At 25.9% G+C, this 271667-nt stretch overlaps 38 protein-coding genes across 49 annotated transcripts; 20 read left to right on the top strand and 18 right to left on the bottom strand.

Annotated features, from left to right (window-relative positions):
- Positions 1–21495: 21495 nt before the first annotated feature.
- LOC127284111 (histone H2A) lies at positions 21496–21939 on the bottom strand. The gene has a single exon (XM_051309407.1). It carries the CDS (start codon positions 21902–21904, stop codon positions 21530–21532), a length of 375 nt encoding a protein of 124 aa, XP_051165364.1. The 5' UTR covers positions 21905–21939; the 3' UTR covers positions 21496–21529.
- Positions 21940–25250: 3311 nt separating this feature from the next.
- Positions 25251–25735, top strand: LOC127284107 (histone H2B). The gene has a single exon (XM_051309402.1). The coding sequence runs from the start codon at positions 25318–25320 to the stop codon at positions 25687–25689; it is 372 nt and encodes a 123-aa protein (XP_051165359.1). The 5' UTR covers positions 25251–25317; the 3' UTR covers positions 25690–25735.
- A 1010-nt stretch (positions 25736–26745) lies between these two features.
- LOC127284109 (histone H4) lies at positions 26746–27145 on the bottom strand. Its single transcript, XM_051309405.1, has one exon. It carries the CDS (start codon positions 27090–27092, stop codon positions 26781–26783), a length of 312 nt encoding a protein of 103 aa, XP_051165362.1. The 5' UTR covers positions 27093–27145; the 3' UTR covers positions 26746–26780.
- Positions 27146–36072: 8927 nt separating this feature from the next.
- Positions 36073–36735, top strand: LOC127284086 (histone H1C-like). The gene has a single exon (XM_051309383.1). It carries the CDS (start codon positions 36080–36082, stop codon positions 36695–36697), a length of 618 nt encoding a protein of 205 aa, XP_051165340.1. The 5' UTR covers positions 36073–36079; the 3' UTR covers positions 36698–36735.
- Positions 36736–42205: 5470 nt separating this feature from the next.
- Positions 42206–42680, bottom strand: LOC127284095 (histone H2A). Its single transcript, XM_051309391.1, has one exon. It carries the CDS (start codon positions 42599–42601, stop codon positions 42227–42229), a length of 375 nt encoding a protein of 124 aa, XP_051165348.1. The 5' UTR covers positions 42602–42680; the 3' UTR covers positions 42206–42226.
- A 2155-nt stretch (positions 42681–44835) lies between these two features.
- On the top strand, positions 44836–45282 carry LOC127284105 (histone H2B). The gene has a single exon (XM_051309400.1). The coding sequence runs from the start codon at positions 44884–44886 to the stop codon at positions 45253–45255; it is 372 nt and encodes a 123-aa protein (XP_051165357.1). The 5' UTR covers positions 44836–44883; the 3' UTR covers positions 45256–45282.
- Positions 45283–47114: 1832 nt separating this feature from the next.
- On the bottom strand, positions 47115–47513 carry LOC127284108 (histone H4). The gene has a single exon (XM_051309404.1). The coding sequence runs from the start codon at positions 47439–47441 to the stop codon at positions 47130–47132; it is 312 nt and encodes a 103-aa protein (XP_051165361.1). The 5' UTR covers positions 47442–47513; the 3' UTR covers positions 47115–47129.
- A 153-nt stretch (positions 47514–47666) lies between these two features.
- LOC127284093 (histone H3) lies at positions 47667–48159 on the top strand. Its single transcript, XM_051309389.1, has one exon. The coding sequence runs from the start codon at positions 47695–47697 to the stop codon at positions 48103–48105; it is 411 nt and encodes a 136-aa protein (XP_051165346.1). The 5' UTR covers positions 47667–47694; the 3' UTR covers positions 48106–48159.
- A 495-nt stretch (positions 48160–48654) lies between these two features.
- LOC127284088 (late histone H1-like) lies at positions 48655–49541 on the bottom strand. Its single transcript, XM_051309385.1, has one exon. The coding sequence runs from the start codon at positions 49467–49469 to the stop codon at positions 48855–48857; it is 615 nt and encodes a 204-aa protein (XP_051165342.1). The 5' UTR covers positions 49470–49541; the 3' UTR covers positions 48655–48854.
- Positions 49542–55271: 5730 nt separating this feature from the next.
- LOC127284085 (histone H1C-like) lies at positions 55272–56018 on the bottom strand. The gene has a single exon (XM_051309382.1). The coding sequence runs from the start codon at positions 55957–55959 to the stop codon at positions 55342–55344; it is 618 nt and encodes a 205-aa protein (XP_051165339.1). The 5' UTR covers positions 55960–56018; the 3' UTR covers positions 55272–55341.
- Positions 56019–58173: 2155 nt separating this feature from the next.
- LOC127284091 (histone H3) lies at positions 58174–58922 on the bottom strand. Its single transcript, XM_051309388.1, has one exon. The coding sequence runs from the start codon at positions 58892–58894 to the stop codon at positions 58484–58486; it is 411 nt and encodes a 136-aa protein (XP_051165345.1). The 5' UTR covers positions 58895–58922; the 3' UTR covers positions 58174–58483.
- Positions 58923–62687: 3765 nt separating this feature from the next.
- LOC127284101 (histone H2B) lies at positions 62688–63157 on the bottom strand. Its single transcript, XM_051309398.1, has one exon. The coding sequence runs from the start codon at positions 63099–63101 to the stop codon at positions 62730–62732; it is 372 nt and encodes a 123-aa protein (XP_051165355.1). The 5' UTR covers positions 63102–63157; the 3' UTR covers positions 62688–62729.
- A 190-nt stretch (positions 63158–63347) lies between these two features.
- LOC127284097 (histone H2A) lies at positions 63348–63806 on the top strand. Its single transcript, XM_051309394.1, has one exon. It carries the CDS (start codon positions 63393–63395, stop codon positions 63765–63767), a length of 375 nt encoding a protein of 124 aa, XP_051165351.1. The 5' UTR covers positions 63348–63392; the 3' UTR covers positions 63768–63806.
- A 1316-nt stretch (positions 63807–65122) lies between these two features.
- Positions 65123–69819, top strand: LOC127284082 (cell division cycle protein 16 homolog). Its single transcript, XM_051309377.1, has 11 exons — positions 65123–65461; positions 65587–65739; positions 65880–66041; positions 66181–66340; positions 66459–66711; positions 66775–66854; positions 66957–67046; positions 67957–68266; positions 68540–68702; positions 68825–69017; positions 69117–69819. The coding sequence occupies exons 1-11, from the start codon at positions 65360–65362 to the stop codon at positions 69395–69397; spliced, it is 1947 nt and encodes a 648-aa protein (XP_051165334.1). The 5' UTR covers positions 65123–65359; the 3' UTR covers positions 69398–69819.
- A 907-nt stretch (positions 69820–70726) lies between these two features.
- Positions 70727–88248, top strand: LOC127284080 (cytoplasmic polyadenylation element-binding protein 1). Of its 3 annotated transcripts, none has more exons than XM_051309375.1 (12): positions 70727–71141; positions 73303–73789; positions 77616–77758; positions 81920–82179; positions 82278–82404; positions 83219–83576; positions 85209–85435; positions 85565–85657; positions 85830–85995; positions 86289–86416; positions 86503–86583; positions 87308–88248. In XM_051309375.1, exons 1-12 carry the CDS (start codon positions 71121–71123, stop codon positions 87470–87472), a joined length of 2256 nt encoding a protein of 751 aa, XP_051165332.1. In that variant the 5' UTR covers positions 70727–71120; the 3' UTR covers positions 87473–88248. The 3 variants fall into 3 exon arrangements, with proteins under 3 accessions (XP_051165332.1, XP_051165333.1, XP_051165331.1); XM_051309376.1 differs by having other exon boundaries at positions 81917–82179; positions 82278–82368; XM_051309374.1 differs by having other exon boundaries at positions 81917–82179.
- Positions 88249–90151: 1903 nt separating this feature from the next.
- Positions 90152–97218, top strand: LOC127284083 (sialin). 2 transcript variants are annotated; one of them, XM_051309379.1, is made up of 8 exons: positions 90152–90303; positions 90506–90775; positions 91324–91577; positions 92929–93165; positions 93365–93452; positions 93674–93894; positions 94741–95268; positions 95497–97218. In XM_051309379.1, the coding sequence occupies exons 2-8, from the start codon at positions 90718–90720 to the stop codon at positions 95617–95619; spliced, it is 1509 nt and encodes a 502-aa protein (XP_051165336.1). In that variant the 5' UTR covers positions 90152–90303; positions 90506–90717; the 3' UTR covers positions 95620–97218. The 2 variants fall into 2 exon arrangements, with proteins under 2 accessions (XP_051165336.1, XP_051165335.1); XM_051309378.1 differs by having other exon boundaries at positions 90201–90775.
- A 592-nt stretch (positions 97219–97810) lies between these two features.
- LOC127284079 (protein CIP2A) lies at positions 97811–105248 on the bottom strand. The gene is made up of 10 exons (XM_051309373.1): positions 104841–105248; positions 104298–104519; positions 103515–104014; positions 100373–100547; positions 99932–100261; positions 99645–99850; positions 99107–99356; positions 98772–99011; positions 98406–98657; positions 97811–98271 (listed from the first exon to the last, which is right to left on the bottom strand). The coding sequence occupies exons 1-10, from the start codon at positions 104940–104942 to the stop codon at positions 98044–98046; spliced, it is 2505 nt and encodes an 834-aa protein (XP_051165330.1). The 5' UTR covers positions 104943–105248; the 3' UTR covers positions 97811–98043.
- Positions 105249–105541: 293 nt separating this feature from the next.
- LOC127284078 (protein MMS22-like) lies at positions 105542–113153 on the top strand. The gene is made up of 19 exons (XM_051309372.1): positions 105542–106000; positions 106122–106256; positions 106762–106915; positions 107454–107639; positions 107718–107831; positions 108010–108216; positions 108347–108594; positions 108870–108970; positions 109093–109262; positions 109559–109717; positions 109857–110100; positions 110291–110513; positions 110597–110693; positions 110811–110984; positions 111077–111250; positions 111667–112026; positions 112268–112470; positions 112581–112769; positions 112885–113153. Exons 1-19 carry the CDS (start codon positions 105789–105791, stop codon positions 112925–112927), a joined length of 3393 nt encoding a protein of 1130 aa, XP_051165329.1. The 5' UTR covers positions 105542–105788; the 3' UTR covers positions 112928–113153.
- A 291-nt stretch (positions 113154–113444) lies between these two features.
- On the bottom strand, positions 113445–118982 carry LOC127284084 (high mobility group protein 20A-like). The gene is made up of 8 exons (XM_051309380.1): positions 118822–118982; positions 118401–118634; positions 118105–118282; positions 117742–117856; positions 117489–117650; positions 117287–117365; positions 115021–115236; positions 113445–113740 (listed from the first exon to the last, which is right to left on the bottom strand). The coding sequence occupies exons 2-8, from the start codon at positions 118489–118491 to the stop codon at positions 113604–113606; spliced, it is 978 nt and encodes a 325-aa protein (XP_051165337.1). The 5' UTR covers positions 118492–118634; positions 118822–118982; the 3' UTR covers positions 113445–113603.
- A 907-nt stretch (positions 118983–119889) lies between these two features.
- On the bottom strand, positions 119890–120324 carry LOC127284096 (histone H2A). The gene has a single exon (XM_051309393.1). It carries the CDS (start codon positions 120277–120279, stop codon positions 119905–119907), a length of 375 nt encoding a protein of 124 aa, XP_051165350.1. The 5' UTR covers positions 120280–120324; the 3' UTR covers positions 119890–119904.
- A 190-nt stretch (positions 120325–120514) lies between these two features.
- On the top strand, positions 120515–120983 carry LOC127284106 (histone H2B). The gene has a single exon (XM_051309401.1). It carries the CDS (start codon positions 120569–120571, stop codon positions 120938–120940), a length of 372 nt encoding a protein of 123 aa, XP_051165358.1. The 5' UTR covers positions 120515–120568; the 3' UTR covers positions 120941–120983.
- A 2832-nt stretch (positions 120984–123815) lies between these two features.
- Positions 123816–124301, top strand: LOC127284065 (uncharacterized). The gene has a single exon (XM_051309351.1). The coding sequence runs from the start codon at positions 123816–123818 to the stop codon at positions 124299–124301; it is 486 nt and encodes a 161-aa protein (XP_051165308.1).
- A 539-nt stretch (positions 124302–124840) lies between these two features.
- LOC127284110 (histone H4) lies at positions 124841–125274 on the bottom strand. Its single transcript, XM_051309406.1, has one exon. The coding sequence runs from the start codon at positions 125204–125206 to the stop codon at positions 124895–124897; it is 312 nt and encodes a 103-aa protein (XP_051165363.1). The 5' UTR covers positions 125207–125274; the 3' UTR covers positions 124841–124894.
- A 138-nt stretch (positions 125275–125412) lies between these two features.
- On the top strand, positions 125413–125907 carry LOC127284090 (histone H3). Its single transcript, XM_051309387.1, has one exon. It carries the CDS (start codon positions 125451–125453, stop codon positions 125859–125861), a length of 411 nt encoding a protein of 136 aa, XP_051165344.1. The 5' UTR covers positions 125413–125450; the 3' UTR covers positions 125862–125907.
- A 3759-nt stretch (positions 125908–129666) lies between these two features.
- Positions 129667–130903, top strand: LOC127284087 (histone H1C-like). The gene has a single exon (XM_051309384.1). It carries the CDS (start codon positions 129726–129728, stop codon positions 130341–130343), a length of 618 nt encoding a protein of 205 aa, XP_051165341.1. The 5' UTR covers positions 129667–129725; the 3' UTR covers positions 130344–130903.
- A 352-nt stretch (positions 130904–131255) lies between these two features.
- On the bottom strand, positions 131256–131731 carry LOC127284100 (histone H2B). The gene has a single exon (XM_051309397.1). The coding sequence runs from the start codon at positions 131666–131668 to the stop codon at positions 131297–131299; it is 372 nt and encodes a 123-aa protein (XP_051165354.1). The 5' UTR covers positions 131669–131731; the 3' UTR covers positions 131256–131296.
- A 1908-nt stretch (positions 131732–133639) lies between these two features.
- Positions 133640–134097, top strand: LOC127284098 (histone H2A). Its single transcript, XM_051309395.1, has one exon. The coding sequence runs from the start codon at positions 133680–133682 to the stop codon at positions 134052–134054; it is 375 nt and encodes a 124-aa protein (XP_051165352.1). The 5' UTR covers positions 133640–133679; the 3' UTR covers positions 134055–134097.
- A 240-nt stretch (positions 134098–134337) lies between these two features.
- On the bottom strand, positions 134338–154648 carry LOC127284077 (mediator of RNA polymerase II transcription subunit 14). Of its 2 annotated transcripts, none has more exons than XM_051309370.1 (24): positions 154528–154648; positions 153761–153996; positions 153430–153562; positions 153106–153279; positions 150467–150592; positions 150194–150373; positions 149779–149972; positions 149552–149669; positions 149233–149374; positions 148933–149137; positions 148594–148753; positions 147375–147582; positions 146815–147023; positions 146469–146715; positions 146203–146346; positions 145682–145998; positions 145389–145583; positions 144787–145041; positions 144392–144638; positions 143813–144183; positions 142520–142678; positions 142040–142309; positions 141688–141948; positions 134338–136033 (listed from the first exon to the last, which is right to left on the bottom strand). In XM_051309370.1, the coding sequence occupies exons 2-24, from the start codon at positions 153907–153909 to the stop codon at positions 135866–135868; spliced, it is 4632 nt and encodes a 1543-aa protein (XP_051165327.1). In that variant the 5' UTR covers positions 153910–153996; positions 154528–154648; the 3' UTR covers positions 134338–135865. The 2 variants fall into 2 exon arrangements, with proteins under 2 accessions (XP_051165327.1, XP_051165328.1); XM_051309371.1 differs by having other exon boundaries at positions 146815–146990.
- Positions 154649–154998: 350 nt separating this feature from the next.
- On the top strand, positions 154999–163484 carry LOC127284147 (tubulin-specific chaperone D). Of its 3 annotated transcripts, none has more exons than XM_051309450.1 (18): positions 154999–155249; positions 155420–155781; positions 155862–156040; positions 156194–156332; positions 156659–156845; positions 157258–157483; positions 159188–159336; positions 159449–159678; positions 159928–160067; positions 160221–160326; positions 160406–160583; positions 160654–160812; positions 161001–161210; positions 161373–161537; positions 161874–161998; positions 162118–162272; positions 162460–162958; positions 163090–163484. In XM_051309450.1, exons 2-18 carry the CDS (start codon positions 155440–155442, stop codon positions 163369–163371), a joined length of 3471 nt encoding a protein of 1156 aa, XP_051165407.1. In that variant the 5' UTR covers positions 154999–155249; positions 155420–155439; the 3' UTR covers positions 163372–163484. The 3 variants fall into 3 exon arrangements, with proteins under 3 accessions (XP_051165407.1, XP_051165406.1, XP_051165408.1); XM_051309449.1 differs by having other exon boundaries at positions 155417–155781; XM_051309451.1 differs by having other exon boundaries at positions 154999–155253.
- Positions 163391–170411, bottom strand: LOC127284149 (alpha-(1,3)-fucosyltransferase 10). Of its 2 annotated transcripts, XM_051309454.1 has the most exons (11): positions 170068–170401; positions 169692–169784; positions 169417–169579; positions 167213–167281; positions 166402–166561; positions 166218–166257; positions 165879–166000; positions 165561–165774; positions 165241–165430; positions 164792–164969; positions 163391–164613 (listed from the first exon to the last, which is right to left on the bottom strand). In XM_051309454.1, the coding sequence occupies exons 5-11, from the start codon at positions 166465–166467 to the stop codon at positions 164131–164133; spliced, it is 1293 nt and encodes a 430-aa protein (XP_051165411.1). In that variant the 5' UTR covers positions 166468–166561; positions 167213–167281; positions 169417–169579; positions 169692–169784; positions 170068–170401; the 3' UTR covers positions 163391–164130. The 2 variants fall into 2 exon arrangements, with proteins under 2 accessions (XP_051165411.1, XP_051165412.1); XM_051309455.1 differs by lacking the exons at positions 169417–169579; positions 169692–169784 and having other exon boundaries at positions 170068–170411.
- A 161-nt stretch (positions 170412–170572) lies between these two features.
- On the top strand, positions 170573–175307 carry LOC127284151 (BRISC and BRCA1-A complex member 2-like). Its single transcript, XM_051309456.1, has 4 exons — positions 170573–170839; positions 173250–173545; positions 173629–173994; positions 174072–175307. The coding sequence occupies exons 1-4, from the start codon at positions 170749–170751 to the stop codon at positions 174444–174446; spliced, it is 1128 nt and encodes a 375-aa protein (XP_051165413.1). The 5' UTR covers positions 170573–170748; the 3' UTR covers positions 174447–175307.
- LOC127284146 (protein wings apart-like) lies at positions 174623–192536 on the bottom strand. 3 transcript variants are annotated; one of them, XM_051309447.1, is made up of 12 exons: positions 192375–192536; positions 188738–188863; positions 185859–187630; positions 181015–181263; positions 180593–180841; positions 179974–180195; positions 178433–178655; positions 176937–177149; positions 176561–176740; positions 176356–176444; positions 176169–176270; positions 174623–175698 (listed from the first exon to the last, which is right to left on the bottom strand). In XM_051309447.1, exons 1-12 carry the CDS (start codon positions 192394–192396, stop codon positions 175549–175551), a joined length of 3597 nt encoding a protein of 1198 aa, XP_051165404.1. In that variant the 5' UTR covers positions 192397–192536; the 3' UTR covers positions 174623–175548. The 3 variants fall into 3 exon arrangements, with proteins under 3 accessions (XP_051165404.1, XP_051165405.1, XP_051165402.1); XM_051309448.1 differs by lacking the exon at positions 188738–188863; XM_051309445.1 differs by lacking the exon at positions 192375–192536 and having other exon boundaries at positions 188738–189532.
- On the top strand, positions 189779–195579 carry LOC127284152 (germinal-center associated nuclear protein). The gene is made up of 7 exons (XM_051309457.1): positions 189779–190082; positions 190235–190405; positions 192479–192640; positions 192793–193044; positions 194707–194847; positions 194956–195145; positions 195309–195579. Exons 1-7 carry the CDS (start codon positions 190024–190026, stop codon positions 195375–195377), a joined length of 1044 nt encoding a protein of 347 aa, XP_051165414.1. The 5' UTR covers positions 189779–190023; the 3' UTR covers positions 195378–195579.
- Positions 195567–200017, bottom strand: LOC127284153 (mediator of RNA polymerase II transcription subunit 4). Its single transcript, XM_051309458.1, has 4 exons — positions 199869–200017; positions 199131–199537; positions 196036–196152; positions 195567–195954 (listed from the first exon to the last, which is right to left on the bottom strand). The coding sequence occupies exons 1-4, from the start codon at positions 199940–199942 to the stop codon at positions 195785–195787; spliced, it is 768 nt and encodes a 255-aa protein (XP_051165415.1). The 5' UTR covers positions 199943–200017; the 3' UTR covers positions 195567–195784.
- A 105-nt stretch (positions 200018–200122) lies between these two features.
- On the top strand, positions 200123–222889 carry LOC127284148 (uncharacterized). Of its 2 annotated transcripts, none has more exons than XM_051309452.1 (10): positions 200123–200227; positions 211328–211617; positions 212686–212896; positions 215145–215422; positions 215835–215958; positions 216514–216731; positions 217048–217234; positions 218098–218310; positions 219234–219452; positions 221635–222889. In XM_051309452.1, the coding sequence occupies exons 1-10, from the start codon at positions 200128–200130 to the stop codon at positions 222039–222041; spliced, it is 2247 nt and encodes a 748-aa protein (XP_051165409.1). In that variant the 5' UTR covers positions 200123–200127; the 3' UTR covers positions 222042–222889. The 2 variants fall into 2 exon arrangements, with proteins under 2 accessions (XP_051165409.1, XP_051165410.1); XM_051309453.1 differs by lacking the exon at positions 200123–200227 and adding an exon at positions 207614–208059 and having other exon boundaries at positions 221635–222888.
- Positions 222890–224811: 1922 nt separating this feature from the next.
- Positions 224812–229281, bottom strand: LOC127284145 (major facilitator superfamily domain-containing protein 9-like). Its single transcript, XM_051309444.1, has 4 exons — positions 228826–229281; positions 228506–228637; positions 225926–226265; positions 224812–225843 (listed from the first exon to the last, which is right to left on the bottom strand). Exons 1-4 carry the CDS (start codon positions 228865–228867, stop codon positions 225113–225115), a joined length of 1245 nt encoding a protein of 414 aa, XP_051165401.1. The 5' UTR covers positions 228868–229281; the 3' UTR covers positions 224812–225112.
- Positions 229282–234164: 4883 nt separating this feature from the next.
- LOC127284154 (natterin-3-like) lies at positions 234165–237748 on the top strand. The gene is made up of 5 exons (XM_051309460.1): positions 234165–234298; positions 234751–234807; positions 234942–235084; positions 236417–236560; positions 237467–237748. The coding sequence occupies exons 1-5, from the start codon at positions 234292–234294 to the stop codon at positions 237551–237553; spliced, it is 438 nt and encodes a 145-aa protein (XP_051165417.1). The 5' UTR covers positions 234165–234291; the 3' UTR covers positions 237554–237748.
- A 5353-nt stretch (positions 237749–243101) lies between these two features.
- Positions 243102–253091, top strand: LOC127284074 (cytochrome P450 4g15-like). Of its 2 annotated transcripts, XM_051309367.1 has the most exons (12): positions 243103–243316; positions 243432–243538; positions 243805–243895; positions 246983–247168; positions 248849–248918; positions 251522–251648; positions 251735–251777; positions 251877–252004; positions 252085–252153; positions 252223–252400; positions 252554–252733; positions 252841–253091. In XM_051309367.1, exons 1-12 carry the CDS (start codon positions 243151–243153, stop codon positions 253011–253013), a joined length of 1518 nt encoding a protein of 505 aa, XP_051165324.1. In that variant the 5' UTR covers positions 243103–243150; the 3' UTR covers positions 253014–253091. The 2 variants fall into 2 exon arrangements, with proteins under 2 accessions (XP_051165325.1, XP_051165324.1); XM_051309368.1 differs by lacking the exon at positions 246983–247168 and having other exon boundaries at positions 243102–243316.
- The last annotated feature ends 18576 nt before the right edge of the window (positions 253092–271667 follow it).

Here is a 271667-nt window from a genome sequence, read left to right as displayed (position 1 = left end):
TATTTATAAAATAATTTTACAACACTCTTTAAAAGTGATTTAAAATGTGATTTTAAAAGTTTAACAAAGTTTGTGATTATAATTACACTGTAAAAATGTGATTAAGACTGTTAACATTACTTTTATGTTCTAGTAAAACTGTATTATTGTCCCTTGTACGACATAAGAAAATTTGTGATTTTAATTTTTTTTAAAATATTTATTTATAGTAACACTATAAAAAATGTATTAACAATTTTTTGTAAAAGACTTGTATTAATTATTTTGAATAAGGAAATTTCAATAAAGTATATATATTATTCATTATATATTTATTTATTATTAGAGAATTACCTTATCAAAATAGATTAATTATTACAAATTACCCATAAACATGCTTAAAAAATTTCCGTTTTCGACTGGAATTTTAGATAAATATGACCTGGAAAACCTGGAAAAAGCCTGGAATTTCAAAATTTAGATTTTGTGGCAACCATGTTATTTGATATAAATTTCATTTAATATAAATCTCATTTGACATAAAACTTATTTGTAATAACATTCATTTGTCATAAATGTTGCTTCGTCTGTCCTTTCCCCACACACAGAAGCTCATATGTAAGACAAGGATAGCCAATGCTATTTTAATGACAAATAAGTTTTATGTCCAATTAATTTTTATATTAAATAAGTTCTATGTCAAATGAGATTTACATCAAATGGAATTTATGTTATATGAATTTTGTGTCAAATGAAATTTATAACAAGTGACTATTATGCCAAATATACTTTATGTCAATGTACAATTAAGTTAATTTAAATTTAAGTGAAGTGAGTTTTATGTCAAATAATATTTATGGGTGATTCTACAAACGAGGGAATTATGAGCGGCCAAGCTTATTTTATATATTAATTTTGAAAAAAATAATTTTATTTTTGATGAAAATTGTAAATCTAAATGGTTTCTATTGTGGCACTAAAAAGAAGCCGATGAAAAAAAATATTTCTTGCAAAAAATACACATCAAAGTGCTAAATTCTCATTCGTCTGGCATGTCCCGCAGTGTAAATGACAGTTCATATTGTGAAAAAATATTATTTTTTAAGTGTTTAGCGGAAAATTCATACTGGATTAGTAATTTTGAATAGTTGTAGATTATTAATGTGGAAATAATTATGACATTCCTCTATACCTTATTTATAAAATATCTTCTTGAATTTTGTCCCTGGATTTTGTCATCATTCGTCTGGCAGTTGAAAACACGTTAAAATTATTAAAAATCAACATTCTGATAAAGTTACAGTTCGTTATTGTTGTTAATTAAACTAAACTAAATGTGATACCACGCGCGTTTTATTTAATCTGTTATTCTATTAACCGAGATTTCTCAATTTGTGACCGAAATTGTGTTATGACCAGACAAATTCTCATTCGTCTGGCATCAATTTTTTTGAAAAAAATATTATTTTTAGTTCCTTTCATAGGCTTATATATTGCAAATTTGAATTCTCTGTCGGATAGAATTGCTTATAAATACACAAATAAAAAGTACCTTTTTCTTGCGTGAATCGTATGAATATCACAACAAAATCGAAATATTTTTTATTATTAGACACTTGAAGTACTCCTACAGATTTGTGATTTGTAAAATTATGTTCTAGTAGAACACACATAATTTGTTATAAACAATTTATATAAACAAATTAGTAATTAAAGTGATACCTTTTATTGAACCTTGTAAAATTCGTTACTCGGGGGTTTTCGGGGTTGGTGATTACGAATCCGACGTCAGTTTTTTAAAATTCAAAATGGCAGATCCAATATGGCGAACGAAGTTTGAAAAAACTTTTTAATTTAAATCACACCCAGAGAAATGTTTTATTTGAATTAAATAAAATATATTTGACTTAAATAAAAATGGATATTTCCCTATTGAAAATCCCCACATGGGAAACCACATGGGATCCTATGTCAAAAACTATGTAAAACCCCATTCCCCATATGGGAAACCATATGGTTTCCCATATAAAAACTCATGGGAAATTGGGACAGGAATTGGCATAGGAAAATATCAAAACGAGGTTCCTCCATATCATTTCCTATGTCAAATCCCATGTCAAATATCATGTTAAATACCATGTTAAATACTAATTGAGATCCTTTATCACTTTTTTGAAAAATTTTCCCATGTCAAACCCCATGCCATTTCCCATGTGAAATCTTTTATCATTTTTTTGAAAAATTTTCCCATGTCAAATCCTCTTTCGCCTTATCGAAAATACCCACATAGGAAAGCATATGGGAATCCACATTGGAAATGGAATACGATTTCATGTGCATTCTTCCAAATGATAAAACAAATAGATTTAAGCATAGGAAATCATATAAGATTTCATATAGATTCTGAAATTTCAACCTAAGATTTCACATGGATTTACATATAGGAAACGATATAGGATTTTATTCTGGAATTTTTTAGTTGGCTGCTTTATGCAGGCGGCAGTTTACAAAAAAAATTAATTATTTGATTAAATATCAAATAATAATACTTCAACTCATCTGAAAATAGAAAAAAGTTTACTTTACTTCTGCTTTGCTTTTGCTTTTTAAAACCTCTTTATTTATCAAATTAAATACAGTAATATAATAAGAATATATACATAATTTATAGATTTAAATTCTGCACCTGTTAGTTTATAAACTTATCAGAATATTTATATTTAGCTTAGTTTACACTTATTATAGAGTTCCTAAAGATAATTCTTATTTCATGAATTCTTATATTGGTAAAAAGGTCCATTGTAAAAAACCCATTAGATGATTATTATATAAATAAAATCTAAAGAATCAACAGTTATTAAAATATTAAATACAATAAAAAAGCTTACTAACTAAGAAAAATGTAAGTCGAAGTATTTACATAAATGATTACATTAATAATGAATACGGCAGTTTATGTTTAATTTTAAAAGGCGCTGTTTCCTTAGTGTGAAGTACAAAATTTTCTAGAGCTTTAGCTTTTTGTATTTGATTATTATAGAAATTATCTGTTTGTTTATAGATTGTGTCATTAATATCTAAAATTTGTAAAATATTTTTAATTTCTATATTTGAAATTTTTGGTGAAACATTGGCAATTCTTCGTAGTATTTTATTTTCAAAAGTTGTAATTTTTTGAGTGTTTGCTCCACTCCATACAGGAATAGAATAAAGAACTCCTGATTTTATCAGGCTTTTATATAAGAGTACTTTGTTTTTAGCATTAAGTTTACTTTTCTGATTCATAAGACAATATAATAAACCAATTATTTTTTGACCTTTGGTGCACGCTTTAGTAATATGAGATTTATAGTTTAACCTATAATCCAAAGTTAGTCCCAAGTATTTAATACTGTTTGTTTTCTTAATTTCTATCTTATCTACTATAATTTTTAATTCATCCTCTTTATTCTCTTTTTTGCGTTTGCTAAATATTATAAATTCAGTTTTACTCGCATTTATTTTAAGTTTCCACTTGTGATAGTACCTCATGAGTATATCCAAATGTCTTTGTAAATATTCAACTGCTTTATATTTTTTCCAAGAAGTGGAAAAAATAGCTGTGTCATCTGCAAATATCGAGATTTTAGTATCTTTATTCTTTGGTATATCATTTAAATAATAAATAAATAATACTGGACCAAGGATAGACCCCTGAGGTACTCCCGCCGCAATGTTTTTATACTGCGACTTAGTATCGTCATAAACTACATTAAATTTCCTATCATTTAAATAACTTGTTAATAATTTATTTATGTACAATGGTAAACCTATTTTTGATAGTTTATAAATAAGGCCCCTGTGCCAGACGGAATCAAAAGCCTTTTCGATGTCAAGAAAAGCAGCTGCTGTATGCTTATTTCGATTAAAATTTGTTGTTATTTCATTTGTAACTCTAGCTAATTGTTGAACGGTGCTATGTTTTTCTCTAAAGCCAAATTGCTCAGGTATGAGTATGTTATTTTCAGATTCAAAGATTTTAATTCTGTTTAATATTAATTTTTCAAATAATTTACTGAGTGTTGATAATAAACTAATTGGACGATAATTTTGAGGAAAGAGTTTATCTTTCCCAGTTTTATGAATTGCAATTACATTTGCTTTTTTCCAATCATTGGGAAAATAAGATAAATTAAAACAAGCATTAAAAATATAATTTATCTGCACAATAATTTTTTTAGATAGATTTTTTAAGACAATGTTTTGAATACCGTCTGGACCAGGCGCCTTCTTTGGTGACAGTGTTAATATCAATTTTCTTATTTCTATTGGTGATGATAGATGAATTGAATCAGAGTCAAAATCGCTATTTAGGACTTCTTGATAAGCATCATTGACAATTTTGTTTGTTTCTTTATTTCCAAAGTCACGCGTGAGATGATGCACTCCCTCAAAATAATTAGCTAAGACTTCAACAATATCTTCTTTATTATAGGTTAGGCCAGAGGGACCATGCAATTTGACAATTGAACCTGGATGAGTTCTGGTAAAAGATTTTGCTGTTTTCCAAATGCTGTTATCTTTAACATTGAGATTTTCTAATCGTTTATTCCAATTTTCATTATAAAAATTTTTAATTTTAGTTTTAATCAGATTGGACAGTCTATTTTTAATTTTACGTAAATAATCTAATTTAGTTTGTTGAAAAGATTTACGAATTTTATTGCGTTCTTTAATTAAGTCTTTGATTTCTTGTGGAAGAGGAAGACGAGCCGCAATTAAATTTGGTGACTTCCTCGGTACCGCTACATCTAAGGCACTGTTAATTAATTGAGTAATTTTATCTATGGTAAAATCTATTTTATTGCAATTATCTAGATCATTACTAATGATTAAATTGTCATTTAGATAGTTTCTAAAGTGATTCCAATCCGCATTTTTATAATCTAGATGTGTTTTCTGTTTGTAATTTATTTGAGAATTATTAATTGTTACTAGTATCGGTAAATGATCAGAGTTTAATTCATCTAAAGTTTCTACTTCTATGAGTTTATTTAGATTTTTATTTAGGACTATGTCAAGAAAAGTAGGAGAAGAATTTAAATCATACGGATATCGCGTTGGACTATCAGGAGCTATTACTTCTATTAAGTTATTTTGTGTATAATTGAATATTGTTTGACCATTTTTATTACTTCTATTACAATGCCATAGATTATGCTTTGCGTTGAAGTCACCAATTGCAAGGATTTTATTATGTTTTTTGAAAATTTCATCTAATTGACCCGCTAATAGATTTTGATTCGGAACATATATTGAAGCTATAATCAAACCATTATCCAGTTTAATTCCGATGGCTTCCACGCCATCAAAATCAACCTGGGTGAAATTTATATTCAATTTTACTAAAATGGCAACTCCTCCTCCTCTGTTACCATTAATGTGTCTATCTTTTCTAATAGTTTTAAAACCAGGAGTATTAAAATTCTTTTTATTGTTAAGTTTAGTTTCATTTAATAAAATTATGTCAATTGCATGCATGTCTATGAAGTGCCTCATCTCACGCTGTTTTTCGATAATGCCGTTGGCATTCCAATGCGCTATTACAATATTATTTTTGTAATCCATTGCTAAAGTTTAAAATATACTCGTTAAATAACATTGCTTGTTCAATTTTATCGTCTGTAGAATCAAGTGCAAATAGCAGATCTTTAGCCATTTGGATCATATTTTTTAAATTATATTTACTAGTAATTTTCTTACCAATTTCCGCGAATTCCAATAACAGAGACATGTCTTCTTGGGATGAATTGATGGCTGATTTATTCCATGGATTGGTTGTTGTTAGTGAAGACTGAGTTGATCCTTTATCCTGTGAGAGCTTGTTTGTGGTTAACGTCGTCAGATTCGTTGAATTACCCGTTGTTTGCATCGGAGGATAGTTTGTCCTGTTGAGATTAGGTGGTATAGTTCGATGATGAGATTTCACACTAGTTTTAATTGATTTTGCAGCTTCTCTAAGGCGCAGAATTTTTTCAATCCGTTCCTTGTATTTTGGGCATCCCCTGAAGTTCGCCGTATGATTTCCTTGACAATTAGCACACTTAGCTTCAGAATCTTTTGATTTGACACAGTCTTTTGTCAAATGGCCTAGGCCGCATTTGACGCACTTTGGTGAGTTGAAACAATTGTTCGTACCATGACCGAATTGTTGACACTTATAGCACTGAGTCACTCCTGTAGGATTCTTATAATCCTCCCATGTGATTCTAGTGTAACAAAGAGTTTTTAACTTTTTGAGCAACTGGAGCTTAACTCCCTTCATCGAGTTGTCGAAGGTCACTAAATAAGGAGGATATTCTTGCGGTCTATCACTTCTTACTGTCATAACATTTACCTTTAGTGGTTCAAAGCCGCATTCCTTGAGTTCCGTGATGATTTCTTGCGTGTCAATTCTAGGAAGACCCTTGATGACGAGTTTCTTTAACTTTTGAGAATTTGGTGTAAACGTATGAAAAGGTATATTTTCTAATTTGAGTTTATCCATGATTAATTGATGATCATTTATCCCATTGGGATAGATAGTGATGGCAACAGGTGAAATTTTGATGGTCATGTTTTTGGTTATTTGTTTGATATTATTGTAGATGGAGAGTCTTTTCGCCGATTGAATTGAGGGATCATTTATGACGATAGGAGGTCCTTTAACTTCTTTTTGAATAGAATCTGCGAGATCCATTTGTTCATTTTCTTCCTCATCACTTTCGAGTTGTTTAAATTTGTTGTCCGTCAAGACTTGCTGACTGTCTTAGACTTTCAGCTTTTATAGTATTCCAGACTGATCTCAACTGTGAGAGAAAATATTTTCACCATCTGGTGGTGAAACAATGAAACTATAATGACGATCAACATCTACATTGAAATTTCCTATGTCATTTCCCATGTCATTTCCCATGTGAAATCCTCTTTCATTTATTCGAAAAATTTTCCCATGTCATTTCCCATGTGAAATCTTATCATTTTTTCGAAAAATTTTCCCATGTCATTTCCCATGTGAAATCCTTTATCATTTTTTTAAAAAAATTTTCCCATGTCAATTCCCATGTCATTTCCCATGTGAAATCTTATCATTTTTTCGAAAAATTTTCCCATGTCATTTCCCATGTGAAATCCTTTATCATTTTTTTAAAAAAATTTTCCCATGTCAATTCCCATGTCATTTCCCATGTGAAATCTTATCATTTTTTCGAAAAATTTTCCCATGTCAATTCCCACGTCAAACCTCATGTCATTTGCCATGTGAAATCCTTTATCGTATTCCATTTCCTCTGTGGATTTCCATATGCTTTCCCATGTGGGTATTTTCGATAGAGCGAAAGAGGATTTGTCATTGGAAAATTTGTCAAAAAAATGATGAAGGATTTCACATGGGAAATGACATGGGAAAATTTTTCGAAAAAATGATAAGATTTCACATGGGAAATGACATGGGAAAATTTTTCGAATAAATGAAAGAGGATTTCACATGGGAAATGACATAGGAAATTTCAATATAGATGTTGATCGTCATTATAGTTTCATTGTTTCACCACCAGATGGTGAAAATATTTTCTCTCACAGTTGAGATCAGTCTGGAATACTATAAAAGCTGAGAGTCTAAATTTGGGGTGGTACGATCATGATTGGACATTCTATGTTTAGCTCTCGAGCATCACAGAAGTGTCCCTCTCAAAAATTCACTCTGCAACAACGAAGGCGTGTGGCGCGCGTTGTTACAGACAGCGAAGGCGTTTGGCGCGCGTTGTGTATGGTGAAGGCGTGTGGCGCGCACCATAAAAATGGGGAGCAGAAAAAGGTCTTCTTCAAGCGATAGAAATATGTCGGCTATAAAGCAAGGTCATTTAGAACTCTCAAACAGGTTTCAAGTTCTTGAAAAAGAACATGAAACAATGGATGTACTTGAAAATAACCAAAAAGCAAATGAATCATCTACAAAAAGACAACCACCAATTATTATTACACAAAAAATATACAAAGTCTCTGAATTCATGACTGAAATAAATGAAACATCTAAAGAACCGGTAACAATAAAAATCAACAAAGACCATTACATATTGCATGCGAAAAACTCTGAAGACCGTGATTATATTATATCGCTTTTAAACAAAGCTAAAACTGCATATCACACATTTGCAAGTAAGGAAGAAAAAGTAATCAGTTTGGTAATCAAAGGATTACCGAAATTAAACGACAGTGAAGTGCTAACTGACTTGCAAAACCAGGGACTTCAAGCAACAACATGTACCACAATGAGGACAACAGGAAATTCAGACCAAATAAATCCTTTTTACAAAATTACACTACAAAAAGGAGAACAAATAAACAAAGCCTTTATGATAAAACAAGTGATGTATGTGCGCGTAAAGTGGGAACGATACAAAAACCCAAGGAAAGCAACACAGTGCCATAGATGCCAAAGATTTGGACATGAATCCAACAACTGCAAAAATCCACCTAGGTGTGTCAAGTGTACAAAAGGACACATCACAAAAGATTGCGTTAAAACCAAAGAAGAAAATCCGCAGTATGTAAACTGCAATGGTGAACATCCGGCCAACTACACAAAATGTCCAGCCTACCTACAGCACATTGAAAAAATGGAAAGGAAAAAGGAACCACATCATGCAGCCAAAGCAACAACAGTGCCAGTGCCAGAAATGAACTCAATAAATTTTCCACAACTTAAACCAAAAAACACACCAACTAAACAACAAGCAGTTTCATACGGAGACCAAACAAGGAACATCTGGAAACAATCTGCAGAAACGGATCCTGTTCAGCAAATACAGGAAATTTACAAGGTATTTAGTGATATAAATAATATATGTGATCTTAGTAAATTAGTCAAATTAGCGTATAAAATTAGAGATAGACTAATGAAATGTGAAAACGAAATAGATAAGGTAATGGCCCTTGCTCAAATTGTTCAGGAAATAAATGGATAATAATAATAAAACATAAAAGATTGCTCCCTTTGGAAAATGACAAAAGCTCTAAAAGGCAAAAATAATTCTCACATCCCTCCTTTACAAGATAATGACAAGATCATCTGTAAAGATGAAGAAAAGGCTGAATTAATCGCAAACAATTTCGAAAAAGTGCATACATTAACATCAGATTTCGGTATTAGCAAATTTGATGAAGAAATTAACTTAAAGTACTTAAACATTATACAATCTGAAACTAAACTTGAAAACATCAAACTTGCTTCACCTAAAGAAATCATGACAATAATACGTAAAACTAAAGGTAAAAAAGCCCCCGGCCTTGATGGCATACAAAATATTGTACTTAAACATCTCCCTAAGAAAGCGCTAGTGCAATTAAATTATATTATAAATGCGTGCTTAAGACAAAGCTACTTTCCTAAAGCATGGAAAACCGCAAAAATACTCCCTATTCCAAAACCAGGAAAAGATCACAAAAGATATGAAAATTATAGACCAATAAGCCTACTCCCCACACTAAGTAAAGTTCTTGAAAGTATCATACTAAATAGACTTAAAGAACATGAAACTATATATAAACAGATAATTCCTGAACAATTTGGCTTTAGGGCAAAACATAATACTGTACAACAACTAGCACGACTGACAGACTTTATAACCACAAACTTTAATTTAAACAAAAGCGTTGGAGCCTTGTTCCTAGACATGGAAAAGGCTTTCGATACTGTGTGGCACAAAGGCCTTATTAGTAAATTAGAAGATTTAGATATAGATATATATTTGTTAAAAATTATAGCCAGTTATTTAGAAAATAGAAAATTTATTGTTGACATAAATGGGAAAACCTCTTGTGATAAAAATGCTGTGGCAGGGGTCCCACAAGGGTCAGTTCTAGGACCTATTTTATTTTTATATTTCATAAATGATTTACCTTTAAGTGATAAAGTAAAGAAAGCTATATTTGCTGACGATACAGCATTGTACACTTCGTCATGGCGTAAAAAACAAATTGCCAAAAACTTACAGCAATATATTCTAATTATAGAAAAGTACTACCTAAAATGGAAGCTGAAAATCAATGTTGATAAAACTGAATTTATAATTTTCTCTCACAAACTTAAAGATAAACATGTACCTAAACTCACTTTATACAATGAAAATGTTCCTTTAAAAGAAAAAGTAAAATACCTAGGTATGATTCTTGATAACAAACTCAAATTTAGAAATCATATTACAGAAGTAAGGCAAAAAACATTCCAAATAATAGGTCAAATGTATCCACTTCTATGTTGTAAAAGCAAAATGAATACAAAAAACAAGAAAACAATCTATAAAATGATAATAAGACCTACAATGTTATATGCAGCTCCCATTTGGGGTGGTACTTTTAAAACTTATATCCAAAGACTACAAATATTGCAAAATAAATGTTTGCGTATGATACTCTGTGCCAAAAGAGGAACAAAAATATCTAGATTACATAAACAGTCTGAAATACTCAGTATTAAAAAATTTATATACAAAGCGACAAAAGACTTTTATGATAATTTTGATAAATTAGAAATACTTAAAGATATATATGTAACATAAAATATAAGGAAGCTCCATTTAAAATAAAACATAGACTACCAAACCACCTACTGCAATTCCCTATTGCACCTTAGATTGTAAGATGTAAATATTGTACATAGTAGAATGTAACTGTTCCTAATCCTTTATTATTGTTAATTCTTAAAAATTTATCAGACCAAGCAGGTTTTTTAAGAAAATTTTCCTGTATTACAAAACAATATTTTCATGACTAAACATACACTAAGTAAAATAAATAAAAATATATGTATATGTGGATAAATCGCATAGATAGGAACCACGACTAGAAAACATTAGTATAAGTACAAATGTGTAATACTTGCTGTACAAATTTTTGATCTCAATAAAAACTTGAAACTTGAAAAAAACAGAAGCAAAGTAAACTTTTTTTTATTTTCAGATGAGTTGAAGTATTATTATTTGATATTTAATCAAATAATTAATTTTTTTAATTTTTTTTTTTCCCATATGGGGAATGGGGTTTTACATAATTTTTGACATAGGATCCCATGTGGTTTCCCATGTGGGGATTTTCAATAGGGTTGTCTCAGAGCCTACTAAAGTTTTCTTTGTCTCAAATAAATTTTTATATTTAAATTTGAGACAAATAAATTTTTATTTGCTACAAATATATTTTATATTTAGGACAAATAAGTAAAAAGTTTTGAATGTAATAAATTTAATTGCAAAATTGACTGGTATTCAGCCAAATATTCTGGAATTGATATAATTAAAATTTATAATTCAAATTGAAAATCTTAAATTTTTACATTTCGTGGTTATTTTTTGTATGTTCCGTGGATATTGTTGAAACATAACAATTTCCATTTCTCTGTGTCAATGATAAGTTGACTTGAATTCTGCTTCACATTTGAGACACAACAGGGAGAAAGGCACTCAAAATAAATGGAAAGTGTAATTTAATTAATAAACACTCGCGAATAAAAACATTTCTTTAATTATCCTGAAATTAGTATTTGTTTTAATCAAATAATAATCAAACCTTGTACAAACAACTGCTTGGTCGCGTTAATCTGTCACCTCGTTTTCACTACGTCCGACATCTTTAAAGTTATATCGTATACAGTATTCTGCGCATGCTTGCGTTCAACTCGAATAAACTTTTATTTCAATTAAATATATTATTTATTTGACACAAATGTACCTTTTTAAAAAGTACTAATAAAATTGTTTATTTGTAAGAAACATATACGACAATTTCAAACAAACATTTATTTATTTAATTTAAATAAAATATTTATTTGAAATAAATAAAAATGATTTAAATATACGTTTTTATTCAAAACTAATAAATTTTATCTCTGGGTGTAACCTGTTTATCAAAATTATATGTGCAAAAAATGTTTCATTCCTTACTTTTCTTTTCAGAATTACCATATTACGAGTTTCAATCCAGATTTTCAAAATTTGACTTTTTTAAAGAAATATCTTAAAAATTCTGGAATTTTAAAAATTAGGCTTTAGATTAGTTATCAATAATTAAAAAATTAAAATTTAATTAAAATCGAAAATTTTTTTAAAAACTCGTTTAATACAGTAGATCTGCACATTTTAAATATGAAAAACTGACGTCGGAATCGATACCAGCTACCCTGAAAAGTTAGCAAGTAAGTAGTTTCCAGTGATTTGAAATATTTGTCCGTCATGTTGCATCCGCCATTTTAAATTTTGAAAAACTGACTTCGGATTCATTTTCAGCGAGCCGGAAAACCCCCGAGTAATTATTTTCAGACAAATATATTAAGTTTTTTCAAAAGCCGTCCGCTATATAAGGATCCGCCATTTTGAATTTTGAAAAACTGACATCGGATTCGTAATCAGCGACCCCGCAAAACCCCCGAATAATAAATTTTGTATAAATCCATCCATTATTTTTTGTGTTAATGTGAATTTTCGAAACACGATCATAATTTCCTGGATAAATTATTTATAAACAACCATAAATTATGTAATTTTTAATATTTTGTCTGGCCACTTTCAGAAATAATTTTTAGTGTCATTAACTTGAAGTTAAAGTACTTTTCAGACTTTAAATGGGACGCATGATTTTCACCCAAAATCAATTACATTAAATTGTCAAAGCATCGAGATTTATTACATTGACTCTCCAATACATGGATTCTTCAAAACGTCGACTGACCAAAACATCGACTTGTAAAATTATCGACTCCTCAAAACATCGAATTTCCAACTGGTCGAATTTCAAAATGATCGATTTTTAACAACGTCGATTCTTCAATGCATACATTTACCATCACATATCCTTATTAAAACATCGAATTGTTAATTCATTGAATTTCCAAAACATGGAATTTTCATAGCTTTGAATTACCAAAGCATCGACTTGTTATAACGTCGATTTGTCAAAAAATGAATTTTTTAATGCATCGATTTACAAAAACACTGATATTATAAAACGTCGACTCGCAAAAGCATCGACTTTTGTTTACATTGAATTTTTAATACAGCGATTCTCCAAATTATCGACTAACCAAATCATCCATTTGTCAAAATATAGATTTGCTAAAACATTACATTTACAATACATCAATTTAGCAAAACACTTATTTTCTAAAACTTTGACTCGCCAAAGCACTGACTTTTTAATACATTACCTCGTCAAAAGAACGAATTTTCAAATCATCGATTTTCTAATGCACTAACCTGCAAAAGCATCAAATTTCCAATACCTCGACTTCCGAGTACATCGATTTTTTAAAACATTAACCTGTCATAACATCAACTTTCCAATACATCTACTCGTCAATGCATCGAATTGTCAAAGCATAGAATTTTTAATACATAGATATGAAAAAGCATAGACACTTTTTTGCATTGAATATCCATTACATCGAACTTTTTTTTCACTAGGGTTTGAAATTTCGAATTTTGAAATTCGACCAGTTGGAAATTCGATGTTTTGAGGAGTCGATAATTTTACAAGTCGATGTTTTGGTCAGTCGACGTTTTGAAGAATCCATGTATTGGAGAGTCAATGTAATAAATCTCGATGCTTTGACAATTTAATGTAATTGATTTTGGGTGAAAATCATGCGTCCCCTTTAAATGAGAAAAAATGTTGTGTCCACATATTCTTCATTTTCGTCCTTCGTTTGTAGAATCACCCTTATGTTAAATGAAATTTGGGGTTTATTCATGCGAGTCAATGATGTTAATCATTCTTCCGTTCATGTCTCAAAATCTTATAAATAACAAAGCAATAAAAGAAATTAAATAAATAATCATCACCATTTTGATGATCATCATAATAATCATCACCATCATCATGATCATCACCATTATGATCATTATCATTATGTTCAGCATCATCATCATTATCATGAATTTGATTATTGTCATTAGCATCATGATCATAATCATCATCATCATGATCATGATACTGATAATAATAAACAAAATGATGATCATAATGATGAACATGATGATGATAATCATGATTATCAAAATGATAATGATCATAATGATGATGATTATGGTGATGATCATAATGATTTTCAAGATGTTGGTCATAATGATTACTATTATAATGGTCATGATGATTATGATGATGATCATAATGATTATCATCATCATAATTATGATCATCATTATTATGATCATCCTCATTATGACCACGATGATTATCATCATCATGATCATCATCATCAAAATCATCACCATTAAGACTATCATCATTATGATAATTATCATCATGATCATGTTCAACATGCTTATCACCATTATAATCATTATCATTACGATGATCATCATCATGAATATCATCATTAAGATCATTATCATTTTGATAATCATGATTATCATGAACTTGATCATCATCATCAGCATGATAATCATTATAATGATCATTACCATCATGATCATGATCATGATCACCATTATGATCATTATCCGAATGATCATCATCGCATTATGTTTATCATCATCATTTTCATGATTATTATTATCATCATCATCATCATGATCATCACTATTTTGATAATGAACATGATGATAATGTTCATAACGATGATGATCATGATGATGATGGTGATTATGTTGATCATGATCATGATGATGATTATCGTAATGGCAATGATTATAATGATGATAATGATCATGATTATCAAAATGATAATGACCATAATGATGATTATCATAATAGTAATGATCAAATTGATGATGATTAAAATAATGATAATCATAATGATGATGTTTATGATGGTGATGATCATGATGAGGATTAAAATAATGATAATCATAATTATGATGATTATCATCATGATCATAATGAGGATGATCATAATAATGATGATCATCATTATGACCAACATCGTTAAAATAATTATGATCATCAGCATGATCATTATCATTGTCATCATCATTAACATCATTATAATCATCATCGTTATAATCATCATCATAATGATCATCACCATTATGATCATATCATAATTATCATACTTTCATAAACAAATTATCAAGATAATCAGCTTCACGATCATCACCATTATAATCATCATCATTAGGATCTTCATCATGATCATCAATTTGTTTATTATTATCAGCATCATGATCATAATGATGATCATCATGATTATGATGATTATGATCATGATGCTGATGATTATATTCAAAATAATGATCATGATGATGATGATGATGATGAAAAACATGATGATTATGGTCATAATGGTGATGATGATTATGATGAAAAACATGATGATTATGGTCATAATAGTGATGATGCTTATCATAATGATGATCATCATTATTATGACCATCACCATTAATGATCATTATCATTATGCTTATCATCAGTATGTTCATCATTATTATTATTATTATCATCATCATCATGATAACGATCATGATGATGTTGAGGATTATGATGATAATTATCATAATTATGATAACCACCATCATCATTATGATCACCGTCATGATATTAATCATCATCATTATCATCATTATGATCACCTTTATGATGATCATCATAATAATCATTACCATCATCATAATCTTCATTTTGATAATTATCATTAGCATCATGATCATGATCATCATCATAATGATCACCATTATGATTATGATCATGATGATAAATACAATGATTTTTTTTACGAGGCAAGTGGAAAATCTTCATAACCGCCTGGAGGCCTACTTCCAAGTCAGATACCTGGAGAACGTACTCTCAGGTTATGTGGGGATGACCGCTCTTGTTCTGGTCGACCCACTAGAAACCACACCCTTTTTGATACTTTAACTCCACTGGCGGATCTGCTATTAAGCTTTATACATCACCAGTGGAAGTCTCCTTACCGTTGCTCTCGGTCCTCAATCCTTAACTGAGTTCCAGCGCCAGAGGAAGTAGAGCCAGTTAAGGTCTCTCCCGTCCCGCGCGTGCACCCAGCCGAACAGCAAAATTTCTCTAGGTTAACCTCCTTCGTCCTCATCAGGGTTGCCAGATTGGGCTACAAAGCGCGATTTGGGCTATTTTTTGGGAATGTTTCGCGGCTTAAATTTCAGTTTCGCTACAAGTAGCAATTTGGGCTATTTTTTCTTATAAAATTGCTTTTTTGGGCTACTAGGACATTTTTTTTAACAATACTAGAAAATCGAATAGTAAATCATTAAAAGTATGAAAACTGTCAATTGGCGCCTTGTAGTGGATTTGTTTGAAAATCACTTCGAAAAGTGTTCATCGGTTGCCAGTGCTACGTTTTTCTAAATTTACGTTCCTCTTCATGTTAAAATGTTGTTTCAGTTTTTATTGAAAAATTTTAATACCTGCGATACCTGTATATTAAAGTTATTTAATATATATTATATTAAAGTTATTTAATATATATTATATTAAAGTTATTTAATATATATTATATTAAAGTTATTTAATATATAAAAATAAAAATTTTATTAGCATAATAATAAAAATAAATAAAAAAAAGTAACTTTTAAATTAGTCTTACATCTATTTTTTCATATATATATATGAAGGGTAGAATGACAAAAGGGGTCAAGCGACAATTTATCGAAAATGAGGTTTTTGCATAAAAAAATCAAGAAAATTCATTTACACATTTCAGTAGAAGGATTTCCTTTTTTATTGCGTATTTAAATCAGTTTTTAATAAAAATTAAATTAATAAAATAGCCTCAAATTTACTTTATTGCAACCTGATTGAAAAACAAAAGAAAGTGGTGAGTCAATAATATTATCAAAATAAAAAAAAATATTATTTTTTTAGGTTTTATTTTAATATTTTATTTTAATTTTATTTTAATAATATTTTAATTAATAAAATTAATAATAATAATAATGTATTTTCAATTTTAAACAATTTTAAAATCATTTTGTTATTAATTTTTAAATATTTTTATGGTTATAGTAAGTGAACAATTGAATTTAAAGATGAAAGTATTGCTCAATTCCAAAGCAAGCAATTAATTCTTAATTTTCTTGAAAACAAACAATTTTTTAAAGGAATTTTTTTTTCTATTCTTTTCGTCGATACCATAGAAAGAAACTAAATTTCCAGTTTTTCTTTAAACTGTATATTTTTTTTATAATTAATGTTTAAAGAAAATGTGCGCAGTTGATATAACCTCAAGGAACCACAGTTTTTTTTAATTTTATCGTTAATATGTAGGTTTATTTCAACAAATTGTTGTTTATTTATTAAAACATACTAATATATCGAAACGGTTTTCTCAGTTTTTTTTTAAATAACCTGCAAAATTTTTAAAAATGTTTTTTTTACTTCCTGTAAAAACAGTGAATTGGCGCTTGACCCCTTTTGTCATTCTACCCTTCATATATATAAAATTGTTATTAAAAAAAAAAATTATTTACAAATTTTTTATAAATTTGTAAATATTTGAAGCTACCCGCGGTTTTTGGGCTACGTCAGTGCCGTCTATCCGCGGTTCGGCGCGTTGAAACTCTGGCAACCCTGGTCCTCATTACAGTTGTAATGAAGGACTCAACGCTCCTCCAAGAGTCCGCGCTCTGCAACATAATTGAAACCATGCTCTCGGCTGTGACTTCAGTGCCCACAGCCGAGAACATGGCTTGCCTAAGTTCACGCCAGTGCCCGCAGAAAAGAGCGTGTGCTCCGCGTCGTCAGTGTGTATTGCTTCGTCGACACCCGATCCGTTGCAATACTCACATCTCGCGTCTGCTTCTATTTTAAATCGATAAAAATATTGTCCGAAACAACCATGACCTGACAACGCTTGTGTAAGGTAGTAGCCAACTTCACCGTGTTTCCTATCTAACCATGTGGCGAGGAGGGGAATCAGGCGGTAGGTCCACCTACCTTTAGACTCCCAATCCCATCTCTCCTGCCATTTCTGAACGAGTCTACTTCTGGACTCTCTGCGTATTATCGCTTTGAATCTATCGCTATGCTCTGAAGTACCCTCCATATCTTTGTTAAGATGGAAGATCTCCTTCCTTTCCATCGCCAATAGATTTATTGGCGGTAATCCAGCGAGTACCAGAACAGCGCAAGTAGACACCGTTCTGTAGGCTAACACAATTCTCCGTGCCGGGTCTCTCTGGAGTGCGAGGAGCCTGTCAGAGATGCTGTGGAACTTTAGGGCCAAAGCCCAAACAGGGGCAGCGTAAAGCTGCTTTGATTGAACCACAGTCGCCACTAGTCTACTGCCCTACAACGGAAAAAGATACATAAGCCACAAATAGGTCGAACGGAGATATTTGAGAAAAACCATTTGCATCAAAAACTTCATTTAGAATTCATTTTTTATGAATAAAAATATTCCTAATGGGGTAAATCGGATGTGCTCTTTCTATTTTTGCAAAAAAAATTAATTATTTAAACAATCCCTTTTAAAAAATGCACTTGCGTAGTTTTTTTAGTGCAAATACAACGTAAAAAGAACACAAAGTCGCTTGTGGTGTTTTTCGTTGTAAAGTCATCGAGCGGATCAAAGATGTCCAGCGAAGAATATACATAAGGGACAAGAGAGTATGGGATTAGAGTATGGCACTTGTGTATAGTCTCCACTGGACATCTTTGCTCCGCTCGATTATTTTACAAGCTAAGAAATACACAAGCGCGCTTGCGAATATCGTTCTGTAAATGAAGCCGAGCTCGGCCGCTTTTGCAACGGAAAAAGATACATAAGCTACCTCGTGTATATTCTTCCATTGTATTTTGTGACGTATTTCATGCCTCCTACAGAATTTAGGCAACGCAAAGTACCTTATGTGTCTTTTTCCGTTGTATTTTCTCATTTTTCGCGAATTGCAATATTTTCAATCTTAATTTTTTATTATAAATAATTAAAATTTTGAATTTTAATTACGATAGTCAGATGCAGCTTTTTATTACGAATCCATTGATACCAAAAACTCATTTTTGACCAAAATGTCACTTATGTATCTTTTTCCGTTGTAGGGCAGTCTACGTTTCTTTTCCCTGGGGCCACCGATGTTGGGCATCGTCCTCGAAAGGTATCCCATGCATTCGGTGGCTTGGAGTGACGAGATGTTAATATGTTGGCCGAAACTCAAACGCTTGTCCATCGCCACTCCCAGGTACTTCAGTTTTGTCCCCCATGAAACTACAGATCCTCTAATTTCCAACCGCGGGAATGATTATTCTGATGAATCTAAAAATAATTGCTATTTCAAGAAAGAAGAAAATAGCAGTTTCGAGGATGTTAGTACTTCAGAAGATGAAAAAAAAGATGGAGAATAAATAAGTAATGGAAAAACGAATAGTTCAAGAAGAAAATATAGCGAATTAATAATGGAAACACCAGTTCCTAAGAAAAATGTGATTTAACCCAGAAACAAATAAAATGCTAAGAAAAAATGTATAGTAATTAATTATATTTTCTTAAATATTTTGAATTGCCCATGCACATTAATATTTTATTCATTTAGAGAAAATTAAAAAATTGCAAAAATATTGTTTCTTATGCTTATTGTTAATATGAAGCAAAATATAAGCAAAACTATAGATTAGAGATAAATAAATTTAAACATCCGATAACTAATTGTCAGAAGAAAAGGAAAGTCTTTGGTCAACGGAGAGTAAAACTGAAGGAAGTATTAAAATATCGATCGCCCGTTATATACCAAATGGATGCAGAAAAATTATTATATAAAGAAATGTGCTTTAACGGACACCTCCAGCACATGACAAATTTAAATACTCTATACAAAATAAAATCTGAAGAAAATCAGAAAGATAAATTAACCGTAGAGAGTTACGATATTTCTGATATTATGCATTTATTTCTGCTAGAAAAAAATCAGGAGCCTGATCCATATGTGCGTAATGTTTCCCTACCATTAAAGATAATAATGCATACAGATTACCTTAAGATTTAAACAGTAGTAAAGTTATCATAGCATGTAGATTAAAAGATTCAAATATGCCAGCTACAGAAATTTTTACTGTAGAACAAAATACAAAACCAATAAGTGCATTTTTTAAAGAATATAAAGATTTTATCATTCGGAGGGGATTCCAATGGCCTTTCTTTCAGGGATTTGTTGTAGATTTGTCGTGGCCATCAATTCATGGAATTCTTCTGAAATGAAATAATACAACAATAACGGAATACCTTATAAAATCCTTCAACTATTTAACAAAAAACAAAAAATTGACAGACAAATTAACCCATTTATTCATATGTATTGCCCACGTAATGCACAGACTCTCACGACATATTGAGAAAGATTTTCTATATTGTACAAAAAATAAGTCTTCTTCTGAATTTCTGTAGTCTGATATTCTTGAGTCGTGATATGTCTGAACTAGACATAATATTTGAAGATTTTATAAAACTTTTAATAACTAAAGAAAAAACTAAAACCGCCGAATTAATTCTTATCTTAACGGGTATGATCTCATCTGCAACTCATGATAAAATGCAAGATTTAAATAAAGAAATCTATGAAATATTAGAAGCAATTCTAAATGAACTGAGATTGGAGAAAGAATATGACATCTTGTATAAAGATTGTGATACAATATTTGTTCCTTCACCATTCTATAAAAAATATTTTAATACTAACTGATATTGAAGATGACATAGTGAATGAGTGCTGAATAAAATATTGAATTGCTTTCTATAATTTTTATGAAATAAATAGTTTATAAATTATTAATTAATAAATAAATATTTTATAGTTATAAAAAATACGAATAATAAAAATTTTGTTTAAAATAAATATATAATAATTATATAATCTTTAACCCTCTGCCAGCTCTGGGTTATCTCGATTTACTTCATAGCTATAGAATGTATTTCCCACAGTCCCCCGAATTATCTCTTTTTGTTAGCTGCTTTCGAAGCGCTTTTGCTTTGCTTCAAAGTATAAAAAGAATTTTAATTCTCACAAAAGTATAAGTTTAATTTCATTTATTTATAATTCAGGTCTATTTCACTACGTATCACTTTTAAAAACTAACTTTATGTTCGTAAACAGCTATCTCAAAAACACTTAGATACCCAGTTTCAAAAAAATAAAGTGAAACATTAGCTTTGTTCATCTTGTTTTTTGAAGCCTATACTGTAGACGGAAATTGGACTCCACTATAAGATTGCTACAGGCTTATATGTAATCTGAAAATCATACTAATTATACGATAACGCTAACCAAACAGTATTCCAAAATATTATAAATCACAAATGAGCAAAGAGCGTAATGTAGGCCATTCAAAAGTTCATTAAAAATTTTACATAGCTTTAGTTATTTTAACAGTTACTACTTGTTCTTATTTTAATATAATCTAAGTTAAGTGACATTGAGATTGGAAAACAAAATATTTCAAATGTAATAAAAACATGGCAACCGTCTAATACGAATGTATTATAATGAAAAAAAACAATGAAAGGAACTCAAGATTCACACGTAAAAAAGATTTGATGGCCCTGAAAAGGGCCGATTGTTTGAGAGAGGATGTTGGTAAAAATTTAAGCTTTCTTTTCGGTCTTCTTGGGCAAAAGCACAGCCTGGATGTTGGGAAGAACACCACCCTGAGCGATGGTGACTCCGGAAAGAAGTTTGTTCAATTCCTCGTCATTCCTGATGGCAAGTTGGAGATGACGGGGGATGATTCTGGTCTTCTTGTTGTCGCGAGCGGCATTTCCTGCCAATTCCAAAACTTCAGCAGCCAAGTATTCCATTACTGCTGCGAGGTAGACTGGAGCTCCAGCACCAACTCGCTCAGCGTAGTTTCCCTTGCGCAAGAGACGATGGATACGACCAACTGGGAATTGAAGTCCAGCTCTGTTGGAACGAGTCTTTGACTTTCCCTTGACTTTGCCTCCTTTTCCACGTCCTGACATTTTTCGATTTAGTTTAGTTACAACGAAACGAACAACTCAAAGGTTGGATGACTAATACAAAAATTTCAGTAAAATCGACTATTTATGCACTTCCATTAGGGTCCCCCACCACTATTGTTCTACCACAATACTGTGACAGGTGGGCATTTACAACGAGTGCACGAACCAATCACAATGTAGCATAGCCACTGCGACAGGACATAAAAGAAACCCGGTTTGTTGGCCGAGCATCAATTCCTTCCAAAATACCTCTCCCTGTCAAAACAACTATCTCACTTCACCAGAAACCAACCTACGCTAACGTAACCTCCAAAAATCACTCCCCAACTGTAACTAACCAACCATCAAATCGAAACAACCTATCCCCCGACCCAAACATCCAACAACAACTTCAACAGCTTTTTCGTGAATTCCTCACAACCCTCTCCTCCACTCTCTTCCCCACAAACCTCTCTTAACAAAACCATCAAAATTCTCACCTGGAATTCCAATGGTCTCTCTCCTACAAAACGACTAGAACTCTCTCTGCTACTTGAAGAAAAATCCATCGATATAGCCTGCATCTCAGAAACTCATCTCAACCCCAAAAAATCTCTCTTTCTTCCACATTTTACTATCTACAGAAAAGATCGCCTCACCATGAAAGGTGGAGGTGTAGCACTCTGTATCCGAAACACAATACAACACAAGCCTATCAATACCAACTCCCTTTCCAGTGAAACAGTTGGTGCCACCATCTTCCTCGATTCCGGCCCCCTTCGCATCTTTGCACTTTACTCTTCACCCAATCAAAGCGATATATCCAATCTCCCGGACTTTTTTCTCTCCGATTCTCCCACAATTATCGCAGGTGACCTCAATGCTACAAATACAGCTTGGGGATGCCTCCGAAATAATAAAAAAGGAAACACTCTATTAAGAGCCTCACTGCGACATAATTTCAATATCGAAGCCCCTTCAGAACCAACTTACCACCCTTCTTGTCCCCGTTACCAACCCAGCATCTTAGACCTCTTTTTGACCAAAAACATCATTCTGGACAAAGATCCCTGGACACTTCCTGAACTCAGTTCCGACCACTCACCAGTTTACCTTGAAATAACAGGGAACCCATCTCTCTCTCCTCCTATAGAATCAAAAATCGACTATACCCATTTGAAATACATCCTAGAAACTTCCTCTTTTAAATGCCCTTCGATTAAATCCAAGACTGACTTAGACACTGCAATTGACTCTCTAACTACAGAAATTCAAACTTCAGTCAAACTTGCCACAACAAATATAACTAAACCATCACAAAGAGACAGATCATCACCCTACATTCTTCGTCTCATCAAAAAGAAAAATAAAGCTCGAAAAAAATGGCAAAAATTTCGCCTCTCATACCACAAACGCCTCCTCAACTCATTACAAAGAGAACTAAAAGCCTCCCTAAACTGCTCTATCAAATCTTCCTTCGAATCATTCATAGCTGAAGCCGAACAACACCCCAAAAGCTGTTGGAAAGTTATCAGATCTCTTCGAAACAGGAAAACTCACCTTCCACCACTCAGCAAGGATGGCAATACCTTCTCTCTTGATGAAGATAAAGCCAACATTTTTGCTGAATCCCTTAAAAATCAATGCTCCCCCTTTCCAAGCCTCAAAAAATTCACCTCTTTTCATAAAAAAGTCTCAAACATAGTCTCCAACTTCACAAGCCTCGACAACAACTTCCCTCCCACCTCTCCCAAAGAAGTTTTTAATTCAATTCGCCTTCTCAAAAACCGTAAAGCCCCGGGCAATGATAACATCAACAACAAAATACTAAAGATTCTCCCTCGCAAACACCTAGTCGCCATCAGCAACATAATAAATGCCATGATGCGTCTTCAATACTTTCCTCTTGCTTGGAAATCTGCTATTGTCATATTTCTACCAAAGCCAGGAAAATCTCTCAGTGACCCCGCAAACCATCGTCCAATCAGCCTTCTATGCACATTAAGTAAAGTAGCAGAATCCATAATTCTTTCTCGCCTCGACAAATTTATCTCACAAAACAATATCCTTCCTGACTTTCAACACGGTTTTCGCAAAAGCCATGGCTCAGCCCATCAACTCCTACGTGTTTCTGAATTCATCGCTGACAACCTCAATAAAAGCAAACATACCTCCATGCTCCTACTAGATTGCAAACAAGCGTTCGACAGAGTTTGGCACGACGGACTCATCTTTAAACTCATCAAGCTCAACTTTCCACATTACCTCATCGGTCTAGTAAAATCCTTTCTCACCGACAGAACCATCAGCGCCCGTGTAGGCAAATCTCTCTCAAACACTCACTCAATCACCTCTGGAGTTCCTCAAGGGTCCAAACTCTCACCTACACTCTTCAATCTATATTGCTACGACATCCCCACAGATGATAAAATACTTACTGTCCAATATGCCGATGATATTGGCTTCCTAGAAACATCCAAAGTCATCCAACATTGCACCTCTCACCTAAACAAATTTATTCCAACTGTTTTGGATTGGTATTGGAAATGGCGATTCGACATTAACAACACCAAATCTGAAGCAGTCTTCTTCTCTCGCCGTATGCGCTCCCCTCCAAATCCTATAGTAAAATCTCTCCCAATTAAATGGAGCTCCTCTGCCAAATACCTTGGTGTCATCTTCGACAAGAGATTTACCTGGTCCAAACACATAACCTCAGTTCGCAGTAAAGCCAATGGCGCCTTCATATCGCTAAAACCTTTCTTTAGCAACCCTCACGTCTCCCAGTCCACAAAAATCCGCGCCTTCAACGCTATCATCCGTAGCATATGTACCTACGCAATCCCCATCTGGGGCTCTGCCACCCCACAACAGTTAACACGATTACAAAAGACATACATGCGCCTCCTGCGCTCTGCCTTAAACTTCCCCTGGTTTATCCGAAATCAACAAATCCTGAAAGAAACAAACCTCCCATCCATTTTTACTGCCGCCCAAACATACTCCAAAAACCTTCGTCTCTCCATAGAAAACCACTCAAACCCAACTATCAACTCGCTCGTTCACTACAAGAGCAAGACCACAGACCGCTTCAGAAGGCCTTGCCTTCTCATCTCTCCACATTCTTCTTAAATTCACAATATTCGTGCTTCGCTATATGCGTCAACGCCCATGTAGCCTCAACTACATCGGGTATCCTCCTTCTTCTTTGGTTTATAACCTTTGGTTGACAACCACTGAGATGAGTTTTTAGTCGGTATGCACATCAAGTGAATCCGGCATTACCCAATTCCACCGGGTGTCTTTAGAAGATTTTCTCATCTCTCCCCACTTCCAAAAAAAAAAAAAAAAAAAAAAAAAAAAAAAAATGGCCGAGCATCAATTCACTCCGTATTCTCATTGAGTTTACACGTGTTTGTCTCTGAATATCCAAAATGCCTCCTAAAGCAAGTGGAAAAGCTGTGAAAAAAGCCGGCAAGGCTCAAAAAAATATCACCAAGACTGACAAGAAAAAGAAGCGCAAGAGGAAGGAAAGTTATGCCATCTACATCTACAAAGTGTTGAAACAAGTTCATCCCGACACTGGAGTCTCCAGCAAGGCCATGAGCATCATGAACAGCTTCGTCAACGACATCTTTGAACGTATCGCTGCCGAATCTTCCCGCTTGGCCCACTACAACAAGAGGTCCACCATCACCTCCCGGGAAATCCAAACCGCTGTCAGGCTTCTCCTTCCTGGTGAACTTGCCAAACACGCCGTCTCTGAAGGCACCAAAGCTGTGACCAAGTACACCAGCTCCAAGTAAATTTTGATCTCTCCGAAAACAATCGGCCCTTTTCAGGGCCAACAAATTTTTTTACAAAGGAATTAATTTTATCTTTAACATTTTTAAGCCAATATAAGCAGTTTATTTATTTTTTCCATCATTATATTTTAAAATATAATACATTTTGTGTTAGACTGCTAACTATAAATTACTTTAACAATTGTCTCGGGGAAAAGCTATTTTTATCAAGGATTTCAGGTATTATATAGGTATATTCGAGAACGAGTAACCTTTTTTTATGTTGTAGGCCAAAAATACTTTTCTGTGTTTTATGACAACCATATATGCAGTTTATGCTTGAGTATCCTTGTTTTGGAAAAACTCCAAAAAACGATTTCAAAAACGTGAGAAAGAAGTAATAATCATGTATTTTAGTTATGGATTGTTATACACAAAACAGAACATGACGTTCATTATTTGCATACTCCGTGACTTTTCTGTATATTTTCGGTACCGTATCACGTCTGGTCAACACATGTTTAGTGTTCTATAAAGAAAAAATTAACAATCTTTTCAAGTAAATTTTTATGATCTTCAAAAGTTTCGATTTCAACTTGAATTTCTTAAAAGTGGTCATGGTTTTTACGAATATCTGGATAGTTTCATTTTAAGAAGAATAAAATATAGAGACAGTAAAATTAATTATTAAACAAATTCTTAACAAACTTTAATATTAAAATGTAGTACATTGATATATGTATATCGTAATTGGAGATATTGACGTGTTGCCTCTACACTTACTGCCTAGTAGATTACAATTAGTGTCATCATAGGTGATGAAGAAGAACGACCAAAAACCAAACTCCATGTAGACCCGAAAAAATCAATGTCTTCAGATACAATGAACAAGAATGTAAACTACATATACTTTTCAATTTTATTGAATAGTTTTTTACCTTTACAGATCAAATTTAAATTGTCTTGCCTAACTAACGTCCACTAATAGAATAAATTATCAACACAAAACTCTCTTTATATCTTGACAATATGTTTTAAAAAAAAGAATTTCAACGTAAAAAAATTTGGTGGCCCTGAAAAGGGCCGATTGTTTTATAAGATGACAGGAAAATTTAACCGCCGAAACCGTAAAGGGTGCGGCCTTGACGTTTCAAAGCATAGACGACGTCCATGGCGGTGACAGTCTTCCTCTTGGCGTGCTCGGTGTAAGTGACGGCGTCACGGATCACGTTCTCAAGGAACACTTTGAGAACACCACGAGTTTCCTCGTAGATCAATCCGGAGATACGTTTCACTCCACCACGACGAGCCAAACGACGGATGGCTGGCTTGGTGATACCTTGGATGTTATCACGCAAAACTTTGCGATGCCGCTTTGCTCCTCCTTTTCCCAAACCTTTACCTCCCTTTCCGCGACCAGTCATTTTTGCAGATAATAAAGTTCGTACGTCAAACTCGAACGAAGAACAAACTGAGAATGCTTTTCCCGGGAAGTAAGCATTATTTTATAACATCGTGTGGCACACTTCTCCCACCACAATTTCAATCTACCAATCGTGTTGCTAGTTTCCCCTCCCTTTTGTTACTTATTGAACAACGGAGTCAAAAGTCCATAAATACAGCATTTTCCCCGCCGTACATCATTGATTGATTGAGATTCGAGTTTGAGACTCTGAGCACCTAGCATCGTTGATTCTTGTTACGAATATTATTCTGCAGCGAAATAATATTTTTGATATATGTATGGATGAAGGAGTTTGGCTCGCATCCATACATTGTACTTGACAAAGGCGTGTGGCGCGTGTCAATTTTTTGCAATCATGCCGAAAACAGACAGACTTTTCGTTAGAGATTATGATAACGCAAGTCCAAAGAAATTTAAGCCGTATGATAGAACTAATATGGAGAATAATCCTATTAAAATTAGTAATCGATTTCAACCACTTATTGATGAATCTTCTGAGGAAATGGACCAAGATGACTTTCATAAAATAGACACCGCAACTGACAAATTGAAAAATGATACATCAAAGAAGGTTGATCAACAAACCAAAGATGAGAAGAAGAAGAAATCAAAAATACCACCTTTTATAATTGAAACTACAATTGATGATATTGGTTTGTTTATAAACCTAATTCATGAAGTGACATCAGGAGACCCTATATTTCGAAAAAACAAGGATTCCACGAAAATAACAGTATTTCCTGACACGGAAGAAGATCATGGAAAAATCCAACAGCTATTAAATAAGAAAGGAATACCATACTACACTTTTGAGAAAAAGGAAAACAAGCCTGTAAAGATGGTTCTCCGAGGACTGGGATACTTTGCAGATGAAAATATCCAATCTTCACTAATGGAACAAGGAATTAAAGCAGAAGTAGTGAAAATGAAGCAGAAAAATGATCCTGAAAATTACAATCCCTTGTTCATAGTTATGCTAGACAAAAGTGTTAAAATTAGTGATGTTTATAAAATCAAAACTGTTTGTTACATGAGAGTAACTTGGGAAAAATACAAAAATAACAGACAAGTTACCCAGTGTAGAAAATGTCAAAACTTTGGTCATGGTACTAAAAATTGTTTTAATAAACCCAGATGTGTCAAGTGCCTTCTACCTCATATAACTAGTGAATGCAAAAAAACCAAAGATGAACCTGCGAGATGCGTCAATTGTAAAGGAAATCATCCCGCTAATTTCTCAGGCTGTGAAACTTATTTATCTCACCTGGAAAAAGTTAACATAACAAGGACAAGAAGACAACAATCGTCCAATTTCAAAAATCCAGTTGCACAATTCAACGGAAATTTACAACGAGATTTTCCACAACTGAGGCCCAATAGGCAGGAACCAGCAGTAAATCAGAATACCTATAAGTATTACGAATGGAACAACAACAACAGGCATGACACTCCAAACCAACAACAAAGAAGACCAACTCAAGGGAAAGAAGACTCTACAAGAACTGAAATGCAAGACATCCTTGATGTTTTTAGTGATATCAACAAATTATGTGATCTAGGTAAGCTACTCAAATTAGCAATTAAGCTTAAAAATAAACTTAGTGTATGTAAGAATAATTTAGAACGACTCCAAGCTTTTTATGAAATGTCAGCTGAACTAGATGGGTAAACACCCTAAAATAAATGTAAACTCTCTTAATATTGTACACTGGAATGCCGGTGGTATCGAAAATAAGTCGCATGAAATACCTTCATTTCTTGATAAACATAAAGTTGATATTTTTATTGTTAGTGAAACTTGGTTTACTGATAAATCTAAATATAAAATTTCTGGATTTAAATGTTACAAAAAGAATAGAATAGGTAAAAGAGCCTCAGGAGGTGTGGCTATCTTCGTTAAAAATAATATAGATTGTCTTGAAATTAAAATTGATAACTTAAAAACTATTGAAGCACATGCCATTACACTTGAAGGCGGTATCCATATTGTCGCTTTATATGCCCCGAAAAACAATATAGAGATAGCAGATCTCCAAAAAATATTCAAAATTAGTAATAAAATAATTGCAGCAGGAGATTTAAATGCCAAACATGTAAGCTGGAACTGTCCCTATAATAGCAGTAATGGCAATATAATTTTTGATTTTATAGAAATATATCCGTATATGTTGTCACTCCCGGAAGAATATACATTATATCCGCATAATTCCAAAGCAAGGCCCAGTATCGTTGATATGGCAATCATTAAAGGCTTTCCCATACCCATAAATAGTAAAGTCATCAATGAATTGAATTCAGATCATAAACCAGTTTTCATGTCTTTTAGTGATACCTCTATAACTTCTTCATCTAATATAACTCCAAAAATTCTAGATTATAAAAATGCAAACTGGAATATATTTAAACAAATAATTAATACTGATTTAAAATTAGATACTCTGCAAAATATTGAAAATGTGACCCAAATAGATTCAACTATAACAAAGCTAAATCAATTACTCAATAAAGCCATTAATGAATCCATACCATTAAAATCCTGTAAATCGTTTAAAGAGAAACTTCCTGATGAAATTATCCAACAAATAAAACATAAAAATAATCTTCGTAAAATTTTTCAAAAAACTAGAAATCAAAACTTAAAACCAATAATTAATGAAGCGTGTAGAAGCATTAAACAAAATATCATAAATTTTAGAAACACTAATTGGGAAAATAAACTCTCGTCACTTGACACTAAAAATAATTCACTCTGGAAATTCATAAAAGTTTTAAAAGGTAAAAGCTCAAGATCCATCCCACCCTTAGAAACCCCGAATAGTATAATTTTTAATAATAAAGAAAAAGCTGAAGTGATAGCAAATAATTTCGAACAAGTGCATAAAATGACAGACAATATGGGAACTGCGGAAAATAATGAGCATGTTCATAGTTTATATAATAATATTGTAGATTCTAATTTCGATGCTAATGATATTAAGTTGACCACACCTTTGGAAATCAAGCAAATAATAAACAAATTTAAACCTAAAAAAGCTCCAGGTATTGATGGATTTCAAAATATAATTTTAAAATACTTACCTAAAAAAGCACTAGTCCAACTGACGTATATTTTCAATTCCTGCTTAAAATTTAGCTACTTTCCAGAGGTGTGGAAAACAGCCAAAATTTTACCTATTTATAAGCCAGGTAAACCAAAAAATGATCCTAAAAGTTATAGACCTATTAGCTTGCTTCCCACAATAAGTAAAACTTTTGAATCAATTTTATTGAATAGATTAAAAACTTTTGAAAATGAAAATAAACAACTTATACCTGAGCAATTTGGCTTTAGAAAAGATCATTCCACAGCTCAACAATTAGCTAGATTCACAGATTTTATTTCAACCAAATTTAATATTAAGCATAGTACCGCAGCTCTATTCTTAGATATAGAAAAAGCCTTTGACACAGTTTGGTGCAAAGGACTTATTTATAAATTAAATAATTATAATATACCTTTGTACCTGATTAAAATTATAGATAACTATTTAAAAAATAGAAAATTTATTGTAGAAATTAATAATGAAAGCTCGGAAGAAAAGAATATAGCTGCGGGAGTACCACAAGGATCTATCCTTGGACCAGTATTGTTTTTATATTATATCAATGACATTCCAAAAAGTAACAATGTTAAAATTGCGTTATTTGCTGATGATACAGCTGTTTATACTGCGTCTAGGAGAAAAAGAATAGCTTTAAAGAGACTCCAAAACTATGTCTTCGAATTAGAAAAATATTTTGCGAGATGGAAAATTAAAATTAATACTAACAAGACTGAACTTGTAATTTTTTCACATAATGACGGTGATGATAAATTTATAAATCCAACAATGTACGACGAAGAAATAATACCGACAAAACAAGCAAAATATTTAGGCGCAATTTTAGATTCTAAGTTATCTTATACAAAACACGTAAACTCAATAAGATCTAAAGTCTTTATGACACTAAATAATTTATATCATATTATGAATCATAAAAGTAAAATGAGCCAACATAATAAATTAATGACTTATAAAATCATAATCAGACCAATAGCTTTGTACGTCGCTCCCATATGGGGTAATACTTGTGTCAGTAATATCAAAAAAATTCAAAAAATTCAAAATAAATGCCTTAGAATGACCTTAAATGCCAAACTAAGCACTAATATAAAAATTTTACATGATACTCTTAAAGTGCCTATGATCAAAGATCAAATATATAACTTAACAAAAAACTTTTTTGAAAATCAAATAAATAAATTAGATATTTTAAAAGATGTTGGTAAACTTAAATATACCGAAGCACCTTTTAAAATAAAGTATAAGCTTATACAGCATTTATTACAATAATCACAATTTTAAAATATGGCCTAGTAAATTTTTAGTATATAAGTTGTTATTGTTGTAAATAGTTTATAGTTTATAGTTTTTAGTTTAAGGTTATTTATTACTTTTCTAATTAATCAGGTTTTTATTAAAAATTTTTACTGATAAAAAATTTTATAATATATGATATGTTAGCATCCTTTAAAATTTATAATAAAATATTATTAGAATAAAACAACTAAAGGCAGATATTGTAAAGATAGAGTCCTTGTATATTTTAAGACATTAACTGTATTATGTATAAATGTTATTTTATTTGATAATAAAGATATTTTCAAGTCAATATTTTCAAGTCCGTACATCATTGTTTTGTTAGTCTCCGAACTTACAGCATCGTCATGGCACGTACCAAGCAAACCGCTCGTAAATCCACCGGTGGTAAGGCACCAAGGAAACAACTCGCCACCAAGGCCGCCAGAAAGAGCGCGCCTGCAACTGGTGGAGTGAAAAAACCCCATCGTTACAGGCCAGGAACCGTCGCTCTCCGTGAGATCCGTCGTTACCAGAAGAGCACTGAGCTCCTCATCCGCAAGCTTCCTTTCCAACGTTTGGTCCGTGAGATCGCTCAAGATTTCAAGACCGACTTGCGTTTCCAGAGCTCTGCTGTGATGGCTCTCCAGGAGGCTAGCGAGGCTTACCTCGTCGGTCTCTTCGAAGACACCAACTTGTGCGCCATTCACGCCAAGAGAGTCACCATCATGCCAAAAGACATCCAATTGGCTCGTCGTATCCGAGGAGAACGTGCTTAAATTTTTTATAACACCTTCCAAACACAATCGGCCCTTTTCAGGGCCAACACATTTTTTTACGTTGAAATTATTTTGTTCCTAACTGCTCCATTAATTGATCTTTATAAATAAAAAATAAATTCTTATGTACTGATGTTTGATAACAATTTTTTTCGAAACTATATGACCAATTGATTTCAGATTTATAGGGGTTATTTAACGAAGATCAGTTACCCATGAATTACTAGAATATATTCACAACAAACTTTGCTTAGTAACACTTCATTACAGTATAATCAATAATAAAATAGACTTCACATTATTCTTCACTTTGTTAAGTCTTAAGTTAACCTAAAGAAAGGACATTCTAAGGCAGAATCAGATAATTAAATAATAGCAAAAAGATGTACCATTCGCAATCTATAACTTTCAAATCATTCATTTGATCCTCAAATTCATAATCAACAACCCAAAAAACATCAAGTCTAGTTTTAAAAATATTTTTTGACAGTCATAGAAAATTTAACAAACAGTTTTCTAAATTTTAGTGAACATTCAGTGAATTCTGTCTAAATAGTAACAAACAGAGACTTTTAACTTTTAAACGATTTTATGTCTCGTCTCAAAGTGGCAGACTATTCTGTTAATGATTCACGAACGTATTTTTTCCTTGTGGAATTTTTTAAAATTTATAACTTTTAGGATTAATCGAATTTCAATTCATATAAATTTTAATTGACAGAAGTTTCAATTTACCAACATATTAAACTATTAATGCTTCAATCATTGATGAAAAATTTAGATTAATAAACATTTAAATAGATACAAACGAATTATTTTGCACATTAATTTCCAGTTAGAACAAAAGCTTGCAACAAAAAGTATTGCAAAAACAAACGTACAGGAAGCTTGCCGTGCAAGTTGTGCGAGATTGCAGTTGAAACATGTAACAAGTTTGGTGCAAGTAACAAAATATCTTCTTACGGCAAATTCCCTGCAAGTTTGCTGCAAGTTCTCGTGCTGATAGGGTTGATTTGAACTATCAGTTTTTCATCACTTTTTTGTTACATAATTTCCGTAAACAATTCATTTGTTACCTTTTTTCAAGATTAAAAAAAAGAAATTTTAAAATTCATTATAGATTAGTATGTGCTGAAAGTAATAAATATATGTGACCTAAACAGTTAAAAGGGACCTAACGTCCGATAAAATTAATTTTTCATTGATTGGTGATTTTGTTAGAAAAAAGTTTTCTGTATTAGAATCACCAATCAATAAAAAATCTATTTTTTCGGACGAAAGGTGCCTTTTAATTGTTTAGGTCATATATGGGCATATCTCTAGAACTTTTAAACTTTGAGATATTAGAAAAATTAATTTTTTTTTCAGGGCACATTTGTGAAACAAATTTTATTGTCTTCAGTATTGATCAAATACTATAAAAAAATATGCGTAACTCATTTTTATACATTGTTACGCATTACAGTGGGCCTTATTGCAAAAAACCTGCCCAAAATCTCTAGATGTGTTTAAAACTGACTGTTTGTTACTCGCGGATTTTTTTGGTCGCTGATTACAAATGCGACGTTAGTTTTTCAAAATTCAAAATGGCGGATCCAATATGGCGGACGACTTTTTAAAAAATTGATCGAATTTGTCTGAAATTTGTTACTCGGGGGTTTTTTGGGTCGCTACCACCTTTAAAATGATTAAATGCTACAGTTTCGAAAATTTTATGTCCTATTGCTTATTAAGTCATAAGTAAATGTAGTTTATAACAATTTTTGAATTTTTTAAAAATTTGTTAAAAGATTTTGTTTGCAATTTTGGATCTACCATTTTGAATTTTGAAAAATTTAATTCAGATTCGTAATCAGCGACCCCATAAACCCCCGAGTAACAAATTTTAGGCCAATGGGATCAATTTTGTAAAAAGTCATCCGCCATATTGAATCCGCCATTATGAATTTTGTAAAACTAAGTTCAGATTCGTAGTCAGCGACGCAAAAAACCCCCGAGTAACGAATTTCAGGCCAATTGGATCAATTTTTTTTATAAGTCATCCGCCATATTGGATCCGCCATTTTGAATTTTGAAAAACAAAGTTCAGATTCATAATCAGCGACCCCAAAAACCCCCGAGTAACAAATTTAAGGCCAATGGGATCACTTTTTTAAAAAGTCGTCCGCCATATTAGATTCGCCATTTTGAATTTTAGAAAATTTAAAATTTAGATTAGTAGTCGCAGCGACCCTAAAAACCTTCGAGTGAGAAATATCAGCCAGATTTAAACACATCTATTAGTTAATACTTACTTTTCTTCACAAACTATGCGTCGGACAGTTTAGGTTTATATTCATTATTAATTATACAGTTTTAATGAAGTGTGCAAAGGTTAACTATTTTTCTGTATACTTTAATAATGCATGAGAAGAGATTACAATGAGTTGGGAGCATTTAGAAGCAAAATTCAACATGTGCTTTTTAAATATGTGGTTTTTTGATTTGAGTTACGTTTTAAAATTTAACGTTTGAAGTCATTGCATTCTTTGTGTAAAGGAGGCACACATTCCTGTATTGGTTCAAATTACTTCTTATTAGGTAGATAATATAATCCCGTTGTGCCGTTACTCAAAAACCTTCGTTAAAAAAGTTATATCAGTTTAACTGCTAACTTGTAGAAATTTTGAAAAAGTTGTCTCGCAAGTTTGAAGCTACATAGTTTTTATTCAATTTGAGGCACATCATTGTTTCATGGATTTATTAGTTCTTTACACTCCCACCTACTTCTATTGCAAGCCACAAGACACACAATGTTTCGTTAAAATAGTTACAGTCTATAAACTAAAAAAAACAGTCAATATCACACACTAGAAACTGTCGATTTCACCACTTTAACTTACGTTCGTCATTTCCTACATAACTAAAAAAATTATATAACGCATGATACATTTAAAAAGCCCTATAATTGGTCAAATTATGGTATTGAAAAATTATTAAAAAAATTCTTAAGGTATCATAATGAGCGATAACATAAAGTTTAAAATTTCTAGAGATATGCCCATATACATAAACTATATAAACATAAACTCTTATTTATTGAAGCATGTAAATTTTCTTTTATTTTTCAAGTCCATGGCTAAAAAAAAATTCTTTAAGCGATAAATTAATTTAAAATGTATAAATTTATACACATAACAATGCTAAAACAATGTTTAAATTTTTTTCATTATTGATCAAGACATTTATTCTACACGTTTGCGCTTCCAAATCACAAATTTGAACTGATGCTAAAATTAAACTACTCGTAACACCTTCAATATATTGTTAAAATATAAAAAAATTAAATATTCGTAAAGGGGAACAAATAGAGAATTAATTTAAAAACTCAAATTTTTAACAATGGAATTTGTTAACATATTTTTAACAATTTTTGAAACTTGGTACGCTCGATCAATGTAAGCAGAGCTTCGAAAAATGTTTAATTCTACCTAAGAATGACGTAAAAATAAAAAACATTTTTAATTAGTCAAAATGTACAATAATCGTTTAATTGAAATTAAAGATATTTACAACAATTTATTAAAGCGTTAACACTTAAAAGTTAACAAATTTTTTGAATGTCGTTCCCAAGTTATCACGAATTTGATCGGCAGGTGGTGAATGAGAGAAGGGGTCTGTCTCCACCGTCCGTGCAATTGCCTAGGTCACCGATCGTCAGGGCAAAAATTTACATTTCTCTTTCACCAGTTGCATTGAGAGTATTTCTAAAGTTCTTAAACTTTCTTTCGAATAGTTTCATTATCGAAATGACCGATAAAGTAGAATCACCAGCTGCGCCTGCAGTTGCAACTCCTAAAAAGGCTGCAGCTGCAAAGGCAAAAAAGCCACGCGCTAAAGCCAGTCATCCACCAGCATCCGAGATGGTTAATGCAGCCATCGCATCTTTGAAGGAAAGAGGTGGCTCTTCCCTGCAAGCCATCAAGAAATACATCGCTGCCACCTACAAAGTCGATGTCGAGAAGCAAGCCCCTTTCATCAGAAAGTACCTCAAAGCTGCAGTTGCCAATAAGGCCTTGATCCAAACTAAAGGAAAAGGAGCTGCAGGATCCTTCAAATTGAACGTCACCAAGGCTGAAGGTAAAACTAAGCCCAAGGCTAAGACTCCTGCTGCTAAACCCAAAGCTGCTGCTCCTAAGGCTAAGAAAGCAGCTTCTCCGAAAAAGGCTGTGGCAGCCAAGACCAAGAAAGCTGTTGCCGAAAAGAAGAAGACCCCGAAAGTTGCGGCAAAACCACCAAAGGCAAAATCCACCGCTGCCAAACCTAAAACCACTAAAGCTGCTCCAAAAAAGGCAAAAGCTTCCCCGAAGAAAGCTGCAGCACCAAAAGCAAAAAAGCCCGCGGCAAAGAAGGTTGCCAAGAAGTAAGAAGGTGAAAATGTTATTCTTATGACATTTTCAAAGGATGATTGTAAACAAACGGCCCTTTTCAGGGCCACTACTCGTTTTTAACGAAGGAATTTCTTTTGATCTGTAAAACAATTTATTTCTATTGTCCAAGGGTTGGTATATCTTTATTTTTGCATGTAATAAGTAGGAGAGTAGAAATTATTACTTGGGTCCTCAGACTTAATCCTCATTAACAAAGGTTCTATTGTCCAAGGGTTGGTACATCTTTGTATATAAAATGTCCACCTTCTGACGAGTTCCAGTTCGTCACATTGCATTTTGTAAAATATTTTCGATTTAAAAATACAGTATTTCAGTGAATTAATTTTTAATTTATTGAATTAATATATAAATTCACTCACTGTATGTGAGTGGATACAAAGTAAACTTAGTGTATATATTGTGACTCTTGTGTATATAAAGTGAACTTCGTAGTAAATATAAAGTCAATTTCGTGAATATAATAAGTACTGTTACATTTTTTAACTGATTCTTTACCTCATTTTGTAAATTAATTACTTGAACAATTTACTATTGAAAAAAATTGAATTGATTGATATTTATATTGGAAATTGGTTATATTTGATAAACGACAAAATTGGTTATATTAGATAAAAGGCAAAATTCGTTATGTTGGATGAAAAGTAAAAATGGTTGTATTGGATTAAAGGTAAAATTGAGTATTTTGGATAAAAGGCAGGTTTTATTGGATAAAAATCAAAAATGGTTATATTGGATTAAAGGCAAAATTTGTTGTATTGGATAAAAGGCAAAATTGGTTATGTTGCAACTCTCTCCATGGAGAGAGTGAGAGAGAGGGTTAAAGATATTTAGATTTTCATGCATCAAAAAGAAAATACTATGGCCAACATAAAAGAGGATCACAGTTTTCCTAAAAGTATCAAATTGAGACCAAAAATTGCATCAAATCTTTGCAACGTTTTGATGCACATAAGTTATATCAAAAAGAGATCGTTTTGTGTATCATTTTTAGAAATGATACACGAAACGGTCTCATTTTTTGATGCAAAAAATTAATTGAATTTATATCAATCATGGCCGAATTGAATCGACTCAAAATTAAACGAATTTTTTTCAGATATTTTGGTAATAGTACAATTGCGGAAACCATTTCACTATTTAATTTGAAAATGAAAATAACAGAAAATCAAAGACAATGTGCAATTCGATAATTAAAAAGTGACAGCTTATAAACATAACCTAAAATGCATGAGAAAAAATTTGTCGATAAAATCAATTAGGGTTGTAAAGTTTCATGAAATTTTCGTTGAATGAAAGTTTCATGAAAGTTTCAATGCTTCATGAAACGTTTCAAAGTTTCAAAGAAAGAGGCGGGAATATTTAAATTATACATAATAAATCCTTATTAATAATAATATTAATTAATTTAACGACTGGAAATAATAATGTTTTAAAACGGATTTTTTGGTCATATTTGATTTATTACTATATTAGAATTTTGCCTCCGTTTTGAACTGGAATCTGTTCATTTTCAAAGCTATAAACATTTCATACAAAATACGACATTAAATAATTTTTCAATCAAAACAGTTTAAATAAATATAATAAATATCTCTCGATAATCATAATATATAAAAATAGCATACCAACGATTACTCGAAAATTAGAACAGATATTTATTATATTTAAATTGTTTATTTGATTGAAAAATTATTTAATGTGATATTTTGTTTAAATTTTTAGCCCTGAAGATGAACTGGTTTCAGTTCGAAAGCTAGGCAAAATTATGATATAATAATAAAATATAAAACATTTTATTATTATAATTAACTTTTCACAAGTTTATTTTTTGACCTAACCTGAAATATTTATTACGTTATTGCGCATGTGCACATGAAGGCTTACTATTGGTTCTCCAATGTCTCATGAAACTAATGAAATTTTCGTCCGTGAAAGATTGAAACTTTCAAATGAAAGTTTCAATCTTTCAATGAAACGTTTCACGACTCACAACCCTAAAATCAATATAGCCGAGCTTTTTAGAAGGTAGATGTCAGCACTCATCTTTTTTTCTTTCTTTAAATTTTTTCTGAATCGTTTTTATAAAAAGCAAAAGTCGAGGGGTGAAAAACTTCGATTCTGGGCGTACGAAGAATATATTCCCAACAAGGAATATCTGAGAATATTTAGGAATATTTAAGAATACTTGTGAATACTTGGGAATACTGAATACTTGAGAATAGGTGAAATAATAAGAATATATTTGAATATACGGGAATATAAAAAAGAATACCGAAGAATATGCTTGAATATAAGGGAATATCTTCTATTATATTAAGTTAACAAATTTCGAAAAACGACACCGGCGCCGTGACCTCGACACCGTCCTTGAAAAATCTATTTTCAATTATTTTCAAATAAATCAAAATACTTTGCATATATGCTTTTAGAAAATCTTACAAACTATTTTTATGTAACATCTTTTTTCAATTTTATGATAAATTTTATACAATATTAATAAGATATTAATTTAAAGTATAAATTATAAATATAATATACATAAGCTACAATAAGTAAACAACAATAAGTACAATTTTAACCGAACGAGCGTTAGCGAGCGAGGAATACATCGCTAGTATGTTATTAAAAACACATGAATATTTGATATTTCGAAAAATTATAGAAATAATTATTATTATTTATTAGTATTACTTGAAAAATTGAGTGAAGGCAAAAAATAAATAAAATCTTGGTTCGATAAATAATATAAATTAATTTTTTATATTGATATTTGAAAAATATATACTACAATTAATAAAAATTTATTTAAATACATATAATACACGTATAATAAATATTTTTTAAAATAGAAACCATTTTTTAATAAAAATATTCAACTCAACCCGAGGCAGAACGTAACCTATAAAATAACCGTAAACAATAACGCGGTTCATGTAGATTCCAACGCTTTTTATCGAAGTAAATGAAATACTACGAAAGTGCGCTAAATTAAAAATGACAAATGTAAAAAAGTGATAGTTGAGTTGAAACTGTTAGTATTATCTGCGATAATATTATAAAATATGTCAAAATATTAAAGATTATTTGGGAATACTTTGGAATAGACGTGAAACTATGGAAATATTGTAGAATATTCTCGAATATCAGTGAATACTGCGGGATACACAAAACGATCTCTTTTTGATATAACTTATGTGCATCAAAACGTTGCAATAGATAAAGATACAACCAAGTTTACTGTGATGTTATTTTAAGTGATAAAGATTTCAAAATTATTGAAAATAGAAATGCATTGTTAAATGACATGCATATGTACAAATTTGAAGATTTATTAAGAAAAGATTCAAATTCTTTTTTAATATTCAAAGTACTTTGTTTGTACAAATGCTTGATTTTATTGTCCCAATTAAAGAAGGTGATTAACACATTTGAATACTTTTTAGCGGTAATAACAATTATGGTCATTGGATTTGTGTCTATTACGATGGAGTAAGGCTTTATATTTTTGATACCCTTAATGAGGGGTGTTTAAATGTGCATCAAATGCAATATTTATTTTGATTGTTCCCTTTTAAACCTACAGTAGTTTTTGTAGCTGTTGATCAACAATCTTTTGGTAGTGTTGAGTGTGGAGTATCTGCAATAGCATTTGCAATATTTATATTTTTTAACGTAATGCCAAACAGCATAAATTATGAAACTGAAAATAACAGAATGAGAAACCATTTAAAGTCAATGTTTGAAAATAATCGCTTAAATCATTTTCCGGCAGTAGGAACGTCTCATAATTTGCCTTACGCAAAATAATAACGAAAGCTACAACCAACTGATTTGTAAAATTAGTCCAAAAATTATCCCAAGTGGCTTCTACATTGTTGAAATGGCAGCATTTATCGCATCTTGTATTTTCAACGAAGGGTCAATGTCACTATTATATGTTATGGATGCATTAGGAATAAATCTTGGACCGAATTCCCACTTATATGCAGAAAAAGAATAAGAAGAATAGAATAGAAAAATACCAGAGAGGGAAGAATTCTTCGAAGACAACATCAAATTGAAATTCTGGAAGCTGCAATTGGAATGGAAGATATATTATATGGTCCTGGAATAGACGATTCAATGTAAGTATGAAAAAAAATTTTAATTCAATGTAAACTTTTTGTGAAACTTAAAATCGCTTTTTCTCAAAACTATGTTTTTCAAATCGGTGAACACGATTTCTCGAAAACCACTGAACCGATTTAGCTCTAATTTTCACACAAGCTAAATAACTACTTTTTGCTGTCCTTAATCGAAGATCTTTTAATTAAAATTATAATTTTAATCAACACTTGAAGTCGATTTTTTTCCTTGAAAATGAATATTTTTTTTCTAGAAGCTGCCATTTTGTCAAAAAGTGATATTTTTTTAATTCCTTCGATTAAGGGTATGTCCAACATGTGAAATGTAAACAAACATGAAATGTAAACAAACCATGCACATTTTTTCGCAGTTCTCATTTGCGTAGAAAATAAAAAATTGTCGTTTTCTTTATGAAAATGGTAAATTAATGTATTAAAGTTGGTTACTATACTTTATTTAACTAATTATATGAAGTAATAAGTATAATTATAATGAAATGAAAAGTGCACTGAATTAGCAATTTTTTCAAGGTTTCGAAAAAAAAACCATTTGAGTAATTATACTTATTTTTTCATATAATTAGTTAAATGAAGTATAGTTACCAACTTTAATACATTAATTTACCATTTTCATAAAGAAAACGACAAATTTTTATTTTCTACGCAAATGAGAACTGCGAAAAAATGTGCATGGTTTGTTTACATTTCATGTTTGTTTACATTTCACATGTTGGACTTGCCCTTAAGGACTACATTTTTTAATACAATAACAGAATCTTTTTGACTTCTTGATTTTATATGATTTTGTCAATCGCTATTATGTTCACCGCGGATCACTTTTTTTACGAGGACCTTTGGGAGATTGGATATAGAGGCCAAAAAGAATAATATTTTTACAAATTAAATATATTTTTTTAAACTTAAAAACATGTAAAACAATATAGAAAAACTTCTGGTTTAATAAATAAATATTCCTTTGAAAAAAAGAATATCGAAAAACTGCATTTTTTTGACCGCCTGACTGTATATAACCCCATAAGGAAAAAGTAAAGTTACAAGATTTAAATCCCTATCCGATTTATTTAATAAATTTGTTATTTTTTATAATTTTTTACATTAATTATTAATTATTATTGTGTGGTTGTCTGTTCTCAATGTGCATAAAAAATTTCAGTACTCTAGAACATCAGCAAACCCTACAGATATCCTTACAGTAACTTCATAGCAAGAAGTCATGCTATGTAGGAGAAGAAAAACACGCGCATTTGTTTTAGATACTTAGAATATAAAATATAATGCAAGAAACTCAAGATTCACACGTAAAAAATATTTGTTGGCCCTGAAAAGGGCCGATTGTTAGAAAGAGGATGTGAGTAGAGATTTAAGCTTTCTTTTCGGTCTTCTTGGGCAAAAGAACAGCCTGGATGTTGGGAAGAACACCACCCTGAGCGATGGTGACTCCAGAAAGAAGTTTGTTCAATTCCTCGTCATTCCTGATGGCAAGTTGGAGATGACGGGGGATGATTCTGGTCTTCTTGTTGTCGCGAGCGGCATTTCCTGCCAATTCCAAAACTTCAGCAGCCAAGTATTCCATTACTGCTGCGAGGTAGACTGGAGCTCCAGCACCAACTCGCTCAGCGTAGTTTCCCTTGCGCAAGAGACGATGGATACGACCAACTGGGAATTGAAGTCCAGCTCTGTTGGAACGAGTCTTTGACTTTCCCTTGACTTTGCCTCCTTTTCCACGTCCGGACATTTTTTCGATTTAGTTTAGTAGCAACGTAACGAACAACTCAAAGGTTGGATGACTAATACAAAAATTTCAGTAAAATCGACTATTTATGCACTTCCATTAGGGTCCCCCACCACTATTCTTCTACCACAATACTGTGACAGGTGGGCATTTACAACGAGTGCACGAACCAATCACAATGTAGCATAGCCACTGCGACAGGACATAAAAGAAACCCGGTTTGTTGGCCGAGCATCAAACAATTAGCTAGAGTTACAAATGAAATAACAACAAATTTTAATAGAAATAAGCATACAGCAGCTGCTTTTCTTGACATCGAAAAGGCTTTTGATTCCGTCTGGCACAGGGGCCTTATTTATAAACTATCAAAAATAGGTTTACCATTGTACATAAATAAATTATTAACAAGTTATTTAAATAATAGGAAATTTAATGTAGTTTATGACGATACTAAGTCGCAGTATAAAAACATTGCGGCGGGAGTGCCTCAGGGGTCTATCCTTGGTCCAGTATTATTTATTTATTATTTAAATGATATACCAAAGAATAAAGATACTAAAATCTCGATATTTGCAGATGACACAGCTATTTTTTCCACTTCTTGGAAAAAATATAAAGCAGTTGAATATTTACAAAGACATTTGGATATACTCATGAGGTACTATCACAAGTGGAAACTTAAAATAAATGCGAGTAAAACTGAATTTATAATATTTAGCAAACGCAAAAAAGAGAATAAAGAGGATGAATTAAAAATTATAGTAGATAAGATAGAAATTAAGAAAACAAACAGTATTAAATACTTGGGACTAACTTTGGATTATAGGTTAAACTATAAATCTCATATTACTAAAGCGTGCACCAAAGGTCAAAAAATAATTGGTTTATTATATTGTCTTATGAATCAGAAAAGTAAACTTAATGCTAAAAACAAAGTACTCTTATATAAAAGCCTGATAAAATCAGGAGTTCTTTATTCTATTCCTGTATGGAGTGGAGCAAACACTCAAAAAATTACAACTTTTGAAAATAAAATACTACGAAAAATTGCCAATGTTTCACCAAAAATTTCAAATATAGAAATTAAAAATATTTTACAAATTTTAGATATTAATGACACAATCTATAAACAAACAGATAATTTCTATAATAATCAAATACAAAAAGCTAAAGCACTAGAAAATTTTGTACTTCACACTAAGGAAACAGCGCCTTTTAAAATTAAACACAAACTGCCGTATTCATTATTAATGTAATCATTTATGTAAATACTTCGACTTACATTTTCCTTAGTTAGTAAGCTTTTTTATTGTATTTAATATTTTAATAACTGTTGATTCTTTAGATTTTATTTATATAATAATCATCTAATGGGTTTTTTACAATGGACCTTTTTACCAATATAAGAATTCATGAAATAAGAATTATCTTTAGGAACTCTATAATAAGTGTAAACTAAGCTAAATATAAATATTCTGATAAGTTTATAAACTAACAGGTGCAGAATTTAAATCTATAAATTATGTATATTTTCTTATTATATTACTGTATTTAATTTGATAAATAAAGAGGTTTTAAAAAGCAAAAAGGCCGAGCATCAATAACTTTTGAAAACAAGATTTTAAGAATCATTTCTAAAGCGAAACCAAGAACAAGAAATTCAAAAATTAGAGAAAAATTAGATATCGACGAAATTACTTTAGATATCCTAGACTTAACGTACAAATTTTACAACTTTCAAATTTCGGAAAATAAAGCATTAGATAATATTAGGATGTATACCAGAGACACGGCTCCATTCAGGCTGAAACACAAATTACCGTATGCGTTAATTATATAATCTTTTTGTAAACGACATATCTATTTTATATAAAACCACTGTTTATTTTTTTGTTAAAGTATTTATTTAGTTTATGTAGTTTTAAGTTTTAGAATTAAGAATAGTTATATTTTCCTAGTCACATAGTTTTTTAAGTACAAAATTTTCTAATGGGGTTTTTTAATTACGTAACCTTTTTACCCAAAGAAAGAACACAAATACTACAAAAAACACAAACAACAGACAACACAATATAGAAACATTCAGACAAGTTTACATGCATAACAGGCGCTGAATATAGTACTTTTCCTAAGTAAAATTAAGAAATATATGTATTTTTTTATGTAAAAAGTATAATTTTGAAAGATAAATAAAGATGGTTTTCAAAGTCAAAAAAAGTCAGCCGAGCATCAATTCACTCCGTATTCTCATTGAGTTTACACGTGTTTGTCTCTGAATATCCAAAATGCCTCCTAAAGCAAGTGGAAAAGCTGTGAAAAAAGCCGGCAAGGCTCAAAAAAATATCACCAAGACTGACAAGAAAAAGAAGCGCAAGAGGAAGGAAAGTTATGCCATCTACATCTACAAGGTGTTGAAACAAGTTCATCCCGACACTGGAGTCTCCAGCAAGGCCATGAGCATCATGAACAGCTTCGTCAACGACATCTTTGAACGTATCGCTGCTGAATCTTCCCGCTTGGCCCACTACAACAAGAGGTCCACCATCACCTCCCGGGAAATTCAAACCGCTGTCAGGCTTCTCCTTCCTGGTGAACTTGCCAAGCACGCCGTCTCTGAAGGCACCAAGGCTGTCACTAAGTACACCAGCTCCAAGTAAATCTAAATCTTGATCTCCGAAAACAATCGGCCCTTTTCAGGGCCAACAAATTTTTTTACGAAAGAATTAATTTTATCTTTAACATTTTTAAGCCAATATAAGCAGTTTATTTATTTTTTCCATCATTATATTTTAAAATATAATACATTTTGTGCTAAACTGCTAACTATAAATTACTTTAACAATTGTCTCCGGGAAAAGCTATTTTTGTCGTAAATAATTAAAGTGTATATGTACCGAGACCGCGAGACCCTTTTTTATGTTGGAGATCAAAAATATTCTTATGTATTTTATTATAACCATATAAGTATTATTCTTGAGTATGCTGCTTTGGGAAAACCCAAAAAAGTATTTAAAAAAAGTATTTCATACATAGTGTTTATATTATTGAGATACTCAAACAAGAATTTGAGAAGAAGGAATTAATTTAATTTAGTCATGCTTTTTCCAAATATCTAAATATTTCCATTTAGAAGAAATAAAAAAATAAAAGATTATGTTACATCAATTGTTTAATATTTCATTATTTACGTTTAGTGCGATTCGAAAGTAAAGTCGAGCGAGAATAAAGTCGCTCGTTGCAGGTAGAGTATAAATTCTCCTAAATTTTTTTTCTCCCAAAAACACAAACACTATTTCTTAGAGATGAGAATGTTTGGTGAAAATAATGGAATCTGTAACAAGCATCATCAACAGGTCTCCCTAATAAATTTAAAAATACAATTCATGTCAAATTTTAAAATGTAATATTATTAAATGTAATTATAATTAAATTAATAAAACTGTTGCACCCTACTCTAGTGACAATTTTGTGACTTTTTTATTAAAATTAAAAGTTACTAAATTTTTACTAGAGCACTGACCATGGACGTAAGAAGTAAATGGACCCAGCACAAAGTTGCGGGGTGGGGACTCATGTAGGTAAGAGGAGAACTGTTCAGTGCGCATGAATTGGTGGAAATTCTGTGATTGGTCGAACATTGCGTCGTGTATAGCAGACGATGCAAAATGGAAATCGACTATTGTTTGTTGACAATGTGTCTAGCGGTTTTAATTATGCATTCTATTATAATCTTAGAATAAGTAAAACATGGTAAAAAAATATGAAAAATGCATTATTAAAACGTGTGAAAATTCTCGGACTATTAAAACAAATGGAAATAAGAAAAATGTGACATATCACAGGTAAGTATTTATCTCGTGTTTCTCTGTTTGTTCACGGTACAGGTTATGTTTTTAACAATTTTTATGTGACATTTTTTAATTATTAATTTCATTATTTATAGAAATAGTTGATCATATTTCTTTTAAATGTATCTATTCATAATTTATTTTTATTAATTTTTTTATAATTCATTTTGTATTATTAATAACATTATTATATCGTGTTATATTTTATTTATTGCATATTGTTTTGTATTTGGAAAATATCTGTTTCATATTAAATATTTACAGAAAAATGTTATTAATTAATTTAATGGACACTTTTTTGAAAAACATATTTTTTTAGATTGAAATTTACGGATTTTATTACAAGTTACTTTTTATAATTATGTTATTCGTTTAAATTACGCGCGCCGGCGCAAGCGTACTAAACGGCCAATCAACGTACTTCCACCAATGCCTCACCCTTCACCGAAGATCGGTTTTACCCCCCTTGTCTATCAAACATACAACGTGCTGGGTCCATTTACTTCTTACGTCCATGGCACTGACACTCGAAAAAATCAATGTCTACAGAAACAATAAAAAGCAATTATCAACAGGAAACTATTTTTTTGTCTTGAAAACATGTTTTAAAAAAAAGAATTCCAAAGTTAGAAAATTTGGTGGCCCTGAAAAGGGCCGATTGTTTTATAAGATGACAGGAAAATTTAACCGCCGAAACCGTAAAGGGTGCGGCCTTGACGTTTCAAAGCATAGACGACGTCCATGGCGGTGACAGTCTTCCTCTTGGCGTGCTCGGTGTAAGTGACGGCGTCACGGATCACGTTCTCAAGGAACACTTTGAGAACACCACGAGTTTCCTCGTAGATCAATCCGGAGATACGTTTCACTCCACCACGACGAGCCAAACGACGGATGGCTGGCTTGGTGATACCTTGGATGTTATCACGCAAAACTTTGCGATGCCGCTTTGCTCCTCCTTTTCCCAAACCTTTACCTCCCTTTCCGCGACCAGTCATTTTTGCAGATAATAAAGTTCGTACGTCAAACTCGAACGAAGAACAAACTGAGAATGCTTTTCCAGGGAAGTGAGCATTATTTTATAACATCGTGTGGCACACATCTCCCACCACAATTTCAATCTACCAATCGTGTTGCTAGTTTCCCCTCCCTTTTGTTACTTATTGAACAACGGAGTCAAAAGTCCATAAATACAGCATTTTCCCCGCCGTACATCATTGTTTTGTTAGTCTCCGAACTTACAGCATCGTCATGGCACGTACCAAGCAAACCGCTCGTAAATCCACCGGTGGTAAGGCACCAAGGAAACAACTCGCCACCAAGGCCGCCAGAAAGAGCGCGCCTGCAACTGGTGGAGTGAAAAAACCCCATCGTTACAGGCCAGGAACCGTCGCTCTCCGTGAGATCCGTCGTTACCAGAAGAGCACTGAGCTCCTCATCCGCAAGCTTCCTTTCCAACGTTTGGTCCGTGAGATCGCTCAAGATTTCAAGACCGACTTGCGTTTCCAGAGCTCTGCTGTAATGGCTCTCCAGGAGGCTAGCGAGGCTTACCTCGTCGGTCTCTTCGAAGACACCAACTTGTGCGCCATTCACGCCAAGAGAGTCACCATCATGCCAAAAGACATCCAATTGGCTCGTCGTATCCGAGGAGAACGTGCTTAAATTTTTTATAACACCTTCCAAACACAATCGGCCCTTTTCAGGGCCAACACATTTTTTTACGTTGAAATTATTTTGGTTTAACATTATAAAAAATAATTTATTAAGATAAATTTGAAGCATTTTACTTCTAGTTTACAAATATTTTGATATGTTTATGAACTATTAGATAAATTATAACTAAATTATCATTTTGTCTAAATATATTTTATGGAGTTAATGATTAGCTGATCAATTTACTAAAAATTGTAGTTGGATCAACTACAAAAATACTAAAACAACTGCAAAACATCATTCTATCAACTAAATTCTTATAGTGAATTCTACTTTTTAAATTGAGTTGAGGACCTATTGTACTAGGCAGAGTACTTAATTGTAGTCCAATCTATTATAATTTTTTGAGTGCAGTTACATTAATTTAATATGTACTTGTAAATTACAGCATTTATCTGACATATTGCCTCGAAAAAATAAATAAATTTACTACAAAAAATATTAACAAAAACATGTTTCATCAAAAATAATAGGAGAAAAATTAATGTTGTCCCTAAAGTTCTGAATAAATTTTTATTTTGATTTAATTGTATTATAAAATAATACTTAGTGTAATTTAGCAATTTATTTGTATTTTAATAAAATATTTGTTGAAAGAACAAAACAAACCATTACGTAAAAAATATTTTGTGGCCCTGAAAAGGGCCGTTTGTTATCGACGAGTTGTGAAAATGTTACTGTCATATAACATTCCCTCCTTATTTTTTTGCAACTTTCTTTGCCACTGTCTTTTTGGGTTTTGGTGCAGCTTTCTTGACGGCAACAGGTGCCTTTGCTTTCTTGGGAGAAGCCTTGGTCACCTTAGGCTTGGCAGTGGTAGACTTGGCCTTTGGTGGTTTGGCTGCAACCTTAGGAGTCTTTTTCTTCTCGGCAACAGCTTTCTTGGCCTTGGCAGCTACAGCCTTCTTCGGAGATGCTACTTTCTTAGCCTTGGATGCAGCAGCTTTAGGTTTAGCTGTAGCAGTCTTGGTTTTTGCCTTGGCCTCAGCTTTGGCGACATTCAATTTGAAGGATCCTGCAGCACCTTTTCCCTTGGTTTGAATAAGCGTCTTGTTGGCAACAGCAGCTTTAAGATACTTCCTGATAAAAGTCGCTTGCTTCTCAACATCAACTGCATAAGTACCAGCAATGTACTTCTTGATGGCTTGTAGAGAAGAACCGCCTTTTTCCTTCAAAGCTGTGATAGCTGCAACTACCATTTCAGATGCTGGTGGGTGAGCGGCTTTTGTGCGAGGTTGCTTCGCCTTAGGAGTTGCCGCCTTCTTAGGAGTTGCAACTGCAGGTACAGCTGGAGATTCTACTTTATCTGCCATTTCGAATAAACAAAATATATTTGTTGAATATTTAAAGAAAAGTTGAATAAATATTCTAATCCTCTCAGTGCAACTGGCAAGACAGAAATGAAAATTTCCACAGGCGATCGATGACTTAGTGAACTACACGGACGGTGAAGAAAGACTACTCCGCTTGTGCGTCGCATGCTGTTCAGAATTTGGGTAACATATGTACTGCTTTAAAAAACTTCTTATTAATTTAACTATTAACATTTTTAAATGAGGTTATAAATCACTTTGATTTCAATTGAATACTAATTGTTACTTTAAAGAAAAAGAATTTAATTTTGATAAATATATTATGTGTCGGTAAAATTGTACATATACCAAGACTATATTTTCTATACTGTCTCAAATTATTTTGCAAAAATGTAAAACAAAGAATTCTAATTACTCTTTTTGTAAATGGAGTTTAATAATCTATACTTTATACTATTAGCATTGCTATCAATATATTGTTAGTAAATTTTTAAATTAATTTAGATAGTGAAAAATTACACAAATAAAAAACTAGTTCAAACTCTATGCATCGAACACTGTCAATATTACTTTGAATAATAGGTGAGATACAAGGTGCAGGATACAAGATGTGGGATCCAGAATGTTTGATACAAGATGTGGGATACAAGGTGCAGGATCCAGGATGTGGGATCCAGGATGTGGGATCCAAGATGTGGGATCCAAGATGTGGGATCCAAGATGTGGGATCCAAGATGTGGGATCCAAGATGTGGGATCCAAGATGTGGGATCCAAGATGTGGGATCCAAGATGTGGGATCCAAGATGTGGGATCCAAGATGTGGGATCCAAGATGTGGGATCCAAGATGTGGGATCCAAGATGTGGGATCCAAGATGTGGGATGCAAGATGTGGGATCCAAGATGTGGGATCCAAGATGTGGGATCCAAGATGTGGGATCCAAGATGTGGGATCCAAGATGTGGGATCCAAGATGTGGGATCCAAGATGTGGGATCCAAGATGTGGGATCCAAGATGTGGGATCCAAGATGTGGGATCCAAGATGTGGGATCCAAGATGTGGGATCCAAGATGTGGGATCCAAGATGTGGGATCCAAGATGTGGGATCCAAGATGTGGGATCCAAGATGTGGGATCCAAGATGTGGGATCCAAGATGTGGGATCCAAGATGTGGGATCCAAGATGTGGGATCCAAGATGTGGGATCCAAGATGTGGGATCCAAGATGTGGGATCCAAGATGTGGGATCCAAGATGTGGGATCCAAGATGTGGGATCCAAGATGTGGGATCCAAGATGTGGGATCCAAGATGTGGGATCCAAGATGTGGGATCCAAGATGTGAGATCCAAGATGTGGGATCCAAGATGTGGGATCCAAGATGTGGGATCCAAGATGTGGGATCCAAGATGTGGGATCCAAGATGTGGGATCCAAGATGTGGGATCCAAGATGTGGGATCCAAGATGTGGGATCCAAGATGTGGGATCCAAGATGTGGGATCCAAGATGTGGGATCCAAGATGTGGGATCCAAGATGTGGGATCCAAGATGTGGGATCCAAGATGTGGGATCCAAGATGTGGGATCCAAGATGTGGGATCCAAGATGTGGGATCCAAGATGTGGGATCCAAGATGTGGGATCCAGAATGTGGGATCCAAGATGTAGGATCCAAGATGTGGGATCCAAGATGTGGGATCCAAGATGTAGGATCCAAGATGTGGTAATTTTGATGAATCATTATCTTCAATAGGGGCAACCAATTCATCTGATTCGATCTCAGAAGTTTTTGTTTTTTTATTAATTATATTTTCAATATTTGTATCCGAGGACTCACTAAGTGTAGTAGTTTTAAAATCTATCTCGTCAACAATAACATCGCGAGCAGTGATAAATTTACTACTATTTACATCCCATAGTTTATAACCGCTAGGCTCATATCCCACCAGGATGCATTTAAAGGATCTATGGTAAAATTTTCTTTTTCTACTCTTTTCTAAAACATATGCAGTTGGTCCAAAAACCCTTAAATGATCCATCTTAGGCTTTTTATCATGCCATAATTCATATGGTGTTTTGTCATTGGGCAACGCTTTAGTTGGTAATATATTAGTTAAATATGTGGCTATTAAAACAGACTCACCCCAAAATATTTTTGTAAATCGGAAGTGATAACCATTGCTCGTGCTTTTTCAACCAATGTTCGGTTCATTCTTTCTGCGGCACCATTTTGTTGTGGGGTATAAGTCACGGTCAAATGATGACTGATTCCTTTTTCTTTACAAAATTTTTGGAATTGGTGGGATAAATATTCTCCCCCATTGTCACAATAAAGTTTAACAATTTTTAGATTGAATTGTGCTTCTCACTTAGGAACAAAATCTTTAAATGCTTCTAAAACCTCTGATTTTTGAGTTAATAAATAGGTCACTGTTTAGTGGGTGTATTTATCTATAAAATTTACAAAGTAATTTTTGTTATTTATGGTGCTCGGGGTAATTGGCCCACATACATCAGTATGAATTATATACAGTGACCTATTTATGAATGTTCTATCTTTTTGTTTAGAAAAAGGGAGACAGGTTTGTTTAGAGTAAATGTAAGGTTCACAAAGTGAATTTGTCGGATTTAAATTGCTAATGTGAGTAACATCATCCGATAAATTGTACTTTTTAATTGGACAAAATTTGTCAGAACTAATATGGCCTAAACGTTTGTGCCACATCTTGTAATTAACATTAGTTTTAGTACTCACATTTGCATAATTTCCATAGACATTTTGAGAAAGATTAAACTTTCAAGTGAATCCTTGATTAGTCGTAATTCCTATTGAGCCTCTTCTTGTTGCAGTTATTGCCGTGTCACTTTTAGCTACAGATAATTTTAATAGTGGATCTAGTGTTTCACAGTTTTCAAATACATCACAGCGATTGATTATATGATGGGTTGCACCAGAATCCAATATGAAAGCGATCTCACTTTTACCTTGTTTAGGCAGAAAAGTACTGTCTAACATAAAGGCAAAACCGGTGTCTTGAACTGATTGCACTACAGGAGTATTTTGGATTTCATTCATTTTCTTAAAATAATAGCAATCCCTTTTGATATGATTGGTACGACCACAATGTTCGTATTTTTGAATTGTCTATTCAGCGTTGTTTTTGTGAAAATTCGGATTTTTAAAATTCTTTTGTTTATTAAATTTTGCTTTGAAATTGTTATGGTTCTTTTTTGTTTGATGACATGTTTGATTTTGCGATGATTTGGAAGACGAACCTTTTTGAGTGTATAATACTTTGGGACTTGTATTATTGTCTGCTTTCAATTTCACCTCATGATCAAGTAATCGTGTTTTAACAAAAGAAAGGTTTAGGTTATTTTCAGATAAAGTCTCAAGGGCAGTAATAACACCATCATAGGTATTTAGTAGTGTTAGTAGTAGATGTGATACTTTATCCAATTCATCTAAACGTGCACCAGCAGATATGAGTTCTGCTATAATTTCATCAAAGCGTGAATAATGATCCAAAAGATTTTTATCAGTCTGCAATTTCAAATTTAATTATTGTTTTCGAAGGGCAAGTTGCGTGGCAAGGCTTCGCCGTTCATAAATGCTGTCGAGATTCGTGAAGATGTTTTTTGCAAATTCCTCATCTTTTGCAAAATTTAAAAAAGTGTCACTCAAGTATTGGATTATTGTATTTTTAGCAATCATATTTTTTTTTATTCCAAGAATCCGTGATCCGTTCGGGAATGTCTCTGTCAATTACTTCGAGAACATTTAATTCGGCCAAAAGTGATTTTATGCGAAATTTCCACACACTGTATCGGTCTCCATTGAATGCTTGAATGATCCTTTTGTTGTGTGAATTATCCATTGTTTATTAAAGTTTTATAAATTAAGTACTTTCACAAGTCACATTACTTGAATAAAAGGCCCGTTTCACATGTTGTTACAATTGCAAACCCTGCGCCAATCAAAATGAATCGTCTATGCCAAATTGCCAATCAACAACGTTCACAACCAACAGACGAACTGAAAATCAAAATTTACATTTGAGTACCACTGCTAACTCTAGCGTTAACTCTGAGTGAATGCCGAAAACACCCTATCACAATTCTACACTTTGTCTATAATAACACTTTTACGTACACTGGGCCCATAACCTGTTGAAGGTTATGGCTTTAAATAAAAAAAGAACAAATTTTATTTAATGTTCTCTATTACACGTTCTGAAATCAACTAACAAATAATACAAGAGAAAATCAGGTATAAACTACAAAGGTACAAAATACAAAAAAAAACATCTGGTGAAGGGTTTTTCCCTTTTATGACCGCAGGTACAAAAGTAAATTAGTTTTTATTATTTCGAATTCCGAAGGGCCGTTCACTCTCGAATCAGTAGTTTTTAATGCTTGAAATCAACATTTAGATAACCTTACATAATTAACATATTAATGTAATCATGTTCTTATTTCTGAAATAAGAAAAATTGAATGCGAATCATTTTTATATATTAGAATCATTTAGATTAAAAAGGAATCACTGTGTGAAGAAAATTTAAGTATGCTTAAGAAGTGAATCAAGCTGTTTAATCTGGGAATCAAGCCACTAAGGTGCGAGTCACCACGTTTTCAAGCGAATCAGTTTATTTACGAAGCGAGTCAAGGCAAGCAAAAAGTAATCACATCGCCAATGTAAGATATAGACGCGTTAGGGTGCAGTCGCATGTGAGCAGAAAACCGAAAGCAGAAAACGCTTTTCATGAGAGTGTAAAGGACAGAAGATAGCGCTATCCTTCACACTCTCAAGAAAAGCGTTTTCAGCTTTTAGTAATTCTGCTCACATGCGACTGCACCCTTAAACGACAATGAAATCTATTGTGGACTTAGCCTTACATAGCATGCTTTATTTATATCTAAATAAATATAAACGTGTTTGTTTAATATCCTCCTATTTCATTATGTGAATTAAAAGACAGGAATAATTATTCAATTAAAATATTTGAAAAGAAAAACAAATTAAAAAATAGATTTTGACTGCTGGTTTAAATTGAAAATTATAAATAAAATTTAACAGAATATAAAAAATTAAAAGATTATTTACAATTGGGTAATATTTTTAATTTAGAAAAAAAAATCCAGAATGTGGGATCCAGAATGTGGGATCCAGAATGTGGGATCCAGAATGTGGGATCCAGAATGTGGGATCCAGAATGTGGGATCCAGAATGTGGGATCCAGAATGTGGGATCCAGAATGTGGGATCCAGAATGTGGGATCCAGAATGTGGGATCCAGAATGTGGGATCCAGAATGTGGGATCCAGAATGTGGGATCCAGAATGTGGGATCCAGAATGTGGGATCCAGAATGTGGGATCCAGAATGTGGGATGCAGAATGTGGGATCCAAGATGTGGGATCCAATATGTAATATTTAAGATGTGGGATACAAATACAGGATCCAAGATCCTACAGTCTAGATCCTACAAACTATATCCTATATTCTATATAGGATTCTACAGTCTAGACACGTGCATTCAAATGTAATGGCACATCTCTTTTTCAATAATAATCTCAGTTGTCCTTTTGTTCCAATAGGGTGCTTATTAAGTATAGAGTCAATTAAATATAGATATTTTTCGTTTGAAGCAGCTGAGTATCTCCTTGATTTCTCTATTTACAGTTTTTACTATGAAGCATTATGAACTTCAGTATCTTAATAATAAAACTAATTATTGTTATATAATTAAATAGGAATGAATTGTTTTACAGATCAAAAGAAATTGCTTCGTTAAAAACGAGTGGTGGCCCTGAAAAGGGCCGTTTGTTTACAATCATCCTTTGAAAATGTCACAAGAATAACATTTTCACCTTCTTACTTCTTGGCAACCTTTTTTGCCGCGGGCTTTTTTGCTTTTGGTGCTGCAGCTTTCTTCGGGGAAGCTTTTGCCTTTTTTGGAGCAGCTTTAGTGGTTTTAGGTTTGGCAGCGGTGGATTTTGCCTTTGGTGGTTTTGCCGCAACTTTCGGGGTCTTCTTCTTTTCGGCAACAGCTTTCTTGGTCTTGGCTGCCACAGCCTTTTTCGGAGAAGCTGCTTTCTTAGCCTTAGGAGCAGCAGCTTTGGGTTTAGCAGCAGGAGTCTTAGCCTTGGGCTTAGTTTTACCTTCAGCCTTGGTGACGTTCAATTTGAAGGATCCTGCAGCTCCTTTTCCTTTAGTTTGGATCAAGGCCTTATTGGCAACTGCAGCTTTGAGGTACTTTCTGATGAAAGGGGCTTGCTTCTCGACATCGACTTTGTAGGTGGCAGCGATGTATTTCTTGATGGCTTGCAGGGAAGAGCCACCTCTTTCCTTCAAAGATGCGATGGCTGCATTAACCATCTCGGATGCTGGTGGATGACTGGCTTTAGCGCGTGGCTTTTTTGCCTTTGCAGCTGCAGCCTTTTTAGGAGTTGCAACTGCAGGCGCAGCTGGTGATTCTACTTTATCAGTCATTTCGATAATGAAACTATTCGAAAAAAAGTTTAAGAACTCTTAAGATACTCTCGACGCAACTGGTGAGACAGTAGTAATAATTTTTTCAGTCGATCGGTGACCTATTGAATTGCACGGACGGTGAAGAAAGCCCCCTGAGCTCTTAGGCCGCTTGCCGTTCGAATTCTTGATAACTTGGGAACGACATTCAAAATATTTGTCAACTTTTAAGTGTTAAAGCTTTGACATATTGTTGTAAATATTTTTAATTTCAATTTTACGATTATTGTACTTTTTGACTTATAAAAAATATATTATATTTTTGTACCATTTTTCGGTAAAATTTAGCATTTTTCGAAGCTCTGCTTTCAGCTGTCAGGCGTATCAAATTTCGAAAATTATAAATAATAAGTCAACAAATTCTTTTATTAAAAATTTAATTTTTTAAATCAATTCTCTATTTATTTCTCGTTATGGATATTTAATTTATTTTTTTGTTAACAGTAAACTGAAGGTCTTACGAGTTGTTAAAGTTGAGCATCAGTTCTAACTTTTGAAATGGAAAGCAAACGTTTAGAATGGATGTCTTGATCAATAATGAAAAAATTAAAAAATTGTGTTAGCATTGCTATATGTATATTTATAAATTTTAAACATGTTTTTTTTAGAAATTTAATTTTAACTATAGACGCAAGAACTGCAAAAATATTTTCGCGCGTGACGATTATAACTCCAATATATTTACTACTTTTAGCATATACATATACTAATGAATAGAATGAATTTTAAAAGTGCATTTTTTTAGTGTAATATAGTATATTTTATATTATTTGAAGTTTGTATTTAAATATTTATTAATTAAATAACAAATATAAACATATCGTCTAAATAATACAGCGTTGCCTTCCAGGTTTTCTAGACCATTTTAAAAAAATCTTAAATTTGAATATAAAATTGTTTTGATAAATGTTTAACTAGTTATGACAAAAAATAAAAAATATTTTTATTAATAACGATGGGGAGCAATAATAACTTATTATTAGATTAACAGTAACATAATAAATGCAATGAATAAATAATAATAATAATGAACTAAATTAAATTATAGTTTCTTTAAATTTCATTTAAAAATAAGTGTTATTAAAATTAATTGTAATCTTGAAATAAAATAAGCAGCATCATTTCTATTACATAACATTAATTGTAATAAATATTTGTAATTAATTAAATACTTCTATTTAATTTGTTTTACAAAGAAATAAAAAAATTTATTTAGTATTTAAAACTTTTAAAAATTTTAAGACAAATTATTGTAAAACTATAAAAATAAAAAACTATTGTTAAAAGAGATATCTATATTGAATTTAAATCATTTAGATTTTCTTCAAATTAAAAAATTTCGACTCTTTTCTGGATATAATAATATCAAAATACAGAAAGAAAACATGATAAATTTTTAATTTTAAAATCATACCTAAAATAGTTATGTAATTATTAGATTCCTTTTCTAGAAATGGATGTCTTATAAATATAAAAACTTTCTGTAACATGCTATGTATAAAGAAAATTGTAAACAATATTGATTTTAATCTTGTTCTTGCTTATATTTATAAAGATTACTAATGTCAACTAGAAAAATAGGATGGTGAGCAGGTTTTACAAATTTCGTCTTTTCCCTGACCAAAAAAAAATTCTGTGTTGTTTACAGACAAGATACGATTTCGACAAATCGATTGGTATATATAAAGTATAGTTTTAATTTAAATTTAAAGAATTAATGAAAGTTAAAAAATAGAAAATACAAATTTTAGCTGAAAAATTTTATATTTATTTAAATTCAAGTTTAAATATAAAATAATTGTGTTCCTTGCATTAAAACGAATCGATATAATTGTAAATAATTATAAATTATATATTATTTTTCATTAATATTTAGAAATTTCGGTTAAGATATGAATCTTTGATTTTTTAACTTCCATTAATTTATTAAATTTAACTCAAATGTATAGGTACTCAAATGTTTATACATATATTATTATATTATTTTTGTATGTTTATTTCAATGTTAATGCTTTCTCCACGAGGAAGCAAATTTTTTTACTGATCGTAAAGAAGAAGCAAAATGTTCATGTAATGAACATCTGAATTTACAACTTGTTCTTGCTTATATTTATAAAAATTACTAATGTCGACTAGAAAAATAAGGTGGCGAGCAGGTTTTACAAATATTGTCTTTTCCCTGACCAAAAAAAAATTCTGTTTCTTACGAGTAAGTATATACTAATAAAAATTGAAAATATAAAATTATAAGTAAATAAGAAATAAATAAATATACTGAAAAAAACCAATATATTTGACTACCATAAACTACCCTGCCTGATACTATAGTTCCTCAACTGATTTTAAAAAGTTGCGTGTAGTAAATGAAACTAAATAAGTAGACAAACTATAAAAAAATATCTGAAACGAACAAGAGTACTTCAACGTAAAAAAATGTGTTGGCCCTGAAAAGGGCCGATTGTGTTTGGAAGGTGTTATAAAAAATTTAAGCACGTTCTCCTCGGATACGACGAGCCAATTGGATGTCTTTTGGCATGATGGTGACTCTCTTGGCGTGAATGGCGCACAAGTTGGTGTCTTCGAAGAGACCGACGAGGTAAGCCTCGCTAGCCTCCTGGAGAGCCATCACAGCAGAGCTCTGGAAACGCAAGTCGGTCTTGAAATCTTGAGCGATCTCACGGACCAAACGTTGGAAAGGAAGCTTGCGGATGAGGAGCTCAGTGCTCTTCTGGTAACGACGGATCTCACGGAGAGCGACGGTTCCTGGCCTGTAACGATGGGGTTTTTTCACTCCACCAGTTGCAGGCGCGCTCTTTCTGGCGGCCTTGGTGGCGAGTTGTTTCCTTGGTGCCTTACCACCGGTGGATTTACGAGCGGTTTGCTTGGTACGTGCCATGACGATGCTGTAAGTTCGGAGACTAACAAAACAATGATGTACGGCGGGGAAAATGCTGTATTTATGGACTTTTGACTCCGTTGTTCAATAAGTAACAAAAGGGAGGGGAAACTAGCAACACGATTGGTAGATTGAAATTGTGGTGGGAGATGTGTGCCACACGATGTTATAAAATAATGCTCACTTCCCTGGAAAAGCATTCTCAGTTTGTTCTTCGTTCGAGTTTGACGTACGAACTTTATTATCTGCAAAAATGACTGGTCGCGGAAAGGGAGGTAAAGGTTTGGGAAAAGGAGGAGCAAAGCGGCATCGCAAAGTTTTGCGTGATAACATCCAAGGTATCACCAAGCCAGCCATCCGTCGTTTGGCTCGTCGTGGTGGAGTGAAACGTATCTCCGGATTGATCTACGAGGAAACTCGTGGTGTTCTCAAAGTGTTCCTTGAGAACGTGATCCGTGACGCCGTCACTTACACCGAGCACGCCAAGAGGAAGACCGTCACCGCCATGGATGTCGTCTATGCTTTGAAACGTCAAGGCCGCACTCTTTATGGTTTCGGCGGTTAAATATACACATCATCATCATCATTTATACACAATCGGCCCTTTTCAGGGCCACCAAATTTTCTAACTTTGGAATTATTTTTTTTAAAACATGTTTTCAAGACAAAAAAATAGTTTTGTTGATATAATTGATTTTATTAGTAAAAATTTCATTGTTTCTGAAGACATTGATTTTTTTGTGTCTACAGGGGAAAGTTTTGAATTTAGCTAGCGCTTAGCTACTAGTCAGTGTTCCAGTGAAAATTTAGTAACTTTTAATTTTCACTAGAGCAGGGTGCGGTAGTTAAAGAAAATTATGGCTATTTGGGAGAATTGGGATTGGTTAAACTTCAATACGCCATCTCGAGTTTACCTACTTCGGAAACCATTTTTCTTTTTCGTCTTTCTTTAATTACATAACACGATAGAAAAAGATGTAAAAACGAAAATTTCTTACGATGTAGGTAAATGTCACTAGACTGCCAATTCCAATGGAGAGATCTATTCTAGTTGAGTAGATTTTAACTAAGCAAAATTTAGTCTTACAGCAAGATAATATTTCTTGTAAGAGACTCCATTTTGATTGGTTAAAATCTATTCTAAAGGCGCTTGTATACCTCACCGATCCCGAGTATACTTCTGTCGTGTACCATTGGAGTAAAAGAGACAAAAGATATTTCTGTCTCTTTTACTCCAATGGTACACGACGCAAGTATACTCGAGATTGGTGAGGTATACATGCGCTTTAAATCTGCTCCATGTGACAGCATTGTTACGAGCCGAGTTACCTTTTATTACGCAACTCTAATAATGGAATATGATTGGCCGGATTCTCTTTAGTTAAATCCTTTAAGGAGGTTATAGCGGAAATAGAATTAACGTTAGTAATTTAATGAAACTTAGTCCACTATTAGATAAATGTTTGAAAATTATGTAGCTAAATTTTTCAGACCTCTAGGTTCTTGTGAAAAAAGTTATAAGCGTTTTTGTTTTTTAACAATTAACATTGTGTATTTGTGTCTTATCCTTATGGGAATTAAGTACTTTTTCATAACGTATTTACTCACCACAAAATAATTAACATTAGGAAATTGATGAAACTTTTTTTAATACAAAACAGATATTTAATGATTAAGTATCTGTTTAAAAAAGTATTAAGTAGGTAATAGGTATTATTATTAGTATTAGGTTCTTTTGGGAGCTGCAATTAATTAATTTTTAACAATATTTCACGTTTTATACGTTAATATACGTTAATGCATGCTTGATCATGCATATTAAACTCAGGGTTGCCAGAGTTTCAACGCGCCGAACCGCGGATAGACGGCACTGACGTAGCCCAAAAACCGCAGGAAGCTTCAAATATTTACAAATTTATAAAAAATTTGTAAATAATTTTTTTTTAATAACAATTTTATATATATATATATGAAAAAATAGATGTAAGACTAATTTAAAAGTTACTTTTTTTATTTCTTTTTATTATTATGCTAATAAAATTTTTATTTTTATATATTAAATAACTTTAATATACAGGTATCGCAGGTATTAAAATTTTTCAATAAAAACTGAAACAACATTTTAACATGAACAGGAACGTAAATTTAGAAAAACGTAGCACTGGGAACCGATGAACACTTTTCGAAGTGATTTTCAAACAAATCCACTACAAGGCGCCAATTGACAGTTTTCATACTTTTAATGATTTACTATTCGATTTTCTAGTATTGTTAAAAAAAATGTCCTAGTAGCCCAAAAAAGCAATTTTATAAGAAAAAATAGCCCAAATTGCTACTTGTAGCGAAACTGAAATTTAAGCCGCGAAACATTCCCAAAAAATAGCCCAAATCGCGCTTTGTAGCCCAATCTGGCAACACTGATTAAACTGCGTCAGTTCGTCGAGATATTTCGAGTTCAAGATATGACGTCAGAGGCCTGGAGGGACATCAAACAGACGAGACAATGTTATTCTTATAGGGAAGAAAATTAGTTTCCACTTTCATCAATTTTATTCATATTGTAAAGAAATAGATTTCCAAAAAGTAGGGATAAAATCGCAAAGAAAGGGAGATCTGTTATATTTTGCATCTTTTTACAATTAGATTAAATTTTTGTTATAACAATAATAGTTTTTATTATAATTTGTTATCAACAATTATTATTTGACTTAATTTACATAACCTTTTTTGAATTTTGGTTATACGACGATTTTTAAGAATAATTCACTTCTTAGATTTAATTTATTTATAATTTTCTATAATTATTGTTAATTTTAACAAATTTGTATTGGGATCTCTTGTACTGTAAGACGCTCTCTGGTGAAAATTTTTGTAACCCTCGAGAGTAGGTCGTTTTGTCTAATTTTGTCCAACTTCCACCAATCAGCGTAGGTTTTTAACGTGGTGTCGAAAAATGGTACCACTGAGTGGAGGTTAAATGATTAAGCCACGCCCCACAAGAGATCCCAATAATAATCTAACCTAACATTAAAATTATAGTTGTAATTATTTAAAATTTTAATTATTTATTGTTAAGTATCAATATAATTTAATTATTGGTAAATTGTATGAAATTTTAATTGTTTATTTTTTATAATTTTTATTATTAATTTTACTTATATTAATAATTTTAAACAATAATTAATTATAAATTTCGACAATTACTAGTTTTTATTAAAATTTAATATAAATTGTTAAAAAATAATATTTTAATTATTTATTAATAATAATAATGAAATTAATTATTGAAGTTAATTGTTATTAAAAATTTATATTATTTCTAAAATATTTTATGCATTTATTCATACTATATATGTTTGTGAATTTTAGTATAATATATATTTTCGGAACCTAGACAAATTTTATTACAAACAGAAGGAAATCTTGGCGACAGGGACTCTCGGACCTGTCGTAAAAAAAACGATAATGAAATGAAAAGGACCACTTAAGGTTAGGTACACGTTTCATTATTTGCTCAAAAAGAAAACAAGAAAAAAAACATACATTATGAGTCGGTGAATAAAAAGAAAGAACATGATTTTTTAAATAAACAAATGTTTTTTTCTTTTAAAAAGATAAGGGACGTGGAAAAATTAAATATAGAAAAAAAATAAAGTTGAAAAAATGACCAGATGTAACAATAGCTTTTTACCACGAGAAATTTAAAATACAATGGTGGAAAAAATAAATAAACTAATATTGGCTTAAAACTGTTAAAGATAAAATTAATCCTTTCGTACAAAAATTTGTTGGCCCTGAAAAGGGCCGATTGTTTTGCTGGAGAGAAGATCAAGATTTACTTTGAGCTAGTGTACTTGGTGACAGCCTTGGTGCCTTCAGAGACGGCGTGCTTGGCGAGTTCACCAGGAAGGAGAAGCCTGACAGCAGTTTGAATTTCCCGGGAGGTGATGGTGGACCTCTTGTTGTAGTGGGCCAAACGGGAAGATTCAGCAGCGATACGTTCAAAGATGTCATTGACGAAGCTGTTCATGATGCTCATGGCCTTGCTGGAGACTCCAGTGTCGGGATGAACTTGTTTCAACACCTTGTAGATGTAGATGGCATAACTTTCCTTCCTCTTGCGCTTCTTTTTCTTGTCAGTCTTCGTGATATTTTTTTGAGCCTTGCCGGCTTTTTTCACAGCTTTGCCACTTGCTTTAGGAGGCATTTTCGATTTTCAGAGAGAGAAACAGTACGTCTGAACTCAACGAGAATACAGAGTGAAATGATGAAAAAATTTGAAAATCCGTCCTTTTACGTTCTTCCCCTGAACCATCCAAGCATGTGATTGGTGCGTGCACTCAGTGTGAATACCCACCACTCATTGCACTGAGGGAGGGGGAATAGTGGTGGGGGACCCTAATGGAAGAACGTAAATAGGCGATTTTGACGAAAATTTTGTATTATTCAACCAACTATTGAGTTGTTCGTTTCGTTGCTTCTAAACTAAATCGAGAAAATGTCTGGACGTGGAAAAGGAGGCAAAGTTAAGGGAAAGTCAAAGACTCGTTCCAACCGAGCTGGACTTCAATTCCCAGTTGGTCGTATCCATCGTCTCTTGCGCAAGGGAAACTACGCTGAGAGAGTTGGTGCTGGAGCTCCAGTCTACCTCGCAGCAGTAATGGAATACTTGGCTGCTGAAGTTTTGGAATTGGCAGGAAATGCCGCTCGCGACAACAAGAAGACCAGAATCATCCCCCGTCATCTCCAACTTGCCATCAGGAATGACGAGGAATTGAACAAACTTCTATCTGGAGTCACCATCGCTCAGGGTGGTGTTCTTCCCAACATCCAGGCTGTTCTTTTGCCCAAGAAGACCGAAAAGAAAGCTTAATTTTCTACCCACATCCTCTCAAACAATCGGCCCTTTTCAGGGCCAACAAATATTTTTTACGTTTGATTATTGAATTCTTTACATTGTAAAATTATTTTGTATATTGAAATTTAATGAAAAAACAAATTTTTCACTATTTAGGAAAAAAAAGATAAATTTTTTGACGTAATGTATAACTCCTTCCTTTTTTGTTTTTTTCTTTCACACGTGTTGCCATGACAACACGTGTGTTAGAAAAGGACAGAAAAGTGTAGGCATATACGACCAAAAGTGTACACTCGTAGCCAGAAATGCCTTCATTTTTTTATTTTCAATTTTTCAAAAAAGAGTAAAAAAAAAATTGAAAATAAAATTGTTTATAAAATTATTAGAAATATATAACATTTTATCTTGAGAAATTTAAAAATTCTTTTGTTCTTTTAGTTACTTTTAAAAATTTTAATTAAGCATTAAGGGACTTGCACAATCCTTTCTTAAAAAAAAAATTGGTGCACTGAACTCGATAAATCTCGAAATAAGGAACGCGAAAAATATCGAAATGAATGAGCATTGAGAATGTGAAATCTTAATAGAAAGGCGAAACGTATATCAAGATTAGAAATGTATAGGTTGAGCTGCAGTCGCTTCTTTCATAAATGAAAAATGAAAGCTATTATTTGAATTTATCAGCTTATTTGTTTCTGAACACGTCAAAATTATTTAGATTAATTGATAGTTTTAAATCAACAGATTGAAATGAAAAATTACTCATTTCAAAATAAGTTAATATATTGCGTTTTTGTTAATTTTTTATTAAAAAGATAATATCAAAATTATCCATTTTTTTAAATATAAAAATATTAAACAATTTTTCATGAATAGAAAATATAATTACAAATTAATTGCATAAAAATTGAATTGATTATTTATAATTTATTATATAATATATATTATTCGAGTTGGAAATTATATTAGAAGGTAAATTATTATTTTCATTAATTAAAAAATTTGAAAATCAACTTAAATTCAATATTTTGAAGAATGGGAGCATGGTCGACGGAGGCGCAAGTTATGGCGCACTCACACCTTTTTGGCTGCCTGTCTGCCTGCAGGTTACCATGGCAACGCACAAGTGTGAGTGAGACAGAAAATTTGAATATTCAAATTTTTAAATTTTCTGTCGCACTCGCTCTCATGCGTTGCCATGGTAACCTGCAGGCAGCCAAAAAGGTGTGAGTGCGCCTTTAGAGTAAAAGAGAGAGAAAATATTAATTCAATTCAAATTTTCTCTCTCTCTTACTCTAACTGCTGCCTGTGCAAGCAACCGAGGTGTGTAAGTACCTTTACACTGTGGCGCATGTGCAGAATATTTTATTTCGAATGTTTGTAACGTTTGTAAATTGAAGGTTAGTTAGTTTTGCAGAATTTGTTATAAAAATAATCTCAAATGGAGATTAATTTATTAAGTAGACACTTAAAGAATTTCAAACATCAGTCTGTTTAATCTATTTCTGTAGAAAATAGATTCTATGATAAATTAGAAAATAGTCAAGAGTAAAAATATATTTTTCTATAATTGAGCAGAGAAAGTGTTTTTGTGTTTAATATTGATAATGTCGCGCCAGGATGCCGATATCGACTGTGATAAAGTATTAGATAACAAAAATATAGACTTAAATAGTTATAGAAAACTGGTAAAGTCTTATATTGATTTGGTGAGTATTATAATATATTACATTATTGAAAAAATTATCCTCCTAACCTCACTTTTGAAAAATAATTCCATTATAAAGTTTTTCACGAATTTTTCATTAAAAAATTTTTTACTTTACTTTCACAGCATCTTTATAATGCAGCTTTATTTTGGGCTGACAAGGTTTTATCCTTGAGTAACGGTAATCCAAAAGACGTCTGTATACTTGCACAATGTATGTTTTTATTAAAACAATATCATCGAGCAGCTCATCTCATTAGAAGTCGAGGTCTCGAAAAAGTTGGTATTTTTTCTAAAATTTCATCATAATTTTATTAAATGATAAAAATTAATCATTTCTTTTTGGTTAAGTTTACTTTTCAGTATATGTTACAAATTTTTAATTAATATTAAAATTTTTTTTCTCTCAATAATTTTAGAAAGACGTCATGTGCCACTATTTGACAGTTCGAAGTTTATTGGAAGCAAATGAATTTACTGAAGCTTTGTCAGTGATAAATGAATTTGAAATTTGCAACAATATGTCTCAATTAAGTGCCAGTTTTGTAGATCATTCAAATATTTTAGACACTCCAAAAAATGTGAGTTTTCAAAGTGAATAAAATTTTTTATTCTAAAATTACAAAATGAAAATAATTAAATTGTTTTTTGATCGTATAATTATTAAAATTTCTACATTTGGTGAGAAAATATTTTTAAAAAAAATTTTTTTTTTTTTAGGTTCAAAGTGCCATTCTTTACGTAAAAGGAAGAGTTTATGAAGCAATGGATAATCGAGCAATGGCGACTGATTGTTATAAACAAGCTCTTCAATGCGATGTTTATTCATATCAAGCTTTCGAAGCTCTTGTTCAAAACCAAATGTTGTCTGCCGCTGAAGGTAATTTTTTTTTTTCATTAATACTTTTTTTAGTCTTTCTTTTGTTTAATATTATTCTTTCTATTTCTTTGGATTTTTTTTTTCTATTAAAAAATTTTTGTATTTCTTTTTGTTTTAGAAAAAGAACTTTTGGAATCGTTACCTCTAAGTGAACAGTGTACAGAAGGAGAAGCAGAATTTTTACGTTTATTATATGATAGTAAACTGAAAAAATATCAAGAACCAACGGAAAGTCATACGGTGACTTCTTGTGGAGTTATGGGAGTTCTCGTCACTGATCGATTAAGAAATAATCTTGACATGCAAGTTTCAGAAGCTGAACGACTTTATTACAATTGCGATTATCAGCAGTGTTTTACTCTCACGGAAAGGTCAGTAAATAAAATTTTTTTTTAAAATTTATTTCAAAATTTTTATTAATTATTTTATTACAGTATTCTGAAGAAGGATCCTTATCACAATGGCTGCTTACCTGTTCACATTGCCTGTTTAGTTGAATTAAAAAAAACGAATGGTATGTATTTCTACTTACATTAAAATAAAATATTTTCTCAATTACAATTTGCAATTGATTTTAAAAATTATTAATGAAAATATATAAAAATTAATTTTACAGCTCTTTTTTATTTGGCTCACAAATTAGTGGATTTTTATCCAGAAATGGCACTCGCTTGGTTCGCAGTTGGTTGTTACTACTTCAGTATAGGTAAAAAAAACAAACAAATTTCAATTCATTCAATTTACGTTTACTTTTTTATTTCTTGAAGATTCACAAAAAAAAAAAAAAAAATAAACGTGAATTTAGGTAAAATAAATAGTAAAAAAATAAAAAATTACCATTCTTATGAAATAAAATTTGTAAAATATCAGACCTTGGATTGTACGACTTTTTTTTCGAAATATTTTCCAAAATAAATTTGAATAATAACATTTTCAAAAAAGTGTAAAATTTAAGATTATAAAATCGCGTTGTGAACATTTTATTTTTGATTAATAATATCACAAAAATATAAAATTTTCTTCGATAATATTATGATTAAAGAAATTATAAATTCATCGAGTTTAAATATAATATAAAAACTATATATTTTTTAATAATATGTCATCAACAATTCTCAGATGATTTTCAGTGAGTCGACTTTATGTTTTTTTTTTAAACGAAGATTTTTGAAATTCTTGAAAATTTGTCTCAGTTCAATTTTGAAATATTACCTATTTAAATAAAATTTCTTGATAAATTCATATCCATTTATTTTTATTTTATTTTATTTAAAATTTTTTTTTTTTAATTTTAAATTAAATGATAATAGAAATAAAATATTTATAAAATTTTAAAAATCAAATTCAATTGTTTATAAAAAATCTTTTAAATATGTAACTCTTTTAAAATTCTTCGATAAATTAATAATTTCCAATTAATTTTTATCAATTGTTTCAATTCAAATAATTTTTATCAAGTTCTTTTAAAATTCAATTATTTAAAAAATAACTTTGACAAAATTCTAAATTTATAAATAATTCAATTTTATTTAAAAAGGTAAATTTTTTTTGCCCGAGGACTGGAGTATATAAATATGAAAAAAGATATTCAATTTATTTATTTTTCTTTTTTTAAGGTAAAAGTGATCCGGCTAGAAGATATCTTGCGAAAGCGACAGCCCTTGATCGGTTATTTGGCCCTGCTTGGCTTGCTTATGGACATTCATTTGCTGTTGAAAACGAGCACGATCAAGCAATGGCTGCCTATTTTAAAGCATCGCAACTTATGAAAGGCTGCCATTTACCCCTTTTGTATATTGGACTTGAGTGTGGATTGACAAATAATCTTAAACTCGCTGACAAATTCTTCCAACAGGCACAAACTATTGCTCCTAATGATCCATTTGTCATCCATGAAACGGGAGTTATTTCTTATCACAATGGAGAGTTAGTAAAACAATATAATATTATTTATAAGAAAAAATTTTTTAATTTTAATTTACATTTATTTTCAATTTTTTTTTTCATTTTAAAAGAAAAATTAGTTTTTTTTTTTTTTGGTTTAAAATTTTACTAAAGAAAAAAAATAATTTTTGTGCCTAAAACAATGAAATTTTATTATAATTTCTATGAATTATGAAATAAGCTATTTATAACTTATTATTATAATTATTTATTTATTTATTTTTTTTAATGATGATAAATGATAATAAATTGCAGTTACAAGACGGCAGAACGTCAATTCAAAGAAGCAATGAAAAAAATTCAAAGTGGATTGAAAGATGTGATTTTACCAAACAAATGGGAAGCCCTTCTTAATAATTTGGGACATACTTGTAGAAAAATGAAAAAATATGACGAGGCTTTAGAATATCATCAACAGGTAAAAATTAGTTTTAATTTTTCTTTTCTTTTTATTTTATAAAAAAAAAATTCATCTATAAAAATAATTATATATAATAAAATAATATATAATTTATTAAAGAATATAATAATTTTTAACAGGCCTTGGTTTTAAATCCATTGAATCCAACGACTTATGCAGCAATTGGATTCATTCAATCGATGATGGGAAATTTACAGGACGCCGTCGATTCTTGTCACAGAGCTCTTGGTCTCAGAAGGGACGATACATTTACTACTACTTTATTAGGCTATTTAATGGAGCAATTAATTGACGAATCGCCTCCCTATTTAGGTGATTTGCTTTTTTAATTATATATTATTAATTTCAAGCATCAGAGTAACCAATTTTTTTTTTTTTTTTTTTTCTTTAAAAACAAAATTTATTTTTTAGATGCACCTCTTGAACTACCACCGTATAAATTTCCTGATACTAAATTTCCTACCGAGTCCAGTGAAAATCCATTAAATACTGTTGAGGGTCAAGATCAAAATATGGATAAATTGCGAGTGAATTTATTTTCCGCATGGGGCGAAGATTCAGCGAAAGTCGAAGAAAATTCAACGGAAAAAATTGAAAGATCCCGTGATTCTCTGGTAAATTATTCATCGAGTGATATGAGCTCAGAAGTGGAAATGTTGGATTCATCGACCGCTCATATAGAATATAGCTGAATTAATTTATTTTTCTATAATCAAAAGTTTGATTGATAAGATTTCATGTTTTTTTTTAATTATTAAATTTTTTTTTTTAAATTTACTGCCCTTTTTTAAAATTTTTTTTAAAGAAAAAATTGAAAATTAAATTTCTTTTTTGAAATATATTTCCAAATAACATTGTGCTATTATTTTTAATAAAGAATGAAAGAGCACAATTAAATTAGTTTATAACGATTAGGTATTTCGAAATTTTTTTTTTTTTAACTCCAATAAAATAGAAATTTTGGTGAAATATTTATGTATAAATTTATTGATTTAGAATGCGAAAGTTGTAAGTATATAAATTTCGAATTCTTACCATAATGTTTGAGTTGCGATAATTTATTGATCTCTGTAATTTATAATTATAAAAAATACAGTTTGTTATTATTACCAAATTTGAAATTTTCTTTTTTTATCCTCTCCATCGTTTTATCAAAAAAAAAAGAATTATTTATTTTCATTCAGTTGAAATACATTGATTATAATTATTTTTTAAAATTTATTTTAGAAATATTTTATTTAAAAAAAATATTCATTTTTTTATTAAAATAAATTTTTTTATTTTTTTTGTTTAAAAAATAAAAGTAAATAATGACTTTTTTTAAATAATTGAAATTGTTAAGGAAAGTATTGAATTGAAAAAAAAAATTATAAACAATATGTATTTTATTAAATTTATATCTTAATCGATGTTTCCATTATGTTTGTTCATAAATTCATTATCGATTTTATGACAGAAAATTTTAGTTCAAAAGAAAAGAACTTCTTACGAAACAAAGGATTGAAGGTTTTCAAGGAAATAAAAATTCATTTCCGCTTTGATGCTTTTACGATTTTGTTTTTTTTTTTAAATAAATCCGTGTTTGGTAAATTTGTAAATATTCACTAAAACTATTGCAATTAAATTACAAGAAAAAATTAAATATTATACATTTTTTCTAATCAAATTATAACAATAATACAAGTAAAAAAAATATTTTTTACAATTTTATAATCAAAAAAGCAATTGTTTTCCTTCCTATTCGATGATTGGTTGAGAGCTTTGAGCATTTCTCTGATTGGCCATGTAAACAAATAAATGCCGATGGAAGTTTTACTGTTTTTCTCGAAAATAAAGTTTATAAAATACATGAATTCACGTTAGGCGTGATAAATGAAAAAAATAGTAAAATCCCTTAGAGAAGTTTTTAATTTTGCAAATGTATAGTAATTGAAAATGTTTTCTTGAAAAAAAGTTTATAGAGAATTTGGCGCACAGAATTCTTATCTCAGCAATTGGCAACACTGTAAGCACGTTTTGCCAAATCTCGCCGGCCGGATGATGGGCTTTGGATCCTCAGTTCGCGGCAAGAAACGACAACGCGAAGAAGTTTTATAGTGAAAAAGTGAATTAGAAAAGCAAAAAAAATATTTTAAGGGAAATAAAAGGATCCGACATAGTGTCATTAGAAAACTAAAATCTACATAAATGGACTGGTGCGGAAATTAAACGACCGAACCTCTTTCCCATTCAAAGGGTCCGACTGGTTCACAAAGTCGTCATTTTTTTTCCTTTCTATGTCCCTTTTGTTTGTCCTTAAATTAAATATTTATTAATTTATTACGATCCCCATTATTTTTTTTTTCACTTCAAAATTGTTCATTCCAAAAGAAAAAAAGTTATTTTTTTTGCCGAGAAAATAGTCAAGAAATCAAGATGCCATCGTTATTTCAACAGGTGAGAAAGATCAAATTTTTATTTTTAATTCTGTTTTTTTTATTATTGTTTATTTTTAAATAAATATATTAATAAATTAAATAAATTCTGAGAAATAAATTTTTAAAAAAAAATTTGTTTTATTGAAATTTGTTTAAAATTTTCGTTAATTTAAAGTAACATTTGTGACAAACCACGTTTTTTCTTAAATTTTTAACTCCAAAATAATTACGTAGAAATCTAATCCAATTTTTCGATATCTTAATAGGTATGTGAAGTTAGTTTCATTTCTAAATGTAATTTTTTTTTTTTTAGAATAAAACATATTTTTTTCTTTTCGTAATCGCTGTTTACGATTAGATGAATCATTTCTTGAATGCAAGATTGCAGGTTGCAACTTGATTTCTTTTTCAGTTGAAAATTTTTGGTTGACAGATAATTTTCTTTCAAGAAATATTTCCCACGTTCATACTATTAGTAAGAATTTTTTTTTTCTGTATCATTTTCTGAGAACTGTACCTTCTAAGCTTGGTATACGTGATACTGTGTTTGTAAACACGACCCAAAGTATGAACCTATTATTAATGAGGTAGTGCGATTCACAAAATGTTCGTAATCAACTATTTTATGGCGCAGTTATAAATTGAATATAAACTAAATAGATATTAACTATTTTAACAATTAATTTGTTCCAAAAAAATGGGGGGGGGGACAGGGACTCGAAGAAATTTTAGAAAAAGAAATGAAAATACTTATTCTAAAAAAAAAAATTCTCTCGAATAAAATAAAGTTTCATTTTATTATATTCAAGGTCATTTCTGATTTTTTCCGAAATAAAAGTTCTACATTTGGGAAAATTTATTCTTTTTTTTTTTTTTTTTTTTTTTAATTTTACATTATTTTGTATATTTTTTTGGTACATGATTTATTATCTTATTTTATTACTTGTGTCTTTTTTCTATCTACTGGTCTAATGAAAAAAGAAATCTTTTAATATTAGGCAAAGAAAATGAATTTTTTTCAATATCTTTTTTTTTTTTTTGCTTTCATTTAAATAATTTTTATTAAAATAATAAAAATAAACTTTGAAGTTTTTTTTTCAATAACATAAATTATTGGATATTTAAAAAAATATCTTCAAAATTATTGAAATTTTTTTCAATTTTAAATATTTTGTATACACTGTAAAAAAAAAAAGTTATATATTTAAAGTACTGGATTAAAAAAGAATTAAAACTTTTTTTTATTTTCATTTTAATAAAAAAAAAAAAATATTTATAATATTTGTAGCTTTTTTACGTCGATGAAATTAACGTTTATGATGAATGATTTAGAACATAAAATATATTTTTTTTTCTATACAAATTATTATAATTTATTTCAGGAACAAAATTTTTGCAACGTTTCTTGATTAGCAAAAATAAAAAAAAAAAAAAATTTATGAGCAAAAAATTTTCTTATTTTCCGTGTGAAAAAAAGTTTTTTTTTTTTTTTTATTTTTAATCGACGTTCTTTTTTGACACCTTGTACATTATTATAGGTATTAGGAACTTATTTTCTTAAATAAACTATATTATAATACCAATAATTTTGTATTTATTTCCCAGTTAATTAGAAAATAAAATTTTGTATAGAGAAAAAAAAAGAAAAGAAGTATTGAGGAAAAATCAATTCACAATAGTCATATGGGAAAACTGAATTTTCCTGGAATTTCATTGTAAACACACGTTTCCATGGTCTTTGAAAATTTGACGCCTAAATTTCCAGAAATATAAGCTTTTTGTCTATTCATGTTTCCAAGTGTCTAGTCTGATTTTCATTTTCGAATATACATATTCCTTTTGTAAACAAATTCTAATTAAACGTAATTATCGTTCTCAAAATAGTCTTTAATTATTTCCAAATTAGAAAATTTCGTCTAATTTTAGAATTAATTACTTTCTTTTTAGATCTAATTAATTTCAGACAATTTAATTAATTATAAATAAATTAATTGTTTTTTTTTTATTTTTTAATTTAAATTTTTTAATCAAAAAAATTATTTAATAACAAAACAGACGTAAAATGAAATGATTTTTTTTTTTTAATAGAATAAAATTTTTTATTTTAATGTGAAATAAAAAGTGATTTTTTGTTTGTTTGTTTTTTTTTTTTATTAACATAATATAATGTTTATTTTCAGTTATCCTCATATGAATCCGATGGGGTATTTGGAGTGGAGCCTCTTTTAGATCGAAGTGATACACAAAATTTGCAACTACAATCTCACGACAATCTTCAAATTGCACATCGTGAACGTGATCCATTGCAACAATCGGAGCAATTGCAAATTTCACAACGAGAACGAAATGCCGATCAAATAAAATTGCAAACACCAAGAGAACGTGAAACAACATTGTCGCTTCTTCAATCGACACTTGAACGTGAAAAAATGCAGGTTCCACATCCAAATCGTGATCGTGAACAATTGCAATTTCAACAAAGGGAACGTGAACTTGAACGCGAACAACTTCAACGGGATAAAATGCAGCATCAAACACGTGAACGCGATCACATGCATCAGCTTCAATCAATCAGCAATCTTATGCTCGATTTACCAACATCTTCATCGTCGTTTCATTCAAATCATGACAATTCTTGTTCATTGTCAAAGAACTCAAGTATGGATGGTAAGTTGGAAATTTGCATTTTTTCAAATTAATAAAATTATCGGGAAATTGTTTTTTTTTTTTTTTTTTTTTTTGCACTTTTCTCAAAACTTAAATTACAAAATAGTATTTACATTGCAAATGGTATATTATAAATTTATTTAAAAATATAGGAATATTTTATTTAAAGCATAAATTGTATCTTATTTTGAAAAATTACTAATGTACGAAAATATTTATGTTTCATTGATTTATAATTAAATTAATTTAATTTATTAGATAATAACCATTTTATTTATTAAGAGAATTAACAAAAATTTGTAAAAATATCCATTTAATATTAATTTGATGCAAAAAAAAAAAATTAAATGGGGAGAAAATTTAAAAAAAAGAGCATATCCTGTTTTGATAAAAAAAAATAATAATAATAAATGAACCAATTTTATAATTGTTGAAATTACAAGATTTTCTTGAAATACTTAAAATATTTACTTGAATAATAATAATTTTCGACATTTTCAGGCTTCGGATTATACGACTTTTTCGATTATTTCCGACTTTTTTTTTACATTTTTTTGACAAAATTTTTAAACAAAATACGTTTTTTTTAAGTATAAAATGCAAATCTTCTTCAGATAATCTTTATTTCAATTATTTAACAAATTTTGAACTAAAATTCTTCACTAAATTAATTATTTTTAAAAATTTCAATGAAATTCATAAGAAATCTAATTATTTTTCAACTATTTTTCAATTAAAATTTTTATGAAATTTAATAATTGTTTATAATTTTAAAAAAAATTAGCAAATAAAATTACTAAATTTTTTTAATTTAAAATCACTTGAAATTTAATTATTTGCAAAAATTTCAATTATTTTTAATGATTTTTATAATATTCTTTGAATATTCAATTATCTGAAAGCATTTTTCAATTAAAAACTTTTGAAATTCAATTTTTTTATGTAATTTCTAATATATTCTTCATCAACAGAAATCATTAGAAATTTCTCTTATTATAATAATTATTGTCTGAAATTTAACACAATCTTTTGAAATTCAATTATTTCCAAAAATGTCAATCTAAAAGCTTCAATTATTTTTAATGATTTTTATAATATTCTTCGAAAATTCAATTATCTAAAAGCATTTTGCAATTAAAAAGATTTTTAAGTTCACTTTTTGTCTGTAATTTATAATAAATTATTCAATTATTTGAAATTCAATTATTTTTAAAATTTCAATTGAAATTCATGTATTTTCAAAATTTTCAATTAAAAATCAACTAAAATTTAATTATTCTCAAAAATTTCAATTACAAATTAATTATCAAAATTTTCAATCCAAAATCAAATAAAATTAAATTATTATCTAAAATTCCAATTGAAATTCAATTATCTTCAAAAATTTCAATCTAAAATCAAGTAAAATTTAATTATTTTCAAAATTTTCAATTTCAAATTTAATAATTCAATAATTTCAATTATAACTGTCCTGAAATTCAATTGTTTTTAACTATTTTTATAATATTCTTCGAATATTCACTTATTTAAAACCATTTTTCAATTAAAAATGTTTTTCAAATTATTGTATTTTTGTCTACAATTTCTAATAAATTTTTTAGTGAAATCATCAAAAGTTTTTAATTAAAAATCACTCGAAATACAATTAATTTCAAAAATCTCAATTGCAAAATCTTTAAAAATTCAATTACTTTTAAAAAATGTTATCTAAAAATATTTGATAAATTATTTTTAATTCTGTAAAATTTAATTATTGTCGGAAAATTAACAAAATCTTTGGAAATTTAATTATTTCTAAAAATTTCAACTTTAACCCTTCGAAAAGGATTATTATTAAAAAAAAAATTTTTATTTAAAAATCTGTAAAATATTTTTGTTAAAATAAAAAACAAATCCACTTTTTTTGGAATATAAATCGACTAAAACGACTTTTTTTGTGCCTTTAAGTCGATCCGAGGCCTGCAATTAAAAAATATATATATTTTTTTTAAATAAAAATAATTAATTCTAAGACAGTAAAAAATTATTTAATTTCAACTTTTTAAAATAAAATATGGTTTTCTCTGGTTGTAAATAATGACTAAAAAAAAGAATTGAGTAAACGAACTTAAGTTTTGTTAAACTTAAGTGATCCTTTTAAAATACAACTTCTTCCACAATTTTCATTATTCTTCAACGAGAATTTTTTTCACTTACTTCTTTATGATTTCAAATCATCGTATAAATTTTTAAATTTTTGGGTTTTTTTCGAAGAATAAATAATTTAAAATGGTTAAAAGTAATTTTTTTTCCAATTTAAATGAGTAGAATAATTTTAGATTCTAAATAATTTTAAATAATGAAATTGGAACCTGTCAACATAACGTAAATTTCAATGATATTAAAATTTTAGTCCTCCCTTCTTGTAATAATTCAATTAATTATTATAATAAAAATTACAAAAAAATAAATTTGTAACATCTTATTAGTTACAATTTTTTTGTTCAATAAAGAATAATTTCTCAATTAAAATTGACCTAACAATTCTAATTTCTAAATGAATAAAAAAATAATGTCCATTTGCTTTAAGGAAATTATTATAATTTTTTTTTAATTATATATTTTTCAATTATTCTTTCGCTTTTATTTCGTCTGATTTATATTTTTAACTTTTTTCTCGAGTTTATTTTTGTTCTTTAATTGAAATTTATGAATTATTTACGTTTAAAACTGACAATTCGATATTAATCTTTCATTCTTTGAAATTATTTTCTCCTGCACGATATTCGAATTGAATTGATTTTAATGTAATCTCTAGAGTGAATATAAGCCTTTTGTTATTAAATAATAAAAAATAAATGAATTTATAGTTTTGAATTGGGTTACATTCTTTGTTACAAAAGAGTATCAGAAAATTATTCATACGACCCAGTTGTATTTTTAGTTAGTCAGTATGCCACCTTCCTATTGAATTTTTTTTACAGGCGTTAAACTAGTGAAGTAACTCAAGATTTCGTCTGACTAAAGATAGGACTCTTTATTTACTGTGTTATATCCTCGTATATTTTTGTATAAACAGGATTTGATTTCTTTTTTTGTCTTAAATTTTGTCCCTTTATAATTAAAAATTAATTTAATTTTACAATTTAAAATATATATTTTAAAAAATAAGAATAAAAAATGTTTTCAGAAATTCTAGATTTTCTTTTTCACATTAAAATAAAAATATTGTTTGCAATTACAGTGTAATGAAATTAAAAGTTAAATTTTTCCTTTCATTTTGGAAACGCAATTTAAACTTTTAAAAATAAGTCACTCTATGGATTATTGGTAAATGATAAAAAAAAATTTGTTTAAATTAAAAAAGTTTAATGAAATAATAGAAAAATTGTTTAAATAATAAAATTTTTAAAGAAATAGGTAAAAAAAAAGTAAATAATTAAGATGTATTAAATATTTTTGAATGTGACTTACCATGATGAAGTATGCAACATTTATGATTAACGATTAGAAATCAAATTTTTATTTAATATGGAAAATTATAAAATTATTTACCTAAAAAAATATTTTTTATAATTTGTTGATTAATAAAAAAGTACAAGAAATATTTTTCAGGCTAAAAATTATTTCTTTAAAAATCGTTTATCATAAACGTTGCGTACTTTAGCAAAATTGGAAAATGTAAGTTGTATTAAATCATTTGAAGTATCTGTCATTGAAAATAAATTTTTTAAATAAATTTTTATTCAATCTTCTTTTGTTTAGTATCACATCTTAAATTGTGAAATAAAGCTACGATAATGTGATGATATAGAAGAAAATTTAAAAGAATTTTTCATTTCAACAGATATGTCGATTTCCGATCTTTTTGGCTTGGGATTACCACGAGGATCATTAATGAGTGGACAATCAAACTGTAACTCAACAGGATATCGACATCATCAACATTATGGACAAAATTTTAATCAGTCACCATCGGGATCTTATCAGGTTTGATTTTTCAATTTCAGTAATTTTTTTTTTTTTTTTGTAATTCTTACGTTTACATGAGTAAGTATTGTTTACGTGAAATTAAAAAAAAATTGCAATTTGAAAAGTATGATTTATTAAATTGGTTATTTATTTTCTAGAAAAAAAAGAGAAGCTGTATAAGTATAACATAAAGAAAATACAAACGAAGAACTTTTTAAATTTTTCAAATTCGCAAAAACAATTTGAGAGTAAATTTTATACAAAAATAAAATTTGTTTAGTGACGAAAAAAGTGATGTCATTTTTGAGTGAAGTTTGTTATTTTTGGAAGTTTTTTTTTATTATGCTAGGTTCATTTGTTTTAATTTCTTGTATTGCAAATTGTGTATTATTTAGATTTTTTTTTAAATTTTTCCTTCGGCATTTAAATTTAATTACAAATCTAATTTTAATTGAGTTTCAATTTAAAATCTCATGTTTACAGGCCTCAGATTATACGACTTTTTCGATTAGTTCCGACTTTTTTCGACTTATTTTAATAAAATGCGACTATTTCGACTTTTTTTTTTACATTTAAAAAAAAAAATTTTTAAATAAAATATATTTTTTTTTTAGTATAAAATGCAAATCTTCTTCAGATAATCTTTATTTCAATTATTTAACAAATTTTTAACTAAAATTCTTCACTAAAATTAATTATTATTAATAATTTTAATGAAATTCATTACAAATTCAATTATTTCAAATTATTTTTCAATAAAATTTTTTATGAAATTTAACAATTGTTTATAATTTTAAAAATATTATAAAATAAAATTACCAAAAATTTTTAATTCAAAATCATAAATCAATTCCAAATAAAATTCAATTATTTTCAAAAATTTCAATTCAAAATCAATTAAAATTCAATTATTACCCAAAATTTCAATTCAAAATCAAAGAGAATTCAATTATTTTCAAAATTTTCAATTTAAAATCAAATAAAATTCAATTATTACTCAAAATTTCAATTCAAAATTAATTATTATCAAAATTTTCAATCAAAAATCAACTAAAATTGAAATATTATCCAAAATTTCAATTATAATTCAATTATTTTCAAAAATTTGATTTTAAAAACTTCTAAAATTTAATTATTTCTAAAATTTTCCATTGAAAATTTTTTTAAATTTAACAATTTCAATTCAGGGTGGCCGCAAGTCAGGGAAAAACTGGAAATCAGGGAATTTTGATTTAATTCAGTTTTTTTATTTAGACGTTTTTGTAATATAGCTCAATATAATATAATATAATATAATATAATATAATAAAATTTTGTTAACAAACAATGTTTAATTATCTTATCTTTTTCTTTATGAATAAAATTGTTACTTAAAAAGCATTAAAAAAATTTTCAATCAGCAATGCAGAATGTTAAATTAATTCAAAAATTTTTTAGTCAGGGAAAAGTCAGGGAATTTTGAAAATAAAATTTTGCGGCCACCCTGCAATTATAACTCTAAGGAAATTATATTATTTTTAACTATTTTTATAATATTCTTTGAAAATTCAACTATCTGAAACCATTTTTCAATGAAAAATGGTTTTCAAATTATTGAAATTTTGTCCGCAATTTCTAATAAATTTTCTAGTGAAGTCATCAAAAATTTTTAATTAAAAATCACTTGAAATTCAATTAATTTAAAAAATCTCAATTGTAAATCTTTGAAAATTCAATTACAATTACAATTACATTTTCTAAAAATTTCAACCTTAACTCTTCCAAAAGTATTATTATTTAAAAACAAAATTTTATTTAAAAATCTGTTAAATATTTTTGTTAAAATAAAAAAAATCAACTTTTTCAACTTTTTTTTGTGCCTTTAAGTCGATCCGAGGCCAGTGTTTACACAATTTATTTAATAAATGTTGATTCAGTTCTTCTTTTCAACATCAATAATATATATTTTGAACATCAAAATAATTCAAAAAGAATTATTAAAAAAAAAAATTAATGAATTCGAATAAATTTCTGAATTGATTTATTTTATTGATAAATTATTATTTTTTTTTATTAAATCATTTTTTTAGTGTAACTTTTTTTTTAATATGAAAAACAAATTTAAAATTATTTGATCTAGAAACTTTTTGTTATCTTCAAATTAAGTACCTTAAAATGTCATCTTGCAAACGTTAAGAAATTTTGTAGCCAACGCTTGCTTTTTTATTTGAACAATAAGTACCAATACATAGTTTCTTTAAGTGTCAGTCCTTTAACAAAAGTTGACCATTAACTTTTTATTTGCAGTTAAAGACCACTAAAAAAAAAAAAAAATAAAAGAAAAACAGTACGAAACTATTCCTTATTTCATATTTTTATGTCGAGCTCGAGATTCACATATTTTTCAACGATGAAGTTAAGAGACTGTAGAATTTATTTTTTCTCTGATTCTGGCAACATGTAAATATTGCATTTTTTTTCTTTTTTTTTGGTAATAATAAAAATACTAGTCGCGATATAAGCAAAAACATTTTACCTCGAAATGTATGACTTCTGCCAATGTAATAACTTGAACTATGATCATATCATTGGAGTTTCTCCAACTTTCTTTCAAAACTTTATTATATATTTTTAATACACATTCATTTACAAATATTGACAGATTTAAGAATTTTACAAATTGATATCGAAATTTATTCATTTTTATTATTTATAATTTTTTTTTTTTTTTTTTTATTTAATTACATTTAAGTGAGATGAAAAAATTTAATTGTTATATATATGAAATAAAAAATGAATCGGAAAAAAAATTGGAGATATTATAAAAAAAATTTTATTACGATTATTTTTTCAAATTTGAGAAAATAGATTTTTTTTTCTAATTGTAAATAGTATAATATTGGAAATTTTAGAAATAGAGTGGTTTTTTTTTTAATTTGAAATCTGTACTATTAATATTTTGAAAATTTCTTAGTTTGTTTTTATTTCATTTTCTTTAAATTACAATATTTTGACTCTTCATTTAAATTAATCGGAGTAATTTCCTCATTTTTGAAAATGTAACTCAAAAGATGAATATTTGTCACAGTGCCAAGTGCATATTGCCATTCTCAATTTTCTTTATTTCCTGTGTGTGTTTTATATAAAACTGTCCCAAACATTGAGTGAATGTCTATTTTATGGCATATTAAAGATGCTAAAAGGAAAATGTCATCCTAAAGAATTGCAATTTTTCACATCAAATAATTCAAACAGGAAAAACGTGTGTTATTAGGTGAGAGAGAGAAAGAGAGCTCGCGTTATCCTGTCGAGCCAAATATTTTGTTATTTGAGCCAACAAATCTCACTAAATCATAATTTCCTATAGAAAAGTTTTCCTCACTATTAAATGTAAAAAAATTTAACAATAATTTATCTTTGAATTAAATTTTTTTATTTCTTGTACGATGAAAGAAAAATGTCAAGAATAATTTACATTGTATAAATTCTCGGATTATAAATGTTTAAACTGTAATAAGAGGTAATAATTTTTTTTTACTTTTTTTTATTAAATATTCACAATATTTTTTTTTTTTAGTAAAATTTTTATTTTTTAAAATAAATCAACCTTTTTTACAATTTAAATTATAAAATGATTTATTTTATTATTATTTTTATTAGATTTTCTATCAAATTTAATTTTAGATTACTTTCCTACATTTAATCAATTAAGTATTGTATTTTTTTTTGTTTAATATAAAAAAATACATCGATGAAGTTTACAACGTTTATAATCAACGATTTAGAAGGCAAATTATTTTTCTAAACAAATAATTATGATTTTTTTGTTGTAAAAAAAAATTTTTGTAACATTACTCGATCATCAGACATTGAAATCATTTAAAAGTTCTTCAATTTTTTTAGAAACTTGAAATATCCATGAAATTCCTTGAATTTTATAATAAAACCTTGAATTATTATAAAATTTTCTAAAATAATGATATTTACTACCACCTTATTATTTTGAATCCTTTAAATTTAAATGATGGAAAAAAAGTATAACTTCCTTCAATCATTAAAATTTCAATGACTTTTAAAATATTGAAAATCCCGAAAGTGGTCCTTGAATTCTTTTTTCAAAAATTCCATAATTTTTTTTTTTTTGCAAAATTTTGAAATTAAAAAATTTTCTTAATTGAATGTTTGTTTTAAAAAAAGAAGCAATTGGACGAAAATCGTGGACACGGAAGTAATTCAACAATTGGTCAAGAAGTGTTGCATTCACCAACATCGGTGTCAACACCTGGTACACCAGGAAGTCTCTACTCGAATCCACATTCTTTTCATCCTCCTACGTCTAGCAGCTCTTATAACACTCCATTATCATCAAATCGTTCACAACATCAATATTTGGGCTCACCACCGTCTCCAATTAATTCCTCTTACTATGGAAGACCAATTCGCGGCTCTCCATCTTACAGGTAAAAAAAAAAAAAAAGAAAATTTTTCAAATAATTTTGAATTAAATTGTTAATATTTTTTGTTGGTATCGTAAATTATTAATATTATTTTATTTTAGTGATTGCAGCAGCCCAACTTTGGATTATCCACACGTGATTGGTTGCAATGGATCTCGATCAAATTCACCAGCTGATTCTGAGACGAGCGGGGTCAGTAGCATGGATGGTTCACTTTCCGATATTATGGTATTTCTGGCATTACATATTCTCTAACATTAAATATTCCTTTCGACAATTCATTTATGTCACATGAATTATATCATGAAATTGGATAATTAAAATTTTAATAATGCTAATACTATTAATATCACTTAATGATTATATATACTGCATTTTCAACGCATCGATTATCAATAGCTGGGTGCTAAAGAATTTCCAATTATTCAATATTAAAAATAGTCTTCACAATTAGTATTATAGATTTGATATTTTTAAATTTTAATTGAAACTCGATAATTTTATATATTTGAAAGAAAAATTATTAATTCATACTAACTTATAGATAATAATTCAAAAGTTTAAGAATGCAATTTGTAAATTTGAGCAAACATTTTAATTATATTACAAATAATAAATTCAAAGAAAGGAAAATTGATAATGTAAGAAAATAAAAAATGTAAGGAACTAGAAATAATTTATTAGCAATTGTTAAAAAGTGAATTTTTATTATTAAATACAGTTAAAAAAAATTCTATAATTTTGATAATTTTAAAAGTTCAGAATTTCTTTTTTTCAACTGTTTAATAATAAACATTTTTTTCTATTTTTAAGATAAAATATATATTTTTTTTATTTTACAAAATTAATGATTTAAAAAAGATTTTTATTTTTCTATAATTCACTTTAATATTGATTAAAAGGTAAATTTATTTATCATATCTATTAATAGAAAGAAAAAGTTCATCTTTTTACTTTATTTTGCTAAAATATAAAAAAAAAATTATAAATATGAAATTGTTTAAATATATATATATATATTTTTTAATTTAATTTGTCACAGACGTGTTTGTCAATAAATTCATCATCACATCAATGTTATCCACCATCGTTGAATTCTTTGGTGTCTTCGGAAATGGATTGTCCGGGAAATCGAGTTGTTGCGTTTCAACGTATGCCTGTGAAAAAATATGTGCCCCATCAGCCGCATCACCATCATCATCATTTGCACAATCATTCGCGAAATTATCATCACTCTCAACAGCATCCTGGCAGTTTTCTTAATTCTTATTTGAATTCGGAAAAGAGCTGTTGCCCAACACCAAATCAACACATGATGTCATTACGTTCACCGCAACCAACGATTCCTGATTTTTACATGTCACTCGATCGAGCAGCGCGATGCCACAGAAATGCTGCTGGTAAGTTATAATATATGAATGTGGAACATTTGAATGTTTCCTTAAACAAACTTTATATTTAGTCGCATTTTTATTTTCATGAATTTCTTGAATTTTTTCAGACATTTTGTATAGGGTAAGTGTACTAATTACGGCGAGTGCACCAATTACGGCGCGTTCATAAAAAATAACTATTATTACTATTATATTTAATATAACTGTTGCTAAATGATTAAAAAAAATTATTTCAATCTTTTTTTGATACAAATACTTATAAAGATGCACATTTAAACAATTATTAATTTAATTATTTGAGATCAAATTTTTTTCCGCGCCGCAATTGAAACATTTTTAAGATTTCCATTGGCTTCAATTTCGGCGGGCAAAGTATCTTCAAAATACACGTAATTTTGGTCACCGAAATTGATACACCGAAACTGATACAAACTCGCCGCAATAGAAAATTACGGTATTAGTTTTAATTTCTCATATTTGTTTAAATAATCGATTTTTATAGAGTTAAAATTTTTTTTTAATATCTTAATAACATAAGCTTTAAGTTTAATAAGTCTTAAATTGAGTTTATACAATAGAAATGTCGAATTTTCTATTTCAAAGGTGTTTTGACTCGAATCTCGCCGCAATTAGTGCATTTACCCTATATTTAATTAAATTTTTATTTATCTGAATTTCTATTTAAAATAATTTTCATTTGACAAAGTCTTTTATATGGTATAGAATTTTTTTTTTAACCCAACTTCTATTTAAACAAATATTTACTTTTATTCAACAAAAAAAAAAATTTCAAATAAACATTTAAAATTTGATTAAAAATTTAAAAATTTGCAGGGCTGCAATGATTTAAATCAAAAAGTTGTCTACAATAAAATGTTTTGAACATTTTTTTTAAATAAATTTATTAAATATATTTTTTGCATTTAATTTTGTACATTCTAAGATTCAAAATTCATTTATTAAGCTACTGACGAATATTCGATTGACAATTTATCGAAAGTTATTTTCTTTTTTTTTTTTTTAATTTTTATATTCGCACACCTAAATGTTTCTGTTGAATGTTTTGTTATGGATGAATATTTGTCATTTAAAAGTTTAGCATAAAATTTAAAGATAAAAATTACATTTCTTAAAAATTTTTTGTTAAATTTTATTATTTTTTCTCACTAAAAGTTCCACATTTGTTAAAAACATTTTATACTGATTTTTGCAATTAATCAATCAGAAATTATTAAGAAAACTGTGATTGATTGATTTTTAAATTTGTGACAGAATTTGTTCAAAAAAATTAGAATTTGATGATTTAAAAATTTTATATCAAATGAGAATTTTGACATTTCAAAATTCGAAGAAATAAAAATTTTGATTAAATTTAAACATTTTTTAAAATGTAATTATAGATAAATAGTTACCTCTATAAAAAAATTTGTTTAGTATTAAGTAGGAATTCAGTTTAAAAAAAACTTTATTGAAATAAAAATTTAATATTCTATTTTTTTTTTTAAATTAGTATTATTTTTAATTTTGTCATTTTTTTGTTTATTAATCTTTTGTTATCAAATTATGATGAATTTAAATAATTAACAATAATTTAGTTAATTAAATTAATTATACAAGAGAAATGTTTTTTTTTCTTAGCTTTGTGTGAGGCTACACGCACTTGGAGAGGTGTTTTACCGCCGCGAACACAAAAACCAACTGGCTACTCTCCCAAAGTTTTCGTTGGTGGCGTACCTTGGGATATTACCGATTCAATGTTGGTAGCAGCTTTCAAGCAATTTGGTTCAATTCGCATTGAATGGCCTGGAAAAGATCAACCAACACAAAAGGGATATGTTTACATTATTTTCGAATCCGAGAAACAGGTGCAAACATTTAAATTTATTTTCATTCTTTTCTTTTTTTTAAATATCTTTTTAAACGTTTTCTTTCAATTTTATTAAATTTAATTTAACTAATATTGATATTAAAATAACATGTTTTTTTATGCCTAGGTCAAGACTTTACTTTCATGCTGCACACATAAATTAGGAAACGGTAGCAGCTGGTTTTACAAAATTTCGTCAAAGAGAATGAAGTCCAAAGATGTAAATAAATGAAATTTTATTTATTTTGAAATATGTTTAAATATTTTCATAATTTTTGTAAATATTTTGGTATTTTTTTTTTTTTTTTATTGTTTGATTTATTTTTCATTTTATTTTATTTTCTGTCAATTTTTGTCATTTTTCTTTTCTTTAAATTTCATCTATTTTTAAGGTACAAATAATTCCATGGGCACTAAATGAAAGTAACTACATTATGTCGTCGTCTCAAAAACTTGATCCGCAAAAGACTGTATTTGTTGGCGCGTTACACGGAATGATGACTGCCTCTGCACTCGCTTTGATTATGAACGATCTCTTTGATGGAGTTATTTATGCTGGTATTTAATTAAATTGAGAATTTTAATTTTACAAATTTTAACTATTCATAAAAATTTATTCTATACGAGTTATTGCAAAATTTAATTTTTTTACAGTTACGAAAAATTTTAATTTTTACAAATATGTTAAAAATAAAATTTGTAGAAAATAAATTTCATGTATCTTATTTTTTTTGTTTATTTTAGAAAATTTGTCAATGCAAATAATTAAAAAACAAATTGTGATTACTGTAATTAATTGTTATATATATATATAAAGCTAAAAGGTAATTTTTTTTTTTCATTTTTTATAGGTATTGACACAGACAAACACAGATATCCCATAGGTTCAGCCCGCGTAACATTTGACAATACTTGCTCATACATTAATGCCGTGTCCGCAGCATTTATTGACATAAAGACAGCTAAATTTTCAAAGAAGGTAAATTCAAGTTAGAATTAAATGTTAACGATAATAAATAAATTAACTTTAATAAATAATTTTTCTTTGTTTTTTTTTCCATAAAGGTTCAAGTCGATCCCTACATCGAAGATGCTCTGTGTTCTGTGTGCTCAGTTCAACAAGGACCATACTTCTGTAGAGAATTGGTAAGAGTAATTAAAATTTTTTTTCTTTTTATTCAAAAGTTGTTTCTAATTTTTTTTTTTAAATTATTTTTTAAACATATTTTTCCTTCCATTTTGAAATATTTTTATTTCTTCATTCATTTCTGTAGCAATAGTTTTTTAAATTTATTGAAAAAATTATTTTCTTCATTTGATTTTTTTTTCTCAAATATTGTCGTGTGTTTTTTTTGGTAATGTTTTCCTCAAACTGTTCGCGTTTTAAAATTTTCCTTCAAATTCTTTTTATTTTAGAAATTCTTAGAATTTATTTATCATTTAATTTTTTAATTCTTAAACTGTTGAATGCAAACTAATTTGTTTAAGCAATTTTAAAAATATATGAAACTTAATAATAATCAATTTTTTTTTATTATTAATACATAATTAAATCAAAGTCGAGGAAATGCTTAGTATAAGTAAACAATCCAATTATTAGAGATAAAATGTTTTTTTTTTAAAATGAACTTTCGTTTGACAAATTTTGCATTTAAATAAATATTCATTTGACTAAATGTTAATTTATGTAAGAGAATTTTTATTTAAACAAATTTGCATTTGAAAAAAAACTATTGGTTCATTTTATTATTATTATTTTAATTGTTTTTATTTATTTTTAAATATACAATGTGTGTAAAATGTAGAGTATAGAAAGAAAAAAAAATTTTTTTAAATTAATTTTATTTATTTACTTATTTATTATTTGCAGATGTGCTTCCGTTACTTCTGTCGAAATTGTTGGCAATGGCAACATTCAACAGATGCATTGCGAATGCACGAACCACTGACGCGTAATTCAAAAAGCAACCAAATGGTTGGAATGACACCAAATTATGGTGCTATCACACGATACTCCAGCACCTTTTCTATGTGATGTAAACACGAAAACAAAAGAAAACACAAGGATAAGAAGGAAGAATTTCGTGATTTCTTAAGATTATCACGTTTTCAGTTTTGTTTTGACTAGTTATTTGTATACAGACATTGCACCGTTGAATTTTTTTCCTTTTTTTTTTTTTTTTTTACTTTATAATAATAGTTAAAAAAAAAAAAAAAAAAGCTCAGTTTTATCGCAATGAGCTGCGGGCAGCTAGTCTTGACGAAAAAAAACACAATAGGTCCTTAGAAATTGATTAGTTTTGCAAATCTTTAAAACGAGATTTTTGTTATCAGTATTGTTTAAGTGATAAAAATGAGTAAGAAAGATTTATAATGGAAGGGAGAAAAACAAAATGGTATTAAGTCGATCGACAAAAAGAAGTATGGATAATTAATCCATAGAAATTACGGTCAAGACAATATATATTTTTTTTTTTTTTTATTATGCATTTATAACGGGACAGTATCTCTCGTGGATTTTTTTTTTATACGTGAAATCGTTGAAAAGAGAAAAAAAAAGTAGAGTTGGCAAGTTCCTCACACATAGTGATTAGTGGGTAACTTGTTTATCATGCCTCATTAATTAAATTCAAGATTCGCTCGATTGTTGGCTTTTATAGTGACAATATTTTTTTTTATCTGATAATTAATGATAAATTACGCCGGATTCTATAGAAATCTTAATTCTCGATAGTTCTAATTTTTTTCTGAATTTTGTTATTTCAAAAAAAAAAAAAAAAAAAAAAAAAAAAAAAATAGAAAAAAAAAGAATGAACAAACTCTTGAAAATGAAAAAAATTTGTTTAATTGATATTTGATGATAATAATAGTTTTTTGAGATTTATAAGTTTTCTTGAAAAAAAATGTTCGATTACGAGTCGCATTTTCTTTTTCTTTTTTTTTTTTAATAATTATTTGATGAGATTTCTTGGAACTGGATGAAGTTTAAAATGAATAATCCGTATTGTCCGTTTTGAGCAGCATTATTTTTGTTTAAATTTTTTACAACAGTCCAATTGGCGTTTAAAACTACCTTTTGCGCGTTAATTTAAACATTGATCTATGTTAGTTTTTTTTTACATTTACATTATTTGAAAAAATGTATGATTGGTAGGAGATGTGCCATTTATAGACTTAGTTAATTTATAATTAGATTTTCTATTTAAGGCGGGATAAGCGGTTGCCGCTTTAATTTATATTGGACTGTTTAATCGTTGACGAAACGGAAAAGTACAATGGTCTATATATATATATATTTACGATTCATGAGCGGATTGTAGGAATTAGATTATGTTTTTATTTTTTGTTACGATCTTGCGTCTTGTAATTTGTTTGAAAAGCCATAATTTCAAAAAAAAATCGAGTTACTTATATTTTGATACATGATTTTGTTAATTGATAAAGAAACATTTATACTTTTTGCAAAAAAAAAAAAAATTTTCAATGTTTATTTATTTATTTTTTTTTTTCATTTGTTTCTCGCCAAATTAGAATTTTTCCACTTCCTATAATTCCCGCCCAGCAAAAAAAAGAAAGGAATGAAAATTACACTTTTATCTACTTATCAATTTTATCGTGTTGGGATTTTTCAATTTTATCCAAAATTTTCAATTTTATCTCGCTAATGAAAAATTTTATCTTGGAAATCGATAGGGAAAAGAATAAAATTTTTTAAGGTATTTATTAATCTGCGATTATTTTTGCCGTTAATACTTGAAATTGAAAAAAAAAATTTTTTTTATGATAGAGATAAAAATTTGTTTTACATTAAAAAAAAAAATTTCTTTATCAACAAAATTAAATAATTAATAATAAATAAATGAGTGATATAGAAAAATACTAAGTAACCAATAAAAATTATAAACTAAAAAGTTAATTTATAATTATAAATTAAATTTTTTAGTCTTTTCAGTTTCTTGTATTAACATTCTAAACTTGTATGAAACTATATGAATAGAAACCAGTTTAAAACAAGTGTTAGATATAAAAGCAAAATTGGCATTTTATTTAAATTTTAAAAATCTTAATTTTAATTATATTATAATTAAAAGAAAAAAATGGTCACTACTTGTTTCGAGCGTAAATTTGAAATTAATATTAATGCCAAAGAAAAACGTCGTTTTTTTTTTTTAAACAATTATTTTTAATTAAAATAAAAGCATTAATATAATGCTGGGACTTCTTTAATGTAACACTGAAATTAGAAGAGTTAAGTAGTTAATGTTTTTAATTATACGTATATTTAAAATTCTAATAGATAAGAAATTCCTGCATTGTTCAAATAAAGTTTCAAGTTTACATAATTTAACGAGTTTATAAAGAATAATTTATTATTAAAAACTTTATAATGCTAAAATATTCTTTAAAAAATTAAAAAACTATATGTATAATGTTTTTAAAAAAAAATATATATAACAGAAACTAGTAGTTCATGATAAAAGTTACATAAATAATTATTATATGTAATAAGAATTTAGAATTAAACAGTTATACAATGTAGTTAGATTCATTATTAATATAATAGCAAAATGCTTCCCAAATAATTCTTGTTTTAAAATAAATTACCTATTTTAATTCATGTTTAATTAATATTTTTTTCTCATAATTTAAAATGAAATCATTGAATTTGAATTACGTTCTCTTTGTGATCGATAAACTAGATTCCCTACTTGACGCGAGCAATTTCTGAAATAAAGAAGTTCAAATTTTGACAATAATAATAATAATAATAATAAAAAGTCTAATATTTATTGGATAATTGAAAATTTTTATTTTAAGTACTAAAGTATTGCTTTATTGAGCAATGAAGATATGGCATTAAAAAAGGTAATTTCCAGCGACCGTTTTACAATTTTAACAGTGTAAGCAGTTTCAAATTTTTCAAAATATATATAAATCTAAAGAAAAAGACATATATAAATATGTTATGAAAATAAAGGTTAAACATTTTAAACTTAGATTTTGTTGCTTTTTCAATTTTTTTTTTTTTAAACCCGAATAAGAAACTAACCTAACCTATAAATGTCAGCTGTCACTTTATTGCAACAATATGTATATACACACAAAGAAAATGGTGTTACGAACACAGCAGAAGGAGTGTGTATAGATGTATAGATTGTCAGTGAATGTCATACAACGGAAGCAAGCGGAAGAGAAAGAAAAACCTTTGTAGCCGTAATTTGGAACGAACGATAGTGAGAAAAATTATTGCTCCAGAAACATTCAGAAATTTGAAACATCATGGAAGTTCTCGATGCAAGTGTTTCAGAAGATCAAAATGATGATCTTCGTGAAAAAGGTTTGTTTACTTTCTACACTCCTCTACTCTCTCCGATATCATATGTTTTGAATATGCGTTTTTATTTTTATAATACCCATAACAGTAACAAAATATTTGGATGATGATTCATATATATAAATATATCATCTCGAATATATCAATTTTCAGGATTCTAATCACTTTCTTTTTTTATTATGTACATTGCATTTAATATATTTTTTTATTATATCGTATAATGATTTTGTCGAATTAAAAAAATTTCTGTTTTATTGGAAACAGATATAATGCGTCATTTCGAGAAATTTAATAATTATTCTTGAAATTCGCTTTATTTGTGTATTTTACGTAATTCATATATTTTTTAATTTCAAGTTTTGTACTCTATTTTTATTAATTTCTTCAACAAAAAAATTTCAAGAATAAATATTATCATTATTGCAAAATTTATAAATTATTTTCCTCTGTCATGCGTGTAATTAGATTTTAATTAAAAACACAATTATTGTATAAACATTGATAAGGATTTTTTTTTCATTTGTATTTTTTTTCTTTTTTTTTTTTTTTAGTGGATTATAGAGACAAAACTGGATTGATTCCAGCAGAAATTCCTGAAGATATTCGATCATGTGTCAAAGCAAGATACACTTTGGGATTTTTAGGTTTTTTAGGGTTTGCATTGGTTTACGCCATGAGAGTTAATTTGTCTGTTGCAATTGTCTCAATGGTTAATCAAACTGCAATTCCACATTCCAATGATAATGACACATCTGATGTTTGTCCCTTTAACCCCATTACAAATGGTTCAATAATTCCACCACCTGTAAGTATTTTTGTTTTTCTTGCACAAAATAGTAGAAGAATTAATTAAAAAATTTAGAAATTTTATAATTTATTTATAAATATCAAAATATTATAGACCAATTATATTTTATGATATAATGGAGGGTTAAAAGAAAATTTTCATTATAATTTTCCTTGACTTACAGACAATGTTTTATGTTTTTTTCCTGATTTTATTGAATTTTGTTTTTTTTTTTTTTTATTAAATGTGAATTCTGTTTAACAAAAAATTGTGATAAATGAAAATTATGAACCTTATTAAAGAAACAATTTAAATTCTCAAAAAAAAAAATTCAATTACATATTTTCAAAAGTTTTAATGAAATTCATTTTAAAAATTTAACTATTTTCCAAATTTTCAATCACATTTTACAAAATTTCAATTACTTACAATTCTTCTAATTCAATTTATTCGAAAATTTAATTATTTTCCAAATTTTCAATCACATTTTACAAAATTTCAATTACTTAGAATTCTTCTCATTCAATTTATTCGAAAATTTAATTATTTTCCAAATTTTCAATCACATTTTACAAAATTTCAATTACTTAGAATTCTTCTCATTCAATTTATTCGAAAATTTAATTATTTTCCAAATTTTCAATCACATTTTACAAAATTTCAATTACTTAGAATTCTTCTCATTCAATTTATTCGAAAATTTAATTATTTTCCAAATTTTCAATCACATCTTACAAAATTTCAATTACAAATTCTTCTAATTCAATTGATTCGAAAATTGAATTATTTTACAAAAATATAATTTAAATTATTATTATTTAAAAAAAAAACATAATTATTTCATAATTTTGAATAAATTCTTCGATAATTGAATTATTTTTAAAATTTATAGTTTAAAATCATTTAAAAATAGAAAAAGTCAAAAGTTTTAATTGCATGTCTGAGATTTTTATATTATAGTTTAAACTAGAAATTTTATTTTACAAAATTTGAATAATTTAATTTTTTTGATTTTAAATTTCAAAGTGATTTAAATATTTTCAAAATACATAAAATAAATTGAAGGTGAATTAAATTTTTTTAATTATTATTATTATTTATTAATTAAGCTTCAGCCTTTCGGCTCAGAAGTTGATTTGGTTTAATACAAAATTAAATATAAAAAAAACATGTTGTTCACGCGACACCTATATCAAAATTTAACATTATTTTACATTTTTTTTTTGTGTTCAATTTTTTTAATTGTCCCTGAACACTTTGATTTTTAACATTTTCCTGATTTTTTTTTTTGACTTTTGTGGCAATTTTATAAAAAATAATTAATTTTTAAAATAGACTTTTTTTTTCATTGAAAATTAAATATTTTCAGAGTCCTGGAGAATTTGCCTGGGACGAAAGAACGCAGGGTATAATTTTAGGCGCATTTTTCATTGGCTATGTAACGACAAACGTTCCAGGCGGAAGAATGGCGGAGAAAATTGGTGGAAAATTGGTTTTTGGTTTGGGAGTGTTTTTAACTGCAATATTAACTGTTGTCAGTCCATTTGCTGCATATTGGGGATTATATCCATTTTTAGCAGTTAGAATTGCCGAAGGTTTCACTGAGGTAAAATTCACTTTTTCTTTTTTTTTTTTAATGTTTTTTTTTACATTTTTTTAAATTTTTCATTAAACTGTCTTTTTGATTTTCTAGTCTACTATTTTTTTCTAATAAAATTTTGTTATCCTTTTTTCTTTTATTTACTCATTTATAAATATAAATTAAAACTTGAGAAATAATTGCATAGAATAATTTAATTTTTTAGGGTGTTACATTTCCCGCGATGCACAGTATGTTGGCTCACTGGGTTCCACCTTTAGAACGAAGCAAATTTGCAGCAATTGTTTACGCAGGTATGAAGAAATTAAATTTCACAAGAATAATTTTTTTTTTTTTTTAAATAGAAATTAGTTTGCTTAGGAAAATTTTTATATGAATTTTATTTATTTATTTACAATTTTATCAGTTGTGTCATAAAATATTATTTTATTGTTAGTATATCAAAAAGTTGAAATAGGTCATAATTTAAAAATTCTCATTAAAATATGAATTTAATAATTAATTTTTTCTATAGGATCCAATTTTGGAACGATTATTTCACTGCCATTGAGCGGATGGCTTTGTTCTTTGGAATTTTGGGGCGGTTGGCCTTTAGCATTCTATTTGTTTGGTGGTCTTGGAATTGTTTGGTATGTTTTTTGGCTGTTTTTCATCTATGATTCGCCGGCTGTTCATCCACGAATCGATCCCAAGGAGAAGGCTTACATTGAAGCTTGTGTTGAACCGAAAGACGATGTAAGTTTTTTCACATTAGTTAAAAAAAAATAAATAAATAAAAATGAGGAAATTCTCCTAATTTTCTTTTGAATTAATAACATTTTTAAAAAATTTATCATATTTAAAAATTAATTCACATTATTAAATATTAATTCGTTAAGTTGAATAAAATTTAATTTAAAACATTCAATTATATGTATTTAAAAAAAAAAAAACAATTGTTTGTTAGTGAAAAATTTCTACATTTTGTAAGTAAATTTTTTTAATATTAGTTGGAAAGATTTTCTATATTTCTATTGTTAAATTATTGCAAAGATAATGTTAATTTAGCTATGATACTGAAAATAAAAGAAATTTTACATATTTATTTATTCAAACGTATGAACTAAAGAAACTCATTTGTACAAAACTATATTATACTAGAAAAAATATCAATATTAATTAATCATGAAATTATAAAAATTAATAAAATAAAAATATAGGTATATTCAAATCGAAATAAGATTAATTTTTCTATAAAAATTAACAAAAAATAATGATTTTGTTGCGATTGAAAAATTTCTAAAATTTATTCTATTTTTCAAAATTACAGAAAACATAATCTTGTTAATTTAGGAATTTTTTTTTTTTTTGCATATCCTTAAACGATAAATGATTTATAAAAATCATTTATTTAACGTCATGTAAATAAATACATACCTAGATAAAAATGGAAAACGAGTGTAAAAAAAATTATTATCGTAATCTTGTTAATTTTAGTTAATTATAATTATTGGAGAGTAAGAAAAATTATCAAACTAATTGAATGTTTGAAAAATTGAAAGAAAAAAAAATCGTTGGCTTAATTCTCGCTTTAATTAATAGGATGACAATGGAGTGCCTTGGGGTTCGATTTTCACATCACTACCAGTGTGGGCGATAATGATAACGCAATGCGGACAATCATGGGCATTCTATATTCTTCTCACGGAATTGCCAACTTTTATGGATAGAATTTTACACATGAACATGCAAAAGGATATGTTACTTGCGGCTCTACCATATTTAACGGCATGGATATTAGGTTTAGTAATTTCAACATTTGCCGATGCTTTATTGGCGCGACGACTTATCAGTCCTTTGACGTCGTTTAAATTATGGAATACTATTGGATCATTGGGTCCTAGTCTTAGTTTTATTGGTGTTATTTGGGCAGTTTGCGATCGTTTTGCCGTGATGGTCATGCTGGCAGGATTAGGCTCACTCTATGGTGCAATTTATGCTGGAAATCAAATGAATCACATTGCCCTCGCGCCAAAATTCGCAGGAACACTTTATGGCTTGACAAATGCTGCTGCAAATGTTTGTGGATTCTTGGCTCCCTATATTGTTGGAACTATCGTTGAGGGACATGTGAGTAAATTATTATTTATTGTTGGTAACATTTTTCCAAAATTTTAGTAAAAAATTTACTTTTGAATTTTTTTTTTTACGTTTCTTTTATGATTCTAAATAATTATATGAATTTTGAAAATCCAATTGGATTAAGGCAAATATTATCTAATTTTAAATTGGTTAAAAATGAATTTTTTTTTTTTGCGAAAATTTTCCATTAATTTAATTTTTGTTTGCTCTTGACAGGAGACTTTGGCTCGATGGCATACAGTATTTTGGTTAGCCGCTGGAATAAATATGTCAGCAAGTTGCTTTTATCTTTTGTTTGCCTCAGCGAGTGAACAACCATGGAGTCGTGGTCGCAGATGATGACAACAAAATTCCAATAGACAAACTCTCATTGTGGAGAATGGTTTACCGCTTGATCGACTCGCTCTCAGTACCTTTTAGCAAAACTGATGTGAAAGAAAGTCTCAATTGAATTTTTCCGAGAGAACTCATTTACTATGCGTAGATTAAAAAAAAAAAAAGGAAAAATTCAATGGAGACCTTACTTTCACACTCATTATGATAAAATTCTAATTTTATTTTCTTTTTTTTTCTTTTTTTTTTTTTTTGAAAAAAAAAGAGAAAACAATCAACGTAGCACAAATTTTTTAATATATATATATATATCTTTTTCTTTTTATAAAATCTGAAATTTTTATTTTTAAGAGGATTGCAATAGACATTCCATCTCTATTTAGTTTTATAAATAAACCAAATTATGATATATTAAACTATATAGAATTCGAAATGCAATGCATCTCGAAAAATTGCTTGTCTGTGATCAGTTATCTGTTTTTATTAAAGAGATTTTTCAAATATCGCGTAAATTATCTGGTGCTTCAAAATATAAAAATATTAAAAAAAAAATTATATTTACTGTAAAAAAATCTTCCAGGTATGAGAATTTTTACATTAATGAGAAAAAAAGTATTTTATTTTATCTTTAAAATATTTTGTTTTTTTTTTTTTTTTTGTAATTTTGCAGCAAAGTTAAAATATCAAAAGTGCTTTTAGTTGTAAAAATTATACAACTAAATGTTTCTTAGCAGAAGAAAATAATTTTTCTCTTAATGTAAATTATAAAAGACTTCTTTTTGAAAATATATTTATTCACATTTAATAAAGAAATAAAAAAGAAACAAAAGACCTTGAAAATATTCATCGAGGCCTTGATTGATATTTAGAGCATTTATATTATAGAAAAGTCTATTGTTAGAATTTCATATCAGAAAATTGTATTTGTCTATAAAGCAAATAAAAGCTTTCTTCCGTTATTCTTTATAATGTCGATGATAATAATAACAATAATAATAATAATCTAAAATGCCTAAATTTGAGGCGTTAACGAACAATGGAAGTAGAAAATAATTAGAGCAGAATGTGAAATTCTCAGGTGTTCGTACAAAGTTTTCTGCATATTATGAATTATGTAAATGGAATTGTAGGAAAATTTTTTTTTGCTCCAAATCAATTGCAATATTTGCAAAATTTCACTATTATTTTTTCACTGCAGTTACCAAAAACAGATATTTAATTAAACGTTAGAAAATTTATTGTAAATGTTTATTTAATTATAAATGGTGAAATTTTGCGAATATACAATTTTTTTGAAGATCAATATTAATAATTGTGTATTATATTATTTGTTAATGATTATATAAATTTTTAATGATTATTACCTGTTTCTTTAATTTATTAATTAAATGAAATTTTAAAAAATCATTAAAAATATATAATAATTACATATAATATGATACTTATTAATATTATTTTACAATCAATTGTAATATGAACATAGTTTAAACAGAATAATAATCAAAAAAATTATTGTAAAGGTGCAATGTTGATAAAAGAGTAGCGATCTTGTTGGAAACTTTTTTGTTTTCCATTTATTATATTTGTTAATTTAGACAGAATTTTTAGCTGCGATTATTAGTATTTTAAGTTTTTATTTTTAGTTTAATTGTTAAGTTGTTTTTCCATAATTTTAAGAATTCGATCAAATTTTTTTTTTTCAATGGAAAAAATTTCTACTATAATTTTATTTTAACAAATTTTTTTAATTATAAAATTGATTTATATCTAGATAAGCGACTTTTGCTTTTTAAGGTGATTAAATTTCAATATATTTTAGTATACAAAAATTTTACATTTTAAAAATTAAAAATAAATAATTTTTTAATTGCGCTTTTTTTTTAAAAGTCGCTTATTTTCCAATTTTTTATTTATCTAAAGATAATTAAAAAATTGGAAAATGTAAAATAATTTTAAAAATTTACTTTCTAAAATTTAATTTACCCTTTTAAAATTAAAATGTTTTAAAGAAAAATTATTATAGAGCAATGAATTCCAAGGGTATGTGAAATAAACACAGGATAATTTTTTTACAATATAGAAAAAAATAGTATTGATATATATATATATAACGATACACAAATCAGTATTAAGTATTCGCTGATATTTTACTTATTCGTACGCAATTCACAGGAATAAATAAAACTCTTTGCGAAAATTATGTAAAGCATTTTTTTTATTTGTTATCTTATACCTATTTTATTTAAAAAATGAAACGAAAAATTTTTGTTTTCAACAAATTTCTAGTAAAAACAAAAATTTTGGTCTATTTTTTTCGTTTTTTTTTTTTTTCTTGTTTTTTTTGTATTAAAAGTGTTCTATGTTTGTAGAGATTAAAAGTAAAATATATTTGTAATTTATAAAAAAAAAAAAAATTGTAAAAAATTAATATTACGTGGTATTTAAATCTTCTTTCTTTTTTGCAGTCAATTCAAAGATCATATCTCTCATTCGACTAAAGTCCGTTAATTCAGATTTATATTTTTGAATTGTTTCCTCTTTTTCTTGGACGAGTGCCTGTAACCTGTTACATTGAACTGATAACTGTTGCATTTCCTGTTTCAATGCGTTTTTGTCTTCTTGTAGTGACGCTACTTCTACATTTTTCTCCTCAATTATCTAAAAAAAAAATATTTTAAATACGGTAATTTTGTTTTTGAAACAAGTTTTTTAATCCTAATACTAAAAACTTTGAATATGTTTGGAAAATTATCTTTTTTATTATTTATAATTAAATTTTTAATGAATGTTACCTGTTCCTTTTTTGCTAATCCTTCTTGCATTTTATGAAGTAATTTAGACATTTCATGATTTTTGGAGCTTAATTCTTGTGATTTTTTGTCCACTGTTGCATAATCATTTTCGAGTTTTGCAATTTTTTTCATAAAGTTTTCAATTTTATCCTTACAATTAGACAGCTCTTCTTTTTGCTCTCGTACCACTGAATCCAATTTCGTTATTTGCGAAGACTTTTCGAAAACTATTTTCTTCAAACTTTCGCTCTCCTGAATAATAAATTTAATTTAAAATTAAAAAGTAAAGCTTTAATTTAAAATAAATAAATTTAATTTTTAAATGAATAAAATGAAAAATTTCATTTTATGTTTTTTTAAATTCACCTGACTGTGAAGAGCGTAAGCTCGTTTACTTTCTTTCTCCACTTCTTGGATTTTTGTGGTAAAAATAGTTTTTTCTTTTTGTAAACCTTCCAACGATTGTTGAGATCGGAAAAGTAATTGATGCAATTTTCTTGATTCGGCAACAACTTGCGCTAATTGATGTTGAAGGCTTGTAACACGATTATTCGCCGCCTCTAAACTCGCTTGATTTGATCTTTCTGCATTTCGAATTGCCGCAAGCTACAAAAGCAAAAAAAAAAAAAGTAATAATTAGAAAAAATTAACGAAAAATAATTATTGATTTTTTTTTGTTAAAAATGAAATCATAAACTTGCCTTATATTCATAGAGTTCAATAACTGCGGAAGTTGTAACGTCATTAATTTTATTTTCATCGTAAGCATCTTTTAATTTATCAATGCAAACATTGAGACGTTGCTCCTGAAGAAGTGACATAAATGGCATCATTTCAATACCCGAATATTGTCCGGAATATTTATTTTTCGATTCAATTGATTTATTCGTACCTCCTCGAACTAGAACCAATGATTCCAATTCACCCATACAGTGAGCAACTGTCGATAGGCTGCGAATAGAGAAAAAAAAAAATATTCATCTAATTTAAAAAAATTCAAAAACAACATCTCAATAACGATGCAAAAAAGTCTAATGTTTCAATAATAAAATTTTAATTTATCAAAATTCAAATTTAAAAAAAATTCATTTTCGCAGACAAAATAAAGTATTTCTAAAATTATTATTAATTATTTCTATTAAAAAATTTTCTTTTATAACATCAATAGAACATTCTTGATTAAATTAAATCTCAGTGTTTTAATTCAATGTAATATTCAATCCTTACAAAGCCTCTCACCATTCCTGTGGAAAACAAACTGTCGCCGGCAATTGAAGTACTTTTTGCTTCACTTCCTCGTCACCGGTGAATAAAGCCATTGCCATTGTCATATGAATTTGCTTCTTTCGCATCAATTCCGAATACAATGTTAACCAATCCGAGTTCGTTTGAGCCATTTCCGAAGTCAACGCTAAAGCATGAACATAAAATGTCGTCGACTGATTCTAAAAATAAAATACAATTTTTATGAATTAAAAAAAAAAAAATAATAACTCAGTAAATTAATAAATAAATATTATACTCACTGAAGAAAGATTATCCGGACAATCTATATTCATGTCACGATCCTCATCGTCAAGAATTGCTTTTAACAATTTTCTCATTGTTTGATCAGTGAAAGCTTGAAAAACTTTTGATCTTAAATTATCAATTTTCACAATTTCTTGCAGCAATTGCATCAATTCATTAAGTCGTGAAATTGTTTCAGAACTAAATTCCAAACTCTGCTCCTCATATGAATTGACAATCAACATTAAAATCGAAAGATCCAATTCGGATAAAACGTCGGCTATCGTTTTTGTTCGACGCGAATCAATTACAATTGTTCTTATTAGTGCAAGTGCTTTTGAACATACCTGTGAATTTAATTTGAATTACAAAAAAAAAAATATTTACTATGAAAAAAGTGATTTTTGTATATTTTGTTTAATTTTTTTTTACGACATGAAATTGAAAAATACACTTACTTGTTCCACAGGAACATAAGAAGTTGCACATTTAATGCAAGAAGGATATAAACGGACTAAATTCGTTATTTTTAATTTCACCAATGACTGAAGGAATTCCATCATTAATGCCACGCATTCAGGATCACAGTCATTTTCTAAAGTTTCTAAAATCTTTGTCACGTCTTTTGCATAGCTGTAAAATAAAAATATCTCTAAAATTGAATAACTCGTAAATTTTAAATAATTACTAAACGAAACGCAAGAACAAATTCAGTTTACACAAAATAAAATTATATATATATATATATAAGACGAATTTTTCAAAATTTTAAGGACAAATTTCTAAAAAAAATTCTTAAAATTCCATTTTAACAATATTTTAAAGTCTGGTTTAAGCAATTTATTCAAATTAAAATTTTTGGTATACTTTTAATAGTCAAAAAAATTTCAGACAATAATTAATTTCAACAGATTTTTAAATTCTATTTTTTTTAACTGATGCTAAAGTACGCAACATTTTATGATAAACGATTTTTAAAGAAATAATTTCCAAAATGAAAAAAAAAAAATTCTATAATTTTTTTGCCTAAAAAATATTTCTTATCTTTATTAATCAACAAATTATGGAAAAATATTTTTTTTGGTAAACAATTTTATAATTTTCTGTGTTAAATAAAAATTGATTTCTAATCATTGATCATTAACGTTGCGTAATTCAGCATCGTTTTTTTTTTAAATAATTACATTCCATAAGATTTTAAATTTAAAATAAATTTTCTGCAAATTTAAACTACTGTATTTTTTTTTTTACAAATTTCTGACAATTCAGACCTCGGATCGACTGAAAGGCACAAAAAAAGTCGTTTTAGTCGATTTATATTCCAAAAAAAGTCGATTTTTTTTATTTCAATAAAAAAGTTTTACAGATTTTTAAATAAAAATTTTTTTTTAAAAATAATAATAATTTTAGAAAAGTTAAGGTTGAAATTTTTAGAAATAATTGAATTTCCAAAGATTTTGTTAATTTTCAGACAATAATTAAATTTTACAGAACTAAAAATAATTTATCAAATAATTTTAGATAACATTTTTTAAAAGTAATTGAATTTTCAAAGATTTAAAATTGAGACTTTTGAAATTAATTGAATTTGAAGTGATTTTTAATTAAAAACTTTTGATGATTTCACTAAAAAATTTATAAGAAATTGCAGACAAAAATACAATAATTTGAAAACAATTTTGAATTGAGAAAATGGTTTTAAATAGTTGAATATTCGAAAAATATTATAAAAATAGTTAAAAATAATTGAATTTCAGGAGAGTTATAATTGAAATTATTAAATTATTAAATTTAAAAATTTTGAAAATAATTTAATTTTACTTGATTTTGGATTTAAATTTTTGAAGATAATTGAATTTCAATTAAAATTTTGGATAATAATTTAATTTTTGTTGATTTTGGATTGAGAATTTTGATAATTAATTTGGAATTGAAATTTTTGAGAATAATTAAATTTTAGTTGATTTTGAATTGAAAATTTTGAAAATAATTGAATTTCAAAAGATTTTGTTAAATTTCAAACAATAATTAAAATTATAATAAAAGAAATTTCTAATGATTTCTGTTGATGAAGAATATATTAGAAATTACATAAAAAGATTGAATTTCAAAAGTTTTTAATTGAAAAATGCTTTCAGATAATTGAATTTTCAAAGAATATTATAAAAATCATTAAAAATAATTGAAATTTTTGCAAATAATTAAATTTCAAGTGATTTTGAATTAAAATTTTTTAGTAATTTTAGTTGCTAATTTTTTTTTTTTTAATTATAAACAATTATTAAATTTCATAAAAATTTGAATTGAAAAATAGTTGAAAAATAATTGAATTTGTGATGAATTTCATTAAAATTATTAAAAATAATTAATTTAGTGAAGAATTTTAGTTCAAAATTTGTTAAATAATTGAAATAAAGATTATCTGAAGAAGATTTGCATTTTATATTTAAAAAAACGTATTTTGTTTAAAAATTTTGTCAAAAAAATGTTTAAAAAATGTTCAAAAAAAGTCGAAAAGGTCGCATTTTATTAAAATAAGTCGAAAAAAGTCGGAAATAGTCGAAAAAGTCGTATAATCCGAGACCTGACAATTCAATTTTAGAGTTTGTATTTAAAACTTTATTAAATAATTAAATTTTTAAAGGAATATTAAAATTATTAAAAATAAATGAATTTTGGAAGAGTTAAAGTTGAAATTTTTAGAAAATACAGAAAAAAATTGAATTTCAAAAGTTTTTAATTGAATAATGTTTTCAGATAATAATTGAATTTTTATAAAAAATATTAAAAAGTCATTGAAAATAATTGAATTTTGAGAGAGTTCCAGTTAAAATTTTTTAAAAATAATTGAATTTCAAAAGATTTTTGTTAAATTTTAGACAATAATTAAATTTTATATAATCGAAAATAATTTATCAAGTAATTTTAGATAACATTTTTTTTTTTTTTTAAATTAATTGATATTTCAAAGATTTAAAATACAAATTTTTGAATATAATTGAACTTCAAGTGATTTTTTGGTGATTTCTGTTGCTCAAGAATTTATTAGAAATTAGAGAAAAAACTTGAACTTCAAAATTGTTTAATTGAAAAATACATCAGTGAAGTTCACAACGTTTATGATCAACAATTGAGAAGAAAAAATATTTTTCTATACAAATTATTAAATTATTTTTGATCTACAAAATTTTTTTCATCGTTTCTTGATCAAGAATTTTTTGAAAAAAAATTTGTCCGCAAAAAATTAGTTATTATTTTTTGATTGGAAAATATATATATTTTTTTTTAATCATTGATCATAAACGTTGTGAACTTCACCGACGTTGAAAAATGCTTTGAGATATGATAATTGAATTTGTGAAGAATTTCATTAAAATTATTGAAAATAATTAATTTAGAGAAGAATTTTAGTTAAAAATCTGTTAAAGTAATTGAAATAAAGACTTGAAGAAAACCATCATTGTATATGAAAAAAGGCGTATTTTTTTTTTAAATTTGGTAAAAAGTGTAAAAAAAAGAAAAAAAAAAGTTGAAAAAGTCGTATAATCCGAGGCATGAAAATATAATAATAGAAGTAATTTTGTTTAAATTTTTACTTACTTTGTGTATGACAATAAAATTAAACGTGAATGTTCAGTTTGTCGAATGTCTTCAAAAAAATCAACAACATGTCGCAATAATAAAACATCACGTTTTTCTAATGCCTCAATAATACTTTTAAATGTAACTTGAGTAAAATCAAGAATTGATTTCTCTGAAAGTTCAGTATTCATGTGCTCGAGAATTATTAATAATTTACAACATTGAACACGTGTGTTAATATTGTGACTTTGATGTTTCAATAAAGTACGAATAAATGTCTTGGAATCAATTGTACGCAGCAATGTATAAACGGCTGGTAAATTTTTATAACAAAGATTTGATAAAACACCAAGAGAAAGAGCAAGGACTTCCTCCTCCGTTGATTGTGTCACCCATTGTGTTAATGTTGTTATTAAATATGGTAAATGTGTCTCCTGCCATGAGATTTTTATTCCATACGTTAATTCCTGAAGTAGTTTTAGTGCTCTTATTCGTTTTTCTGCTGTTAAATTTTGCGCCTAAAAAAAAAAATTGGATTTTTTTTTTTTTTAATTACCATTTTTAGTGGTAAATGTGAAAATTTAATTTAGAAAAATTTGAAAACTTTCTCAAATAGAAAGGAAATAAAATTTTATATTTTTTATTTAAGTAAATAATAAAAAGAAATTAATTTTTACATTTTTTTAAACATTTATGAAACTTTTTTTTTTTTTTTTTTTTTTTTTTTTTGAGAAAGATTTCAATTTTTGTAATTATTGGAATTATCAGCGAAATATTCAAAGAAAGGGGAAAAAAAATTACTTCTAGCAGTCTGGTCAAAATTGGAGCAAATTTGTAAGTGTGTGTAAGTGCTTGACGAGCGGCAGTATTTCGACAAGCAGTTTGTAAAACATCAACAGCACTCCAAAGTAATGTAGTTTTTGATCCTAAAATATTCATTAATTCGTGTAAACTGACGTAAAAATCGGCAGCAATACAACTTCCTGGATCAAATATACTCAGGTCCATCGATGCACTTATTACCTGTGAATTTTTATTTATTTTATTTATCATTACATTTTTTTTTTAATAAAAAAAAAGTTTTAAATAAATTTACATATAAATGATAGAAAATAGAAAGAAATTAATTTAAAAATTAAAAAGAAAATTATAAAAAAACGTATATACTTTCATTATTATTATTTTATGCTTAGAAAAATAATGAAAGAAAAAATTGTGAAAAAATGTTTTATCTCAATTTTCTTTAAAGAATCTTTGAAAATTTTATTAATTTTGCAAATTTAGTTCACAATTTAATAATTAATTTCAATTATTATAAAATATTTTTCGTAAAAAAAAACTTACTCCAAGATTCATTTGAAGAGCTGAAGCCGCTGCATCACTTTGATGTTTAGAATAATCATTAACAACATTGATGAATGCTCGAATATGTTGATATTTTTCCATTTTTATATGTAGAATTTAACAAAAATTTATTATATTTATATATATTTGTATTTCAGAAAAACGTTGATTTGCTATAAAAGAATTTTCACTTTGAGGTTGGAGAAGACACGTGTTTTATTTGGTTTTTAAGACAATAATAAAACACTGAAATAAATTGAATACAATGAAAACATGCAAATTTTGTCACTCAAATGAAGAAAATATTAATTAGTTCGGTGTTTAAATGAGAAAATAGCAGTATAGAAAAACATCAACAACTTGTTAAAACGCGCAAACTGTCACTTTAACCTCCATTTTTAAAAAAAAAACTTGTTGATGTTCGAATTCACCAATAAAAAGGCAGAGTTTTCTGCACATGTGCAAATTGTCGTAAATGTGGGAAATACAAAAACAAAAAAAATTTAATTAATTACCTTATTAGTAAAATTTAAATATTATTAGATATTTAACAGAAGTAGACAATTTTTTTAATTTTAGTGAATTTTAAAAGAAATAATGTACAAAAATGTGAATTAAAGTTTCAACTCTCGTATTTGCAGTCGGTAAAAATTCAACCGTCATTATCGACTTCTGTTTGCATGCTTTGCATTTTGGATGACAGTTGCGGCTAACCTAAAGGCATTTAAACTGTAAAACGCACTAATTACAAATTTTTTTTTCAAAAATGAAAGCAATTCTGTGATAAATTATTTCTTAAATAGTTGTATATATTATTTGTGAATACTTATGAGTAATAACATACATATTATATAAAAACATGTAATTTGAGTTTTGTGCGATTAACATTTTACACCACGTGAAGTAAAAAAAAAAAAAAAAAAATTGCTTACGATTCTTTATTTGAGAATGGAGGGCGACAACACATTTAATTGCAGTGGAAAAGTGAATTTTACCGATTGGCAATTAAATAATACGAGTTTATTTTCAAAAGAAGTGGAAAATTTATTTCTTCCAAAAAGAGATTATGCATTTTCTGATGTTCAAGTTAAACTTTTTGATTGCTTTGTACCAGGTGCTACAGCAATTTTAAATCTTAAACATTTTATTAATTGTATGGAGTAAGTATATGCATTTTTTTTTTTTTTTTTTTTTTAATGTCTATATGTTGTAAAAATATTTACTGTTTAAAATATATATATAATAAAAATATCTTTATTTTATGGTGTAAATTTATTACAGAATGATTTTAAAACAGTTTAATAGAAAAGAAAAATATCAGATTAATCAATTTTCATCAAAGAGCAATGAAGACTTTTATTCACTTCGAAAATATGTTTGTGAATTTATAACTTATGTTCGCGCATATTTAAACAGGTGAGAAATATATATTTTATTCAATTATTTTATTGTGAACAAAAAAAATTTTATTTTTTAAAATTATTTCTTCTAATGTTTAAAATTAAATTAATTTCTCATTTAATTAAATTGGTTATAGTTTTATTTAATTTTCTTATATTTAATTTTTTTAATTTTGAATATAATAAAATTATAGAAAGAATATAAATTTTCCAGTGTGTCTAGTAACAGAATCCTAAATTTTTTTAAATAAAAGTTTTTAGTAAAATTTATTTTTTTTTCATTTCAAATTCTTCTTTTTTTTTTTGAAATTCCTGATATTTTCGATTTTTCTTACAATTTCCTATTTTTCGACGACTTTTTACTTTCTTAAATTTTTTATTTTCTTTTCATTTTTTTTTACAAAATTTTGTTCTTTAAAAGAATTTTTCCTTAAAATTCTCAATTTTTTCTGTAAATTCTCCCTTTATTTTTGTAGAATTAAAAAATTTTTTTAAACTAATTATTTAAAATGAATTTTCAGTATTAAATGGGACAGTTACACTTTAAAGGAAATTAGCACTGAAATAGAAGAAGATTTACAAGAACTATTATGCACAATTAGACGATTTTTTAGTCGCCTGCAAAGCATTCCAGATTCAATGTTCCATTATGCTGCTTCTCATCTCGGAAACAAAGTATTTTTACTTTAAAATTAAATTTAATTCATTGAAGTAAATTTTAATTTAAAATTTTTTACAAATTCATGCTTTTTTTATATATATATATATAAATTTCAGATAATAATTAAATTTTATAAAATTTTTTATTAAAATTTTTTTTAAAATAATTAAATTATTGAAAAATTATTAAAATTATTGATTTGACGACGAATTTTAGATAAAAATTTATAAATACTTAAATTTTTGAATAGTTCGTATTAAGATTTTTAGAATTAATTGAATTTCAGAAGATTTGAAATTGCAATTTTTTTGTAAATTTGAATTGCTGTAAATTTTTTTTACAAAATTTTTAACAACATCTAATTGAATTTTAGAGAATTTTTAATTAAACATTTTTTGCAAATAATTGCAATTTCGAAGAAATTTTGTTAAAATTTTTTTTTTTTTAATTAATTAAATGTTTCAAGTTTTGCACTTTAATTTAAAAAAAATTTTTAATCGAAAATTTGGAAAATATTTAAATTATGAAAATGTTTATTTTTTTTTTTTACAGTGTTCCCAACCCGAGTTTCACGTGTATCACATGCATTTGGAATTAAGATGGCTCTACGTAACGTTGATTTATGCTCGAAATATTTGTTGGCAAAATTCAATAAATGATCAATCAGAAGAATTGGACAGAACATTTGAACTTATTGTCAATGATTTAATTTACATGTCGATGAAAGTATTTGCAAGGGTAAATATTACACTAAAACAAAAATATCAAAAAACACACTTAGAAAATTTTTTAATAAAAAAAAAAAATTGATTACAGATTCCACTGTCAGAATTAAAAATAAAAACACCTTACAGTTGTACTTGCGTTAGAGAATTATGGCTTATGCTTCAAATTCTTATAGATGATCATGCTGTGAGAAGAAATTCAAAGGTTTTATATTTGATAATAATTTTTTCTTATTTCTACTAAAAAATTTTTAATTTTATTTATTAAATTTTTTTCAAATTATTCAGAATTTTTTATTAAATAATTTTAATAATAAATGTTTATATAATTATTTATTATATGGAAAGTTTGAATTTTTGTTATTTAAAAATTTATCTTTCAGAACTTTTGGGATTATGTAAATCTTATTTTAAATGATATTTTACTGAAAAATAGAACTCAAGGGAAAGCATCTTGGATGACAAATTTGGAGAATAATTTACCGGATTGCATAAATCCAGAATTGTTTTCAATTTGGTTGATTTATCACATGACATTGCTTTATGGATACGATATTGATGGTTTTTATTTGCTGTCTCGTTCAATACGGGTATTGAAAAGTTTTAAAGAAATATTTTTTTTTTTTTTTTTTTGACTTTTTGAGATGAACACATTTTTTTGTAATGAATAACCCACATATTTTTAATTAATAATATTGATAATCCAATATTAATTCACAGATCAAGGAGAATTATGAGCAAGTAGAAAAAATTTTAAAGGCCTACGTCAATAAAGGTGGAAAGGATGGCGAACGAGACGAAATAGATGAGGAGTTAAAAATAATGATACCATTATTAAGAATTATTTCAACAGAATGGTGGCAACCAAGAATGCAAATTCTTTCCTTTTTTTGGGATTGCTTTCATCGTCGTCTCGATCAACCATTTCTCTTGCAAACTTCCGGTCCCTGGTCAATATCTCTCGAAAAGTAATTGTTTCGTTATATCAGTTCAAAAAAAAAAAAAAAAAAAAATTATTTAATTCATTTTTCAAAATTTATAATAGAAATTTTTATTCATTTCGTTTTATTTATTTTTAAAAAGAAATTACTTAATTTTAAAAGAGGATTATTAATAAAAATTAAATTCGAAATTATACAAAGACATAAAATATTTATATTTAAGTTTTCAAAAATTTTATTTGACTATTTTATTTAAATAAATATTTAATGTATTTTTTGCCAAAAAATGTTTTTTTTTCCAGAAAGTCACCAGCCGATATTTTAAAGCAAATTAGAGAGAGATTGGAAAGTGATTGTGAACAAAACAAAGAATCTAGTTATGGCATGTTTTTACGATTTTTGGGTAAATACAATAATAATTACAATTTTTTTTTCTATTTTGAGAGATTTTAGTTTTTTTTCTACATTCAGTTTTTTTTAGTTGTTTCTATTTGTTTATTATTTTCGTCTGAATTATTTTTTTAGGTACATTTTTGCGTAAATATCAAAACGATCCAAAATATTGGAATCAAATGAAGGGTCGAATATTTTCTAAATTGACAAAGGGAAAAGTAGAAACTTATTCTGTTGCCGGAATGTATAATTTTATTTCATTATTTTTGACTCTCGCTGTAACAGTTGATACCGAAAGTGTCGTAAGTTTTCGCATTAAAAAATATTTTCGGTTCCAATGTTTTATATTTAAAATTAATTTTATTATTGACTAATAATTTATTTATTTCATAATAACAATTTTAATTATTAATTTAATTTACAATTTTTATTTTTAACTAAATATTAAATTTAATGGAAAAATAAAATAGAGATTTTTATTTAAAAATATAATTATAAATAATAATAAAAAAAAATGAAAAAGATTAATTTTATTTGAATATAATTTCACCAAAAATAGTGTACTTTCTAAAAAATTTTAATAAATGTATTATTTTAGTGTACAGTTATGTTAAATTTGTTGCCATCTATATCCGAATGGATTAATGTTGATGGAAAAAAGTGCAATTTAATTTGGAAAGCACAACTTGCTGTTCTGATATTATTTAAGGAACAGAGAATTAATATTTGTGGATTTGCGGAAACTTTTACAACCGGGGTAAATTATTATTTTCAAAAAATTTTATGTAATTTTTAATTATTTTGCAAAAAAAAAGTACTGTTTATTATTGTAAAGATAAATAATATAATGAATAATAAATGTAATAAATAATATAAATAAAATATTTTTTTTTTAGCTGAATCTCATATGTTGTCAAAAAGATGATAATTCAGCATCAATGATGACATGTTATGTTGATGTTTTAAATATGATTTTAAATACAAGTGAAAAATTAGATCAAGGCGAACATATTTTGATTGGCGGTTGGATTGATCGTTATTTTTCTGATTGTTCGAGAAATATGTTTGGTAATTTAACACAAATACTCATAGATGTTTTTCAAAAATGCCATCAACTCATCAATATGGATGTTAATCATGGTAAAAATTTCAGATTTATTTAATTAAAAAAGTATTCTTGACAAATTAAAAAAAAAAAAAAAAAAAAAAAAAAACAATACTTTTTACACGTTAAAAAAAAGTCAGTTATTATGTTAATTTTCTTTTTTCAACTTGTTTACTAGGCTAAATAAATATTAATAGTTAATAATTTGTTGTGATTGTATTTTAGGAGGTGTTAAATTAGTATTGGACGCCTTGTGGTGTCACGTTGCTTGTAGAATTCGACAATTAGTTCTCGATCCCTCTATTAGTGATTTTTATTTAAATTTGACAAAACTTGCGGTATTTTTTACCATTGATGCTTTAAAAGAACCAGCGATTGCAAAAAAATATAAACATTCAGCTACGACTCTTTTTAAACATTTCACATCATTTTATGTTAAAGATGCAAGGTATTTTCCGTTTAAATTTTCATTTCACTTTTTTTTTTGTTTTTTCATTTAAGAACAATTTTTTAACAAAAATAATATTTCAGATTGTCTCGTTTGTATCTTTCGTTTATTTTGAATAACGACTCCGCAGTTCGTGCACTTAAAACAGAAATTCTGGATTTTGATCTTATTACTGTCCAAGTAAGTAAAACAGTAGATAATAAAAAAAAGGATTTTTATATTCTTAAAATACAGGGAAATAATTTTATTTAAACTTTTAATGATTTTAAAATTCATGAATATTAATTATTGTTTTAGATTTGGATTCGCAGTAGTATTTTAAATTTTTCACCTGAAGACGATTCAAAAATTTTAATGCAATACATTCAGAATTTGGAGATGGTGAGGGAAATATTGAAATTTAATCAAGAGTCAAAAGAACCGATTATTGACTTTATTATGGCATTGGCTGCAAAACGAAATAAATTAAATGTAAGTAAACTCATATTTTTTAATTTAAATGTAAATGTAATTGTAATTGAAAAAATAAATGAATAACATGAATTTTATTGAATATAATTCAGAGCGAACAAGAAAAAATGCAATTTGACATGAAATGCAAAGAATATTTTAAAAACATCGATAAATGGATTCTTTTGCCAATACAAAAGGAAAATATCACATCGAAACATTCCTTTTGGATATACAGATGTGTGGGAACATTAATTATTTGCTGCGCTCCAACAATGTACAATCGAGTAAGTTAATAAATAAAAAAAATATTTATGTGATTATTATATTACATTTAAAATATCATGAAAATCGAAATTATTAAAGGAAAAGGAAAATTAATCGAATGATAAAATTAAAAAATCCAAATTTTTTACAAATTCTTAATTTTCATTTAATCAAATTTCTATTAAACACAATTTTTATTTGTCGAAATTTTCAGTGTAGAATTTTCATAATAACAAATTAGAAATTTGGGAAAATACAAATTCTATCATTTAAAAAATTCGATTTCATAAAAATTAATATTAAATAAAAATTTATTCAAATTTTAATTCTAATTAATGTTCTGTTAAATTAAAATTTGGTTAATCTATAATTTTATTTAATGAAAAATATTGACAATTTATTATACAATTTATAATATAATTGATGATTTTTTTAGAATCAAGGGAATAATATGCTTCGACTTTTAATTAATAAAGTTGCATTACCTGCGGAAAATTCACCACACAGTTATGTGACTGTTGTGGCAAAACAAATATTTTCTATGATTATGTTGGGAATTGAAAATCTTCATGTTAATTCTGATATGGCGTTGCAAGTTTTAATTAGAGATCTTTTCGATCAATATTTACCATTATTGATCACTGAATTGAGTTCAAATAATTTTAAAGTCACCGATTCATTATTAAAATGTTTTTCCGAGGTAAAACTTGAATTTAGTCGAATTATTTTTGAAAAATTATCCGATCATTTTATCGTTGTACCTGCTGATAATACAACGCACAAACATTGTTTCTTGGTGAGTTAAAAATTAGTATCTTATTTTTAAAATAATAATAGTAATAAAAATTATTCTATTATTAATTAATTATTAATAAAATTAATTGTTAACATTTTCATAATATTACAAAATTTAAATTTTTATCTAAATTTAAATATGAAATAAAAATTATTTACAAGAATTTTAATTTTTAAATAGTCAGATGAAGAAATATTTGGAAAATTGTTTATAAATAATTATATTTTAATTTAAACACCAGGTAATGATTCTATTGAGGAATTTATTAAAAGGAGGTATTGCCTATCCAAAATATGTATCAGAACAAATAATATCGATATGTACACCGAATGTGATTCGTTGTTATTTGAAAGTTCACACATTACATCCTCATCGAAAGCAAACAATCGAATTCATTCAAAATGTTTTATCGAATTATCACTACAAACAAAATCCAAATATGAGGTTTGTTAAAAAATTAATTATTCAAATAATTTTATTTCTATTTTATTATATTAATTATTCAATTTTTGTATTATTTTTAAATAAAATAATAATAATTCAAATGATTTTAGTGAATTATTTTACAATGTCATATTGAATGGTGTGCAAAATTCTCTTTTGGCGAGTGTAAAATCGTCATTTGAATTTTTAACTTCCGTTGCGGATACTAATGTCGAGTTGATAAAATCCTTGTTACCACATATCGAGAGAATTGTTGTGGATCAGGAAAAAAATAAAAGACAAAATGCAGCAGCTCTTCGGTAATATAAATATAATTAGTTAATAAATTTTAAACACATTTTTATTGAATTTATTAATTTTAATTTTTTTTTTTTTGATTTCATTCGATTGAAAAATAATTCAATTTTGTTTCAGATATTCCTTGAGTCAACTTCAGCAAAGAATGAAAAGTACTTAGTTGCTTTCATTGTTAAAATGTTAATATTTATATTTAAGTTTTACTTTTTTATTTATTTATTTATAAATAATATTTTAATTTGAATAATTCTGAATTAATTTGATTTTTAAATACATTTTTCTTCCGAGACTGAATGAATTAAAATAATGAACTCTGTGGAAATTTTGTAATTTAGTAATTTAATGCACACAGTAAATTTTTAATTACACTCGTTTATATTAGTCTATCTTAATATCTAAATTATTTATTATATATATATATGAATCGACACTTCCATGTAAAATAGTTTTGTAAATATAAGATTTTGGATTTAATTTTTTTTTTTTAAACTGATATATTTAAAAGTTTTAATTTCATTGAATTCAAGAATTTTATTCATTTGTTTCAATTGAGTTGAGTTTTTACTGGTTACAATAATTTAGTGTCAAAATGAATGTAGACATTTTTGAAATTGGAAAGTTTTTTTGTAATATCTCTCAACGATTGAGTCGAGAGAATGGAAAATTATTTTTATATCTTTGTTTTTGTAATGTTAATTTTTTATTATCAGTTTGGTGTATTTAATACTGGGTAGCGAATTATATTGTCATTTAATAAAATGCTACCCTTATTTGCGGTGCGAATGTCGTGAGCGATGATGTTTTACAATTGGAGGCGCTACGGCGGTGGGTGATTGTCATCCAATCAATTCAAGATGAGACACAGCATTGCGAACAGCATTTCGCAAAGATGGATCAATATTGCAAGACAACAATGACTCAAGTTTCTCCAAATAGCTATCCATATTTTGTAACGTTGCACCCTCATGCGTTCCTATTAATTAATTTAATCGATATATATATATATATATTCAAAAAAAAGTCGATTTTTTTATTATAATAATTGTTAATTAATAAATATTTTATTTCAAATAAGTATTGTTATTAAAATATTAAATTAATTTTATTAATTTATTTCGAATATTTCAGAATCGAATTAAGACAAATTTTCAAGATTTTAATTCAATAGGACAAAATTTATTCCATTTAAAAAATTTTTTGAAGTCAATTTAAATTAGAATTAAAAATTTTATCATATTTTTTTAATTTTAATGATTAAAAAATTTTCAGACAAAATATTTTATAGATTTTTAAAATAAAATCCTTTTTAAATAATAGAATTGCAAAAGATTTTAAATTTGAAATAATTTTTTCTGAAGTTTTTTTTTTGTTAAATTGTTGACAATTCAATTTTAAAATTTTCATTTAAAACACTTTTTAAATAATTGAATTTTTAAAAAAATATTAAAATTATTAAAAATAATTGAATTTCAAAGGATTTTATTAAATTTCCAACAATAATTAAATTTTATAGAATTGAAAATAATATAACAAATAATTTTAGATAACATTTTTTAAAAATAATTTAATTTCAAGTAATTTTTTAGTAACATTTTTGTTAATTTCTTTTGTTGAAAAATTTATTATGAAATTTTTAATTTTCAAAAAGTTTTAGATAGAATATTTTTGAAATAATTAAATTTTAGAAGATTTTAAATTGAAATTTTTGAAAATAATTGATTTTGAACTAAAACGTTTGGTAATTTTATTTGATGATTTTTTTTTTAAATTTTAATAAAATTTTTAATTGCAAAATAGTTTAAAATAATTGAATTTGTGAAGAATTTTATTAATATTATTGAAAATAATTAATTCAGAGAAGAATTTTAATTAAAACTTTGTTGAATAATTGAAATAACGGTGACCTTCATTTTATATTAAAAAATATGTATTTTGTTTAAAAATTTATGTAAAAAATGTAAAAAAAATTTGAAAAATCGCATATTATTAAAATAAATCGAAAAAAAGTCGTGTAGAATCCAAGGCCTGAATTTTAGTAAGAAATAATTTAATAATTTTTTTTTTAACTTCTAAGAATATGAAAAAAAAATTCTAATAAATTCATTGACAATTATTTTGTTTATAAATATTTGAATTTTACACTCCAGAAAAAATTTAATTTTTTCCATATAAATTTGTAGTCATTTCATATTTATTATGGAAAAATTTGCATATCAATTATTATCTTAATTTTTGAATAATAATAAACCAAACCTTGAAGGGGTATTGTGGCAAAACATCCTGTCAATTGTGATCGAAGTGAATCCAAATGTCTCTGTAGAGCTTGATTAGATGAACGTTGTTGATTGGTTTCTGATTCTAAACGATTAACGGCAGCATGCAAACTATCCACATGCCTTTGGAGAACTGCATTTTGCCCTTCATAATCGGCTGTTGCTTTTCTCAATTGTCTCAATTCTGCCTCACAAGCTGTGAAAAAGTATTTATCAAACAAATTTTAGAAAATTAAAGTAAAATATGTGACAAATACTTTTTCTTTAAATCCAATCAACTTACGTGAAAAAAAAAAAATTATATAGAAATTTTCAATTTTAAAAATTCGAGAAACAAACAAAATTGGGTAAGTCCACGTCAGAAATATCAGAATCTGCAAGTGGTTCTTCGATTTTAATGATACTTGGTAAAATTATAGCTTTATATAAGAGCAATGTGTAAGTAAAAGGAATTTTTAAAATATCTAAAATTGTAGGAGTTATATCACTTTTAATTTTGATACTGCATTTTTTTCTTTTCTTTATATCTCGGTCAATTTTCAACCGATTTTGATGAATCAAAAACGATTTTTTTCAGAAAATTACGTATTTTCAGAAAATTTTAAAATAAAAAGTAAAATTTTTTTATTTAAATAGAAAAAAGTAAAAAACAAAATTTCTTTTAGATTTTTTTTCAATTTCGACTTCTTTTTTTTAATTTTTAATTTTTTAATAATATTCCTTTTTATTTTATCTTTAATTTAAAAAAAAATTCATCCTGGAGATTTTTTTAGATCTCGTGATATCGTTCTTTAAATATCCACATCTCAAGAAAACTAGGATCCAGATTTGTGTTTCTACTTTCATTTGTTTTATAATATTATTGTTACAAACTAGAAACTTTCGCGTAATAATGTTTTTATTTTTAAATTACTTGACTAAAACAAGTGAAAATTCAAGCAAATCAATATTTTATTAATAGATTTGAAGCAAAGTTTTTATTTTTTGTAATATTTATAATTTAAAATAAATTGTAATGCAACCTGAAATTGTAGCTGAAGTTTTTAGCGCTTTCTTTTAGAGAATTCTAAAACAAATAGTTATTCATAACCATAAAAAATTTCAACAAACAAATGAAAGTAATGATAGAAGCAAGTCCTGCGGTTTTCAAATTGATGAAGACTTATAATACTTAAAGGACGATATCACGAGATCTAAAAAAGTCTCCAGGATGAATTTTTTTTTAAATTAAAGATAAAATAAAAAGGAATATTATTAAAAAATTAAAAATTAAAAAAAGAGGTCAAAATTGAAAAAAAATCTAAAAGAAATTTTGTTTTTTACTTTTTTCTATTTAAATAAAAAAATTTTACTTTTTATTTTAAAATTTTCTGAAAATACGTAATTTTCTGAAAAAAATCGTTTTTGATTCATCAAAATCGGTTGAAAATTGACCGAGATATAAAGGAAAGAAAAAAATACAGTATCAAAATTAAAAGTGATATAACTCCTACAATTTTAGATATTTTAAAAATTCCTTTTACTTACACATTGCTCTTATATAAAGCTATAATTTTACCAAGTATCATTAAAATCGAAGAACCACTTGCAGATTCTGATATTTCTGACGTGGACTTACCCAATTTTTTTTCAATATTCAAAATAAGTATAGGGTAAAGCGCTAATTGCGGCGAGATTCGAGTCAAAACACCTTTGAAATAGAAAATTCGACATTTCTATTGTATAAACTCAATTTAAGACTTATTAAACTTAAAGCTTATGTTATTAAGATATTAAAAAAAAATTTTAACTCTATAAAAATCGATTATTTAAACAAATATGAGAAATTAAAACTAATACCGTAATTTTCTATTGCAACGAGTTTGTATCAGTTTCGGTGTATCAATTTCAGTGACCAAAATTACGTGTATTTTGAAGATACTTTGCCCGCCGAAATTGAAGCCAATGGAAATCTTAAAAATGTTTTCCGCGGAAAAAAATTTGATCTCAAATAATTAAATTAATAATTGTTTAAATGTGCATCTTTATAAGTATTTGTATCAAAAAAAGATTGAAATAATTTTTTTTAATCATTTGGCAACAGTTATATTAAATATAATAGTAATAATAGTTATTTTTTATGAACGCGCCGTAATTGGTGCACTCGCCGTAATTAGTACACTTACCCTATAACTTTATGAGAATTTTTTTAGTTTTGAAAATTTTTTAAGTTAAAAATTAAAAAAAAGTTTAAAATTTATTTCTACCCTTATTATGATCCAAGAATTCTTCAGTAAAAATTGGAATGTCAAATCCTGAAAAATCGTCTTTTTCCTGTTGCGTATCCTAAAATAAAAAAAGAAATAGATATTTTATTCTAAAATTAAATAAACTTTCAAATTTTTCCAGTATCATACAAGTTTTAAAAAATAAAAGCAGAGAAAGATTATATTATAATACGATAAATACGTTTTGTTCAAGAGAAACTTCAGAGCCGTTTCTTTCCTTTTTGTTTTCATTTTGTTTTTCCAGTTGTTTTTCGGTAAATAAACGATATGCTTCCGTTTGTTTATAATCAATAATTTCCTTATTGTAACGTTCTTTATCTTGTTCCGCCGCATACAAATATTGCTAAAAAAAAAAAAAAGGAAGTAGAATATACGAAAAAAATAATTATTTATGGCATTAATAAATAATACGGATAATAAAGAAAAAAAAAAACCTGTTTCTGATCAGCTGGCAAATTGCTCCATTCAGAAGCTAAAAGTTTTGTTATATCTGCAAATGACATTGTGGGATTTTCTGCTCTTACTTTCTCTCTTCGATCATTGAGAAATCTAAAACAATTAGTTTTTTTTCAATTAAAATAATTGTTAAATTACAGTTAGAAAAGTAAACTCAGTAGTAATTATATATTTTTTGTTTCCTTTATATTATCAAATTCGAAAATATTTAAATAATTATTATAATAATAATAAAAATTGATCATATTTTGAAAAAAAAATATATCGTTACATTAACAACTCTTTAAATAATAATCTAAAAACGTTTGTTTTATAATAATAAAAAAAAAAAAATTATTAACCTGAAGTATCCTGTTAAAGGCTGTTTTGGAGCAGTTGCATCTCTCACCGGCTTTTTACGTTTTTTACCTCTGTTAGCTGGAACAGTGGGATTTGTTCCTGCACTTGCTGTCGGTGTTTTTTTATTATTATTATCAGCTGTGTCTTGTGTTTTTTCTTCTGTTATTAAAGGTGATTTAGCTGAAAATTAATCATTTTATTGTAGAATAAAAAAAAAAAATTTCTAAACATTTAAAGAGAAACTATGGAAACAAATTCATATTATTCCATGATAAATATTAATTTAATATTTATTTACCTGACTGTTCTTCTGTGTTACCATTAAAAGCTGGATGATCAATTCCTCCATTACTTTCAGTAATATTATTTGTTGATGGATTTTCACTCATTTTACTGAATATTTTAGTGTACTTTTAACTATTATTATATAAAGTACTATTTATTTTCGAAGGAAAATTAAGATATCAAAGATACACTATTGTATAGTGTCGAAGGAATTATATCATTACAATAAAGCGTTTAAGTAATCATGCTGAAATATAAATGTTAAATATTTACTTTATTTACTCAATTATTATATTTGTCAAAAAAAAACTATAATAATTAGGTTATGTTTGGATAAATGTATTTTAGGAGTAGACGATTATAAACCATATATTACGTTTCTTATTAAATTATTTAATGAAGCTATAGTTCTTTAAAGATTGAGGAACAAATACCTTTTCAGTGAGAACACAAAAATACATGAGAAAAGTAAGAAAAATACAATAAAATTCAGTAAAAATTAAATACCACAGAATACTTTTGGTCTATTCTATTCTATTGCAGTTGTGACACATGAATCTTTAAGGTTGGGTCAAAATAATTTCACAGCTCTGCAGTTAGCCTCACTTCAGGTTGTCACGACAACGTACAAGAGAAAGAGAGATAGTGAATGACTTACTCTTGAGCGTTACCATCACAACCTGCAGGCAATCAAACACAAATCTGACAGTACCTTTATGATCATGTTAGAAATTTATAGCGGAAAATTCAAAAAATTCATGCATTTTTTTTTTAGTCAAAAAATAACATTGTATATTTATTTTCCACAAATTTATGTATAAAAAAATAGTTATTAAAATTAATAAAAAATTGCAATTTATAGCAATAATTTTTATTATGATAGGCTTAATTTTTTGAATTAGGAAACAAGCCGCACTTAGCAACCTTTTTACATTATTATACGTGGTAAAAAAAAAACTATTTACAGAAATAAACAAAACTACTTATGTTTTTTATGAGAAGAAAAAGTCTAATTCATTTAAATTTTCCTATATTGGAAAAAAAATTGCATCGTCTCATATTAATATTCATAAATAAAATAATTATTATTTCTAAAAAATTCTATAGAAACTTTATATCAAACTCTTCATGCTTTTTAAAATTTTTTTATATCAAACTGCGCTGAAGTCGACTATTTTTCAAACCAAACAAAATTGAGTACAAAATTATTTTAAGTAACAAATTTGAATAAAAATGTCTCAGTGTATTTTTACTTTTCCATGAACATAAAGTTTAATTAGATGTGACGATTTTAAATTTTCCAAAAATTAGGCTTACTGATTTTGCTTTTCCAGAGGTAAATCACATGAATGTTGCTACGAGTAAAAATAACTAAAATGCGTAACTAAAACATGCAACACCATCTAAAATGATTAGAAGGTAAAAAATAAATATAATGCAAGGAACTCAATATTCACACGTAAAAATATTTGTTGGCCCTGAAAAGGGCCGATTGTTTGAGAGGATGTGGGTAGAAATTAAGCTTTTTTTTCGGTCTTCTTGGGCAAAAGAACAGCCTGGATGTTGGGAAGAACACCACCCTGAGCGATGGTGACTCCAGATAGAAGTTTGTTCAATTCCTCGTCATTCCTGATGGCAAGTTGGAGATGACGGGGGATGATTCTGGTCTTCTTGTTGTCGCGAGCGGCATTTCCTGCCAATTCCAAAACTTCAGCAGCCAAGTATTCCATTACTGCTGCGAGGTAGACTGGAGCTCCAGCACCAACTCTCTCAGCGTAGTTTCCCTTGCGCAAGAGACGATGGATACGACCAACTGGGAATTGAAGTCCAGCTCGGTTGGAACGAGTCTTTGACTTTCCCTTAACTTTGCCTCCTTTTCCACGTCCAGACATTTTCTCGATTTAGTTTAGAAGCAACGAAACGAACAACTCAATAGTTGGTTGAATAATACAAAATTTTCGTCAAAATCGCCTATTTACGTTCTTCCATTAGGGTCCCCCACCACTATTCCCCCTCCCTCAGTGCAATGAGTGGTGGGCATTCACACTGAGTGCACGCACCAATCACATGCTTGGATGGTTCAGGGGAAGAACGTAAAAGGACGGATTTTCAAATTTTTTCATCATTTCAGTTTGTATTCTCGTTGAGTTCAGACATACTGTTTCTCTCTGAAAATTGAAAATGCCTCCTAAAGCAAGTGGCAAAGCTGTGAAAAAAGCCGGCAAGGCTCAAAAAAATATCACCAAGACTGACAAGAAAAAGAAGCGCAAGAGGAAGGAAAGCTATGCCATCTACATCTACAAGGTGTTGAAACAAGTTCATCCCGACACTGGAGTCTCCAGCAAGGCCATGAGCATCATGAACAGCTTCGTCAACGACATCTTTGAACGTATCGCTGCCGAATCTTCCCGCTTGGCCCACTACAACAAGAGGTCCACCATCACCTCCCGGGAAATCCAAACCGCTGTCAGACTTCTCCTTCCTGGTGAACTCGCCAAGCACGCCGTCTCTGAAGGCACCAAGGCTGTGACCAAGTACACCAGCTCAAAGTAAATCTTGATCTTCTCTCCAGCAAAACAATCGGCCCTTTTCAGGGCCAACAAATTTTTTTACGAAGGAATAAATTTTGTTCTGTAATTTAATACTTTTTAGAGTATACAGCATCACTTTGGTTACATTTTTATATTTAATATTGTTACGTTTATTTAAATAAAACTATATTACAATCGTTATTAATGTAATAACAAATGTCAAGTATTTTGAATTCCTCAATAAATAGAAAAAGTAAACTTAAAAGTGAATTATATATTTATAGGCTCATTTTACTAAGATTGCAAATATTTAAGTACAATTATAATTTTAGACTTGGAAATATCTTTTTTTATCGAATTTTATATACGAAGTGTCTAGACGGATACGAAATTACTGTTAGTCGTCCGTCTAGATGGATAAATATTTTTGTCCGTCTATTATACTGGCAGTACTTTTAAAAGTATCCGGATGAAATAAATTACTAAAAATTTGTCCGCCTACTCTTAAGAAAAACAATTAATAATAAAAAGTCACAATCCAACTAAAGATCCCTCCTCCACGCGCAGTTTAGAAAAACTCATTCAATGAACGCTCGGTACAAACGACGTCAATTTTAAAAGTTTGCGCGGTAAAGTATACATTGAATTCAAAAATAAGAAAAAAATAGGCTGCGTCTAGTAGTCCGTCTAGACGGATGAATTTAAATTGTCCGTCTATAGACGGATAATATAAATTGTCCGTCTAGTGCCAGTATTTACTGGCACAGTAGACGGATGAAATATTTTTTGTTAAAACTGTCCGTCTACCCGTATATATTTATATAAATATACATACATATAAACATTCAGCGCGAAATTCAAACTCTTTAAAGTTTAAATCGAAATTTTTTTTCAAATGATATTACATACCATTAAATTTTGAAGTTATAAAGATGAAAAGTCATTTTTCTTAATTGACGTACTGATCGATTTTTTCAAAAAAACTACTTCCTTTTATGAAAATTTTAAGCCTAGTCTGATCGTGGGCAAACAATTTTTACAATATTTTCGTAATTTTTCAAAATTTTTTGAATATTTTAAAAATATTTTTGGTTTTTATACTACGTACTTTTATGTATTTTGATGCGCTGATTACGAAAATCTTAGTGACAATACCCGAAAATTTGATTTTTATGGTGAAAACCATAAAAAATGTCCTAAAGTTTATGGTTTTTTCCTTTATTGGGTAAAATATACAAAAAATTTAAAAAAATTCATAAGATATAAAAAAAGTATTTTAATAAGATCTATACCTTTTGTCGGGTAAGGATACTACTAAGATTTTCGTAATCAGCGAATCAAAATACCTAGTCTTAGTCCACGATCAGACTAGGCTTAAAATTTTCGTAAAAGGAAGTAATTTTTTTGAAAATTTTTGAAAAAAATCTATCACTACGTCAATTAAGAAAAATGACTTTTTATCTTTATAACTTCAAAATTTAATAGTAATATTATTTGAAAAAAATTTCCATTTTTTTTAAAGTACGTTTAAAAACATACATTTTGAAAAAAAACTTTTAAAATTGATGCATTTTTAAAGAAGTTATGAGCATTCAAAAATTAAAAGTCATGAAAATTCTGCAATTTTGAAAATTTCATAACTCAAAAATGGCTAGCTAAAAAAAATTTTTAAAAATATAAAAAAAAAATTTTAAAAGCTTCTATAGATTTTGAATTACAAAATAAGAAAAAAATTTGGTTTTTTGTTTTAAGTCAAAAACTGAAAAAGATTTTCTACCGGCCTTACACTTCTGCATAAAAAAGGGTTTTTGTAGATCGACTGTCTTTGCCGCAATTTTAATTGTTTTACCTTATGAAAATAATTTTTTAATGTATTAAAATTAAATTTTAATATGTACTTAAAAATAATATATAATTGATTTTTTAATTCTGTTCTTGAAAAAAAATCTTAAAAATGGGTCTGATTTTCGGTCTTTACAGTGGTCTAACCCCTTAATATTTTAATTAGTAAAATATTCAATTTAATGTATATAGTTTTGATTTTTTATAATAAAATTACCTTTAACGGTTAGCAGTAACTGTTTCTTATGAATATTTCTTTTTTTATTTTGAATCCAATTGGATGAGTTTTTTACAGGCGCGTGGCAGGACCTTGTTAGTTGGATCGTGACTTATTATTAATAATTATTTTCTTAAGAGTAGACGGACAAATTTTAATCCATTTATTTCATCCGGATACTGTCTGATACTTTTAACAGTAATGCCAGTATAATAGACGGACAAAAATATTTATCCGTCTAGACGGACGACTAGCAGTAATTTCGTATCCGTCTAGACGGACGACTAGCCACTTCGAAAAAAATATTCATAAGAAAAAGTTACAGCTAACCGTTAAAGGTAAATTCATTATAAGAAATTAAAACTGTATATATTAAATTTAATATTTTACTAATTAAAATATTAATAATATAATATATAGTACAAAACTTTTTTCCAATAATAGAAATTGTATATTATATAATATAAAAAAAAATATAAATTATATAAGTGGCGTGATAATTATAATAAAATAATATTAATATATTTAATGTACAATAATGTTAAATATTTGTTATAAAAATTATTTTCTATTATTTAAATGATATATAATAATAATTGAATAAACAGTTAAAGAATATTCTATGATTTATATATTTGCTTGACAGTACCAGGTTTTACACTTTGCATTTTTTTAAAAAACCTGGTTTAAATTGCTCAAAAAAAAATTTTTTAATGCCATCGACCTTATTTGCACTTGAAGTTTTAATTCAACTTTAAAATTTTTATAAACATTTGCATTTTATTTTCTGTTTAACGTATTTCAAGGATTGTTCTTCGTGACCAATGCAATGAAAAAAATGATGTGCGCTTATCCCGAAATAATTTTCATTGATGCTACCTACAAGCTCTTGAAGATAAGAGGCGTACTTTTTTTGATGTTAGTAGAAGATTCTAAGGGGGGGTCAGAAATTGTAGGAGTGTGCATTTTGATGAGTGAGGATTATGAAAGTGTCACTTGGATGATGGAAACATTTAAATCCGTACATCATTCAACCTGGAAAAACATCAAATGCGTCATGTCCGACAAGGACATGGTAGAGCGGGAAGTAATTAGAACTTGTCTACCTCACGTTCGCCTACTAATTTGCGTATTTCATACGCTAAGAACTTTTAGTAGAGAGATAACGTGTTCTAAATGTGAAATAACCGTTCAAATAAGAGAAAAAGCTCTCACGATTTTGCAGAAAATGGTCTACTCGAAGACTGACGAAGAGTACAATGAATTGTATCAACAAATACAACTTTTGCCGCACAGTATTGTTAATTACTTTGACGAAAATTAAAATGATATAAAGGATGAATGGGTTTTAAACAGCAACTATTTGCGCAATACGTTTAGCAATACTACGAATAATCGAACAGAATCGATGAATTCAAAAATTAAAAGTGTCGTGAAAAATTTCAGCACTTTAGAAGACTTTGTTCGACAATTTTTTATTGACTTAAATCATAAAATAATCGAATTTTTTTCAGCACTTTAAATAAAATATTTTTATAAGCTATTGTCTAAAATTTATTTAATCTAATTATTATAGTAGGTACGCTTATTTTTAATTATATAATTTATACTTAAATAGTTTTTTCGTATCTGATTTTATTTATTCAAATATGAAAATTAAATACACACACTGCAGCTTAGCTTTATGATTCAAATAATCAGCCACTTGACTATTATCAAATATATTTATTTGTATTAAATAATTACTATTTGAGTCAATTAAATGGTTTTTTTAATACATAAATTATTATTTGAAAAAAATAAATTTTTTTTTAAAATAAACAAATAAATGTCAAAGAAACAAAATATTCCAAAGTACGAAAATTTGGTGGCCCTGAGAAGGGCCGATTGTTTAAATGATGATGATGATGTGTATATTTAACCGCCGAAACCGTAAAGGGTGCGGCCTTGACGTTTCAAAGCATAGACGACGTCCATGGCGGTGACGGTCTTCCTCTTGGCGTGCTCGGTGTAAGTGACTGCGTCACGGATCACGTTCTCAAGGAACACTTTGAGAACACCACGAGTTTCCTCGTAGATCAATCCGGAGATACGTTTCACTCCACCACGACGAGCCAAACGACGGATGGCTGGCTTGGTGATACCTTGGATGTTATCACGCAAAACTTTGCGATGCCGCTTTGCTCCTCCTTTTCCCAAACCTTTACCTCCCTTTCCGCGACCAGTCATTTTTGCAGATAATAAAGTTCGTACGTCAAACTCGAACGAAGAACAAACTGAGAATGCGTGGAGGGGGAAGTGAGCGTTATTTTATAACATCGTGTTGCACATTTCTCCCACCACAATTCAATCTACCAATCAAGTGCCTAGAACTCCCCTTCCTGTTAACAATGGGAGGCAAAAGTCTATAAATACAGCATTTTCCCCCTCCCAACATCATTGTTGAGTTAGTCACTGAACCAACTACATCGTCATGGCTCGTACCAAGCAAACCGCTCGTAAATCCACCGGTGGTAAAGCACCGAGGAAACAACTCGCAACCAAGGCCGCCAGAAAGAGCGCGCCTGCAACTGGTGGAGTGAAAAAACCCCATCGTTACAGGCCAGGAACCGTCGCTCTCCGTGAGATCCGTCGTTATCAAAAGAGCACTGAACTCCTCATCCGCAAGCTTCCTTTCCAACGTTTGGTTCGTGAGATCGCTCAAGATTTCAAGACCGACTTGCGTTTCCAGAGCTCTGCTGTGATGGCTCTCCAGGAGGCTAGCGAGGCTTACCTCGTCGGTCTCTTCGAAGACACCAACTTGTGCGCCATCCACGCCAAGAGAGTCACCATCATGCCAAAAGACATCCAATTGGCTCGTCGTATCCGAGGAGAACGTGCTTAATTTTTTACAACACCTTCAAAAAACAATCGGCCCTTTTCAGGGCCAACACATTTTTTTACGTTGCAATTATTTTGTTCCTAACTGCTCCATTAATTGATTACTAAATAAAAAACAAATTCTCTTGTTCTGATTTTTGATAAGAAGTTTTTATAAAACTACTTGACCGATTGGTATCAAATTTATATGGTTTAGGTATTCAATAAAATGTAATTATTCGTGAATTACATCAATATATTCGCAATGAACTTTGCTTAGTAACATTTTATTGCATATTCAATATAATAAAATAAACTTTAAGGGCAGGTCAAAGTCTAACCAATTTTTACATAGAACTTCAATAATGTTATTTTTCAATGGATTACAAAAAACTACTGTTTTGATTATTTTAAGTTTATTGAAAGTTTAGGTGTCAATGAACAAAAAGTTCAACTGCGTGCGTTTTTTATGAAATAGTTCGAATGAATTTTTTTTATATTTTCTTGTTCACTGACAATAAGATTTTTTATATAAACCTGACTAATAGTAACGTTCAACTATTTTTTCAGTTTTTATACTCTTTATTATTGTTATGAATTGCTAATGTTGTCATATTTATTTAAAATTTAAATTATTATTAATTTTGCCTAATCTGAACTTACAATTTTACCCTATTCTAATTCCTCAATTTAACTTAGTTAATTTAACTAAGTTGGGGAGAGGTTTATTAAATGAATGAATTGAAAAACAATATATAAATTATTTATTTAAAAAATATATAATATTCTCAACAATTAGTGTAACAAGAAAGACAATCCAACAAACTCTTTATGTTCTATAACGTTTGGTTGAGGAATCTCCAATAAGCATCTGATGTAGTGACCTGGAGATTTGTATCTTCTTGGACGTTAAGATTTTTATTACCGCACTGACACGTATATTTTAACCTGGATCGTAACTTATGTGAACTATGATGACACTTGTGTATTTTGGAAATCACTACGACGAGTTCCGTGTGAATAATTTTTGAGACTGCTTTCATAGTGAAAGGTTTCCCTTCATATATTAATATTTTCCAATGTATTTCTCGTGGCGGTACCAGCTCACCTCTTTGGGTTCGATTCAAAATCGGTACCACACAGACACGAAAGTGTTTATTGCTTTTTTCTATGTATTGGTGACTCTATATGTTCATTTCCTTGTTTGTGTATCGTCTTTCATAACTCTAAATATCAAGAACAATATTCCCTCAAGAAATATTATAATTTTACATATTGATTATTTTTAAATATTAATTACCTACGTGATTATTTATTTACATTTTTAATATTTGTAACAATTGTTTTTTATGTATTAGTTTCAATCATAAATAATTATTTATTTATAAATAATTATCTATTTATAAATATATTTGTTTATTTAAAAATAATTATTTATCTACAAATACATTTATTTATTTAAAAAATTGATTTTAGATAAATATTTATTTGTTTTATTTATACAAATTAATTATTAATAATTATCATTATTTATTTATAACAAAAAATGTTACGGTGACGTGACACTAATATTTATTATTATTATTATTACCCGGTGTCTAAAACAAATGCAATAACAGCAGCTGAAGGTAAAAGATGACTTCCTAGTCAGAAAACCGAAAATTACCTAAAAAAGAAACTATTGATCCCGTACATTATGACTTAGACTCAAACATGGGATTTTTAAATAATTCTAGTTCCTATTTAAATAATCCGTTTAAGAAAATTTAAAAATAAATTTCAAGTCTACTTTAAAAATATTTTGATTTTTAATAACAAAAAAAAATGTATGCAAAAATTCTTGCAAAATAAAATATTTTTTATGAATTTTACAAAATTTTAAATTCATGACAAAGATTTTGGATTTTTCAAAACTTCTAACTTTTTCAGGTATAAAATTTTTTTTATGTGATAACAAAGATTGTTATATTTCACAAGGGCAACAATTCGTCTGTTAAGCATTTTAAATCGTTTAAATTTGGCAATAGTGAAATCGATACATCTTGGAGTCGTTTTTCAAAGTAATGGTACATTTTGGGAAACAGCAAAAAAGAATATTGCATCGTACAACGTAGCAATAGGCGCAACGTTGCGAATGATATACGAATCTAAGGCGCACTCGTGGTCAACATATTCTAAGCTCTGTATGGTTTGCAGTACACTATTTTATGGGATTGAGGCCTGGGGCGTAGACCTGGAAGAGCACCTTTTGGAGCGTGTTCAGTTATCATTTTTTAAGAGTTTACTTCAGCTTCCAAAAAATACACCAAATTACGCGGTCCGTCTAAAAATAGGCAGACAGCCGTTGTTCTATTTGATACTTAAAAGAGCACTGTCTTGGTTAGAAAAAATTTCCAAAATGTCTAATCCGCGGTATCCAAGACAGTGTCTTTTAAGATTAATGAAAATTTCTAATGCAGATTCTGGTCAAAATAGTTTCAATTGGTTTACACAATTAAAAGGATTTTTCTTGAAGGGTGATCTCAGGGATTATTGGTCCTCGAACGATTTGGATCAGTTAATTAATAATGCAGGGGAAATTTTATTGCATTTTTCAAATACTTTGTTGTCCAGGGACTTATTCTCTCGAGCTCGCTCGGAGAGTCTCCAGGTTTGGCCTCACTTTGATTTGCATAACTCTGTACAACCTTATTTAAGGAATGGATTGGGTCTGATTGTGAAGAAGAGCACTTTCTGGTGAAATGCCCGTTTTATAACACAATTAAAAATACTAGTTTTTCGAAAATTGCTTTGCTCAATGACCACGAGACGTTTTGGAAAAGTATATCTTGTCTACTTCAGATTTGTCAATTTTTAAAAAGTTTATTAGAATGATACATGAAATGTTAGTTGTTCGTGTCCCTAATTGCTGAGAGTCGTGTGCTATGTGTGTGATACTATAATTGTATATATATTTGTTTTTTTTTCTATTTTATATAATGTATTTTGTTTAATATTAATAAGTTTTTTAAACATGTATATGGACTGTTAGTTCCAATAAAGATGATTATTATTACTTTCCGTACATAATTCACCTTTTTTTCAAGATTAAAAAAAATGACATTTTAAAATTTATTACAGATTAGTAAATGTGCAAAAAGTAATAAATATATATATATGTATATACAGAAACTCTTTATTGGAGCGTGTAATTAGTTTTGTACTTTTCAAGTCCATAGTTAAAAATAAAAATTCCTCAATACAATAAATTAAATTTAAAATTTATAAATATATATAACAATACTAAAACAATGTTTAAATTTTTTCATTATTGATCAAAGCATTCATTCTAAACGTTTGCGTTTTCCATGTCAAAAATTTGAACTGATGCTGAACTTAAACTACTCCTAACACCTTCAATATATTATTAAAATATAAATAAATTAAATATTCACAAAGGGGAATAAATCGAGAATTAATTTAAAAACTCAAATTTTTGACAACGAAATTTGTTAACATATTTTTAACAATTTTTGAATCTTGTTACGCCTGATCATTGTAAGCAGTGCTTCTAAAAATGTTAAATTTTACCCTATAATGACATAAAAACTAAAGATATTTTTAATTAGTTAAAAAGTAAAATAATTGTAAAATTGAAATTAAAGATATTTACAACAATTTATTAAAGCGTTAACACTTAAAAGTTAACAAATTTTTTGAATGTCGTTCCCAAGTTACCGAGAATTCGAACGGCGAGCGGTGAACGAGCGGAGGGGTCTTTCTCCACCGTCCGTGCAATTCAATAGGTCACCGATCGTCAGGGTAAAAATTTACATTTCTCTTTCACCAGTTGCATTGAGAGTATTTCTAAAGTTATTAATCTTTTTCTTTCGAAAATTTAATTATCGAAATGACCGATAAAGTAGAATCACCAGCTGCGCCTGCAGTTGCAACTCCTAAAAAGGCTGCAGCTGCAAAGGCAAAAAAGCCACGCGCTAAAGCCAGTCATCCACCAGCATCCGAGATGGTTAATGCAGCCATCGCATCTTTGAAGGAAAGAGGTGGCTCTTCCCTGCAAGCCATCAAGAAATACATCGCTGCCACCTATAAAGTCGATGTCGAGAAGCAAGCCCCTTTCATCAGAAAGTACCTCAAAGCTGCAGTTGCCAATAAGGCCTTGATCCAAACTAAAGGAAAAGGAGCTGCAGGATCCTTCAAATTGAACGTCACCAAGGCTGAAGGTAAAACTAAGCCCAAGGCTAAGACTCCTGCTGCTAAACCCAAAGCTGCTGCTCCTAAGGCTAAGAAAGCAGCTTCTCCGAAAAAGGCTGTGGCAGCCAAGACCAAGAAAGCTGTTGCCGAAAAGAAGAAGACCCCGAAAGTTGCGGCAAAACCACCAAAGGCAAAATCCACCGCTGCCAAACCTAAAACCACTAAAGCTGCTCCAAAAAAGGCAAAAGCTTCCCCGAAGAAAGCTGCAGCACCAAAAGCAAAAAAGCCCGCGGCAAAGAAGGTTGCCAAGAAGTAAGAAGGTGAAAATGTTATTCTTATGACATTTTCAAATGATGATTGTAAACAAACGGCCCTTTTCAGGGCCACCACACGTTTTATACGAAGGAATTTGTTTTGATCTTTATAACAATTTATTTCTATTTTATTATATTACAATAACTTCTGTTACTTTTACGGTATTGCAGTTCACAACGCTTAGGATTAAAGAATTTTAGGGAAAGATATAAATATATTAAAACTCAGTAATTATTTTGTATGATTACTATAAATTATGTTGAAGTTCGTAAATATTTACTAAAATTTGAAAAAAAAAATGTATTTTAAAACCGGGAGAGGCAAAAATTCTAAAAATAGTGGCCAGCCTGGTTAATTTTCGTCTTAAAAATAAGTATTTCTTGCAAATTAAACAGTTTTTAGATAAAGCTTAAAAAATTATTTGAATTTGTTGATTGGTTGTCCACAATCTACTTGTTGACAGGAAATCATGTTTATGTATTTCTTTTCGATATGTAATTTATATAAGTTTAATATTTAATTTTCAGCTAATATTTTTATTCAATAAATAAGTGAAATAAACTATTACTCTTATTTTGCCAGCTTGTCGGCGAAATTTCCACTTCGTAAAAAAAACATATTACTGGTGCGCTGTTTCAAATATCAGAATAACAAAACGAGGTTTATTTCATGACCATTGAGCTTCCTCACCATGATAAACATTTATAAATTAATAGTTTTAAAAAAATTCAATTTTTGTGCATTTGTCATCTTAAAAAATTAAGTACTAGCAAATTTTTTTCATAATTTTGTATAAAAATGTAGCAATAATGCGGTCACTAAAACTTCATTTCAAATATGGCGAATTTCTTTAATTGAATAACCTATAATGTCAAAGATAAAATTAAATCCTTCGTAAAAAAATTTGTTGGCCCTGAAAAGGGCCGATTGTTTTGCTGGAGAGAAGATCAAGATTTACTTTGAGCTGGTGTACTTGGTCACAGCCTTGGTGCCTTCAGAGACGGCGTGCTTGGCGAGTTCACCAGGAAGGAGAAGTCTGACAGCGGTTTGGATTTCCCGGGAGGTGATGGTGGACCTCTTGTTGTAGTGGGCCAAGCGGGAAGATTCGGCAGCGATACGTTCAAAGATGTCGTTGACGAAGCTGTTCATGATGCTCATGGCCTTGCTGGAGACTCCAGTGTCGGGATGAACTTGTTTCAACACCTTGTAGATGTAGATGGCATAGCTTTCCTTCCTCTTGCGCTTCTTTTTCTTGTCAGTCTTGGTGATATTTTTTTGAGCCTTGCCGGCTTTTTTCACAGCTTTGCCACTTGCTTTAGGAGGCATTTTCGATTTTCAGAGAGAGAAACAGTACGTCTGAACTCAACGAGAATACAGAGTGAAATGATGAAAAAACTTGACTTGAAAATATCTTTATTATCAAATAAAATAACATTTATACATAATACAGTTAATGTCTTAAAATATACAAGGACTCTATCTTTACAATATCTGCCTTTAGTTGTTTTATTCTAATAATATTTTATTATAAATTTTAAAGGATGCTAACATATCATATATTATAAAATTTTTTATCAGTAAAAATTTTTAATAAAAACCTGATTAATTAGAAAAGTAATAAATAACCTTAAACTAAAAACTATAAACTATAAACTATTTACAACAATAACAACTTATATACTAAAAATTTACTAGGCCATATTTTAAAATTGTGATTATTGTAATAAATGCTGTATAAGCTTATACTTTATTTTAAAAGGTGCTTCGGTATATTTAAGTTTACCAACATCTTTTAAAATATCTAATTTATTTATTTGATTTTCAAAAAAGTTTTTTGTTAAGTTATATATTTGATCTTTGATCATAGGCACTTTAAGAGTATCATGTAAAATTTTTATATTAGTGCTTAGTTTGGCATTTAAGGTCATTCTAAGGCATTTATTTTGAATTTTTTGAATTTTTTTGATATTACTGACACAAGTATTACCCCATATGGGAGCGACGTACAAAGCTATTGGTCTGATTATGATTTTATAAGTCATTAATTTATTATGTTGGCTCATTTTACTTTTATGATTCATAATATGATATAAATTATTTAGTGTCATAAAGACTTTAGATCTTATTGAGTTTACGTGTTTTGTATAAGATAACTTAGAATCTAAAATTGCGCCTAAATATTTTGCTTGTTTTGTCGGTATTATTTCTTCGTCGTACATTGTTGGATTTATAAATTTATCATCACCGTCATTATGTGAAAAAATTACAAGTTCAGTCTTGTTAGTATTAATTTTAATTTTCCATCTCGCAAAATATTTTTCTAATTCGAAGACATAGTTTTGGAGTCTCTTTAAAGCTATTCTTTTTCTCCTAGACGCAGTATAAACAGCTGTATCATCAGCAAATAACGCAATTTTAACATTGTTACTTTTTGGAATGTCATTGATATAATATAAAAACAATACTGGTCCAAGGATAGATCCTTGTGGTACTCCCGCAGCTATATTCTTTTCTTCCGAGCTTTCATTATTAATTTCTACAATAAATTTTCTATTTTTTAAATAGTTATCTATAATTTTAATCAGGTACAAAGGTATATTATAATTATTTAATTTATAAATAAGTCCTTTGCACCAAACTGTGTCAAAGGCTTTTTCTATATCTAAGAATAGAGCTGCGGTACTATGCTTAATATTAAATTTGGTTGAAATAAAATCTGTGAATCTAGCTAATTGTTGAGCTGTGGAATGATCTTTTCTAAAGCCAAATTGCTCAGGTATAAGTTGTTTATTTTCATTTTCAAAAGTTTTTAATCTATTCAATAAAATTGATTCAAAAGTTTTACTTATTGTGGGAAGCAAGCTAATAGGTCTATAACTTTTAGGATCATTTTTTGGTTTACCTGGCTTATAAATAGGTAAAATTTTGGCTGTTTTCCACACCTCTGGAAAGTAGCTAAATTTTAAGCAGGAATTGAAAATATACGTCAGTTGGACTAGTGCTTTTTTAGGTAAGTATTTTAAAATTATATTTTGAAATCCATCAATACCTGGAGCTTTTTTAGGTTTAAATTTGTTTATTATTTGCTTGATTTCCAAAGGTGTTGATGAAAAAAATTTGAAAATCCGTCCTTTTACGTTCTTCCCCTGAACCATCCAAGCATGTGATTGGTGCGTGCACTCAGTGTGAATGCCCACCACTCATTGCACTGAGGGAGGGGGAATAGTGGTGGGGGACCCTAATGGAAGAACGTAAATAGGCGATTTTGACGAAAATTTTGTATTATTCAACCAACTATTGAGTTGTTCGTTTCGTTGTAACTAAACTAAATCGAAAAATGTCAGGACGTGGAAAAGGAGGCAAAGTCAAGGGAAAGTCAAAGACTCGTTCCAACAGAGCTGGACTTCAATTCCCAGTTGGTCGTATCCATCGTCTCTTACGCAAGGGAAACTACGCTGAGCGAGTTGGTGCTGGAGCTCCAGTCTACCTCGCAGCAGTAATGGAATACTTGGCTGCTGAAGTTTTGGAATTGGCAGGAAATGCCGCTCGCGACAACAAGAAGACCAGAATCATCCCCCGTCATCTCCAACTTGCCATCAGGAATGACGAGGAATTGAACAAACTTCTATCTGGAGTCACCATCGCTCAGGGTGGTGTTCTTCCCAACATCCAGGCTGTTCTTTTGCCCAAGAAGACCGAAAAGAAAGCTTAAATTTCTACCCACATCCTCTCGAAAACAATCGGCCCTTTTCAGGGCCAACAAATATTTTTACGTGTGAATATTGAGTTCCTTGCATTATATTTTGTATTAATTGATCTTTTAAATTATAAATTTATTTTTATTATTTTGAAGAATTTCATTTTAATAAAATAAGAAAATTTAATTTATGGAATTCAATTGTTATATTTTTGATTTACTTTTATGTAAGTCGTAAATCGGAATTTCGTCCAAAACCGAAAGGTGTGGACTATAGATAAATAAAAAAAATAATAAATAGAACCATAGGTTTAAGTTTTTATTAATAACACTATAAATGTTAGATGACATTTGAATTTTATTCTGACACATGGACTTTCTTTTTACTAGTTTTTTCAAAGGAATTAGTATTATAAAATGACGTACAGGAATTTTTTTTTGATACTGGAAATGTAAGGGAATTTTATGTACATATTAAAATTTTTATACTTACATTTTTCTTATAACCTTAAATTTACAGGATTTTTTTTTATAAGTATAATTAAAATTAACAGAAAAAAATTCTCAGTAGGACATCTCAAATTTAAAAAATTTTAAATTTTTCCAAAAATCCGAACTTGAGTGTAAAAAATTTATATGAATAATTTTCAACTTTTTATTAAACTTAGTATCTACAGGTTTTAGGGTTCTCTGATTTACAAATTTATAAAATAAGTCATTTATTTTATGTTATTATTATTATTATTTCAGTAGTTTTTTCATATATCAGAAAATTTGTAGTTAAAAAGAAAACTAACCTAACCTTGTCTTTCTCATCTGCTTATATAATATAGACTTAGAAACAAATTTTAAATAAAAATATATAATCGATTAAAACATTTCTTATTACTAAAATTTTATTAAATTGTGAATTACAAAACACATACATGTAAGTATATGTTATCGGTCTCTTAAATAAAAATCTTTTGATTCCACAAGAAATAAAATGAGATTTTTGCGCATATCAAAGAATATATCATCTACATTATACTCAAATATATTTACAATAAATTTCCAGTGTACAACGATATTTTTGTAGTTCATTAAAAGCTACATTGCATAGAAGTAGGAATTTATAAATTCATAAATTCCCTTTATTTTTTTTTTTTTGCAAAATTTCAATTACATTCAAATACTGTGCCGTATTTTTTCTACTCGAAAAATAAAATACAACTTATTAATCATTGGCGTGACACATATGCATAATAATCCTTTACACAATTCAAATAGTATCACAGTCTTAAGATTAAACGATAGTCTCTTCCTTTGCATCTAAATTATTAACATTTTACATTTGAAATATATACACAATAATATATATATATATTTCAAAAAGAACTTAAGAAATATTTCAAGTTCGTTTTTATATGTAAAGATTAACAAAAATTTCCTGCAGATAATAAAAAATAGAATCCATTGAAATTCCATTATTGAATATGAAAATTAGTCTTTTTATCAAACAAACACGAACCTTGGCTCATTGATCAAAAACAATAAATAGTTAAACGAGAACAAAATAAAAATTAATTTTTATATCTCTCTCTCTCTCTCTCACTTTCTTTCTAGATTCAGTCGAGACTTGAATACTTATTTAAAATATCAAGTATGTATTTTGGACCGCGAGTATTTCATTCCAAGATTGTGAAAAAATATAAATATACATATTATACTCTCCTAATATAATTATTCCCAATGCGATTTTGTGTATTTGAAAGAAACACTTTTTAATTGATCCAAGAAGGATTAGTGTTTTGTACACAGACGGGATTAGGAGAGTAAAGCAAATCCTATTGAGGCGGTCCACCCATCATGCCCATTGGTGGCATTCCTTGAATTCCATAAGGACCTTGCGGTGGTCCTTGACCTCCCGACATTGGTGAATGTAATTGCATTGCCGGACTTTGAATTTGTTGTGTCGATGTCACTTGTCCACCTCCCATTGATCCTACGACTTGCTGCAAGAAAAAAAAATTATTACATTTTAATTATTACACGGTGCTACAAAAAAAATTTTTTTTTCATATACAGTCAATCCTCCACAATGACGGATCTGTCTAAAATTTCCCCTTCTCTCATCCTTTACTTTGACGTGTGCCTACGTCATAATCCCCCACTACTTTTCCAGGGCTGTCCCTGTACATATTTTGTTTGAAACAAACTGGGGGACATTTCGTAGTAAAATTTAATAAACCTTCTTTATTAAAACATACTAATTATTAAGGCCAGGTGCAACTCGTCAAATGTAAACAAACATGAAAATGTACATAATTATTGACAAATTTGCGACAGCCTTTTTTTAAATAGAAAATAAAAATTGTTCTTTTTCTATGTGAAAATGGAAAATTCATATATAAAACTACAGCCTGACACCGTATTTGACTAATAATATGAATAATATTAATAATTATAATAAAATGAAAATTACACGGAAACAACAATTTTTAAGGTTACGAAAAATTAACTATTTGAGTATATCTGAGGCACGGACGTTGAGAACCTAGGTGGGAGAAATAGTGTCTATCTATCTATGATCTCTAATAGATTTTTTAGGTGATTGCATTTTGTAATCTATACCTTTGAGGTCTAATAATGTATATAGTTGTTATTTCATATGAATTGACTTAGTAATTAGAAAATTTAATAAAGGTCCAGGTCTAGTAATTCTACCATTCGTGGACGCCGACTTTTTGGAAGGCAGTCTTCAGGGTTGTAATTGACGGATTCTCGGATGTATTTATTGTCATGTTGCTCAGCTTTTTGAAATAACTTGATCGCTATTTCTTTTCCAAATTTGTGAATGCTTGATAAGTTGAGGTCTTTATGTAGTTGTATATTTGTTACAAACCAGGGTGCTTCAGTTATGGTTCTGAGTATTTTATTTTGAATGACATGTAGTTTGTTAATGTGAGTTTTTATCGCAGAAATCCAAGTACCAATATTGTGGGTGTAGGCTGGTCGAATAACTGATAGATAAATCATTCTTTTATGATTTATACTAAGGTAAGGATTTCTGAGAAGAGGACCTAGCTTTTGTAGTGCAATGAAGCCAATTTTCTTCATTTCTGTTGTATGATGATTCCAGATGAGTCTTTTGTCTATGTGTAGTCCCAGGTATTTTGCAGAATTTTCCCAAGAAATTTCACTGTCTATTACTTCTATTTTGTCAGGAGGTAGTTTGATTCGGTTAGTGTATAAAACAGTTTGTGTTTTGTCTTTGTTAATGGTAATTTTCCATTTGGTAAACCAGTTGATAAAGTTGTTTAAGTTTTGTTGTAGTTTCTCAATGGCTAACTTGGGGCTGCGAGATTGTGATATTATGGCAGTGTCATCCGCAAATAGAGCTGTATGTGAATAAATTTCATTTTCTTGAGGGAAATCATGCGTATATATGTTGTAAAGTATGGGTCCAAGAACAGAACCTTGCGGAACTCCAGATTCTATAGGTTTTCTGGATGAAATGCTGCTGCCAAGTTTAACCTTAAAACTTCTCTCCAGCAGGAATGAGCGTATTATTTTAATGATATTTGTGGAGACGTTTGCTTTTTTCATTTTGAAAATAATTCCTTCATGCCAAACTTTATCAAAAGCCTTGGCCACATCTAGGTATGCTACAGCAGTGCTTTGTTTAAGATAGAACCCCTTATGGATAAGTTCCATGATGCGGAGTGTCTGCAAGTTTGTTGAGTGTGCTTTCCGAAAACCAAATTGTTCAGGTGGGATTAGTTGCAAATCATCTATTTGTTCAAGTAATCTCGAGAGTATCAGTCGTTCTAGTGAGAAATAGTGTGGAAAGGGGTAAAAGACCTAGTCTCTGTCCTCTGGTGGGGGTATAATTTTAGAATTTTACCCTTTCCAAGATGTGACCATCCAATTGCTCAACTCTTTCTCCCACCAAGGTTTACAACGTCCGTGCCTCAGATATACTCAAATGGTTTTTTTCCCGTAATATAATGGGGTTTTTGAATTATTCTACCTTTTTACCCAAACAAAGAATATATAAATATTATTAAATATATAAACTTTAATAAAATAAAGAAACATTCAGATAAGTTACTTAAAATAACAAGCGCTGAATATATATCTTAGAATTAAGAAATTTTTGTATAACTTTAATGTACAACTCTCAATGATAAATAAATATGGTTTTCAAAGTCAAAGTCAAGTTTTTTCGTAATCTTGACCAATTTGACTTTAGAAAAGATCACTCCACAGCTCAACAATTAGCTAGATTCACAGATTATATTTCAACCAAATTTAATATTAAGCATAGTACCGCAGCTCTATTCTTAGATATAGAAAAAGCCTTTGACACAGTTTGGTGCAAAGGACTTATTTATAAATTAAATACTTATAATATACCTTTGTACCTGATTAAAATTATAGATAACTATTTAAAAAATAGAAAATTTATTGGAGAAATTAATAATGAAAGCTCGGAAGAAAAGAATATAGCTGCGGGAGTACCACAAGGATCTATCCTTGGACCAGTATTGTTTTTATATTATATCAATGACATTCCAAAAAGTAACAATGTTAAAATTGCGTTATTTGCTGATGATACAACTGTTTATACTGCGTCTAGGAGAAAAAGAATAGCTTTAAAGAGACTCTAAAACTATGTCTTCGAATTAGAAAAATATTTTGCGAGATGGAAAATTAAAATTAATACTAACAAGACTGAACTTGTAATTTTTTCTCATAATGACGGTGATGATAAATTTATAAATCCAACAATGTACGACGAAGAAATAATACCGACAAAACAAGCAAAATATTAAGGCGCAATTTTAGATTCTAAGTTATCTTATACAAAACACGTAAACTCAATAAGATCTAAAGTCTTTATGACACTAAATGATTTATACCATATAATGAATCATAAGAGTAAAATGAGCCAACGTAATAAATTAATGACATATAAAATAGTAATAAGACCCATAGCATTGTACGTCGCTCCCATATGGGGTAATACTTGTATTAGTAATATCAACAAAATTCAAAATAAATGCCTTAGAATGACTTTAAATGCCAAACTAAGCACTGAAAAAGGCGTGTGGCGCGCGTCGCTAATTTTTCGACAAGAGGGTGAAGGCGTATGGCGCTCATCTTCTGTCAACCATGGGTTCAGAAAAGAAGAGGAAAAAACTCTTGGATAGTGCTGATGGCTCTTTCCAATCTTATAATAAATTTGGAGTTCTGGATGAGATCAGTGACAGTGACTCCAGTTCTGAAGAAGAAATGATTACTGAAGATAGAAGTACTAAAATTGCGATAAGGAGAAGAAGAAGACTGGGAAACTTCCTCCTATAACAATAACTGACAAAATAGTCAGTTACTCGGATTGTATCAGTTCAATTAACTCTGCCTGTAAAAGTGAAAAAACAAAAATTTACTATTCTTCAAATCAAATTAAAGTGTTCACTGACAATGCCATTGACTATGAAGCCTTATTGAAAGCGTTAGGAAACAGCAAGATTGCTTTCCATACCTACTGCCCCAAATGGTTAAGATCTAAGCACTTAATCATTAAAGGACTACCAAATCTTTCGATTGAAGAAATAACTGAAGATCTAAGAAGTCAAAATGTAAACATTACTAGTATACATATTCTCAAGAAGAAGGATGCACCTGCTGACTTGAACCCGATCTTCAAAATCACTCTGGACCACAGGGCTGACTTGAAAAAAGTATGGCCAATTAAATACATATGCAGGATCAAAATTCGATGGGAAAAATATAAAAACTCCAGAAAAGCTACACAGTGTTATAGGTGCCAAAAATTTGGACATGGCACCAAGTTCTGTATGAACAAACCGAGGTGTGTCAAGTGTGACAAATCTCATCTTACTGCTGATTGCATCAAAACCAAAGAAGAACCAGCTATCTGTGCAAACTGTAAAGGACCACATACAGCTAATTATTCAAAGTGTCCGGAATATATCAACTTATATATATCTTTATGACACTAAACGATTTATACCATATAATGAATCACAAGAGTAAAATGAGCCAACGTAATAAATTAATGACATATAAAATAGTAATAAGACCCATAGCATTGTACGTCGCTCCCATATGGGGTAATACTTGTATTAGTAATATCAACAAAATTCAAAATAAATGCCTTAGAATGACTTTAAATGTCAAACTAAGCACTAAAATCACAATTTTACACGTCCCTATGATCAAAGATCAAATATATAATTTAACAAAAAACTTTTTTGAAAACCAAACAAATAAACTAGATATATTAAAAGATGTTGGTAAACTTAAATATACCGAAGCACCTTTTAAAATAAAGTATAAACTTATACAGCATCTCTTACAATAATTACAAATATCAAAATATGGCCTAGTAAATTTTTAGTATATAAGTTGTTATTGTTGTAAATAGTTTATAGTTTTTAGTTTAAGGTTATTTATTACTTTTCTAATTAATCAGGTTTTTACTAAAAAATTTTACTGATAAAAAATCTTATAATATATGTTATGTTAGCATCCTTTAAAAATTTATAATAAAATATTTTTACAGTAAAACTACTAAAGGTAGATATTGTTAAGATAGAGTCCTTGTATATTTTAAGTTATAAATAAGTACTATGTATAAATGTTATTTTATTTGATAATAAAGATATTTTCATGTCAAAAAAAAGTCGTAATCAACCGAGACTTGTATGGATGAAAAAATCTTATTGTTTTAAAAGAAATGATTACTGCAATTTATGTATGGAGACTTTGAACGAAAAGAATTATATTTTGCATATTTTAATAGAATGTAGGGCACTAATAGAAGAATTGAGGTTATGTTTTTGTTTATTAACAGCAGTTAATTTGCAATATTGTAAGTCACGACTTTACACTACACTACACGATCGTTATACATTTTTTAATCTATTGTAGACGCAGCCACAAGAAAATAAGAACACAAAAAACAAGTTGTAAATTCAGATGTTCATTACATGAACATTTTGCTTCCTCTTTACGATCAGCAAAAAAATTTGCTTCCTCGTGGAGAAAGCAAAATTTTATTGCCAAAATGTCAATTTTTGATTTTTTAACTTTCATTAATTCTTTAAATTTACTTCAAATGTATACTTTATATATATCGATCGATTCGTCTTGACGTAAGGAAAACGATTTTATTATATATAACCTTAAATTTTTCTATTTAAAAATTTTTTCGATTAAAACAAAATTTTTGGAAAAAAGACGATAAAATTTTTTTTTTGGGATATTTTTCAAAATCCTTTGGTCAGATTTGAGATATTAATATGATAAATGAGCCTACCAAATTTTATCTAAATCCATTAAAACCTGTTAAAGTTATCTTCTAAACAAAAAAGGGATCGACACACACACACACATACATCCGGACAATTGATTAGGATCTCATATAACATGTTTCTATAAAGAAAAAAATTTGTTTCCGCCACTTTGAAAAGTTTTATAAATGAAAGGACTACAAAGCTTCCTCCACGAGGAAGCAAAATTGACAATTTTTGTTGTTATTTTTTCACTTTTTTTTTTTTTTTTTTAATCAAAAAATTTAGTAAAAGAAATATATTATTTTGTGGGATTTTATTTGCAAAAAATATTTAAATCAACTTACTTGAGTAAGCACTGGGGGTTCTGAGGGTAGAGTGAGACTAGCGAGAAGATCTCTAACAGCTGGGAAAATTGAGCATTCCGAATGAATTGTAGTGTATTCAGCGAATCTTTTTAAATGCATCGATGCAGCGCTTATCCATGGACCACCAGCGTCTCTCTTCTCAGCGAGACTCAATAAATTTGTAGTCAGATCGTAAACCAATGGTAATACCAATGAAGGTGGCTCACCTTGATAAGGTACTCCAATTCTCGTTATTTGTAACTGAAAATGTAAGCACAAAAATTATTTTCCTATTTTGGAATAATGATAAAAATTAACTTTATTGAAAAAGAAAAAAAAACAAAATACTCACGAAGAAAAGAACACGATTTTTACAAATTAAAACCGAAGCAGTGCCAATTGGAATGAGAGGCAGTGCAGATGGTGGTACTCTCAAACACCATTGAACCGACCATTTTAATTGTTGTTGTTGCACCAATGACGGTACCAATTCAAGTTTCATTATTTGAATAAAGTCTTTGAGTATATTAAATGGTAAATTTAACATTTTTCCAAATCCATTCAAGGCATTTGGTTTATAAGGCGGAGCTGCTGCTCGAGTATCGAAGAATTTCTCCAGAATCTACAGTAAACAATAAAAATCAATAATTATTTTTCATTTTTTTTTTAAATAAAAAAAACAAAAAATTTTCTAATTTTCCAATATTTTTATATTGTAAACAATGTATTTTATAAATATTTGCTTTATTTTTTAAAACCGTTTTTTAAAAATTAATTTTATAATTACAAGGCATTATAAAATTGATATTTTTTAAAATTGATTTTCTCTCACCTGTAACTCTTCAAGAGTCCATTGATCTTTGTGTTCAACAACAGGTTGAACTTTAATGTGCAGTGATTGTAAATGTTGTGGATTTAATCCAACTCTACATTGCAATGTATCCACTTTAAAATGCACAACACCTGGTTCTGTACTATTGATAATTGTTAGCTGCAATAAAAAAAAAAAATTCCAATTTATCGAGAAGTAAAAAATATAATTTTATGGTATTTTTTTACTCTTTTGCTTTCTTACGACTTGAATAAATTTTTTTTTTTACTATATTTACTACTATTTTACAAAAAATTTTTTTTAATATTTCACAGAACTGTTTTTGAGAAAATCGAATTTTTAAGTTAAAAAAAATTTAATTTTTCGTTTTTTATGTGAAACAAATGTGTATTATAACAGTAAAGAAATAAACCATTTAAGTAAACAAAAAGTCAAAAATTAAAGGAAAAGTAGAGAATTTTAGGAATTTACAAAACAAAAAAAAAAATTTTAATTCTGAAACTAGAAAAAAATTTTGCAATAAAAATTGAGAATTTAGGACATTTTTTCATTTACCACAATTAAAAAGTTTATTAAATAAACAACGTTTCGGTAACAACTGTTACCATCATTAAGTTTACAATTTATTTATTTATCTAAACCTGATAAGGGTAACTGCTTTTACTGAAATTTAGTTTATTTAATAAACTTTTTAATTATTTTTTTGGCTAGAAAATAATTTTCTATTCAAAAATAATTGATTTTTAACAATTTTCGAATTTTTTTTCAAAAATCATTAAAACTCTTAAAAAATGATTAAAACTTGCATTTTCTTGTTACATTAAATCAATTTCACTGGAAAATAATTTCTAGCTTAATGGTTTTTTTTTTAAATTGTTCTTTCTTTCTAGCTTTTCCAGAAAATTAAGTAAATTCCTTAACTTCTCTGATCGTTAGAAATTCGGTAAAATTAAATTATTAAATTTAAACAATTATATACAATAAAAATGATTAAAAAATATTAATATAAATAAAATTTTATTTGAATTAAAATTAAATCATTTTTAAATTATTGTAAATAAATAAAAAAAATTCTAGAATTAAATTTAAAAAATAGTATTATGAATATGTTATTAAAATATTTTTTTTTTCTTTAAATTTTAAGTGATTTAATTAAAAAAAAAATTTCTCAAACACGACTCGATGAAATATTTTGAAATTTTTGCAAAATATTCAAGAAAAAAGTGTTCAGATTCAAGATATGGAGAGCACTGTTCATAAGAGGGAAAAAGGAAAAGACAAAAAAAAACTCACGGATTCGTCGGTTTGAATGAAACGTTGTAGTTGTCGTTTCATGTAGACGCAACCGAGGAACCTTTCGAGAGGCGACATATCCGGTCCAGGTAAACCTGAAGGATGACCGGACGGTGCACAAAGTAATTCGAGTGCCTCGTGCGTTAAGAGAGTTGGCACTGCACCGGCCCACGATCTTTGGGGAAGAACTCGTGATAAATGATTAACGGCTTTATGTTCAGCAGCTTGAGGACTGTGTAGAGCAACATGTCCAGGACTTTGGCCGGGACGCGCTGGCGAAGGTCGTGGAACACTCGGTGATCCAGGCCAATTTGACGCCGCCGGTGATGCCATACTCTGTGACGCTGGGAATGGACTTCCATCAATGTGTCCTGTAATTAGGGAAAATATTTCTCTAGAAAATTATTTCTATTCTATTGAAAATTTTTTTATTCAATTAAACAATATTAATTTTTGTTTTACTGTTTCTTTTTTACAATCGTGGATTTTTGAACTATTTTGCAGTTTTTCGATTTTCATTTCAAAAAAAAGAAAGAAATAAATTAAAATTATTGTAAAAAATTGTCTCTTTTAACTTACCAGTTTGCATAAATGAACTTGCAGGTGAATGTCCAACTTGAACGTTACCACAAGGACCAGGTGATGAGGTTGGCATAAGACCTGCGGGACTTGGAACGTGCATTTGATTCAAAGGACTGTTCGCAACTAAACCCGAGCCTGGCGATGGATGAGGCAACATATTTGGAGTATTTGGCGGCAGTGAAGGAGGCGATGCTAAATTAAATGATGTCGCTGGACTACTTCCAAAACTTTGATGTTGACTCGCCTGCAAAAAAAAAAATATTTAGCAAAATTTTAAAATTAAAAAAAGTTTTAAAGTAACTTTTAAAACAACGACAAAAAAACCAATCTTGCATTTCATTTAATTTTCAATTTAAATTGAAAATTTTTTTTAAAATTCAACTTTCTTTTACCTGAGAAATATTTGCAGTATGGGGACTCGCGGGAGTATGAGGATTGCTTCCAGATGGTGGTGTTAATGGCGGATGAAACCTCAAATTATCTCTTTGCTGAGCTGGAGATTGAGGTCCACCTCGATGATGTCCTAAGAAACCAACATTTCCACTTCCTTCACTATCCATTGCCACTGGCGATGGTGGATTATCATCTTCAGATTGCGATCTTCTTCGATAAACCGCACTTTCATCGACGTATTTTGACAAGAAGGTCTACATAAAATTAAAAAAGAAATATATATTTAAAATTAATTTCACCCAAATTCAAATGATCCAGTTGTACAATTTTCAAAAAGAAAAATTATTTGGCTTTTTTTTTTTTTAATGGAAAGAAAACAAAAAGTCAGAAATGGAAGAAAAGTAGAGAATTTTAGGAATTTAAAAAAAAAATTATTTTTAGTATCACAAGGCTGAAAAAAGTAGGTAAATAGTAGCAAACTATAAGAAAAATTGAAAATAGTAGTTTTTTTTTAGTAAATAAATGCGAAACTATATAAGAATGTAAGAAAAGAAAACAAACAGAAAAATAAAAACTTGTTTTTAATAAATTCAAATTTTACCTTCAGTCCCTGAGTTGGCGTGAATTCATCAACAACATTGCTTCGATCAAAACGACTGTAGGCACCATCGCGAAGACTCACAAGTCCTCCACCTCGTAATCTCAATTCCAAACAATACATTCCTAAATATGCAATTCTCACGAGACCCACGCGTTGTGGCATTATTGTAAACGTTTGAACGGGAATTTGTGGTCTCTGTTTTTTTTTTTAAAGCAAAAAAAATAAATGTTTATAAAAAATACAAATTAAACAAACTTACGAAAATTAGAAAAAGATATTTATAAAGAACTTACGGAATTGTGAATGCATAATTGTAAAATCGACGGCAATTTACTAATTGACGTGAGAGGTTGTAATGTTTCATTAAGAATATGAATAATTTGCGCTAAATTTCGTTGTTGATTTAAGTGCGCTTCCAATTGTTCTTTCATAATTGAATGAGCATTCATTGTCGTATTACAAGGACTTTTACCAAATGTCAATTTAAACGCTTTGTCCTTTGTGCTCCATTGAAAAGTGACCGTTGCTCCTCGATTTGCCCCATAAGCTATCACTAATTTACTATAATTGTAGGATTTAATTGTAACCATACTACGCAAATTGTATTTCTCTGAAAAATGAAGAATTCAATTATTTATTTATTATATTTTAAATTATTTTATTCTAGATTGAATTATTTTCTAAATTACATTCATTAAATCAATTATTTTTTATTATCATTCTATACCTAATATATTCTGTATTAAATTTAATGAATTATTTCCTAATAATAATAATTTATTATTTCAATTGGAAAAAAAAAATTCTATTTTACCCATTTTAAAATATTCAGCAAGATCGTGAACAATTGTATACAAATGAACAATTTGGGCCCAATCACTCAAAAGTGAATCGACGGTTCGATTAATATTTTCTGCAGTCAACATATCATACTGAAAATAAACTGGTCTTCGTAGTCCTGAAAAAAAATAGAAAATTTTTAAAACTACTTTGTTTTTATTAAATTTATTATAATAAAAAAATGTTTGAATTAATCGAAAAAGAAAATAAATAAAAAAAAAAAACAAATTAAGGAAATACCTTGTTCCTTTGGATGCGTGCTGGAAAGAGAACTTCCATAGAAAACGAATTCAGCCATCCAAGATTTGGCCATACCTTTTGCCTGAACTCTTATCGCGACACTCAATAATCGTTTAAGAAGTGCATGCCACGCAGAACTTGTAGCAATAGTCGGAGATGGTGCCGGCAATTGAACGAGTTTTAATACTAAAGCCGTGGCATGGGCCTCCACTTGAAGACCTTGATGCGCTATTTCTCTCTTTGTCAGCTAGACAACAGAAAATTAATAAATTAATTAAAAAGATTAATAGATTTTTTTTCGTTTAGCAAATTTAAAAAAAAAAAAAAAAAAAAGAAAAAACATTACCTCCTGTGCCAATGTGACAAATGGAATTCGTTCATCGCAAAATGCCACAACGTGCGCTAATTCAGGAATAAAATAAGCCGGTAATTTTGGTCGTCGATTTTGCGGTGTACCAGTGACGTCAGTACGTCCACCACTTGTGCCACTTCTCCGTTTATTGCTGCCCTTCTCCACCACTTCTGTAATGCACCCCCCATCTTGATCATTATTCCCTAAAAAATTCACCCATTAATCCCCTAAAGAACAGCAGACACCAACCAAACGAATACCAATTCACAATGTTGCCAGATGTTAATTAACAAAATTAATTGCAATTATTATTTAATATAAGTATAAGCGATTTCGAAGAAAATGTTAATTCTTTTTTTTTTGATTAGAAGAAATTAAAGAAGAAGAAGAAGAAGAAGAAGCAAAAGTTGTTAAGGAAGCGTTATTTACAATAATTATTATTTCTTCTACTTGAGAGGGAATTTTTTCTTGTTTTTACATAATTGAGATTTGTGAGAATAAAAAACAATTCAAAAGCAACAATTTTTTTTTTTTTCGTTTTTGTTTCCTCTTACCACTGTCGACACTTGTGAATGGTCCATGAGTTGTAACAAATGTATCAAATTCAATGAGACTTTGAACTTTGAGATACATTTTTGGAATTTCCGCTTCGATACTGTCGTCATGTGGATCGCCGTCAATTGAACTGTGTTTCACCACTGCCATATAGAACGAGCATTCAATTTCACAGGGTGACGTTTCTTTTTCCTTGAAAGTCACGATCTAAAAAACAATTTTCGAAAGTTTTATTTATTTTTTTTTTTCAAGAGTTTACTTTGTAAAATATAGACGATTCCACGTGAAATTTACCAACAACATTTTAAATTCGGATTTAAATATTTTGTTCTTCGTTCTTTACAGAAAAAAAGTGGTATACGTAATTTTTTTTTTATTTTTATAAGTACCTAAAATTTTTGAGTTATGATTTTTTTAAAATCTATGTTTTTCAAGGTTTTTTAAAATTAAACTTATTTTCAATGTCATACAACATTAAAAACTTAAAATTTAGGAATTTTTTCCAAGAAAAAAAAGTATCAGTCGATTTACATTTTTAAAAAAATCAATTTTTTTATTTTAATTAAATTTAATTAGTTAATAAATAACTAATGTTATTAGATATTAAATCCATTTTATTAATTCCACAATTTTAATTAAATAGAACAAATTTCTAAACAGAAAATTCTAAAAACAATTCAATTTTAGAGATTTTATTTAAAAAATTTTTTAAAGAAAAAATTAAAATTATTAGAAATAATTGAACTATGGAAGAATAATAGTTGAAATTTTTGGAAATAATTAAATTTTAGACAATAATTAAATTTTATAGAATTGAAAATAATTTATCAAATAATTTTAGATAACATTATTTTAAAGTAATTTAATTTTTCAAGATTTACAATTCAGTTTTTTGACATTAATTAAACATCAAGTAATTTTTAAATGAATTTTTTGGTGATTTCTATTGCTGAAGAATTTTTAAAAAATTAAAGATAAGAATTAAATTTTCGAATTGAAAAATTTCTTTCAGATAATTGAATTTTCAAAGAAATATTATAAAAATCATTAAAAATAATTAAATTTTAAAAGAGTTATAAATGAAATTATTAAATTTCAGAAAGTTTTAGATGGAAAATTTTAAAAATTTGTGATTTATTTGTGAATAATAAAATTTTGTGAATTGTGAGTTATTAAAAATGTACTATTGTTAGAAAGAAAAAAAAATTAAATACTCACAAGAATAATTGCAGGATGTCTATGTAGTTGAATAAACATTCGATGTTTATTGATTTTCGACATTGGATGATCCGAGTGATATAAAAGTGGTAAACGTTCATGAGGTGTTGCCGGCAAATGTTGCAAAGTTTTTTCACATCTTCTTTGTGTGATCCAGTATCTACGAAAGTAAATTAAAAAACAATAAATAATTAAAATTTCATTTGAAAATCAATTTTTAAATTAATAATTCTTTTTTTTTAATTCACAACATTATTATGTTCAATTATAAAATAAATAAAAATTATAAAGAAAAATTTGGAAAAAATATAAACAAAAAAAAAATGAATATCTACATACCTTAGTTCAGAAATTAAATTCGGAAGACGAGAACGATCCGTATTGAGGGCAATTGTAAGTTCTGGAACGAGAGGCGCGTCATATTGAGGAACGTGACATTGAAGCATTCCCGTGTGTGTATCAACAGTGACCAAAAGTAATTCGGCCCGAAGACAGGGTTGTAAAATTGGAATTGATAAAATTGCCGGAGATCCTGCCAATGTACCTGTTCAAAATATTGACATTGAAAAAATTGTTTGAATTGAAAATCCATCAAATTTGATAATTCGAAATTTCTTAAAAGAACAAAACTAAACTTACATTCAACGTCTTTTAACATAGCTTGAAGTTCCTGCTTCAAATCAAAAAGTCGACTACGTGTTCTCACATAAATCGTATGAACAAGAAGACACTCCATTGAAAGTTGATCCGATCTAATTGCTCTATCAGCTATTTCAGATTCCTGTTGCAAAAAGTAAATAATAATAATAAAAAATAGTACATTTTATAACAGATGACAATAATTAAAAATTATGAAAAATCATTAAAATAGATGGAAAAAGGTGACAAAATCAAAAAAAGATGTTCGAAATAATAAGAAAAAATTGTAATTAAGTAAAAAAAAAAAAAATTTACGAACCTTGCTGCCTAAGGAAGGAACATGAACAACAGCCAATGGCCTTGCTGGATCATGTTGATCAACTTGAATCGTCATTCTGTATCCAAGTTCCGATCGCGGATCTTTACTTGTCAATTCCCTTTAAAAAAAAAGAAAAATTATATAAATTAAAAAAAAAAAATTTTTTCTTCATTTTTAATTTTAAATATTTTACCTTCTGTAATATTATAATAAAAGAGAAAATTTACCTCCAATAGGAAACGGAAAGACATTTTCCAGGTGTATATTCATCCACATGAATATGTTCGTCCAATCGATCACGAATCAATCGCAATGTTTGAGAATAAAGAACTTCCAATTGAAGTGATTGACAGAAGAAATGTAAAATATGATAAACTTCCGAAAGTGGATCTGTACTTTCTGCAAGTCTCGCTTGAACAACCTACATTTAAAAAAAAATTGATAATCTACATAATTCAATTGAAATAATAAAAAATTTAATAAAATTAAAAATAATTAACGTTAAGAAATTTGGTTTTTAAAAACATTCTATTACCTTTATTATATTATAATTTGTATTAATATTATAAAAAATAAAATACATTTTTTTCAAAACAATTTCAGTTATTAATATTGTAAAAAAAAAAGTTTTAAAAAATTCACCTGATGAACGTAACGGGTTTGCAATAAATGAACCAAAGCTTTTCCATCTCCGGTTTCTCGATCAGAGACGAGAATTTCAAGTTCCAATAGACGCCAAGGAACGCCTTGTCCATCGCCCATAACTGTCAAAGAAACGGAAAATTCTTGCTCGACAAGAAAAGTAACTCTTCCAGCATCGATCTACAAAGAATAATTTTTAATTAAAAAAAATGTGAAAAATTAAAATCTCTATGTCTAATTAAATATTTTTCTAAAAGTATGTGAAAAAAATACCTTTAGATTTCTCATTTGTGGAAGTAAATTTCCCGTCACCAATCGATGTTGAATCACTTGATTCAATCTTTGTAGGGTACTCTTCTTTTCTGATAATGTTATTGGATCTGGAGGCACTATTCGCTCCTATTAAACATTGAAAAAAATATTTGTTTTTATTTATTTTTTTTTTTTAATAACTTTAAAAAAATTAATTATTATATTACGAAATTAGGGTTGAAAAAAAAAAATTTTCATTGTAATTTCCCCTAAATTTCAGAACAATATTTTGTGTTTTTCCCTGACATTTTCGAATTTTGTTCCTTTTTAACAAATGTGAATTCTATTTAAAAAATTGTGATAAATAAAAATTATGTTAAACATTGTATAAAGAACAATGCAAATGCTTAAAAAAATTCAATTATATATTTTCAAAAGTTTTAATAAAATTCTTTTTAAAAATTCAATTATTTTCAAAGTATTCCATTAAATTTTACAAAATTTCAATTGCTTACAATTCTTTTAATTCAATATTCTCGAAAAATCAATTGTTTTCAAAAATATAATTTAAAAATTTATAATAATAATAATTGTTATTATTATTATTATTATAACAGGGTGTCTAACAAAGATTGAGAAAAAAATTCTCAGACAATAATAAAATTTTACAGAACTAAAAATAATTTATCAAATATTTTTAGATAACATTTTCTAAAAGTAATTGAATTTTCAAAGATTTACAATTGAGATTTTTAAAATAAATTGAATTTCGAGTGATTTTTAAATTAAAAACTTTTGATGATTTTACTCAAACATTTATTAGAAATTGCAGACAAAAATACAATATAATTTGAAAAATGGTTTCAAATAGTTGAATATTCGAAGAATATTATAAAAATAGTTTAAAATAATTGAATTTCAGGAGAGTTTTAAATTGAAATTATTGAAATGATTAAATTTGAAATTGAAAATTTTGAAAATAATTGAATTTTACTTGATTTTGGATTGAAATTTTTGACGTAGTTGAAGTAAGCAACGTTTATGATAAACGATTTTTAAAGAAATAATTTTTTTAAATGAAAAATTCTATAATTTTTTGTCTAAAAAATATTTCCTGTAGTTTTTATTAATCAACAAATTATAAAAAAAAATTTTTTAGGCAAAAAATTATAGAATTTTTTATTTTAAAAAATTATTTCTTTTTCAAATAGTTTATCATAAACGTTGCTTACTTCAGCTTCGTGAAATATCGAATTTTCTTTTTTACTTTTTTCGATTTTTTTAAGTTTGAGGGTTAAAAATTGTTTTAAGTTAAATTTGGGGAAAAATGTATTTTTTGTATGTTTTTTTTCAATAAATATTGGTATTTAATTGAGAAAATTTCATTTTTTTAAAAAAAATTTTTTTCGTTTTCATAAACGTTGGGTACTTCAGGTACATAGTTTTGAAGATAATTGAAATTCAATTGAAATTTTGGATAATAATTTAATTTTAGTTGATTTTGTATTGAGAATTTTGATAATTAATTTAAAAATTGAAATTTTTGAGAATAATTAAATTTTAGTTGATTTTTGATTAAAAATTTTGATAATAATTAATTTTGAATTGAAATTTTGGATAATTATTGGATTTTAATTGATTTTGAATAGAAATTTTGGGTAATAATTGAATTTTACTTGATTTTGAATTGAAATTTTTGAAGATAATTGAATTTCAATTGAAATTTTGGATAATAATTTAATTTTAGTTGATTTTGGATTGAGAATTTTGATAATTAATTTAAAAATTGAAATTTTTGAGAATAATTAAATTTTAGTTGATTTTGAATTAAAAATTTTGAAAATAATTAAATTTTAAAAAATTTTGAATTGAAAATAATTGAATTTCAATTGAAATTTTAGAAAATAATTGAAGAATTTATTAGAAATTACAGACAAAAAGTGAACTTAAAAATATTTTTAATTGCAAAATGCTTTTAGATAATTGAATTTTCGAAGAATATTATAAAAATCATTAAAAATAATTGAAGCTTTTAGATATAAATTTTTGGAAATAATTGAATTTCAAAAGATTGTGTTAAATTTCAGACAATAATTATTATAATAAGAGAAATTTCTAATGATTTCTGTTGATGAAGAATATATTAGAAATTACATAAAAAAAATTGAATTTCAAAAGTTTTTAATTGCAAAATTCTTTCAGATAATTGAATTTTCAAAGAATATTATAAAAATCATTAAAAATAATTGAAATTTTTGCAAATAATTAAATTTCAAGTGATTTTGAATTAAATTTTTTCAGTAATTTTATTTGCTATTTTTTTTTTAATTATAAACAATTATTAAATTTCATAAAAATTTGAATTAAAAAATAGTTGAAAAATAATTGAATTTCTGATGAATTTCATTAAAATTATTAATAATAATTAATTTAGTGAAGAATTTTAGTTCAAAATTTATTAAATAATTGAAATAAAGATTATCTGAAGAAGATTTGCATTTTATACTAAAAAAATATATTTTAATTAAATTTTTTTTGTTTAAATGTAAAAAAAAGTCGAAATAGTCGCATTTTATTAAAATAAGTCGGAAATAGTCGAAAAAGTCGTATAATCCGAGGCCTAAAATAATTACTATAAAAAATAAGTGTAAAAAACTTACTTTTATACAAGTTGGTAATCGACTATAAGTTCCAGTGGTGAGAACTTCAACGGCAGCGGGAATATGAAAATTTGGAAGTCTCGCGTGAACAAGAGTTTCACGAGCCATTCTCGCCAACATATCAGCAGTATCGACAAAAAGAAGAGATTGTTTATCCAAAAATGCCATTATCCGCTGTAAAATAATTATATTGTTAAAAACAATACGAAATTTAAGTAAAAAACAAAAATATTTTCTTATTCAACTTAGAGAAAATATTCATTGAATTCTTTTATTACTAAACTATTTTATTATGAACAAATTTCTTAAAAAATTCAAACTTACAGCTGATTTGTCGACTTTCGATGCGCTATTGGCCCATTTTACCAAAGCCAAAAGTCGTACAAACAATTGTCTCGTTCTTGCAGCAAAATTGTAAATTTCTATTTTTCTTTCCATATCAGTTTTTCTAGGAAGTCTGCAAAAAATTTATTATTCTAGATAATTTATAATAATATAAATTTTCATTCCAATAGATTTATATATATATATATATATATATATATATATATATGGAATTTTTGTAATTATTTTTGTTTGTAACTAATTTTTTTTCGCTTTTTTTAAATTAAAAAAAAAAATAATAATTTTTCTCAAAAAAAAAAAATTTACTTACAATTCGGCGAGAACAGTGAGCTCATGATAAGTTCGTTGAATAATAAAATCAATTAGCATTCCCAAAGAAATGGAACCACCACGATTTCCCTCCTGTGGTATATTATTTGCCACAGGAGTTTGATGACCTTCCAATGGAACTGGTGACATTTTTATCAAAACTTATTTGCCCGCAACGGGCTCCAAAATTTCTTTATATTAATTAAATCACTTTCAATTAACATAGGTTAAAACATTCTGAAATAATTTATCATGTATACATTATCAAACACTTAAATTATTAAATAACAATATTGTCATATTCAAAGAGCAATATTTTATTTTCTCAATCTTATACAAAAAATATTGAAAAAAATATTAAGATATCAATATATTTTGATAAAAAAAAATACTCAAATTTTGAAAAACAAATTTCAATTAAAAAAATGTATATTATACTATATACAACTTGTAATATAAGAGAAACGAAAGGAAAATCTGTCAGAAAACATAACCTCTAGAAAAATTTTCTAAAATGCAAAAAATACTATAAGATAAATATTTTTGTAAAGTTTATAAATTTATAAAAGTGCAATGAAGAAATATTGTAATTATATATAATGTTTAGACTAATTTTGTGAATATAACTTAAAAATATAATGATTAGGACATATTCAGTCACCGGAAGATGGAAACAAATATTCTCAATAAAAATTTTAATTGTAAAATCGATAGAATAAAATTATAGATAGTTAAAAGGGAAATAATTATTTATTTTATTATATTTACCTGAAGAAGCTTAATTATGTTTTATTGAATACAAAAAGAAACCGATAAACAATCACCCACAATGCCTTGCACATTCACAAACACATAACTTAAGAACTTACACACCCAAAGTGTTGCAACGTTGCCACTGTCAAACAAGAAAATCAGTGTTGCCACTAATACATAATATATTATTTATTATTTTCATATTATAAAGATTTTTCACTTTTTATTCTTATATTTTGTCATCAATTTAATTTTACTGTTAAAAACAATAATATCGAATAAAAAAAACATTTATTTATTGTATTTTCGTTTTTACAATAAACAAATTTTTAAATTTCCCGGTTTTTAAAATTATAAAAGTCATTTTTTGCTTCTGCGCAGTAGTAGCCACATTCTGAAATTTGCGTATTTTAAACATTTTTAATGCTATTTTGGGTAATAAACAATTTTTATAATTAAAAATTATCATCTACAATATTATGACATGTTCTCTAACTCGTTTGAATATAATAAATTTCTTTAAATCTTTCTAATTGAGACAAAAATTTACATGATTTACATCGAGCGTGTCGTCTGCTTGATAGAAAAACTTGACATTTGTTGATGTTGACATCGCCAAATATTTTGTTTTTTTTTTTTTTATAAATAATAGTGTAAATGTTAAAGTACTAATTAAACTTATAAATCGAAAAAAATTGGCTCGTTTTATAAAATTAGTTTTTAACAAATAAAAAAACGTAAGTTCATCAATTTTTATTTTACACATATTTTTTCAAAAATTGAGACATAAAAAAATCTTTTTTTCTATTTGTTGTTAACAATTTATTGTTCTAAATTATTTAGTGAGTAAATATTATTAACAGTGATGAGTTTTTGAGTGAATTTTTATTTTTTTTATTTCAAGAAGAAAAAAAAGATAATTGCAAAATGGTCTTGAGCGAGGGTCCAGATCCTGAGAGTATGGGATGTGGTTTTAATGCTTTTAAAGAAATTGACGAAATAAATGCATTAATTAAACAATTGAGAGAGCCTGATTTACCATTTCGAACAGTGGAAAAAAATATGGAACAATTTAAATATATTTTAACACAATATCAAGATCAACATCATCTTTTGGATCCGCATTTGGAAAATATTTTGGATCCAATGTTGGAAATTGTTAAAAATGAAAATATTGCCGATAGTGTGAAACACAATGTTTTTAAATATTTATATATACTTATGTCGGTGAAAACTTATAAGAAAACTGTTACATATCTTCCACACGAGGTTATTATTTTGCTGATATTTCAATTCTTAATTTATTTGGCAAATTTTTTTTGTTTCTGTATTAAATTAATTTTTTTAAGGTAATGGATCTTTTACCGGTTTTGCGAATGTTGGAAAAACAAGATACAACTGACAATGAAACATGGGAAACACGATATGTTCTTCTTATTTGGTTATCAATAATTTCGAAAATTCCATTTCCCCTCTCGCGTCTTGAAATTGATGAACAAATTGATCCAGAGAAAACAATTATCGTTAGGTAAATATATTTTTTTTACTTTTATTATTACAAAGTACCAACAATCAATCAATAATCAATTTTTATATATTATATTTTCAAATTAAAAACAATATTTTTAATTATGTGCAAAATAATAATAATTATAAAATATAAAAATCTTGTATTTTGCAGAATTGTGCGAATTTGTCAGCTTTATTGTTTTTCCAAAGATTCTTGCTCGATTGCAGCTGTATTTTTAATTGCAAATTTTCTCACTCGATCGGATGTTAAAAAATTATTTCTAGATGAAATGATCATGTGGTGTTTGAAGGTATATTAATTATTGACATATTTTTATTTTTTTCAATTTATTCTAATATTTTTTATAATCAATATTTTTAATAATAATTATAATTTTATTTTAAATATTATATAATATAATTGTTTTATAATAATTATTTAATATAATTATTTTTTATAATTAATAATTTAAAAAAAAAATAAACAAATTCGATATTTTTTGACAAAACTAAATTTAAATTTCATTGAAAATAAAATTCACATTTAAAATAAAATATATAAAACAACTTTTTTAAGGATTAAAAATTTATTTTTTAATCTATAAATGAAATTTTTAATAAATCGATTTAATTTTAGTGCCTCGAGGAAGATTCATCAAGACATGGATCTCTGGCCGTTTTAGCGTCAATTTTAAAGCATTGCGCTCGAGAAGATTTGAAGCCATATACACAGAAAATTTTAGATTCAATTCTCAAAATTAAATTAAATGACAATCCCGATGTACTCGTTAGGAAATTTGCAATGAAAGTTATTCAACGAATTGGTAATAAAATTTAATTCTTTGTTTCACAAAAAAAAATATTTAATTTACATCAATGTAAAATGTTTTTTTTTTATTATTATTGAAAGAAAAATTATTGAACTTACTTTTTAATCAATTGTAATTATTTTTAATTTAAGAGATTTTTTGTTGAAAAAATAAAATTTATTAATTTCTATTATCTATTCTAATTTTTAGAATAATTAGTATTTTTTGTATTTATTTAAAAAAAAAAATTTTCAATATTCAAAAATATTTTAAATTTTCGATTAAAAAATATTTTATTTTAATTACTTTTTTTTTATTATAAAATTAAAATAAAGTGTAAAATAATATTAATACGCCTATAATGTTGATAGTTAATTATAAATTATTTTTTTACAACTAAAAATGAGTGAAATAAAATTTGTTTCAGGTTTCGTTTTACTGAGAACAAAATTAGCATCTTGGCGATATCAACGTGCAAGTAAACCAATTAGTTTAGTTTCCAATGTTCCTAAAACAACGATTACCGAAGTTATCGTCGAATCAAATACAACGGAAATGATTTCTGAAATTGAAGACGAAGACATTCCGCCTGTGATTGAAGATATTATAGAATATTTAATTCAAGGAATGCGTGATAAAGTGATTATTATCAGGTATATTGAATTTGATTTTACAGGTCTCGGATTATACGACTTTTTCGACTATTTCCGACTTTTTTTAAAAAAAAATACAACTTTTTTCGACTTATTTTAATAAAATGCGACTTTTTCGACTTTTTTTTTACATTTTTTTAACAAAATTTTTAAACAAAATACGTTTCTTTTTAAGTATAAAATGCAAATCTTCTTCAGATAATCTTTATTTCAATTATTTAATAAATTTTGAACTAAAATTCTTCACTAAATTAATTATTATTAATAATTTTAATGAAATTCATCAGAAATTCAATTATTTTTCAACTATTTTTAAATTCAAATTTTTATGAAATTTAATAATTGTTTATAATTAAAAAAAAATAGCAAATAAAATTACTAAAAAATTTTAATTCAAAATCACTTGAAATTTAATTATTTGCAAAAATATCTGAAAGAATTTTTCAATTAAAAACTTTTGAAATTCAATTTTTTTATGTAATTTCTAATATATACTTCATCAACAGAAATCATTAGAAATTTCTCTTATTATGATAATTATTGTCTGAAATTTAACACAATCTTTTGAAATTCAATTATTTTCAAAAATTTCAATTCTAAAAGCTTCAATTATTTTTAATGATTTTTATAATATTCATTGAAAATTAAATTATCTAAAAGCATTTTGCAATTAAAAAGATTTTTAAGTTCACTTTTTGTCTGTAATTTCTAATAAATTTTACAATTATTTGAAATTCAATTATTTTCAATTCAAAATTTTTTAAAATTTATTTATTTCCAAAATTTTCAATTCAAAATCAACTAAAATTTAATTATTCTCAAAAACTTCAATTCCAAATTAATTATCAAAATTCTCAATCCAAAATCAACTAAAATTAAATTATTATCCAAAATTTCAATTGAAATTCAATTATCTTCAAAAATTTCAATTCAAAATCAAGTAAAATTCAATTATTACCCAAAATTTCTATTCAAAATCAATTAAAATCCAATAATTATCCAAAATTTCAATTCAAAATTAATTATTATCAAAATTTTTAATCAAAAATCAACTAAAATTAAATTATTATCCAAAATTTCAATTGAAATTCAATTATTTTCCTAAATTTAAATTCAAAAATCAAAGAAAATTCAATTATTTTCAAAATTTTCATTTCGATATCTTTTAAAATTTAATTATTTTCAAAATTTTCAATTTAAAATCAAATAAAATTCAATTATTTTCCAAATTTTCAATTTAAAATCAGTTAAAATTCAATTATTCTCAAAAATTTCAATTCAAAATTAATTATAATCAATTTTTTCAATCAAAAATCAACTAAAATTGAATTATTATCCAAAATTTCAATTTAAAAGCTTCTAAAATTTTCCATCGAAAATTTTTTGAAATTTAATCATTTCAATTATAACTCTAAGGAAATTCAATTATTTTTAACTATTTTTATAATATTCTTTTCTATCTGAAACCATTTTTCAATTAAAAATGATTTTCAAATTATTTTATTTTTGTCCGCAATTTCTAATAAATTTTTTAGTGTAATCATCAAAAAATTTGAATTAAAAATCACTCGAAATTCAATTAATTTTTCAAAAATCAATATTATAAATCTTTGAAAATTTAAATTACATTTAAAAAATGTTATCTCAAATTATTTGATAAATTATTTTTAGTTGAAATTTTCTCCTTAATTTTTTGTTTCACAGATGGTCAGCGGCTAAAGGTATTGCAAGAATAACGGCTCGTTTGCCAATTGATTTAGCTGATGATGTTGTGGGATTTGTTTTGAATCTTTTTTCTGGCCGTGAATCAGATTCTGCATGGCACGGTGGTTGTTTAGCTTTAGCAGAACTTGGTTTGTATATTTTTGTTTTTAATATGAAAAAAAATAGTGAATCAAATTTTTAATTCACTTTTTCTTCAAAAGTTTTGAATAATAATTTTTTTTTTTTTTATTAATTTTCCAGGCAGAAGGGGTTTGCTTTTACCACATCGTTTAAGAGACGTTATTCCCCTTGTTCTTCAAGCTCTTGTTTTCGATGAACCGAGAGCTTATGGATCAGTTGGATCGATTATAAGAGATGCTGCATGCTACGTTTGTTGGTCGTTCGCGAGGGCTTTTGAACCTCATGTTTTTTTACCTCACGTTAAAGAAATTGCAGCAACTTTATTAACTGTCACTTGTTTCGATCGAGAGGTATGAAATTTTTTTTTTACTTTTTTTTCTTTCCTCAATTTATTTTTTTTTCAAATTATTTCAATTTATTTAAGAATTTTATTTAAAAAAAATTTTTCTTTAATTTCACAACTTTGTACACAGATTAATTTATTTTAACTACCAATTATTTTTTTTATTTATAAATTTGTTTTTTAGTAAAAATAGATGTAAATAAATATATATATTTTTTTTTTTGAGAAAATTAAAATTTAACTGCTTTTTTTAAAGATAAATTGTCGACGAGCGGCTTCGGCTGCTTTTCAGGAAAATGTTGGTCGTCAAGGAAATTTTCCACATGGAATTGACATTTTTACTGCCGCTGATTATTTTGAAGTTGGAGTTAGAAGCAATGCCTTTCTAAAAATTAGGTAACAATAATGATTTTTTGAATTCCTTTTTTTCCAAGTGAATATCTCCTAAATGTTCTTTGGTTATAATTATTTTTTTTTTAAATTTTTATTTGATATTTAAGAAATATGAGTTTTACTCAATATTTTTTTAAAAGAAAATTTACTTTTCAGTGTTCATATAGCGCAATTTGAAGAGTACACAAAACCATTAATTGATCATTTGATTGGGAAAAAAGTCAATCATTGGGACACGTCAATTAGAGAACTTGCTGCCAAAGTAAAAAAAAAAATTACAATTATATATTTTAAATTTTTGTAGACATGGAAAATTTTTTTTTTACTATGCAAATTTTTAGGCTCTTCATAATTTGACACCGAGAGATCCACATTATATGGTTGAGACGGTGATACCGAGTTTATTGAATATGATTGATTCGATTGATTTGAACGTTCGTCATGGATCAGTATTGGCAATCGGAGAAATTCTCGAAGCATTGTATATCGAATATCGCGACGACATTACCATCACAATTGGTAAGAGGAAAGTTAAATAATTTGAATTTTAATTCTCAATAAAATATATTTTTTTTATTTGTAATTAAAGGTCAAGAGGCGGTTGAACGAATTAAAAAAATGGTGCGAACCATTCGAGTCAGAGGACAATTTAAAGGATTAGGCGGTGAATTAATGAAACAAGCTTGTGCAACATTAATTAAAAAATGTGCTCTCATTCATTTTCCAGTTCATTCAACGGAAGTTGTTGGTAAAAAATTTTTTTTTTTTTTCATTTATAACGATGAAAAATATCTCAATTTCTAATTATAATTTTTGTTTTCTAAATATAATGCAGTTATTTCTATTTTGAATAAGAAAAAAATTGATACAAAAAATTTTTATTTTTATTCAAGAAATTATAGTAAAGAAAATAAATAAATTTTTAATTTTTTTCAGCTGATTGGCAAGATTTATTGGAAGAGAGTTTAAGTCATGAGGTACTTGCAATCCGATCAAAAGCTGCTGAATCGCATACAGAATTTTTTGACGAATATTATACGGATAATTATACGGATGAAAATGCTCGTAGTGTGATAATTAATCGATATTTGGGAAATTTACAAGCGAGCAATCAAATTTTACGTATTGGATTTGCCCAAGCTATTGGTAAATATATATATTTTTTTATATTTAAATAATAATTATAAAGAAAACAATTTTAATTTAAAAATTTTATTATCAAATTTTAATATTTTTTATTATTATTGTATATTAAAATTCTATAAAAACAAAATATTTAAATTATTATTGAATTTGTTTTGTTTTTAGGACACTTTCCACTTTTTGTAATTAAAGAGAGAACTGAAAATATTATAGAATCATTGATTGCTTGCACACAAATAACAGATGAAACTGGAAAATGGGCAGAAAGTAGGAAGGAAGCTCTTCATTCATTAACAATGATTTGTCAAACGCTGGGCGTTGAAAATTCTGGTGAGCAATTTTTTTTTTGTTTTTTTTTTTCTACTACTACTACTACTACTATTTAGCTATTTTTTTTAGCCATTCTACCAAAAACTACTTTTTTTAAAGAATTTTTCAAATTTACTTACAATATTACATTTCTTTAATTTATGAATTTATTATTGATTTTAATAAGCTAAAAGATAAATTTCTAAATTAAAAAACTTTTTATTAACATTTTATTTTAATCTATTTTAGTCTAATAATAATAATAATCTATAGAATTTTTAATTTATAATTTTTTAAAAATAAATTTTTAATCTTTAAAACTATTTACATATTATTTTAATCTATTTTGATTTTTAGATACATGGAAACGATTTGTTAATCAATTGTACGATTGCTATTTATTGGCTCTCAAAGAATACACGACAGATAGTCGAGGTGATATTGGTGCTTGGGTTCGAGAAGCCGCAATGACTGCAGTTAATGTAATTTAATTTTTTTTTTTTCTCTAATTTGTTTTCGAAAAAACAAGAAAAAAATTCAAGTAAATTTTTAAATTCTTCTTTTTTGTTTTAATAAATTATTTAAAATTCAATTATTATAGGTATTAACAAATTTAGTTTCACAAGCAAATCTCTCAGGAATGTTAACGGAAAATTTAATGGCAAATGTGATCGGTGGAATTGCTCAGCAAGCAGTTGAGAGAATCGATAGAATAAGAGCACAAGCTGGTGCTATTTTTAATTCTCTAATACACAGGTAAATTAAATAAAAAAAAAATTCCGAAGAAAAAATAATTCTTCTTTCGATTTTCTTTTTCTTTTCTAATTTATGTTTTATACATTTTTTTCTATAAAAAAAAAAGTTGAAAAAGAATTCATTTTTCAAATTTTTCTCTCATTTTCTTAATATATGAAAAATAATAAATTTTTTTCCCCCTAAATAGTGATCCACAATTGCCAAATATTCCATATCATGAGGAATTAATGAAAATTTTCCCCTCTGAAGATTGTAAGGATATTGATTGGAAAATGGAGTCAGTGACATTTCCAAGATTTATAAAAATGCTTACATTTACACCTTATACGGATAATCTTTTAAGGGGAATAATATTTAGCGTTGGCGGTGTTACTGAATCACTTGTAAAATATTCAAGTTTCTCATTATTTTCCTATCTCAAAGAAATTGATGAGGATACACTTAAAGATCTCACTAATAAAATTCTCAATGTTTGCGAGGAAAGTCATAAAAATGAAAGAATGATTATATCAATTTTGGCATTTTTAGATCGACTACTCAGCTCTGGAAGTATTCAAATTATTCTCGATAATAATGAAAGTGAAATACCATTGCGAATGTTGTGTCTTTTAAAAAAAGAAATGAAAGTTATGCACAATACGGCAATGACCACTAGCAGTATTAAAATTATTTGTCAACTTCTTCAGGTATTTACTATTATTATTATTGTTTTAATTATTTTAATCAATTTTTTTTTTTTTTTTTTTTTTTTAATTTAGTTGCCGCAAACTTTATTTGTTTCACTTTTAATTTAAAAATTTGTAACTTTTTATTGCAGGTGAGAAGCTCTGTTAGTAAACAAGCATTTGCACATTTGAGTCTTTATTTATGTAATAAATATAAATATTTGAGAAAAGCAACAGCTACAAGAATTTATGAGACTTTAACGCTTTATGGAGAAGATATGGATATATCAGAAGAAGATCTCACAATTTTACTCAACGAATTAAATGAAACAGATTGGGAAAAACCAGTTGAGGAATTGCGACCAATTAGAAATCATCTTTGTGAATTGATGAAAGTTCCTGCGCCTACTATTCAAAAAAAAGCACAAAAATAGAAAAATTCACCTTTATTGAAAAAAAATATATATATACAATTAATAAAGTTATTTAAAAAAAAACAAATTTTTACTACTAATAACAAATAAAAACAAATACTCATTATTGTAAATTGTTTATCGATTTATTGAAAATAATTCGCTTTTCTAAAACTGCACAATTCAACGATTGTTTAATAAAATAAAATTTTTTTTATTATGTTTTTTAAATAATTGACCAGGATTATTAATTTTTATTACAATAGGGACGTTGATAATTCGAAGTAGAAAATTATCGAAAATTTAGTTTTAAAATTGTAAAATTCAAATTATATCTTGGTGAGAAATTAAAATTATTTCAAGTTAAAAATTTTTTTAAATTTTGACTTATTGAGATTCCACTGTAATGTAAACTTTGTAAATGTAAAATTAATAAAAATAATTTCATATTTTGTTACAATTAATTATTTTCTTATTTTATATCATTAATTTTGTTTTATTATTAATTTTTCTAATTAAATTTAATAACGCTAGTAAAACAAATTTTATTTATTAAAATATGAACTTTTTTTTTATAAACAATTTTATAAATTACAATCGAAGATTAATTTTGAGCTTACAATAATTTTACAAATTAGATTTAGATTTAAAATTGTTTCTTACTTCTTTGAAAATTTTGTTGTTTCATTATAATTATTTTTTTTTTTTTAGTAATTTTAATTCTTCTTTTTATAAAAAATGTTATAAAAAATTATATATGTAATTATTTTAAAATATCGTCTAACATTTATTATTCAGGTACATTCGCGCAGTTTCCTCACTAAATATAGTTTCATTAATTTTCAAATTATTCACAACATGATAGGCTAATAATTTTGCCTCACATTTACCATTGGCCCACCAATTGTGCCATTTATTTTTTGGATTTACTTTTTGAGTGAGTGCACTTATTGGCTGTGTACAATTTAATTGTTTTCGTGTCATCATATATTTTCGATTTTTATTTTCATTATTTATTGCATTACAAATATAGCATTCAAATTCATTGAGACTATCGTAAAAATCAAATCCTTTTGGTTTATCACGATATAAACTGATAAGTCGCTCATTAGTGAGAGATGAAAATTTGTCAATTAATTTATGTGATAAATATTCATTATACAAAGTTTCATTGATTGATATTTTTTCAATGAAATTCGCCAATTCCTTTGGACTAGAGAAATCACGAACTGAAATGGCAGATTTTTCATTTGGTAGCCAATCCTGAAAATAAATAGATAAAGAATAATTATTTTTGCACTTTATATAAAATTAGATATTTTTTATAAATTAAAATTAAACAATTTCAAAAAAAATAAAGAATTTTACAATTATTCTTTTTTTTGTTAATTTTATGCACAAAAATATATTTGCAATATATTTATAAAAAATGGTAAAATACCTTGAAAGACGGCGAACCATAATAAATTGGAATAGAACCAACAATAAGTGGTCGCCAAAGTTTTTCCGTAATATAATCCTCACAATCTGCATTTTCAAAAGCTAAAGTGAATTTATATTTGGCCACAAAATTATAAAATTCATCGTCATATAAAGTGCGAAGATGATCAATTTGTAAACTATATATAACAAAAAAAATTATTTTCAACTTTCAAGGGAGAAAAATTTGAAAATATCAAAAGATCTTTTGACTATGAGCTTGATATTTTCTTACAAAATAAAAAAAGTAAAAAATGTAAAAAAAAATATCCAAATTTTGAATAAACAAATAAAAAAAGAAAATTCTTTAAAAAAAAAAATTTTTTTTTACATAAATCATAAACTAAAGAAAAAATTATATTTCAATTAGTAAATTTTTACTCAATTTCGAAAATATTACAATAAAATTACCTTTCTGGTAATTTACGATTATTTAAACAGGAACCATAGGCATCGACTCGAATATATTTCATTAATTCAGCAATATAATCGTCTCTGTCATTTGTCGTGTCACAATTCGATTGAATATAAAGCAATGGTGCTAAATCATTTTGTTTCATTAAAATCTCTTTCTTTTCAAATGAAAAATAGAATTTTTTACCTATATTAATTGAAAATTAAATACATTTTCAATATAAAAATAGAGAAATAAAAATAATTTTTCTAAAATTTTTTTTTTTTTCTTTTAAAATAAATTATTTGAAAATTTCAAAAATAATTAAAAATTTTACTTGTTAATTCATCAATTCCTGGAATTTGTAATGAGATAATATCACTGTATCGACTAAATGTTGACGAATAATTAAATAAATTCAAAAAATCATCGTAAACAAATGCTGGATTATTGCGAGGTGATTCTTCGTGCAATAAACCCCATTGTATATTTTTCCCCCTTGGAATTGGTAAATTTCGATATTCCATGGAACTGCCATAAAATATAATCGCCTAAATATAATAATTAAATAATAATATTTAAATAATTAAATAATAATTAAATTTGTTATAGTGTGTAAAATTCTCTAAAAAAAAATTATAATGATAAAATATACCTTGAGAAAGGAATGTGTTAGAAAATTTTCATCCTGTGTAAAATAACAAATAAATTGTCCACAACTTTTAAAACCATTAAATCCAAAATCATTCCACCATAAAATTATCGGTTTCTTAATATCTGTGAATAATTACAATTAATCAATATTATATCTTGATATTATAGTCACAAATTTTTAAATATTATAATCTTTAAATTCTACTCTAAATTTTTGAATATTTAAATATATTAGATTCTTTTTTTTATTAAAAATTTATTAAGAACAAATATATTTACTATTTGAATATAATTGTTCAAAAATATATCAAATATAATAAAGAAATATGAATTTAAATACCTTTAAAATTTGTATTCGCCGGTTTATTAAATAACCACATCTACAAGCAATAAAATATTTTAATGTCAATTAAATCAATAATTAACTTGAATCAAGCAATTCTTTCTATTTCTATTTTAAATATAAATAATAACAAAGAGTAAATTTAAAATAAAAAATAATTATAGAAAATAATAATTCGTACCTGAATAAATGTTATAATTAAACCAACAATCATCAAAATACAAAAACTTGTTCTTCGATGCAACATTTTTATCACAATAATTAACGATTTATGCCTTTTCTTTTCATTTAAAATTTTAACATCAAGGCTTTTTTAATTCAATTCTCTCTTCAATGTTTTTCTGGTAATAAAAACAAATCAAATTATACATGGTAATTTTTCACTTCACTGAATATTTTCTTTCGAATAAATTTTTTCATAACTCTTTTTTAAATAGTTAAATTAAAAATAAAATTAACCATCCAAAATGAACTACATTGTCGAAGATTTATTGAAAAAAAAAAAAAAAAAATCCTTATAATTTCTTATTACTTAACGATACAGTCCTTTTAGTAAAAAAATATATTTATATTAAGAGGCGTTACACATCCTGAACAAAAAAATACTGATTAAATACATCCTCACGCACATCTCTCCCACACATATATTTAATCTTTTATCAAAAATCACTGAACCGTACAATTATAACTTTCAACATGTTTTCAATGTATTTGCCAAAATTCATTAATATTCGCGAAATATATACACATACGTATTTTCAAATTTGTATGTTTTTTTTTCTTTTTTTTTTATGACTAGAGTATCTTCTCGCAAATACATGCCATTTCAAATATCTATATATTTAAAAAATTAAATTCATTTCTTTTTTCGATTCATAAATAATTTGAATCTTTTATAATAATTACAAAACTAATTTACAAAAATAAATAAATAATTTGATTTCATTATATTATATAAATAAATAATAATTAAATAAATAATCTCATAATACAAATAAATATCATTGGTTAATAATTCGCTTTAGAACACGTCCAGATCGTAAACATATGCCAGATTTATTCTGCAAAAGAGAAGGAGAATAATAATTATTTTTTCAATAAAAGTTTTAATAAAATAAAGTATATATATATATATATATATATATTATGTTATAGGATGTATTCCACGACAAAGTGTAAAAGTCCATCTGCAATTGCATTTACGATTCTATTGAGATTTTTTTTTCTTTTAGTACTAATTGAGACTAGTATCCATTAATTTTTTCAAATTTTTTTAACAAGCCGTTTTTGAGTTATGGAATTTTGAAAATTGGAGAATTTTCATGACTTTTAATTTTTGAATGCTCATAACTTCCTTAAAAATGCATCAATTTTTTTTTAAACGATATTACTATCAAATTTTTGGGTTTTAATGATAAAAAGTCATTTTTCTCATTTGACGTACTGATCGATTTTTTTCAAAATTTTTTCAAAAAAACTACTTCTTTTTACGAAACTTTTAAGCCTAGCACGATAATGGGCAAACAATTTTTACAATATTTTCGGAATTTTTCAAAAATTTTTGAATTTTGATTTTTTTAAAAATATTTTCATTTTTTTTTACACTTCGTACTTTTATGTATTTTGATGCGCTGATTACGAAAATCATAGTGACAATATCGAAAAATTTGATTTTTATGGTGAAAACCATAAAAAGGTCCCAAAATTTATTTGTTTTTTTTTCGTTTATTGGGTAAAATATTCAAAATTAAAAAAAAAACTTTCAAACAAAAGTTATAGATCTTATTAAAATACATTTTTTTATATCTTATACATTTTTTTTAATTTTGCATATTTTACCCAATAAACGAAAAAAAACCATAAATTGAAAAATTTTCATGACTTTTAATTTTTGAATGCTCATAACTTCCTTAACGACATGCGGGAGAAACCCACGTGACCTAGTATAGGAAAATGTGTTTTGCAATATTCCAACTTTCTCTAAAATGAAAAAAGATTTTAGGCTAAAATTTTGAGAATTGATAGATTTAAGTACAATGCACCGCGCTGTTCTCCTGAAAAAACTTAATTTTGCGTTAAATTATTTAAAAACTAAATTTAAAAAGTTTAATTTTAAAACGAAAATGACAACAAAGATGGCGGCGCATACACAGACGTTGCATGAGTGTAGTGTTCTAAAGACAGTAAATTACGTCAAGAAGAGAAAGAAGATTACGGTAATTTACCGGATCGTTTTTTCTCTGAGAATTTATGAGAATTTTTACTTGTACTTTTATCCTTGTCTGACACGTGCGTTGTCATGACAACGTGTATGACGTTATACACTTTGGCGTGGAATACATCATAGGTAAAGAAAAAAAAATTGTTGAACAATTTAATTTCAAATCAAACAGGCTGGACAAGAAATGAGTTGATTTTTTGATGACACGGATTATTTTGTTTGGAAAAAAATTTCTTTTTTTAAAACAAAGTTCAAGCAGCACAATACCTTTTATTTTCAGAAAGTTTAATTTTTCTTTTTGAAAAAGATTTTTTTCTCTCAAAACCTAAGTAATTAATTTTTGAAAAAAAATTAATGTAAAAAATTTACACAATATTAGGGAATTTTCTTTCCGTTTCTCCGAAAGTAATGTTTTTTGACGTTAAAATAATATTTACATTCATTATATTTGAGAAAATTTTTTTTTTATAGCTCAAGTATTTTTTTGAGAAAAATGAAATTTTTCTTTAAAAAAAAAAAATAGAGAACATTTGTTCTCCTCTCCTTTATCAGTATCGGACACAAATTAAAGTCTTATGAAACATTACTATAAAAATAATTTGCAAAAAAAAAAGAAAAAAATTGTAAACAAAGTTATAACATAAATAAAAAGTAAAAATACTTTTTTTCCGATAATTTTAAGATAAAATAATGACAATTGCAATTTGGAAAATTAAATTCGTTATTACTTCGTGAAAAAAAATATTCAGCCAAACAAAAAAAATGTTACATGTATAGAAATATTTTTTTAAAAAAACAATATTTCGAGGATGAAATTAATTTTCAACTTTGAACAATTCCGCCTGATTTGAAATAGATTTGAAATAAAAAAAATATATTTTTCATTTTTCACAATGAAAATATGAAATATATTTTCTGTAAAAAAAATATTTCCCATAGTGAATTTTAAGATTAAAAATTTTTTTTTTAAATTACCGCAATTGAAGTATTGTTTGATTCTTCGGCAACTTTGTACATTTTTTTTTTAGTTCGATTTCTAAAATTTTCCAAAAATCGATTTCTTTTCTCTAAAATAGCATTGCTTTTTTCCAATTCCAAAATTTTTGTTTTTAATTCATCTACTTGTTTTCCTAATTCTCTACAAAGTAAAATTTTAATTAGGTTTTACAAATTTGTCTTTTTTAATTAAAAAAAAAAAAAAAGACAACAAAAAATTAATTTATAGATTGAATTAATTTATTTACACTTACTCATAATCATTTATTGAATCATTAAGAGAAACATTAAAATACACTTTTGTTACCATTATACAAATTTGTCGACATTGTGGACAAGTTTGGGAACTGAAAAATTATTTCACAATAATATAGACTATATACAATTTTAATAAATATATTGTGAATATTCTATGTACGTTTATATTTTTAGATTAATGTATGTCATTTTAACAAAAATTATTTACAGTTTGTATTCTCGAAATTAAATAATTTCTGCAAAAATATTATAATTTTTTTAAAATTAATCAACTATGAATTTAGTCGAAATATAATGTGTAAATATCTGATTTTGTAAATTGACTTCAATTATTCTTTATACGATAATTTATATGAAAAAAAAAACAAATACCTTTTACACCACTCTTGAATACATACGAAATGGTACAAATGTCCACACTTGTTTGAAACTACCGTTTTTCTACATGACAAAATAGAATCCCGACATATAGCACATATGGCATTCATGTTTTGTTCAAATTTTCTTAATTTTAACGAAAAATAAAGTAATTTTTAAGAAAACATAAACAAAACTATCAATCACACGTGTTCGCGATTACGAAAACTAACCTTAAAATAGCTATTCAACGGTTTATTTAAATTTAGTTACAAACTATATCGCTAGAAGCGACATTTCAAAAGTCGATTACTAAAAATTTATCAATATTAAATTGCATATATATATATATATATACTATATATGTAATTGTTTATATTTCCAATAAATGTAGAATTATTTACATTTACAAAAAAATGACATCAATATCCTGATATTAAAAAAAAAAAAATGCCAATTGTTATCATCAGTAGATATCGCGTGATTATCTGGCAATCATTAGTACAATTTTTATCATATTGTGGCGCTGTTAATTTTTTTTTCTTTAAAAAAAAAGGTTATATGTTATAACAAAGAGTTGTTTACAATATTTACCATTTGTTTTTGCATTATAGATAATTGAAAATAACAAAAAAAACTATTTCAATTCGTTAATTGGTAAATGTAGCCGTTTACGTGTTTATGTATACATAAAAAATGCTTAATCAAAGTAATCAAAATATCCATGCTCCTCTTGACACTTATGTGCAACCACTTTTAAGTCGAGTTTTAGAAACACAACGATTTGGTAAGTTTCGTTTTTTATTTTTCTTTCATTTTTTTTTTTTTTGTGACATTTATACTAATATTATTTAGTCTCGTCAAATTTTCTATTTATTTTCGTCAAGTGTATTTTATCTTTATTTTTTTTTTATTGTCTGTATACGTTGACACAGTTATTTTCAAAGGTCAGGGAATCAATAATGTAAATATTCACAAGAAAAAATGATTTTAGCATTGTTTTTTTTAAAAAGATAATTTGCTTTATAATATTAGTGTGAAAATTTTATTTTCTCAATTTGTCATTTAGATATAATGCGAAAAACAGGCCTCGGATCGACTTTAAGACACAAAAAAAGTCGTTTTAGTCGATTTATATTCCAAAAAAAAGTCGATTTTTTTTTATTTTAACAAAATTAAATTGGTTAAAGAATATTTTACTTTTAATAACTAATATTAATTAAATTCATTTTATAATTTCTGTAATGAGAATAATTCTATAAAAATATTATCAAGAAAATTTATTTCCAATATTTCACAATTGAACTAATTGTAAGACAAATTTTCAAAATTTTATTTAAGTTGGACAAATTTCTAAAAAAAATTCTTAAAGTTCCATTTTTATAATTTTTTGGAATTTGATTTAATCAATTTATTCAAATTAAAAATTTTGTCATATTTTTAAATTTTCATGGTCAAAATAATTTCAGGCAAAAACTCAATCAAGTTTTACAGATTTTTTTTTAAAAATTTTTTTCAAATAATAATAATTTTGGAGGAGATAAAGTTGAAATTACTAGAAATGATTGAATTTCAAAAGATTTGGTTAATTTTAAGACAATAATTAAATTTTACAGAACTAAAACTAATTTATCAAATAATTTTATAGATAATATTTTCAAAAAGTAATTGAATTTTCAAAGATTTACAAATTTAGATTTTTTAATTTAATTGAACTTCAAGTGATTTTTAATTAAAAATTTTTCATGATTTCTGTTACTAAAAAATTTATTAGAAATTGCAAACAAAAATACAATAATTTGAAAACTTTTTATCTGAAAAATGGTTTCAGATAGTTGAATTTTCGAATAATATTATAAAAAAATCATTAAAAATAATTTGATTTCACGAGAGTTATAATTGAAATTATTAAATTAAAAAAAATTTTAGATGGAAATTTTTAGAAATAATTAAATTTTAGAAGCTTTTAAATTGAAATTTTTGAAAATAATTAAATTTCAATTGATATTGAATTGAAATTTTGGAAAATAATTGAATTTTAGTTGATTTTGAATTGAAATTTTTGAAAGAAACTGAATTGTAGTTGATTTCAAAAATTTTGAAAATAATGTAATTGTAATCGAAATATTGGAAAATAATTGAATTTTAATTGATTTTTAATTGAAATGTTGGAAAATAATTGCATTTTTGTTGATTTTGAATTTAAAATTTTGAAAATAATTAAAATTTCTATTGAAATTTTTGAAAATAACTGAAGAATTTATTAGAAATTACACAAAAATTAAACTTTAAAATTTTTTTCATTGCAAAATGCTTTGAGATAATTGAATTTTCGAAGAATATTATAAAAAATTATTAAAAATAATTAAAATTTTAGAAATAATTTAATTTCAGGTGATTTTGAATTAAACATTTTTTGTAATTTTATTTGCAAATTTTTTTTTAGATTATAAACAATTATTAAATTTCATAAAAATTTTAATTCAAAAATAGTTTAAGATAATTGAATTTGTGAAGAATTTCATTAAAATTATTAAAAATAATTAATTTAGTGAAGAATTTTAGTTAAAAATTTGTTAAATAATTGAAATAAAGAAGATCTAAAGAAGATTTGCATTGTATCCTTAAAAAAACGTATTTTGTTTTAAAATTTTGTAAAAAAAAAAAATTTTTAAAAGTCGGAAATGTGCATTTTATTAAAATAAGTCGAAAAAAGTCGTATTTTTGAAAAAAAGTCGAAAAAATCGTGTAATCCGAGGTATGAAAAAATTATAAACAATTTAAAACGTATTTCATTATTGCCTGTAGTTGTGAATGTTTAAATGACAAAAAAAATTAATAATTTATTAAATTAATGTACTTTTTTAATAAATTTATTGACGAAAAGAATTTGAGATTATTATTTTCTAGTGCAATTGAAAAAAAATTCAAAATAAAAAGAAATCGTAGATAAAACATAGTTTAAATTATTAATTATATTACTATTTATATGAATGTTGAATTATATTATTATAATTAACAAAATATGAATAAAATACTTACATATATTATAAAATTTTAGTAATTTTAAATAAATGAAAAAATGTCAAATTTCTTTAAAAAACGATTTCATTTTAATAAAATTTAAGTTTCAATAATTTTTTTTAACAATTCGTCATTGAATTTAATGAAATAGTTTGTTATTTTTTTTACAACAGGTGCTTTCAGACGTCAAATAACATTACATGATGTTAAAACAAAAGATGGACTTAAATCTGATTGCATTGATTTAGTGGTGCCTTATGCTGATATAAGTTTAAAATGGACTTTACTTTTTGATTCGGAATTTCCTGAATTAGGTCCGGATTTCATTTTCAATGATGAATTTCTCTCTAATCCAGATGTAAATACTTTAATGGATTATGTTCCCAGTTTATATAATTGGAATTACTGCGATAGTAATTCATTACTTCTTGTTTTAAAAGAACTCTTGACGTACTATAAAAAGAAGCAGGTAATGAAAGAAAAAAAATTTTATCTAATTAAAAAAATTAAAAGAAATAATTATTTAATAAAAAAGAATTTTGATTTAAACAGATTGAATTGATAAAATGTCGTTGTCCAGAGAAATTAATTTTCGAATACGAACAATTAATACAACTCGTCAAGGAGGAAAATGTTGAGGTTATTATTAAATCGTCAGAAGTGAAATTTTTCATAAGACTTAAAATTGATTTCTCAAGAATTCCTCAAAAAAATAAATATCATTCACAAAGTGATGCGGTGATGCTTTTGGTAACATTTTCAGGATCAGATTATTCAAATATTGTTCCATCATTATTTCTGACAAAAACCATTGAGAATATTCTTGGCAATCAGGAAAATCTCACAATTCCTCCATATCCACCAAATGAATTATTAATTGTATATGTTCCCACTATTGTAGCATTTTTAAAGGATAAAGTAAGAATTATTTTTCTCCATATTTTTAAATTATTAAAATGTGAATTTTCAATTTTTCTTTTCTTTTCAAATTTCAGGTTGAAGCATTAATTTTAAATTGCAAGAAGAAATGTGATTTTATAGCAACATTACTAACTGTTTTACGTGGAAGTATGATCGAGTATGATGCATTGGAATTTAATCAAGCGACATTTCTCGTTGAAAAAAAGGATTTTCATTTTTTTATACACTTTCGTGTACCATCAGGATTTCCACGTGAACGACCGGAAATTCTAATGGAAAGCGCTTATCATATGGATCAATCGGGTAAAATGATAACGCAAACAATTGTTAAATATCCCTACAATTCACAAGTTGATTCATTAACAATGATTCAAGCAATATTAACTCATATCGAAGAAAAAGAAGTTGAACCATTTCAACAAATGTGCACGCGAAAAAATCGATTTTAATATTATCAGCTCGATAAATCTTATTTTTTATCATTCTACCTCAAATTTTTTTCTTCTAAGTTCTATTTTTTCATTTTTTTTAACACATTCGTAAAGAGAGCACTCGCCTTGACGAAAGAAAATAAAAAAAAAAAATTGTTAACGACGAAAAAAGGAGAGAAATAAAGTCAATTGACTCAAATGTAAGATACAATTATAATTTATAAATTTACATTTACAAGGCTTATAGTATTAACTTTAGTTTAATATTAAAATAAACTTACGCAGCATAACACTATATTGGATATTCAATGGCCCACACTTGACCCCCTTGCATTGTCAATCAACAAAATACTTCTCTAAGAGGTATACACATGGGTAGATTAATAATAAACAATTATTTCGTGCCTATACTTATTCAAAAAATAATAATAATAATAATAATAATAATAATTTTCCAAAAAAAATAATTTAACAAATTGTCGTGGCAAGAAAAAAAAACCAAAAAAAAATTGTTATCCACAAAAATACGCATATATACTATGTAAAAAAAAAGAAAATGAATAAGAGTTGATTGACCCCGCGAGATATATATTTATATATCTGATTAACACTAATAAAAGATCTTTTCAATAAGTGCCCTGCCTTTCGTACTTACAAGAGCTGGTCCTGTTTTCATTTTTTTTTTTTCTTTTTCACATACAACGTCCTAAATATTTTCAAATTTGCATTATTTTATTTTTATTTTCTTTCTTCGTACTTAAGTAACGACTTATCCGTAATATTTAAGTCCTGCTGCTGATTGATAAGATATTAATTATTAGAAAATAATAAAATAATAATAAAAGTCGGTCTATCGATTTTTTTTTTTTTTTTTTTTTTTGTCAAAAATATCAAACAGCAATAAATTATTCCATTAATAAATATATATATATATATATATAAAAAAAGATATTCTTTGCGAATCAAAGTAAAAGAGGTCCTGTCAAGTTAAAAAAGAGAAAAAATTCAAAAGAAAAAAAGAAAAAAATTACCACATTTGGACACACATATTGCTTTGGCTGTTATCGCGTGAATTTAAAACAACGATTCGTTCTCAAACGTACTCGTCGTGACACCTTGATCAAGACAAACTCATGTCAAGCATCACATTCGATTCCTCCAAAGCCGGCAGGGGTAATTCATTCTTCTCCTCCTCGGTTCTTGCGTCCGACATTTTTAGGAACTTGATTACTTTCTCGGTGGCGGCAATTCCACAACTGCTCACCTCGTTCTTAAAAAAGAAAATAGACATTTCAATTAATAAATAAAAACATTTTTTCTTTCAAATGAAAAAGTTTGATTTTCTTTTTAAATGGGTCAATTCATTCGATTTTCCCTAAAATCGTTGCGGTTTTTTTTTTCACAAAATTTTATAATTTGTAATCATTATTTTTGATATTCGTATAATTCATTTTTAACAAATTATTAATTTGATCTATTTTTTTTTTTTTTTTTTAAGAAAATAATCAAGGAAATTGTATTATTTTTAACAATTAAATTAATCTTTTTTCCTTGAAATTCATTTTTAAAATCCAATTTCAAAGGTAAATATATAAAATATCAGTAAATAATTGAATAATTATTATTAAATTAATAATTTGTTAAAAATGATTACAAATTATAAGATTTTTCTAAAAATAGACCACAAACGATTATAGGTAATCGAAAATAATAAATATTTAAAAAAAAAAAAATGCTTACCGATGCCGTTAAATTCATGAAATTGAAGAACTTTTGAAGAACAGCAATCATAGTGCTAAATGTGTTGTCCGGTAATAAACTTCTAACCAGAGTTTCATAATCCTAAAAAAAGAAAAGAAAAATTTATCATGAAAATAAAGAAAGAAGAAAGAAGAAAAAAAGGAAAGTTTCACAGAACAATAATTACCTTATTATCCATAACTAAATATCCTAATAAAAGTACAACGTATGCACCTATCAAAGTGTGCTCCATGTGTCTACCTGCTTTTTGTAACACTATAAAAAGAAAACGAAATATATTAATAAAATTAATTATTAATTATTAATTATTTATATAATTCATAAATTAAAAAAAAAACAATTCAATTCTAATTGCAAGAAAGAACACAAACATTTTGTAACTGTTTCTTCAATAAATTCCTCTTGTGATTTTGTCGTAGTCGAAACAGTTTCCGTTTGTTCCGCGTCTTTTTTTCCATCTAAAATAGCGTCAGTTTTCTGCTCCTCAGCACGTGCAAGCTCCTCTTGTTTGTAAAAAAGATCAATGAGCGCTTCTACTCCACTTTCATTATCTGAAACGAAATGGAAAATTTAATTTTCATTTTATTAAAAATGAAAACAAGAAACAAAGTTGTGGCAAATAAACATTAATTTGTAGCTTTGAATAAATGACAAAAAATTTTTTTTAAAATTAATTTCCCAACTAGAGAAAAAAAATTCATTTTTGTTTGTTTTTTTTTTTTTTTATGAAAGAAAATTGAAATTTACCATCGAAAATATGTTCAGTCGATGGTGCTTTGGCCTCGATAAACATTTTCTTATTATCGTCACATTGTTCAACTAAATTAATCAAAAGAATTAATGCCAACATCATCATGTCGAATCTCTTCTCCTCGGGAATTGATTCCGGTACACGTAACAAAAGATAGAGACTGCATTCTAAGACACCGGATTGTGAACCAACTGTTTTACTTCCAAAAGCTGAAAAAGTACAAAACAAAAATAATTAATAACATAAATTAATAATCAATTTTTTTTTTCTAAATAACAGAATCAATTTATTAAATTTCGACCAACATCATTGCCGAATAATTTTGAAATGTTATTATTTACTTTAAAATATTTATTTCAAATGTATCAGGTGCTAAAAGCTGTCAGTTATTCGAAAATATCCGAGAAATCATATAATTTACCACAAAAGTGTCAAAAATATTATTTGCAATTTATTGGGACGTACAAATAAGTTCTAAAACAAATTTTTAAAAATTTTAATTTAATAGAATCTTATTCTGTAGAATATTAAATTTGCAAAATTTCCATTAAACCGATTATTATCAATGTCGCAGAAATTTTATTTAGACGAAAATTAATTTTGATCGAATCTCCATTTTTTCGAAACCTTGTCGCGAAGAATATTAATTTTGCAAAATAGTATTAATTTAAAAAAATCTTAATTTTATAGAAAGAAAATTAGAAAGAATGTTAATTTCACAAAATATTCATTTGTTTGAATATTAATGTTCTAAAAGAATGCAAATGTTTGAAAATCAATTTAACAGAAATAATTCTGCGAGAAATTTAAATTTAACCAATCACAATTTTGTTGATAATTTCTGATAGATCAAATTTAAATTTCGTGTAAAATTCGAAAATTTGCATTTTCTAGAATATTTAATATTCAAATAAATAAATATTCTTTCTAATTTCCTTTCTGTAATTTCTGGCAAATTAATTTTCGTCTAAATAAAATTTCAGCAACATTGATAATCGATTTAATAAAAAATTCTGCAAAATTAATATTTTAATTTAAATATTCTGCAAAAATAATAGTCTATAGAATAAGATTCTATCAAATGATTTTTTCAAAAAAAAAAAAAATTGTTTTAAAGCTTATTCATGCGTTCCAATAAATTGGAATAATATTTTTTATACTTTTATGGTAAATTTATGAAGATTTATTAAGAAAATATTTGAGAAAACATATTTTTCTTGAATATTTTCTACTGGCTGAAAAAGTAACATTTTTTCAGCACCTCATATATATTTTAAAGTAAATAATAAAAATGTTATTAAAATTCTTTTCATTTCGTGATCTTTGATTTCTTTGAGATCATTCCTGTAAAGTATGATTAATTTTTCAAAATTAGTCGGCAACGACTTTGGTCAAAATATAATTGATTGACTCAACAATAATAGAAAAATCGATTGAATTTAATTAATACTTTTTTTTTTTTTTAATAAGAAAATAATGAAATAAATCTTACATTGTCTATTAAATCGATGTGTTAAATTAATCAGGACTTTGATAATAGCAAAGAGACATTCTCTAACTACAGCACCAGTAGAACTTTTATCACTTGGATCTATGATTGGATACATAGGAATTTCCTTCGCGCAAAGTTGATAAAGACTAGCGAGAGTGCTCACCAAAACACCATTATCATATTTCAACAAGTACACTTGATTCTCTTCGTTCATATGCGTCACCTGCATAAATGAAAATTACAATATTGATATTAATAACTATAATAAAAAATAAGTATAATAAATAATGTACAAATATTTTCCCCTAAAATCTCAATAGTAAAAAAGAAAAAAACAAATAACAATTACAATTTTTTAATACAAAAAAGAGAACAGATTTTTGTTTAAAAAAATTAAATAAAATGTAATTTATTTGTTTAATTTTCTGTAGTTTTTTAAATAGAAAAAATGTAAAATTAAACATTTATTTAGTAAACTTAATTAAAGTATTATTTCCCCTAATATTTGAAAAAGAAAAATTTTTAATTTAGAATTTCAATTATTTAAAAATGCGCGTTTAAAAAATTTTAATTAACGAATTAACAAATTTTTAAGAAATTATTTTCTAAATAGCATTTAAAAAAAACCACGTCATTTATGAAAACAAATTAAAAATATGCATTGAAAAAGAAATTTTTACTATGTTAAAATCATATAAAATGTTTCTTTTTAAAGTGTCGACAAATTATGATAATTTAAATTAATTTAAATGTTCATTGAATGTTAAATAGATTTTATAAACAATAAAATACTTTATTTTGACATTTGACACTGGACATAAAATAAATGATTAAAATTAAAAACAATTTAGTTATAAAATATTTAAAATGAATAACAATTTCTTTTTTTTGTAACCACTTTCATAAAAAATATAGTTTTTTATATTTTGAATACAATTTTATAAAATAAATTATAAATTGAACATATTTTATATTATTGTTGCAAATTAATAAACATTTTCTATCATAGGCAAAAATAGTTTCACAAAATTGTTGTCCACATTCTCCTAATTTTGTTTTAAATAAATTTGAAAAAAAAAAAAAATTCAAAAATAAACTACAGAATTATTAATTGAATAATAATTTATTATTTTATCTATTTCTCTTTAAATTTCCTACATATGAAAAATTTGTCTTAAAAAAAATAGTTTCTAAACATTTTTTAGTTTTAAATAAAATTTTTTTTTTACCAATTTTACGTAACGGGATATAAAAATTGTGGTACTGATATGGTTTATTTAAACTACGAATAAAAATAATTTAATTGAATAACAATTGTAATTGAAAAATAATTTAATTTAGAAAAATTATTTCAACATAAAACGATAAATTTAAAAAATATGTATTATGTTTTGAATTGGAAAAAATAATATAAATATTCCTGATGTTCAATTTATAAAAAAAAAAATAATAATAATAATAATAATGAATAACAAAAATTTATAAGTATGCAACAAAATTTGCAATATAAAGAAGAAAAATAAATGTAAAAAGAAACTTACATTTTCCAAAACGCGCAAACATCGATCGACTTTTCTCAATTTGTCGAGTATGGTATCACACCATCCACGTGCAATCTCATTGACGTTTATATGTCGATGGCAATCCCTGATTGTCTTCACGATATGCTCCAAACCTCCCAATTCCCTTAATTCCTCCTTGAACCATTCGCCCGCTCGTCTTGACGTTAAACTTAACAATGTCTCCATTGCCAATTGTCCGACCTATTTATAAAATTCATTTTTCAAAAAAAAAAAAAAAAATCCTCTTTATCATAAATTAAAAAATATTACGATTTTATTTATTCATCTTCATTTTCATTATATTTTAAACAATTTCTTTAAAATAAATTTTTTATTCTAATTTCATAAAAAAAAAAATTGCAAAATATTAAAAAAGAATTCATCTCAAAAGATATTAATTTTAATTTGCATGATTACTAGAGTATTCTAATAATAAATCACGCCTTTGCTTTTTTTTCCAATTAAAAATATACAAGCCTTGGAACAATGAGAGTTTTGAATAATATTTATATATAATAATAGAAAACGATGTCACGCAATATTGATGTCATTTGAAAAAGAAGGAAAAGAAGAAGAAAAAGAAGAAAAAAAAACTCACGGTAATGTTATCAAGATTCAGGTGTTTCGCGTGTCCTTGAGCTTGAATGTCAGCGCAAAGTTGTCGGACTTTCTCTTTATTTTTTAACAATTCAGCCCGACTCAGGCCACAATCATCGAGAGCATCTTTGTGACTTGCGTCGGATTCTAATAAACTAAGCATCAGCTCCAAACAATCACGATCAAGATCCATCGCAAGACGATCTTGACTTAAAACAAACATAACTGTCGCTGTACATAAACCAAGACTCTGAAAAATAAATACATAAAATTATTTTATTTGCTTTTTTTTTTCACTTAAAAAAATGTATCTATTGAAATTCTAAACAATTGAATATCAAAAAAAAAAAAAAAAATTTAATTCTCTCCTGAAAAAAAAAAAAAATAATAAAGAAGAGAAAAAAAAAAGTCAATCAATCTTACCTGATCTTTCGTTGCATCGTGAAGAGCTTTGAAAAATTTGGCAACAGTTCCATGGGCTCTAACGTGCATTCGAAAAGCTGGTGCCATACATTTACTTGCTAATCGAATAGCCGAGAGGCAACGCGTAGCATTTGGATTATTTTCTCTCAATGTATCCAAAATATATTCAACATCATCGTTGAACTCTTGGAATTCACCACTTTCTTGAATCTGATGAGCTTTCTTCACATTCTTCACCACCGTATAAAACTGTGACACAAATAATTTTCATTAAAAAAACAAAACAAATTAACTTTTCCTAATTTTAATTAAAATTCTGCAATTTGATTACTAATTAATAATATTAAATTTATAATTTTATTAAATTTTACCTAAATCATTATTTTTGTAAATAAAATCTTTATTCGTTTCCAAAAAATATAATTTTGTTTCATTAAAAAAAAAATGTATTTTTCAATTTACATTTTTAATAGAATTTAAAATAACGAAGTAATTAATTATCGTTGAAATCATGATAATTTAACAAGATCAGTTTTAGATTCGAGTTAAGATTAGAAACTGAAATCAATAAATGGATTGTAAGCGGTTACTGACCTTATTAACTATCTACAATATATTACAATCAACTTTCATAAATAGTAACAAAAAACAAAAGAAATTAAAAATAATAATTCTATAATAATAAAATATATAATAATTCAGAGTCAAAATTAACATAAAATAAAAAAAAGTCAACAATTACAAAAAAAAATTTAATTAATATTATTAAAAAATAATTGATAGTAAATTTATGAAAAAAAATAATTAATAGAATGAAAAATTGCAAGTTATTGATCAAATAAGTCTAAAATTAAAAACGGATAAAAGAAAATAAATAAAATAGTTTTAAAAATATAAAAGTATAATGAAAAGTTGTATTATTTACGAACATTATTCATTTTGAATGACAGTACAAATTGACTAATTTTTTTTTTAGATAATACGATACGTAAAATGACTTCTCATATCCAGCAAATTAATTAAAATATCATTTTAATAAAAAAAAAAAAAAAAAATTGAAATGCTGACAACAAAGGACAATTTTTTTTTTAAATAACAATAATAATCATTATTATTATAATAATAATTTATACATATTTTCATTACAATCTTAATGAGAATATGAAAAAGAATTTTTTCGATTAAAATAATAAATGAGATTTTAATTATTCAGATAAAACACAAAGTTAATTACACTGACTCGACATTTCAAAATGTTGAATTTCAACAAACATTTTATTCATAAAATATTTAACTTTTATTATTCTCTGTTTGATGAAAGAGAAAATTTGCTCATTAACGAATTTTAAAAATCGTTATTTGTGACGTTTAGTAAAAAAAAAAAATTAATTATTATTAAATTTTAATATATATTTTTTAAATTTACCATTGTTACATAATTTTTTAATTTTGCTGAAATAAATTAAATATTTTGAATTTATTTACTTTCCTACTATTTTTAAAATAGTTAATTTTTTTCAATATCTTTTAAAATCAGGAGAATTTTTTCCTTATATTATTTCTATGAAAAAATTTAATTTTCGAAAATAAAAAATTATTAATTTACATTTTATGACGAAAAATAAAATTTAATTTGTAAGTTTATAATACGCTATAGCTATGTTTATTTATACAGAATAATCTTTTCGTAAATAATAATTTATCTTTTTTGTAATAATATATTTTCTAAAAAGAAATAAATTATCAAATTGATGGTCGTTAAGCAATATAATTACTTCAGTATATATTTTATGCAATTTTTTATTACATTTTTATAAGGCTTTAATCAATTTTTCAAAATTTTAAATTAAATTTTTCAAAAAGATTGTTAATTTTTTTTTATTAAAATGCAACTTTTATTAGTTAAAACCTTTAAAAAAATAAATAAAAGAAATTAAATTGTTTTTATTTGCAGTGAATTTTAGTTAACAGGATTGAAATAAAAAATAATTTTACAAATTTCCTTATTGCAGATAATGCATTTCTAATAGGTACATCTAATGATATGAAGTTTAAAAATAATATTTGCATTTCATTTCAATTCGTATTGAAATATAAATTGAATAAAATTTGATTAGATTGAAATTTGAATGAATTAAAAATTGAATAAATTAAAATTTAAATGTAATAAAATTTTTATAAATTGAATTTTGGGTCAATTAAAACAAACCCAGGCCTCCTATCGACTTTAAGGCACAAAAAAAGTCGTTTTAGTCGATTTATATTCCAAAAACAAGTCGAAAAATTCGATTTTTTTTTATTTTAACAAAATTGAATTGGTTAATGAATATTTTACTTTAAATAACTAATGTTAATTAAATTCATTTTATAATTTCTGTAATGAGAATAATTCTATAAAAATATTATCAAGAAAATTTATTTCCAATATTTCACAATTGAAAACTTCCAAAAAAATTCTTGAAGTTACATTTTTATAATTTTTTGAAGTTTGATTTAAGCAATTTATTCGAATTAAAAATTTTGTCATAGTTTTTTAGTTTTGATGGTCAAAATAATTTCAGCCAAAAACTTAATCAAGTTTTATAGATTTTTTATTAAAATTTTTTTTTAAATAATAATAATTTTGGAGTAGTTAAAGTTGAAATTATTAGAAATGATTGAATTTCAAAAGATTTGGTTAATTTTCAGACAATAATTAAATTTTACAGAACTAAAAATAATTTATCAAATAATTTTATAGATAACATTTTCAAAAAGTAATTGAATTTTCAAAGATTTACAAATTTAGATTTTTGAAATTAATTGAACTTGAAGTGATTTTTAATTTAAAATTTTTCATAATTTCTGTTACTAAAAAATTTATTAGAAATTGCAGACAAAAATACAAATAATTTGAAAAGTTTTAGAATGAAAAATGGTTTCAGATAGTTGAATTTTCGAAGAATATTATAAAAATCATTAAAAATATTTTGATTTCACGAGAGTTATAATTGAAATTATTAAATTTCAAAAAATTTTAATTCAAAAATAGTTTAAGATAATTGAATTTGTGAAGAATTTCATTAAAATTATTAAAAATAATAAATTTAGTGAAGAATTTTAGTTAAAAATTTGTTAAATAATTGAAAGAAAGAAGGTCTAAAGAAGATTTGCATTGTATCCTTAAAAAAACGTAATTTTATTTAAAATTTTTGAAAAAAAATTCGAAAAAGTCGCATTTTATTAAAATAAGTCGAAAAATTCGTGTAATCCGAGGCCTGCAAACCAATTGAAGATGAAAAAACAATAAGTAATTTTAATATTTTTCGAAATTCAACTTTCAATTATTTAACATATTAAAAATAATATTTTTTTTACAATTTTACTAAGTACAGAAAATCGATTGTAATTTTGAATTAATTAAAATATTGTTATAAATTTAATTTTGGGTTCAACTTTTAAATTGAAATTGATTACAATTTGTATTTTTCTAAATTACCCTATCAATTTCTTTTTCTGTAAAAAAATTCTCTAATATTTTCCTCACTTTTGGCAACCATGAAATAAAATTCTGTAATTTCAGACCTCAAATCGACTTTAAGGCACAAAAAAAGTCGTTTTAGTTTTTAGTTTTTACTTTATATATCTCATGTTATTAGATATTAAATTCATTTTATTAATTCTGTAATGAGAATAATTCTATAAAAATATAATCATGAAAATTTATTTCGATTTTTGAAATTAATTGAACTTCAAGTGATTTTTAATTAATTTAATTAATTAATTTAAAAAAAATTTGAAAATAATGTAATTTCAATCTAAATATTGGAAAATAATTGAATTTTAATTGATTTTGAATTTAAAATTTTCAAAATAATAACTGACTTTATTAGAAATTGCAGACAAAAATATAATAATTTGAAAACCTTTTTAAGTGAAAAATGGTTTCAGATAGTTGAATTTTCAAAGAATATTATATAGAAATAATTAAAAATAATTTTGAATTTCATGGAGAATTATAGTTGAAATTATTAAATTTCAACAAATTTTAGAAGCTTTTAAATTGGAATTTTTGAAAATAATTGAATTTTTAATTTTTTAGATTTTTAAAGAAATAATTTTTTAGAATGAAAAATTCTATAATTTTTTGCCTAAAAAATATTTCTTGTAGTTTTCATTAATCAATAAATTATAAAAAATTATTTTTTTAGGCAAAAAATTATAGAATTTTTCATTTTAAAAAAATATTTCCTTAAAAATCGTTTATATAAACGTTGCGTACTTCAGCTTCGTAAATTTCAGACAATAATTATAATAAGAGAAATTTTTATTGATTTCTGTTGATGAAGAATTTATTGGAAATCATATTAAAAAATTTGAATTTCAAAAGTTTTTAATTGAAAAACACATTCAGATAGTTCAAAACGTTTATAATCAACGATTGAGAAGAAGAAGAAAATAATTGTCTATGCAAATTATTATTATTTTTTATCAAAAAAAATTTTTGCAACATTTCTTAATCAATAAATTTTTGACAAAAAAATTTTGTAGGCAAAAAATTAGTTATTATTTTTTGAGTGAAAAAAAATTTTTTTTTTTTCAATCGTTGATCATAAACGTTTGTAAATTTCACCGACATAAAAATTTTAATTTAATGAAGAATTTTAATTAAAAATTTGTTAAATAATTGAATTAAAGACGATCTGAAGAAGATCTGCATTGTATTACTGAAAAATTTTGTTTAAAATTTTTGAAAAGTAAAATCAAAAAAGTCGCTTTTTTAAAAAATAATTTGAAAAAAATCGTATAATCCAAGGGCCTGAAAATATAATATGTATTATTTGTTTAAAAAATGATCAACTTACACCCTTGACTTTCTTGTCACATCGAATGCTCGTCACGGCCAATAGATCATCATCAACAAGATCCATTCCAGGTTCTGGATAAGTGACAACTCTTGTCAATTCATCAGATCCAAATTCCTCGAATGCAACTGTATTTGCGTCAGCGTGTGAACTTGATGCTGCATTTGGTATTTCATTGCCAGTATTTCCAGTATCAATGGCCGGCGATTCTTTATCATTGTCCGACCATTTATGTTTATATAAAGCTCGTCTTTTATTACTATTTGTCGTGCCAGCCGACCTACTTTTGAAAATACTGCCTTTTTTCGTTGTTGGTTTTGTAATTGAAACATCATTTCGTGGCGGTGGTGATGACGATGACGATGGTTGAACTCTAATTTCTTCATCGCGTTGAACGGGAATTTCATTTTCAACATTGCCCGTTGCACATTCGCTATCCTCACTTCCTGAGAACCAATCTTGATCAACAATTGTTTTTGCCGTTGTTGTTGGTGGTACATCATCTCTCAATGGTGTTAATTCTTTTTCTTCAATTTCTTTATTTGGCTCGGATTCATTTTCCAATTCTTCATCATCATCATCATCATCATCATCATTTTCATTTTCGTCATCTTCATTTTGTTTTGTTGATGGCTCCTCTGAATACTGTAGAATCTCCTCAAATATTTCCTCATGTTCTTCGTAATTTGTTTCCATTGGTTGTTGTTTATTATTATTTCTCTGTCCTGCATCGGGATCACTTGATAGAATATCAATGAGTTCTTGCGTTGTTGTTGGTAGGGGTTGATCGCGACCAATTAATGGTTCAACTTGTGTTTTTCCAGTGAAATTTGTTGTATCAGTCTTAACAATATCGTAATGGGCAATAACTGTGTTATTTGAATCGGTCATCGATTTTCGGAGTGTTAGTGATAAACCGGAACCATGAGAATTTGTAGTGGTGGTGGTGGTGGTAGTGTTGTTGTTATTATTAGTGGCGGTGGTAACTGGTGGTGTTGATGCAATAACTGTTGTCGGTGATATAATATCGCGGAGATTTTTCGCTCGACTACGTGTCGTTCTTCGTGTATCGGAATCGTCCAACGGAATGGAAACAGTCGTGACGACTGGTTGTTGAGCTATTGTCGATGATGAACGTGTTGTTCTTGTATCGGTTGATGTTGTTGTTGTTGTTGTTGTTGTTGTCGTGATCGTCGTTGTCGTCGTCATTGATTGTATTGGCGATGATTTTCGATCATTATTATCGATTTTCGTTGGACTCTCCTGGGGCGAGGATGAAATTCTATAGGTATCAGTTTCTGAATCGGCATCACCGCAAATTAAACGCGCTGTTCCTTTACATATTCGTAAAACTATTGGAGGTTTACCCTCGTCTTTAGGTACTTGATTAGCGTTTGTTTGAATTTCATTGTGAAGTTGTTGTTTCTTTAATTGAGCAACGGACGATGCTTTTGACAAAATTTGCTGCTTTGAGGCGGCAGTTTGTTGACTTTGCTTTGGCGGACGACCTCGTCCATAATGTGATTCAGGTACTTGTCGATACGTAATTGATTCAGGACGTGTCTCATCAATTGTTGTTGTTGTTGTTGTTGTTGTTGGCGTGGCATTTCGGCTTTTGAAAAATTTTTTTGGTTTCACCACCGCTGCCGTCTCAGTTTTTTCATTATCAAAGGAAAATGGATCCTTACTTGAATTTACGCGAGCATTTTGATTACCATAATCAAGCTTTGCTCGTTTGTTCCCATAAGTTGGATGAACGTCATCTCGTCGTCCTGGAAGAAAACAAAAAAAAAAAAAAAGAACGTCACAATATTCAAAATTCAAAAATTTGATTATTTATAAACAATCAATTCTGTACAATAACTAAAAAAGAAATTAATTTCATAAATGATTTATAAAAATATTTTTTTTGTAAAATTATTTTAATTATTACAATACGAAAATTTTGGTTCTTCACGAAAAAAAAGTAAAAAACTTCCGAACAAAAAAAAAAAAAATTTTTTTTTTTTAAATCATAGAAAGGTTTTAATTTAATTATTTACGATAATTTCCTTATCTTAACTGAATATAACAAAATTTAATTCAATCTCAAAGAAGAATTTATTAATAAGTAAAAAAAAAAAAAAAAAAAAAATGTTGACTGTGACGAAATAATTGTAACTAAAGCAAAAAAAATTCAAAATTTAATGTGAAATAAGTGTATGAAATTAAAATATAATAAATAAAAAAAACTTAAATTCCCTTTATCAGAGAGCAAAAACAATTTTTCATTAAAACAAACAAAAAAAAAAAAGATACAAATTTATTCCGACCTTATAAGTAATGATTCAATTTTAAAAAATTAAACTTTTTGATACACTGAATCTTTGTCAAGGTTAATGATTAAATGCATCGAGGGAGAAAAAAAAACCAAAGTGATTCTTGTACTTAAAAGTTGCATAAGAATCTATTATACATTACTTTGTAAATAAAAACATTCATTAGCCAAAATGTTTCATCGAATAAAAAATGTTTTATTTTAATTGGAAGCGCGTATTTTAATTTAAAAATTTTTTTTTTCAAATTTTTCTATCGACAATTAATGACAATTTCAATAAAAATAGAATTTCCAAAAAAAAAAATATATCACACAATTAAATTAATTAAAAACTTTTTTCTTTTTTTTTATTTTAAATAAGTGAGAATAATCGATGACTAACTTGATAAAGCGATTGAAGAAATCTTTAATTAGATCTATAAAAGTATATACAATTAAGAATATTATTATCGGAAAAGAAAAGAGAGAATTAAACAAAATTTTTTTAATTTCACTACAATGAAAATCAATAAAATAATTTGTTAAAAAAAATGTATCTAATGAGAAAATAATGAAAAAATACCATTAATATTTGTGCTGCGAATCGACGTAAAGGAAGTTATGCCCCATTTTCCGACGATGCCCGCTGATTTGGCAGCCGAGGGTCGATTACTGTTTTCTCGAAAGAGTTTGTCAAATTGTATACTACCTGGGGAAACAGTATTAACTTTACGACCATATGATTTTGTATAACTTCGTGACGTCATTTTGACTGTGCTATTATTTCATAAACTTTCTGCATTCCAAAAGATACACAGTTGAATTGAAGCTTCTCATACTTGTGATCACCTCTTTTTTTCTCTTCTCTTTCTCTCTCTCTCTCTCTCTCTCTCTTTCTCGTTAGGACATTTTCAACATAGATTATAATTTGTACACACAACACACTCACTTATACACAGAGTAAAAAAAAAAAGGTTCCCAACACAATTTAGTGAAACACAATATTCACGTCTTTGAAATCGTTTATAAATTTATGAAATAAAATAAACGAAAACTGCCTGTCTGCACGGAATTTAAGGAAAAAAAAAAAAAAAATCGGAGAAAAATTAATCAGCGTGCTCGATTTTCGGAACATATGAAAGAAACGCCATGTTTCATTCACTCTCTCCCGCTTTGCACGAATTTATATAAAAGTTTAAATTCAGTCTTGAGACTTCACTCACACTTAATAAATCCATTTTTTACGATTCTCAATATATTAAAGTCTTCTTTAAACTCAATATTTTGTGAAAAACAATATGATTTTCACGGGAATTATTAATCATAACATGATCTTTGCCATCTGTCGATGTTTTTCGTTTGGATCAAACTATTGAAACTATTGAGTGGAAAAAAAGTGAATTTTATCCTGTTTGCCAATAGATGGCGAAATAGTAGAATTTCCTTATTATCGATTGATGATTTTATAAATTAATTATTTTGAAAATAAATTATTGTTATCAATTATTTTACTTTTATAAATAATGTAGCTTTATTAAATAATTTATTCATTTTTGATAGCGTTCTATTTGAAAAATAATATATTTCAAACAGTTGATAAAGCAGATTTCTATTTTGACAATAAAAAGCGTCTGCTATAAAATTTTATAGTGTTTAATGTTTATCGTGTCAAGTCAACAAAAGAAAAATGATTTATACAACATTCAAGAAAAAAAATTTTTTACAAAGTTATTTCTAAACAAAAACAAACGACAAAGTAGAAAGTTAAAAATATCAAAAACTTTTATTTGTACATTTGAATTATCTTATAAGACTTGAATTTTTTTATACGCAATATAAGGGGAAAAAAGTGTAATTAAATATAAAAATATGAGTATTACAAGAAATGGTACTTGTATGGCAATGTGTCCAAAAAGTGAACGACTCATGTAAGTAAATTAAATAATAGAAAAGGAATTTTTTTTATAAAAATTCGTTTTTTTAAGAATTAAAAACAATTCGTTTTTTTTAGTTTAAAAAAAACAAGAGAAAATTTCTTACTATATGTAAGAGTCAAAATTTATGAAATTTTCCATTTTAGGAGAGAAGAAAAACGTTTATTGCATATTTTCGAGAGAAAGGAAGAAAAAGCTGATCCTACGAAAACAGTGAAGTGTTTTAATAGACCAGCAGCTGGTCGCACAATGACAGATCTCAGTGAATTAAGACCTAAACCAGTTTTGATAATGACCATGAACTATTTATTTACCAAGTAAATTATTGAAAAAAAAAATAAACTTGAAAATATCTCCAATTATGAAAATTTTTGTTCAACTAATTTTTTTTTTTTTTTGTTATTTTTAACTAATTTGAAAAATGTTAATTTATCATATGAGCGACTCCACGTCAAGTGATCGCACCGATTTAGGCTATTTTGATAAATTTTTATAATATTGATAATTTGGGTTCCTTTAAGGGTAAAAAAAAAAGAAATCCTAAGTATTTTTAAAAAATTCAAAATATTTTTCAAAATATTGCATAATTTAAATTTTTTGTAATTTTTTTTCTTTAATTTATTATAACTTCCGTAATTTTTAACCAATCGTGATGAGTTTTTTTTTAAATACTCGTATTTAGATGCTCTTTCATGGAAAAAAATTTTGAAAAAAAAAAATTTTTTTAATTTTATTTTTTATTAAAAAAAACAATTTTAATTGTTTAAATAATTTGAAAAGTATATGTTCGATTTTTTTCAAAAAATTCACGAACATTCTCTACAATGTCCTGAAAAATTTAAGACCTTGAAAAAGATGGTATGTCTTATAGTTTCCAAGAACAAAAATTATTTAGTTTTTGTAGCGCATGAAGTCGTTGTAAACTATATGAGGCATTTCATAAGAGAATACGGGGTCATGTCTCGAATTTTTCTCAAAATTCGGTAAATTGTAGTGATAGTGGTGCTAAATAAATGTACAAATTTTGAATTTAAAATTTTTAATATTTTTTGAGATATTTACAATAACAAATTAGAGCAATATTTTTTTGCTTTACTTATAACTTTTTCCCTACTAAAAATAGAGAGAAATGCTGATAATGTTTTTTATTCAAAGGACCTTAAACTTTTAGAAAAAAATTATTTTTTAAAAAAAAATATTAATTTTTAAACAATTTGTTTAAAAAATAAAATTTCTTTATAACTTTTAAAAATGTTCTCACTCATTTAGAAGCACGAAAAAAATCATGAATATTGTTTAAGTCATAATAAATCGATGGTTAAATTTTTGAGATAGCATTATTTTTTTTTTCGAGATATTAATTAATTAACTAACAAAAATTAATAATAAATGAAACATTTTACGAACAAATAAGATTAGAATAATTTTAAAAATACCATTCCAATGCTTATTGAAAATCGCATCTAACGAGCCCTATATGAACTATTTTTGATAAACGGGTGTTAAATTAATAATTAATAATAAAAATTATTTAAATAATTAATAATAAAAATTATTTAAATAATTAATAACATTTGAAGTAAAGTAAAGTAAAAAAATATTGCTCTAATTATTGTAAATATCTCGAAAAATATTAAAAATTTGTACACTTATTTAGCACCACTATCACTAAAATTTACCGAATTTTGAGAAAAATTCGAGACATGACCCCGTATTCTCATATGAAATGCCTCATATAGTTTACAATGACTTCATGCGCTACAAAAACTAAATAATTTTTTTCTCGTTAACTATAAGACATACCATCTTTTTCAAGGTCTTTTATTTTTCAAGACATTGTAGAGAATATTCGTGAATTTTTTTGAAAAAAATCGAACATATACTTTTCAAATTATTTAAACAATAAAAATTGTTTTTTTAAATAAAAAATAAAATTAAAAAAATTTTTTTTTTCAAAATTTTTTTCCATGAAAGAGCATCTAAATACGAGTATTTAAAAAAAATCATCCCAATTGGTTAAAAATTATGGAAGTTATAATAAATTAAAGAAAAAAAATTACAAAAATTTTAAATGTGCAATATTTTGAAAAATATTTTGAATTTTTTAAAAATACTTAGGATTTCTTTTTTTTTTACCCTTAAAGGAACCCAAATTATCAATATTATAAAAATTTATCAAAATACCCTAAATCGGTGCGATCACTTGACGTGGAGTCGCTCATATCACAAAAGTATCATAATATTATTAATTTATATTTTTTGTTTTAATAGAATCTATTTTCTTACCTATTTTACAAGAAACGTCCATTTCTTTTTTACTCGTAGAATTTCTGTAACAATTGTCAAGTTTTCTTCATGAATAAATTTTGTTAAATTTTTTTTTTTTCCAGAATAGCAACAAGAGCCGATTATAATTGGTCATTTATATATGATTTTATTTTTGATCGTTTACGAGCCATAAGGCAAGATTTAGTAATTCAAAGAATCAATCCACTGGACACAATTGAAATATTAGAACCAATCGTTCGATTCCACGTCTATGCGGCGCAAAGGTAATGCGGTAAATAAAGTCTACTAAAATTGATATTGACATTCATTATAATAGATAACAAAAATTGTAAACTAAACACAAAATATGTTTTAAGCTATATTGTGAAAAAAAAATTCTTATATATATATATATACATTTTTCTTTATTTTTCAGACTTTGTACACATTCTATTTCAACTTTTGATCCAAAAATAAATAATCAACATTTACTAGAATGTTTAAAACATTTACTCGTTTGTTATGACGAATGCAGTAATGTAACTTTAAATGATTTTAATATCAATGAATCATTAAGAAATTTAAATTTAAATGATAATCGAACACAAATGGAGGCAATTTACATTTTGGTTAATTTAGGTGAAATTAATTCTCTCACTAGAGGTTTAAATTTGCCAATAAAATATAAGTAAGTTTTCAATTTTATTTTTTAAATTGTTATTTATTTAATTACAAATTTTTATTCCCGCAAAAATTTACTACTATTTTTAAAAAAATTAATTCCAACATTTGTTTTTGCAAATTTTCGATTAGATGAACATATTTACAATAGTTATTTTAAATTAAAAACGTTTTTAAAAAATGTAAGATATTTTTTTTAATTTATCTTAAAAGAAACTTCTTTCAAAATTCACATCCTAATAATGACTTAAATTAAACTAAAAAAAAAACAATGATTAAACACTTTCGAAATTGAAAAACAATTTTAAATCGAATTCACGGTTTTAGAAATAGGGAATTTTTTTGGAAAATACTGAAATAACATCAAATTTCTAAAAATGCTACTAAAATTATAATTTTTGAAATTTTCAATTCAAATTTCTGGTTTAAAAAATTGGCATAATTTTTTTATAATTAAAAATCTCATGAAATATTTTCATTAGGGTTAGGGAAAAAAAAAATTAAAATTCTGACTGGAAATCAAGAAAAAACAAAATACAATTTTTGTAACAACCCTGACGAAATAATTAAATAAAAAAAAAAAACAAATTAATTTACAATTTCATGCAAAATAACAAAATTTAAATTGTAAAAATAATTTAATTTACAAAATAATTGTTAATTATGATAATGGTATTTACATAATTGAATGAAAATGAAAATTATTAAATTTATAAAATAATTGAATTTTAAAACGACTTACATAAATTTACAATAATAATAATAATAATAATAATAATAATAATAATAATAATAATAATAATAATAATAATAATAATTAAAATTAAAATTTAGAGAAATAGATCAAATAATCAAAAAGTTTGATCCAAATAGCACGAAAAAGAATTTCTAACTTAAAAATATAACTTGTGAAGTAGCTAAATAACTGAATTTGCAGAAAAAAATTGAAAATATAAAATAATTATTTAATTGTATCTAAAGTAATTGAATTTTACAATAATTAAATTTAAATTAATGGAAATTTTAATATTAATTGAATTAATTGATCAATGAAATTTTAACAAGTAATTGAATTTTTAATGAATTTCATTTTTTAAAAAACGTATTTTTTTTTTTTTAAGAATTGAAAATTTTAAATAATTAATTTTTATTTTTATTAAATTACAGGATTGTAAAAAAAATTTTATTTTTCCCTGATTTTCAGTAAGAATTTAAATTTTTTACCTTACCCTAATGAAAATATTTCAAGAGGTTTTCAATTTTACAAAAAAATTAAGACACTAATTTTTAGTAGGAAAAGTTTGAATTGAAAATTTTTTAAATTATATTTTTTCCTCTACTTTTCATAAAATTCCCTGACTTTTCCCTGACCCGTGCAGCAACCCTGAATTAACAGTATTACATTAATTTTTAAATTTGTTAAATTTGAAATATAAAGTCTCTTAATTTAGAAAACCTTGAATTTTATTTTCAAATTATTTTAATGGACATCCTGTAATAAATATTGTAAAAATCTTAAATTCTATTTTATTGTTGATGCCAAGTTTTTGAATTACAAATATTTCTGTTGTGATTATTATTATTATTATTATTATTATTATTATTATTATTATTATTATTATTATTATTATGGATTTTGTTAAAATAATATGTGTATGTTATTTTTTAGAGAATCTCGAGAAGTGAAACAAGCAATGGAAATATCTTTTTCTGCCTACTTGAATAATTATGTACGTACCTGTCGATTAATAAGTACATTGTCACCTTTATTGAAATGTGCAGCTTTATGCAATTTAAGAAAAATTAGGAGGTATGTAATTAATATTTAATGATCTAAATAAATCAATATATATCTTTCATTTAATAGAAATAAATTTTCAGCATTTAATTTGCAAAATTTTGTCATTTTAATTTTTAGGGTTGCCTTAGAAATAATGAGTGTAGGATATAATAGCAGAACATTGAGTTTTCCAGAAGAAAAATTGCAAGAAATTTTACTTTATCGTGATATTGATCAAATTAGAATTGATTCTCGTTTTTTTGGATTCATGTACACTAATGGAAATATTTTTTTTGAAAAAGAAAAATTTCAAAACACTGACAAAATTGTAAGTTGTAAAAAGCATATACAATTTAATTATTTCACATTTTTTTTTTTTTCATCAATTTAAATTATCTAATTCTGTTATTTATTTTAATTTTTCTTTTACAAGTTTATGAAATTTTTTTTATTTTCCCTATTATTACTAATAATTATTATATTTATCACAGGCAAATCCAGAAATGTTGTTCAATGAGAAGGAATTACATAAACTTTTACCAGATATTTTATTAGACTAGTGAAGAAACTTGGCAATTGAATTGTATAAAAAAAAGCAATCTGCAAGTGATATAAAATATGATGCAAATTTTCCAGGGTTATTTAAATAGAACAATTACTATTTAAATTTCAAATATATGTATTTTTTTAAGTACATTTTCTATTTATAATTAGAAAATTAAGGGAATTTATTATAAATTAAAGAAAAATTTGTAAAAACAATTCTCATCTAGAGTTTTATTTTAAATATTATATATATATATGTAATTTTGTAAATAAAATTACTTTATTATGTTTATATATATAAAAGATAATTTAAATTGATTCTTACGTGTTTAAATATTAAGCCTTATGAGAAAAACTTACAATTTGACAAATCGGGAATAATTTTTCATTTTTGAAAAATTACTTTTCTTTCCTTTTTTTTTTACTGAGAATCACTCGATGAACTACTTGACGAATCTGTTGACATAACTTCAACATCTTCGGTTTCCTGTTTGTGAGTGTTCATCGCGACACTTCCCTGTCCACCCATTGTCATGTGAATTTCGCCCGATGGATGCCATGCAAATTGATTTGCTTGCGATACTGGTGGTTCTACGAAAATTGGGTAAAAATTACATTTTTTTTTTCAATAAAAAATCTTATAATCCGATTGTATTAGAATATGTAAAATACCTGCAGGATGTCCCGCTCTATGTAAATCGGCTGGAATACCTGGATGTGAGCCCATTAATTGTCCATTTAATGGTAGATCACTTAATCTTCCCAAATATCCCAATCTCATTTCAATATCTAGAAATTAAATAAAAAATCTTAATTAATTAGTTAATAGTTAATTAATTTTTTAAACGTTTCTCATGATTTTGAACAAAGTACTCGTATGGATTTCAAAATTTTTTTCATTTTTTCAAAAAAAAGTTTCTAAAATGGTCAAAAATAATTTTTTTTTTAATTTTGAAAACGTAAAATATTTTTAGATCTTAAATAATGTCTAAAATTCTCAAAGCCCCTCCCCCTCTTAAAACCAATTATCGTACAAAATAACCACCTAATTTGTATCTATACGAATTTGGAACAATTTGATTTTTTTATGAATAATTAAAGCAATAATAGTTTAAGTTGGTAAATTGAATTTTGTATAATTTGAAACTTAAATCAATTAAAAGTTAAGTAAATTAAAGTTCTTAAATTCTTAAAATTGAAATAAATTAAAATTTGAACAAATTAAAATTAGAATAATTTAAAATTACATTTTTAGGCCTCGGATCGACTTTAAGGCATAAAAAAAGTCGTTTCAGTCGATTTTTTTAATTTAAAAAAAAAATTAATTGGTTAATGAATATTTTACTTTAAATAACTAATGTTATTAGATATTAAATTCATTTTATTAATTCTGTAATGAGAATAATTCTATAAAAATATTATCAAGAAAATTTATTTCCAATATTTCACAATTGAATTAATTATTGTAAGTCAAATTTTCAAAATATTTTTAAGTAGAACAAATTTCCAAAAAAATTCTTGAAGTTACATTTTTATAATTTTTTGAAGTTTGATATAAGCAATTTAATCGATTTAAAAATTTTGTCATTAGTTTTTTAGTTTTGATGGTCAAAATAATTTCAGCCAAAAACTTAATCAAGTTTTATAGATTTTTTATTAAAATTTTTTTTTTAAATAATAATAATTTTGGAAGAGTTAAAGTTAAAATTATTAGAAATGATTGAATTTCAAAAAATTTGATTAATTTTCAGACAATAATTAAATTTTACAGAACTGAAAATAATTTAGCAAATAATTTTAGATAATTTTTTTTAAAATGAATTGAATTGTCAAAGATTTACAATATTTAGATTTTTGAAATTAATTCAACTTCATGTGATTTTTAATTAAAATTTTTTGATGATTTCTGTTACCAAAAAATTTATTAGAAATTGCAGATAAAAATATAATAATTTGAAAACTTTTTAAGTGAAAAATGGTTTCAGATAGTTGAATTTTCGAAGAATATTATAAAAATCATTAAAAATAATTTGATTTTACAAGCTTTTAAATTGAAATTTTTGAAAATAATTAAATTTCAATTGATTTTGAATTGAAATTTTGAAAAATAATTGAATTTTATTTATTTATTTATTTATTGTAGTATTTACGGGCTAGAAGCCCTTTTGTACAAAGTACTTAACAAATAATATAAAACTAAATAACATTTTAACAGAGACAGAACAAAGCTAAGAGAAAAAAAAAAAAAAATTCAATTGATGTTACTATTATTATTGTTTGTGCCAAGTCTGTTAATTTAGATCCGCATAATTTACTAATTGATGTGGCAGAAATGTCCAAATCGCTATCAATAGTGTTAGATAATTTACAGATCAAAGTAAAAGTTGCGATTTGAATTTGGATGCATAGAAAGTAAACAATAGATAAAAATAAAAAATTAGACCAAATGTTCCATTATCACCACACCTAATTTTATACTAGAAATTATCAGGTGATGTTACATGGTCACTAAAATCCCTCTTCCACAAAATTTGAGAATCCAGTTTAGTTCCTATGAAAACGAAGGAAGAGAGGGAGAAGCAAAGGAAACAGTCTGTTCGGATAAGTCTACTGAGCCTAAGATTTTTTTTTTAATTGATTTTGAATTTAAAATTTTGAAAATAATTGAATTTCTATTGAAATTGGTGAAAATAATTAAATTTCAATTGAAATTTTGAAAAATAATTGAATTTTTGTTGATTTTAAATTGAAATTTTTGAAAATAAATAAATTTTACTTGTTTTTAAATTGAAAATGTTGAAAATAATGTTATTTCAATCGAAATATTGGAAAATAATTTAATTTTACAAGCTTTTAAATTGAAATTTTTGAAAATAATTAAATTTCAATTGATTTTGAATTGAAATTTTGAAAAATAATTGAATTTTAATTGATTTTGAATTTAAAATTTTGAAAATAATTGAATTTCTATTGAAATTTTTGAAAATAACTGAAGAATTTATTAGAAATTACACACAAAAATTTAATAATTTGAAAACTTTTTAAGTGAATAATGGTTTTAGATATAGTTGAATTTTCGAAGAATATTATAAAAATCATTAAAAATAATTTGATTTCACGAGAGTTATAATTGAAATTATTAAATTTCAAAAAATTTTAGATGGAAATTTTTAGAAATAATTAAATTTTAGAAGCTTTTAAATTGAAAATTTTGAAAATAATTAAATTTCAAATTGATATTGAATTGAAATTTTGGAAAATAATTGAATTTTAGTTGATTAAAATTAGAATGAATTTAAATTTAGATCCATTAAAATTGTAATTAATAAATGTTTCAACTAATTTAAATTTATTGAAATTTGTCCAAAATAATTTTTAAATCGATGAAAACTTTTGATAAATTCAAACTTCAATCAATTAAATCATTTATATAGAAAAGATATGAAAAATCTGTAATTTTGTATGTTCTGTAAATTAATATAAGTTCAGGAATGATAAAAAAATATTCTTTGTTAAAGTAATAAATAATTTTTCGACATTTCTGACCTTAAATCAATGTTTTTTAAATTTAATTATTATTATTATTTTTTTTTTTAATATTACACACTTAAATTAATCGAAGAATAAGAAAAGTGAAAAAGGTAAAAAAAAAATTTCCTGTCTTTATACCCCGTGGCTAAATATTTATGAAACATTTCACGTGAAGCATTTATTTAATTTTTTTTTTTTTTTTATTATCGTGAAGAAAAAAATAATGTTGACTTTACCTGTTGGATATGGTCTTCGAGGATCGCCCTGTTGCCATGTGAGAGGAGCACAAACGGCATTTGACGCACTAATTCGATGAGCAAATTTAATTAATTCTTCAGATGCAACTGGCCGTTTATTGGCGCGAGAAATTGATAGTAATTTTTGTTTAGCTTGATAAATGGCAGTGGCTAAAATTTGTTCTGCTTCCTTAAGTTGACGTTGTAATTGTTGAATTTCCTGATCCTGTCTTTCAACTTCGGCTTTTAATGCTTCCATTTTCAAATTTATTTTCCCCTGTTCCGCTGCCTTTTTCAATGTTTCTTTTAATTCCTTATCTTTAGCAATTAACAATTCGGTTAATTGTGCATGTTCGGTACTTGATAATTTAGCATGTTTTTGCGCTACTGTGTTTTCAATCATTTCCCTAAGAAAAAGGAAACCCCCCCCCCCAAATTTCAATAATGATTAATAATTTTTTACACGAATACAAACTATTTACAAAAATATACTAATTAAATTTTTTTTTTTATTATGGAAATATTGCAGTAAATACAATCGGTCATTCTTTACCATAACCTAAAAACTTCATTTCAATTTACTTTAAAAAAAAAAAAAAAAAATTTTAATTAATCTTAATATTAAAATTTAATCTAAATTGTCTTGCAATAATTGTATATTTAAAATTGTAAAATTATGTTTTTTTTTCAAAATATCGTATCATTGAAAAATTATTTTCAGGTTATTTTACAACTTACTTTGCAATTAATTCAATATCATCTATTAATGACAGAAGTTCTTCTCTAGTACTTTTATTCGCTGCCATTGCCATGTTTAATTTATACTCACTTTGATAAAAAGAAAAAATAGTTTATAACAGTTTTTTTTTTACAAGAAAAACTAATGTTTATATTTTTACACGTTCTTGTGTTGTGTCAAAGTGTAACTTAAGCATGCGCAGTAGTGATTATAAACTGTCAGCACTGTGCTCAACTACCAGGTTATGGCCGGATATGCATGGTGCAATACCTTCATAGTGCCAACGTTAAACCAAATACTACTACATACTACTGTCAGCACTGTGATTTTGTTTTATGCGCAAAAATAGTAAATACCGGTATTTATATATATATTATTTAAGCATATATAAATAAATAAATAATACATATGAAAGAAAGTGTTAGTATTAAGTATATAAAGTGTTAAACAAAAGGTATTTTTAGTTTGTAATCATAAAGTCTTTAAAACAAATATACAAATACACATTTTGATGTTAGAAACGTGTATTTTTATTCTTTTATATTAGGTTATTTTGAACATTTATTTATATAAACGCAAGTATCCAGTACTTTTATTTTTGAACAAATTCGTTTTTAAATCCATAGTAAGAATTAATTATTATATTATTTACAATAGTTTCCATTTTAGAATATTGTAAATATTTGTTGTGTTCGTAATAATATTTGACAGTGGCGTAGGAACTGGTGGGGCAAGGGGGCAGTTCCGTTTCCCAACCAATTTTTAAGGAAATACATGCAAAGTGTATGTTTATATTATGGTTTGTCACTTCGTAAAATAAAATTGTTTCTACGTCTCCGTTTAGTTTGTCTTCTTATTTTTTTCTATAGAAAAACGACTTCGCTCTTTGAATTAAATTTTATTTTTTTTAATTCTTTTCAAGATAGTAATTTTTTAATATCATTAATTGTATAGAATCTTAATATAGACATTTAAGCATTTTTTACATAAGTTTTTCCTTCAATCGAAAGAGTTCATTGAATCATATTTCTTTGATCGTTTTTGATTAATCACATATTATTTGCGAATAAAGTCCATACAAGTATAAATATATTAAAATAAGGATATTATGAGATTATTGCGTGGATTTGAAGAGAACATTAGTTACGGTCGGTGCAAGAAGTGAAGGTCATAGAAAAAAAATGTATAAATAAGCAGTTTATATGTATGATGATGCGTCAAAGTGATTCGTTTGGTATTTATATGGTGTATACATATATATAATAATAATGACTGAAAGACAAGAAAGAATGTCCTTCTTGAGTTCATTACGTGCAGATTATGCGGGTTACTCTCAAGTTGTTAATTTGGTATTGCGTGAATATATTCATAACGAGAGACATAATATTATTATGTTTCTATGTAACTTTCTCTGCGTATGTTAATAAGAAGTCAAATTTCCCTCATAAATAATATTTTATTTGTTCTTTATTTTCAAAAAAAAATAAATAAATAACTAAAAACAACTAGGGAAAAATTAAAAAGAAAAATATATAATCACACTAATTTTTTTTAATTAAAATTTTAAAAAAAATTTAATTTATTTTTTGAGAAATTCTCTGTACTTTTAATTTTTTTTTTTTTTTTGTTTAGAAATCATTCATTATGATATATATTATTCTCTACAAACATAATTTAGATAAAAAGTTGTTTTTTTTTTGAATGTCTATGAATTTTGGAAAAATAAACATAAATATAATTTAAATAGATACAATTAAAATTAAATTTTATCATATAATTTTGGAAAATTTTGAAAACTTAAGAATAATGGTGTACCTATATGAATTTTTTTTTATTTTGTTTTATGTTATTTCTATTATATTTATTTTATTATTATTTTTTGCAATTTGTTATATTAAAAAATTTTTTATTATTTTAATCTACCTGATTTTTTATCTAATATTAAAATTTTTTTTTCACGTCAATGAACTTCATAACATTTATGATGAATTATTTAGAAAAAAAAAAATATTTCTATTATGCAAATTATTATATAATTTTTTTTATCTAAAACATTTTTTGCAACATTTCTCAATCAATAATTATTATTTTTTCAAGAAAAATTTGTAAGCAAAAAATTAATTATTATTTTTTGAGTAACAATTTTGTTTTCAATTATTATTAATCATAAACTTTATGAATTTCGACGACGTTTTTTTTCCAAATTTTATTAAGTATAAAAAAATAATTTATTTCTTTTTATTATTTTTTTCTGTTTATTATAATTTTAAAGATTTTTTTAAAGATCTTTATATCGATAATGTTAAATATATTTTAATTCTTTTTGAAAAATCGAAAAAGTTTAAAAATTTTATGTATTTTGCAATAATAAAATGTTATACAATAAATTATATATTTTTGGAAATTGATATTTTTATCAAATTGATATATCTGGTATATGGAAAAATTAATAAATCAAAATAAATCTTTTTTTTTGACATTCTGTGATATGAAAAGCAAACTTTGTCTCTTCGAGTTTATTATAGAATATATATGAAAAATTGTATCACATTTGAAAAAAATTTTCAGTGATTTCGATTAAAAAATTATTATTTGTAATTAAAAAGAAAATTAACGATTTATCAAAATTTTGATATTAAAAATTGTTTAAAAATTCGAAAATTAAATAATTTTCATTGTAAAATAAAAAAAAAAACTTATTAAAAGTAGGTATGTCATTTTGATATTAAAAAAGAAGTTACTCTTTTTTTTTACAAGATTCATTAGAAACAGGTTTTTGCGGGAGAATCCAAAGACGTCACAAAATAATGATTCACAATAATTTTACAGTTTTACATCGACTGTCATAAACGTTTCATAAAAATTAATGATATTTAATATATGTATTCTTTAGTAATTGAGATGGGGGATTACCCTATTGATTTTTTCAAGTCCTTTTTCTGATATAATACAGGATCTTATTAAGAACACGCATTTTTTTTTTTTTTTTTTAATTAATTTTTTCCCTAGAAGTGATTTTATTTCTTTTGTAAAATTATAATATTTATTGAAAAATGAATTGAAAAAAATACACTCTTGAGAGTAATTTTTGCCATTGTACACTGAAAAAAAAATTTATTTGATTCAAATACTTCAAATTATTTGAAAAATATTTAATTGGTTCAAATACTTTTTATTTGGATCAAAAAAATATGTATTTGATTCAAATAATTTGAATGATTTGAATCGCATTTATTTGAACCAAATAAATCGTATTTGGCTCAATTAAATAATTAATTGAATTGAATAAAAATGAATTTATTTAATACAAATAATGAGTTACTTGAAACTATTCATTCATTTATTTCACTCAAATATTTCGTTTATTTGATATAAATAAAAAGTATTTAACACAATAAATTTATGTAATTGATTCAAATAAACTGAATTATTTAATACAAAAATAATTCGTTATTTAATGCTATAATACACTATTTTATCAAGACAAATAAAAAAATATTTCAATCAATTAAATATTTATTTGAAACGATAATAATGATTTACTTGAAACAATTTATTTATTTCACTCAAATATTTCATTTTTTTTATACAAATAAAAAGTATTTGATGCAATAAATTTATTAATTCTAATTAATTAAATTATTTAATATAAATAATGCGTTATTTAATGTTAATACATTATTTTATTAAAAGAAAATAAAATATTTTTATCAATTAAATATTTAAGTGTAATGAGAATAATGAGTTATTTGATATTATTCATTTATTTATATATATTATTTAATATTCTAAGTCCAAAAGTCAAATAGTTTTTCATCAATAAAAAATTAATGTTTACAATGATTCAGAACAACGAAAAACGCGTTTTTAATAAAATTATATATACACTTTTTTTGAAAATTCACCTGAGATGATTCATGATAATAATCATGAAGCATAATATAATTAATTATATTTTATAAATTGCATTTAATTGGAAAATATAAATTATATCTTAATATTAACTAAATGATGTTAAGAACTTTTCTGAGGTAGGTATTTTGCAAGTTTAAATGGCATCAAGAAGTTAACATTCGTTTTCACGTAGCGTGCGTAGCGTAGTTGGTAAAGCGTTAGACTCATAATCCGTAGGCCGTAGGTTCGATTCCCCCCATGGGTTAGATTTATTTATTTCTCAGTTTTGCGTTTAATCATTAATTCTAAATAAATATGAATTAGTTGAAAAATGAAAATATTCGATCATAGTATGCAGAAATTACATATTTTTTAATTTATTTATGTGAGTAAGAATTTAATTTAAAAATGGAAGAATTAGTTAATAATATTAATAAATATGTTATTTATTCAATTCAAATTTTAATTTATTTGAATCAAAAAAATTTTTACATTTTATGCAAATAAATTATATATTTGAATCAAATAAAATAATAATTGCCGCAATTAAAGAGGTTTTAGTTTCAATTAAAACAATATTACTTATGATAAATAATCGAATATTTGATTCAAGAAAATTTTTAGTTGTTTCAAGAAAAATATTTTATTAATGAAAATAAATATTCATTTGAATCAAAAAACATTCAGTTGAATGAAATAATTTTCATAATTGATTCAAATAATTATTTATTAGCTTTGAATATTACATTTATTTGATTTGAATATTTTGTATTTGATTCAAATAACTATTTATTTGATACGATAAAATAAAATACTTACGTTTACTAAATGTGTATTTGATTCAAATACATATTTATTGGATAATAGACAAGTAAATGATGTATTTGAATCAAATACTTTTTATTTGATCCAAATAAATTTTTTTTCCAATGTATATATATATATATATATATATATGAAAGTAGTGAAATAAAGATTTTATGAATCAGGAAAAATGGCAGATTTCCCTTATCTATTTTTATCTGTTTAATCACGAGTGCATTAATGTCAACTCAGTTATTGAAAATTTGTATAAATTTAAAAATGAAATTTTCTATAATAATTCAGTTTCATTGAATTTTCAAAAAAAAAAAAAAACTTAAAAATTTTTATTTATCAAGCTCGTATAAAATAATTCAAAGATAATTATAATTTATAAAATAAATTACAAAACAAACAAAATTATATTTATTTATTTATATAAATGAATTATTTAAAAAAAATTATTTTTATTCGTTTCTTTGTTATAATTATTAATTATAATATAATTGTAAAAAAAAAAATGTCAAATTATATTTGACATTTGTGTTGTAATTTCAATTTCATAAGAAAGCATAATATACACAATCTTTTAGGGAATAATACGTAAAAGAATCATGGGAATTGCATAATGTTTTTATGGAAAGCCGAAAAATTATTTACACCTATATATTAAGATTAAGATTGCTGACATTTTTTTTTTTTTTTTTTTTGCAAAACATATCCTGTTTTTATTTTTCTCTCAATGACATTGTAAGTATAAATTTTTTACGATTTACCATAAAAAAAACAAGTTTTAAAGAAGTTTAATATTTGATTTATGTATCTTTGTAATTATTAATTGAGTTTGAAAAGTTCTAGACAAAATATTGTGTCGATAAAGGGAATTTAAAAAAAAAACTAAATTTTGATTATATTAAAATTTATCAAGAACTATTATTATTATAATTAATTAATTATAATTTCAAAATAATTAACACTTATAAATTATCTAATTTATTTTTAATGATTTATAAATTATTATTAATATTTTAATACTGTTATTCTATTGTTGTAAATTAAAAAACAATTTAATATTATTATAATTATTAATTATTCTGATTAAAATTACAAAAATTATTTTATTGTTAAAATGCTTATTTAATTTTTAAATTGATAAAAAAAACAAATGAATATTTTAGCAATTGTATAAATGTGAATTTTATGATTATTTTGTCATTTACTCTTAAATTTTATATATTATCGGTACAAGATACAAATTCTTTTTTTTTTTTTGTATAATAATAAAGGTGACTGGACTTTTTATGATTAAAATATCTTTTTTAAAATTACAACAAAAATTGTATTCCTTTTAGGGAGAGAGTTATTTTTATATATTATGTTTACTCTAAATTGCCTGCAAAATAATAGTCTTGGACATAAGTATGTTGAAATTATAATTTCTTGTATATGTATTTATTCAAATTTTTATTCTACTTTAAAAAATTACATTGTAAAATTGCTGTATATAGATAGGAATTTATTTGAAGTTACAATTTTATTTTAAACGAATCGATATTTACAAATATTTTAAATTCCAAGCTACAGTATTGCTGATAAAAAAAAAAAATTGTCAAAAATTCCCTACACATTATTTATTAATGTGAAACGATAATTTTGATATAATTATAATAGGCAACTGTTAGTATAACGTAAAACGAGTGGAACAAATAAATTATTATATAGATGAAAAATAATTGTTCTACAATAAATATCTTTATATGTAAATTTAGGTCATTTAGAATTAATAAATGACCAAATTGTTAATTTCGAAAAAAATATGACATCTGTGCTATCTTCCGGGAATTCTTTGTATTATTGTATCGTGTCTTCTCAAATTTATATAGGTAAAAATAGAAAAAAATAAATTCTGTTTCTAAAAGTATTAATTATGTTTATAAAATTATTTTTATCGAATTTTATTGGGGGATTTTTTTTATCATAAATATACGAATTAAATATATAACTTAATATAATGAATAAAATGTATTTATAAAACGGCTAAAAAAAGTTAACCTATAATTTTGAGATAGTGCGGGTACTAACTGTCACTTCAAAATATAGTAAGTTTTTTTTTTTTATCAGAAGACAGCATAGTTTTACATGGAGGTATTATATCAATAAGTATTTTTTGTTAAATAATATTTATTATAATTATTTGCAATTGTTGCATAATATTTAATTTATCATTTTATATTAGATATCGTGATGCTGTCAGTTAAAGAAAAATAGGGAATATTTATAGTAAAAAATATTTATAAATAATAAAATGTATAGTAAAAATATTTTTAGTAAAAAAAATTATTTATTATATTAAAATGTGTAATAAAAATATTTAATAAAAATGTGTGATTTTTGAAAAAGAAAACACTTTCGTCTTTTTTATATTTTTAAATGTTCTATGGAAAAAAAATTCTAAATTGCAGAAAAGAAATTTAATTACATGAATTTTACTGAAATGAATTTTTTTTCTAAAATAAACGAAAGCAAATATAATTAAATATAAATAATATGCAATTTACTTGTATTTTAATCGTAAATTATTGAAATATCGCATTTATTTTTGTTCTTAAGTAACAATGACAGTTGAAAGATTAAAAATGAATAAATAATATTATTTTGAATTTATCACTCATCGGCGGTATTTAATTATTAAGATGATGATATCGATCCCTCCAAGTCGTGGAGTGATCGATATCGTCATCTTAATAATTAATAAGAATTAATAAACTTAATTAAATACCGATAGAATTAATCGAATTAATTAATTGAATTAAAAAATATTTTTTTCATTTTCGTATTTTTAAAGAGATCAACGATATTTTCAAAAAAAAAAAAAAAAAAAAAAAAAATGGAAGATTGTAGAATTAATCAGAACATTTGTCGGGGGATGAATCTCTAAGATCATAAATGATAATTTGCTATCAGGTTTTTTTTTTATATATATATATATAAAAGAGAACGATGATTTTCCGTGGTGTGGGGTACGAGTGGCCTCTACAAGATTTTTGTATAGGAGAAGGGAACAAAGTTGTTGGGAAGCAGTTCTTCGTTGTCTTTCGTCAGGTGGTAACTGCTTTAGTTGCTGAAGATTTTATTCTTCGGAACTTCTTTGACAGAGTGCCCCTCGAGCTCTACTTCCGGTGGAGAATCGACGGCACTGCATTGCAAAACTAGACGAAAACAATTTTTTTTTCGAAATTAATATTTATCATGGTTTTCATTCAAATAGAAATTATTAAATAATTTTTTTTTTATTTTCGAATGAAAGTGCTTCTTTTAATAAATTGTGGGGAAAAAAAAAATTCGCAAGTGAGAAAAAAATTTTCCTTTTTTCCTGGTGAAAATTTATTTTTTCAAATTAATTTTCTACAAAGTTAAAAAGAAAAATGTCTCATTTGTACAAAGGGATTTTCATTTTTATAATTCTCAACATAAATATTCAAATTATTCTCTCAGGTAAGAATTTTCATCATAGTTTTTCAATTTTTTTTTTTTATTTTTATTGATTTAAAATTTTTTTCATCTGCATTCAGAAATTGATTTAAATAATTTTTTTCAATTTTTTAAAAAGTGTGAGGGAAAAAATTAGATAAATAGTAAAAATTAAAAAAAAATTTTTTTTGTAAATTAAAACTTTCTCTAAAATTGATGTTAAATTATATAGTAGTGACAAAATTAATAATTGTGTATGCAAGTGATAAAATGATAAGAAAAGATATAATTAAACTATAAATTGTTCTCCGAGATAAACTTGAAAAAATGTCAATAAAAATTTTAAACCATTGCAAACTTTTGTGGGACTGTTGATGATTATAATTGAAATTGACTTATAATTATATTAAACCAACGATCAATTTGAAAGACATAATTTATAATGAATTTATATTAATAAATCTGAGAATAAAATTTTTTTGAATAAATTTTTCAATTCAAATAAAAATTAAATCATAAAGCAACAAAATTTATGAATCTCATTGAAAAATAATTCATCCACGTGATTATTAATGTTTAATGTATTTTGATTCCGGACTTTGAATATAAAAATTGAAACATAATTTTTTTTTTATGATTATTCTAATAAATTTACTTATTCGATTTTGGAATTTGAATTTTTATATAATTATTTGTAGACAATTTTTTTTAATTCACTATTTTCATTTTATAACTTCCAGTGAATTAAATAGATTAAAATTAGAACATGGAAAATAATTCTAAATAATAAATTTTTATCAACGATTATGCAAAAATAATTTATTTTTTCAAAATGACAAAAATTGATTTACTTTACTTTTATTGTAATTTGTTTTTTTTATTTAAAAATTAAAAAAAAATATATTTTGCATTTTTCAAGTTTTAATTTCACGTTTGAGTGATTCTATGATTAGAAGTTCTCTTTTTTTTTTTCTTTGACAACTTTTTTTTATAATAGTCTTATATGTTTCAATGGCATGTAATTTTATTTACGACTATAGAATTTTTTTTATCGATGCCAAGAGATAAGTCAATTTTACTAACAATTATAGTATTTACAAATTTATTACACTCTAACAAAACTTTTTCCTCGTCTTTGTAAATATTATAATTTTTTTTAGGAAAATTTTCTTATACGTATAATATTTACAAAAATAACAATTTTTCAAGTGCGTAAAGGTTATAATCAAAACAGGTCTTAGATTACACGACTTTTTCAACTTTTTTCGACTTATTTTAATAAAATTCGACTTTTTCGACTTTTTTTAAAAAAATTTTTAAAACAAAATACGTTTTTTTTTAAGGATACAATGCAAATCTTCTTCAGATCTTCTGTATGTCAATTATTTACCAAATTTTTAACTAAAATTCTTCACTAAATAAATTATTTTTAATAATTTTAATGAAATTCATCACAAATTCAATTATCTTAAACTATTTTTGAATTAAAATTTCTATGAAATGTAATAATTGTTTATAATTTTAAAAAAATTAGCAAATAAAATTACAGAAAACGTTTAACTGAAAATCACTTGAAATTAAATTATTTCTAAAATTTTAATTATTTTTAATAATTTTTTATAATATTCTTCGAAAATTCAACTATATCTAAAACCATTTTTCACTTAAAAAGTTTTCAAATTATTAAATTTTTGTGTGTAATTTCTAATAAATTATTCATTTATTTTCAAAAATTTCAATAGAAATTGAATTATTTTCAAAATTTTAAATTCAAAATCAATTAAAATTGAATTATTTTTCAAAATTTCAATTCAAAATCAATTGAAATTTAATTATTTTCAAAAATTTCAATTTAAAATCAACAAAATTCAATTATTTTCAAAAATTTCAATTTAAAAGTTTCTAAAAATTTCCATCTAAAATTTTTTGAAATTTAATAATTTCAATTATAACTCTCGTAAAATCAAATTATTTTTAATGATTTTTATAATATTCTTTGAAAATTCAACTATCTAAAACCATTTTTCACTCTAAAAGTTTTCAAATTATTAAATTTTTGTGTGTAATTTCTAATAAATTTTTTAGTAACAGAAATCATGAAAAATTTTAAATTAAAAATCACTTGAAGTTCAATTAATTTCAAAAATCTAAATTTGTAAATCTTTGAAAATTCAATTACTTTTTGAAAATGTTATCTATAAAATTATTTGATAAATTATTTTTAGTTCTGTAAAATTTAATTATTGTCTGAAAATTAACCAAATCTTTTGAAATTCAATCATTTCTAAAAATTTCAACTTTAACTCCTCCAAAATTATTATTATTTAAAAAAAATTTTTAATAAAAAATCTGTAAAACTTAATTAAGTTTTTGCCTGAAATTATTTTGACCGTCAAAAATAAAAAATATGACAAAATTTTTAATTCGAATAAATTGCTTAAATCATACTTCAAAAAATTATAAAAACCTAACTTCAAGAATTTTTTTGGAAATTTGTTCTACTTATATAAAATTTTGAAAATTTGTCTTACAATTAGTTCAATTGTGAAATATTAGAAATAAATTTTCTTGATAATATTTTTATAGAATTATTCTCATTACAGAATAATTAAAATGAATTTAATATCTAACAACATTAGTTATTTAAAATAAAATATTCGTTAACCAAATAAATTTTGTTAAAATAAAAAAAATCGACTTTTTTTGTGCCTTAAAGTCGATCCGAGGCCTGTAAAAAAAAACAGAAATTGTAAATATTTTTTTTTTGTTAGTTAATTTTTTTTTTAAATTTAGCATTAAATTTGGTAATTAGTATAGAATTTTTATCGTAGAAAAAAATATAATTTTTTTGCTGCATTTTAACATGAATGATTCAGTTTATCAATGACGAATGATAATTATTTATGACCGGATTAAATCTCGGATTAAATGTATTTGAAAAATAAATCAAAATCAATTTTTTCTTGTATATCCAGACATTAATTATTTGTCTTTTTTATAATATTAAAGACAAATATATAAAAGCAGTGAAAAATTAATTTTTTTTTATTATATATTAAATATTTACAAATGAGTTGTAGAAAAATTTTTTTATACTCTTTATACTTATATCTAATTTTTTTTTTTTACCAAATATTCTTATTGTATTTTTAAAATTATTATTATTATGATACGACAAAAAATTGATGAAATTTTCCTTGTAATGAAAATTCGTTTAAATAAAGAGAAAAATATTATTGGAATAGTTAAATACAATTGTTTTCTTTTTTTTTTTTTTTTTTTTTTATTTTAGAAACAATAATCACAGCCCATGGTTATAATTGGGATGATGATTTTGCGGTGAAAATTCCTGATGAGGTCGATTGGTCAAAACATCCATGTAAAAGACCTTGTAAGTCTAAAGAAATGCCAATGGAGTGTCGCTATAAATTTGTAGTTGAATCTTATCAAACAATGAGCAAAGCTTGTTACGATTGTCCCCGCAATATTACGGATTGTTTTCGTCCACATTGCATCATTGCAGACGGAATTCCACGGCCAATTACCGTTGTAAATCGACAAATGCCTGGACCAGCTATAGAGGTACTATTATAATTTAGAAAAAATTTTAATTCTTTAATTTTTCATAATTTTATTTTACTTTTTATTCATTTGTTTATTATTTTAGATAATTATAAAATATATATGGGTAATTCGCCCGCGTATTTTCACGATTTTCAATCTTCACTATAAACATAACCTATATTTAATTTTTTGCTTTCTATCGCATATTTCTTCAGTTATTTTATTTCAAATTTATTATTTAATTATTCACTATTCGAGACTTGAAATAAATATAATATCAATTTTCTAATTGGGTTTAAAAAAATAACGTCAAAAAACAAAATTTTTTTAGTTTCTATTTTGTAAATTATTCTGTATAGAGAATAACAGTTCCGATTTTGCAAAAAATAAATTTTCAATGATAAAATAATTATTTTAATTCTGTTAAACCTAAAGAAAAAATTTTTTTTTTAAGTAGTGGGAAATTGCACGTGTCGTTTTTTTCTTCTTCGATACTTTTGATGTAATCATTTTTATTTTTCAATTGAAAACCTAATTATTGATAAAAGGCGCATACATGAGGATAATTGTTTTTTTTTCTTCTTTCAAGAATTTTCAAGTACAGTAATTACAAAGTCCAATCGTTTAGTAGAATCGGTAGAGTGCATTGAATAAAATTAGAACAAGATGAAAAGATAAAAAGTGTATGTATGTAATAATAATATATTCACATATGTGTGTGATGAAAAATGTAAATTTAGATATATAGTCTATATTTTATTATTATTATTATTATTATTATTATTATTATTATTATTATTATTATTATTACAGAGACAATTTTCCGTGCAATTATTTGAAAAATTCTGAAAAATGTTTTAATGTATTTCAACTCATTATAAATGTAATTTTGCATTTTATATACGATTGATTATGAATTCGAATTTTAAATAAAGTAAAGGAATTCGATAATTATTTTGGAAGAAATTAAAGAAGAATTTTTAAAAAACTGGTTTTATTTTGCGTGATTTTCTGTGAATTTTTTTTTAAGGGAAAAAAAGAGAAAATTAATTGAAAGATTACAATAATGTGAAATATATTTTGCAGGTGTGTAAAGGTGACCGAGTAATAGTGGACGTAATGAACATGATGTCTTCGGAAAGTACTTCGATGCATTGGCATGGTCAACATCATCGAACAACACCTTACATGGACGGTGTGCCTTTCGTCACCCAGTGTCCAATTTTGCCAGGAAATACTTTTCGCTATCATTACGAAGCTGCCACTCCAGGAACACATTTTTGGCATTCTCATATTGGTAAAGTTTCAATTTTTTTTTTTTCTTTACTTTTTTTATCAGGGAAAACATCACAGCAAAATTTTACTTTAAAAATTATTAAAAAAAAAAAAAAAAAAAAAAAAATAATACCTTCATTTTTATTTAAAAAAAAAAAATAATTTCACGCTTTTATTTTAAATTTTTAATTATTACTATTTCATTTGTTTAAGTTTGGAAAATTTAAATTTTTATGGGTTATTATCACAATTAATTAATTTAAAGATTTATGTATTTCAAAATTTTGACATCTCGAAAACTAGTGAATATTTTGACTTAATATTATTTAGAGTGGAAACATAATCGAAAAAATGTACAATCCATAATAGACAAAAAATTTTTTTTCTAAATGAAATATTTGGAAGGTATTAAATTAAATTTTTTTTTTGATAATTAATTGTATCAAGTTTAAAAATTTTATTTGTTTCTTTAATTTTTTTTTTATAAATTTTCTTAATGCCGTAATAAAAGATTTAGATTAAATTTATTTTTTTTTTGATAATTAATTGTATCAAGTTTAAAAATTTCGTTTGTTTCTTTTATTTTTTTTTTTAATAAATTTTCTTAATGCCGTAATAAAAGATCTAGTTATCATTGATTTTTTGCATTTTTTTTTTAAGTGATCATTTTTTATATATGGCGTAAAATAGTTTCAAGGGGATTTCCAGGATTAATAATAGCAACAAGGAAAGTCCAGTTGGAGGAAAATGTCTAACTAAATACTTTAAATATAAATAGTCTTATTAAGCAGCATTGAATTAATTATAAATTAATAAAATAAAATTGATTAATTTATAATAATTTATAATAATTTATAATAATTCATAATAATTCATAACAATTTATAATAATTTATAACAATTAAAAATTAAATTTATGAATAATTACAATTTAATCTAATTAATTAATAATAATTAATTTCTATTATCGATTTACATGGTTAGTATTTTTAATTTTCCAATAAATAGAAGAAACAAAATTTTTAAAATTCTCCAGAATTTTATAAGAATTGAAATAATAAATTTAATTTTTAATTTTCCATATTTAAAAAAGAAATGTTAAATTTTTTAATTTTTGTTTTCATTATGCTTAATAAGAATCGTTGAATTATTTTTAATTCAATAATGAATGATTTGAATATAAAGGTTTTAATTTCCAAAATTATAATTTACATTTTTACATGCCATTTTGAGAACGTGATCATTTTAATAACAAAATATGTTCGTCTTATTTATTATTTTGTATTTGCAAATTATGCATCTAGTGCAAAATTAGAATATATTTATACAATTCTGCGTTTATATTATGCAAATATCGCTAAACATTAATTGCTTAAAAATTGCATTTTCGATTTGAATACATCAATGATAAAATTATATTTATCAATAATATTGAAAGTAATATAATTTAGTAAAAAATGTATTTTTTATTTTATTTTATTTATTAAAATATTTGTTTAATAATTCAACAACTATTTGAATAAAATAATATATTTTTTTTTCAGTGAACAATTCTAATCTATCATGCATCTTAATAATAATATTAAATTTTATAACGGACATGAGGTCATGGGATTGAAATCATTCAGGAAAATCAGCTTCCTTAAACGTCATTAACATCCTTTCATTAAAAATCAATTCATTAAAATGTATAGCGTCCAAAGATGAATTATTAGTGTAATTTTTAAAGTCACTTATTATCGTTTTATTGATATTTTACAGTCTGATTCATAAAAAAAAAAAAAATTTTCACAAATAAAACAAAAAGAAAAATTATAAAAAGAATTTTTGAAAAATAAAAAAGAAAAGAAATAATTAAAATTCTGTAAACTATAAAATTATTAATAATAATGACAAATATAATATATAAATAAAATAAATAACTATATATGCAAACATAATAATTATAGGAAAATTTGAATTTAGACTCCAAATATTTAAATAAATTACTTAAATAAAAAAATTTGTCTCCTTAGATAAATAAAATTTTATATATTCTATTTTATATTAAATAAATAATATTTTTCCATATCAATTTTTACTATTATATAGAAATGTAGAAAAAAAAGTTGGTGTATAAATTATTAAAAATTTAAAGAAAATTTATTTCTCTTGATGAAACGTAGAAAAAAATGTCACTTAAAATGCATATTAAATAATAGTTTTTATTATATATATTTTTGTTAATATTCAAAAGTTATTAAAAAAAAAAAAAAAAATGTATTTTAAAGGATTTCAAAGAGGCGATGGAGTATTTGGAGCAATGATAGTGAGAGTTCCATATGAGGAAGATCATCACAAGGATTTATATGATGAGGACAATTTTCAAGTGATAATAATGGACTGGGAGCATAAAATGGGTGGTGATACATTTTTGGGACATTATCACGCTGGGACCAGCAATAAACCGCCAAATATTTTAATAAATGGTTTAGGACAATTTAAAAGTGTTATCGACACTAATGGAACTTCCGTAACCTTGCCAGTAGCTACATATCCCGTCAAGCAGGTAATAAAAAAAAAAAAAAAAAAAAAAACTAATTGAAACCTTGAGTGAAATTTTCAAGGCAAAAATTTTGTGCCTTGCAATATTTAAAGCACTTTCAAAGACATAATAGTGAGTCATAAAGTGTGCTTATGTTTTTACACCTTTATGATAATAAGACTTTCCTCGTGATGATGACTTTGGAAAAAATTCTTGAATCACTTTTTTTTTAACTATTGGTACATTATTTACTTAAATTGTTTCAATTTTTATTTATTTTTTAATTTTTCTTAATGAAATTTAATTAAATTCCATAAATAAAAAAATAGTATCTAAAATTGATTAAATAATATGGAAATTAAAAATAATACTTTCTATTTATATTATTGTTTTTTGTTTCAATTTTTCAATAATGACTCATGTATTTTGTTTTCAGAATATGAGATACAAATTTCGACTGATTAATGCAGAATTTCTGAACTGTCCAATTCAAATGACCATTGACAATCACACATTCTACGTTGTTAACAGTGATGGGAATGACATCGAACCAATGGAAGGTCAGAATTTTCACAATTTCAATTTTATTTCACATTTTTTCGTAATGGGAAAGTTTTATTTCGTAATAAAAGTAAATGTTTATTTTATTTATATTTAATCAACAAAATTAAAAAAAAAAAGCCGCACGTATATAAGAAAGAAAAATAAGAATAATAAAAGAAAATATTATAAAATAATTGAGAGATTCCGTTAGCAAAATTTTTTCCATGAGCAAATTTTGACTTTTTTATATCTTGTTTCAAATAAAAAAAAAAAAAAAAAATTATCCGAATTCATTTGTTTACGTTTAAAAAATTGTAATTTTTGTCGATTATTGACATTTAAAACTTTGTGACGATTACATCAAACTTATATAAAAAATTAGTCTTTTTTGTTTTTTTTTTAATTTTGAAGATTGAGACAATTTATAAAAACCTGAAAATTTTTTTTAAACCGAAAATAAATCGTAAAAACGCCTTGAATTTTGTTTCCTTTATTCATGAAGAAATTAAAAAAAAAAATTCTAAAAATGCGAAAAAATGAAAATATTTAATAAATATTATTGTCTATTATAGCGCAATCCTTAATCTCTTATGCTGGGGAAAGATTTGATTTTATTGTTGAAATGAATCAAGAAGTGGAAAATTATTGGATGCATTTTCGAGGACTTTTAGATTGCGGCGAAGCTTTTACAAAAGCATATCAAGTTGCAGTTATTCATTACGAAGGTGCAAAAAATTCAATACCAAATTCACCGATTTCTTATGAACGACGAGTTCCTCTCAATGTTACGGTAAATATTTAAATTCACAATAAAATTTTAATAAATTTTAGTTTTAATTTTTAATTTTAATAATTATTTTTTAATAGCAGGTATTTTATTAATCATTATTGGAAAATTATTTGAAATTTCAAAAAATTTTGCTCATCTCAGTAGAGAAAAATCTTTTTTCTTTAAACATCAACTTTTTTTATTTAAACTTTTTTGATTTCATTCTGTCACTTTATTTATTATTATATTAATAATTAATAATTTACTAATTATTTTTTATTATTAAATTAGTTTCAAATGCCAAAATGTAAAATAATAATTATTTTTTTTTTTGTAGGAAATAAATGGATTTAACATGGGTACAGAAACAAATGACACTATCAGTATTCCTCTATTTGATTCAATGGATCCTGATGACGAGTCTAATAATAAAGAACCCGATTATCAATTTTACATTACATACGATTATTACAATACTAGTAATCCAGTTTATCATCGAAAGAATCTCTATGATTTTCATCAAGGTAAAATAAACTTATAAAATATAATTACATAAAACTTTTTTTTGGAATACACTCTCTTAAAATAATATTATTTTTTCAAATCTAATTTATTTTGTCTACAAAGAATTGTTTTTTTTTTTTTTTGACAAGAAACAAAAAATTAGAGAAATCAATTTTTGAAATAATTAAATTTTTTTTAAAAACGTAAAAAAGGCAAAAAAAAAAGAAAGAGGAACGATATTCTAATATTTTTATTGACAGGAATTAGTTAAGCGATAAAATTTATTATTGAAGGTGAAGAAACCTTTTCCATCATTAAATGCAATTAGGCTTGAAAGCACATGACCACGTAATGTTTATTCTCATGTCCTCTCGAAACTACATATTGAAAGTGGCCATGAGCTCTTTTTCTACCTTTACTTCTCGGCATTTGAAACTCATCTGCATCTCTATTCGTAACAATAACAATAATTTATAAATAAAAAAAAAAAATTATTACAATTTAAAAAATATTTTTTCCTTCAATTTTATTGCTTTTGTAAAAAAAAAAAGAGAGTAAAGTTCATAAATATTTCTTTAAAAATAAGAAACAAAAGTACCGAGCGAACTTAATAATGAAATAAATATTGCGTGTTGAAATATTCAATTTAAAAAAAAAAAATTCTTTTTTGTATCCTTGAAGACAAAACATGAAAACAATGAGAATTTCTTTTCATTGCACTTGGATAAATTAAAAACAAATTACGAGAATAATTATTGTTTAATTTACGCAAATCGTTAATTACATAGGAATTTATAGTTTTCAATATTTTTGTAAGATTCCCTATAAAAATACTAATTAAAAGAAAAAAAAAAAATTAAATAATTTTATTTTTCTTTAACAGTCAAAAAAGGACATAAGGTCTATACACCTCAATTGAATCATATTACAATGAAACCATCATCGATACCACTTCTTTCACAGAGAGATTCTATTGATACAAATACTTTTTGCAATGAAACAACCGTCAAGAATTGTGATAAAGATTTTTGTGCCTGCACACATGTTCTTCAAGTAAAACTTAAGAGTGTCGTGGAAGTTGTTTTAATTGATGAAGGTAATTTTCCCACGCTAATAATTCATATATTTATAAATAATAATTTTTATTTTTAAAATTTAATAGTAAAATATTATTTTTTCAAAATCAAATTTTAACATTTGACAGAATTTCTTTTTATACAAATTTTTACTTAACAAAATTTTTAGCTACCGAATTTTTGTTTGGCAGAATTTTTATTTTATAATTATTTAAGTTACATGATTTTTTGTTTAAAAGAATTTTAATTTAAACAAATTTTAATTTAACAAAATTCACATATTCAATCGAATTTTATGTGATTCGAATTTTTAAATGACAAAAATTCCAATTCACAAAATTTTAATTTATTCGAATTTTTACTTGTTCGAAATTAGAAATGTCCGAATAAACAATCGACAAAAAGATTTCGGCGCAATTTTCAAAAATTTCCAATCAGAAATTATTAAGAAAATTTTGATTGGTCAATTTTAAAAATTGCGCCATAATCTTTCTCTCAATTGTTTGTTCGGACAAATGAAAATTCGACGTCTTAAAAATTCTATCAATTAAAATTTCTGCTAAACAAAAATTCGGTAGCTAAAAATTTTGTTCAGTAAAAATTTGTATAAAAAAAATTCTATCAAATTTTAATTCGAAAATAGAAAATTCGTTTAAAAAATAATTATTTCTTATAAAATTCTTGTAAAATGAATATTCTAATTAATGATTTTTATGGTATAATCATACTTTCACTGGTTTTTTTTTTCTATTGAAGCATTTTCCTATAACTTCAAATTATTGGATTTTTAGTATAATTCATTAAATTTAATAAAATTGTTTTGTCAGTGAAAATGTCAGGAAATTGTAAAATTTATTCTTGTGGCAACTCTGATTAATTTGATTAATTATCTACTAGATTTTTTTTTTTTTTATCGAACTGTAATTGCATTTATAATTTATAGGCGCCGTATATGACGCGAATCATCCATTTCATTTGCATGGATATGGATTTCGAGTTGTGGCCATGGAAAGACTTGGAAAGAATACAACCGCTGAGGAAGTTAAGAGACTGGATCAGGAAGGACGAATTCATAGGAAACTTAAACGAGCACCGATCAAGGACACGGTCACAATTCCAGACGGTGGTTACACCATAATTCGTTTTTACGCTGATAATCCAGGTGAGTTCCGTAATAAATCATACAAGGTTATTATTTTCTGTCATTATTTAGGATTTTAAATTATTACATATTATTAAAATTTAAAAAAAAAATATTTTTGTCCATTTTGGTAATTTTAATTTTTGCAAAAATTAAATTTTGTTTAAAAATTCATACGATTGATTATTCAAAATCATGAAAGAAGGTTATAAAAAATTCTTCAATGAAAAATACTCAAAATTGTGAAAGAAGTTGAATTTTTAAAGAATCATTTGTAAAATTTAAAACAATAAAAATTTTGATTTTTGAAAAAATTTAAATTTTCCAAAATCCATACGCTTGATTGTTTAAAATTATGAAAAAAAAACCTATAAAAAATTATCAATGACAAATAAAAAAAAAATTGTGAGAGAAGTTCAAATTTTTAATTTTAGAAAATTTCTAGTTTTATTTGAAAAAATATTCAGGCCTCGGATTACACGACTTTTTCGACTTTTACCGACTTTTTTCCAAAAATACGACTTTTTTTCGACTTATTTTAATAAAATGCGAGTTTTTCGACATTTTAAAAAATTTTTAAACAAAATACGTTTTTTTTAGGATACACTGCAAATCTTCTTTAGATCTTCTTTTTTTTCAATTATTTAACAAATTTTTAACTAAAATTCTTCACTAAATTAATTATTTTTAATAATTTTAATGAAATTCTTCACAAATTCAATTATCTTAAACTATTTTTGAATGAAAATTTTTATGAAATTTAATAATTGTTTATAATCTAAAAAAAATTAGCAAATAAAATTACAAAAAATGTTTAATTCAAAATCACCTGAAATTAAATTATTTCTAAAATTTTAATTATTTTTAATAATTTTTTATAATATTCTTCGAAAATTCAATTATCTGAAAGCATTTTGCAATGAAAAAAATGTTAAAGTTCAATTTTTGTGTATAATTTTTAATAAATTCTTCAGTTATTTTCAAAAATTTCAATAGAAATTTTAATTATTTTCAAAATTTTAAATTCAAAATCAACTAAAATTCAATTATTTTCCAATATTTCAATTCAAAATCAATTAAAATTAAATTATTTTCCAATATTTCGATTGAAATTACATTATTTTCAAAATTTTCAATTTAAAAACAACTAAAATTCATTTATTTTCAAAAATTTAAATTCAAAATCAACTAAAATTCAATTATTTTCAAAAATTTCAATTTAAAAGTTTCTAAAAATTTCCATCTAAAATTTTTTGAAATTTAAAAATTTCAATTATAACTCTCATAAAATCAAATTATTTTTAATGATTTTTATAATATTCTTCGAAAATTCAACTATCTAAAACCATTTTTCACTTAAAAAGTTTTCAAATTATTAAATTTTTGTGTGCAATTTCTAATAAATTTTTTAGTAACAGAAATCATGAAAAATTTTAAATTAAAAATCACTTGAAGTTCAATTAAATTCAAAAATCTAAATTTGTAAATCTTTGAAAATTCAATTACTTTTTGAAAATGTTATCTATAAAATTATTAGATAAATTATTTTTAGTTCTGTAAAATTTAATTATTGTCTGAAAATTAACCAAATCTTTTGAAATTCAATCATTTCTAAAAATTTCAACTTTAACTCCTACAAAATTATTATTATTTAAAAAAAATTTTTAATAAAAAATCTGTAAAACTTAATTAAGTTTTTGCCTGAAATTATTTTGACCGTCAAAAATAAAAAATATGACAAAATTTTTAATTGGAATAAATTGATTAAATCAGACTTCAAAAAATTATAAAAAAGTAACTTCAAGAATTTTTTTGGAAATTTGTTCTACTTATATGAAATTTTGAAAATTTGTCTTACAATTAGTTCAATTGTGAAATATTGGAAATAAATTTTCTTGATAATATTTTTATAGAATTATTCTCATTACAGAAATTATAAAATGCATTTAATTAACATTAGTTATTTAAAGTAAAATATTCATTAACCAATTCAATTTTGTTAAAATAAAAAAAATCGACTTTTTCGACTTTTTTTGGAATATAAATCGACTGAAACGACTTTTTTTGTGCCTTAAAGTCGATCCGAGGTCTGAATATTAACAAATTAATTATTTTTTAATTTTTCATATTATAGTATACATAATTTTAAATACTCAGTGTTGACAAAAAAAAAATAATTAAATTTTCCTTTTTTTTGTAATAGGTTATTGGCTGTTTCATTGTCACATTGAATTTCACGCGGAAGTTGGAATGGCACTTGTTTTCAAAGTTGGAGAACATGAAGAATTTCCTCCGGTGCCAAAAAATTTTCCGCAATGCAACAGTTTTATGCCTTTTGCCCCACCGGAAATTGTGGACAATATCGATGCTAATCTAACAGAAAATAGTGTAAGTGAAGTGAATAATAAATTTTTAACAACACCAAATCCAAAGGAAAATGAAATACAAAATACGGAAGATGTGAAAAAATCAATAAAAAGTTGGTTGCCAATTATTCTTCAAGAATTGGGAATTAAGGCAAAATCTTCATCGTCGAGTTTATCATCATCTATCGAAAGTTTATTATTAAATATACTTTTATTTTCATTATTATTTATTATCAAAGATTAATAACTTGAAATAACACACGTCAGTTTTAGTTTAAGATTCGTGGAAATTTTGTAAATTTTTTTCTTTTTGTGCTCGAATAATTTTGTCGATTGAAAGTTAATTTGTTGCTACAGTTAAAAATGTGCGATTTTTTTTTAATAATTTTCATATATTTTAGATATAAAAACAATTGTATTGAAAAAGAATTATTGTTTTTGTTTTTTGTAAAGTTTTTTTAAATTTTAAATACTCAAGTTTTTTTTAAAAAAGATAAACTTTGATATTATACAAAATAAAGTATTTTCAATGCATTTTATAATTCGCATGAAAAAAGAACAAATAATTCGATATAAGAAGTAAAAAGAAAATTTTATGGAAAAAAAAAATTATTTCATAATTTTATTCGATAAAATAAAAAGATGAATAATTTTGATAAAGTAATAATTTATATTTATAGTTTTTATTATTATTATAATAATTTTTTGGCTGATACTTATTATATATATATATTTTTTTAATTTAATTGTATATGTTTTTTTTTGTTTCTATTGCTGTATAATTGTGATATACTTGACGATAAAAAAAAGTATTAAGCAATGTAATTGCAAAAAGTATTGTATATAAAAATATAAGAGAATAAAAAAATTGAAAACATAAGTTTTCAATTTCGGTCTCTTTTTTTTGAATGCTTGAAATGTGGAATATTTATAATAATATTATATATGCGCTTTAATCATTTTAATTGTATTCACGAGTTAAACAGACATGTTTTTGTATATATATAAAGTATTGTTTTCTCTTTCTCTGTGATAATTGTCATTCTTTGAACTTGTGAATGTAAAAATATTATATTGTAAAACACTCTAATTTATAATAAATATATATTTATATTAATAATACATTTTTTAATGAACAAAATGTTTTTAAATAATTAATGTAGATAAGATATGTGGATTATTTAATTAAATTGTTGATACGTAAGATTATTTTAGTTATAATATATTGTTTTATAATTTTTTTAGATATTATTTTATTTTTTTCTTTCAATTATTTATTTTATTTCTTTATTTTTTACTACTTCTTCATTTTTTTATATTATTTCTTCATTTTTTATTATTTTTTTTTATTTTAACTTTTTTCATAATTTATTATTTTATCCTTACATTCTTTTATTACAATTTCTTTAATTGTTTACTAAAATTAACATTTTTTACTGTAATTATTTATACAATCTTTTAATTTTCGGTATTATTTTAGTTTTACTTATTTTTTTTTTTAAATTATTAAATAAAAAATAAATTATTTAGACATTTCATTATTATATTATTATTATTATATTATTATTATTATTATTATCATTATATTTAATAATTAGTAAACTATTTAAAACTATTTGTCCGGTTATTTTCGTTTATTTTTACCTCTCTACAATAATTTTCATTTTATGCTATGGTGTTTTTTTTTTTTATTAGAAAAGTGGATTGTTACAGTTTACAGAAATTTTTTGCTTTTTACAAATTAAAAAAAAAAATGTTCAAAATGATTGAATTTTGTATTGATTTTTGTAAGAAATTTTGAAAATTGTTTTTCAATTTTTAATTTGGCGCGCTTAATATTTATAGTTATAAAAAATCTCACCAGACGTCTCTGCGTGTATTTGCGCAAGCGCAGAAAATTTGCCATAACCTAAAAAGAAGTAAAAAAAAAGAAAAAAAAAAACAACACGAAAAATTCTCTATAAAAATATTGAGGTGGAAATTGTGATAAAATACAGATATAAAAATTAAAAACAAATAAAATTAAGATACTTACGGGATAAACACAAAAAAGTATTACATAATTGACTAAAAAGTATTTTTTCCAACAAACTTGGTAAATAATTTATATATCATATAATCAATTTAATAATCATAATTTATTTTATTTACAAAAAAATAAGTATACTTATAATTATTTTGATATTTTAAAAAATATTATTATTTCAATCAATTTTTGGATATTAATCTCTAAATATATATATATATATAAAAAAATTATTTTTTCAATGACAATTTTGTTCAGATTAATTTTACGAATAATTTTATCTGAAATTGACAATTTTTTAAAGCTATTTGTTTTTTCTATAAATTCAAATCGCTAAGATGTTGTTTTGCAAATTCAAATGAACGAAAAATTTGTTCATTACTTTAAGTTCAAAATATTGGTTTTTTGTATAAATAAATTAATAATTTAATAAATGCATTTATTTATTTATTTTTGTTAATTTTTGTAAGTTTGAATTTTATTTGAAAATATTAATTTACATATTAAAAAATGAATTATTTACTTAACAAATGTTGAATTTCTTTTTTATTTCTTATTAGAATAAAAAATTTATTTGAACGTTCAAAACTTTATAGAGACAATTGAATAATTTTATTATATAATTGAATATTTATATAAAAAAAAAAAAAAAAAATTGAAAACAAAAATTTCAGATTTTCATTCATATTAAAAATGGGAAAGTGGCCTCTGGAAGTTTTTAAAATGTTCTGCTATATGGCTTTTCCCGTTGGTTGTTTTCATTATTTCAATTCACCTGAAAACTTTAGGGAGCTTATATTAAGAGAACGAAGAGAAATATTAGCGGGAGAAACACCAGAGGTAAAACAACAATTTAAAGATTTTCTCGAAGAATATAATAGAAAGAGAAGAATAAAAGAAGTTGAAGCTATGGAAGAAAGTGAAAAGAAATTTCGTGAAATTAATGTACAAAAAATTTCACAAACATTGTCACAATAATAATAATAATAATAATAAAAGTAAATTTACTTTGGCATTTTTTTTATTATTGTGAATTTAAAATCGAAATTTTTCTTTAACAAAAACGTTGTACATATAGAAAATATATATTAATTAGAAAGTGTATAAACTTTTGGATATTTTACGTTGTAAAAAAAAAAGTTAATAAAATAAATATTTATTAAAATATATGAGGTACGATTTGTGTTTAAAACAATTTTTAATATTTTAGATGTTAAACAAAATTTTTTCGATATTCTTTAACATTGATAAAAGTTCTTCTTTTTTTTCAATAACAATAATACTACTAATCAGTCATTTTTCATTATCACAGCTTTCGTTCTATTGGCATTAATCGAGACAAAAATCGCAAGAATGGAAATAATTAATCCTAAAATAATTCCACTACCTAAACCATAAATATCTTCAACTATCCCAACGATTAATGGAGTTAACATTCGGGCAATATTTGTGATACTAGTTCCCATTCCCGTTAAACTTCCACGTTCAGATTCGGGACATCTTTCAAATAAAATTTCAGCTTCTCGTACTCTTAAAATAACATTTGCAAATGCAAGTAACATACCAAAAAAGACGAAAATTTCCACTCTCTCAGTAAACGCAACAACTAAATAACATAGACTAACAAAAATATGAATCATAATATTGTGCTTTTCTAAATTTAATTTATTTTTAAATAATAATTTATTACTATAGCGAATAGATAGACCGCTTAATGCTGCAAAAAATCCCTGCAATGATAAACTATAACCAATTAATTTCGCTGAAACTTGAAATCTTTCACGTACTTTTATTGAATAATTATTAACATAACAATCTTTAGCCACTGATGTTAGAAATTTAATTAAAAATAAATCCAAATATTCATTCCAATTTATATTTCCAAGTCTTCTAATTGCATCAATTAAATTATTTGGAATAATTTTTATTAAATTTGTCAATTCAATTTTATTCACATATTTTTTATCCTCTTTCTTCATTTTATCCCTTGGAGAATCTTCTAAATAGAAGTAAACAATTGCTGAAAAATTAATTTTTAAATTTATAAAAATTGATTATTTTTTTTTTCTTTTGGGAATTTAAAAAATTTTCTAAAAACAAACCAATATTGAGCATGAAGATAAAAGAAGTAAATGAACAAATGTAAAAGAATCCATTTTTAAATTCAGCAAAATGTCCACCAATTGCTGGTCCTAAAGTGAAACTAATTCCTGCTATTGCATTTATTCGTCCAAATATTATTGTTTGTTCTTTCGATGAAATATGATCAGCAATTATTGTTCTTGTTAATGATTGAATATGTTTAAAAATACCTAAAGTAATTCGTAAAAATAACATGAAAAATAAAGAATTCGTTAGTCCCATTAAAAAATAAGAGACACATGTAATTATAAGGCAAAAAATTAAAATATTTTGCCGTCCCAATCGATCGCTCAAGCTTCCCTATAATAAAATGGAAAATTTTTTATTATTATTGTAATTATAATTATTATTAAATATCACAATTTTTGTCATTAAAAAAATTGATGTTTTAGCGTACCGTCAACCGGGGCTATTATACTTAAAAAAAAAAAAAACGCTACCTTTTTTTACTCAGTGCTTCACCAAAATTGAGAATTTAAATTAAAAAAATTTTAATTTTTTTTTAATTCTTAGTTTAGTTATATAAAATCTTTTCTGCAGATAGTTTAAATTACGAGGGAAAAAAATAGAAAATCTAAAAAAAATTTTGTATGAATTGTTTAACAAATTTGAAAATTGAACATGATCTTCCAAATAGAAAAAGAATTGACGATTTATTTTCATTTCTTCAAATGTTATTAATTATTAAAATAATTATTATTAATTATTAAAATAATTATTATTAATTATTAATTATTTTGATTTTGATAAGCATTCTAATGGTGTTTTTAAAATTATTCTAATTTTATTTGTTCGTAAAAAAAATATCATTTTTTATATTAACTTTTATTAGTTAATTAATTAATATCTCGAAAACAAAAAATAATGCCATCTCAAAAATTTAACTATCGATTTATTATGACTTAAACAATATTCATGATTTTTTTCGCGCTTCTAAATGAGGGAGAACATGTTTAAAAGTTATAAACAAATTTTATTTTTTAAACAAATTGTTTAAAAATTAATATTTTTTTTTTTAAATAATTTTTTTCTAAAAGTTTAAGGTCTTCTGCGTAAAAAACATTTACAACATTTTTCTCTATTTTTAGTAGGAAAAAATTTATAAGTAAATTAAAAAAATATTGCTCAAATTTGTTATTGTAAATATCTCGAAAAATATTAAAAATTTCAAATTAAAAAAAATTTCAAAAAAAGGTAAAATTTTTTTTAAATTAAAATTTTTTAGCTTTTTTATTATACAATGCAGATCTACTTCATATCTTCTTTATTTCAATTATTTAACAAATTTTTAACTAAAATTCTTCAGTAAATTAATTATTAATTATTTTTAATAATTTTAATGAAATTCTTCACAAATTCAATTATCTTAAACTATATTTTTCAATTAAAATTTTTATGAAATTTAATAATTGTTTATAATTTCAAAAAAAATAAGCAAATAAAATTATCAAAAATTTTTTAATTTAAAATCACTTGAAATTTAATTATTTTCAAAAATTTCAATTATTATTTTTCATGATTATTATAATATTCTTTGAAAATTCAATTATCTGAAAGTATTTTTCAATTAAAAATTTTTGGAATTCAATTTTTTTTATGTGATTTCTAATAAATTCTTCATCAACAGAAATTACTAAAAATTTCTCTTATTATAATTATTGTCTGAAATTTAACACAATCTTTTGAAATTCAATTATTTTCAAAAATTTCAATTTAAAAGTTTCTAAAATTTTCTATCTAAAATTTTTTGAATTTTAATAATTTCAATTATAACTCCTCTGAAGTCCAATTATTTTTAATGATTTTTTTAATATTCTTCGAAAATTCATCTATACAAAACCATTTTTCGTTTAAAAAGTTTTCAAATTATTATATTTTTCTCTGTAACTTCTAAAAAAATTTTTAGTAACAAAAATATCAAAAATTTTAATTTAACAATTACTTGGAAGTTTAATTAATTTCATAAATCTAAATTGTAAATCTTTGAAAATTCAATTACATATTTTTAAAAAATGTTATCTATCAGCTTTTCTTAAATTTTCTATTTTTGTTATAAATTTTTTTTTAAGTTTTAATTATTTTTCTTTTCTACTTATTTTAGTTATAAAAAAACGACTTTTTTTAGTCGATCCGAGGCCTGCAATCTTTTTAAATTATTTTAGAAGAAAAAATTACTGTAAAACATATAAATATTAATGAAAGTCACTTTTTTGAGGTTATGTTTTACCCTGTGAAAACAATTATAATTTACATATATTTCTGTTTTTTTTTACACAAAAGGATGTCAAAAATGTATGGAAAAGATGCACTATACATTTGTTTAAATTCTATAAAAAAAATTTCCGAAAAATAATTAATTAATAATAACATTTAGCGCCCTCTGTAATAAAATTATCAAGCAATATTTACACCAAGTGGCAATTTTATTAATTAAAAACTAGCGCCGAGAATAATAGCCCCTGAGTGAATAGAATCGTTCCGATTGATGATAGTAATATTATTTTTTTTCTAAGTATTTATAAATTGTAAAATAAACTTACAATAATTGGTCCACTTAAAAGTTGACATCCTGCATAAACGGAACTGAGAACTCCAATAAAAAAGTGACTAGCTCCTAAACTTTTTAAATGTCCCGAAAGAAGTGGAATAAAAATACTGATTCCAAAAAAATCCTGAATTAAAGAATTTATTTTGTTTTGAAATTTTTGTTTTCTTATCACATTACATTATTATTATTAACGAACTAATACTAATTAACATAATAATTTTTTTTTACAAAATATATTTTATTTATATAATATAAAAATATTTTTATTATTAAAATGCAGTGAAATTATATATATATATAAAATATATTTACCAGAAATGTAATAATGTAAGTCCACGCCACGTGAAACGTCATATTTTAAACGAAAATATAAATTCTGGAACCTTTTTATCTGTTGCAGTAACGCGATTCACCAGATTCTGGACATTATACCTACTATCTTTCTAATTGCATTTTGTACATAATAATAATTACATCACAATATACGTAGCATATGTAGTTATAGTTTTAAACGTCACATTATAGACAAAAAAAATAGGTTGTAGAGTGTAAATTTTCAAAGTCATGCTCATAAATAAAATGCAAAATTCATTTACATTCATATATTTATTCTAATCTCTTCAAATTGCAATCTACAGTCTTTAGAAATTTTACTTAATTTACTAAAACTATAAATCAAATTTATTTAAAAGGTTTTTACAAATACAGAATCGTGGACACATCAACTATTAAGTATTTATTGAAAAAAAGGTATTAAAGAATTTATGATTTTGAGGTTATGATTCTAACATATATAAACACATTTTTTTACTTTTATTTTTCTTTGAGTAAATATCGAATGATAAGATAAAAAATATATAAAATGATATTTACTTTATAATTGACATTCTTAAAGTCATGTATAGTGGAAGAAAAGTAAACAAAAGTATTCATATTTTTTTTTTAAATAAAAGAACTAGTTTCGAGAATTATTGTAGATGGCGAGCTGTTTAAATTCTCAACAATATGAAATGTAACTTTTTTCAAAATAAGAAAATACAATAAGTGTATATTAATATAAATTGTTTATAAACAATAATTGGTAATTGTAAGTGGTAATTGTTTATAAAAATTTAACCTTTTTATTCTTTACATCACTGACAACTGGGAATTCAGAATGCAACCCGACTTACTTGCATGATGTTTCAATTATACAGTAGTGTACAACAGGTTGCATAATTTAAAATGATAATTTGGATAAATAAAAAAATTTTAAATGACAAAATACAGTAAAAAAAAGATTGTTACAACAAGTTTAATAAAAAGACAATATAAATATTTAATAATTAAGTAAATTGAAAGAAAATTAAAAACTTGTTTATTTTAATTATTTATAAATTTTTTTTTTAAATATTAATTTTTATTTTATTATATTTATCATTTCATAAACATTGATAAAAAATTTTTGAATTTTTTTTTTAACTTAGGCTTCATTTTTACCTGTTGAAAAAGTGTACAAAATTTTAGAGATTTATTCGAGTAATCGAAAAAACAAAATATTGTCAAAAAAGAGACGAAAACAAGACGAAAGGCTTTAGACTTTATTTTCACCCTCTAAACATTCAATTTATTATTATTATTATTTTTAATTAATTAAAAAAATTCATAACTTTCATATTTTAGTCTCTATTGAAAAATGTTAGAGGAAAAAAGTGTTTGATTTTGGGAGTATTTTATGGGAAAAATATATAAAAAATTTTTTGTTCAAAATTGAAAATTTTGAATTTTTTTGAGACTCAAAAAATTCCTAACTATAACCAAAATATCACGAGTTGAAATTAAAAAACATTAAAATTTTTTGATTTCTAAAAATGCAGTTTTTTCTTATTATTTTGAAAAGGAAAAAAAATAGAAAGATGTAGAATTTTATTCTTTACAAGGAACAATATAATTAAAATTGTAAATTAAAAAACTTTTGAAAATCGACCTACTGCACAACACTTATACTCGGCAGATCAGAATCCACGCGTATCACCTTATAGCATCCAGTCCCTCAATTATTTTTTCAATTTTGAAAGATAGGGGTAAGCGGTACATCAGTTGAGGGGCTGATAGTAAAAATGGTTTAAAATAACATTGGGAGCAAAAGTGGGATAAGTGACTTGGGAGCAAAAACGGGTTAAAATGATTCGTGTAATTTATTGATAAATTCATTATATTATCGATTAAAAAATATTAATTATAATAAAATAAGCATTTTTTCCTATTGTTAATATTTTTTAATCGATAATATAATGAATTTATCAATAAATTACACGAATCATTTTAACCCGTTTTTGCTCCCAAGTCACTTATCCCACTTTTGCTCCCAATGTTATTTTAAACCATTTTTACTATCAGCCCCTCAGTTGTTGCCCCCCTCACAGTGATTGCCACCATTACATTACAAACAGAAATAATAACGAAATTTACATATAATATTTTGTTTTATTTATTTATATAAATTCCACAGAATATTCTGCTAATAGTGTAAAAAGATTTTTATTCTTCGACTCACTATTATGAAAATAATAGCGCTTTTCGAGAACAGTGTCCTTAGATCTTTGAAATTTTGTCAATTTAGTTGTAAATTTGCAAGGTTAGTGGTGATACTTTCTTTGACTTTTTAACGAAAAAATTATACATATCATTATTATTTTTTAATTATATGCATGAAAATAAGTTTAATAATAAGTAAAAAAATTTGTTTTAACGTAATTTGACTCAATTTACCGAAAATTATAGAGAACAACTACTATCTTGCAATTAATAACAAATAACAGTCATTGGGCAATGTTTAATTTTTGGTTATTATGTCATTTTTCAGTGATTAACCGTTTATTTTCAAGACTTTTTTGAGATAAGTATTTTTAATTTTTGGACGTTTTTTCATATTTGGTGAATTAATTTTTTAAAATAAAGATGTAATTAGAGCCGCAGCATGTATTAGAATGATTTGTAATATTTTATTAATATTTTTCTAATATGAAGTATGATTTTAGGCTATCGAAAAAATGCCGAAGGTAAAAAAAGGTGTTTCGTATATGCTTCTTTAAGCAATGAAAAACTTGAAAATCATGTAATCATTATATCAAATCAAAATAGCCAAAAATAATTTTTATTTTTACAATTGAGTCAGATTCGACAATTTTCCCAATTTTTTAGGTTAATAGTATTATTTACACTTAAAAGTCATATTTAATGAATCTTATTATTGTTAATAAAAGAAAATTATTTTAAAAATTACTTCTTCTTTATTAATTTCAAATTATATTCATATTCTTTAATAAATTATGCAAAATTTATAATTTACATTACTATTTTATGTCTAGTGGGCAATCATTGTAAAATTGATGGTCAATCACTGTAAAAATAATGACAATCACTATTTTTTCTGTCATGTGAAGATTTTTTTATTTTTTTTTTAAATTTATACTAATATTAAATAAACAATTCATTATTATTTTCAGATTAATGGAATATTTTAATTCCTTTACAAATAGTTTCATTTCTCATTTCGATAATTAAACATTTGTAATTTGTATAAATATATCCCCTTTTTGCTTATACTGGCAATCACTGTACCGTTTACCCCTGTAGGTAAAAGTTTGACTACTTAATAATTTACAGTCTGTGATTTTGTAAATTCGAAAAAAAAGATGTTTTACAAATTTTGATTTATTTTAATTATTTATTGGGGTTAGTCCACTGACTTTCGTCTAATAGTGGTTGCGACCAAATTTTAAAAAAATCTAGTTTTAATATATGTGAAACTCGATGATTCCCTGAGTTCATTAACCATAATATTATGGTAAAAAATTTATTCCCTTTAAAAATATTAAATATCAAAAGTAGTAGGTTCACAATGTGATTTTGTAAGCTTCAATTTTTCAATTTTTTTAAAAACGCTATTATTAAAAAACTATTAAAAATTAGATGTTGGAACTCACCAAAAACATAAATCACTTTATTCTGCACAGAGGAACGAAAGAATTATTGCAAAAATTTATTATTTTTGGATGATATACGATTTTAAGGCCATCCGAGAAAAATCTCTAACCTAAAAGTGTTTTCCCGCGCGAGATATTACTCGTAAATAACTTGAAATATCTTGTTCGGATTTGTCGGATTAATTAGATGAGGGCGAGCTGATTAAGAATCATCTCCATTTTTACAAGTAATTTTGTTGAAAAGTATTGAAAATCGTGGTTATAAAAGTTGGATTTTTGACAGAAGTGGGGACAGACATTGAATCTATGTGTCAGTGGCCCAGAAGGTGGCGCCAATTCTAGCTAGTGGCCGCTGCTGAACTAACTTACCCCAAATTACTCCACTTTAAATCTTTAATAAAATTATTTCCTCACAATATTATTGCAAAAATGGAGAAGAGTGATGAACTCAGTGACCCTTCCTCTATTATTCCTCCAAATGCCAACTCGAAATACTTTATCCTTTAAAGATGAGAAGAAATTTACGAAACCCCTTTTTGCCAATGTTTAAACATTTTTTTCAATAATTATTTATCAAGATTATGCAAAATTCCGAGAAGAGCCCCTGGCAGGGTACCTTCCTCTATTATTTTCAAAAAATTACAATCTAAAATATTCTATTTTTTTCAAATGAGAAGAAATCTACAAAACCATTATTTTCTCCCGGATGCCCTTAAATAAAATTTTGTTCGATTTTGGTGGAAAAATACATTTTTTTCATAAAATTGTCATTTTTTCTTGAAAAACTTTGATAAAAAGTTAATCTTCAACTCTAATCGTGATCGCTTTTTTCCCCTGTATTTTTCCCGTAAAAATACATTTGTATACTTAAATATGAACTGTCTGGGTTGAATATTGTGTGCGCTAGGGAGAAAAAATCAATTTTTTTTCGAAATTTTTGATTTTTCCTTGACAACGCTATGTAAATTGATTTGAATCAAGTTCGCTATATTTTTCCTGTAATTTTCACGTTAAAATACGTAAGTGTGCCAAATTTGAGCTCTTTATGTCAAAGGATGTGGCTGCAAGGGGGGGGGGGGTTACATAGTCATTTTTAGGCATTTTTCGTAAAAATTCATGGTTTTTCCTTGACAACGCTATGATAATCAATTCCTATCAGGTTCGCTATATTTTTCCTGTAATCTACACGCGAAAATACATATGTGTACCAAATTTCAGCTTTCCAGATAAATTCGTGTGGCCGTTGGGGGGGGGGGGTACACGATTTCAAAAAAACTGATATTAATAGGGTTCCAAACCGAGTACGGAACCCTAAAAAAGAAAATTTTTTTTCTTAAAAGTTAAAAGTTTCGTGGAATTGCCCATATACGTATATTATTAAAAAATTAAAAATTGATTGTTTACTTTAAATTAAAACAAAAAATATTTATCGTAATTCAGAAATGTCCTATATATGGAAAAAAAAATGATTGAGACATAGATTTTTTATTATATTGATTCTCATCTAGTTAAATACTGACTCATCCATAATTTGGTATTTCCTATGCGCTCTTATTTATTTTGGAGTTTGAAAAATAATATAAATTTTAGGAAATGATTCCACGTATGTATTTTTTTTTTTTTCATTATCAAATTGATCTACACGTCACACCTGCGTTGAATAATACTTTAAATAGTACATTGAGATAAGATAATACTTCGTTAAGCGAGTTTAAATATCAGACAGTGAAGACAGTCATTGGTTTAGTTCAACAAGTATCATTTATACATATAACATTAATTTTTACATAGTTAAGAAGAGTGAATAAAAATGCCGGGTAAGCATATGATTTCAATTTTAATTATTATTTTTTTTAAAATATCTATTTTAAAAGTAAAATTAATTTTTTTTGAATAGCAACGAATATTTCGTATTTGAAAAAATTGTTCGTCCAATATTTTATTTTTTATTATTATTTATATAAATATAAAAATTTTAAACAATATACAACCGGGGGATAATTTTTTATTTGTCTTTAAAGGCAAATAAAATGGTATTTAAATAAAATAAAAAATATTGACGCCTATAATAATTTTCAATTTGTTTTAAATAAATTATTTTATTTAGCACAAATATAAATTTTATTTAGTGTAAATAAAATTTATATTTAAATCAAATAAAAATTTAATTTAGGTATAAGCAAATTATTTGTTTAAAATATATATATTTATATTTTTATTTAAAACAAAAATAAAATAAGTAAAAAAAATAATAAAATTAAATTTATAGCTTACAAATGGTTGAGTCGATCGGCGGGAACTCCAGTTCCCCACACAGCAGTTGAAGGTAACAATATTTAAAAAATTTTTATTAATATTTCTTAGTAAAAAAAAAAAAATAATATTTTTGTTTTTCTCATCGAAAAAAAAAAATTTTGCTCTTTATATACGAAAAAATTAATTAAAAATAAACTTATTCAGGAGGACGAGATATAGATGGTAGCACTATTTATGTAGGCAGAGCATTTCACGAGGGAGACATGATTCCAGCAAAAGTAATTCCAGATCAAAACGTTGCATATGTTGCTTGGGGTGGCCAGGAACATCCAAAAAGTAGTTATGAGGTGAGAAAAAAATGTTAATAAATGAAAATCCATAATAATAATAAAAAATATAATATTTAATTCATATCTAATTAATTAATATTGTTATAATTATTAAATTAAGATTTATTTTCTCCATTGTGTACTTTTAAAAAGTTTTACAATTTTAATTCTCGCAGTTTTAAAAAATAAAACTAATAGTGAATTAAAAGATATATAATTAAAAAATAATTAGTAATTAATAATAAAATAAGTAATGATTAATTTTAAAAAAATTAATTATTTTAATTAATAATAATAATAAAATATAATTATTGTAATTTATCGATGTTACTCTAAGGTTAATCGTTAATTAATTTTTAAATTGAAAATTAATTTGAATTAATTACTAATATATTAATTAAAAATTATTGATACGTATTAATTAATGAATTTCATCAAGTTCGTTCAGTTTTTCATTTATATAATAATATATCTTTTAATTATTCTTATAGAAGTTACCTCAGCTCTTAAAACTCTTATCAAATTTTTTTATCAAAAAAAAAAAAAAAAAAAAAAAGAATCTAATCTGAAAACTTTAATCCATCTGATTCAGACCTTGAAACGTTTATCGATGAATTAACGCAAAAACAGGTTAATAATCAATCCATTCCTATCTGAAATACGTTATTATAATAATACTAATTATTATTATTATTATTATTATATATTATTATATTTATAATATTGAGTAAGAATTTCTGAAATGTGCCACCTAAACCTGAAAAAATTTATTTTTTGTTGAAATGTTATTTTTCTTATAGTATTTTCTATGCACAATCACCCCCTAAAACGATTTTGCAAAAAAAAATTTGTTTGTTGTTGTTATTAACAATTTAATATTTTTTATTTTATTATATAAATAAAATAATTTTCATTTAAAACTTTAAATAATATATATAATAAAAATTATTAAAATTAATTATTATTAATTTAAAAAAATTAATCCTTCAGAATATAAAGAAATAAAATGAAACATTTAATCCACTTTAAAACAATGATGAAGGTTATTTACTAAGAAAATTTAATAAACATAAATTTCCAATAAGTTTAACCAAGTTTTTCTTTTTCTTTCTCTCTTTTTTTTTTAAATGCAAACATTGTTATTTATTATGTAACAATAATTATCGTAGCATTGACAAGAACAAAGTGATCTATATTTTTTCAATCAATATTTCTCGTTTTGTGGTTAGTTTTATAATACTTAATTATATTATTTTTATTCTTTTCTTATAATAACTTATTAGTTTGCGTCCTTATAATTATTTTATCGTCATTTTCATGAAATATTTTCTATTTATTTATTTATTATAGGTTTTGTGTCAAGGCGAATTTGCATGGGAATTTTGTAGCAATGGACAAATTCCCTCAGATGCTGTTGTTGGAGGACAAACAAGAGAAGGTGAACCCTTGTATATTGGACGTGTGATTCACAAAGGATCACAAACAATTGGAAAAGTAATTTATTTCATTCTTTAAATATTTTATATTTCAATTTTTCATTTGTTTTTAATTTTTTTTTTAACTTTCGTTATCATAAATTTGTAAATATTAATTTATAAATTATAAGAAAATTTTATAAAAATTTATGAAAACGAAAGTAAAAAAAAAAAATAAAAGAACAATTTTTTATAAACAAATTTTATAAATAAATAACTTAATTTCATAAACAAATTAATTTTTTGTTTTAAACTTCGGGCCCAATTTTTTTTTATTTTTACATACCTGGAAATACGTAGTAAGAATATTTTGCAAAAAAGTTTTAGAGTGTGGCCTGGTAATCCTTTTTGTTTAAATAATTTCTTTCTCAAAAAAATTTTTCTTTTTTCTTTTACAAAATAAAAAGTTTTTTTGACCACTAGGATTTTTCACTTTTCTCATTAAGAAAAAGTAAACCAAAATGCATTTTATTTAAAAAAATAACAAAAAATAAATAAAAAAATTTTTAACAAATTATTTAAATAAAAAGGATCATTAGGCCCACTCTAAAACTTTTTGCAAAATATTCTTAGTATTTTCAAGTATGTAAAAATTATGAAAAAAAGAAAAATAAATCGAGCCCATATTTTTTAAAATTTTATTTAATTTACTTCTTTTGCTTGTAATAATTATTTATTTAACTATTATATAATTGGTCGAATTAATTAAATAAATATTTTAATTTATTCTTTATAAGTTTAAGGAAGTGTGTTTATAATATTTTTTTTAACTTATACTATTATTTATAAATTTTCATAGTATTCTATTTTGTTTATTTACATTTAATTTACTTCCTTTGATAAATAATTATTTAAATTGATTCAATTTAATTGTTTAATTTGTTTATAATTTAATTAAATTAACTTTTTAATTTATTCTTTTTAGGTTCAGGGAAGTCATGGTGTGTTGTACATTCCATTCGATGGAGAAGAATTGTCCTTCAACGATTATGAAGTCCTTGTTTTGCACTAAATCCAGATTATTTAGCGAAACAAATTATTTAAGAACATGACTTATTTTTTTATATAAATGCATAATAAAATTTTTTTTTATTTACATCACATAATGTATCAAATTTTTTTTTGAAATCATCTTTTTGATTTCATAAAATAAGTTTTTCTTTGTTCGTATTATTGAAAAAAAAATAAAATTGAAAATTCAATTAAATTTTGAATTCTTGATTATTTTTTTCAGTTTTAAAATGACCTCTTTATTTTTACTAAAAAAAAATTTTTTCATTTTATTAACATGGTTGCATATTATTGTTTTAACATTATTACTTGCAAAATGATAATTATATATATATAACTACATATAATTGAATTTCGTATTTTTCAATATCGAATTTTCTAATTTTCATATTATTCAGGTCATTTCCTCATTTTCTTTTTAACAAAAAAAGTAAACGTTTATTATGAAACAAAAGTTACGAAATTTTCATTCTGACAAAAAGAAAAAAGAATGAATTTTTATAAATTATACATTAAAAATCAAATTATGCATTCTTTGATAAAAGATGTGATCGTATATTATTTATCTTGCAGTTTAACAAAGATTTTAATGTATAAATTAACACAAATTTAAATAAATTTAATTAGAATATGACATTGTTGAAATATGTTTTAGTGAGAAAAATAATTAATTTTTTCAACGAAATCTCTGATCGATTAAATCTAATTCTATAAAGCTGACATCGGTGAAGTTCACAACGTTTATGATCAACAATTGAGAAGAAAAAATATTTTTCTATACAAATTAGTATTATTTTTGATCAACAAAATTTTTTTCATCGTTTCTTGATCAAGAATTTTTTTAAATAAAATTTGTCGGCAAAAAATTAGTTATTATTTTTTGATTGGAAAATATATTTTTTTTTAATCGTTGATCATAAACGTTCTAAACTTCACCGACGTTAAAGCTGAAAGTTCCACTATTAACAAAAAAAATGTTATTAAATATGACAAAATTTAGGACCAATAATGGCACAATAATAAATAAATAAATTTTCAAATAAAGAAATTTCAAATTTTCAATCACACTATACTGAGCGTCGAAGAAGTGAACAAAAAAAGCCGCACGTATAACATCATCAGCATCCAAAGGAAGTCTTCACTTCACTGTCTTCACAAGCAGATTTGGTAAGTATTTTTTATTAATTTTTTTTTTTTTTATTAATATTTCTATAATTGCAGAAAAATTTTTTGATTCAGTTCCTGGTCACGTCATCAAGGAATTTTTAAAATCTAATTCGTTTTGTATATAGTTTTTTTTATATTTCTAAAGTTAATGTTTTCTTAATAAATTTTATCACCAAATTTTTATTTATTTATTGAAATATTTAAAAATTGTTATTTAACCAAATTGTTTTTCTGAAATAAGATGTCAAATTATAAAAAAAAATTTTTTGTGACTTTTTATCACCTTTTGTCTTTTTCTTCATTTCAAAACTTTTCCTAAAATATATTTTTTCAATTTCCCAATTACGGTCAGTTGGGGTAAATGGGGACAAAATCTCTATTTTTCACAAAATACGTAAGTTTCTTCCTTTAAAAGATAATATTTGGGGGTTTATTTTTTTTAAGTTGTTATTTACATTCCCAGGATTAATTTTATGTAGCAGAAAAAAATTTAGATAAGCTTTAAACGCATCAAACTGACTCTTCCCATTTACCCTAAAATTTAGAAAATTTCATAAAATATATGAGGTAAATGGGGACAGCATAGTTTCTAAGAAAGTTTTAAGAGCATTTGAACCTTCGTGACGTCACAAATCATGGCGCATGACACGCAAACTTCTCAGGTATGTGAAAAGCACAATTTTAAATATTTTTTAAAAAAACCTTTTGGAAAATGTTCAGAATAACATAGACTCTGTCTGTTATGTGCGAAAAATTCAAAATTTTGCGTTTAAAACGTTTTTTAAACAATGTTAAGGTCACAAATCATGGCGCATGACACGCAAACTTCTCAGGTATGTGAAAAACACAATTTTGAATATTTTTCAAAAAAACCTTTTGGAAAATATTCAGAATAACACAGACTCTGTCTGTTATGTGCGAAAAATTCAAAATTTTGCGTTTAAAACGTTTTTTAAACAATGCCTACATATAAGCAATTCGTGTATTTTTCCTTACTTGTGACAACCAACTTAAACATTGTTTAAAAAACGTTTTATACGCAAAATTTTGAATTTTTCGCACATAACAGACATAGTCTATGTTTCTCTGAACATTTTCCAAAAGGTTTTTTTGAAAAATATTCAAAATTGTGTTTTTCACATACCTGAGAAGTTTGCGTGTCATGCGCCATGATTTGTGACGTCACGAAGGTTCAAATGCTCTTAATAGAAAAAAGTTTCCTTAAGTACATTACTGTATTCAGGTGTGAAAAAACTTTAAAAAAATTTGTTGTAGATACATAATAGTTGAACCAAAATTGAAATTTTTTTATTTTTTTTTATTTCAGTATTTTGTCTCGCATTTCAAAGAAAATAGACTTAAAAATCATACCAAATTTTTTTCTTATTCCTTATGACTCCCATAACAGAAATTCACTTGAATTTTTGATTTTTGTCAATTTGGTTAATAATGACAAGCTGTCCCCATTTACCCTGAGTTTTCAAATTTTTGGGGTAAATGGGGACAGCTTGTTATTATTAACAAAATTGATAAAAATAAAAAATTCAAGTGAATTTCTGTTACGGGAGTCATAAGGATTAAGAAAACAAGTTGTACATTCAGATGTTCATTACATGAACATTTTGCTTCCTCTTTACGATGAGCAAAAAAATTTGCTTCCTCGTGGAGAAAGCAAAATTTTATTGCCAAAATGTGAATTTTTAATTTTTAACTTTCATTAATTCCTTAAATTTACCTCAAATATATACTTTATATATATCGATCGATTCGTCTTGACGTAAGGAATACGATTTTATTACATATAACCTTAAATTTTTCTATTTAAAAATTTTTTCGATTAAAAAAAATTTTTTGGAAAAAAGACGATAAAATTTTTTTTTTTGGGTATTTTTCAAAATCCTTTGGTCAGATTTGAGATAATAATATGATAAATGAGCCTATCAAATTTTATCTAAATCCATTAAAACCTGTTAAAGTTATCTTCTAAACAAAAAAGGGATCCACACACACACACACACACATACACACACATACATACATCCGGACAATTGATCAGGATCTCATATAACATGTTTCTATAAAGAAAAAAATTTGTTTCCGCCACTTTGAAAAGTTTTATAAACGAAAGGACTACAAAGCTTCCTCCACGAGGAAGCAAAAATTTGGTATGATTTTTAAGTTTGTTTTCTTTGAAATGCGAGACAAAATACTGAAACAGTTTGACTTTGATTTTCAAGTTTATATGCATTGAGCGATAACTTTTTTTATTTTTATTTTTGAATGTCAATTATTGATAAAAATGAGTAAAAATAAGAGCAAAAGTACCGGAAAATTAATATTTTTAAATCAAATGATTAATGGTTAATTAATATAAAATAAAATTAAAATAATATTAAATATTAAAATATATAATCATGTGATTTTAAAATATTAATTTTGTGGTATTTTTGCTCTTATTTTTACTCATTTTTATCAATAATTGACATTAAAAAATAAAAATACAATATTACTCACATTTAAATCTTCCGGCAATTTTCCGGCTGCAGGCAGCCGGAAAAACGATGTGTGAACGATCGGCTGCCTGCTTGCCTGCGCAGGCAGGCAGGCAGCCACTCGTGTGCATGTACCTTAAGTGTCGAATCGTGAATACCCGTTTTCTACACGTATATCCCCACTCTTGGAGTTAAGGCGCTCTCACACCTTTTTGGCTGCCTGCAGGTTACCATGGCAACGCATGAGAGTGAGTGCGACAGAAAATTTAAAAATTTGAATATTCAAATTTTCTGTCTCACTCACACTCGTGCGTTGCCATGGTAACCTGCAGGCAGGCAGGCAGCCAAAAAAGGTGTGAGTGCGCCATTAGACCTCCTTGTTCCAGTCTTCTTGGTTCAAATGTTTAATTTTCGAGAATTTTTAGTTTTATTTAAGAAAATATTAACAAATTAATTGTTTTTTTAATTTTTCATATTACATTGTACTTTTAAATACTTAATATATTGTCAAAAATTCATAAAGAAAAAAATATTAATGTACACTAAAACGTCAATCGAGAACACGTCAGTCGAAAACAGAGCAAGGGAACACTTGAGGGGAAGCGGGTAGAATTTAGATTATGACTGACGCCAAAGTCGTACTTGTGATTTTTAAATTTAAGGTGGATTCAGTGCCCCACTAGTGAAAATCCCCTAGATAAAATTCACATTGTTGCGTAAGGCACTTCATACGGCCCTGAGTGTTTTTATTTTCGAGCGATAAAAATCGCGTCAATCGAGAACAGCACTGAACATTCGTCTGTTCTCGATTGACGTTTTAGTGTAAAATAATTTCCAAAAAAAATCTTAATAATTTTTGCAAAATTAACTTTTAAATATATCACAATATTATAGGAATATTTCAAAAAATTGCAATGTATATACACAGAAAAAACTTGGACTCATTTTTGTTGCAACTCATTTTCTTTTGGGTATCGAAATGAGTATGGGACAAACTTCATGTTATTCAAAATGATATTGGCTGGAATTTCAGATTTCTAAGTTGGCATCATAAGCAGAGTAATTTTGTATTTCAATTATTGTTTCTAATATTTCAACAACACCAGAAAGATTATTTTGACCAGTACGAATATTTAGAAGTTTTTAAATAAAAATTATTTATTATTATTTACGTAGATAATAATTAATTTCATAAGTTTTTAAATTTACCGCTATTATTTAAGTTGGCAGTACCGTTCCTGTTGTCAAAACACATGTTTTCATTTTTCTAACCTAAAAACATATTTCCTTTATTATTTTATTACGCGATTACAAGCAATTTTTAATCAAATATATTAAGTCTAGCGTGTTATTTACTTCTTTGTAATTATTATATTTCATGTTTTTGTGCAAAATTATTCGTTATTTCACAATATTTTTCCATTTTTCTTTTTCTCAAAATGAAACTTGCCTGTTTCATTTTGATACTTTTACCTTAGAACTCGAAATGAGACAACCAGATTCATTTTTGTTGCGAATCAAATTGAGTATAGAATCTATACTCAATTTGAATTCAGGTTTTTTCTGTGTATACCACTGTTCATTAACATTTTTAATGGAATAAAAGAATTTTTTAAATTATTCATAATGCATAATTTATTGAATTTAAATTAATAAAACTGAAAACCAGTTTATAATTAAAGCATAGGCCCAAAAAATTACGTTTTTGTAGTGATAACGAGTACGAAGGTTGTAGCTTTAATGTTATAATTATTCAAGTTAATTGCTATTATGATCTTAATTAAAAAAAAAGAGAGAGAAATCAATGAAATAAATTTTATATGTGTTATGATAGTAGAAGTTGCAAAAATGATTATATTAAAAAACTTGATTTCAATGTAAAATTATAAATGTTACACATATTAACATTCAACAGTTTAGTTCAATCAGTCTTATAAAAATGCTCTCACCGATTGGAGTGGCGGTTTGTGTTATTTTCATTTTTCTTTTAATTTTTCTTTATTTTCATAGAAATCGAGAAATTTATAAACTTGCATCTCAATTTCATGGACCACTTTCGTTGCCCATTATAGGATGCTTGTATCTTTTTCTTGGAAATTCCGAAAGTAAGTTTTAAAAAAAATATTTTTTCTTTCTATTTTCTAAATTTGAATTAGTGTAAAAATTTTTAACTAATTAGAATTAGTGACTGATATAATATACATTTTCTTTTCAATTTAGGTATTTACAGAAGAATTTTGAAATTTTACGAAACGTTTCCTTCACCTTTCCGAGTTTGGTTAGGACCTCGATTAGTAATTACAGTTTTTACGCCTGATGAAGCAAAAGTAAGTTTTAACTATACCGTCAATTATCGCCCTATAAAAAAGGCACTGAACCTGAAAATGATAATAAATATTGATTTGAGTGGCGCGGTATCGGTTGTACACAATTTAGTAGTACACAGATAAACAGTGTAACTGTATAGATATATAACTGTATATCTGTGTACCACTAAATTGTGTACACAACCGATACCGCGCCGATTTGAGTAGAATAGTCCCGGTTGTCGAAAGTTTTTCGATTTTTTACGATACTAATACATTTTTTTTAGGCAATTCTTCAGAGTCGAAAAACTATTGAAAAGGATGAGTCTTATCGACTTTTTAAACCGTGGTTAGGAGAAGGATTATTTACAGCAAGAGGTAAATTAAATTATTATTTAAGGAGGTTATAGCGGAAATAGAATTAACATTAGTAATTTAATGAAACTTAGTCACATATTAGATAAATGTTTGAAAATTATGTAGCTAAATTTTTCAGACCTCTAGGTTCTTGTGAAAAAAGTTATAAGCGTTTTTGTTTTTTAACAATTAACATTGTGTTTTATGGTACTTTCACAGAAAATTGAAAGGTATTAAAATTAGCTGCAACGCTTCTTATTTTAATCCATTTTTACTTATTTTAATACCAAAATGGATTAAAATAAGAAACATTTGATTAAAATAAGAAGTGTTGCAGCTTATTTTAATACCTTTTAGTTTTCTGTGTTTTCATACATATTTACTCACCACAAAATAATTAACATTAGGAAATTTATGAAACTTTTTTTAATACAAAACAGATATTTAATGATTAAGTATCTGTATTTAAAAAAATGTTATTAGGTTCTTGTGGCAACGTTGCACACTTGATCATGCATATTATACGTTAATTTTGCGCGCTAAATTTTAAAATGTTGATTCTGATAGCACGTATAAAATACGTTATAGAGTTAGACCATTATATTTCGACTAAAGTCGTTGCGGCCTAATTTAAAAAAAAATTGATACTTGCAGTACTAATTCTTTATGATATGCAGAGAACGAAATAAAAAGAATTATTACAAAAATTTCTTTATTTTTCTCAAAATATGAGTTTAAAGTGGAGAAGGTCCGGAAAACTGTCACTTTTTTAGCAATTATAAAATATATAAAAAAACATATAATAATTGTTAAAAAGGTAAAAAGAATTATTGTTTCTTGTTTAGAATGAATTGATTTATTACTTTCTAATGATTAGATTAGTGAAAAAATTAAAATAATGGATAAAATATGTCTTTAAAGTTAGTCTGTCAAATAACCTAATTTTTCGATTTTTATCAGTTAATTACAATTAAGTGGAATTATTAAATTAAATTTGAACTTACCTAATATGAAGTAAATGGATAGGACATTCGAATTTTCTTGGCACTTTCTATATTTTCATACTAAATATAAAAGAAATATTGAGTTGAAAGTTCGCAATTTCTGCATTTTTCCGAACTGCAACTGAATATCTCCGTTAAAGAAAAATAAAAAAAATTGGCACTTGCACAGCAGCTAAATCGGATCGAAATCTACGCGCACCATATAAATTCCATTTTGGTCCCGAAACTATTTTAGGAGATATAGACGATAAAAAATTGCACATTATTTTCAGGTTAAAACTGTACTTGCTTCTAACTTGAAGTTGGTCTACTCTCAGCGATCGCGTTCAATGTTTAGATTTTAAAGTTAATATAACTTACTTAAATATTTATTTTCGTTAATTATTTTCATAATTTATTAAAGAATAATTGATTGACATTCAAGATTGAATAATTGTGTTTTGTTTTGAATAACTTTTTCTTTTTAATTTATAATATTTGTATCTAACAGAGATTTTACAAAAATCACAAATAATTTTGAAAAGTATTTTAATTTGCGTTGTGACTAAATTGTCATAATTTTTAGATTTATTTTTTCAGCTTTATTAATAATATTAGCAGATTATTATAGTTAATTATCGATTGCACTGCGAATTATTTTCTAATTTTGAAAAATATTTTTTATTTTCGCCGTTATATCAATTTCAAAATCTAAACATTGAACGCGATCGCTGAGAGTAGACCAACTTCAAGTTAGAAGCAAGTACAGTTTTAACCTGAAAATAATGTGCAATTTTTAATCGCCTATATTCTTTTTATTTTATTTCGTTCTCTGCATATCATAAAGAATCAGTACTGCAAGTATCAATTTTTTTTTAAAATTAAGCCGCAACGACTTTGGTCGAAATATAATGGTCTGATCCTATATTTAAACAGAAAATAAAAGTTAATAAAAAAAATTGATTATATATTTTTAAAATTTTAAATAAAGTTAATTATATAGAGGGATAATTGTTTTATTAAAATAAACAAGTCATATAGCAACCATTTGCAACTTGACTGACGTAATGTGGTGTTGTCAGGCGTTTCACAGTACCGAGAAAGTCAAATCATAAAATAATGGTTTCTCTTTTGATTAGTTCAGTCAATCCCTATAACCTCCTTAATATTCTATTAATTCTGTATAGGGTCAGTTGGGGTAAATGGGGACAAAATCGCTATTTTTCACAAAATACGTAAGTTTCTTCCTTTAAAACGTAATATTTGCAGGTTTATATTTTTTTTAAGTTTGTTATTTACATTCCCAGGATTAATTTTATGAAGCAGAAACAAATTTAGATAAGCTTTAAACGCATAAAACTGACTGTCCCCATTTACCCCAAAAAATTGAAAACTCCGGGTTAATGGGGACAGTTTGTCATTATTAACCAAATTGATAAAAATAAAAAATTCAAGTGAATTTCTGTTATAGGATTCATAAGGAATAAGAAAAAAATTTGGTATGATTTTTAAGTCTGTTTTCTTTGAAATGCGAGACAAAATACTGAAACAGTTTGACTCTTTGATTTTCAAGTTTTTATGCATTAAGCGATAACTTTTTTTTATCTTGCTACCAATTGTAAAGATAAAAGCTTGGCAATTCTCAAAACCTCTTCCAGGTGATTTGAGGTTAAAACATATTGACGTTGAACTTAATTTTAAAGCTGTAAATTTAGCTCCAAAACCTCTTGTATCCCCATTTACCCCAACTGACCCTACACACAGAGAAATGGTATATTTGTTTCCGAGCCTACTAACTCATTTATTTGTTGCAAATATATTTCATTTCATTGAAATAAAAAATTTATTTGAGCCAAAAAAAAATTTATTTCTGACAAATAAAATTTTTATTTACGCCAAATAAATAAGTTAGTAGGCTCTGAGACAAATATACGTTTATTTAATTCAAATATATTTTATTTGGTTCAAATAAATCATTTCTCTGGGTGTAAATAAATTAAATTTTCAAATTTAGAACAAACCGATTTTTCTTATAAACAATTGTTCTATAAAGAATAATTTTCTTATTAGCTTAGAGTCTTTATTGATGATGAAGTAAAAGAAATTTTTTTTTTTTTTTAAATAGCCGACATATGGCGTGTTCATCGAAAATTAATTCAACCAACTTTTAATCAGAGAATCTTAAATTCGTTTGTTGAAATTTTTCAAAAAAATTCAGTTATATTGAATGAAGAATTTGAAAAAATAGTAAATGGTGAAGAATTTACAATACTAAATTACTTATCAAATACATTACTTAGCATCATACTTGGTAAGTTGAAATATTTTTTTTATTTATGAAAACGATAAGAAATTATTTATAGCATTTTTTTTTCTTGATATAAAGTTAACTATATACATTCTGTCATTCTTATAAATGCGATTCTACAAAAACAGGGCAATCATTATGTCTTTGTATTAAATTTAAATGCCATCATATCAGCAGGCATTTTATGCAAATAAATAGAAATTAAAAAAGAAATCAAATTTCTAGTTACTTTATTTTAAAAAAAAATTTCTTTCTCGAAAATTACCAGTTTCTGAAGAATCACCCATGCGTACAAATCTCTGGTACAGATATTTTTAATTAATTAATTTATTTAATAAAATTGACGGGACATTTTTAAACTTGAAAAAGGATGGAGGCCCTAACATAAATCTTAAAATTGAAAAATGTTTTTTAACTTAAATAAAATTTTAATAAAAATTAATTTGAAAACAATTTGAAAAGATGTAGCTATATATATTTTTTGGAAAAAATTGTATTCAGTTTTTTTTTTGAACATTTTCATTTTTATCTAAACCAAATAAAATCGCAATTTTTTTTTTCAAAAAAATATAATATTTTACTCAATAAAACATGTTCTATAATAGTAAATTTTTTCAGTTGTTTAAAAACATGTTGTTAAAATATTATTTAAGAAAGTAATTTTTGTATTGTGTTTAATTTTTCAATAACATTCTTCAAAAAAATTGAAAAAAATTTACGATTGCAAAAAATGTTTCACGCTATTTTTTTATAAAAAAAAGTTGAATAAAAATTGCTATTTTTATTTATTCTGAAAGAAAAAAATCAAAAAATGTTACAAAAAAAAAAAATTATTTAACAAAAGGTTTTAATAATTTTTGTAAAACTAAATATCTTTTAAAATTATTTGAAATTAATTTTTATTATGTTCTTGTTTGCATTAAAAATCATCTTTTAATTTTGAAGTTATGTTAACATTGTTCTTAATAAAGTCTACTTCACATTATTTTCTAAACAATTATCTACTTCTTAGTAAAAACTCATAATTGATTAATTAATTATATTCTTGTTTTATTCAATTTTTTGGAATTGTTTTTTTTAAATTTTGATCATAAATATTTTGTTATTAAATAATTGTTACCCTAATAACACAATATATCTTGGGATATATTGATAATATCCCGCAGATATCCTAGGGATGTCCTATGGATATCAAAAGGATCTCTTAAGGATATCCAAAAAAGCGGCGGTTTAGAGATGTCCACAGGATATCTTCTGGATATCTCTATAGACTTTCATAAATGTCCTCCAGATATCCCATAGATATCGTCAGGATATCCCACAGATATTTTCAGGATATTCTCAGTATATCTTCTAACCTTTAAAAATATATGTTGAGATATTAAATATCCCGTGAATATCCTAAGAATATCCCACGGATATCCTGAGGATATCCCATGAATATCCTGCGATATAATATCCAATAGATATTTTGTGGATGTCTTAGGGATATCCTGTGGATGTCCCACAGACCGGCGGTTTGGATATCCTAGGGATATCCCAAGATATCCTGGGGACCATTCTAGGATATCGACCATTGATATGGATATCCTATGGATATCCTAGCGATATCCTTTTGTTATGAGGGTTAATTAAAATTTTAATAAGTTAATTGTATTTCATGGTAATAATATTATTTTACAGAGAGTTCAATGGGTCTTAAATTAGATAATAAAGGTAGCAGTAGGCGAAAATTTATGGAAGCAGTTGAACAGTATGTGTATATACAATTTTTCTTTTTCTAAATCTGAATTAGTATAAAATTTTATTAATTTTTAGTAAAATACTTATATAAATTTATTCTAATAAAATTTCTATAGAAATGCAATTTTAAAATAAAGATAATTCAGTTGAAATAACGTGTATATATGTACTTTGAAAGTCACAGAAATGATAATTTATTGGACGTCACAAACAATAGAATGATTTTGATAATTTCAATGCATTAACTTGGAAAATAATATTCGACTCTCGTATGACGTTTATTATTATACCGATATTTAACAGTAGGAGCGCTACCTTCGCGTCATGTGACTATTTCCTTAATGAAAACTATCGCCATTAAATAATTATAAAAATTCTTATCACATTTAAATAAGATAAATATTTCTGAAAAATTATTCTACAATTGATAAATAAAAAATGAACCAATTCATTTATAAAATATTTAAGTACTAATTGAAAAAGTAAAAAATTCTAAGTACTATATACTTTAGATTTAGAGAGTATAAAATTATTGTGAATTCAATATCGACGCCTCCCGTTGATAAGATGCCCGTTCATTTGTCAGAATAATAAAATGCCAACTCGAGCTTAGTTCAATATGAAGCTAGTTCAATTGTCAAAATAATAAAAGGCTAACTCAGTTTCCGTATAATATAATCCTATCTCGCATTAAATTCGAATTCAAGTTTTCGTAAATTAAAAAAGAAGTTTAAGTCGATCAGAATATTAATTCATATTTTTTAATGATTAATTAGTGATTAATAATTATTAATAAAATAAGAAATAGAATAAAAAACAAATAATAAAATAAATGAAAATAAAAAAATTATTAAAAAAGAAAAAAATTAATTTAGCCTTGAATTATTTATTACTAATATTATTTTTTTTATTATAATTTTTTTTATTAATTTTTTTATTAATTTTTTTATTTTGTTAATCATTAATTAATCATTACAAAATATTAAATAATATTCCGATCGAGTTAAAAATATTCAAGTTTTCGTAAAATAAAAAATTTTTAACTCGATCGGAATATTATTTAATATTTTGTAATGATTAATTAATGATTAACAAAATAAAAAAATTAATAAAAAAAATAATATTAGTAATAAATAATTCAAGGCTAAATTAATTTTTTTCTTTTTTAATAATATTTTTTATTTTCATTTATTTTATTATTTGTTATTTATTCTATTTCTTATTTTATTAATAATTATTAATCACTAATTAATCATTAAAAAGTATGAATTAATATTCTGATCGACTTAAACTTCTTTTTTAATTTACGAAAACTTCCCTGGCGGATTCGATTTGCGTAATGTCTACTTAACTAAGCGGACTTTAGGTAGACATTAGGTAGACATGTAAAAAAACGTATAAAAAAGCTATTAATCGACTTATTATGATAAAAAAAAGTTGATAAAAGGGTAAATGAATGTTTATAGAGTAAATTCGTACAAAATTTGTAATTAATAAAGCAATAAATAATTAATAATGAATGGAAATGTGCGCGAGGTACCTGATCAGTTCAGCTGTACAATTATTTTCGTGCTATTTTCATGAAAAGAATATAAATTAACGGCAAAGACAATTGATATTTATAAAAAAGTGTAAAATTGATTTAATTTGAGTGTTTGCAATACGAATTATTAAATAATAATTAAGTTTTTATCAAATGTGAATAGTGTTGTGAAAACCTGTGAAAACTAATGAGTTACTACATTACCGATCGCATATGATAATAAAAAGTTCTCGATGAGTGTAACAAAAAAGCTGCAATCATGTCCGTAATTTTGGACGAGAAACAATTATGAAATCAATAATTATTTGTATAACTTTATTCTGCATTTTAAAATTCACTTTTTATTTTCTTTCAAAGCAAAAGCTTGGAAGAAAACATGCTCGCACTGTATTGTAAAAACTGGTGGCGCCATCTCTCATATGCGATCGGTAATGTAGTAACTCATTAGTTTTCACAGGTTTTCACAACACTATTCACATTTGATAAAAACTTAATTATTATTTAATAATTCGTATTGCAAACAATAAAATTAAATCAATTTTACACTTTTTTATAAATATCAATTGTTTTTGCAGTTAATTTATATTCTTTTCATGAAAATAGCACGAAAATAATTGTACAGCTGAACTGATCAGGTACCTCGCGCACATTTCCATTCATTATTAATTATTTATTGCTTTATTAATTACAAATTTTGTACGAATTTACTCTATAAACATTCATTTACCCTTTTATCAACTTTTTTTTATCATAATAAGTCGATTAATAGCTTTTTTATACGTTTTTTTACATGTCTACCTAATGTCTACCTAAAGTCCGCTTAGTTAAGTAGACATTACGCAAATCGAATCCGCCAGGGTTGAATTCGAATTTAATGCGAGATAGGATTATATTATACGGAAACTGAGTTAGCCTTTTATTATTTTGACAATTGAACTAGCTTCATATTGAACTAAGCTCGAGTTGGCATTTTATTATTCTGACAAATGAACGGGCATCTTATCAACGGGAGGCGTCGATATAAATATAAATTTATATTATATTAAAAAAACAAAAATTTTTTTACGCAGAATAATCAAAACAGTTTCCACTAGAGGTTTTAAAATTTGGTTGCAATCTGACTTTATTTTTAAACTGACAAGATTATCAAAAGAATTTGCCGAAAATATAAAATACGTACATAGTATTACAGAAAATGTAAGGATATTTTCTTGATTATTATAACTTCAAAGAAAATGTTAATCATTGCAGAAACAAATTATTAAATCTTTTTTTTTTTATAGATTATCGAAACAAAACGAAAAACAATCACCACAGTTAAGGAAGGTATTTAAAGAAGAATAATTAAAATAAATATATTTTTACATAATCCAACCTGATTATTATATTATAATAATGAAATGTACTATTTTTTTTTGATAAAAGCGGAAACTTCAGACGAATTTATAAAAATGAGGAAACCATTTCTTGATTTATTAATGACACTTTCTCAAGAAGGGAAAACATTCACGAATATAGAACTTCGAGATGAAGTCACCACTTTGCTTGTTGCAGTAATTATTCTAATCGTTATTTATACACAATTGCTTTATTTTTATAACTATATCGAATCAAATAATTAATTTTTTTTCAGGGTTACGATACAACTGCATTGAGTCTTTCTTTTGTTATATTGATGTTAGCTTCTCATCCACAAATACAGGTTTAAAATAATTTTTATTTTTTAATCTCATTTTTATATTTTTAAATAAATTTTTATAATTGCATATAGGACAAAGCTTATCAAGAAATTTATGACATTTATGGTACAACAGACCCAGATGAAGTTCCAGTTACATGTAAAGATTTACCAAAACTAGTTTACTTAGATAGAGTAATTAAAGAAACTATGCGACTCTTTCCTGTGTCTGCTATTATTGTACGCACATCTGAAGAAAATTTTGAATTAGGTACACCTTTTTCTCAATTTTAAATATCTCACAGCAAAGGAAAAATCAATTTTTTATTTCACTGTAAGAAATTTTTTTAAAGAAAAATTTTTTCTTAAAAATATTATTTTAAATTTTATTTAAACAAAAATTGTATTAAATTTTCTTTTTTAGGAAAATATATTATTCCAAAAGGATCTGCCATTGTTATTGGAATATCAAGAATTCATAGAGATGAAAAATTTTGGCCAGAACCATTAAAATTCGATCCCGATAGATTTTTGCCAGAGCAGATAGCAAAACGTCATCAATATTCATATCTTCCATTTAGTGGTGGACTACGAAATTGTATTGGTAAAAAAATTATATTAAAATTAAAAAAAAAATATCTAATTATTTTAGTAATTTGATTTTTAAAAAATAATTTTTTTTCTGTCACTAATTTTGAAAAATAATTTTAGGAGAGATGTACGCAATGATGATGATGAAAACAATAATCAGTGTAATTCTTCGAAAATATATTTTGAAAAAAGATAACATACAGCGTATGGAAGATATTCGATTAAAATTCGATATTTTCCTTCAGCCAGTGGAACCAATTAAAATCAGACTTGAAAATAGAATTGTAAAGTAATTTAATATTTAATTTTACTGATATTAAGGAGTGTCGATCGCTACAGTTCGATCAAGGAGTTAGTGATATTAGAGAATATTTAAAAATTAATAAAAAAAAATGTATTTTCAGTATAAAATTTTTGGAATATCAACAAAAACTATTTGAAGTAACATGAAAAATTATAATTCCTTCAATAAAACATAAGGAGTTATAATATTTAAAAGATATATTTATGTCACAAACTTTTGGCTGTTAGTATATACCAACCTAAAAAAGTAAAATATATATATATATATATATATGTTAGGCTCAAAAGCCGAAAACGGCCAATGGCCGAAAAAAACAGCCAAACCTAGTTTTGGCAAACGCATTTTTGCCAATACTAGTTGTGGACGTTTCCCAACGGCCATTGGGCGTTTTAAATTGACAAAACCAGTTTTGGCAAACAGAAATTTGCCAAAACTAGTTTTGGCAAACGCATTTTTGCCAAAACTGGGTGAGGCATTTTTAATTATGACAAAAATTTAAACAATAAATTTTCCACACAAATTTTTCTCTTTTAGCAATGTATTTTTACACAAAAATCAATTTCTGTACAAAAAATAAGAACCTAAATTGTGAATTTGAATTTTAAGAACAATTTTCTCCATTGAAAAGATAAGAAAGAAACTGTATCTGCATGAGCCTTGTCCAAAACGTGAAAAAATTCATCGACTTTGCAAAAATAACGTATTTCGCGATTTCCGTCTTCCTGCAGTTTCGTATTTTCAATCAATTTCTCTGTAGCACCAATATTAATTATGTCAAAGCGCTTTAATCGACGATAATGCTTGGTCGTCATGGGTTTTTTATTCATATGTAAATCTTTCGCTTCTATCACTTCAGATAAAATGGAGTTATACTTTTCAGTGGTGAACACTTTGTCAGGATTTAAATTTTTTAAATGCTGTTGCACTTTTTCGTCGAATTTACAAACTTTTTCCATTTTAATTAATTGACAGATACAGAGGCTATAACGTTTCAGCGAATACTAATTTACCTTGTTGACAATTTCTGATTTCATACACAAAGACATCAATACAGAGAGAAAATTGTTCTTAAATTTCGAATTCACAATTTAGGTTCTTATTTTTTGTACAGAAATTGATTTTTGTGTAAAAATACATTGCTAAAAGAGAAAAATTTGTGTGGAAAATTTATTGTTTAAATTTTTGTCATAATTAAAAATGCCTCACCCAGTTTTGGCAAATTTCTGTTTGCCAAAACTGGTTTTGTCAATTTAAAACGCCCAATGGCCGTTGTGAAACGTCCACAACTAGTATTGGCAAAAATGCGTTTGCCAGAACTAGGTTCGGCTGTTTTTTTCGGCCATTGGCCGTTTTCGGCTTTTGAGCCTAACATATATATATATATATCTAAAAGTTATTTTTAATAAGTTTAACATAGATAAATATCATTTGAATAAGCATACATAATATTATTCAAAAAAATATGCATAAATCATTCAAGACATATAAAAATAATTTTTTTAACAGACATAAAAAAGCTGTGGAAAAGTGACAACGTCGCATTTTTACATTAAAAATTTCACTTTGTAAGTTTGGCTCTCCTGAGTCTTCAGCTGATTTCGTCATTACTGTTGCTACATATATGGGTACGGTTACACTATCTCCATGCAGAAACATTTGTCTGGTCACACTTCAATGAAATCTAGTGAATGTTTAGTAACTTTCTAGTAATTTTCCAAAAATTTCGGTTGTAACTAGAAAGTTACTAAACATTCACTAGATTTTGATGAAGTGTGATAGGACAAATATTTCTGCATGCATGCACAGTGCATGCATGAAATAGTGTGACCGTACCCTATGTATTTGTACCAAAGTATCTTTGCTTGTATGTATACTATATATATTATTTTTCGTTGTTCTTTATTTAAAATGTCTAGTGAATTGTGAAAATAATACTGGTTTATTAAGTAAATTATTTTATTTTGAGGAAGTCCTTTCGTTTATAAAACTTTTCAAAGTGGCGGAAACAAATTTTTATCTATATATAGAAACATGTTATATGAGATCCTGATCAATTGTCCGGATGTATGTATGTGTGTGTGTGTGTGTGTGTGGATCCCTTTTTTGTTTAGAAGATAACTTTAACAGGTTTTAATGGATTTAAATAAAATTTGGTAGGCTCATTTATCATATTAATATCTCAAATCTGACCAAAGGATTTTGAAAAATACCCAAAAAAAAAAATGTTATCGTCTTTTTTTCAAAAATTTCTTTTTAATCGAAAACATTTTTAAATAGAAAAAATTAAGGTTATATATAATAAAATCGTATTCCTTACGTCCAGACGAATCGATCGGTATATGTAAAGTACACATTTGAGGTAAATTTAAAGAATTAATGAAATTTAAAAAATCAAAAATTCACATTTTGGCTATAAAATTTTGCTTTCTCCACAAGCAAGCAATTTTTTTTGCTGATCGTAAAAAGGAAGTAAATTGTTCATGTAATGAACATCTGAATTTATAACTTGTTTTCTTAGGCAGACTATTTTATTGCATATTCTTGCACAAAATACATCTAAAAGTGTAAGAAAAAATTGACAGCCCAATCATTAAATCTTTAAATTTACCTCAAATGTATACTTTATATATATATATATATATCGATCGATTCGTCTTGACGTAAGGAATACGATTTTATTATATATAACCTTAAATTTTTCTATTTAAAAATGTTTTCGATTAAAAAAAAATTTTTGGAAAAAAGACGATAAAATTTATTTTTGGGGTATTTTTTAAAATGCTTTGGTCAGATTTGAGATATTAATATGATAAATGAGCCTACCAAATTTTATTTAAATCCATTAAAACCTGTTAAAGTTATCTTCTGAACAAAAAAGGGATCCACACACACACATACATCCGGACAATTGGTCAGGATCTCATATAACATGTTTCTATAAAGAAAAAAATTTGTTTCCGACACTTTGAAAAGTTTTATAAACTAAAGGACTACAAAGCTTCCTCCACGAGGAAGCAAAATTATAAATTTCTGCTCATTAGTAATGTTGAAAAAAATAAAAGTATAATCGAGACGAGACAAAATTTGTCGGAAAATTGCTTATGTCCATAAGAATACATGTTAACTTTAAACATTTTTTAAATAAAAAAAATGCTTATAAAGCATGATGAAACTTTGGGAGATCATTTCTATCAAAATAATCTGTTAATTTTCCAAATTTGGGCAAAATTTTTTAATTTCAGAATTATTTCAGATTATTATGAAATTGTTGATAGAAAATTTTTTGACAATTAAATTTGTAATTTTAAGTTTAAAAATATGTTAACAATTTATAAGAAAAAGTACTAGGGTTATTACAAAAAATGATAATCCTGAAATAAATAACAATTTACAATATTTTAAATGTAGAAATTAAAATTTCGTAAATTTAAAATTACGTTTGCCATTTGTGCACTGAAAAAAAATTCTAGTTAGAATAACCAGAATTCTAGTTAGAATAGCCAGAATTCTGGTTAGGGTATATATTTAACATTTTGATTCTGGTTATTTTAACGAGAATTCTAGTTAATTCAACTAGAATTCTGGTTAACATAACTAGAAAGTAATGTTAAATATAGCCTAACCAGAATTTATTTTTCAGTGTGGTAATTAATTTCTAAAATAGAATTTAGAAATTAAACATTTCAGGGTGTGTCGTTACGTATAAAATTCACTTGCCGATCGCGGATTCACCTCGACGGAGCGATGGCAGCATCTCCTCTTCTGGACCAGTCCCCCAATGGCCCTTCTTCTTCGCGGGGAGACCGAGGAACTATGCAGGGTCCATGCTTTCTCTGCATCCTCCTTCCTGTCCTTCAGTCTGAAAAAAGAGAAATTATTTAAAAATTAAATACAAAAATAATTACAATTTTTCATTACATAAAATTCTTCATATAGCCATGTTTTTTTAAATAATTATAATTAAAAAATAAAATATTCTTACGGTGGACAGCCTTCGCCCATGCCCGATCTCCATCCCGGAGCGGCACTCGAACGGTGGTTTCCAAATTGGCAAAAAAAATTCACACACACGCGGTTTAAAAAATTTTCGTACACTCCCGGACCACGTGTTACAAAAAGAAAAGTTACTAAAAAAAATTACTTCCTAAATAACTCGATCGCGGATTTAAAGAAATTGCGAACACTCCCGGAAGTTAACACTGACTCAAAAGAATTAAAATTTTTAATAATAGCTTTATGGTGATTCTTTCAAACTAAATAATAGCCCTCGGAGATCCCTACTTTCAAGTAGATTAAAATAAGCGAAATTGGATTAAAATAATAAGCGTTGCAGCTTATTTTAATGCCTTTTAGTTTTCTGTGTAAATATTATTCGATCGCGGGTTTTAAAAAAAATACGAAACACTCCCGAAAGCTAATACACTGATTTTAAAGGAATAAAAATTTTAATTTAATTAATTTCACGAACACGTGGTCATATCAAAATTCGAGTGCGCCGAAAGATAACTTGTGAATTTTAACCGATGTCAATCACCGACACTAGAGAAATGCTCCCACCCATTGAAAATTTTGAGGGTAGAAACGCGTCTATTGTTTTCTCTCTCACTTTTATTCTTTTATTTAATTTTATATTAAATATTATAATATTTTACATTAACTATACAATTTATGCAATAAAAGCATATTTATTTTAAATAACAACGCATATAAATATGATATTACAAAATTGTCGAAAAATAGTTATAATTTAAAAAAATGAATTTATTTGAGACGCATGAATAATGCCTAAAATTGATTTGTTAAAAATTTTATTTGATAAAATATTCATGTATTTGAATTAACTTAACCGAAAATTTATTTAATAGAATTTCAATTTGATTGAATTTTTATTTGATGGAACTTTCATCGAATAAGAATTCGACAGAAACATTGTGGCGCGAATTTTAAAATTAACCAATATAAATTTTTTTTGGGTAATTTCTGAGTAATTCGAACAAATAAAAATTTCATCAAATGAAATTTCGAATAAATAGATATTCTGTGAAGTGAATTTTAGGTTTTATGAAAAATTCTATTTAAATGAAAAATTGGTATTAATGGAAATTCTATCAAACAGCAAGTGGCATGTTTAAAAATAACAACTTAACTCATTAAAACCTGTCGATATAATAGTCCCTAAAATGGTATAATTACTCTGATTGACGATATTTTACTTTCCGGTGAATATGAATTTAAGTAAACTGCTGAGTTGCAAAATTAAACCAGATTCATTCAGTTTCTTAGACACGTACTACGTTATTAAAGTAAATCAGAGCACATTCATTACTTAATTTTTAAATGAAAATCATCTCTTAATCTCGATAAGAAAATTTTAATGTCTATAATTTTAGCTAATATTTTAACGGTCTAGATTAATCATTATCATTGCAGAAGTTTTACATTATTGTTTTAACACATGTCAGTAAATGTATAAATACAGTTGTATAATAAAGAAATTTAAAATTCAAATATCAATAACGTTCAATTTCCATAATTTAATGATTAATATACGTTTAAATGACTTGGTAAACAATTTTGTTTATAACCGTAAGTCAATCTAATTATTTATTCTTAAATAATGTATAGTCAATTTCACGTGAAATTTAAGTCAGCCTATTAAATTCGGTTAAATATATTTTTTTTCTTTATAAGTAGAAGAGAAAGGTTTCGAATTATGAATTTTTAAAATTTTGGTTTTTTTTAAAGGCAAATAGGTAACTCTGAATGTATTGGCGATTCAAACAGCTACACTAGCGCCACAGTTGAACTAATTTAGGCGTGACTCGCTCTGTAGCACTCCATGTGTTTTAAATTATTTTTTTTTATTTAACGCTTAAAAATAATTTTACAAACGCAATAAAAATATCAGAATAATTAAATAATTTGAAATAAACTGTCAAAACAGAGACTGCTTTAGAGCGAGTCACGCCTAAATTAGTTCAACTGTGGCGCTAGTGTAGCTGTTTGAATCGCCAATAGAATTTAGCATTAGACTCATGCGAGAGAAATTTCTAGGAATATTTACCGTGCTGCCACCTGAAAGTGAGTGTAAAGTACATTCTGTCAGTTTTTACTATGTGCTGACTCTACAATCTGTAATGCAAAATTGTAGGGGCAGCACAGTAAAAACTAACAGAATGTACTTTGCACTAACTTTCAGGTGGTAGCTCGGTATAAATATTCATAGAAATTTCTCTCCGTGCTTACTCTAAAAATTTTTACATAAGTCTTCTTAGTGTTTTCAAGTGTATTTTAAAAGAAAAAATTTAAAAAAAAACCAAATAAAAAAAATTAATTTGTTTATAAAAAATTGCTATTTCTTTTTAACACATATTGAAAAAAACATTTTTTGTTAACATTATTTAAGGGTATCCGGGAGAAAATAATGGTTTTGTAGATTTCTTCTCATTTGAAAAAAATAGAATATTTAGGTTGTAATTTTTTGGAAATAATAGAGGAAGGTACCCTGCCAGGGGCTCTTCTCGGAATTTTGCATAATCTTGATAAATAATTATTGAAAAAAATGTTTAAACATTGGCAAAAAGGGGTTTCGTAAATTACTTCTCATCTTTAAAGGATAAAGTATTTCGAGTTGGCATTTGGAGGAATAATAGAGGAAGGGTCACTGAGTTCATCACTCTTCTCCATTTTTGCAATAATATTGTGAGGAAATAATTTTATTAAAGATTTAAAGTGGAGTAATTTGGGGTAAGTTAGTTCAGCAGCGGCCACTAGCTAGAATTGGCGCCACCTTCTGGGCCACTGACACATAGATTAAATGTCTGTGTGCTCGCCTCCCCTACTGACCCCACTTCTGTCAAAAATCCAGCTTTTATAACAACGATTTTCAATACTTTTTTACAAAGTTACTTGTAAAAATGGAGATGATTCTTAATCAGCTCGCCCTCATCTAATTAATCCGACAAATCCGAACAAGATATTTCAAGTTATTTACGAGTATTATCTCGGGCGGGAAAACACTTTTAGGTTAGGGATTTTTCCCGGATGGCCTTAAAAGTCGAAGTAAAAATTAAAGTTTTCTTTTTCTTTGTCAAAAATTTGAAAAATTCAATAATTTCAGAGTTATATATGCCTTTGAAAAAAAGGATACGTGATCGCACCGATTTATGGTAATTTTCGTTAATTTTTATGTAATTGATAATTTAGATTTCTTTAACACACAGTTAATTTTCCTAAAAGTATCAAATTGAGACCAAAAATTGCATCAAATCTTTGCAACGTTTTGATGCACATAAGTTATATCAAAAAGAGATCGTTTTGTGTATCATTTTTAGAAATGATACACGAAGCGGTCTCATTTTATGATGCAAAAAATTTAATCAATTTATATCAATCATGGCCGAATTGAATCGACTCAAAATTAAACGAATTTTTTTCAGATATTTTGGTAATAGTACAATTGCGGAGACCATTTCACTATTTAATTTGAAAATGAAAATAACAGAAAATCAAAGACAATGTGCAATTCGATAATTAAAAAGTGACAGCTTATAAACATAACCTAAAATGCATGAGAAAAAATTTGTCGATAAAATCAATATAGCCGAGCTTTTTAGAAGGTAGATGGCAGCACTCATCTATTTTCTTTCTTTAAATTTTTTCTGAATCGTTTCTATAAAAAGCAAAACTCTTACTTGCTAAACGGAAATATTGGTCAAAAAGATGTATTATGTTAACAAAAAAAGTAATATTGTAATCAATAATATTAGCTAAAATCAGAAATTAATTATTTTCAACAATATTTTTAATAAAATAATTCATTATTTTTTGCAATATTTTTAATGAAAAATTAATTTTTTCACAAATATTTTTGATCAAATGATAAATATTTTTCACCTTTTCTTTGATTTAAAAATTAATTTTTTTCACCAATATTTTTGATTAAAAAATCAATTTATTTCACCAATATTTTTGATTATAAAAAATATTTATTATTTGATCAAAAATATTTGTGAAAAAATTAATTTTTCATTAAAAATATTGCAAAAAATAATGAATTATTTTATTAAAAATATTGTTGAAAATAATTAATTTCTGATTTAAACTAATATTATTGATTACAATATTACTTTTTTTGATAACATAATACATCTTTTTAACCAATATTTCCGTTTAGCAAGTAAGAGTTTTGCTTTTTATAAAAACGATTCAGAAAAAATTTAAAGAAAGAAAAAAGATGAGTGCTGCCATCTATCTTCTAAAAAGCTCGGGTATATTGATTTTATGGATTTTATCGACAAATTTTTTCTCATGCATTTTAGGTTATGTTTATAAGCTGTCACTTTTTAATTATCGAATTGCACATTGTCTTTGATTTTCTGTTATTTTCATTTTCAAATTAAATAGTGAAATGGTCTCCGCAATTGTACTATTACCAAAATATCTGAAAAAAATTCGTTTAATTTTGAGTCGATTCAATTCGGCCATGATTGATATAAATTGATTAAATTTTTTGCATCATAAAATGAGACCGCTTCGTGTATCATTTCTAAAAATGATACACAAAACGATCTCTTTTTGATATAACTTATGTGCATCAAAACGTTGCAAAGATTTGATGCAATTTTTGATCTCAATTTGATACTTTTAGGAAAACTGCAACCTTGAACTTTGAGATTATGTTTGTCTCTAACCTATGTTTTTAATATATGACCTTAATTTTTGAAATTATGTTAGGCCTAATTTATTTTTGACATTTGGTCCTGAGTTTTGAGGTTATGTTTGTTTTTCACCTATGTTTTTGACATGGTTAGTACAATGACAGGAACCAATGGCGGCAAAATCTTTTTATAATATATACTGTAATTGAATATATAGTATTTCGTTATAAATTAAAAGATTGCAATAAAAAGGGTCGAAATTTCCTCTCCCAGCAATACAATTTTATTGCTGCGAGTATATAAATAATGTATAAGCAAATTGTCGTTCTACTTTCACGTGTGCAAATATTTAAGGGCTTTCATATTAGTATCAAAGTATTGTGCGAGTATATATAAGTATATATATATATACATATATATATATATGCATTTGTGTGTCTATTAGAATTTTTGATTGGTAAGTTGGTAAGCAATTGATGTTGGCACACTATGTGAAATCTACAAGGTCATCGACTGAGCTTCTTCCGAGACGAAAGTAATTGTCTAAATTGTCCATTAAGATAGATGTATGCAAGGATAGAATGATTTTGAAGATAAAATCATAATGTTACACGAGATGTTTCTATAATGTAAAAAAAAACGATGTCACGAGTCAATAATTTATTACAACAAATCAATAATACAGAAAAATATTTTTCAATCTCATGTAAAATATGTAGACTTAAATTATATGCTCTCTAAATCTGAATTAGTTAAAAAGTAATTTTATAATTCAATTTTAGAGAGTGATTCCATATTCAGAAAAAAGTAATCTCAATTTAAAAGGAAAATTCCTCTTCTAATCTCTTAAATAAGTATATTTTACTTCAATGTTGAATATATTTTTTGTGTTTTTTTTTAATGGAACAAAAAAAAGAAAGAATTAATTTAATAGTTTCCTCTTCAATTAAGAATTTCCGTTTTAAATTCAAAGAATTTTAAAAGAGAAAAAGAAAAAAAGCGATGTTATCACTTTGTTATTTCTCTTGCATAGTATTTACCTCAGTTGTTTTGTTTCAAATATTTTTTTAAGGAAAATTATTAAATTACTGAATTTTAAGTTTTAACCCCAAAAATCATCTGAAAAATATTTATTTTGTTCAAATAATCGGTTAATTGGCTATTATAAAAAAAATTTACTTGGGTCAAATAATTTGTTTTTTTGAATCAAATAATTTGTTTTTTTAAATCCAATAAAATTGTATTTGAATCTATAATCTCTGTATATTTAAAATAACTAACTTTTAATTGATTAAAATAATAACTATTTAATATAAATAAATATTTATAAATGTTTATTTATATAATATTTATTTATATTTGTTTATTTATATAATATTTATTTATATTTGTTTATATATAAATATTGATTTATATCTATTTATCTATATTTATAAATATTTTGATATTTATATTATAAAACACACGTTTTGGAGATAAGAATATATATTATGAACAAAAGTCAAGGAAAAATATTATGCAACCTGGCTTTGTAATAACTCTCATAACATTGTATATGTATATGATAAACATTTTAAAAAAATGACGAAGGAAGTTTTTATGAAAAATCATAAATTTTTATTATTCACTTTGGATTTTTTAAAAATATACATTTTTAACATATATAATATTATACTTTTCTTACTTCATAAATAATCAACTATTAAATCGCATGTGAAATAATAATAAATATATTATATTTTTTAGATGTAATAATTTTGTTAATAATAATTATAAATAATATTATTATTACAAAAAAATAAATAAAAATTAGTTTTAAAAATTTGCCATTGTCAATACATATATTGGTATTTTCCTATATATATATATATCTTTCTATATTATAAAAAGATTTCGCCGCAGCCGCCGCTGTTTCAGAAATTTTGGCAAGGATGGGTCACTCCATGTCAAGTGTAGCCAACCCGCATGTTTTTGACATGGATAGTACAATAGTTGGTTACACTTGATATGCAATGACCCATATGAATATAGTTGCAAGTCCCCCCTTCTCCCTCCCTCACAAAAAATTACCTAAATTTTAAGGTTATGTTCGTTTCAAGACTCTGAATAGGGCCGAAAGTACTCCCCCCTCCCTTACCCTCTCTCCGTATTTTCCACCAAAAATGACATAAATTTTGAGGTTATGTTCGTTTCAAAACTGAATAGGGCTGAAAGTCCTCCCCCCTCCCCTCATTCCGTATTTCCCGCCAAAAGTGACCTAAATTCTGAGGTTATGTTTGTTTCAAGGCTCTGAATAGAGCAGCAAGTCGTTCTCCCTTCCCTCATCTCTTTCCGTATTTCCCGCCAAAAATGACATAAATTATCAGGTTATGTTCATTTCAAGACTTTCAATATAGCCGCAAGTGGAGGTAGATTTCCTGCCAAAAATGACCTGAATTTAAAGGTTATGTTCGTTTCAAGACTGTGAATATAGTCTAAAGCCCCCCCCCCTCCTTCCTTACGTTGAAAGAGAGGTGGATTTTCCCCCGAAATTGAACTAAATTTTAAGGTTAAGTTATTTTGTCGGGAAACGACAAAGAAACAAACATAACCTCAAAATTTAGGTCAAACTTTGAAGGGAAATGACCAAAAACGAACATAACCTTAAATGTAGGTCAAATTTTAGCTGGAAAATTAAAAAAATTAGATAAATTTTGTTTGGAAAATTGAATATAATAAAAATTGTAAATAAAATTTAAAGAAATAAATAATAAAATATTAATAATAGTTTTAAATTCCAGAAATTGTCTAAACATTTACTCAAATATCTACAAAACCAATAAAAAATAAGGGGTTGGGGCGCGAAGCCCCCCTCGTATATATATATATATATAGGCAAAATTTGTGTGTGGCCCTTTTTGAAATTTTAAATTCCAAAAAAAATATAGAGGAATAAATGACGAAAAAAAAATTGCAAAAACACTGTTTGCAATTTTATTTCTTGGTCAAAAATAGAGAAAAAAATCATTTTCAACATTCTACGAGGTCTCCAATGTTAAAAAAGGTTAAACGATTACGAAATTAAGGAAAAAATTTAAAACATCACCAAATTCAAAATGGCAGATCCAATATGTCGGACAGGAAAATTTAAAATCAATTTAATTTACTAATTTTAGATTTGTAATAAGCCACCCCAAAAACCCCTGAGTAACGATTTTTAAGCAAATATGTTTAATTTTTCAAAATTTGGCCGCCATATTGGATCGCTCATTTTGAATTTTGAAAAACGGACACCGGATTCGTAATCAACGACCCCGAAAACCCCCGAGTAATAAATTTTACGCAAATCCGACAGATTTTTAATTTTACGTCCGCCATGTTATATCCGCCATTTTGAATTTGGTGATGTTTTTATTTTTTTTCTTAATTTCGTAATCGTTTAACCTTTTTTGACATTGGAAACCTCGTAGAATGTTGAAAATGATATTTTTTCTTTATTTTTGACCAAGAAATAAAATTGCAAACAGTGTTTTTGCAATTTTTTTTTTGGTCATTTATTCCTCTATATTTTTTTCGGAATTTAAAATTTCAAAAAGGGCCACACAACAATGAAATGTTGACATTTTTACCTTTTATTTGAGCTACCTATTATAAATTATTTTTGGATCAAAATTGAAATTGGAGATCAGAGGTGTGGCCCACTTGAGAAAGAATGCCTCAAATATATTTTTGATTTTCAAAAAAAGGGGTAAATTGTTTAAAAAAAAATGCACCATATACGAGAGAACAGAAAAATACCACTGAAAAACATATATAGGTTAAAATTTTTATTCATCCTTTTATAAAATAGTTATGATTTTTGAAAAAATTGACTGTTCACATTTTTGCTATTGAATCACTTTAGAAATTTTGCCCCGTATATATTTATTTATCGTGAGTAAACGTGAGTAAAGTATGATCCGAAGATTCCCATTGTTTCGGTTCGGTGAATTATATATGAAATAACAGCGATTCTGTGAAAAATATATTGTGCAGGCATCCCTGTCATGGAACAAATTGAATAGCAGATTGTGTGGATATCATAATGATAAATTCATGTTCCCACCATTTCTCAATTTACACATTAAGAGAAAAATAAATTCTGATGCACACTCTGTTAGAAAAATCTGTATTAAATTTAATATGTTGTATATGAAACAAATATGCAATACTATATAGAACTGAAATTTAATATACATTTTCATTAAATTTAATATACACTAGCAAAATTACACGCGCGCAAGCGCGCGTCCAACTTTAATTGCAATGGTTATTTTAAAATAATAATAATATTAATAATAATAATAATAATAATTCTGCATCAGTGGAGTATTAAATTAATAATAGGTATATTTCTAATTTTCACGTTATCATTTATTTATACACAGAAAAAAATGAGTTTGATGTTATATAAATAAATAAATTAAAGTAAAAATTTAAAAATATAAATATTAAAATTTTAGAAATAAATATTTTTGATAAAGTCAATGTTCGATGAATTTTTTATAATCTTTCAAATTACAAAAAATTAGTTATGTTAAATATTTTTTTGTATTTTCTATAAATATTTCGTTGCAAATAAAAATTTTAAATTTATGTTTTTTTTTTCAAAAAATTTAATTAACTGATAATTAATAAATATTAAAAAATTATGTAATCAAAAAGAAATTTAAATTAACAGAAAATTATTAATTATATTTTAAAAAGTATTAAGCAATTAAAAAATATTTAAAAATTTTGAAAAAATAAAACCTAAAAAAAATTTGTAATGTTTTAAACTTTAAACTTAAATTAAAAATTAAAATCAAATTGAAAATTTTTTAAAAAAGCAAACTATTTTTATATTGTTTATAGATAAAAAAATATAACAATTTAATAATTAATAATAATAAATTTGTGAATAATAATATCAGAGAGGAATTGAGAGTAAGCACGTAATGCAAATCGCGCTTTTCTATTAAAGTCTGCCCCCTCGCGGTCAAAATATCGAAGCTTAGGTGGTTAGCTATATATATTGCTTAAATCGGTGAGGCTACACACATACGCATAATGTAATGGCTAAGCCGAATGACGTTCGGAATTGATCGGGCGGGCTCGTGTATCTTTGCGTGAATTAGAGAAACAAACTGAAAACGAACCGTGCGGGCCTCATCCAATGTTTTGACTTTTTTTCAGATAAAGTATATGAGCCGGTTTTTGAAACAATTCACTAATCGACAATATTTTTAAGGTTAAATTTAGAAATTTTAATTTAAATTAGTAATTAAAATACAATTTTAATTTATTATTTAAATTTCATTTTAAATTTTTATAAAATTTAGAATTCTAAATGTTCTTTCTTCGAATGCATAAATTCGTTTTCAATAAATCTTATCATAATTATTTTATAATAAGTAAAAAAAATTTCGGTATTACAATATTATCTTTATTTATTTAATTCAGTTAAATCATAGATTAGTAATGTGAAATAATGTGCTTTTGTCAAAGTCATATTAAAAGAAAAATTAAATTCTTTTTATTATTTTGCCGTTAAAATTTTTGAAAAATATTTTTTGTAATATTATAATAAAATTTTAGAATTTAAAAATTTTACCTAATACTGACAACAATGTTTATAATTTAATTCTTAAGAATGTTCTCATTTTATTTAAAATTGAATCAATTTTTTATGTCTATTTAATAGTTTATAAAAAAATATAATTTTTTTTTATATTATACTTTTAAATTTTCGATTTGTAAATGCTTACACATTATAAGTAGCTTACATTTTTTAAAATATTAAATTTAAAAACATTTTGTCAAGAGATTAAATGTTTTAATTTAAAATAAATAAATAAAATAATCAATTTTAAAAAATATTTTATAGGTTTTTAAATCAGAAAAATTGTTTTTGTAAATTAATTAATTATTTTTTCTTTGGGTTTGTCCAAGTAAAAAATGATTTAAGTTTAAATAAAATAAGAATATTCTTAAAATTTAAATTGTAAACATTGTTGTCAATACCTATTAAAATTAGCCACAATTTAATACATTATTAATTTGTATAGAATATTCTATGGTGTTTAGTTTCACATTATTATTTATGTTTAACTAAATTAAATAAATAAAGATAATATTTATAAAAATTATGTCAGTTTTTTTTACTTTTCAATAGTGTTATCAAAAAAATTTGTTTTTCATTTTTTATTAAAAAAGTAACAATTTTTTATAAACAAATTAAATTTTTTTTTTATTTGTATGTGATTTTTTTAAAACATACCTGGAAATAAGAAGAAGATTTAGTGAAAAAATTTAGAGTCGGCCAATAAGTTTTATATTTTTATGTATTTAAAAAAAACACCACTTGCAGCATTGTCCACATTTTTGAATAGTAAAAAAAATTGATAAATTGTTAAAAATTATTTAAAAAAATTTTTTTTGAAACATGAAATTTTATTTAACTATGAAAAATGAAAGAAAATTTTTTAACAATTTAACAATTTTTTTTACTTTTCAGAAATTTGCACAATGCTGCGCGCATAGTGTTTAAATGATTATTTAAACCTATAATCTTAGTTATTTCCAGTATTTCTTAGTATTTTCAGGTATGTTTAAAAATTTTTTTTAAAATCATATTCGAATTTAAAAAAACTTAATTTGTTTACAAAATTTTTTTATTTTTTAATAAAAAATGAAAAAAAATTTCGTTAACATTATTGAAAAGTAAAAGATAAACTGGAACTTTTCTTCTCTTGGCAAAAATTGAAAAAATCCAGTTTTTTGTATACATTTACAAAACTGAAATTTTGAAAATTTATAACTCGAAAATTTGCATAAAGAAAGTATCTTTTTTTCACTACAGAACACGAAAAAATTATATTTGGCTGAAATTAAAGGGTCGACTGAAATCTCACGTGAAATCACCCATACGTTTAAGAAAAACATTTTTTAATTAAAAATTTATAATAATTATGACAATTATGACAATAATAATTTGACAAAAGCACATTATTTCACATTACTAATCTATGATTTAACTGAATTAAATAAATAAAGATAATATTGTAATACCGAAATTTTTTTTACTTATTATAAAATAATTATGATAAGATTTATTGAAAACGAATTTATGCATTCGAAGAAAGAACATTTAGAATTCTAAATTTTATAAAAATTTAAAATGAAATTTAAATAATAAATTAAAATTGTATTTTAATTACTAATTTAAATTAAAATTTCTAAATTTAACCTTAAAAATATTGTCGATTAGTGAATTGTTTCAAAAACCGGCTCATATACTTTATCTGAAAAAAAGTCAAAACATTGGATGAGGCCCGCACGGTTCGTTTTCAGTTTGTTTCTCTAATTCACGCAAAGATACACGAGCCCGCCCGATCAATTCCGAACGTCATTCGGCTTAGCCATTACATTATGCGTATGTGTGTAGCCTCACCGATTTAAGCAATATATATAGCTAACCACCTAAGCTTCGATATTTTGACCGCGAGGGGGCAGACTTTAATAGAAAAGCGCGATTTGCATTACGTGCTTACTCTCAATTCCTCTCTGATAATATATAATAAATAATAATGAATAATGAAAAAGTAATGAAAGATAAATAATAATTATAAGTTAAAATGTTCTAATTATCTGTAATAATCATTATATTTAAAAAAATGTATATATAATATAATAAATTTATAAATAATAATAAAAATTATATTATAATTGGAACTTTTTTTTCTATAAATACCAAGTAGGAAATATACTGGTGCTGCACACAATGAACAATATTTTTTTTTTACTTTAAACTGTCACTTAGTATATGACTTAATTAATGGCGCTAAATAAAAATATCCGTCGTGTTAACCATAAAATATTACGAAATCAAGAATTGTCAAAATTTTAGAAAAACAAAAGGAACAAAATACGACTAACTTCAAGTGTGGACAGACGGAATGAATGAATGAATACGGAAATTATTATAGTTAATAATTAATTAATTAATAATTAATAATTTACATTCAATTTAATACAATTTACATTAAATGTAACATAAAGTGTATACTGAGAAAAAAAATTTAGTGTTTGCAACAAAATTGTTTGATTAGTCAATTTTGGTTCTTGTAACCAAATTTTGGTTGGCTGAAACAAAGTCGTAGTGTTATATCTCAACCAAACATTTGGTTAGGTCAACAAAATTATATGTTTGAACATTTTTAAATTCCAACCGAAATTCGGTTACGACAACAAAATAGTTTGGTCTAAAAAACCAAATGATCGTTTGTTGTCCTATAACGAAAATTTGGTTGTGACAACCAAATAGTTTGATTCGCTTACAGCTCATAGCTTAAGAGAACAGTTAGTTTAAATCTTTCACAAGGATGGGTAGTCCAGTGGTCAGAGCTCCCGACCTTCAGTTTTAAAACAGAGGTTCGATCCCAATCGGAGATGAGATTTTTCAAAGGCCACAAATATTTCAATTGGATAAATATAAATTCAATGTTAAATTAATAATAAATAAATAATTAAATAAATAAAAAAGATAAAAAGAAAAGAAATAAGGTAGAATAAAATTTTTAATTTTACAAAAAAAACTGCCTAGTGCCTCATCAGACTGTTACGCTGTTCCCAACCAATACTATACTTAGGAAAAAACTCACCAGGGGCTTGGTTTGTTTTTCTTTAAATTCTCCTATTTTGTGAGATTTTTGTTATTTTTAATAATAAATTGCAGTTTTTATCAATTTTTATCTTTAACATATATTCTCTATTTAAGATTATTACGTAGACGGAATATAAAATACTTTAGAATAATTTTGAAAAATCTTACACGCGTGAGGGTTCGAACCCAGGACCCTTAGGACACGAGTCTTATACTTGAACCATTCAGCCAATATGAACTTACAAATGTTTTATCACTTCTTCGTCTTGAATATTAAAATTAAACTACCTTCCGTTTACCATAACAAAATATAACTTTAAATTATCGTTAAATTTTTGCGCGTTTAATAATAGTTTATAATACTTTTAAATAATTTATTTAAAAAAAATTGAAATTACATTTTTTTGAATTGTTAAGAAATTAATGAAAAAAAAAATTTTTAAACACTAGTATAACGATTCTTGTTAACTGTTAATAACTTTTTTTTCAAAACGTAATGTTAAAAACTTTGTTTATTTACATTTTTTTCAAAAAAGAAACCAGCCGAGGCCATTTTAAATTATTCAAATAATATTCTTAAAAGTTTAATTCAAAATCTGAAATTTTTATCGTCGGAATTTTCAATTAGACATAATACTATAATTATTATATTAAATTACTTTTGAGTTATTTTAGAATGAATGAGTATAATTATCACAACAATAAAAAGTTGTAAATTATTTTCTGAAAATCTTATAAACAAAAACAAGTATATTAAAGTACATATATATTTACAATTTTAAATTTATATTTATTATTTAAATCCTCAGCACTAATATATCAATTTATAATAATGTTCAATCCAAAAAAGATATTTGGAGGTCGTTTCATACTAATTTAGAATTTCAATTACCGATTAAAATACACTGCACAAAATTTTCAATACGAGTAATGCACACAAAATAAAATTAAAATATACATTCAAAACCTGCGTCCTACTTTATCACATTTTTCAAGGCTTTATTATTTTTATTACAGTAATAATATCATTCAGAAAAAGTTTTGTTTGAATTAAATATACCAATTTTTTTTTTATATTAACACAATGTTTTTGTTAATACAAACAAAATTTGTTTGATTCAAATAAATATATATATTTTATCTATATAAAGAAACGTTTGGTTTATTTTAACAAATTTTTTCCAAATGATTCAGCCAAATAAACTTTTGGATTCAACTAAAAGTTTGTTTATCTTCATATGGTAATCCTATCAGAAGTTGTCTCGAGATCACTATACTGGCGTAGTATTGGTGCCAGTACCGCGCCAGTAGTCAATTTTAG

Source organism: Leptopilina boulardi, unplaced genomic scaffold, assembly GCF_019393585.1.
Source record: "Leptopilina boulardi isolate dan_hultmark-lab unplaced genomic scaffold, ZJU_Lbou_2.1 LbouV2_318, whole genome shotgun sequence".
In the NCBI taxonomy this organism is placed as follows: Eukaryota; Metazoa; Arthropoda; class Insecta; order Hymenoptera; family Figitidae; genus Leptopilina; species Leptopilina boulardi.
The sequence above is the reverse complement of the archived record's forward strand: the minus strand, read 5'-3'. Positions and strand labels throughout refer to the sequence as shown.

Excerpts from the sequence above, each read along its gene's own strand:
- LOC127284111 (XM_051309407.1), bottom strand. The coding sequence starts at position 21,904 with ATGTCAGGACGTGGAAAAGGAGGCAAAGTCAAGGGAAAGTCAAAGACT.
- LOC127284107 (XM_051309402.1), top strand. The coding sequence starts at position 25,318 with ATGCCTCCTAAAGCAAGTGGAAAAGCTGTGAAAAAAGCCGGCAAGGCT.
- LOC127284109 (XM_051309405.1), bottom strand. The coding sequence starts at position 27,092 with ATGACTGGTCGCGGAAAGGGAGGTAAAGGTTTGGGAAAAGGAGGAGCA.
- LOC127284086 (XM_051309383.1), top strand. The coding sequence starts at position 36,080 with ATGACCGATAAAGTAGAATCACCAGCTGCGCCTGCAGTTGCAACTCCT.
- LOC127284095 (XM_051309391.1), bottom strand. The coding sequence starts at position 42,601 with ATGTCCGGACGTGGAAAAGGAGGCAAAGTCAAGGGAAAGTCAAAGACT.
- LOC127284105 (XM_051309400.1), top strand. The coding sequence starts at position 44,884 with ATGCCTCCTAAAGCAAGTGGAAAAGCTGTGAAAAAAGCCGGCAAGGCT.
- LOC127284108 (XM_051309404.1), bottom strand. The coding sequence starts at position 47,441 with ATGACTGGTCGCGGAAAGGGAGGTAAAGGTTTGGGAAAAGGAGGAGCA.
- LOC127284093 (XM_051309389.1), top strand. The coding sequence starts at position 47,695 with ATGGCACGTACCAAGCAAACCGCTCGTAAATCCACCGGTGGTAAGGCA.
- LOC127284088 (XM_051309385.1), bottom strand. The coding sequence starts at position 49,469 with ATGGCAGATAAAGTAGAATCTCCAGCTGTACCTGCAGTTGCAACTCCT.
- LOC127284085 (XM_051309382.1), bottom strand. The coding sequence starts at position 55,959 with ATGACTGATAAAGTAGAATCACCAGCTGCGCCTGCAGTTGCAACTCCT.
- LOC127284091 (XM_051309388.1), bottom strand. The coding sequence starts at position 58,894 with ATGGCACGTACCAAGCAAACCGCTCGTAAATCCACCGGTGGTAAGGCA.
- LOC127284101 (XM_051309398.1), bottom strand. The coding sequence starts at position 63,101 with ATGCCTCCTAAAGCAAGTGGCAAAGCTGTGAAAAAAGCCGGCAAGGCT.
- LOC127284097 (XM_051309394.1), top strand. The coding sequence starts at position 63,393 with ATGTCTGGACGTGGAAAAGGAGGCAAAGTTAAGGGAAAGTCAAAGACT.
- LOC127284082 (XM_051309377.1), top strand. The coding sequence starts at position 65,360 with ATGTCGCGCCAGGATGCCGATATCGACTGTGATAAAGTATTAGATAAC. Across the intron at positions 66,712-66,774 it reads TGTTTTACTCTCACGGAAAG|TATTCTGAAGAAGGATCCTT; the intron begins GTCAGTAAATAA and ends ATTTTATTACAG. Across the intron at positions 68,703-68,824 it reads CTTTAGAATATCATCAACAG|GCCTTGGTTTTAAATCCATT; the intron begins GTAAAAATTAGT and ends AATTTTTAACAG.
- LOC127284080 (XM_051309374.1), top strand. The coding sequence starts at position 71,121 with ATGCCATCGTTATTTCAACAG. Across the intron at positions 85,436-85,564 it reads TTTTCGAATCCGAGAAACAG|GTCAAGACTTTACTTTCATG; the intron begins GTGCAAACATTT and ends TTTTATGCCTAG. Across the intron at positions 85,658-85,829 it reads AGAGAATGAAGTCCAAAGAT|GTACAAATAATTCCATGGGC; the intron begins GTAAATAAATGA and ends TCTATTTTTAAG.
- LOC127284083 (XM_051309379.1), top strand. The coding sequence starts at position 90,718 with ATGGAAGTTCTCGATGCAAGTGTTTCAGAAGATCAAAATGATGATCTT. Across the intron at positions 90,776-91,323 it reads TGATGATCTTCGTGAAAAAG|TGGATTATAGAGACAAAACT; the intron begins GTTTGTTTACTT and ends TTTTTTTTTTAG. Across the intron at positions 91,578-92,928 it reads GTTCAATAATTCCACCACCT|AGTCCTGGAGAATTTGCCTG; the intron begins GTAAGTATTTTT and ends AAATATTTTCAG.
- LOC127284079 (XM_051309373.1), bottom strand. The coding sequence starts at position 104,942 with ATGGAAAAATATCAACATATTCGAGCATTCATCAATGTTGTTAATGAT. Across the intron at positions 104,520-104,840 it reads CTCTTCAAATGAATCTTGGA|GTAATAAGTGCATCGATGGA; the intron begins GTAAGTTTTTTT and ends AAAAATTCACAG. Across the intron at positions 100,262-100,372 it reads CTTATGTTCCTGTGGAACAA|GTATGTTCAAAAGCACTTGC; the intron begins GTAAGTGTATTT and ends TTAAATTCACAG.
- LOC127284078 (XM_051309372.1), top strand. The coding sequence starts at position 105,789 with ATGGAGGGCGACAACACATTTAATTGCAGTGGAAAAGTGAATTTTACC. Across the intron at positions 108,217-108,346 it reads TGCTGTCTCGTTCAATACGG|ATCAAGGAGAATTATGAGCA; the intron begins GTATTGAAAAGT and ends ATTAATTCACAG. Across the intron at positions 111,251-111,666 it reads CTCCAACAATGTACAATCGA|AATCAAGGGAATAATATGCT; the intron begins GTAAGTTAATAA and ends TGATTTTTTTAG.
- LOC127284084 (XM_051309380.1), bottom strand. The coding sequence starts at position 118,491 with ATGAGTGAAAATCCATCAACAAATAATATTACTGAAAGTAATGGAGGA. Across the intron at positions 118,283-118,400 it reads TAACACAGAAGAACAGTCAG|CTAAATCACCTTTAATAACA; the intron begins GTAAATAAATAT and ends ATTAATTTTCAG. Across the intron at positions 117,651-117,741 it reads TGCCAGCTGATCAGAAACAG|CAATATTTGTATGCGGCGGA; the intron begins GTTTTTTTTTTT and ends TTTTTTTTTTAG.
- LOC127284096 (XM_051309393.1), bottom strand. The coding sequence starts at position 120,279 with ATGTCTGGACGTGGAAAAGGAGGCAAAGTTAAGGGAAAGTCAAAGACT.
- LOC127284106 (XM_051309401.1), top strand. The coding sequence starts at position 120,569 with ATGCCTCCTAAAGCAAGTGGCAAAGCTGTGAAAAAAGCCGGCAAGGCT.
- LOC127284065 (XM_051309351.1), top strand. The coding sequence starts at position 123,816 with ATGATGTGCGCTTATCCCGAAATAATTTTCATTGATGCTACCTACAAG.
- LOC127284110 (XM_051309406.1), bottom strand. The coding sequence starts at position 125,206 with ATGACTGGTCGCGGAAAGGGAGGTAAAGGTTTGGGAAAAGGAGGAGCA.
- LOC127284090 (XM_051309387.1), top strand. The coding sequence starts at position 125,451 with ATGGCTCGTACCAAGCAAACCGCTCGTAAATCCACCGGTGGTAAAGCA.
- LOC127284087 (XM_051309384.1), top strand. The coding sequence starts at position 129,726 with ATGACCGATAAAGTAGAATCACCAGCTGCGCCTGCAGTTGCAACTCCT.
- LOC127284100 (XM_051309397.1), bottom strand. The coding sequence starts at position 131,668 with ATGCCTCCTAAAGCAAGTGGCAAAGCTGTGAAAAAAGCCGGCAAGGCT.
- LOC127284098 (XM_051309395.1), top strand. The coding sequence starts at position 133,680 with ATGTCAGGACGTGGAAAAGGAGGCAAAGTCAAGGGAAAGTCAAAGACT.
- LOC127284077 (XM_051309370.1), bottom strand. The coding sequence starts at position 153,909 with ATGTCACCAGTTCCATTGGAAGGTCATCAAACTCCTGTGGCAAATAAT. Across the intron at positions 150,593-153,105 it reads GATTACCAACTTGTATAAAA|GAGCGAATAGTGCCTCCAGA; the intron begins GTAAGTTTTTTA and ends AATGTTTAATAG. Across the intron at positions 147,024-147,374 it reads ATTCACAAGTGTCGACAGTG|GGAATAATGATCAAGATGGG; the intron begins GTAAGAGGAAAC and ends TGAATTTTTTAG.
- LOC127284147 (XM_051309450.1), top strand. The coding sequence starts at position 155,440 with ATGGTCTTGAGCGAGGGTCCAGATCCTGAGAGTATGGGATGTGGTTTT. Across the intron at positions 160,068-160,220 it reads AATGCCTTTCTAAAAATTAG|TGTTCATATAGCGCAATTTG; the intron begins GTAACAATAATG and ends TTTACTTTTCAG. Across the intron at positions 161,999-162,117 it reads CCGCAATGACTGCAGTTAAT|GTATTAACAAATTTAGTTTC; the intron begins GTAATTTAATTT and ends CAATTATTATAG.
- LOC127284149 (XM_051309455.1), bottom strand. The coding sequence starts at position 166,467 with ATGTTGCATCGAAGAACAAGTTTTTGTATTTTGATGATTGTTGGTTTA. Across the intron at positions 165,431-165,560 it reads AGGAATTGATGAATTAACAA|GTAAAAAATTCTATTTTTCA; the intron begins GTAAAATTTTTA and ends CAATTAATATAG. Across the intron at positions 164,970-165,240 it reads AATCGTAAATTACCAGAAAG|TTTACAAATTGATCATCTTC; the intron begins GTAATTTTATTG and ends TGTTATATATAG.
- LOC127284151 (XM_051309456.1), top strand. The coding sequence starts at position 170,749 with ATGCTTAATCAAAGTAATCAAAATATCCATGCTCCTCTTGACACTTAT. Across the intron at positions 173,546-173,628 it reads CGTACTATAAAAAGAAGCAG|ATTGAATTGATAAAATGTCG; the intron begins GTAATGAAAGAA and ends TGATTTAAACAG. Across the intron at positions 173,995-174,071 it reads TAGCATTTTTAAAGGATAAA|GTTGAAGCATTAATTTTAAA; the intron begins GTAAGAATTATT and ends TTCAAATTTCAG.
- LOC127284146 (XM_051309445.1), bottom strand. The coding sequence starts at position 188,921 with ATGACGTCACGAAGTTATACAAAATCATATGGTCGTAAAGTTAATACT. Across the intron at positions 176,445-176,560 it reads TGAAGAAACAGTTACAAAAT|TGTTACAAAAAGCAGGTAGA; the intron begins GTTTGTGTTCTT and ends TTCTTTTTATAG. Across the intron at positions 175,699-176,168 it reads TCATGAATTTAACGGCATCG|AACGAGGTGAGCAGTTGTGG; the intron begins GTAAGCATTTTT and ends TTCTTTTTTAAG.
- LOC127284152 (XM_051309457.1), top strand. The coding sequence starts at position 190,024 with ATGAGTATTACAAGAAATGGTACTTGTATGGCAATGTGTCCAAAAAGT. Across the intron at positions 190,083-190,234 it reads CCAAAAAGTGAACGACTCAT|GAGAGAAGAAAAACGTTTAT; the intron begins GTAAGTAAATTA and ends TTTCCATTTTAG. Across the intron at positions 194,848-194,955 it reads AATTTAAGAAAAATTAGGAG|GGTTGCCTTAGAAATAATGA; the intron begins GTATGTAATTAA and ends TTTAATTTTTAG.
- LOC127284153 (XM_051309458.1), bottom strand. The coding sequence starts at position 199,942 with ATGGCAATGGCAGCGAATAAAAGTACTAGAGAAGAACTTCTGTCATTA. Across the intron at positions 199,538-199,868 it reads GATATTGAATTAATTGCAAA|GGAAATGATTGAAAACACAG; the intron begins GTAAGTTGTAAA and ends CCTTTTTCTTAG. Across the intron at positions 195,955-196,035 it reads TAGAGCGGGACATCCTGCAG|AACCACCAGTATCGCAAGCA; the intron begins GTATTTTACATA and ends CAATTTTCGTAG.
- LOC127284148 (XM_051309452.1), top strand. The coding sequence starts at position 200,128 with ATGGTGCAATACCTTCATAGTGCCAACGTTAAACCAAATACTACTACA. Across the intron at positions 216,732-217,047 it reads GAGTTCCTCTCAATGTTACG|GAAATAAATGGATTTAACAT; the intron begins GTAAATATTTAA and ends TTTTTTTTGTAG. Across the intron at positions 217,235-218,097 it reads TCTCTATGATTTTCATCAAG|TCAAAAAAGGACATAAGGTC; the intron begins GTAAAATAAACT and ends TTTCTTTAACAG.
- LOC127284145 (XM_051309444.1), bottom strand. The coding sequence starts at position 228,867 with ATGACGTTTCACGTGGCGTGGACTTACATTATTACATTTCTG. Across the intron at positions 228,638-228,825 it reads CTTACATTATTACATTTCTG|GATTTTTTTGGAATCAGTAT; the intron begins GTAAATATATTT and ends TCTTTAATTCAG. Across the intron at positions 226,266-228,505 it reads TTTTAAGTGGACCAATTATT|GGAAGCTTGAGCGATCGATT; the intron begins GTAAGTTTATTT and ends ATTTTATTATAG.
- LOC127284154 (XM_051309460.1), top strand. Across the intron at positions 234,808-234,941 it reads TCCCCACACAGCAGTTGAAG|GAGGACGAGATATAGATGGT; the intron begins GTAACAATATTT and ends AAACTTATTCAG. Across the intron at positions 235,085-236,416 it reads ATCCAAAAAGTAGTTATGAG|GTTTTGTGTCAAGGCGAATT; the intron begins GTGAGAAAAAAA and ends TATTTATTATAG.
- LOC127284074 (XM_051309367.1), top strand. The coding sequence starts at position 243,151 with ATGCTCTCACCGATTGGAGTGGCGGTTTGTGTTATTTTCATTTTTCTT. Across the intron at positions 243,896-246,982 it reads AGGATTATTTACAGCAAGAG|CCGACATATGGCGTGTTCAT; the intron begins GTAAATTAAATT and ends TTTTTTAAATAG. Across the intron at positions 247,169-248,848 it reads ATTACTTAGCATCATACTTG|AGAGTTCAATGGGTCTTAAA; the intron begins GTAAGTTGAAAT and ends ATTATTTTACAG.